This window comes from Schistocerca nitens, chromosome 5 (assembly GCF_023898315.1).
Source record: "Schistocerca nitens isolate TAMUIC-IGC-003100 chromosome 5, iqSchNite1.1, whole genome shotgun sequence".
Classification (NCBI taxonomy): Eukaryota; Metazoa; Arthropoda; class Insecta; order Orthoptera; family Acrididae; genus Schistocerca; species Schistocerca nitens.
The window spans coordinates 676777933-677066290 of NC_064618.1; the positions used below are offsets into that span (position 1 = coordinate 676777933).

Consider the following 288358-nt stretch of genomic DNA (forward strand, 5'->3'; position numbering starts at 1 on the left):
TGACAACTTGTATATGTTTCTGTGTTGTCGAACTACACCACGTGTAGTACACAGAAGTGCACATAGTTTTGCTGAAAACTCAATATTTAATTTCCTATTGAGTGACCACATTCGCAGAACGTGTCTTTATTTCTTCTATTGGCAACATAAATACTAGTAGGAAATACATCGCTCCAGAAACCAAGGATGTAAAACCAGTGGAAAAATGCTGCTATTGGAACATAAAAAAGGCGAATATGTTCCAGTTTGTTTAAAAGACTTTGAATGAAAAGTGGAGTACCAGTTGCCACATTCTACCTTCTCAACACTTTTGAAAATTTTCCCAAACATTTTGATATGTGCACATATTCGTCCTTTTTTTAACTTGCAACTCACTGTAAACTCCCACAAGCTCCCCTAACTCTCACATCCACTAGTCTATCACTGCAAGTCGCTCATACCCATCTGCTCCCAGTTGACCTCTGACTCACTCATTCAGCCCAACTCATTGTCATTGTCTCTTTGTGTGTCTCTGGCATTGTCTTCTGTCTCACACACAGACCTCTTCGTTCTGTGCTACTGCTGCAGCCTCCATTCACTGTCTCCCTCTTGCTCTCTGTTACTGCCAGTATCTCATTCCCTCCTTTCTACTACTGCTGACTCTTCTCAGTGTCATTATCTCTCTCTTCCTCATTGGCATTGTCATATATACTGTCTCTCATTGTCACTGGCTCTCACTCACTTCCAATTTCTCTTTCTCTTTATTCCGCCCTCCCACCCTCCCCCCTCCCCCTCCCCCCTCCTTGTCACTGTCTCCTTCACTCTTTTCCTAGCACTGTTCTGTCAGTGTCAACTATGTTTAACTGTTACTTTGTGCCTCTCTTTCCCTCACACTGCCATTGTCTCCTTCATTCTTTCTATAACACAGCTTTTCCACAGCTTTGCCACTGCCACTTCCTTCTTCTCCTTCAGCATAAAATAGTGTGAACATGTTTGCACACCCAAAATGTTTGGGAAAAATTTAGAGGTGCCGAGGAATGAGAAAGCTAGTTCCTCACTTTTCAGTCAGAGTCGTTTAAATAGACAGGCACATACTCGTATTTTTTGTGCTTCGGTAGAATTATTTTTCCGCTGGTCCCTTTCTTTTACCTGCTGCAGCAGGGCATGTAACTCAGAAACGAAATGTAACGGTCAATAAAATTTATACAGTTTACTTATGTGATACTGAAATATCTGAAAGTATTTTACAACGCAGTACTACAGCTAGTGTTCCCAGATGATAACGGAGAGACTGTGGCTTATTTCTCCATGCTACGTCACTTTATAAACTACGACTACGTTTTCGCATCACACCGGATTTTACGTGTGCTTCGGAAACGAGTAAAGACACGAAGAAAATTTTCAAGGCTGTTCGAGATCGGGATCTTAGGAATACGTCGTACAAACTGCAGCCATTTACTGTGCATAGCTGTCCCGGAATCCCCGGGTGGGTCTTGGTATCCAAAACACAAGTATTTGGGGTGTTTCTCGGTAATGGATATCGATTTTTGAAAATGAGGAGATGGCTCTTCTAGATGAATGCCGGAGAACGCAATTAAAATTTGATGAATTTGCTGCTGTTTTCTATTATTTAGATTTCGCCTCATACCGGATGTCATGTGTAGAACTAGGGTAACTCTGTGTCTTGGAAATGGATAAAGATATAAAGAAAATTTTCAAGACTGTTCGAGATTAGGATCTTAGATATAAATCGAAAACATTTCAGCCATTTGCTGTGCATAACCGTATTGGAATCCTCGGCTGCATTTTGGTCCACTGGTGACGGCAGAAATATAATAAAAAAGATCTTTTGTAAGGGGTTTCCGAGGAACTGCCAATGAACTTATGGCGCCTCCGTAAGTCCCATCAAGCCCACCGTGGGGCCACATCAAATGCAAAAAGAACCAACAGATTTGTTCTATTTGCTTAAGCATGAAGAAGCGTGTAATATTCATATTTTGACCCTTTACTGTAGTACAACAGTGACACTAAGACAATCCTTCTGTTGGGTATACGAATGTTCCCTAGCCCAAGAGCTGTCCGAAAGACTTGGCCATACCTTTTTATCATCAATGAAACCGAGTTATCATCAACGGAAAACTCCGTTTTTATGCACGGCGTTTTGGAACATATACCGATGTATTTCGATTTAGATTGAGAAGTAGGTTCCGCTTCCTCTGCACATATCAGTTTGAGATTACACTTAATGAGTACCTTTTAGATCTTTCGTATCTTTGGCTATCAGTAGTGCCACGCCTAAGCCATCGATAGTAACTTTGTTCAAGCGGGATCTGCATTATTTACAATACATCTTTTTACGAATTACACGTACCTGCGAGGGGTAACATCAGGTTGTAACTATCAGGTCGAAAAAATAAAGTTACGCAGTTAATTTATTTGTTTGTAGATACACGTTTGCAGCCCTGGTGCACATGACAGCCCCAGCGCCATCGTACCATATTACTGCACAATATTTCGCTTTATGAATGGGCTACATCGCTTTGTTTTGACTCCTCTAATGGCGTGCTATGATTCTGTGACGTGGGGATTTCAGTGTTTAGCAGGACTACAGACATGTACCTACCGACAAACAAAAATTAATTGTGGCATCTCATAGCATTGTAGTGGTATTTAATAGCGGAATGTATTTGTAAATCACAAATGAAACAAACCAGAATCAGCTTTTGGTCAGCCTGTCAATAATTGTTTGACACTACAGTTCTGAAATAGTTCATAATATCTATCACATATTTTAGAGTGGTTTCAAACAGTTTACTTTATTCTTCTCCACGTTCCTCGTACATCTGAAATAATAGGATCATGTGGGCGCAGAACGAAACGTACACTTCATGGCCGCCAAGTTCTAGTTAGGGAAGAAACGAAGTATAATGATCTTTGACGAAGAAAATAGATAAATGTCGTGTTGCTTCTAAGGAGAGAAGACCAGACAGCTGCAGCTTGACATCCAGCTTAGATATATATCATAGGGTAGCAGTCATCAGCAAGGATGATACATGAACGGCTCGAAGACTTCTTAGGTAATAGAAACCAGGATGTTGTCCTCGAGTGGTAGTGTTCATCAGAGACAATGATATCGTGAGGAGTTCCCCAGGGAAGAGTGATAGGACTGCTGTTGTTCTGTGTATACATAAACGAATTGGCGGACAGGGTGAGCAGCAGTCTGCAGTTGTTTGATGATGATGTTGTGGTGTACAGCAAGGTGTCGAAGTTGAGTGACTGCAGGAAGATACAAGATTATTAGGACAAAATTTCTCTTTGGTGTAATGAATGGCAGCTAGCTCTTAATGTGGAAACATGTAAGTTAATGTGGATGAGTAAGAAGAACAAACCTGTAACGTTCGGATACAGTATTAATAGTGCCCTGCTTGGCACACTCAAGTCGTTTAAATATCTGTGGATAACGTTGCAAAGTGATAGGAAATGGAACGAGCATGTGAGAGCTGTGGTAGGGGAGGCAGGTGGTCGACTTCGGTTTTTGGGAATCTTGGGAAAGAGTGGTTCACCCGTAAAGGAGACCGCATATAGGACGCTGTTGCGATATATTCTTGAGTACTTCTCGAGTGTTTGGTATCGTTACCAGGTCGGACTGAAGGAGGACATCGAAGCAATTCAGAGGTTGGTTACTACATTTGTTACCGGTAGGTTCGAACAACACATAAGTGTTACGGAGATGCTTCGGGAACTCAAATGGGAATCCCTGGAGGGAAGGTGACGTTCTTTTCGAGAAACACTATTGAGAAAATTTAGAGAATCGGCATTTGAAACTTACTGCAGTACGATTCTACTACCACCAAGATACATTGCGTGTTAAGGATCACGAATATAGGTTACGAGAGATTAGGGCTCATACGGAAGCATATACACTCCTGGAAATGGAAAAAAGAACACATTGACACCGGTGTGTCAGACCCACCATACTTGCTCCGGACACTGCGAGAGGGCTGTACAAGCAATGATCACACGCACGGCACAGCGGACACACCAGGAACCGCGGAGTTGGCCGTCAAATGGCGCTAGCGCAGCATTTGTGCACCGCCGCCGTCAGTGTCAGCCAGTTTGCCGTGGCATACGGAGCTCCATCGCAGTCTTTAACACTGGTAGCATGCCGCGACAGCGTGGACGTGAACCGTATGTGCAGTTGACGGACTTTGAGCGAGGGCGTATAGTGGGCATGCGGGAGGCCGGGTGGACGTACTGCCGAATTGCTCAACACGTGGGGCGTGAGGTCTCCACAGTACATCGATGTTGTCGCCAGTGGTCGGCGGAAGGTGCACGTGCCCGTCGACCTGGGACCGGACCGCAGCGACGCACGGATGCACGCCAAGACCGTAGGATCCTACGCAGTGCCGTAGGGGACCACACCGCCACTTCCCAGCAAATTAGGGACACTGTTGCTCCTGGGGTATCGGCGAGGACCATTCGCAACCGTCTCCATGAAGCTGGGCTACGGTCCCGCACACCGTTAGGCCGTCTTCCGCTCACGCCCCAACATCGTGCAGCCCGCCTCCAGTGGTGTCGCGACAGGCGTGAATGGAGGGACGAATGGAGACGTGTCGGCTTCAGCGATGAGAGTCGCTTCTGCCTTGGTGCCAATGATGGTCGTATGCGTGTTTGGCGCCGTGCAGGTGAGCGCCACAATCAGGACTGCATACGACCGAGGCACACAGGGCCAACACCCGGCATCATGGTGTGGGGAGCGATCTCCTACACTGGCCGTACACCACTGGTGATCGTCGAGGGGACACTGAATAGTGCACGGTACATCCAAACCGTCATCGAACCCATCGTTCTACCATTCCTAGACCGGCAAGGGAACTTGCTGTTCCAACAGGACAATGCACGTCCGCATGTATCCCGTGCCACCCAACGTGCTCTAGAAGGTGTAAGTCAACTACCCTGGCCAGCAAGATCTCCGGATCTGTCCCCCATTGAGCATGTTTGGGACTGGATGAAGCGTCGTCTCACGCGGTCTGCACGTCCAGCACGAACGCTGGTCCAACTGAGGCGCCAGGTGGAAATGGCATGGCAAGCCGTTCCACAGGACTACATCCAGCATCTCTACGATCGTCTCCATGGGAGAATAGCAGCCTGCATTGCTGCGAAAGGTGGATATACACTGTACTAGTGCCGACATTGTGCATGCTCTGTTGCCTGTGTCTATGTGCCTGTGGTTCTGTCAGTGTGATCATGTGATGTATCTGACCCCAGGAATGTGTCAATAAAGTTTCCCCTTCCTGGGACAATGAATTCACGGTGTTCTTATTTCAATTTCCAGGAGTGTAGATAGTCGTTTTTCCCTCGCTTTATTTGTGAGTGGAACAGGAAAGGCAATGGCTAGCAATGGTACAGGGTACCTTCCGACACTCCACACTTGAGGAGTATGTATCTAGATGCAAATGTAGACAATTGTTTCTCCAGTGTATAACAGTGTTAATAGCATCACTGGCACATATCAAGAACAATATTGGTCTTAAGCCACCCTGAGGAGTTTGTATATTAATATATTTAGGTACTGATAAATGCTTAACTAAAATTTTTATACCACTGGAGACTGCTGCTGCCTCTATCGTTTTATCCTGGTATTAAGCAATGATTGGAGCAATTCACTGGTAATCTTCTTTTCCTAATGATTCCACCTTCTTTTGTAGACTGAGTAAAACTGATTCGATAGACCTTGATCGTGAGCTGCATTCCGACGCCACACCTCTGACAGCCTGGCCGCGTCCCACCCCACCTCCCTGCATTGTCCCACGTCACCCTTCCAGCTCCGCTTGGAGTGACAACGGAACGGGTCTAGCCGCCAGTCATAACTCACCTGTGCTCGTTCCCTCGGCTTATGGCTTTCAAAGGGAAGACGGACGGCCGACTCGCTGGCGCCAGCTGAGTTACTGCCTCCTCCTGTCCTGCCAGAACAGATAAAGGAGAGCCCTGCTCGATTCTCTGTGAACCTTCCAACTGCCGAACAGTTTCGTATTTCGTGATGGTGTCATCCTAAGCGCACTGCTTACGAAAATATATTTGAAAGTATAGCACTCTGATACTGTAGTGTATTGTATACCGGGAGATGGCACAACATACTATTAAACATAATGTTTAAGCTCATCGGTGTGAGTGATCACTGTATCTTTCTCTTCCTTCAGCAAAGTGGTTCAGATGGTTCAAATGGCTTTGAGCACTATGGGACTTAACTTCTAAGGTCATCAGTCCCCTAGAACTTAGAACTACTTAAACCTAACTAACCTAAGGACATCACACACATCCATGCCCAAGGCAGGATTCGAACCTGCGACCGTAGCGGTCGCGCCGTTCCAGACTGTAGCGCCTAGTACCGCATTTTTAAAATGTGACTACGCCTGTTCAGGCTGCTTTAGTTTTATTTCTAGACAATGCCCTCCTAGACAAATTATAGACTCAGGTATACCTTCTGAATAAGGCCCAATTATTTGGGCTGAAACCCAGGTAAAGATTGGTTTCATTACCGCAATCGAGGATGATAGTTTATTATATAAAAGATCAGAAAGAAAACGAAAACATAAACGCAAACAAAATTTAAACAAGGAGATACACCTCAGGTATGACCCAGGAGAAGTTAATGATATACAGAGGTTAAAAATCTGTTTGATTATATCATGGACCTCCTGCAGTAGTGGAGTAACCACACCGAAATCCATTGGTTTACCCTATATCCATGAATCTATTTGGTCTAAGAAATGTCGCGAGATTAAGATAATGCGATGAAAAGCAATTAACATAGTTATGACTTGGTTCAAATGGCTCTGAGCACTATGGGACTCAACATCATAGGTCAGAAGTCCCCTAGAACTTAGAACAACCTAAACCTAACTAACCTAAGGACATCACACACACCCATGCCAGAGGCAGGATTCGAACCTGCGACCGTAGCAGTCCCGCGGTTCCGGACTGCAGCGCCAGAACCGCTAGACCACCGCGGCCGGCTAACATAATTATGCTACGATGCATAAAGTGCATATATATTTATCATATCTTTGGGGGTTTTATTCTGTGTAGTTGTATAATAGGAGCAGTTGGAATGAAAATAATGATTGAAGTTAACTGATTGAAGGTGTGAAGTGAGCCATTTAAGCCTGTGTCAATCAGACTATGTGCCTATAGTATTATTTTGTGTGACTGTAATATGTTTGGGATAAATTTAGTATTTGCTGGAATATACATAAGAAGACATGTGGGAAATGAAACCTGATATATGTAGCAGTGTGTACAGGTTGCCATATAATTTAGGATTGAGGAAATGTATCGATTTAACTTGCTGGAAATTGTGTGTTGTCCCAAGGACCTATAATAGAGTCGAGTTAGTGTTCGAGTGTGGATCTGACGCACACTATTCTGAGGTGTGGGGTTGATCTGTTATTCTGTTATTCTGTGCAACGGATTAATCTGAGATGTACCCTTTACCCTGTGGCTCCTGCAAGATGCAATTTCCACCCCCACACTACTACAGAAGTCAGACAAACGCTCCTAACGTTCTAAAGAGAAATGCCTGAAAAACTTTCAGGAATAAATATCTTCTGGAGTCGTCCGCTGTAAGGAAATGACACAAAAATTCACAAAATTTCTTACGCAACTAGTGGGATACTTGGGTACTGGAGTAGTGCTAGTTAGTGTAAGAAATACAGGAAACTAACGAAATTCGTTATTTATTTTGCAAAAAGTCTGAGAAATCACAATGGCACTTTTAGTTATGAATCGAACAAGTTATATCCAGGTTCTTTTCGGAATGTGAAGTTACCTCTCAAGGATAGGATTCACTAATGAAATTTCTATACAAAGTTTAAGATGGTTGTTGATTTGGCAGAATGGCTGAGAGGCGCGCCTACTCAACTTGAATAATTATCCTTTAGAATTTTGCTAGGTACGGTCGAGGCTGTCACATGTGAAATGCAGTGAAGTATACTGTTGTGGAGGAAATATGGGACTCGCAATAGCTGTAGCGCACAATACCGTAAGCTGCGATGACTGCTGTCTGCGCCGCTCGCAGCTGACAAATAAGATAACTCTCATTCTATCTGGATTGACCTTCGCCAATCATACTCTCCCTATACCTTGATGAAGTCAAGGATTCCTATTCGTCCCTAGTCTAACTATTGGCGTGGTACACCGGTCAGATAACCAGTCCGCCGTGATGCCACTCAAAATTCGCTTGCAGGCGTTTAACTATAACTCTGTCTGTTCACACCGCACAATAAGTGTGTCGGCCAACACAGTGAACAACGCTTAATCGCAAGGACTCAATATAGAGTAGCACTTCGATTCGCTCTCGACAGAGGTGCTCTCACAGTGAAGTACTGAGGAGCGACTTGTTCCTCGCTCCAAGAGCGACAACGGAACGGCGCCTCTCCATGCCATACGTGAAGGGGTATATCTTTCGGTCTCTTCCATTATTCCTTCAGCTCAAGGCGTCAGAAATATCGTCTGCCAATCAGTATTGCTCTTCTAAACCGGGAGAATGACGTTTCGTTTAAGGCGACAAATACGGAAATCTGTAGCATTGGCGTTTGGCGTTTGCTGTCTCCCTGTGAAAATCTCTGAAACTACGTGCTATGTGTAAAGAATGCGTAGGCTGGCTGCTCCCACACAATGTAGCGGAATTTGTTTTTAAGCCGAACACGGGGTTGTTCCCCCCTTTCACTCGGGCCTACACTGTCCGCTACACGGGCGGTCACCGGCCGACATAGGCTGGGTCGTCCTCTGAAGGGACCGGCGTCCCGTTGTGCGGTTTCTCTCCCGAACTAAAAGCTTCTGTGACCATCGTGTCTGGAATGTACGTGTGTGTGCCAGCCTCGAGTATTTCAACCACGGTACACTTGTTAATTGCATATCATTTACATGAATTCATTCAACATTGACTTTATCTTATCGAGTTTGGGTTCGAATGAAGCGTCTTCATGTGTGGAATATGATTGTGAGGGCGGAATATGTAAGGAATGAAGGTCAGGAGACCACGATGTCTTACACTATATATATTCGGACCGATGTTGAGAGGCGGATCCAACTTCAAACCCATATCGTGGATCCGTACCCCAACATTGGTCCAGATATAAAGCGTGGCCAGTCCACATTCGAACGCTAACTCAGCTCTACTGCGGGTCCTGGGGACCTTCCGCGACACATAACATAGTTTATCCTAGAGAAACAGGGAAGAAGGGTGTATGTCATGCGCTTGAAATACGAGGGCTATCCACAAAGTACATTACGTTTTGGAATTAAAAATAAATAAAGCATTGGAAAATTTTTTTGTTATATACAGATGAAAGCCACACTTCAATACTACCTTTCTACATAGTTGCCATTTAAATTAAGGCGCTTATCGTAGCGATGGACGAGCTTGGAAATTCCTTCGTCGTAAAATTCGTCCGCCTGCACCTTCAACCACGTGGTTACCTCTTCTTGAAGCTGTGCGTCGTCATCAAAACGCTGCATAGCCAACCACTTCTTCATTGCTGGGAATAAGTGGAAGTCGCTCGGTGCCAGGTCGGGACTGTACGGCGGATGAGGAAACAACTCCCACTTAAAAGATTCGAGAACTTCACGAGTGGCATTTGCCGTGTGGGCCCGGGCGTTGTCGTGAATCAGCAAGATCTTTGAGCCCAACTTTCCCCTGCGCTTGTTTTGTAATGCTCTTCTGAAGTTGTGCAGAGTTTGGCAATACCTTTGAGAGTTTATTGTAGTGCCTCTTTCCAGGAAATCCACAAAAATCGTATTTCTACCGGGTTACTGATTAACAACGTCGTTGAAGGCGCAGGCGGCCGAATTTTACGACGAAGGAATTTCCAAGCTCGTCCATCGCTACGATAAGTACCTTAATTAAAACGGCAACTATGTAGAAAAGTAGAATTTAAGTGTGGCTTTCATCTGCATATAATAAAAAAATTCCAATACTTTATTTATTTTTAATTCCAAAACGTAATGTACCCATACGAGTGATAGGTTGCAAACATAAGCGATCTAACATTATAGCCTGTTTTAAGTGAGGAACGTTGTAGCCTTAGGAGTGTGTGTGTTTATTTTCTCTCTCTTAACAATACCTTCCAGCTACCGATCCTAGACTCTGGAATAATAGTTTAAAATTGACGGCGTGGTTGATTTACGTAAAAATGCCTCAAACTCCATCTGTCTGAAGCTCCATCGTGTATAAAAAATCACCCTTTTCTAGTTCTTCTTCTTCTTCTTCTTCTTCTTCTTCTTCTTAACGGTCTGCCATTAGGTGACAACACTTTCAAATCTGTTACTATACATCGATAAGGAGTGCTAACATCCTCGACCTGGACGCCTCTCGAGCAATCTTATACACTTGGATGGGCGAGGACTCAGCGAGCTCCACCCATTCACAAGACGTGAAATATAGTTGACTACTTCTGGTCGGTTGCATATTAAATAGTTACCAGTGCCGCAGGGCGAGTTGGTCAATGACAGTGTGAGGGTGTCTTTCAGTCTCTAATTTTAGCATAAGACTGCGCGAGTGCTCTGTGACTCCCATCAGCATAGACATAGATCATAAATTAAGCAATATGCTGTAGGTGTTAGAAATATGTAGAGCGCTGTCTAATATACTTTGGTGATGTATGTGTTCGAGAATTAACAATGAATGGATGTACTGCACAGTCATCTAACCAGATTCGCAAAGTGCACAAGGGGTGGTTTAGGTATGATACTAAAATTGGGAAATATGCTCTCACATCATTGGTCGGAGTTGAAATTAATTTAGAATTGGTAGAATTGTTCATATAATCAACTGTAATGCTTATCATTTCAGTAGATCGGTAGTGTCTTTTCTGTCCACTGGCACGTTGTTGGTTATTGACTGACAACACTTGTTCGAGTTGGAGAAAAATCTTAGTTTTGTTAATGAAAATACTGGCCCAAAATAGTTTTGATTTGTACTTCAAAAGTCGTCAGTACTCGAAAAGTCGCGAGATAAGTCGCTAAATAATTTTTGTCGCTAAAAAGTTTTTTTTGTCGCTAACACGAAGGCAAAAGTCGCCATTTCTAGCGACAAAGTCGCTAAATTGGCAACACTGCTGCGCAACGCTACGCGCTGTTAACAGCCAACTGCCCAACACTACAATGGCGAATATCACTCCCACAATGCAAACCAACCACAGCCTTCACAAAGCACAGTCAGTGATTTTCATATAGAGCGCTACATGGCGTTACCAACATAAAAACCTAAGCAGCCTACTTACACTTTTTAAATTATAGGGCGTGATTTGGAATCTGGTAAACCAAGGAAATCTGTAATCGTGAGTGGAAATATCGGTTTAGACGAAAATGTGTTAGGAGAGTGATGAGTTTCTAAGTCGAACGTGAAAAACTGTGTAGATTTTTGCTCATAAAACTTGGACTTTGTCTATTTTCGTGAAAAATAGGACATTTATTATGATCGGAAATGTTTTGCTTTATTATAGGAGCGAAGTTGATTTTAAATAAATAATAATCGAACGCTGAATGGTGACTCTCTTCCAGTCCTGCTCGAGCATACTACGTGACGTAAAAACAAAGTTTGTGAACGCGAGGCGTTGTGGGGCTGTGCCAGCGATGATTCGTAGGCATTAGGGACGAAGAGGATGCACTTTAAGGGGAAAGCAGGGCTTTCGCGGCGGGGCACTTCGGGCAGGTAGGTGCCGTGAGACTGTTAGCGTAGTAGCTCAATCACGTAGTTTGTGATTGTATATGGATGAGAAGGCAGTCTTTTCGGACGAGGATCTCCGATTGGCTTCGGTTAGGGTGATTTTTTTAGTAGGCGTGTGTAGTGAACTCTGACGTCAAACAGGGATAGATGGTATATGCCTGGAGCTAATAGACTTTTTTGAACTCATATCAGTCGAATAGCAGGATCTAGTGAGTTGAACGTTTTTCCCCTAGCTTGAAGGTGTAGTGTAGAGTTTGAGAGTTTGTGTGGCTGGTTTCAGGTGATATAATTCTTTTTCGAAACAGGATAACACGATTTGTCAGTTTTTTGCGTAGTACTGCAGTTCTTGTGCAGTGCTATGCATATATTTGTGTAATTAAAGCATCATAAGTTGAGTTGTATAGTTAGTTTTTGGGATTTTAAGCCGACATTATGCTCCGCTATGCATATAGTTGTGTAATTAGGACCGATCTTTGTGATTAATTATGTAATTAGGATGGATATTTGAGTCAGTTTCCCGCATCTGGAGAGTTTCCATGCGTTAGGCTTTCCATCCAGTAGAATCGGGGTTCGAGTGGTTGATAGGTTTTACTTGCACTGAGTGTTTGTGCACTGAATTATTTTCAGGTGTTTAAACGTTGTGAGCGTGTTTGCATGCGTTACTTCAGTGATGTGCATGGTGTGTACTGGATTATTTCGGTTGGGTTGTTTGAGGGAGGAGACCGGACAGCGAGGTCATCGGTCTCATCAGATTGGGGAAGGACGGGGAAGGAATTCGTCCGTGTCCTTTCAAAGGAACCCTCCCGGCATTTGCCTAGAGCGATTTAGGGAAATCACGGAAAACCTAAATCAGGATGGGGGCCCATTACAATGATACAAAAATTGTGGCTCAAACATCAAATTTCTGGAGTTCAATTATAAATGAATCCATAGAAATAAAATTGTCAGACAGCGAGACTCTTATCAATCGAGATAGCGGTTACCAGTTAAATTCCGCTTGGAATCCTGTTGTAGAGAAACTTCGTAGTCAACGCAGTTATCGGCATAAAGATGAAGATCTATCTCATATCGAAATGCCAAGTTTTCACCGCGGAGGGCGCCAGGCGCAGCACACGGAGTTGTGAACGCGCACGCTAAACAGTACATGCGCAGCGCATGCGCAATGCAGCCCCCTTTGGCTTTAAATAGCAGAGCTCAGCGCGTATTCGCCCAAAACCCAGGCGATCATTGTAGGCAAAACCACCCCTTCCTTCCGCCTCCTTGATTTCTACATCACCATCTATGGCCGTCCCATCGCCCTCACTCCCACCCTTAAGTACCTTGGCGTCACCCTCGACCATCGCCTCTCCTGGACTCCCCACCTCCGGACAATCCAAGCCTAGGCACGCTCCCGACTCAGTCTCCTCAAGCTCCTCTCCGGCCGTACGTGGGGTCTGGACCCCTCCACCATCCTCCACACCTATAAATCCCTCATCTGCCCTATCCTTTGTTATGCCCATCCGGCTTGGATCTCCGCCCCCCCTCCCTTTTATAAATCCCTCCAAATCCTTGAACACCATGCTCTCCGCCTCGCCTATCGCATCCGTCTCCCCTCCCCCACGCGGATCCTGTATGATCTCATCCCCTTCCCCCACCTCCTCCTTTTCCTTGAAAGGATACGGATCCTGTACACCTCCCGTAAACTCGACCCTCCTCACCCGCTCGTCTACCCGATCCTCACCCACCCCCGCCCGCTGCCGCGCCTGTATTCCCATGTCCCACCCGGTCTCCATCTCTCAACCCTCATTACCCTCTCCCAAGGTGGCTTCCGCCAGCTCCCCCTCCCTGATGATGTCCTCCTCCCCTGCATCTACCCCTCCTATCAACTTTGACCCTGCCCCACCCCCCACTTCCGGTGTCCTTTCCCTTAGGCACCCTCCCTCCCTTCTCTTCCCTTCCCTTCTCTTTCCTTTTCCCACGTCCCCTCCCTCCACCGCTCTTCCCCCGGGCTTCCCCTCCCCCTTCCTCCCTCCCCCCTTTCTCCCCTGCCCGTGGCATCTCTGCTCTCCCCTCTCGCTCTCCCACTCCCCTTCCTCCTCCTCCTCTCTTGGCAGGTCCCCGGACTCGCACACGCATAGTGAACATTCGCGCGCCGGAGGTCATCGCCACTAGTATCTCGTGTGTGTGTCTTCGTTTGTGTTTAGTGTTTGTTCGCCGGAACGCCGCCACTGTTCACGTGTACCATCGCCATCATCCCTGTTTTGTGCGCCGTGTCCACTAGTGTCAGTGATGTTTTCTCATCAGGCATGAACAGCTCCGTGTTTTTGGTTTTTTGGTGTCTACATTGTTTTGCCCGCCATTTTTGATTGTATTCTCTGTGTCCCCTCTCTTTCTTACTTATTGTAAATCTCAAGGCTGAAGAGCGGCGTACTCAGCTGCTGACAGCCCGCCTTGTGTAAGGTGATAAAAATTACAATAAAGAAAAAAAAATCGTATTCGCCAGTACTTCTACAGCTGTACTCATCTAAAGATGGCCAAAAGACTTTGTGCCGAAATATCGTGGCAAGATGTTACTGACTTACGGCAGTTCTCCCGTGTTTTTATGGAACAAAAGTTTTCATCACTATACATAATTTCATTAGTAAATGATGTGCCACCGAAAACAGAATGAATAGAGCTATATAATGAGCCCATGTGGCTTGCTATTAAAGAAATGAGGAATTTGTTATAAACAAAACGCCATATTACTGTTATTGGCTGCCAGTTACACTGAAAGGTTAGCCTGTGATGAACTATTGATTCTGCTTTATTGTCTATGTACATGAATAAGAAAATTAGTAATAAAATGCTGTAAGAGCACTAGTTGACTACAGTAGTACCGCGGTGTCATGCAGAAGACAATCATGGTTTTGGGTAGATTCACCTGGTTCCTACTTGCGGGGTAAAATAGTTATCTAAAAGACGTAACTGTAAGTATATATAAATTTAATCTGTACGTTAACGGAACGTAAACGAATTATCAAATTGTATGCTGTATGTTGAATACGAAATATGTTCAAATATGGTAAATACCTACCCCCGTGAACCATGGACCTTGCCGTTGGTGGGGAGGCTTGCGTGCCTCAGCGATACAGATGGCCGTACCGTAGGTGCAACCACAATGGAGGTCTATCTGTTGAGAGGCCAGACAAACGTGTGGTTCCTGAAGAGGGGCAGCAGCCTTTTCAGTAGTTGCAGGGGCAACAGTCTGGATGATTGACTGATCTGGCCTTGTAACACTAACCAAAACGGCCATGCTGTGCTGGTACTGACAATGAGAACGGCTGAAAGCAAGGGGAAACAACAGCCGTAATTTTTCCGAGGACATGCAGCTTTACTGTATGGTTAAATGATGATGGCGTCCTCTTGGGTAAAATATTCCGGAGGTAAAATAGTCCCCCATTCGGATCTAGTGGCGGGGACTACTCAACAGGACGTGGTTATCAGGAGAAAGAAAACTGGCGTTCTACGGATCGGAGCGTGGAATGTCAGATCCCTTAATCGGTCAGGTAGGTTAGAAAACTTAAAAAGGGAAATGGATAAGTTGAATTTAGATATAGTGGGAATTAGTGAAGTTCGGTGGCAGGAGGAACAAGACTTTTGGTCAGGTGAATACAGGGTTATAAATACAAAATCAAATAGGGGTAAAGCAGGAGTAGGTTTAATAATGAATAAAAAATAGGAGTGTGGGTAAGCTACTACCAACAGCATAGTGAACGCATTATTGTGGCCAAGATAGACACGAAGCCCATGCCTACCACAGTAGTACAAGTTTATATGCCAACTAGCTCTGCAGATGATGAAGAAATTGATGAAATGTATGATGAGATAAAATAAATTATTCAGGTAGTGAAGGGAGACGAAAATTTAATAGTCATGGGTGACTGGAATTCGACAGTAGGAAAAGGGAGAGAAGGAAACAAACTGGGTGAATATGGATTGGGGGAGAGAAATGAAAGAGGAAGCCGCCTGGTAGAATTTTGCACCGAGCATAACTTAATCATAGCTAACACTTGGTTCACGAATCATAAAAGAAGGTTGTATACATGGAAGAATCCTGGAGATACTAGAAGGTATCAGATAGATTATATAATGGTAAGACAGAGATTTAGGAACCAGGTTTTAAATTGTAAGACATTTCCAGACGCAGATGTGGACTCTGACCACAATCTGTTGGTTATGAACTGCAGATTAAAACTGAAGAAACCGCAAAAAGGTGGGAATTTAAGGAGATGGGACCTGGATAAACTGACTAAACCAGAGGTTGTACAGAGTTTCAGGGAGAGCATAAGGGAACAATTGACAGGAATGGGGGAAAGAAATACAGTAGAAGAAGAATGGGTAGCTCTGAGGGATGAAGTAGTGAAGGCAGTTGAGGATCAAGCAGGTTAAAAGACGAGGGCTAGTAGAAATCCTTGGGTAACAGAAGAAATATTGAATTTAATTGATGAAAGGAGAAAATATAAAAACGCAGTGAATGAAGCAGGCAAAAGGGAATACAAACGTCTCAAAAATGAGATCGATGGGAAGTGCAAAATGGCTAAGCAGGGATGGCTAGAGGACAAATGTAAGGATGTAGAGGCTTATCTCACTAGGGGTAAGATAGATATTGCTTACAGGAAAATTAAAGAGACCTTTGGAGAAAAAGAGCCACTTGCATGAATATCAAGAGCTCAGATGGAAACCCAGTTCCAAGCAAAGAAGGGAAAGCAGAAAGGTGGAAGGAAAATATAGAGGGTCTACACAAGGGCGGTATACTTGAGGACAATATTATGGAAAAGGAAGAGGATGTATATGAAGATGAAATGGGAGATACGATACTGTGTGAAGAGTTTGACAGAGCACTGAAAGACCTGAGTCGAAACAAGGCCCCGGGAGTAGACAACATTCCATTGGAACTACTGACGGCCTTGGGAGAGCCAGTCCTGACAAAACTCTACCATCTGGTGAGCAAGATGTATGAGACAGGTGAAATTCCCTCATACTTCAAGGAGAATATAATAATTCCAATCCCAAAGAAGGCATGTGTTGACAGATGTGAAAATTATCGAACTATCAGTTTAATAAGCCACAGCTGCAAAATACTAAATCGAATTCTTTACAGACGATTGGAAAAACTGGTAGAAGCCGACCTCGGCGAAGATCAGTTTGGATTCCGCAGAAATTTTGGAACACCTGAGGCATTGCTGACCATACGACTTATCCTAGAAAATAGATTAAGGAAAGGCAAACCTACATTTCTAGCATTTGTAGACTTAGAGAAAGCTTTCGACAATGTTGACTGGAATACTCTTTCAAATTCTAAAGGTGGCAGGGGTAAAATACAGGGAGCGAAAGGCTATTTTCAATTTGTACAGAAACCATATGGCAGATACAAGAGTGGAGGGGCATGAAAGGGAAGCAGCGGTTGGGAAGGGACTGAGACAGGGTTGTAGCCTGTCCCCGATGTTATTCAATCAGTATATTGAGCAAGCAGTAAAGGAAACAAAAAGAAAAAATTCGGAGTAGATATTAAAATCCATGGAGAAGAAATAAAAACTTTGAGGTTCGTCGATGACATTGTAATTCTGTCAGAGACAGCAAAGGACTTTGAAGAACAGTTGAACGGAATGGACAGTGTCTTGAAAGGAGGATATAAGATGAACATCAACAAAAGCAAAACGAGGATAATGGAATGTGGTCGAATTAAGTCGGGTGATGCTGAGAGAATCAGATTAGGAAATGAGACACTTAAAGTAGTAAAGGAGTTTTGATATTTGGGGAGCAAAATAACTGATGATGGTCGAAGTAGAGAGGATATAAAATGTAGACTGGCAATGGCAAGGAAATTGTTTCTGAAGAAGAGAAATTTGTTAACATCGAATATAGATTTAAGTGTCAGGAAGTCGTTTCTGAAAGTATTTGTATGGAGTGTAGCCATGTATGGAAGTGAAACATGGACGATAAATGGTTTGGAAAAGAAGAGAATAGAAGCTTTCGAAATGTGGTGCTACAGAAGAATGCTGAAGATTAGATGGGTAGATCACATAACTAATGAGGAGGTATTGAATAGAATTGGGGAGGAGTTTGTGGCACACCTTGACTGGAAGAAGGGACCGGTTGGTAGGACGTGTTCTGAGGCATCAAGGGATCACAAATTTAGCATTGGAGGGCAGCGTGGAGGGTAAAAATCGTAGAGGGAGACCAAGAGATGAATACACTAAACAGATTCAGAAGGATGTAGGTTGCAGTAAGTACTGGGAGATGAAGAAGCTTGCACAGGATAGAGTAGCATGGAGAGCTGCATCAAACCTGTCTCAGGACTGAAGACAACAACAAACAAACATTGTAAATAATCACAATGGTGGTATAGAAGGTAAGAGCTGAGGTGACTACGGTACATGAAATGTATTCGCAACTGCAAATATGGACAACCATCAGCTGTACAAGAGAATGACCACAATGAAGAATTGTGTCCGTCCGGGACTCGAGCCCGGAGTTCCCACTTTACGCGAGCGGTCAGCTTAACTGCTTTGGCTATCCTTGCACGACTCACGACCAGACCCAGATTTCCATATGTCTTCGTTCCTGCGTCACAACCTACACTCGTACACACATTATGTAATTCCCTTACAAGTGACGACATTTTAGTTGAAAGAATTTCTTAAGTGCACAACTCAACAGTACATAACCAGACCCCTATGTTAGCAGACGGGCCACTATGTTTGTTAAACTGTCGTGTGCTTGCCACTGGTTGTTAGGTACCAGCAAATTAATTAATTTTATAAGTAATTATACTTCATTTTTTCCCATAAACCAATTGGTACGTTGCAGCTTCTCAGCTTTCATCAGAAGATAAAACACCGATTGTCCACGAGAAGTTTGCACTGCGTCCTCATATGTTACCTCTAATGCGGAAGTATCGCGGTGCCATTTTTATACAGGACTGCGCTCGTCCACACACAACACGTCTCTCTATGAACTGTCTGCCTTATTTTGATGTCCTATTGCCAGCAATGTCTCCGATAGAACGTGTGATGGGCAAGCACGGACGTCTGCTCCATCCCATGCCCGTACCCAGGATATCAAGATGGTCCGTTTAAATTTTAACGCTACTAACTCAGGAGACGATACAACGGCTTTATGATACCCTCCCGGCCTTATCTGTGTAGGCACTGAGGTCAGAACGGGTGCAACGGCTTACTCTAAGTTCTTTGTAAATATGACTCGCTACTGTAATCACTTAAATAACGCTACTTACCCTCTATACCCCCTAGCAATACCACCACTTGCAAAGTAGGTTAGATATCAGATTAATAATGTTTCTCGCGCAGCATATGTCCGCTTTATGGGGGAACAACGAAGTTATTGACTGTGGATGGTATCGTCAGAATGGAAATAATGAAGTCACTGTAAAAAAGTCATTAATTTTGGAACTTATCTTGAATGGATTCCCACGTAGATTTCGTCGAAGTTGTTATGGCTCATCTTGTTGATTCTAGGGTGATTCCACTTTGACCGCTAGAAGGTCCAGATCTGCATTTTAGTAATATTTGAAGACCTAAAAAATGCGTTTTTCAGGAAATTCTTAATGATCAAACAATCCCAGATCAGAACAATGGTATGGTAAAAATAATTTTTGACTTGGCGTTCACGATCCACATTTTTATTAAACTTCTTGTAAATTCACATATACTTCTTCTTAATTGTCACATCATCAAGAAAACAGTTTTGTATCAATCTTCATATATTTAATTTCTACTTTAACCAAACACAAACTTGACTGTTCTTTTACGAAGCGAAATAACAACTTAACTTCTGCAAAGTGAAACAAAGACTGCTCTGTGTGCATTCGCGCCAAAAACGGTCACAAGTAAGTCGAAGATTATGACAGTCTCATAGAAATGAATACACACAAGAACCATATCACTGTAATATATCGATACATCGGAGTACCTATACATTAATAAAACCAAATGTGAATATTGTCACAAAAATATGTCTGTTACTTCGCAGAAAAGTAGTACGATATTACTGGTATCGAGAACTGGGGTTGGAGTGCCGTAATGGTCACGTAAATAAAGAACCATTACAACCCGAGAAGTTTCATTTTGTCCTCCTCCCCTTCTGAGTGCATCGTGTTTTTAACAGGGGGACAAGGAAGGAGCCTCCACGCGTGCACTATCTGAGATAAGAGACCGAGAATCATCTGCCAGATAATGCAGGCGTCCACCGGAATCGTTGCAATAAAAGACAACGGCCAATCCTTCCAACACCGGAAAAGCAAAAAGAATGGGCCCTTCTCAGAGCCAACTCTGACGATTGCAAGCCTAAACGTAGAGGGTATCACCAAAAACAAACAACAAATCATATCACAACTTTGCCGCACGCACAAATGGGACATACCGTGTATACAAGAAACACACAAGAAAGAAGGGGCAATAAGACCAGAAATAGGAGGAATGATATTAGCCATAGAAAATCCATATCCTAAATATGGCAGCGCTGTCTTCACAAAACCTGAGATGGCCATAATATCAGATAACAGAACTACATACAATAACATAGAATTACTGACTGTCGAGTGTAGCACCTTCACCGTAACGTCAGTATACAAGCCGCCCGGAGAGAAGTTCAACTTGACTTTGCCGCCAAACTTCAACAACCAGAAAACACAGTTCATCTTAGGAGACTTCAACTGCCACAGCACATCATGGGGCTACAAACATAGAGACGACAACGGACATAGATTAGAGCAGTGGGCGGAAATAAATAACTTATCCCTGATCCATGATCCCAAGCTACCATGCTCGTTCAAATCTGGAAGCGCGAATGCAACCCTGATATTTGTTTTGTAAGCGCAAACGTGGAAGACCGATGCTTAAAAACTGCATACGCACCTCTTCCTAAAACACAACACCGACCTATCGGAATCCAAATATACGCTGCTTTGAGAACAACGAAAATCCCATTCCGCAGACGCTTCAACCTTAAAAAAGGTAAATGGACAGAATATGCTGTGGAACTGGATGCAGAAATAAAAAATCTACACCCAATTCCAGAAAATTATCGAACTTTCGTAGAGACCCTCCAAAAGATTTCTCGAAGACACATACCCCGAGGCTGCAGAGAGCATTTCATCCCAGGTCTCTCTGACGAATCCTGAGGGAGTACGAAATGCTTTACGAAGCAGTAGTCCAATGTGGAGAAACACTAATGGAAATGATTAGTGAATCAAGACAAAGGAAATGGGTCGAAACTCTGGAAAGAATGGATATGACCCACAGTAGCAAAGTCGCTTGGAACTTAATAAAAAAACTTAATTGTGACTTTGGGACAGCTAAACAATGCTCTTCAGTAACACCCAATCAAATTGCCCATCAGCTCCTACTAAATGGAAAACCCAACAAGAAATGTCATAAAATAAAAATCAGCAGAATTCAGAATCAAGAGTCAAGCATGTCCGAAATACCATTTACCATGAAAGATCTTAATCATGGAATGAACTCAATGAAAAACGGGAAAGCAGCGGGAGTCGACGATATATGCGTGGAACAGATCAAACAGCTCGGACCTAGTGCCAAGCAATGGATCCTGCAGCTCTTTAATCATTGCTTAAAAACGTGTAAGATCACAAAGATGTGGAGGAAATCAAAGGTAGTGGCGCTACTAAAACCTGGGAAAGACGCAGGTCAACCGAAGAACTACCGCCCAATAGCACTCCTGTGCCATCTGTACAAACTGTACGAACGAATAATCCTAAACCGCATAGCAAATATCGCAGACCAAAAGCTCATTCCCCAACAGGCTGGATTCAGACCCGGGAAATCATGCGCCAGTCAAATCCTAGCACTCACAGAACACATAGAGGAAGGGTTTGAAAACAAACAAATAACAGATGTAGCATTGGTGGACTTAAGTTCTGCATACGACACCGTCAACCACAGAAAGCTGATGGAAAAACTGTACTGTACATTTAAGGATCATCAGTTCACAAAAATCATTGAATCTCTGCTGCAAAACAGACAGTTCTATGTAATGCTGGACGGAAAAAAGCCGATGGCGTCGACAAAAGAACGGTCTCGCCCAGGGCAGTGTGCTGGCCCCCTTACTATTTAACCTACACACCAATGATCAACCAACACCGGAACGTACTACCCATTTCTTGTATGCCGATGATCTGGCCATTAAAGCGCAAGGAAATAGCTTCGAGGAAGTAGAAGGGAAATTAGAAAGCTCGCTACACGTAATGTCTGAATACTATAAAGAGAACTCCCTCAAACCAAATCCATCAAAGACACAGGTTAGCGCTTTCCACCTCCGCACAAAACAGGCAAACAGGAAGCTGAACGTCACCTGGAATGGCAACACACTGGACCGTACGGACAAACGAACATACCTTGGCGTCGTGCTGGATAGATCACTGACGTACAGATATCACTGTGAAAAAACCTGCCAAAAAGTTGTTGCCAGGAACAATATTTTAAGAAAACTCACGAATAGTAAATGGGGAGCTAGTCCGACTGTACTACGAAGAACTGCTCAAGCACTTTGCTTCTCCACGGCAGAATATGCATGCCCTGTATGGTCTAGATCCACACATCCTTAATGAAACATGCAGGCTAACAACAGGATGCATGAAACCCACTCCAATTGGGAAAATACACAAAGCAGCTGGATTCTCATCTTCTGAATCCCGAAGAATTGCGCAAGAACATACAGAAAAATTTAAAAAGATTTTTGACGAGCGCCACCCGCTGCATGGTTCTTCATGTGGACGTAGCAGACTTAAATCCCGCAAGAGATTTCTCGCTAGTGAATTGAACGAGCCTCCGAGGGACTTCCCTGCCTCACGAGAAATACCCAGCGGCAGTACATCAAGCTGGAAGATTTGGAGAACACTGAATCGCATCAGAACAGGCGTAGCACCAGTTAAAGCAAACCTAGTCAAATGGGGCTTCAAGGACGAAGTAGACAACTAATGCGACTGTGGTGAAGTTCAGGATATGGAACACCTTCTACAGTGTTCCATCTGCACCACAAGGTGTACCATTGACGAACTATGGCTTGAGAAGAGAGAAACATTGGACTTGGCCCGACATTGGGCTGAAAGGCAGCGTGTAACAATTTATAACACTTCTTTATTCTTGTACTGGTGACTCAGGATACGAATAGGGACCAAATTACCCTATTCGTAGGTTTATTCACTTAAGGGGACCACACCCTGGCTATCTAACTAATGTTAATTTAGGCGAGTATTTGACCCATTGCTGAAAAAACTATTTGATACAGGACCTTAATATTTTTACTGTACGTTACATGATGCTAATAAAGTCAACTGTACTAATATCTACTTTATCCATTTTATAGTTTTTAATAAATACTTTTTTAAATTTAGTAACAAAAAATATTTTTTTCCGCAGAAACTATTTTTTGTGAACTTCCTAATGGGGGAATATTAATGAATGTAGTACCAGAGGTGGCTTTTTATGTTATGCAGAGTCTCTGAAAATTTCATTCATTTGTCTATGATAGTTTCTGATATAATGGGGCATATGTTCTGAAAATTTTAGTTTGCGGGAAATTGACTTTAAAGAAAAAACTTTTGAAATTTGTTACTTACAGTTAATTAAAACTGCCCTGCTGCATATGATGGCCCTTCTTTGGCCTCTAGCAGGTCTTCCAGCTTCTTTTTCACCTTCCTGGAAGTTTGTCTTGCTTTCTTGGCCTAATTAGATGCAGACCTGTCTTCATCGCCTATCCTCATTTTAAAGCAATGTTGCAGCCCAGTGATCATATTTTCACCAGGATTAATTCCCAGCTTTTTCAGTACCCAACACTTTCCAATATTACCACAACTGAATGTAATAACAGCATCATAAACTCCTAGTTTCATTGTATGCACGTCTACAAATACAGTTTTAGGAAAGCGGTTCCAAATTATGCTGTTGAAATATTCATTTGGGTTCTGTGTCTGCCCATGCAGACATTTCCTTAGAACGTTAGGATGAGCCAAGTCTCTGAAAATAGGTTTAACTGCTGTAATAACAGTAGCAGGAATAGAATGCTGGTGAGAATAAGATTCTCCATTTGCCTAAGCCCTATTGTATTTTGCACCAAGAATTTTCTCCTGATGGACACAATCCATGACATGGCTTATCATCAGTAGAGGACTTTGGAAGAATATGGCCCAAACATCTCTCTTCATTGCCTCCAGATTTTCATTATGTCTCCTAACTGCCTGCCCATAGTATACATGCAAGTTTTCTATAACAAGTACTCGCAATCACACTTGAACAAAACTAACAGCGTGTTTGAAAGTGTGTTGTTTACAAACAGCAGAAACAAAAGAATATCGACTGTAGCATTCCAAGGATAGCCAACACACTAAGGAGTAAAAAAAAAAATCCCTAACGTGCAATGAAGGGGATATAAAGATGTAAAATATATGCAGAAAAGTGGGTGACGGAAAAGTGGGCGTGGCACATAAACACACGTGTTACGAAAATGCTCTTTAAATGCTCGAAAACAACTTTTTCAGCAACATCCTTTTCAGAGTACTTAAATAAAGCCTTAATCTATCGAAATATGATGAATACCAAAAATCGATTTTTTTTCGAACTGAACCACGGTGTTGTCCCCTTAACGAACGAGAGCAGCGGCGTTTATGTAGAATTGCCAGTGCTAACAGACGAGCAACACTACGTGAAACGGCCGCAGAAATCGATGTGGGATGTACGACAAACGCATCCGTTAGGATAGTGTGGCAAAATTTGGCGTTAATGGGCTGTGGCAGCAGGTGATCGACGCGAAGCATGACATCGCCCGCAGTATCTCTCCTGAGCTCGTGACCATATTGGTTGTATCCTATACGACAGGAAAACCGTGGCCTGGCCAGATGAGTCCCGACTTCAGTTGGTAAGAGACGATGGTAGGGTTCGAGTGTGATGATGACCCCATGAAGCCATGGGCCCGAATTGTCAACAAGACACTGTACTAGCTGGTGGTGGCTCCATAATGGTTCGGACTGTGTTTATTTGGAATGGACTGAGCACTCTGGTCCAACTGAACCGATAACTGACTGGAAACGGTGATGTTCGGCTGCTTGGAGACAATTGCAGCCATTCATGGACTTCATGCTCCCAAACAATGACGGAATTTTTATGGATGACGATGTGCCATGTCACAGGCCATAATAGTTCGCGATTGATTTGAATAACATTAAAGACGATTTGAGCGGATGATTTCGCCACCCAGATCATCCGACATGAATCTCATCGAATATCTGTGGCTCATAATCGAGAGACCAGTTGGTGCACAAAATCCAGGCATGACAACACTCTCGCAGTTGTGGACTGCTATAGAGGCATCATGGCTCTATATTTCTGCAGTGGTCTTCCATCGACTTGTCAGTTCATGCCACGTGTAGCTACTGCACTACGTCGGGCAAAAGGAGATCCGACACGACTCAGAAGGTATTCCATGACTTTCGTCACCTAATTGTAAAACTGTTAACACGGGCTGTAATAATCTGTAACATTCTGTTTTTTCTACCCATGCAGTCACATGAAATGTTATCAATCTGACGCACAGATCGTGTAGCATTTGCACTTAATGTGGTCTGTTTATGTTATAATACTGGTACTATCTCAGCGTAATTCTTAGGTCCCCCACACAAGAGCGACGGATGTCAGCAATCTGTCGGCAGGTAGCAAGTGTGTGGGCAAATCGCAGATCTCGGCCGTCCATCGCTGATAGTTGGGAATTCCAATGCACACTGATGAATCGCACACGGCGTGTGACAGTATGGTTACCTGGCTGCGATTCGTTTGTCTAGGTGTTAAAAGATTTGTGTCGTTTTATTTCATTTTGCTGTGCCCATGTAGAGTAAGAACTTCACGTTCCGGGGAGCACAGCCCATTCTGAAAAGTAAAGTTGAAGCCAGAGCTGTCACATTAAGATGAAATATAAATACAAAACACTGACGATTGTAGAAGTATTTGCAAAATACAGACAGTTAAGACGTAGGCTACACAACACATAATGAAAAAAATAATGTATTGTGTAAAATGTAAAAAATGTAATGTATTCACAAGAAAATTATTTCAAAACAAGTTTAATAAATGACAATATACTTTTTTTTAACTTTTTTTGTTGCAAGTGTAAGTGACAAACGGAGATCATTTGCCACTGTTGATAAATATTTCAGTTTATTTCACATAGTAGACCTTCACGACAGCGGGGTTCGAAATTCTGGTTGAAACTGTTTGGTTAACCGCTCGCGTATTTCGGGATCGAAGTAAGCGACCAGTTGTAGTCGACATCGTCACAGATCCGTCGCTCGTCTGTGGGGCCCTTAACAGTTGCAGAGTGTGGGTTGTTTCTTAATGCCTTATTAAGTAAATGCGTTATTACTGCCAAGAATTAGTGCAGCAGTCACAGACTTATTTTGGTATGTGCACGCATATAGGTATACGCAGTCTAAGCGATGTAGCGAATGCTGAGTTTTACCCGTTCGCTGTACGTAGTCTGACGCGTTGTAATTTTCGAGCTTGAAATCTCAGGAAGTTTCAACCGTGGACTTAAATTGTCTTCCCCTTTCCTCTTTCTCCTTTCCTCGTGGATCTCGGCACTAAATTTCAGATGCTGGAGATTATTACAGTCAGTATTATCGTTTTCGAGTAAGAGCGTTAATGCCATCAGCTCAGAACAACTTTATTCAGCCTACAATTCAACAATAACACCCGACCGATGTGGCCGAGCGGTTCTAGGCGCTTCAGTCTGGAACTGCACGACCGCTACGGTCGCACGTTTGAATCCTGCCTCGGGCATGGATGTGTGTGATGTCCTCAGATTAGTTAAGTTTAAGTAGTTCTAAGTTCTAGGGGACTGATGACCTGAGATGTTAAGTCCCATAGTGCTCAGAGCCATTTTTTTCAACAATAACAACAAAGAATTTGCATGCATGTACTCTACCCTCTACATTGCAAAACATTGTCTGTTTGCACGGTACAGTACCATGTAGGGTGCATGCAGGTAAAAAAGACAAGGGAGGCGTCATTACATCACAAACTTGAAACTGCTGTCCTCCACCCTAACTAGCCCAAAAAATTATGTTCGCCGCGTTCGTACCTCCATAGTTCACCGCGGTAATACTTCCCCGTGACGTCACTCTAACGTGCTCATGCCCAGGTTCGACCGTGTTGGGTGCATTGAATGTGTGGAGACGTAGTTGTTTCATCAAAAATGCCAGTTTTTACGGGTATACTAAACGATACCATCGTAATCTTAAGTTTAAAGGAATCACATTTCATTCGTTAGTGGAGCAATTCAAGAAATATTTTCTTTTGTATACATGTATTCTTGTTGCACTGTTTACTTTTATTGTAATGGTTTTATTTCTGTCATTTGACTTTAGATATGCCTTTCTTTACTCAGCGTCCATACTTTCTCTTCTTTCCTGTATCTTTCATTGCCTTCCAAGTCGCAAACGTTACGACATCCGAGCCGCACTGTTATCAACTGTCTCGTACCCGCACAACACAGGTTTACCGCGCCGGTTGTTGGGGGTCATGCCCTAAATTCCTCTCGCCGATAATTATTATTCATTGTTCACATTTCCTCCACCCCTTTAAAAAGATTCTGGCTAGAACAGCCGGAGACAGCGATGATGTATGCGTGAGTTTTGTCTGTGCGATTGTATGAATGTGTATGGGTACTGCGCTTCCTTTCTGTAGCAGGCTTTGGCTGAAAATTTATGTGAACACTCTTTTCGTTGCGCCTACCTTGTGCTCGACGTGTGAGTAGCAATCCATCCGTTTCACAGTATAGTTATGAACTTTGTTGTAAATAATCCACCGCACTTCAACAGGAACAACGATGTACACAATCCCAGAAGAAAAAAAGGATATTCATTCCGCCACATTAAGGTTGTCTGTAGCACGAACAGGTGTTCACAATGATGCAATTAAACGTTTTGATCACTTATCCATTCATATAAAATACATGACACAGCATAGTAAAATTTGAAACTAAACTGAAAATGTTTCTTTTTGATAACTACTCCTCTTCGGGGAAGATTATCTACTACTGTAATGTGTAAAATGGTGGTGGGTAGCAGTTACTGACTAACAACTGTCTGTCTTTGATTAAAAAACGTAAAAACTAATAACTGATCAGCGTGCAAGCATATTTACAAAAATAATTATGTCAGTATATAATGACTAGTTCCATATCAATAGATTTAACTAAGCAGCTAACTATTGCTATATCACCAAGCGTGGTATAGACTGATATACTTTGCAAACTTCAAATGAAATCAAAAGTAAAATGAAGCAGATGATCAAAGTAGACGTAAATTATAATTGTGCTGTCTTTGGTTATTCCCGAAAAACTGACAGTTACTGGCAAGAAATATTCCAGGAAAAGAATCAAATAGGCTAGTGTTGAAGTGTTAGGCCTACATCTTACACGGGTTAGGCTATCATTCCTAAAAAGTTACTCACTTACATGTTAAAGCAATATATCCATTTTAAGCGGTCTTAAGCGTTTGAGACCATTCCCTTAATCATGTTTATAGCATTCCACAATGGTGGAAAATGTTTAAAAAGTTATATCGTATTTTTACCCTGTAGGTTGCTATTATGGGCCACACACTAAATAACGCATCATAGTTAATGTTATTCTTCTTCATCATAGTTAAGATTTCAAAGTGACAAAATGGATAAACTGCATTGAGATAAATGCACTGACAAAGTAATAAAACAAAAACTCTGTTCTGTATGGAGGTATACCTCTATGCAGTTCTGTTTCTTTGTCATTCCAATTATCATCCACTTCGTTGACAAGCACAAGATACGACAGCATGCCTTGCTTCTTTCCTTATTGCACACGTTTATGGGCTAGCTAAGAACACGTAGGTAAGTTTTTTGCAAACTTGATCACTAAAAATGTTGTGCTTACGAACTGAAACCTGAAAACGTAACGAACAAGAAGCAGTCCCGATACCAGTAAGTAAACATGCGTTGGTTTCGGAGTTCCAGTTTCATTTGCTATGGATACAAATACAGTAAAAGTGGAATTAAATGGATTACGAAAGCATGCTTTTCACATCACTTCCTTCTGTTTCTGGTCGTCCTAAATATTGCAGCAAAAAACAAGTTACGTTAACGAGGCCAAATGTGTCGTATTACATGAGCAAAGGCACACTCAAGAACAGCAAAACGTTAGAAATTGCCTTCCTTATATTATGTTGTTCACGTAAGTACTGTAATTTTAGTATTTAAAACAGCTGTTGCGCGCACACGACGGAAATAATGAACAAGAAGCAATCGTAAACAGTAGTCTGCCAATGTTTTGGGCTATTTAAAATGACGGCAAGCCCCGCCCACTTTGGCTTCAAAACAACGTACAGCTTAAGTCTCTTCTTTAAACCTTTTATGTCTTTTTTTACATCCATGGTAGGGTACCTGTCATCTCACAAGACTCTCTGCAAACGTCATGTCATTTTGAAGTCACACGCAATATCGACAATCATGGCTTCAGGCCTCATGTTCATTTTGGCATATTTTGATGTTTTGTATTATAAATTCGCAATAGGTCTTTTCAAAGCAGTGACATTGAAAATTTATCACGAACACGTCACCATTTTCACTGAATGTCAATTATTAATGCATCAACGATATAAGCATTCAAGAGATACTATAATAACCAAGGCAGTAAAGTTAAATCTCATGACCAAGTTGCCGGTTGCGGTGGCCGAGCGGTTCTAGGCGCTTCAGTCCGGAACCGCGCGACTGCTACGGTCGCAGGTTCGAATCCTGCCTCGGGCATGGATGTGTGTGATGTCCTTCGGTTAGTTAGGTTTAAGTAGTTCTAAGTTCTAGGGCATTGATGACCTCAGATGTTGAGTCCCATAGTGCTCAGAGCCATAATGTCGTTGTTTACAGAGTCGAAGGATGTACGTCCGCACCTCCTACTTGTAAATTTTTTTTTCATTTTAGCGTTGTTCACACATTCTGGGACTTTGTTACAAATGTGACACAAGTAGGTTCTGCACTATTCGATGTTATTTAATTCCCGACTATTTAAAGAACGAAAGATGAAAAAAAATCTGTCGATTCCTGAGAGTGTGATTTGGCAGGAAGCTAACAGCACAGCTTAAATTTCTTCGACTGCAACGAGAAGCAATAAAATTCATACTCTTCCTTCTCACAAATGATTAGAATGTGCGGTTAGGCAGGAACAAAAACACAGCTTAAATTGCTGTATTGAAACGAGGAACAATGACGTTCATATTATTCCTTGTCGCAAAGTAGAAAGCAACTGCAGTTGTCGATATTGCGTTATCCTGCAAAAATCGACCAGCTAATCGTAGATGACGTTGAGTACTCTTTCATATTTTCCTCAAAAAGAAGCTGCCCAAAGGATGCTTCCATTATTAACAATGCAGTCACACATGATAGGCAACAGCTAATTGTCAAATGTAATCCGTAGAACGGTCACAGACACAGCCTCATAAGAAATGTTCACGGATGCAGTTCTGAAGTCCTTTAAAGTCAATACAGATGTAAGAAGATGATAGTTTATCTCCAGTCCTCTTTAACTGTGTGTTAGAAACAAATAGTAAGAATTTCAAATGAAAAATTAAGGGTACCATGTATCCATATAAAAATGCGAAGAAAGAAAGTCTACTGAGATAAAGCCTAGCACTGTATTATAAAGTACACAAACTAGAATTGTTACGGTTAAGAATCGTCAAGAAAAATTTCTGTCCTTTAACAAGCAGTGATGAAATATAGTAAAACCTTGAACAAATAACCGACGCAATGATGAAAAGAAGACATATTTTATTGGACGTTTATACAGGGTGAACAACAATGAACTGACAAAACCGATCTTCCAGGGCCGCGGGTAACAGAAATTAACATCAAACTGGATCCTAAAAGTTGAAAAAAATACAAACACACAACATTAAATCACAAGAAGCACCAGAAGGAGATATTTTTCAAAGAAAGTGATATGTTTACAAGAATTTCGAGGCAGAAGCAGCAAGAGAACAGATGTGAAGTGGTCTCAAGAAAGAAAAAAAAAGACACATTGCAAAATACAAAAGAATATTGTAGGAAAAGGAAAGGGCAAATGAAAAGACAAAATCGTCTCGTGGTCGTAGACGAAGCAAAGTCGAGTGGTTACGTAATCTCACGCCTTAAATAAGCATTTTTTCCTTTCTGACACCATGCTTACATACAATTTCAAAATTCTTATTCACGCTGTACTTTACTAAACGTTATAAAACATAATAGCTTTGTGTTTTGTAATGTCTGTTCTACGGGCGTCTTCCAAAAAAAGGGTCACGCAAAAAACTACCGTCAGTCGGAGGAGGGCACTCAACCGGTGCAAGCACTGTCATTCAGTGCATTCAGTATGTGGCCGGTGGTGTTACGCGTTAGAATATTTGTTTAGCTAACTCGCAAGCACACTCAGTTAAGATGATTATTACAGTGAAAAATATGTTATCCAAACACTTGTATTGTTGTGAATGGTCACTTGTTAATTTCGCTCGGCTGCTTACTATTAGAGCGCATGTGTCTGTCGACCTGTTTGGTAGTGCCTAACTGAAAGCTGATCATCCCGTGTTTAAAAACAATAAACGTAAATTAAGTGAAAAGTAAAGTCGACTGTGTTGTGTTGAATCAGTGTTAACTGTTTAAAGCAACCAATAATTCTCGGAAGGAGATGAAATTCTACGAGACTTCTTGTTGTTAGCGTGGACTTCAGTCCGAATACTAGCTTCATGCAGCTCATCACGTTAGTCTATCATGTGCAAGCCTCTATATCACCGGATTACTACTACAAACTTTTTTTTTTTATCTTCAGTCTTCTGACTGGTTTGATGTGGTCAGCCGCGATTTCCTCTCCCATGCCAACCTTTTCATCTTTGCAATCTAAGTCCTTAATTATTTGCTGGATGTATTTCAGTCTCTGTCTTCCTCTACAGTTCTTACCCTCTACAACTCCATCTAGTACCATGGGAGTTATTCCGTGATATCTTAACAGATGTCCTACCATCCGGTTCCTTCTTCTTGTCCGTGTTTCCCATATATTCATTTCCTCACCGATTCTGCAGAGAACCTCATCATTGCATACCTCATCAGTCCACCAAATTCTCAACGTTCTTCTGTAGTACAATTTCCGAAATACCACTGCCACTCAATGCTGTGCCCAGACGCACACTGTTAAACATTTCTTCCTCAAATTAAGGCCTGTGTTTGATATTAGTTATCTTCTCCTGGCCGGAATGTCCTTTTTGCCAGTGCTAGTCTGCTTTTTATGTCCTCCTTGCTCCGTCTATCATGGGTTATTTTGCTGCCTAGCTAACAGAATTCTTTAACTTCATCTCCTTCGTGATCACCAATTCCTGTGTTAAGTTTCTTGCTGTTCTCATTTCTGCTACATTGGATTATTTTCGTCTTTCTTCGGTTTACTTAAGTTCATATTCTGTGCTCATCAGACTCTTCATTCCATTCGGCAGCACCGGTTGAAACTTGATTACTGTGTTCATACCTTGGCCTCACTTTAAAATTTTGTCACCCCTCCTCTCACACACACACTTTCTCAGTATCAAACTGTCGATTCCTTGATGTATCAGAATGGATTCTATCAACTGACATCTTTTATATTTTAGTTGTTCTGTAAACTTCTTTTCTCCCCAGTTCGATTCAGTTCCTCCTCCTTAGTTACGCTATCTACCCAGCTAATCTTCGCCATACTTCTATGATACCACATTTCAAAAGCTTCTGTTCTCTTCCTTACCGAACCGCTTATCGTCTATCTTCCGCACGTGGAAACACTCCAGACAGATACCTTCCGAAAATACTTCCTCAGATTTTCATTTGTATTCATTGTCAACAGATTTCTCTTTTTCAGAAGTGCCTTCCTTGCTATAGTCAGTCTGCATTTTATATCCTCTCTACTTTTACTATCATCAGTTAATTTGCTGCTCAAATAGCAAAACTGTCTACTACTCTCATTGTCTCGTCTCCTTTCGTAATTACCTCAGCACCGCCTGATTTTACTCAACTTCATTCCACTACCCTCGTTTTACTTCCGCTTACTTACACATCTCATAACCTCTTTTCAAGCGACTATCCATTCCTTTCATCTGTTGTTCCAAGTTATTTGCTGTCTTTGTCAGAATTACATTGTCTTCGACAAACCTCAAAGTTTTTATTGCTTCTTCATGAACTTTAAATTTCTTCTTCATATTTTTCTTTAGTTTCCTTTACTGCCTGCTCAATGTACAGGATAGGCTACAAGCTTGTATCACTTTCTCATGAGGCACAAAATAGGGCCGGTAGGCTTGCAGCCCCTAGTTAGCCGAAACGAAAGGAAAAAAAGTCGACTGATGAGCGTGATTAATCATCTGCACTGATGTGCAGTCAGTACGCGAACGAAACCAGTAAGACAGCAATTGTCCCTCGCTCGGCGCCTCGTTTGGCATCGGAGGCTACTATTGTCCGCGCGGCGTCGCAGTTAAAAGAGGCCGATTTTGCGACCGGCGCGAGCTGCAACGCCCGCGAGTGGGAAGGAGTGACTCCCGGCTTCCGAACCGAAATCTTGATTACGGCTGACACCTGAATGGGAGGCCACGCGCGGCGCTGGTTTTGGGCCACTACTCCTCTCGGCGATAAGCTGACAACGGTCCCGTTGTTTCCTGGCGATTTATGAAGGCGAGACAACTCTCCGCACGCAGTCCCTGCACGGCACAATAAACTTACTTTCGAAGGAATTATTACCGCGATAGCAGAGAGGGAGGCCGCACTTTATGTGCGCCCGAATATTCCTCCCAACATGAAAAAGCTATGCTCGGTGGAATTGTTTTTGGCCACCAGACTGTACTGAACTCGGCTTCCTCCTCCCTCCCATCTCACGCCACGCACACACGCATACACACACACGCGGGACAATTCTCTTCGGGAGAAATGATGAGGATCAAGATATGCTGTACAGCCGATCTGTATCGTGAATACCAAGCTTCAAACCTTGTCCGAATCCCTGACGGCCATTGGAGCTGTATGCGCGTTACAGGCTCACAAGAAACAGTCCGGTGCAGCTGCTCCATCATACCAATCGGCCCTGTCCAGAACGGAATGCGTGGAATGACGTGGGCATCTTCCCGCATCGTAACTCACCAGAAACTTTCGCACACTACCGTAGCTCATATATAGATAGTGTGCACGAGAGCGATTAGATACAGTTTCTGCCGACTATATAGGTTGAACAGCATGTCTCAGGGAGATTATGCGACAGCTGAGAGAGAAAAAATATTTTTTCATCTTAGATTACATTAGATTATTTCCATAGATCCGTGCTGAGGAGATCCTCGTGGATGTGGAACATGTCAATTTTTTTTATGAAAAGCTGAAATAACAATACTAATAGTATGAATATATATATACAATACATCTTTGTTTCTATTAAAAAATTCGTCATTGGAGTAGAATAGTATGAATATATATACAATACATCATTTGTTTCTATTAAAAAATTCGTCAATAGAGTAGAAGGAGTTGGCCACTAGTAAGTTTTTCAGGCTCCTTTTAAACTGATCTTTATTTGTAACTAATTTTTTTTATGTTTGCTGGCACATTATCGAAGATGAGTGTTCTTGAGTAGTGGACTCCTTTTTGAACTGAAGTAAGTGCTTTTAAGTCCTTGTGCAGATCATTTTTGTTCCTGGTATTGTATGTATGAACTGAGGTGTTTGTTGGAAAAAGAGATATATTATTCAGGACAAATTTCATTAAGGAGTAAATGTATTGAAAGGCAGTAGTTAGTATACTCAGTTATTTGAAGAGGTTTCTACAGGACGTCCGTGAATTTACTCCACAAATAATACGTATTACACGCTTTTGGAATCTGAAAACTTTTGTTTGACTTGAAGAGTTACCCGAAAATATTATACCATATGTCATTATGGAATGAAAGTAGGCAAAATATACAAGCTTTTTCATTTTTATGTCGTCTATGTCTGCTAACACTCGAATTGCAAATACAGATTTGTTAAGGCGTTTCTGCAGTTCTTTGGTGTGCTCCTCCCAGCTGAATTTATTATCAAGTTGTAATCCTAGGAATTTAAGGCTGTCAACCTCTTCTATCTGCTCTTCTTTATACTTTATGCATATGCTGGGTGGAAACCTCTTACAGGTTCTGAATTGCATATAGTGAGTCTTTTCGAAGTTTAATGTCAGTGAGTTAGCTTTAAACCATTTATTAATATCAATGAAAATATCATTAGCAGATCTTTCTAGAACTACACTCGACATACTATTTATTAGAATATGTATGACAGAGACATGAACCTGAATTTCTATTCCTTATAGTCAGTTTTCTGACATTTCAACTACAGGGTGAATCGGGAGGAAAGGTACAGGCTTTGAAGGGTGACAGTATTTGTGATTCTGAACAAAACACTTCAATTCCGAATGGTTTCTGAGTCAGAACACATTTAATATCACTTTTGTACGTTTTTCTTGAATAACTCGAAAACCGCACTCTCTAGCGAAAACGTGTCGCAGTACAAAATTTTATTACATTAAATTTACCACAAAAATGATTTATTTATTTTTCCTCTAGGATTAATAGTTTACACGAAGAGCGCGCAAGATTGCTGAAAATTTCGCTCGACGATCATATTCTGAAGCGTAGGTAGTTTTTGTAGGTCAGTTTAAGGCAGTTTTCCGTCTTCACAGACTACAAGTGTACTGCATCAAATTGTTCGTTTCAGCCTACTGTACATTATTGTGGTACGATGTAAACAATGACAATGTTTGAATAATGCCGAGAATAAATAACAACGCACATTAGATGTGTTTTACCTCAGAAACCATTCGGAACAGGACTTATGTCCACATGACGTTTTTTGTTCAGATCACTAATACTATCACCCCTAAAAGCATGTACCTTTCCTCCTCACTGACCCTGTACGTTTCCTTCTGACTCACCTTGTATGCTATCGGTCCTTACACAAAGTTTCGTTTCGGTATCAACAATTTCCTACCTTCCAAGTCCGTTGTCTTGCCGCCACTGCTAGACGGAAGTCACGTGACAGGCTATGGAAGGTACCTGTGCATATACCATACATATTTCGGAACGGATATCCATTTCCATATTTATTGTTGGAGCTGGTGGTCTAATAGCGCCGGAAAAAAAACCGTAATTTTTTCAGTCTGCCTTGATGTGAAGACATGCCAGGAACGACAAGTTGGTCCGCATGCACGTTCAGCTGTAAGTCCTCTTTTTCCGGGTAGGATTATTTGGATAATTTAATGGCGCGTAAATCACCGAAGTGGCGTCCAATTGAAAGAACTTGCAAACGGGTTGCTCGACGTCCATTTTTAGGGACAGTGATGCCATACAAATTTACCATTTTTACATCCATACTCCGCGAGTTGCCATACGGTGCCTGGTGGAGGGTACCTTGTACCACTGTTATTAATTCTCTTTCCTATTCCACTCGCAAGTGGAATGAGGAAAGAAACAACTGTTTATATGCTTCCATACGATCCTTGATTTCTGCTGTCTGCCCTGTCCTTACGAGATATTGTGTCAGTAGAATACAAGGAGCGTCTTGTCAAAAAAAATATTTTATTGAATTTTTTCAGCCTCACACAAATGGTGTCAGCAGTTTCCACTTCTCAGCAAGCCATCATCAGATGAGCTGCTTAAAAGCATAGTAAAAAACGAAAGTGAAATAATAGGAAACCAAATTGAGTCACAACTTGAAAAATAGTGCCCCGTCTGACTTACGACAAATAAAGAGGCTCTGTAAATTGGAGTAGAAAGTCAGCACAGAGATAATGAATATTATGTTCAATGGTACATACCAGACTAGGATAAAGCGAACATTAACCAGCATTTGGCCTTTGCACGTAGACTACTAAGAAGAGCAGCTTTTGTATTACATTTTCAACTGAGCAACAAGCTTTCTGTTAGTCACTTTCAGTTTGTATGCTAAGAAGAGAAGAAAAGTTACAAACTGACCTAAATGAAATGGTAGATAGCTCCGAATTTCTTCTTAAGTAATTTGAAAGTAAATGGCCCATAATAATTGGTTGTTTGGGGGAAGAGACCAAACAGCGAGGTTATCGGTCTCATAGGATTAGGGAAGGATGGGGAAGGAAGTCGGCCGTGCCCTTTCAAAGGAACCATCCCGGCATTTGCCTGGAGCGATTTAGGAAAATCACGGAAAACCTAAATCAGCATGGCCGGACGCGGGATTGAACCGTCGTCCTTCCGAATGCGACCCATAATAACGAATACTAAATTTCCTCGATATTGCTCTTAACTTGAAATACACGAAGTGATATTCCTGTTCGCCGGCCTTTGTGGTCGAGCGGTTCTAGGTGCTTTAGTCTGGAACCGCGCGACCGCTACGGTCGCAGGTTCGAATCCTGTCTAGGGCGTGGATGTGTGTGATGTTCTTAGGTTAGTTAGGTTTAAGTAGTTCTAAGTTCTAGGGGACTGATGACCTCAGATGTTAAGTACCATAGTGCTCAGAGGCATTTGAACCAATGCTGTTCGACTAATTGTGTACAACATGTTACCACCAAGCTATAGACTGAATAAGTTCCTTAACAACAAACTTAAATCGGTTTATACTTATGAAAAAGTGGTCTTGGTATGGGTAATAGCCTCGATGGTACTTTAGCAGATATTTTTGTGAATGATTATGGACGTAATCCTGTGATTAAACATAGAAATTATGAAGTTCAGGGATCACTGTCCTTATTGGCGAATATGTTGCAGCACATAAAGTCCCCTTTTTTCTTTCTTTTAAAGGAAGTTTAGGGTTTAACGTCCTGTATACGACAAAATCATTAGGGACGGAGTACAAATTTGGACTGGGAAAGGATACGTTAGGAAATCGACCATATCCTTTCAAAGGAAGTGGCCCGCCATTCGCCTTAACTGCATTCGGCAAATCATGGGAAATCTAAATCTGGATGAACCATCTTCTACCCGAATACAAGACCACGGTCTCGCCATTGCGCCATCTCGCTTGTCTTTCGTTTTACCCATATCGTCTGATGAAGACTTTCTGAGATTATGATAACATGTGTGTGACGCGAGGCTGGAGAAATACGTTAAACCGTAGGACAGCTTCCTGTATGTGTATAACAAGGGTTGGAATTAAGCCGACTTATTATGTACAGATGTTCTTGTAACCCTACAATCCAGTGCCTCACATATTTTTTGTGTACTTGATTTCATTAGTTTAACAACCATTTTATATAACTATATGTATTATGAATTTTGTCGGTAATTAGTGTTCATGGAAATATAATGTATACTGAAAATAAGAAAGAAATACTTACGTCAAATGGATATAGTGAACACGCTGGCAAAGTCAGGGAATTTATATTACACGAAAAATAAAGAATATCCTTCATGTAACACTATCATCGTTGGCGCGAGGTCGCGCAGTGACAAAGGTGACGCCAGAGACGAGTTGCGAAGCGTCCGTGGTCTGGTACAGATAAGTGTATTGCAGCGCATATGCCAAATGGAGAGTGTCCTGCAAATGATGTTATAATACGTGGCAAGGAAAAATATAAGAGAGCGAGCACGTGTATGGACACAGTACATGGCCACAAAAAGGTTTTTAAAACAATTACGAATACTGTGTGCTGCTTGCTAATTAAGAAGAGCCTATTGAAAATATCATCGCTAGGTAAGATCCAGTTGGTATTTATGTAGTTGTACAATAAGCATTCCAGCGTAATAGTAACTATTTTGGAACATTAGAGTGCGTTTAGTCAAAGCATAAACTTTACGACTGAAAGTCTATTGAAACAAGTCGCTAATTATCAACAGGATCCTATCTTCCTCACTATAACTTCCGAGAAAATCGTGAAAGAAATAGTTAAACGAAAACAGACTCAGTTATATTTACAAATGATTTTCAGTCACGTAATTATTGTAATAAAAAAGCAGTAGTAACTATAGTTAGTCATGCGCTACTACTGCAGACAATCAATTCAGACTAAAAATGATTTTAATACAGTTCATATTTCTATGAGCAAAGTATGCTGGCTCTCTTGTAGTCAAAATAATTTTAGGGCTTTATGTTGTGTTCTGTAAATGATAATATACGCATACGTCTACGTAACATTAGTATTAACAGATAGTTGTTCCATGAATGGAAGTTTTTACGACATCACTTGAAAAATAATTAGTAAAGAACATTAATTAAATTTGATCACGATTATGCAAAAATCCAAACAAGACTGTATTGCGGTGATTTACATAATACTATATAGTTTCTTTGAAGTGTTGGTAGCCGTTGTTATTGGTTGTCATAATTATAATTAGCATCATTGCATTCCAAATTAACGTCCTTGGTGTACATGTTACACGCGTTTTTGCATCTAAACTCGCCCGAGTGCATTTTGTTTAGTTGGCGCATCATCATTCTTGCCCAGTATGTGCATGATTTCAGAGTCATTACAGTCATTTGCCAAATTTAGCTTTTGCTCGTTTTGGAGCTGGCGGACGTTTTTATTCCGCAGTCTCAGTTCACTCAAACAACGTTTTACGAAATTACGGCAAACTACAATGACTCTTCAACTTATTACCATCGTTTTTTTTTTCGTTTCGATTGTTGTTGTACACAGTAAACAGTCATGCGATCAGGTTTTAACTATCTATATTCTACCGGTAAGCATTGACCTTCGGATTCGGTGCCTCTTTTCTGTTAATTACGGTCCATTAGGTACACACTTTTCACAAAATCTTTTTATACATGGGCAGCATAGGTATGTTAATATGCTGGCTAAGCAACTTTCAAATTCTAAAGGTGGCAGGGGTAAAATATAGGGAGCGAAAGGCTATTTACAATTTGTACAGAAACCAGATGGCAGTTATAAGTGTCGAGGGGCATGAAAGGGAAGCAGTGGTAGGGAAGGGAGTGAGACAGGGTAGTAGCCTCTCCCTGGTGTTATTCAATCTGTATATTGAGCAAGCAGTAAAGGAAACAAAAGAAAAATTTGGAGTAGGTATTAAAATCCAGGGAGAAGAAATAATAACTTTGAGGTTTGCCGATGACATTGTAATTCTGTCAGAGACAGCAAAGGACTTGGAAGGGCAGTTGAACGGAATAGACAGTGTCTTGAAAGGAGGATATAAGATGAACATCAACAAAAGCAAAACGAGGATAATGGAATGTAGTCGAATTAAGTCGGGTGATGCTGAGAGAATTAGATTAGGAAATGAGACACTTAAAGTAGTAAAGGAGTTTTGATATTTGGGGAACAAAATAACTGATGATGGTCGAAGTAGAGAGGTTAAAAATGTAGACTGGTAATGGCAAGGAAAGTGTTTCTGAAGAAGAGAAATTTGTTAACATCGAGTATAGATTTAAGTATCAGGAAGTCGTTTATGAAAGTATTTGTATGGAGTGTAGCCATGTATGGAAGTGAAACATGGACAATAAATAGTTTGGACAAGAAGAGAATAGAAGTTTTCGAAATATGGTGCTAAAGAAGAATGTTGAAGATTAGGTGGGTAGATCACGTAACTAATGAGGAGGTATTGAATAGGATTGGGGAGAAGAGAAGTTTGTGGCACAACTTGACTAGAAGAAGGGATCGGTTGGTAGGACATGTTCTGATGCATCAACGGATCAGATATTTAGCATTGGAGGGCAGCGTGGAGGGTAAAAATCGTAGGGGGAGACCAAGAGGTGAATACACTAAGCAGATTCAGAAGGATGTAGGTTGCAGTAGGTACTGGGAGATGAAGGAGCTTGCACGGGATAGAGTAGCATGGAGAGCTGCATCAAACCAGTCTCAGGACTGAAGACCACAACAACAACAAGCAACTTTGACAGAATGTGGAGTAGAGTGATCTGCAAAGATGTCGTTGACTAGTGGTTGAAATATGGATAATCCACAGGCGACCAGTGCCTGAGGTACCGAAGATGATCTGCAGTGTTCACGAGGGGTGATCTTTAACTGTTTCGTCGTAGACACCAGACAAGAGATAGCGAGTACCTGTACGAACACTGCACAGGACAAAACATAAGTAACCCACTTAAAAGTGCATGTTGGTTGCTTTGGAGCGTTGTGGGCGGTGTAGAACTGGTACCAGGCAGCGATGTGATCGTTCACCATTGACGTCAGGACAGTAAAGTGGTGTACCAGTCGAATCAATGCAGTAGGATGCGTCGACGTGGAGGAACTATGGTACTTGGACGTGTCAACGTGACCCAACGTGTCTACAAGGAATGGGGCAGCACTCTTAGCTATGAAACACTTCATAATAACAGTGGTCGTTAAAAGATCCTTACCTAGAGGGACCAGAAACAAATGTCACGTACGATCCTGACGCAGGCCACTGGGCATAGATACACAGATACGGCAAAATGTTATGACCACTGCCCACCGCGAGATTGAATTCTCCCTGGCGGGGTGAAGGACACTAAAACCACAAACTGACGACAGTAGGCTTGTCATATCTGTAAAGTATGATAGTCAGCGATCTGTGGTACATTGGCGATAGAGTACAGACAGTCACTATGACATATGCGAACTACGGGAACATTATTACGGACCAATCCATCCCCTCTGGCCTGATGTCTTCCACGACGACAATGGCATCTTCCACTAGGATAAAAATCCGTGTCACAAGACCAAATTCGTGTTACAGTAGTGTGAGCAGATTATAGTAAAATCACGTTGATGTCTTGATCACCAAATTCGCCTGATATGAGTTCCATGGAACACATCTGGGCCACTGTCGGGCACCAGCTCTGCACTCACAGACCAACACTCTGTAATTTACAGGAATTGTGTGACAAGTTGTCAGGGTCCAAAATTACTGAGAGCAAATTTTACATTCGATTTAGTCGCCTCAACAGCGTGGGCAGTTAGCTGTGGGTAAAGCAGAGCGAAATAGTTGTGTTATCTGTAAAAACATACATTGAGTGACTTTGTAAGATGACAAGAACTATGCCCCTTACATGAAGTGATTAGAGATCACCTAACTCACGTTGAGCGAACAGTAGGGCTGAACAAAATGACTGACAAGGCACAATGCATCTTTTAGATGGTATAGTATGGACATATTGGTATAATCACTGTCAAGTGATGGTTTTAAAGTAACTCACACGACATGAAAACTTTGTGGAAACGCATCGATTTACTGGAGGCTAATTTATCCCTGGGAAGTACCCAGAAATGACCGCGGCGCGTGGCTGGGAGCAGCGAAGGGAAGCAACAATAGGCAGCTTAGGGCGGCTCAAGCTCTGAGAAGCGGTAACGGGGCGTGGCCTCCAGCTGCCTTAAGATGAGTGACAGTGAGTGGGTGGTTGACCCCATGCTGGTGTACCGGGAACTTGTACGCCTATTGATAAATGTCCGTCGTCCCATTTTCAGTGAAACATGCGAGAAAGTCGCACAAAGCTATGGTGGTGCGGTCAACAGAGGTCAAAATATGTGTGTTCGTGACTATAGCAACTTCACGCTGAATTCAAGATCCGCACAGTCTGAAGTAAATCAGGTGAAGAGCGACAGAATGAAAAACGCTGGCCTCCGATGGGAACGTAGGACCAAGGAATCTGAAGTACTCTCCTGGGAGTCAGAATTCCGGAAAACTTGGTGTTTGTGCAGACGCTAACCTTGATGGGTGGCCTGGGAGGAGCTAAATAGCAGAAGTTGAGAGGAACGGAAATTTTGTGGGAATTTGTTCACTTCCCAGACCAGGCATTGTTCAGCACTGGGAAGCGACGCATAATTAATGCGACTTGCACTGCAATTGGCGTAAGTGATTTTGCTGGAGGGGAAACCGAAGTGAAGAGCGGACTGGGAGAAGTCTCCATAGGGACTTCCGTTCCCAGCTTGCCTAGAGTGCGGATGTGGTGTTCTTTACTCAGCTTGCCTGGGAAAGAGTGAGCATCTCTGCAGTTTAGGACCTAGCAAATGGAACGATTGAGCTTGGAGATGGGAAGTTTTGGTTCAGCTATGTACTGAGCAAGATAGCTAGGAGTGAATAGATGAGCGCAGCCTTGCAGCACCACGAGGTCGGCCGACGTATGCACAACGACGCCGCTCCGGCACGCTGTATTCGGTGATATTGCGCCCTCTCCAGCCACTGATTAATTTGTTGGATCACGTCGGCAAAGTTTCCACGAGGGTTTCATGGGCCGTGTATTGTAGAATTCTTCTCGCACTTCACATTACGCCTGGGTCAGTCGATAGGAATTACTTTTTAGCTATCGCGCTTTACTCCACGCATACGCAATTTATTACCACTGCCTGTTAGGAGAGTCATGTAATGTGATGATTGAAGGTCGTGAGTTAAAAATAAATCTGTGCTAATCGACAGCATCTGTTTTCAATCAAGTAGTTGAAATCCCAAGTCACTTTCTTAATTAATTTTATGTTCAACATTTGCATCTGCTGTTCAATAGCTGAATATAACATCAATGTGCACCCCTTTTAATTAAAAGGGATCAGTTAATGTCAACACTGCCACCGCAGTTCAATCAGGAGTCACAGGGCCTTATTACTTCCTTTGCGTTATCCGACATTGCTGCAGTTTTGCACTCTCTGTTGATCTGTTAGTCAATTACTTGGGGTGAACACACACCAAAACCAGATAAGTGACAGATGGGGTGTTACAGCTTTTACGTTTCTTTGCTCGCTCTTCTGTAGTAGTGGAGGAAACTTAATGCAGTAACACACTGGCGAGAAGGCGTTTTGCGGCAAAGCAGAATCCAAAACCGCACAGAGTCAACGACAGTGCATCTGTCCATTTCAGCACCAGCGGTCAGTGGCAAAGAGTAAAAACTTGCTTTTAAGGTCTAGAGGAACGTTGTTCATTTGCTTAGAAAATGGTTCCGATTCAAATTAAACCAAAACGCATAGTCAGTTTAGTTTTGACACGAGCGAAGAGCAGTTCAGTTTTGACTCAAGCAAAGAGCAATACACGTCTCACTTAGAGTCAAACGTTCGTAAGTACACACTGGCCATTAAAATTGCTACACCACGAAGATGACGTGCTACAGACGCGAAATATAACCGACAGGAAGAACATGCTGTGATATGCAAATAATTTGCTTTTCAGAGCATTCACACAAGGTTGGCGCCGGCGGCGACACCTACAACGTGCTGACATGAAAGTTTCCAACCGATTTCTCATACACAAACAGCAGTTGACCGGCTTTGCCTGGTGAAACATTGTTGTGATACCTCGTGTAAGGAGGAGAAATGCGTACCATCACGTTTCCGACTTTGATAAAGGTCGGATTGTAGCCTATCGCAATTGCGATTTATAGTATCGCGACATTGCTGCTTGCGTTGGTCGAGATCCAATGACCGTTAGCAGAATGTGGAATCGGTGAGTTCAGGAGGGTAATACGGAATGCCGTGCTGGATCCCAACGTCCTCATATCACTAGCAGTTGAGATGACAGGCATCTTATCCGCATGCTTGTAATGGATCGCGCAGCCACGATCCCTGAGTCAACAGATGGGGATGTTTGCAAGACAACAACCATATGCATGAACAGTTAGACGACGTTTGCAGCAGCATGGACTATCAGCTCGGAGACCATGGCTGCAGTTCCCTTGACGCTGCATCACAGACAGGAGCGCCGGCCAGTGTGGCCGTGCGGTTCTAGGCGCTTCAGTCTGGAACTGCGTGACCGCTATAGTCGCAGGTTCGAATCCTGCCTCGGGCATGGATGTGTGTGCTGTCCTTAGGTTAGTTAGGTTAAAGTAGTTCTAAGTTCTAGGGACTGATGACCACAGAAGTTAAGTCCCATAGTGCTCAGAGCCATTTGAACAGACAGGAACACCTGCGATGGTGTACTCAACGACGAACCTGGGTGCACGAATGGCAAAACTTAATTTTTTCGGATGAATCCAAGTTCTGTTGAAAGCATCATGATGGTCGCATCCGTGTTTGGCGACATCGCGATAAACTCACATTGGAAGCTTGTATTCGTCATCGCTATACTGGCGTATTACCCGGCGTGATGGTATGGGATGCCATTGGTTACACGTCTTGGTCACGTCTTGTTCGCATTGATGGCACTTTGAACAGTGGACGTTACATTTCAGATGTGTTACAACCTGTGGTTCTACCCTTCATTCGATCCCTGCGAAACCCATTTCAGCAGGATAATGCACGACCGCGTGCTGCAGGTCCTGTACGGGCCTTTCTGGATACAGAGAATGTTCGACTGCTGCCCTGGCCAGCACATTCTCCACATCTCTCACCAACTGAAAATGTCTGTTCAATGGTGGCCGAGCAACTGGCTCAACACAATACGCCAGTCACTACTCTTGATGAACTGTGGTATCGTGTTGAAGCTGCATGGACAGCTGTACCTTTACACGCCATCCAAGCTCTGTTTGACTCAATGCCCAGGCTATCAAGTCCGTTATTACGGCCAGAGGTGATTGTTCTGGGTACTGATTTATGAGGATCTGTGCACCCAAATTGCGTGAAAATGTAATATATTTGTCCAATGAATACCCATTTATCATCTGCATTTCTTCTTGGTGTAGCATTTTTAATGGCCAGTAGTGTAGTAGTGGGCAGTCGGCAGTTGGCCATCAGATGCACGGCAGCGCGCCAACAATGTGTTGAAAGTTACAACCTGTCAGTGTAGTATGGTGTAAACGGTTTTCCATGAGAGTATTTAAGCTGATGTGTATCAGAAATTTAAGTGTCGGATCTGAGTCTATTGAAGGTTAACGTGAAGGTAATTCAGTAAGATTTAACTTAACAAGTACTGGCAACATTGCAGCTGCTGTTGACCTTGTGTGTTTTTTAAGTGGTTGAAGTGGTGATAATTGGCTCAGATCGGAGACGCAACTGTTCCACAGTTAACAAAAGTAGTTCGTCTGTCCAGCTCGCTCAAGGGTACTTGAGTAGAAGCTGTTGTGTACTGTTGCAGATTTGTGGGCAATATGTGAGACAGTTGATCCACTGCATGGTTAGGAGATTTTTGGCAGACACGACACATGTGCTGGTGGAACATTCTATGGTAGCAGAGGTTAGTACAGTAATTAATTAATTGTGCCACTCAAATTTCCAGGTTTAACTTTGCTCCTCACTGGAGTTGAACCATTTGACTGAGCAGATGCAGCTATTGTTTTGGTTGGCAGGAGAGCCAACACCGTGTTACTAGAATGAGGCCGAAAGGCACGCGTTTTAGCTCACGCAGGCTGGCGTGAGGTCTGGAACAGGACAAGGAAATTAGAATTTAGAAAAAAGGACGTAGCTGGTGGAATACTTAACTGTAATCCATTAATGAAGAACGTCGGTCTTGACGGTACATGATTCATAATATCAATAGTAACAGATAATGGCGCCTTGCTAGGTCGTAGCAAATGACGTAGCTGAAGGCTATGTTAAACTATCGTCTCGGCAAATGAGAGCATATTTTGTCAGTGAACCATCGCTAGCAAAGTCGGTTGTACAACTGGGGTGAGTGCTAGGAAGTGTCTCTAGACCTGCCGTGTGGCGGCACTCGGTCTGCAGTCACTGATAGTGGCGACACGGGGGTCCGACGTATACTAACGGACCGCGGCCGATTTAAAGGCTACCACCTAGCAAGTGTGGTGTCTGGCGGTGACACCACAGCTATCTTATCCAGTTCAAAAGGAAAATTACGAGTGGCTTAAATCGGTGGCGATCGGTCCAACATCTGAAGCATCTCTGTAGCCCATTACGTTAAATGTCAGAGTTTAAGTTGTGGGGTCCTTAGTGGTTTATTTTTGATTTACTTTATTAATCTTCATTCCGCTGAGTAGGGAGTTGGCAGCCCTCGTAACATATGAACCTAGACTGTACGGTAATTTGAAAGAGAAATAAAATATTATTCAAAGTGAAGAAGCAAAATGTCCCGACTTGTTAATCTCACCTGCTGTCTGCTATTTAAAGACAAGGAAAATAAATGACTAAAAAAATTAATGAGTTTGAAGAAAAGAACACACGCTGTAGACTAAATAACTTTTTAACCTTCATTGTCTCCTGTTATTATTTTCTTGTGTTCTCCTTGTTATTGCCTTTTATATATATTGTTTCATCTTTTTATTAACTATATCACTTCCCCCATGAACCATGGACCTTGCCGTTGGTGGGGAGGCTTGCGTGCCTCAGCGATACAGATGGCCGTACCGTAGGTGCAACCACAACGGAGGGGTATCTGTTGAGAGGCCAGACAAACATGTGGTTCCTGAAGAGGGGCAGCAGCCTTTTTAGTAGTTGCAGGGGCAACAGTCTGGATGATTGACTGATCTGGCCTTGTAACACTAACCAAAACGGCCTTGCTGTGCTGGTACTGCGAACGGCTGAAAGCAAGGGGAAACTACAGCCGTAATTTTTCCCGAGGGCATGCAGCTTTACTGTATGATTAAACGATGATGGCGTCCTCTTGGGTAAAATATTCCGGAGGTAAAATAGCCCCCCATTCGGATCTCCGGGCGGGGACTACTCAAGAGGACGTCGTTATCAGGAGAAAGAAAACTGGCATTCTACGGATCGGAGCGTGGAATGTCAGATCCCTTAATCGGGCAGTTAGGTTAGAAAATTTAAAAAGGGAAATGGATGGGTTAAAGTTAGATATAGTGGGAATTAGTGAAGTTCGGTGGCAGGAGGAACAAGACTTTTGGTCGGGTGATTACAGGGTTATAAATACAAAATCAAATAGGGGTAATGCAGGAGTAGGTTTAATAATGAATAAAAATATAGGAGTGCGGGTTAGCTACTACAAACAGCATAGTGAACGCATTATTGTGGCCAAGATAGACACAAAGCCCATGCCTACTACAGTAGTACAAGTTTATATGCCAACTAGCTCTGCAGATGATGAAGAAATTGATGAAATGTATGACGAGATAAAAGAATTATTCAGGTAGTGAAGGGAGACAAAAATTTAATAGTCATGGGTGACTGGAATTCGTCAGTAGGAAAAGGGAGAGAAGGAAACATAGTAGGTGAATATGGATTGGGGGGAAGAAATGAAAGAGGAAGCCGCCTTGTAGAATTTTGCACAGAGCATAACTTAATCATAGCTAACACTTGGTTCAAGAATCATAAAAGAAGGTTGTATACCTGGAAGAATCCTGGAGATACTAATAGGTATCAGATAGATTATATAATGGTAAGACAGAGATGTAGGAACCAGGTTTTAAATTGTAAGACATTTCCAGGGGCAGATGTTGATTCTGACCACAATCTATTGGTTATGAACTGCAGATTGAAACTGAAGAAACTGCAAAAAGGTGGGAATTTAAGGAGATGGGACCTGGATAAACTGAAAGAACCAGAGGTTGTAGAGAGTTTCAGGGAGAGCATAAGGGAACAATTGACAGGAATGGGGGAAAGAAATACAGTAGAAGAAGAATGGGTAGCTCTGAGGGATGAAGTAGTGAAGGCAGCAGAGGATCAAGTAGGTAAAAAGACGAGGGCTAGTAGAAATCCTTGGGTAACAGAAGAAATATTGAATTTAATTGATGAAAGGAGAAAATATAAAATTGCAGTAAATGAAGCAGGCAAAAGGGAATACAAACGTCTCAAAAATGAGATGGACAGAAAGTGCAAAATGGCTAAGCAGGGATGGCTAGAGGACAAATGTAAGGATGTAGAGGCTTGTCTCACTAGGGGTAAGATAGATACTGCCTACAGGAAAATTAAAGAGACCTTTGGAGAGAAGAAAACCACTTGTATGAATATCAAGAGCTCAGGTGGCAACCCAGTTCTAAGCAAAGAAGGGAAGGCAGAAAGATGGAAGGAGTATATAGAGGGTTTATACAAGGGCGATGTACTTGAGGACAGTATTATGGAAATGGAAGAGGATGTAGATGAAGAGGAAATGGGAGATAAGATACTGCGTGAAGAGTTTGACAGAGCACTGAAAGACCTGAGTCGAAACAAGGCCCCGGGAGTAGACAACATTCCATTAGAACTACTGATGGCCTTGGGAGAGCCAGTCATGACAAAACTCTACCATCTGGTGAGCAAGATGTATGAGACAGGCGAAATACCCACAGACTTCAAGAAGAATATAATAATTCCAATCCCAAAGAAAGCAGGTGTTGACAGATGTGAAAATTACCGAACTATCAGTTTAATAAGTCACAGCTGCAAAATACTAACGCGAATTCTTTACAGACGAATGGAAAAACTGGTAGAAGCCGACCTCGGGGAAGATCAGTTTTGATTCCGTAGAAATGTTGGAACACGTGAGGCAATACTAACCTTACGACTTATCTTAGAAGAAAGATTAAGAAAAGGCAAACCTACGTTTCTAGCATTTGTAGACTTAGAGAAAGCTTTTGACAACGTTAACTGGAATACTCTCTTTCAAATTCTGAAGGTGGCAGGGGTAAAATACAGGGAGCGAAAGGCTATTTACAATTTGTACAGAAACCAGATGGCAGTTATAAGAGTCGAGGGGCATGAAAGGGAAGCAGTGGTTGGGAAAGGAGTGAGACAGGGTTGTAGCCTCTCCCCAATGTTATTCAATCTGTATATTGAGCAAGCAGTAAAGGAAACAAAAGAAAAATTTGGAGTAGGTATTAAAATTCATGGAGAAGAAGTAAAAACTTTGAGGTTCGCCGATGACATTGTAATTCTGTCAGAGACAGCAAAGGACTTGGAAGAGCAGTTGAATGGAATGGACAGTGTCTTGAAAGGAGGATATAAGATGAACATCAACAAAAGCAAAACGAGGATAATGGAATGTAGTCAAATTAAATCGGGTGATGCTGAGGGGATTAGATTAGGAAATGAGACACTTAAAGTAGTAAAGGAGTTTTGCTATTTAGGGAGTAAAATAACTGATGATGGTCGAAGTAGAGAGGATATAAAATGTAGACTGGCAATGGCAAGGAAATCGTTTCTGAAGAAGAGAAATTTGTTAACATCGAGTATAGATTTAAGTGTCAGGAAGTCGTTTCTGAAAGAATTTGTATGGAGTGTAGCCATGTATGGATGTGAAACATGGACGATAACCAGTTTGGACAAGAAGAGAATAGAAGCTTTCGAAATGTGGTGCTACAGAAGAATGCTGAAGATTAGATGGGTAGATCACGTAACTAATGAGGAGGTATTGAATAGAATTGGGGAGAAGAGAAGTTTGTGGCACAACTTGACTAGAAAAAGGGATCGGTTGGTAGGACATGTTTTGAGGCATCAAGGGATCACAAATTTAGCATTGGAGGGCAGCGTGGAGGGTAAAAATCGTAGAGGGAGACCAAGAGATGAATACACTAAGCAGATTCAGAATGATGTAGGTTGCAGTAGGTACTGGGAGATGAAGAAGCTTGCACAGGATAGAGTAGCATGGAGAGCTGCATCAAACCAGTCTCAGGACTGAAGACCACAACAACAACAACAACAACATATCACTTGGCTGATGCGGTCACTCCATTTGCTATACATTGATCACATCAGTCATACTTTCGAAAATGCCACCAAGTAAGCTTGCTGTTTATCACGATATTCTAGAAGCCATTGCATTAGTGTAACGTCATTAGATTGTACAGCTATTGGCTGCAAGTGGAAAACAAACACCCGAGATATTACAGATTTTAAATATGCAAATTCTTGCTAAACTGCTTAATTGTTCTGATCTCTTAGATTAAAAATTTTGTTTAATGCTCATGTTAAATTATTTTATGCAACCAGCTGCAGTTTAAACCATGTTAAACATTATTAAATAGTGGACTATTTTAAAGTAGAAGAATTGGTCATGATGTTAGACAGGGTTTTGATTCAAAAATTTTGCTTATTCCATATAAAAACTCCATTGCATGGGTAAATTATTATATTCCTGGATTTGAAATTATTATGTTAACAAAATGAAGATGCATATACATGAAATGTCAAATTATACAGTTTTGTAATCTTGTAAATGAATAATACATGTGAAAGGAATAAACAGAATTGTAAATATAATAAAAGACACAATGTAAGTGGCTGAGTTACACTGGGCACTTACTTTAGTAACACTAACATCATTTACATATGACTAAATTTTCTTTGGCTTTTATGGAAGATCTGTTCATAATATTCTGCTGTGGTAGTTGTTGACGACTTCAGGTATTGCCCTCTTGACAGCCAAATGCATTTCATTCAGCGTCTCATATCTATAACCAAAAGCTTTGTCTTGCACCTACTATGCAAGTAGTCTCTGTTGCTTTAGAAGTTTCATTACATTGATTGTATACCATGGAGGGTCCTTCCCACCATGAACTGTTCTACTTGATACATGTCTGTCAAGTACATGGTGAACTGTTCTTTTCAGTCTCAGCCACAGTTTTTCTAGACGCTCCCCTCCAGAGGCAAATTTTTTGAGTTCCTTATTGAGGTACAACAATACTGTTTCTTTAACTAGTTTCCTGGATGTATTAATTCCTTTTACTTGTTTCAGTTGCTCTTTGTCCTTTGGCAATCATTGCCACCAGTCTCCATACTGGTTATTGTTTTGGAGATGTCCAGTTATGTTTGGGTCACAATATGTTGTAGGATTCTACAACAATTGATTATCAATTTGTAGATGGGTCTGGTCTAGGTATTCACACAGCCACAGGTCACAGGTTTTCGTTAAAGCAAACTACAATAAGTTGGGGTTAAGAGGTTGACTGCTTTGAGGCCACTGGCAGCCACAGCAGAGCTCCAGTCATGCCTGTCACATGCCTGCCCACATGGCAATGAAACATCAATCAGTATGTGTGCAGCAGTCAATGTTTCAAAACAGGAGCTAAGCGAGTTGCAAATTTTGTATGGAATCTGACAGCTATCAAACCCTGCAGCTTCATTAATTTTTAGTGTTTCTTGCTGTGTCTCAATGCCTCTCACATTAAAATCCATCTATATCCCTCATCTTTGCAATGCAGTGAAAATCTTTAGCAGTACATCTGTATCCTTCTCAACAAAGGAAGGTCTGGAAAAGGATTTATTATTTCTGCTTTTGTTTTGCTATCCTCAATTCCAGTTCCTGTCCTACATACATGTATTTGATGTAACATAACAACTCTAGATTTTTGAATAGCGCTTGTCAATTTACACTTTTAATGAATAAAATGATAAAATGTAATTTTAACTTTTACCAATTTTTGTTAAATATTTGTAGCAACATATAATGGACAGTAAAAAAATACTTTAATGAAATTTACAACTAGGCCCTGTAAGATGACACAGTTCAGTGCTCAGTTTCTGAACATATCTTCAACATCACTTTTAATAATGTTTTCTGTATAAAATGATAAATCTTTAGCATTAGAGTCACAGGTATTGTGGAAAGCTTAAGTACATAATTGTTAATCATTTTATGACATTTAGCATAGAAAACCTTTGCATTAAAATAATATTTTAAATATGTTATTATTTCCTGCTGAATATGTTGTCACATTTACATGAATTTAACAAACTAGTTTTCATTGCTTTTCAAATGAAACTTTAAGTACAATAATATTGTAAGAAGTGTCAACGGCCAATAACCTCTATACAGGTATGAGCTGATGTTGGGACAAAACAGTTGTCACATAGCTGCTATGAGTTGTTAGTGGTTATTAATACAAATCAGAAAGATGGAAGTTGATGGGAGCTGAAGCTGTAACAGTTGTGAGATGTCTTGAGTGAAATCTCTATATATAAGGGCAATGCCCTGACTGACTGACTGACTGACTGACTGATCACTGCCCACCCCAAATTGCTAGGGACAGAACACTGAAATTTGGAGAAGGTGTTGATCTTATACTGTGGATGTCATTTGCAAAAGTATTTTTCGAAATTCCAACACTAAGGGGGTGAAACAGTGGATGAAGGCTTTTTTTGAGAAATGTCACTATTAAGGCAACTTTAAAGCTAGAGTTTTGAAAATTTGTATTTGATTTCTCGGTCAGGACTAAAGAAATATGTGTTTCATCATTTTTGGGAATTTAACCCTGTGGGGATGAAATAGCAGGTGAAAGCGTTTTTTTAAGTATATCATTATAAATGAACTTCAAAATAATTTTTGAAGCTGAAAATACATCATCTTCTCCGTTACAAATAAAAAAAAAAAGTACTTGTTCAGCCTTTTTGGAAATTGAACCGTTAAAGGAGTGAGGGATGAGATTTTTTTATGAAAATATTTCATTATGAAAACATTTTTAGTGTTAAATGAATGAAAATTTAAATTTAGCTCCTCATGAATAAAACATGTGTTTCACTGAAATTACTACTAATGGACTTTTAAGGCTACATGTATGACAGTTAGTATTTGTCTTCTTGGTTAGAAATTTAAAAAAATACTGTTTCTGTATTTCTGGGAATTCAACACATAAGCGACTGCAATAGGAGACAAAAATTTCCAGAAAATATTGCATTAACATTAAAAAATTTTAAAGCTAAATTGATGAAAACTGGTATTTCACTTCTTTGTTAGATATAAAGAAATATTTGTTAGGGGGCGAGAGTTGCTATGGACATGTCTCTGCAAGAAAAGGCACAATTATAAGATCATGTGTTGGTTTTAACATATATGTTGTTGTGTTCTGTTCTGTACATCAAATGGCGTGCATTAATTGTGTTTACTTGTGCTTTCATTAAACTGTATGATTTGTAGGCATGTACACATATAGTTACACTTCAAATGACACCAAACACTAAAGTGACAACACAACTTATCACAGGCATATTACAGAGTTCTTTTTTTATGGAAATAATATTTGAAGGTTTAATGCCTGCAATATGAAACATTTAAAGAGTGGTGTGTGAAGCACCATACTAGCTCATACATTAAAAATATCTTAGGTTCTTTTTGTGTTGCAATTTCATTGAAAGTAATACTGCTTTAATGTCATGGGTTCATGTAGAGAAATATTATTGTGTGGCATATTTATCAATAATCATTTCAGAGTAGGTTAATTTCTGTGAATTTATGTAGCTGAGATAAAAGAAGGGTGTTATGTGGCATCTACAAGAATTTAATGAAAATTGCTATTAATCTTTGGAAATAAATTAATATGACACTGAAGTGAAATAATACAATTAAAACGCACACTTTGTAAGTTATTTTCGCAGCTCTGTGCCATTTTGTATTGGCAGTATTCAAATAAGATGTTGAGGGTGTGCAAATGGCTGACAATAATCGGCCATAGGCTTGCACTGTATTGCACGTTCTGATACTCTGAAGAAATAATTCATTGGTTTCTTAACATGGAGGGATGCTAAAGATACATAAATAAAGGTTTTAAGAGCAAATAAACACATAAATTTAACCAAAATGCAAGTAAGTAAAGTTACAATGTGTCTCACATCTATCCTCATCCAAGGTCAGGACCAGAGTAGATAATTACATAAAATCATTCGACCGTTCACAGTTATTAATTTTTAACATGGAACAAAAAATAATATACATAATAAATCATTATTGTTTTAAATACTATTACATTGAATGATAAATTATTTTAAGTACATTTTTATGTATGTCTTTCAAGAATCATAAAACTCTTAATTCATTGTACTATTCGTAAACCCATATCAATAAATGTTGTTCTCCCCAAGGCAATCAATGCATCACCCTCCTGGGATTATTGTCCCACAAATGCACATTGTTTTTGTGGACAGTAGTTCCACTAGTACTGGTTCTGCACCACTATTCGTAAACCCTTATCAATAAATGTTGTTCTTCCCAAGGCAACCAGTGCAACAGCCTCCTGAGATTATTGTCCCACAAACGCACATTGTTTTTGTATACAGTAATTCCACTAGTACTGGTTCTGCACTGTCACAATTGATCACCTTGTTCACTCTTGTGAAAGAGACACTATACATTACTTTGAGTTCATTATTACAGTTTGTATCATCTCCTTTTCATAACTCTTATGATTAGTTACAATTATTACATTAACCAAGTTTTTAAAAAGTTTTTAAATATCAGATGACATTGGATATTATTGGTTAGGGTATTATATTCTTGACTTTTGGCCCCCTTATACATTATTGAAAACAGTCTGGCAATTTTATGTGCCCCCGGAAAGTTGTTGACTGATTCCGCCATTTGGGTTACAGGCAATGGGGAAAACTGTGTACTACTAAAAAACCTGCCCGGAGTCTTCGGACTGTGGATGACTGAACTTTACAGAATAATTACCAAATGCTTTACAGGTTATGTTATTTTAATTCTTCTAGTTTTACACTTATTTGTACTGATTCAATCGGCAAAATATTGTCACATGCAGGACAGCGCACTTCACGATGAGGAGGCTGGGTGCAAGTGCATCTCTAGCCAGATCTGGGAGGGGCTTGTCAACTACCAGTGAGCACCAGCTCTCAGTATTCACATCAGTATGCATCTGTCGATGTTAGTAAACATATCCCTCATTTAGTTCTCATAATTTATATTTTTTCTTGTTTTGTAATTAACTGTTAATATGTTTTCACAGTTTCACCACTAACTTGAAAACTATTACAGTTGTCATTATTCTGATTAGAGAACTGGAAAGAGGAGGAAAAATCCATCAAGAAAGTGGTTCTGTATCCATAATTATTGTAATATTTTATGACACTGACAGTGTGAACTGATTTTTAGCACTGCAACAGTTTGCTATTTTTTAAATTTTAGGTGAACAATTTCACATAAATTTAAGTGTGAAACATTGGTTTTTAGTGGAATTTTCATGTGCAGCTAGTGGCACTATCAGATTTTGTATATCAGTTATGTATAAAAAATTGTGTATTAGGCTGGTGAAACTACAAGATCATTAAGTGAGAGAGAAGCTCGCTTTTCTGTGGAATGGCGGTACCAAGCCTTAAAAAGGGCAACGGCCATCTTGCAGGTGTCACTGTTAGGTACTGTTTGGTTGAGGCAACATCTGTGATATCCTGAGTGAGGACAGAGTTTCTGCATTATCAGGCATGACACTTAGATTTATTCTGCACTATTCATGATTCAGTCTTATTTCTGCCAGCAATTCAGCAGAAGTTTTATTTGGCATGTGAAGTGGTTTGGGACTATGAATATTTTTTGCTACTATTCGACACATGGATTATATCATTGTGTGTCAGACTGATCAGATTTGAGGCATGGAGAGCTGCATCAAACCAGTCTCAGGACTGAAGACCACAACAAACATGAGATTTAGCTTCATTTAACTTTTAGCTCGGAACACAGTGTTTACCAGCTCTTTTTATTTCTTTATTTTTAAATAGTGAGTTCACAGAGCCACATTAAAGTCACAGCCACTTAGTCTCTTTCACCAGTCTCTGGAACTGATGTGTGTTTTTATAAGGACAAAAACTTCTATTATTTAAGATTTGAACATCATAACTGCAGTTCATTGATTAATGTGAATTGCACCAATGCACTGCCTAGTAATCATTTATCGGTCTGATTAATTTCATTAGAGGTGAATTTGTTGTTTCTTTTTTATTTTTATTTTGAAAAGCATACAATAAGGAGGTGCAGATGAATTGTATCATCGCCGGGAGAGACAGCAAGAGTTGCTGGCATTTATTTTTAGCCCCCTCTGTCACAAACAGGATTGTTACACTGCACACTAACTATGTTGCCATTAACAGTCTTTACATATGATCAGAACTTCTTTGGTTTTTGTGAAGAATCTTTTGATAAGATTCTGCTATGGTACTCATTGAAGGTTTCACATTACTCTGCTTCCCTGCAGTGGCTGTTTAACAAAGAGGGTCTCTCGTATCCTGAAGTGTTCTACTACATACATTTTTATCTCATGTATAGCCAAGTATTCTTTTAAAGTTTAAATGCAGTTCTTGCACATGCCTCTGTTCAGAGAAATGACATGACTTTCTTGTTATCTAACTCATGGAACATGTAAATCTTACTATTTCTTTTAGCTGCTCTGTATTGATCAGGTTAGCTTGTTACCTTTAGGTCTAATACACTTCCATCACAAATGGACACCCAAACTATTTTTCCTAGGTATATTTTAGCAAAGGAATTTTATAATATTTTGCAGGTTGTTTTGTCATGCACATCACATTCAAAATTACAATTTCCCCGATTGTTCACCGCATGGCTAAAGTCTCCTCTGATGGTGGCAGTATTGTCAAGGAACAATCATATTGTGAACTGAGGTTTTTCCTAAAGTTCTCAGTTATATCTTGAGGATGTTTGTGGCGACTGATACAAAGGTCAAATCAAAAGTTTTATCCAAACTTGATACTGTGTCTTGTCCACCCTCTCATGCAGCTTCAATTTATATCTCAATGGATTTGTTTCTTATCTGCCGTAACCAATAACTCCATTAGCATATCTTTTAATAAACTTAAATTTATTCCAAAAAATTTCGCTTCCATCAGTTTCAAGTTTTAGCCAGATTTCTATACCTAGGTATTATATCAGCTCCACTGCTCTTTAGGACTGTTTCGAACTCTGGTACTTTGTTGTTAATGCTTTGACAGGTATCACTACAATTTTATTCATTTCATTTGTGGGGGGCCACAGATCTTGTCCTAAACTTCGCTGTCTGCTATCATCATTTAGAATCAACAGAGTATTCTAAGTTTAAAGAAAGACCTTGTGTGCACTTCACACACTATCAGCCATTTGGGTACCTACTTCTGTGTAATGCTCTCTTAACTCAGCCACTGGGGAAAAGTCCAGAAAGTCTAGCCTAGTTTGTCACAGAAGCTTTCAAGTTTCTTGTTCAAATTTTCTCTTCAACTCGGAATCAGATTATCCCGATCAGTTCTGAAGCCAGTGCTATAGATTACAAACTCTGTTGAATTTCTACGAGCAAGACTGATCTTCTCAACCCCCTGTGTTATAGCAACCACTGTTTGTTGAGTGCCATCTGTTTTCTTGACTGGCTGCTTGAGAATGGAAGCAGAGGAGGCAGCGAACATGGATGGCTGCATGGCCTTTATCTGTTTGGTTTCACCGTACAGAATATGCTTTGTTGTTTTCATCTCCTGAATCCTGTGTTCTTCAAGGAAGACACTGCAGCCCCTATTCCAGTCAGGGTGATCCTTGACACTTTGGAGGAGAGGAACAACCAACGCCATTGGGGCAGCTTTACTACTTTTGCCCCAAGTGGCTTCTATCTAACAACCAAGAGTAATGTGCCCAAAGTCCTGGCATTTAAAACAGCGCATTCAGTTTGGAGAAAAAGGCTACATGCTGATGTGAAGGAAGCCATTCATAATGTGCCCTGGAAGTTTTGTGCTGTTGAAAGTCAGTATAAATGAGTCCAATTTCACCAGATCGCCATCCACCCTTTTCATAATGTTTCGCACATCAACAATGCCTCCTCCAGACCACTCAGCTTTCAGTTCTTTTTGAGAAATGTTGACTAGATCCCAGCAAGTCACAGCAGCTTTACTGTAGTCCAAGATGTTGTGCAGTTCACCTTCAGTTGCGTACTCCCCGAAGCACTGAGCTTTCTGGTGGTTCTTCACTTTTTGGTGACTTGATGTTTCGACCAACAGGGTCCCATTTCACAAGTGCTTGGCAGATTTTAATGTTCAAGCAGAGCTCTCCAAACCTTTTCGTATGTAAAATGGAGAAATTTTATCAAAACTGCCCTCTTTTAACTATTATAAACACATTCTGAGAAACAGCATTGTTCTGTTACAGTTGACTAAGTCAGGAAGTCTGGCTACATGAGACCTCTCGTTAAACTTGTTGTTTGTACTTTCCAATTGTCCACCCTGTCTACTGGCAGGAGGAAGGGAAATTTTCAAAAGAACCATACCGGGCTCACAAGCAGCTAGGAAAATAGAAGTCCACCTAGAGAGAGCCCCATGTGTCTAGGTAAGCCTTATACAACTGAGGTGGAGCAGGTTTCCCAGAGACTTCCTGCTAATGATTGTTCCACTTCAACAGCCATGCATCTCATCAACACTTCAACAGCCATGCATCTCATCAACGTGCAGCACACCTTGAGATTGAGTGTTTTTTTATAGAGGTTTTTACTGTCCTCGTGATTCTTGATCCCTGTGACACACAATGTTCCAGCACCCTGGCCACTGAAGCAAGCCCAGTGTCTACAGTGACAGAGGACAGGTTGTGCTCACCAGTCCCCAGTTCAGGAACCCTTGGATCACCATGCTTGTACCTAGGAAATGAATGCTGAGCCCCTGAGGGAAATGTAGACTTTTCCACATCTACATAGCACTTGGTATATCCACATCATCACAAGTGGGTCTCTTTTCTCCAATGCTGACCTGAGGCACTCTTTGATCTTTTTTTGTTTATAAATAGTGTTTACACTGTGATTGCACAATATATCACCAATTATGTCTGTTACTCTGGGAATGTATGGCAGAAAGTCCTTACCCAACATTTCTTTTTCTGGTGTATCTCATCCCCATGTGAATGATTCTGACACTCCTTGTGTAAGTGATGAAGTACCCATTGCTCCTCAGAATGCTTTATAGTTGTCGCATCTTGCATCTGAGGTGTTGCAGCTCACATATTCATCTTGGTTGCATTATGAGCATATTAATCACACCTCTTTTCTGGCTCGAGTGTTGATTTAACAGTTTATGCAGATCCATGTGTGTATTTTCGATACACACCATGTTCCAGGTTTTCACTATCCCTCATGACCAGCACGTCTAGAAAGGATGGCTGTTGGTACTTTCCTACATCCCTGGTAAATTTTATGTTGGAATGGAGACTGTTCCGATGCCTTAGGGAGCTGTTCCTCACCATGGCTCCACAAAACACAGGTCTAGTCGATGTATCTATACCACACCTTAGGTTTACGATGTGTTAAGTCCAGTACCTGTGCTTCAAAATGTTCCATGAAGTAGTTGGCCAACACTGGAGTAAATGGACTACCCATGGCAATGCCTTCAAGATGTCAGTACAAGTTGTCATTCCACATGACATAGCTCATGATAAGACATGCGTGAAATAGCTTTGTGGTGTCTTGTGGCAAAATGGAACCTATTATACTCCACAGAATCACTCAGTGGACCTTTTGTAAATATAGAAACAACATCAGAGCTGATCAAAGTGTCATCTGTTCCAAGTTTTAATGTTTTCACCATCTCAGTGAAATGTCTGGGGTCCTTGATGTATGTGTCAGTCTTTCCCTCTTGCAGCTGGAGCAGAGAGGCCAAATGTTTCACCAATTTATACATTGGTGAGCCAAGAGCACTAACAGTCAGTCTTAATAGACCACTGTTCTTATAGATCTTTGGTAATCCAGTCAGCTTAGGTGATAGGGTTTCTGTGCTGTGCAGGTTCCTCTGTATGCCCACAGAGAGAGAAGACACCTTGATTAGCCGATTCATATTCCATGTGATCTGTTGTGTTGGATATTTGCTTGGTTTTCGGTATGTTATCAGATCTAGTAGGTCCCAGATCTTCTGCTCATAATCATTGGTCTTCATTATGATGGTCCCATTTCCCTTATCAGCAGGCAGTACCAATATACTCTTGTGGGTATCAAGACTCGTGATAGCTTTTAACTCTCCTTTCATCAGGTTGCAAGGTGGTGGTTTTGCTCGGTGCAGTATCATGACATGACAATACCTTCAACAGGAGAGAAGAAAGTCACAAGGTGAATGGGTCCTTGTTTCCAGGGCTGCAGTGAACAACCATTGCAAGTAACAAGGGGAGAACTGCAGCAGCAATGACCACAGGAAACCCCTTGGATGTTGGTGCACCAGGTACATATAATCTGTGGCCACGAGCTCGACTCCAGTTCACTACCAGCAATGGAGTATGATACTTTGACAGTGCCAGCTACTCATGGTGGCGAAACATCAAAAAAATCATCAAACAAACATCGGCAGAAAAACCCCAGACAGAAGCCAACAGGCAGTATGTCAACAAGTGGCAACAAAAGCCTTAACAGTTTCATACTTACTGATATTGTTTTTATTTCAGGATCTGTTACACAACAAGTACTGCAAGTTCCTTTTAAGATCTGATGATACAACAACACAGAATGTGACTTGTATATATAGAGTAAGGAAAATCTGGGATAAAATTTACAAAAGTGCTTGAAGATAACTTTAAACTTTTTTCGGAGTTGTGCTCACTAAGAAACTTGTGTAAGAATGCCAAAAACAGTGTTAATAGATGAAAAAAATCAACAATATCAATTGCTGGTAAATGAGAAACCAAATGGAACATGATGCAACAGTACAACATGTGTAAAACAAAATATTAGAACAAAGTGGTTTCTCCTATTGTAAAATAGACTTAGAAGAAACAGGTCAATGAGCAGAAAAAGTGCAAATATTGCAGTAATCACAAAAGTATCTGTACTGTAATAAGATGGAAATGATTTTCAAAGTGCACATTTTTTTACCAAAGTTCAAAGAAAAGAAAACAACATTTCACAACTTACTAAAAAACACATTAGGCACAACACCAGAAAGTATTAAAAAATGGTCAAAAATAATCCTTTTTCAATGTAAATGGCCAATGGAATCAGCGATTTTTTTTTGTTTCGAAAGAGGCGTACTGTTTCCAAAAGTACAAATTAGTTTATAATTCATAATATAACTGAGTGTGAATTTTACACAGCACTCACAGATGTTCGAAAATACACAATATACCATACCATGACTGACACCAGCCTTGACACAATCAATGAAAGATTATGCAAAAACTGCAAGAACAGTAAAATATTAGAATCTAGAATTTTGAATCTGACTATCTGGTACATTCAGTCTCAGGCAAAAGAATATCCAGAAGTCAAATTATACAATGTGAGTCATGCAAGAAGTAATAGCCATTTTATTTCATAAACAGTTCCAGATATGGAAATGAGATTTTCAGCAAATGATAGTACATTAAGGGGTATGTACTTCGGTATGTGATAGTGTCTCAACTCCTGCATTGATTAAGATATTGAAGCAAGTATGGTTTTTTAAGTAGAATAATTTTTTTTAAAAGCATTTGAAAGTGCCTGGAAAGACGAGTACTGTGATATGATGCTTGTTAATGTTGAGGTTGAAATTCTTCACACAAAAATACAAGAAATTCACTAAAATAGGAAAGCAGTGTGCCCAAAGTCAGCTACTCTGTATACACCACCTAACAAAGCTCTCATGCAAGGCTCCATTGTCATATGCAGAAAACCAGGTCTACACTACAAAGATAAAACCTTATTTTATACATGACATAACAGAGTGGCAGCTATGATTTTTGTACATGGAAGTACACCACACGATTGCTTCTGGAACATCAAATAGGGCTTTGGAAAACTATTTGAAATGTATGAACTTTTCCAGGTTTTCATGTAAGCAACTACAGTTTTGTCATGCATTTTACATTTTACCCCCCCCCCCCTCCCCCCCTCCCTGCCCTGTTGTACTGACAACCAACCATATTCAAGGGAAAAAGGAAACTTTCTTTTGACTAATTTCCTTTTATTGGAAAAAAACCTGACCTGTCTTTGCCTGGAGACACCTGAATGCTTCTTAAAGTAAATCACTCACTGTTGGACAAAGGTCGTTATATACACTGCTCGGAATCGTAATTAGACAGAAATTAACTAAAATGTTATTGAGAGTGACTAATGATGCATACCTGCCTCCATAGCTGTGGTTGCTAACATATGTCATTGTGATGACCTTGACCCAAAGGAAGTTGGCTCAACTCCCGGGTGGGTGAAATTTTAACTGCCAGTTGCCTGGCAGGCAAGGGGAGGAGAGGTGTTGGCATAAAGCTTCTGATCACCATTCTTTGCTCCAATGTCCTGGATTAAATTCACATGCTCTCTGCAGTGGCTCATGAAGTGAGGGCATGTGGCACTGTTGATAGTGATCCATTGGTCAGATGGGGATATTAAGATTGGCGACCCTCTTGGTGCTTTTTGAGAGAAGCAAGCTACGAGACAGCATCAGGTTTCACTGCCTCCCTTCTCTCATTATCTCCAACACAAACACGACACTACACTACAAATGCACACCATTCACTATCACTTACACATACCAGTTACACTTACTTAAAGCTCTCATACTTCACTAAGAAATGGTGCTTGGAGGTGCAAGGTCTAAGAAAAAAACCTTCCTACTCAGACAGATGAACATCACTTTGGGGTTTCTCAACCATTTACGCCATACAAATTTATTTTGCTTTGCTTACTGACAACATATCATCCACAAAATAAATACTTTGTTTAAGGAATCTTAGTTTTACACTTTAACTTTACTTACATACGTGCTCAAATTATTTACCATCGAGTGCAATGCACATTTGCAATCACAGTTTGAGAGCTAGACAAACAGATGAAAGTACATTGGATGATATGCTGTCCATTACATGCTGTGGTGATTCTACAATGCATATTGTCTAGTGTACTTAGGGCTTCATGAGAGACTGCATCTTTCAGTGCTCCCCATAGAACGAAATCGAGAGGAGTCAAATCAAGAGACCTCATCAGCCACTGTACTGTAGCATTCTGTTTTATCCAGTGGTCGGGAAACTTTTCATTCAGTATTTGTGTCGCAACACAGGAAGAGTGAGCTGGGCAGCTGTCATGCTGGAATCACATACACTGTCGTTTATCCAGTGGTACCTCTTCTAGAACAACAGATGGAATGTTTGTATGAAAGTGTGGATACATATTTCCAATTAGCATCCCTGGGATGAAATAAGGTCCCACGGCAGATGCTTCACAGTCATTGTTGTTGTACCTGACACAGCCAGCTTGGATTTTCAGCTGCACATTTACATTGCCATGGTTAGTGAATGTTGCTTTGTTGATCATGAGCACACACTGGAAAAATGCAGCATCATCTCCCAAGCAATGCAAAGCAAACCAATAAAATTCTATATGCCTTTTGAAATCACATTTTCCAAGTGCCTGATGTAGTAACAGATCATAAGGGTGGAATTTAGGCTGATGCAAAATGTGAATGACAGTCCTTTGGCATTATGTCTTGTGCCACCATTCGCCATATAAAGATAGTTTCTTTAACTTTTATCCTCGTCGGTGTACATCTCTGCGTGCCGGTAGTGGGAATATTTACAATGCAATAGCCGATTCAGGCCGACTTGCGTTTCTATTTTAGAATATTTTTTGAATTTTTTTGCCAAGTGTCTCAGTTTCAACATTAACAAGAGTCACTGTACTCATATTTTCAAGAGCTTTCAGATGCCATTAAAAATGCACCATCCTATTGCTTAAATATCTCAAATGATACAAGAGTTATGGCTCTTTACCACATAACAAGTACATGTCCCATAGGATACTATTGTCTGCTGAAAACCTTGTTTCAGTACCTGGAACCATTCATGAAATAAATGTGGTGTTATGTCTTATGAGATTCACCCTGAATATGTAAATCAACAAGTGAAATGAAAATGCTACACTCGCATGCCAAAGATGAATACTTCAGTCCCAGATTATCACAGAAATATCAATCATCTGTTATCATAAATGGAGCAAGTCTTCCATTTGGGGCAGCTGACAACGCATCCTGCAGGTGAGAGACCTTTTGCTTCTTTGCTGATGTTGCCATTTTGCACAATGCTGGTGAGTTAATTTGGTTTCCAGTTAAAACTGTGTACTTTTTCTGTTCCATTATGTAATTGAAATAGTCGTCTGCATACCATTTTGCTGCTTCTCTTGTAATGTCTAGACATCTTAACATACTAAATCACTGTGTCACCCTTAAACTTAGTAAATTAACAAATTTTAATTAAGATGTTGAATATAATCCTGAAATATGATTATTTCTTTACTTGGGTGAGATATGAGACTGTCAAGCATTTATCAATAACCTTTCTATAATTTCGACACAGAGAGAGAGAGAGAGAGAGAGAGAGAGAGAGAGAGAGAGAGAGAGAGAGTGCTGGGAACATTTTTCATGCAATATGTATAAACAGAATGATCGAAAGTAAAGAACAACAATTTCAAGAGATCTCTGATGATAAAAATGAACTTTTGCATCTAGATGATACTCTTCAGTTGCTACAACAACAACAACAACAACAACAACAACAACAATTGCAGTAGCTAGGCACTGACGAGCTGATAGCCAGCAAACCATTAACCCATTCGTCACATAATAACCTTCATTTAAGTTTAAAATTGATATGGATTTTTTAAACATTTATTCTACGTATGCTGTGGCAAGTAGTGATGGCTCAAGTGTCACATTCAGAATAGATGTAACACTGATATTAGAAAACAGCAAAAGTCATAAAACAAAGGAAATTATACTGTTGCATAAAAATTAATCACAGATGGAACAGAATGTGCATAACAATTTGTTTTATTAAAACTGCAAATACAGTATACAAAGGTAAACAACAAGTCAGTCTATAGCAGAGCTGATCAATACTGAATTGGGCACCAACAGCTGAATTATAGATACTGTACAAACATCACTTCTGAGCAGAAGTTCTCAATGAGGCATCCATATAACACAAAAAATTCTTACATGAACCAGCAAATTAAAATTTTGAGGGTAGGGGTATAATATTTTATACATGTTAACTATTACAGTTCTCCCCATATCTATATACGAGGGCACACTGGAAAGTAATGCCTCTGAATTTTCGTGAAAACTCAAAGCTTTTTAAATAAAATAAATGTTATTAACACACTAAATCTATTTTCCATGTCTACATATTTGCAGCCCCCTGCTGCAATAGGGCTTTGAATTGCAGTGTGTAACTTAACTATGTTAGTGCATGAGAAACAGCATACTGTAAAAAAAAAAAAAAAAGGAAGGAAGGAAGGAAGGAAGATTGAGTTTAATGTTCCATCAACACTGAAGTCATTAGAGGAGGAACACAAGCTTGGATTGTGTCAAGGATGGGGAGGGAAAAGAGCCGTGCCCTTTTGAAGGAACCATCCTGGCATTTGACTGGACTGATTTAAGGAAATCACTGAAAATTTATATCTGGGTGGCTTGACCCGGGTTTGAACTGTGCTCCTCCTGAATCCAAGTCCAGTGTGCTAACCACTGTGCCACCTCACTTGATAGCTTGCTGTAATCAGTTTTCGAATTTGAAGACTTTGTCCACACATGGAGTACCTCTGCTTCAGCATGACAACGCTAGATCTCGCACAAGCACTATGACACCTGATACAATCTGACACTTGGGTTCACTTTCATTGCTCATTCTCCATACAGTTCCACCTTGGCCCCATCCGATTTTCACGTTTCCAAAACTTAAAGAACACCTTCAAGGAGTTCACTTTGCTAGTGGAGAAGTGGTGCAAGCACAGGTGGAGTTACTGCTCCGTCAACTGACATTCTACAATGATGCTACCAACAAACATATCTCATGTTGGAAGAAGTATTAACTGCTAAGGTGAACATGTTGAGAAATAAATATGTAGACATGAAGAATGAGGATACAGCATGTTAATAAAATTTGTTTTATTTAAAAAGCTGTAATTTTCACAGACGAAATTTTGAGGCATTATTTTTCAGCATGCCCTCTTAATTTTGTACTGTTTAATGAACGAGGAATTAATAGTCACTCATGGAGGTTATGTAAGTATCACAATTCATCTTCTAATGAAACACCACAACCCCCCCCCTTTTTTTTTCTTTTTACATACAGTAATAGGCTCATTAAACATTGGTTAAAAAAGAACAATAACTTTTGACAATAATTCTTTTGTTGCTGCTATCTTTAAAGACACACACACACACACACACACACACACACACACACAAGAATTTATAGTTAAATAATGCTTTCAAAATTCGTATAATTCCAATATCTAATTTCGATGTATATAACAATGGCAAATAAATACTGAAAACAGTAATTACAACAGCAGTACCAACAGCACAATAAATAATAATAATAATAATAATAATAATGATGCAGTAAATACATTTCTGATTATGGCATTTAAATTGATTGTTGGAACAGAATCTGATCATTGTACATGCAAGTTTATACTTTCTCATCTTCTTTGACAAAATAAGAACCAATGGAGGAAACGTTAAGTCAAACTTCAGTTAACTGGACACAACACACCACACAACACACAACACCCTGTAATTGTATACAACATGGGGAACTCTCACGGGTCAATACAACACTACAAAGTTAATGAAGAAAATGTACAATACATGATTGGACAGTTTTGTAAAATATAATACTTCAAAATAAACAAGATCCCATTGCATAAAAAAGGTACAAATTTTCAGTTGTCAGTCAGTCTACAGTACCCATAAGAAGCTATGTGCAACCACTATCCTCACATACATACTATAAATGAAGTTCATACATCAGAAGAAATGAAATGAACACACTTAACAAGCAGATAAGAATAATGCCAAGTAGAAAGAACATGGAGGATGGTGCATACAACTTGACTCAGTAAAGCCAAGTGACAGAGCTAATAACAAAACCATTGTGAACAGACAAATTGGAAGTAATAACTTCACAGAATAAGTGACTTCGATGAAGGAAAACCAATAATCTATGGATAGAACAAAGTTACAGCATACAAGGAGAAAAAACGGAAGAGGATTTTTTGGAATACTGCTAACACATTATCTGCACAGACATAATTTTAGAACACCAATTATTATCTCTCCGTTTGGCCTCTACGTAGATTCACAATGAGTGAAACAATACATAATAAACTAAATGAGATTTTCCTCAAAGAATACATCAGAGATAGGTGGTGACATGAATTATGAGTTGGTAAAATTTGTGCCCATTGTGAATTGTGAAACTTAATTTCACAGGCTTTAACTGGGTTGCCAATTCTTGTCCTGCTGCCACAATACTGTAGTGAACTTTCGCTCATATTTAATGTATTTGATACAATACTGGAGGTAGGCTCTTAAACAGAGCACTGAAATTAGTATAATACAATAATGTAATAAATTATAGTAGTATCAGATAACTTCATAACTTTTGAGAAAGTAAGTTAATGAACACAAGAATGACCAAATTAAGTTTTCTTAAATCATGAAAACTGGGCCGTAGATTCACCACAGTGGAAGGAGAATGAAAACTACTTTAAGTATATTACACAAAGTCCTTAATCTGAAATGCACTCCAGCTTTTTCTTGTCTATTAATTACTACACACTATTATTTGTGTGCACTACACTTAAAAAAGCCTTGTAAGCATACTTGGGTCTTCACAGCATTCAATAGGACATGCAGTTCTGTTCATCCAACTAGTATCCTGTAACAGTTAAGCAAGCACAATTAAAAATTACAGCAAAAATGTTTAATGTTGGTACTTACATGGTATGATTTCAGTTCAAGAATCATTTTTTGTTGTGGTCTGACCTCTTAGGCATATCACTCAACCAGTACAGAGCAGAGCTCAAGAATGTAATGAACATTTTTACACACCAGTAAACCTACGTTTTTTTTTTTTTTTTTTTTTTTTTTTTCAGTGAAAGTTATAGCCATGGGCACAACATAAATGAAGTACCTCCAAAGTAATTTTAGTACAACAGATAGGTTTTTTGGGGGGGATGGGGGTGGAGAGGGGGGGGGTTGGTAGAGGTAGAATATGAATGTTTTCTTAGTATTAAGCAAAAAAAGAATATTTTTACAGCATGGTTATTATAACCAAGATGGTAGAATGCTTATAATTAATTATAAATCAAATTTAGTGTCCTACAAGGCACAGAAGATGGGAAGATGCCTTTTATAATATCCAGGAGGCTATCATAAATTGCAGGGTCTTCATTGTAATTACTGTCTTTGAATAAAAGTTCATTTTTGTTTGTTTCATTACTTACTACAGTCAATAATTTTTTGTACTATAATGCAGCAATTCTTTTGAGGTGTGGTCCAAATTTAACTGAGATATGTTGCTTGACAGTGACACATCATGCTGAAGTTGCTTTGCTCCTAACATTTTGCACAACAGTGTATTTTCCGTTGAATTCAGCACTGGGCAAATGGACTTTGTACTTCTTGGAAATGTAACTTAACCTGATTAGGGCTTTGACACAAAATGATTACTGTAGGACGATTCAGAAGTGATGGTCAATATTCAGGGACATGCCAGGAATACCATTTGGAGCAAACAATTCAACGTGGGCTCTAAAATGCATACCTTACAAACTATGAGCGATTCTTGATCTTTGATACCGTGAAAAAAATTTCTTCTACTGCAAGCTCTTTGCTTTCCATATTTTGGGAAGTGGAAGTATGGACCAAAACAAGCAAAAATGTCCAGTAACCATGTGCTCTAAAATGTTTCCTGGACTTTTTTTCTTGTTTTGGTCCATACTACCACTTCCCAAAATATAAAGTAAAGAGCTTGCAGTAGAAGAAATTTGTTTCACAGAAATGAGGATCAAGAATTGCTCTCTTAAGGTATGCACTTTTAGAGCCCATGTTTATATGAATTTTTTGTTTCGAATAATCATTCCTGTCATATCCATGAATATTGACCATCATTTTCGAAACACCCTGTACACATATATATTTGCCATAGCTACTCTGGAACATTCTACTTCTCACCAAATTGCTGGATTTTTGTTTGGTTTCTTTTATATTTTCTCCAACGGGATTGTTTCAAGACCTGCATCTATTTTAGGTTGATGAATGTTTTATAATCGCCCTCCATATTGTGGCATGTTCTTAGGCCGCAAATTAGGTACTGAGCCCATATCTCTTAGTCTTCCTGTTGCGCTTCTGTTATTCTCAGTTTTCCACTTATCTCCACTTCACTGTCTGATGTAACAGTTATTCTTGGTTTAATTTCAGTTAGGAGGTGAGATGACCCAATTGTGTCACATTGATCTGTCCAATGGGCTAAAGCGGACAAATCCAGAGAGTATATGGTCAGGTATACCGCTGTTTTTCTTCCATATTGAATATATACTATAGTAGATAACAAAATAAAAAAATCAATTGACACCTTTAAGCTCTCAGGTTTTCAAATCTAATCCGATGCAGTCCCCAACAATTAGTCTTTCCTTTTCATCCCGTACGGTAAGTCTTCTGTGATCCACAGTTTTGGCTGACTTTCCCGAAATTTACCCCTTTTCCTAGGTCTCTCCAGTCCTTTTCCTTTACCCTTCTTCCTTCCCCTTCAGCATTTCTGCCTGAAGAATGAGCTCCAAAAGCTTGTCGATTACAATCGTCTGTTATGTGTGTGTTCTGCCGCCACTTGGCAAGTAGATTCTTTATCTATTCAATTAAATAATTTTTTCAATAATTGATTGTTTTCATTGTTACATTATAATAAACTGTATTCTAGACTTAATAAAATTTGCTGTCTCAGTCATCATGTGGTGGTCTCTCATGGGAGAAGAAAACATTGGCAATGAGTAGGATTGTATCTGCATGTGATTTTTCATTGTGCAGTTGCTTTTAGCATTTTGCTTGACATGGAGGCTCACTGTTGCAGCAACAGAAAGAACTCATCACAGTCATGCAATGAACTTTGCTGGCACTGATCTCCAACAATTTATCTCTGGCTCCATTTCCTGCTCAAGTACTGCTGTTCAAACAGGCAGGAACACTGTCTGCAGCAGCGTTTTCACATCTTCCACATTATAGATAAGAATGTATGTCATGCACTGTTTTTGTCATGGATTTCTGCTGCCTAGTATCAGGTGTTGTGAAAATTGGCTCCATTACAAGGACCTTCCTCTTTGTCATTTGACATCTTATGTTCATTGTCTTTCTATTTATTGGTGCTGCATGCAAATTGTCCTATTGTGCTTGGGCTGCAACTATCCACAGCCTTAGTCGCAAGTCATAAAAGTAACAGAATCCCTCCATCGAAGAGGTTGTGTCAATTGCCCAGTGTTACAAGGTCTGACAAGCTGCTGGCCAGCAACTGGAAGCATGGTGCAATGGTGTAACAGTGTAGGGTGGTCCAGCTGCATCCACTGCATCTGAAAAAGATCATGAAGGGGTAAGCCAGCTGATCCAGCAGCTCCTGCACAGGGCATATAAGGTGTTTTGACCATCACTCCCTGTTATCATGTGCACTGTAGTATTCCAGGCATGACAAGAGTGTCCCCAGCATTGGGATGTCTGTCACATGTCAGAAAAAATGCCACACTGTGGAGTCTGCCACTGAACAGCACACAACGCAGCATCCGAGACTATGGATATGGATATTTAGGTAGTGTCATTGTCAGGGCTGGTTCCCCGTGATGATTCCAACAAATTTTTTATCAAAGTTTCGGTGCTCCCGCAACAGCTGTACCTGCAGGTAGACACTAGTATGGCAGTTTCCTTGCTTAATGCCCAGTCATAGTCAGACCTCGGCTCTCCACAGTTGTCACAGGTGCCTCAGAGGATATAGTAAACAGCAAATAACCAGTCACCTATAAATCAGCAACTCAACCTATTATCTTATTGTCATCTATGACACTAGTTGAGCAAACCTTTTTGGGTTTGATGCCTTTCAGTCATGGACTCAATACAACTAGTATCTGCTGAGGTCTCATATTAGTCTTGGCAATCTAGAAGTTCACTATATTGTTGCGAAGACTAAGAGTGTGCCAATGACTTTCAAGCCCACCTTATCTTGAAGTAGTCAGATCGTCCTAGATTTTTTGTGGTAGGCAGACTCCCCTGGTCCTCCACTCCCAAGTCAAGGTAGAGCTGGACCAGCTTGCCTCTCTCGGGTTGTGGTTACCATTTCCTCTAGAGAATGGCCCACAGCCCTCACCACTAAGAAATCCTCTGGTACATAGCACTTTTGTGGCAATTTTAACACCACAGTCAATTCACAGTCTGATCGACACATACTCATTGCCACATCCTGACAAACTGTTCACACACTTACCGAGTTCAATTCTTCTCCAGACTTTATCTGTCCAATACCTGTCATGACTTACCCCTGGATGATGAGTTCAAATGTATCATGGCCATTAACATGCCATTCGGCCTTAATCAATACCAACAGTTGATATTTGGGGTGACCTCACAGTTTTTTAACACTATCTGGGACAGGTCACATCCAGTATCAGCACTACCTCAGGATGTACAATGAGCAACCACCTCCACAACCTCCAGGACCCCTTTGAGAAACTCCAGGCCATGCATCTGCAGAAATCCAAATTTTTCCAACCATCTACTGAGTATCTGGGTCACGTCATCTATAGGCAGGATGCCTGACCCTTGGAAGTGCAGGTGTCTCTCTCTCTCTCTCTCTCTCTCTCTCTCTCTCTCTCTCTCTCTCCTCCTCCTCCTCCTCCTCCTCCTCCACCCCCCCCCCTCCACCCCAGGTAAAATTTCGTGTCACCAACAGTTCATTCCTGGGGCATACTCCACCGTGCACCCAATGCACCACCTCCTATGCGAATGTGTCCCCTTTACCTGGTCTCCAGTGTGGAACCAGGCCTTCACCACACTGAAGGAATGCCTCTGGTCAGCACTGTGTCTAGCTAACTTTAATCCCAACAAACTACTGGTTTTAGCTATGGATGCCTCGAAGCATGTCGTCGGGGTGACCCTTGCCCATCAGAATGCAGATGGCTCAGGGCAGCCACCGATGTTCACATCCAGAACTTTCAGTACAGCAAAGGTCCAGTATTCTCAGGTTGAAAAGAGGCTCTGACCATTGTGTGTGCAGTCACCAAATTTAACCTTCTCTTGTATGGCACCGAATTCCAACTAATTACAAATGACAAGCCCTTAATTTCAGTATTTAGTCCATCTGCTCTAGCCCCCAGTAAGGTGGCTCACATGTTGCAGCTGTGCGCCTTGTTCCTCTTCAAATACATCTATGAAATTCACCCCGAAGGGGGCCAGGCCATTGCGGACATCTTATCCAGACTACCTGTCGGCCCAAGACCGAGTTCAAATGGGAAGAGCTCATGTGTTTTCATTTGGATGCCTCCACCCGCGCAAGCAGTAGGCAGTTTTCTAATCACTAGTGCCAGAGTCACCACGAAAACACCACCCAATCCCGTCCTCAGACAAGTAATCCACCTTGTCCAACAGGGTTGGTCTCCTTGTCCTCCAAGCAGCTCATCTGATCTGCTTCACAATTACTTTGTCTTGTGCTATTGTCTCTCAATCTTAGATGGGGTCCTCATTACGTATGAAAACAGTTCCCCTGGTGGTCATTCCCGGAAGTTTGCAGGATATGGTTTTACAGCTGTTACTTGTGGGGCACTTTAGTATTCCTCAAGCCAAAGCCTTGGCTTGTAGGCATTTTTACTGGCCCAGAATTGACCAAGAGCTGGAACACTTGGTTGCTATGTGTCCTCAGTGTGCTAGTCAATATACAGCTCCCAGGTCATCATTCTTTGCATGGCCTCCAGCTACTCAGCCCTGAGAACACATCCATGGTGATTTCACAGGTCCTTTTTTGAATGTGTTCTGGCTGTCAATCACTGATGCATTTGTGTGTTTTATGTACATGTCCCAGTGCCCATCGGCCACTACTGAGGTCACTATTCAAGCTTTCTCCAGAGTTTTTTCTGTGGAAGGTCTTCCAATTACCTCATTTCTCACAATGGACCCCAATTCCTGTCTTAGGAATTTCATGATTTATATGTGCAGTCATTCATTCACCATGTTCACTCCCGTCTCTTTCCCCCACAATCTAACTGGGAGGCCAAGTGCACGGTATGCACCTTACAGCGGCATTCTGTCACCCAATACTACACTCTTCCTTGGATCTTGAATTACCCATCATCATTCCCTGAAATTAGGGACATCCTACCTAAGGTCCTATCCACCTGTCCTGAAGTGGTGTTCCATTGCCCACCCAACCTCCACAGTATCCTTGTCCAACCCTTTGCCACTCCCAATCCCTATCTGCTGCCACAGGGATCATATCTCTTTGGAAGAGCCAGGTATTAGACCTACACAATCTACTCAAACAACACTTTCTACCATTCCAGTTCCATCACAGGCTTTATCTTATCCCATCAGAGGCTGGTCCAACTGAAAGCAGCTGTCACATACCAGCAATGTTGCAATCTTGTGTAAATTGAACAAGTAATGAGGAGGGGGGGGGGGGGGGGGAGAAGAGAAGGAAATCATGATGTCAGCTACATCGGGATTTTATGCAGAGTTAGCTGGCAATGAGTGCTAAATGTGTACTGGACTGGAATTCGAACCACTGCATCACCCAGACACAATGTAAGCCCCTCGGCCCACCAACATTCCCATCAAGTGCCACCTACCCCCAGTCCCCATCCATGTCTTCTTTGCCCACTCTAATTCCTGCAGGTCAGACAAACAGGAGATAGGGTTCAAATCTTGATCTGGCACATTTTCACTTCTCACCACTGACTCTGCATGAAGTTTAGATTCAGGAAGACACCATGAATTCCTTCCTTGTCCCCTTCACCTTCAGTTTACATAGTATGTATCACAGCTACAGCTTCTGTGTGGTATCTGTTCATTCAAACATGTCCAAAAGAAAGAAGGGCTACTGACACACTGTGGCAAAGTAGACCATTCCTTGGCACAACATGCAGCTGAACAGAACATGCTTAATTTCAATGGCTGCTTCACACAACCTGGGCCATCTGTATCATCCACTCCACCACTAGCTTTCCTGAACTGTGCAGACATATTTTCTGCCCACCAAAATTATCCCAGCCTCAACCTATGGTAACCTACTGTCCCCACACTCTCCACTCAACAGTGTCCACCCTCTGTCAGCTGTCACCTCCTCCCTATCCCCTCACTAATTTTTTGCTGTCCTCTGACTACACGCATGTCCATCTTAACTTTCTCCCTTCCCTGATCTGATCCTCTCCTTTACAGCAACCTCCCCACCCTGCCCTACAGCCTCCCAACACTGAGCCTGGTGGCAGTCCTTGCATGCTCTACCAGGCAGCCCTCTCCTCTCCCCCACCCCTACCTTGCTATCCATTTCCCTTTCCTGCCCCTCCAGATTGTTGCTTTTGTTCAACATGACAGTTGCATTCCAATCCAAGTTACCAGAGATGGCAGTAGTGTATGCACATGTGTCCAAATGTGTAAAGTCTTTTCATTGCGCCCATTTGCAACTCAGTGTGTCATCTTTACAGTGAGTAGCAATCTAATTCTTTTCCTTACATTGTTGATATTCCAAAATGGTGTTTTCTATGTTTAATTTCAATGATGATCATTTTAACATAAATTCATAAGAAGTTGGGAATATGACTAGCATCTTCCTGTTCCCTGAGGTTTTAAACTTCATGGACTTTTGCATGAGCTTTTTGTCTGGACTGTTTTACTAGATAGTTGTTCGAAGGAACTGGTGGTGAGATCTGTTCAGCTTTCAGGAAGAGTTCAGCTCATTCTCTGGGCAGCAAATCAGCTCCACACTTTCCACACATTAAGATTTTATGGGTGATAGTGTGTGGTGTAATGGTACAGACTAGTGTAGAATCTGATCCCCTTATTTTACTGAAGAACCCCATAACACAATCTAAAATATGTCAACTTTAGTGTGTACTTTGAACTCTGGTCATCTTCCAATTTCAAAATTTCTTTTTAGGGTGCAAATGTAACAACTTAAAATTAAATTAAAAAAACATGTACAAACATTTCTGTGAAACATTTGACTACAAATCTGTTAATGTTGTGTCAAATAAACAAGAAGAAAGTAACAAAGACACATGTAATTAAAATGTAAATTAACAGTTTACAAAATGTATTTCTCTAACTTTTAAATTATTAACTTACTGCTAGCTAATTTCTGCTTACATAACACTTGTAACCATATTTTACAGTAACAAATCCTGTATTCAAATTCTCAGAGATTTATAAATATTCCAACTATACACTCGTCTAAAAAGGTGTTAAACTGTCTGTTGTTCAAAATGGCTCTAAGCACTATGGAACTTAACATCCGAGGTCATCAGTCCCCTCGACTCAGAACTACTTAAACCTAACTAACCTAAGGACATCACGCACATCCATGCCCGAGGCAGGATTCGAACCTGCGACCGTAGCAGCAGTGCGGTTCTGGACTGAAGCGCCTAGAACCGCACGGCCACAGCTGTCTGTTGTTAAATGTCTGTTTATATCATGGTAGAAGTGCTTGCCAAGTTAGTCTGTACCTTGTCTTTGCTGAGTTGAAGTCTATGTTTGGCAGATTGTGCTAAAATCAAAATTGTGTTAAACTGTGAACTTATTTGACTAGTGGAATTGAATACAATAAATTATGAGTAATATAAAACAGATGTACAGCTGTTAACACAATTTGCAAATATCCTGCAAATGACAATTTCTGTTCCTGCAGTTAAGCACATTTTTAAAACTCTTCTCAGTTGTGCATTTACCATTCAAAAGTCTGATTTGCATTTGCAATTGCTCCAAATTTTCTTTTCAAACTCTACTTAACAATTTATTAATTTGTTATTTTATGAATTTTTGAATGGTAAATGACACAGTGGGGTGATAACGATCCTGGGTTTAAAGGGACTAAACTACTCTGCTATCAGTCCCATGATTCACAGGAAAACAATGTAAAAGGACACACAATGAGATATGGTAAATGTTAGCACCAAGGTCTGTAACCATGTCATCGTGGTTGAAAATGTATGCGACAGTGTCTTTACACAGCTAAAAATGAGATCAGACCCAGGCAGCTAAAGACTAGCTACTCACTGAAGGATAGACCACGACAGGTCATCAAAGTCACTACAACTAACTGAGGCAAGAAACTAGAATGAAGTGAGAAAATGCAAACTGTTTGGACTAGAGAGCTAATTAGCTTGATCAGTTAGATAAATAAAATGTGGACATGAAAGTTTCAAAATGTATGACAGTACCCAGGGAGAAAGACACTTGTGGCCGCTTGGGACACACGCCGCAGCAAGAAGTACCCCCCCCCCCCCCCACCACCCCTCCACAACCACATCTGTGACACCAAACCTGGAGGTGGATTAAACTGTTATGAAATCTGCTTTTTGTTAGGAAGAGTAGGACTCTTAACTGCTAACCCAACGCCCACAAGTATCTCAGGTAAAAAGTCAGACAGATTAATTACCCATCCCAGATCAGTCAGAGTACGATGGTATCTTTCCGTGAGGCCAGGAGAGGTGTATGCCACACTTTGGTGTTCTCTCCCCAATTGTCCTCAGCTTGTTGAGGATCATGGTAGCCTGCCATACCATTCCCAGGTTTTCCAAGTTTGACGTAACAGTTAAGATATTAAGCCTGTACCCAGTTGTCACGTTCAAGTTTGTCTCCTGTGGTCACTTTTGCAACTAATTTGTCAACGAGTTCAATTCCCAGAATACCCTCATGGCTCAGTGTCCAGATGAATGTTATGAGCTATGGAGTTCAACTAATAGGTCTTGGAATATAGTGAGCAACAGGTTTTTGGGGTATCACCAAGGTATGTCTTTTAAGAAGCTCACCTAGTCTCTACAAACCAGGAAATCATTTATGACAATAAATTTTATGTTCTACAGAGTCTGTGACATGGTAACAAACAGACTGCATGCACTTGGCAAAGAATACTTCCCATGGCCCTTGCCTGTGCAAAAGTAAAAGCAAAACCTGTCACAGACTTTCGATCCATTGTTGTTGCTGCATGTTTTATTTCAGCAGACATGGAGAACTGACAGGACAGGCATCTGAAAATGGTGGGGGTCAGCATATTTCTTAGGTCACAAAAGAGGTCCACCCGAATTGTAGGACTGGATACATATCATAGAAGTGCCGAGAGGGAACTTTTGAAACACGGACGAGAGCACAGTTTGAAGTCCTTGCCTGGAACTTCCAATCATATCCCAGCTGGTCTACCCATTTTTGGGTGATTCATTAACAGTCTGGTTGTGAAACAGAGTTGAGTAACACAGATGGATAGGGACTATTAAATAGTTCGCTCACCGAGAGTTTCTAGTGTCTGACCCTCTGTTGTGGGACACCAGCTTTGATCAGGAGACCGTCTACAGGGCTTGTACAGAAGGCTCCAGCTACCAACTGCACATAAGTTTGGGGGACTAGGTCTAACAAGTTCAGTACTGATGCTGCTATTGACCTATAGGCAACACATCCATAGTCTGTTGGAATAAAATCATAAGTTTATAAAATCACAGAACTATGCCCTCCATGTGCCAGGAGTGCTGCTGATAAATCTGAAGGTATGAAGGTTCCTCACACAATTTGCCTTGTGCTGGCATACATGTTGTACCTTAATGTCATGAAAGTTTCAAAGTTTCCGTGACTTCAAGAAACTGGTTATCAGGAAATTTCTGAACTTGTATGTACAGTCCTGAGTTGACAAAAGTGCAAGATGTGAGATTTAGTGAGAGAAAATCGATATCCAGGATTCACGACCCAATTAGATTCTTTCTGTATGGCCCCCTGATGCTGGTACTTTGCAGTGCACAATGACAGAGCTGTAATGCAGGCAAAGGTAATCCACACAGTCACGATACCAATGACTGCAATGTCAAATAGGGTTATGGTCAGAGATGATCCCACACAAATCCCAGTTTCCTTTATGTATTGGCTGCTGAGGGTCAAACCTATCCAGACCTGAAATTGGAGGGATACAAAATTCTGGATAAAAATGGGCAAGCGCACCAGAAGCCCCTCTCATGTAGTGTATGAATGATGTGATGTGCTAGGCAGTATTGAACAGCTTCTATAGGCCAAAAAATATAGCAGTCAGTTGCTGGTGATGTGCAAAAGCATGTGTACTTCATATTCCAAATTAAACAGTTGGTCTATGGTAGAGTGGAATGCCTGAAAGCTATTCTGAACCTGCAATATATGTCCTACTGCTTCCAGGCACCGAAACAGTTGTCTTTTGAATAATCTGCAGTCTATTCGTAAGCGAGACTGATCCATAATTAATCACAACTAACCATCTTCTCACAGTTTCAGGATAGGAATGGTAATACCTTCCCACAAGTGGGTCCGAAACTCCCCTTTCCACCAAATATGATAGGAAAAAACTGAGGATGTGCATTATGCTATTGTTGCCAAGGTGTATAAGCATTTTATTATGGATTTCAGGTCCAGGCACTGTCTCTTGACAATAGTAGGCAGGACAACTGGGTGGAATTCTCACTCACTAAATGGAACATTGTACGATTCAAAACCTGGAACATGGAAGGATAAGGAGTTTTGCTCCACCAGGCATTTCTGGATCAGGAAATTAGGCAGTCAGTTAGTGCTTGTGGACACTTTGGTGAGGTGTGCTGCAAAGAATTTCAGCCATGACCACCGGATCAGTGCAGATGTTATGCTACCACCAAGGGAGATGACAGGAACTGATGTGAATGGTAGGTGGCCACAAGGCGGGGGGGGGGGGGGGGGGGTTAGTCCATACTTGAGACAACGGCAGTGTGGACTTCCACAGATGATAAATACTGGTCCACACACCCCCATTTTGATCTTCTTTATTGACAGTGCTTTCGTTCGAAGTATCTTGAATGCTATTAAAGGTTCCATGCATGGATGGTATTTGAGTCGCTGGGAGTGCCCTTCAATGCTCTACAATAGATGCAGCTATTTCCTCAGACCATATAGCACTGATGTCTATCTGGAAGAGCCCAAAAGATAAGGTATTGTTGCTCCCATAGCATGTATAATCCTGTCATCATCATCATCATCATCATCATCTTGTACTACTACTTCAATACCCTTCTCTTGACTGGTTTTAAAAGTTGCTTTGGAGGTGGAAGCTTGCCAATTTGTTTTCCTAAGTGACCAACGTGGTGCATTTTCCTATTGGTCAATGGGTTAAGATAGAGTGATAAGAGTTGTCACAGAGGTCACCATGTATGCCCCACTGAATTAAGGGTAAGATGCCCATGCTGCAGACTGTAGTATCTATGGCACATATGTTCCATGAGCCACGCTGAGATTTGTTGCAGCTTAGCTCTTGAGATGGCCTACTTCCAGTTTCTGAAATTAGCTGCTCTATTACTTGGGCCCTGCTAGATTTGGTTTGGCTGCCCCACAGAAGATTGTGGGCATTCAAGTACCCCAATAGAATGAAGGGTGGAGACAGCTGTTCACTAGCTCCATCACCTCTGGGAATGATATAGATCTGTCTGGAGGTAGATACATATTATATGCTGTTACCTTAATTGACTGATAGACATGAACAGCCACAGCATCTAATGCTGCCGTTAGTGGCACCGGGTCACTGAAAGTATCAGATTGAATGAGTGTGCAAACTCCTCCAAATTCCAGTGTTAATATGATTTGTACTGTAGGAATTTTGATTTTTAACAGTAGGGAGTTAGGTTTCTGAGCATGTGTCTGCTGAAATGCCGCAACAACTGCTGAACAAGTAGCCACTAAGTGACAGATTTCAGTGTATGGTGATGGTAGCCATTTAATTTCCATTGAAGGAACATCAGATTGGGAACTGAGAAAGAAGCAAAGGAAAAACAAGAGTACAAATTACCTTCCTGCTCAATCAACCTAGGGTGTGGGGGGTTTGACCAGGGCAGCAGAGTTCAATTTATCCTTAACGTCTCTATGAGATTTCAGTTTCTGTGAAGATTTTCTTGGCTTGACTTCTGGGAAATATATGACCTGCATCTTGTGGCTCTGTTGGCTACTGGATACTGATAGACAGCTGGTCTGTGTTGTCCTGGGGGCCTTGGCACCTTGTCAAGTGCCCCCTTCCCTGATGATGCTGGAGGACGAGGCATCTCTGAAGTGCCCTATGGAGTGGTTACCACTGGTGCTGTGGAGGAGGGCAATACAACTAGGGTCATACACACCCATGTCAAAAATGCAAAAATATGAAGGCAAAGAGAAGAGTAAAAGTGACTACATGTTAATTATAATCAACAGAAGACGAGACAGCTAAAAACAGGGACATGGTGAAAGGTCTGTAAAATACGCTATAGAGAAACAGAGGTCCCGAAATAAAAATTAAATGGCCTTTGCCATATTGCTATGACAAAAAGTAAAACGCAGTCGACAGCCTGCGTGTTGTTCACTAAAAATGCCAATAACGCAGACAGCAAACACAAATGGGAACATAAATGGATAAAAGAAGGGCATTTCGTCAGAAAATTAGTGAGTAAATGGTGAAATTCAAGCCAGCACACCAGCCGGGCATGAATCATACGTTCCATCACCTTGCAAACGCAGCTGGTAAGAGAGATGGGGCAGAAGCTGGAAGGAGGGTTTTTATCCTTACTGCGCTTAGATATGGGTATGACTGTGGCTTCACACCAGTGTCCAGGAAATGTGCCCTCTGCCTAGACGCAGTTGCATGTCTTAAGCAGAAAGTGCTTGCCAGCAAGAGAAAGGTGCTGCAACATCTGAATGTGGATGGCGTCTCGCGCTGGGGTGGAGGATCGGTATGAACTGAGAGCATGATCGAGCTCCCTGATGATAAAGGCAGCTGCACTTTAGCACTCACGATTCAGGGAAGAGAAGGTTATCGCCCAAGCCTCCTCTGCTCATTTCCATTGGAGGAAGGCAGGTTGATAGTGGGAAGAATTCCTAACTTCCGCAAAATGGTGGCCCATGTGTTGGAAATAGCAATAGAGTCCATGATGACATTTTCAGTGACTGTCAGGCCAGAAATTGATGAATGGATCTTCGTTCCAGAGAGCCGTCAGAGGTTGGTCCACATGAAAGATGAATGTGTGGAACTGTTAAAAGAACTAGTGAATGAAATACAGCTAGCTCTTTTGCTATCCCAAAGAACACAACAACACTTTGGACGCATCCGTTTATAATGAAACGTGGAGAGCACATCTCCATGTATGAATTGCGTTGCGGCATGCCTCAGTCCACCAAGGGACGGGGACATGATGTGGTAGAGAGGAAGTGCGGGGATGGAACATTCTGCAGCAGTAATGATAACACTCAAGGTATGAATTAAAAAATGCCTTCAGTCACAATTTTTCATGTTTTATTCAGTACACGATGCATATGTTAATACAAGGAATACACCTGCTTCCAAAGTCTCCCAATTACTGAACAAAATTCTGAAACCGTACTACACATTTGATAAATCATACTCAGTTAAGATCACAAAGGAATTAGCAACTAAAATTAAATACATAAATATTCCTGCAGGTGACAGGATTGCCTCTTTTGATGTAACTAACCTATTTACAACTGTACCAACTGAAGAAACAATAAACATAATTTTTGAGAACTTAATGAAACATAAAAAATTGTCAATTGCAGAAATATCAGAAGTCAAGGACATGTTGCAGCTAATATTGTCTCACAATTACTTTACATTCAATGGAAAAGTTTACCAATAGAATGAGGGTCTTGCCATGGGCAGTAGCACATCAAGTTTTCTGGCAGATATATTTCTCAATCATCTAGAAAGTAATTTCAAAAAAAGACATAGATTCAAAAGTAAAATAATATATTACTGGAGATATGGTGATGATACCTTGCTTCTATTTGATGGAACAAAAGATGTGATCAAAGAACTACTAACAGTATTCAATTCTTTCCACAAAACATAAAATTCACAATAGAACATGAGGACAACAAAAGCATAAATTTCCTGGATCTTAAACTCTCCAACCATCAACAAAAACGTAAGTTCAGCACACACAGAAAACACACATACACAGACATAACGCTGGATAACTCATCATGCCATCACACAACACAGAAACATGCTGCATTTAGGTCCATGCTACACACAGTACACGCTCTTGGTCTAGAAGGAAACGCCCTCAATAATGAGATAGATACAATGAAGAGCATTGCCATAAGCAATGTCTACACAGCCAAAACAATTGACAATTTAGACAGACAAATACACAAAAGCAAGACAACGAATGAGAACACTATGGAAGAAGAGAAAATATTCACCAGTATCCATACCTGGGTCCCATATCACAAAAAATAGCTAACCTTTTCAAAAAAACAAATGTAACAGTTTCATTCTCAACTAATAATAAATTAGGAAACTTACTCATCCATAACATAAAATTGAATACGCAAGTATACAACAACAGTAGCATGTACGAAGTATCATGCCCCAGTTGTCCTGCCTACTATGTAGGGAAAACAGGCAGAAACTTCAAAACCCGTTTTCAGGAACATGTAAAGGCTTTCAGGCTCAACCACTTTGAAAAAAATCAGTCATTGCACAACATATGTTGTAAACGAAACATGTCATCAACAATCTAGAAAACAATTTGCTAGTATTACATAATGAAGCCAATGGTAACACCCTAAATCTGTTAGAACAACTGGTGATACGCCTCCACAAAATCAAACAACCAGAATCGATGTTAAATGAACAAACAGATTTCACAAACCACAGATATTTCAGTAATTTTAAAGATCCAGTCTAAAGTTATTTCCTGCATATGTCAATTGTTTAATAATTATATCTTTAGCACTATGAAAAATTCATCTTTGACCACACCATGTACATAAACATCTGTGAAGTGTTCAAAACATGTATTTGTGAATGTGCCTCTTGAATGAAGTGATATGCTAGAAAATGATGGAGGAAAAAACTTATGCTGTTACTAAAACTTTAAAAAAGCTGTTCTTGAATTATTTGGTAAGTCTACACTATTCATCTTTTCCACCATTTCACACATATTTTCCGCGTCTGACTTATGAAATTCATAACCTAACATCAAACCTTTCTGTGAAAGGAATATGCATTTCATCTCATTCAAGAGAACAAATAAAGCATGTATTAAGATGAATTACACCTGAAGATGGACCCAGAGGGTCCGAAATCCATCGTGTACCGAATAAAACACAGAAAATTGTGACTGAAGGCGTTTTTTAATTCATACCTCGAGTGTATTGAGCACAGTCACATTTGAAGATACAAAATATGGATAAAATTAAATTAAAAGTAATGATAACATTTGTGAGATATTCTACCTGTTCGTCACAACTGGGGAAATCTTGTTCTTTGAAGGTCGCCAGATAGGAGTAAAGCTCCCAGTCAGCCTTCGGAAGCTGCCATTTAGGCATGCACACAGATGGGGTAGGAGTCAGCACACAGGAAATGGTCAGTCGAGTAGGTGTCAGAAAGAACGGACCACTCAAGACGAGGGGGCAAGCTGGGCAGTGCACAAGGTGAGATCGAAATGGTAATAGGTGTGCGAGGAGTGGAAAGGTAAGTGGGTGCTCCAGTGTTAATGCAGAAGACGTTAAGTTGGTTAAGAAGGTCAGCCAAGAGGACACCTCTTTGGCAAGTCCTGGGAGAACCCAAAAGGGGAGGATGTGCATTAAAGTCACTGAGCAGCAAAAATGGGGGAGGTAGCTGTCCAATAAGTTGAAGGAAGTTGGCCCTGGTGACAGCGAATGGTGGAAGGACATATATGGTGCAGAGGGGAAAAGTCAGGTGAGGAAGGAATAGGCGAACTTCAAGAGCTTGAAGATCAGTAGCCAGGGAGATGGGTTTACTATAAATGTCATCCCGTATGAGCAGCCTGAAACCCCCATGAGAGGGTAAGCCGACCTCAGGGGAAGGTCAAAACGAATTGGTAAGAAATGTGAAAGCACAAAGCAGTCATGAGGGTGCAGTTTAGTTTCCTGAAAGACAGAGTATAAGTGGGTGCTGTGATACTAAAAGCACCTGTAAATCGTCTTTGTGGGACTGAAGGCTGCAAACGTTCCATTGGAGGAGAGCCATGATGAGGAAGAGACCTAGGGGTGTCACCTCAGCGGCTACTGAGTGACAGCTTGGGTAGAGGCACAGGTAGGAGGATCCTGTTCCATGGGGTCCACAGAAGTATCAGCTCACTTGTGAGGTCAGTCTGTGAAGTCCTACAGTGAAAAATGGTTGTTGGTGTGCACCAGCGACACGCAGGCTAGCCGGGCTAAAGTATCATGGGCGACACCATCAAAGAGGAGAAGACTGTTTGCCTTTGGTGCACTTCTTCGAGCCTTTCCGGTTAGATGAAGACTCTGGTGTTGTTTGGCTGGAGGAACGGAACAAGTCTCACGGGAGTACTCCTTCTGTCCTTTCCAGCCTATCGGTTGTGTAGCTGGAGGCTTCACCCCTTGAGACGAGAGTTTGACAGCTTGTTGCACAGCTGGACAGGGGGATGGCAATGCTACTTGACACTGGGCGATTTCACAACCTCAGAGCTGATTTGGAGTTCGCATGTCTGTGTCGCCATGTCCTTCATGGAGCGAGGGGTAACAAGAACAGAACTATAGGTACCAGATGGGAGAACCCAGGGTTTGCGACTAGCCAGTAACTTGCAAGCGACTGGATGAGGCACCTTTTCCTTTACCTGAATTTCTTGAACTGCCTGCTCATCAACATACACTGGACAATCGTGAGAGGAGGCGGCATGGCCACCATTGCAGTTGATACAGGGAGAAGGAGGTGGACAATTACCCTCGTGCACACCCCTACCATAGGTTACACATTTGACTGGGTGTCAACAAGACATTCTAGTGTAGTTGAAACGATGACACTGGTAGCAATGCATTGGGTTCAGAATGTATGGCCGGACGGTAGTAAGTTCATAGCCTGCTTTGAGCTTGGAAGGAAGCACCAAAGGTGAGAAAGAGAGTGTTGGTGGGCACTAAGGAGGAATCTACCTTTTTCATTACATGATGGGGGGCAATGACACCCTGATCAGAGAGGTAAGATTGTATTTCAGTCTCAGTTAGATCGTCAAGAAGCCTGGTGCAAATTACACCATGAGAAGAATTCAAAGTTCTATGGGCCTCGACACAAACAAGGTAACCATGGAGAAGCGAGGCAGCAAGTAGCAGTTGTGCTTGAGAATCAGAAGTGGTCTCCAACAGCAAAGTGCCATTCTGTAAATGAGAGCAGGATTTCACAGGGCCAGCAATTGCATCTACACCTTTGTGAATAATAAATGGATCTACTGTGGTGAAGGACTGACCGTATTCAGCACGTGAGACCACGATGAACTGTGGTGCAGTGGGAAGGGTCTTTGAATCATTAGCCTCTTTGTGTTTACGTTTTGAAGACATTGAGTGTGAAGATGACTGACTCACCGTGAGGAAATCCCCCACGATTGCCAGCTTCTCTGATGGCATGCTCCTTCCAACTACAGGTCTCCTTCACAAGGGGGAGCATCTGCCTTAGGTGATTGTTCACACCTCAGGTCACACCTCCCGAACACCTGACAGAGGGACCAACTGGAAATTTTAGAAGGTTACAGCAGAGGCAATCACCCCTCCCTAGGCCTGGCCTGTACCAGGGGGTATGTGTGAATCCTACCTGTCGACCCAGGGCTAGGAATTATGCATTACCCTGTCACCTGTTACACATCAGACACATGGGCCGGCCACATCAGGAGCGCACAGGGAGGAAGAAGAAAAAGAGGATCCCAAAACGCTGAAGCGGAGGAACGAGAGGAGAAGGGGAACAAAGAAAGGAAAAGGTAGCGAAAAACAAAGGTGAAACTGTTCCCTCATCAGTGACAGAATGCAGAACATTCCCAATAATACCCTAGATATGTTCCCCCCAAGGGAGGGTAAAAAGAATAGCAAGAGGATAGACATGCAGCACAGAAGGGAAAAATTGCTGCCTAGGCTGGGGCCCCTTGGTAGTCAAAGAGTGGCGAGCCCCCTGGGGAGGACACAGCAGTAGAACAGAGGTAGTTCGGCAGCTTCTGCATAGACACACTCAACCGGACTAGTGTAAAAGGTGCCAGTGGCAAAACGGATGCCACGATGGTGGATAGTATTGAGATGGCATAAGAGGGACAGGCGGGCAAATGCATAAACGAAATACCCATAGTCTAGATTCGAATGGACAAGAGACCGGAGGGTGGATCGATTGCATCCCAGGAAATGCCATTGAGGACATGTAGGACACTGAGGGACTACATACAGCGGGTTGCCAGGTAAGGTACGTGGAAGGACCAAGAATGTTCCTTATCAAGTATGAGCCCCAGGACTTTCGTAGTTTCAATGAACGGAAAAACAACAGGCCCAAGATGTAAGTACAGTGGAGGAAATTAATTGCACTGCCAGAAATTCATAAAAATGGTTTTATCAATGGCGAAATGAAATCCATTGTCGATGCTCTACAAGTGAAGACTATCAAGATGCCGCTCAATGAAAAGTCCATGGAGAACTGCAATAGATGGCAAAATAGTCAACAAAATGGGAGATACCCAGCAGGAGACATGCAATTATAGGGTTAATGGTGAAAGCAAAGAGGTCAACACTCAAGACGGAACCATGAGGCACACTGTTTTCCTGGATAAAGGTGTCCGATGAGGCAGACCCCACGCGTACCCTGAAAAGTCAGTCTTTTAAAAATTCCTGAAGGAAACGGAGCAGGCAGCCATGGAAGCCCCAACTGTAGAGAGTATGAAGGATACTAGCCCTCCAGCAGGTGTCGTTGGCTTTCTCCAAATTGAAAAACGTGGCCACAGTCTGGGATTTCTGCACAAAACCATTCATGACATGGGTGGATAACGTGATGAGATAGTCAACTGCAGAACAGTATGCTCGAAATCCACACTGTGCAGCAGTTAGTAAATGGTGAGACTCAAGCCACCATACCAGCTGGGCGTGAATCATATGTTCCATCACCTTGCAAACACAGCTAGTGAGAGAAATAGGATGGTCGCTAGAAGGAAGGTATTTGTCCTTACCGGGCTTAGGTATGGGTACAGTGGCTTCACGCCAATGTCTGGGAAATGTGCCCTCTACCCAGATGCGGTTGTACATATTAAATAGGAAGTGCTTGCCTGCAAGAGAAAGGTGCTACAACATCTGAATGTGAACAGCATCTAGCCCTGGGATGGAGGATCGGGATGAAGTGAGAGCATGATCTAGTTCCCTCATAGTAAAGGTGGTATTGTAGCACTCATGATTCTGAGAAGAGAAGGGCATCACCTGAGACTCCTCTACTTGCTTCCTATGCAGGAAGACAAGATTATAGTGGGAGGATATCGAAATCTCTGCAAAATGGTGGCCCAAAGTGTTGGAGATAGCAACAGGGTCCACAATGACATCATCTGATACCGTCAGACTAGAAATTGGGGGATGGATCTTGGTCACAGAGAGCCGTCGCACATTGGCCCACATGACGGAAGAGAGAGTGGAACTGTTAAAAGAACTAGTAAATGAAGTCCCGCTAGCTCTTTTCTATTCCGAAGAATGCAACAATACTGTGCACACATTTGCTTATAATGAATGCAGTTTGCCAAGGATGATGTTTAAAAAGGCGGAGAGCATGTCTCCACATGTGAATTGCATTGCGGCACACCTCAGTCTACCAAGGGACTGAGACAATGTGGTAAGGAGGAAGTGTAAGGAACGGAACATTCTGCAGTGGTGAGGAGAATGTTTGTAAGATATTCCACTGAACATCACAACTGGGGAATCTTGTCCATCAAAGGTCACCAGGGAGGAGTAAAGCCTCCTGTAGACATTAATAAGCTGCCATTTGGGTGTGTACGTAGGTGGGGTAGGAGTCAGCAAATGGATAAAACAGGAGAAATGGTCGCTCGAGTATGTGTCAGAGAGAATGGACCACTTGAAACAATGGGCAAGCTGATCAGTGCAGAAGGATAGGTCAAAATGCGAATAGGTGTGCAAGGAGTCTGAAAGGAATGTGGGTGCTCCTGTGTTAAGGCAGAAGAGGTTAATTGATTAAGAAGTCAGCCAAGAGGGCACCTTGTGGGCAGATTCTGGGAGAACTCCAAAGGGGATGGTGTGCACTGAAGTCACCGAGCAGCAGAATGGGCTGAGGTAGCTGCCCACTAAGGTGGTGAGGTAGCTGCCTAGTAAGCTGGAGGAAGTGTGCCCTGTTTGCATCGAATGATGGCAGGATTTAAACAGTACAAAGGGAAAAGGTCAAGCGTGGTAGAAAAAGACGAACTGCAACAGCTTGGAGAGGGTATTCAGGGAGATGGATTGACTATGAACGTCATCCTGTATGAGCATCGTGACTCTCCAATAATATGGAATGCCAACTTTGGGGTGGGGGGTTGGGGGGTGGGGGTGGGGGGGGGGGGTTGGGGGGAAGGTCAAAATGGACTGGTAAGGAATGCGAAAGGTCAAAGAGGTCACGAGTATGCAATTTTCTTTCTTGAAGTCATGGAACAAGTGGACGCTGCGAATTTAAAAGCACCTGTAAATCCTCTTTGCTGGATCAAAGGCCATGAGTGTTCCATTGGATGGAGAGTCATGATGAGGGAAAATGAAGATGTGTCACCTTGGCAGCTGCCGAGTGCCAGCCTGCGAAGACTCACTTCAACAGTGCATTGAGGCACGAGTATCCTGCTCTACGAGGCCCACAGAAGCATCGGCTTTCTCCTGCTGTCACCCTGTAGAGTTCAGCACAGAAAAATGGTCGGTGGTGCACACCAGCGACACGGAAGCCTGATGGGCGAGGGTGTCGCCATATCACATGGTGACACGGTTTGAGCCAGCAAAGGAGAAGACTGTTTGCCTTTGTTTGACTTCCTCAGCCTTTCTGGTTAACAGAGGAAGACTCAGGTGTTGGTTGGCTGTAGAGACGTTGGAAGTCTCCACAGGAATAATACTTCTGTCCTGTCCGGCCTGCCGGTTGTGTAGCTGGTGGCTGCCCCATGAGGCAAGAGTTTGATGGCTTGTTGCACACCTGAACGAGGAGCTGGCAATGCTTCCATGCCACTGGGCAATTTCACAACCTCGGAGCTGAATCTGAGGTCACATGTCTGCTTGGCCATGTCCTTCAGGGAGCGAGATGTAGCAAGAACAGTACTGTAAGTGCTAGTTGGTAGAACACAGAGTTTGTAACTAGCCAATAAGTTGTGAGCAACCGGGTAAGGTACTTTTCCCTTTACCCGGATCTCCTGGACAGGCCGCTCATCAAGATACATGGGACAATCTCGAGAGGAGGCAGCACGGTTGTCACTGCAGTTGATACAGTGAGGAGATGGAGGCGGAAATCGCCCTCATGCACGCATCCCTACCACAGGTTAGACATTTGGCCAGATGTTTACAAGACATTCGAGTGTGGTTGAAATGGTGACACTGGTAGCAGCGCATCGTGTTCAGAATGTAGGGTCGTACTATGATAACTTCATAGCCTGCTCTGATCTTGGACTGAAGCACCACTCTATCAAAGATGAGAGAAAGAGCGCTTGTGGGCACTCGGGAGGAATCTACCTTTGTCATCACCTTATGGATGGCAATGACACCCTGATCAGAGAGATATATTTGTATTTCAGCCTTGGTCGGATCATTGAGCAGCTTAGTCTATGAAACATCCCGGGAATAATTCAGAGTGCTATGGGCCTTGACACGAACAGGATAGCAGTGGAGAAGTGAAACGGCAAGCAGTTGTTGTGCTTGAGAATCAGAGGTAGTCTCCAAAAGGTAAGTGCCATTGCACTAACAAGAACAGGATTTCACAGGGCCGGCAATTGAATGAGAAGCTTTCTGAATTATAAACGGATTTACCGTTGCAAAGGACTGACCATCTTCAATACATGAAACCATGAGGAACTGTGGTGCAGTTGGGAGGGCCTTTGAATCTGAAGTTTCATTCTGGTTATGTTTGGTAGATGTGGAATGCAAAGATGGGATGACTGGCTCATTGTGAGAAAATCGCCCATGATTGCCAGTATCTCTACGGCGCACTACTTCCAACTGGGGGCCCCCTTCACTGGGGGCACACCTACCTTAAGTGACTGTCCACACCTCTGGTCACACCTTCTTAATACCTGACAGAGGGACCAATTTGGGAAGATAGCAGCTCAGGCAGTCACCCCTCCTTGGGTCTGGCCTGTACCATATAGTACGTGCCAACCCTACCTGTTGACCCGGGACTGGGAATTCTGCATTACCCAGTCATTTGTTATGCATCAGATGCATGGTCCAGCCTTCAGGAGCACACAGAGAGGAAGAAGAAAAAAGAGGAGCCTCAAACACTAAAGCGGAGGATGGATAGGAGAAGGTGAACAAGAAAGGAAAAAGGAATGAAAACAGTGGTGAGACTGTTCTTATTTCAGCTACGAACAATGCAGAACATTCCCGAAAGCACCGCAGACATGTACCCCAAGGGAAGGGAAAAAGAACAGCAAGATGACCGACATGCACAGAAGGGAAATGCAGAGAAGGGAAATATGCTGTGGAGGCTGGGGCCCTGTGGTAGCCAAGCAGGAACCCACCAAAGATAGGCGAGCCCCCTGGTGGAGGGAGGGCTGGACAGAATTTGTGCATGTAATCGATGCTTACTTGATAACGCCTATTTCTGACAACTGGTGCTGTTAAAAGGGTACAGGTGCAGCTGTGGGCAACCCATCCCCATGTCTTCAGGGTCATATGATGGCCCAAAACCCAAATAAAAGCCTGTAGTTTCTTAATAGGTGAGATCAGCTTGCAGGAGTATAGATTGAGAGTAAACCCTGTAATGAGGTGTACTAGCAATGAGATTAGCGTTACACTTGACATCAAAGTTTGTATTATGTACTAGCCGAAATGAAGGAATATTTTTGTCTTTGCAGTAAAATAATGCATGGTGTATGAAGAAAGCATAACACAGAAAGCTAATGAGCACAGGCAAATACAGTATTTCTTGCTAAAAGAAGTTTAGTAGGACCAAATATAGGTCTTCATTTTATAAAGAAATTTCCAATATATCTTTGGAGCACTGCATTGTAGTGACTGGGGGCATATGGGAAAGAAAGGAATCCAAGCATTTGAGACATTGTGCTACAGTCAGACATTGCAAATTTAGTGGACTGATAAGAAATCAAGAAGTGAGGAAGATAGGGTTAGAACTGGCGTTACGTGTCCTTGGGTATCGCCACCCACCTGGCCTTAATTTATGTTAATTTCTTTGGTCTCAACATTTCTTTTCAGTAACTATTCCTTTCTTCATTACCATTTAGTTTTCTAAATCTCTTATTTTAAGAATTGCCTATCCCCTCCTCCTCCCCATCTCTACCGCATATGATGCGCTTTGCCTTCTGCTCTTATTAACTTGTGCACAATGTTCTGTTAGTGATCTCTGTCTTGTGTGTTATCCTATTTTCCGCTTTCAAACTCTCAGGATTTTTAATCTTGTCCAGTGCGGTCCTCAACAGTCAGTTTCTCCTTCTTATCCCATCTGGTAAGTCTCCCCTGATCTGGTTGACATTTCCAAATGCTCCCCATTTGCCAAACCTTACCAGTCCTTTTCCTTCACTCCTCTTTCTGCCCTTTCAAACCTTTAATCAGAGGAAGGAGTCACTGGCTCCAAAAGCTTGCATATGTTCTCCTGCCACCGCTTGGTGAGTAGTTTTTTATTTATCCAATTACTTGATTTTGCTGGAGAGACACAGAACATCATTGTACCAATTCTACAGTAATCAGTGTGTGCTCTTCAGGGGACTTCTTTTAAGGGGGTAATTAATATTTTGTATGGTAGGCTTAGTTATTACTGCAAGCAATTATGCTAATGGGAAAAGAAATTGGAGTTAAGACGATGATGACTACAAGTAACCATCAAAGGTTTCCAGGTAATACACAATACTTGAAAAAAAAAAAAAAACTACATTATTATGTCAAATGTTTAATACCTTCCTGAAGATGTGTGTCCATTTTGTTGTAGAAGCAAAACTTTTGTTCAGAGCTGGAGTTTGCAACTAAGCATTGCTCGTCTTCAGTTTCAACCATGGCCAGAACAACAAAGTTCCACCCATGATGTACGTAGGTGTCGAACCAATACTCCAATACCCTAAATCAGATAAAAATAAATAAAAACCATGTTAACATAATAGAAACTGATTCTAAATTCAAGCAAACATATGTTCAGTGCATGAAAATGCTTGTTAAATACAATTATTGTGTGTTAATGCTGCGCAGATGCTAGGCAAAACAACTCTCAAAGAAACATTGTTCTTAATAAGAATACAAGGAACCTTTTCTTCAGGGAGAGTAGACTGCAAATCTTTCAAACTGGAGGTATTTGCATACTATATACTATACTTCACTATCTTTGTTCTTTTTGAGACTGCTGTATTCCCTGTGCATTTGACATGTATGCTTCTACAGTACTGAAGTTAAATTGTTAACATTAACAGCGTGTATCTCTGGCTTTACATGCAAAATTTTCCTAGCAGTAATACTTTACCTATTGATGCAATTATAGGTCCAACAGCTCTGGCTAATGCTCCTAATGATCTGAAGATGCCCATAACAGTCCCTTTCTGGTCATGAGACCCATATTTTGAGGCCAGTGTCATCATGCAAGGGACAACCATTGCTGTGGCTGAAATTAATAGGAACGTGTAAACCAAACAGAAATGAAATGATTGATAGCTTAAAGTACTAGGTACATCAGCAGGGTGTATACGTAGACAAGGAAAAAAAATTCCTGGATTTCCCGGTTAAAAATACACTTTCTCCCAGGTGAAAATTCACTTTTTCTGTGTTAAGTTATTCCTCAGCACTGTAAAACTCATTAATCCTTTGAATGTTTATGGTTTTATATACCGGCATAGAATTTCCCAGCACTTTAGAAAACGACCTTTTTATGTGCAGCAACATGTACGCTACATATTTTTGTATTACGAAGGTATAAATTTGAATTCTGCCAAACAATGCATATCACTTTCCAAAGCATTGAAATCGAGATTATGATGCACTTTTGTAGACCAGTCATAGCTCATGTCACGTGATCTCGCCAGCTGACAGCATCGGTCACGTGATATAGTCAGCCAATAGCAAGATCACTCTTAAGTAGCGCGAACACACAAATAAGAAAAGTTAGTGGTTTAAATTTATATACATAGCACTCACATACAATATTGGTCTCTAAGATTAATAAGCTGGAAGAGAAGTTAAGCTTCCACATATAATGTTGATCTTTATTGCGCGTGATACACTTTAAGATACATCACACAAATGTGCCAGTAAAATTTTTAGTTGCGACGTAAACGTTTGATCTTCTGGGCTCGAAATTCTTCTAAATGGTCGTCCTCAAAGAGTTGATTTTTAAATCAGAGTCAAACACTTTGTGATTTAAGAAATTCATCGTGCATTCTCGCACATAGTTCATATTGCGTAAAAGGAAATTAGCTTTGAATGTAACACTTTTGAAACCACCATTTGCAATATTTTCCCGCAACCTGTTAGAAATAGGTTCGTTTCAGCAGTTGCAAGAGAGCACCAGATAACACACGTTACCGTGCTTGCACAGCCATGATGACGCAGAAAGCCCATATATATATATGTTCATATGTGTAAAACATTAAAAGATCTTACATTATGTCATAAAAGAAACAAGACCTCAGAGGATACTTCAAGAGAATCGGAATTTCGTGAACCATACTAAAATGCATAATTCGGCTTAAAATGCACACTCGAGTGTTTGGGTGAGGTTGCATCTGAAGGCCACTTCTATACTCTTTCTTGAATAGCTGAAACTGCAGCCATTAGTGAAACGGTATCCCAGTATGACATAAAGCTACTTTAAAATTCCTAAAGAAAATGTCTTGTCCATTTTGTTCTTCAGGACCAATAGCTGGCATGCAGAGCGCGAGATAACAGTGAAAAACCACGCGCACTGGGCACATGCTATAGCTTAGGTGGTTTCTGTACGCTAATTTGTGGCAGGTACCTGACTCCATGGATCACAAGTATCCTGTCTCATTGTTACTCATTGTTGTTTGAAATGAACTTTATGTAATCAGTATTATGAAGTTTAGCTAGTGCTACAGATGCTCAGCCTGAAGCTACTCCAGCTCAAATCATGTTACAAAAATAAACAAATATACACGAAGACTTCCTTTTCTCATTGCAACTACAAAAGATTTAAATGAAGCCATTACTTCTGTTAACTGCTAAATAGCAAAATAACTTGAGTGACCCCACTGGCCGAGTATTTGATATTCATCAGAGTTCAAGCTTCCATTATTCAAATGCATCAAGTAACTGAAGGAAGAGATTTATTAAGGCCGGATTACATTAAAACCTGGACAGAGAGAAAGTTGATCATGATGGGACAACATTTCAAAATTACAAGAGCTGTTCCACTCGAAAACAGCACGGGGCAAATGACTGTCTATAAGCCTCCATATTAGTCCTAATTTCTCATATCTTATCTATGTGGTTCTAATGTGCAATGCATATTGGTTGCAGTAGAATGATTTGGCAGTCAGCTTCAAATGCCAGCACTCTAAATTTTCTCAATAGTGTTCTTCCTTCCCTCCAACAATTCCCATTTCAGTTCCTGAAGCATCCCCGTAACACTTCATTTGTTGTTTGAACCTACTGGTAACAAATTTAGCAGAAGTGCTTCAGTGACCTCCTTCAATCTGACCCGGTACAGATCCCAAACATTTGAGTAGTATTCAAGAATAGGTCACACCAGCAGCCTAGATGTGGTCTCCTTTACAGATGAACTACACTTTCCTAAAATTCAATAAACTGCAATTGATCACTCGCCTTCCTATCAAAGTCCTCACATACTTGTTCGATTTCATATTGCTTTGCAATGTTACGTCCAGATATTTAAACCATATGACTGTGTCAAGCAGTACACTACTAACACTGTGTCCAAATATTACAGGTTTGTTTTTCTACTCATCTGCATTAACTTTCATTTCCCCACATTTTAAACTAGCTGCTATTCATCACACCAACTAGAAATTTTGTCCAAGTCATCTTGTATCTTCCAATAGTCACTCAACTCCAACATCTTACCATAAACCACATCATCATCATCATCATCATCATCATCATCATCATCATCATCAAACAACTGCATACTGCTGTCCACCCTTTCCGCCACATGATTTATATATATAAAGAGAACAGCAGCAGTCCTATCTCACATTTCTGGCACACTTCTGACAATACCCTTGTCTCTGACAAACAGTTGCCTCCGAGGGCAACATACTGGGTTTTATTATTTCTTACTTCAGAAGTCTTCGAGACAATTCCATATCTGTGAACTTATTCTCTATGCTCATGCCTCTGTTAACAGCCTGCAATAGGTCACCATGTCAAATGCTTTCTGGAAATCTAAAAATATAGAATCTGCCTGCTGGGCTTCATCCATAGTTCACAGTGTATAATGTGAAAAAAGCGCACAGTGAGTTTCGCATCAGCAGTGCTTTCTAAAACCATGCTGATTCATGGACATAAGCTTCTCGGTCTCAAGAAAATTTATTATATTCAAACTGAGAACATGATCAAAGATTCTGCAGCAGAATGAAGTTAGGGATACTGGTCTGTAATTTTGTGGGTCTGTTCTGTTGACTTTCTTATACATGAGAGTCACCACCTGCACTTTTTTCCAGTCACTTCGGACTTTGTGCTGGGTGAGTGGTTTGCAATAAATACAAGCTAGGTAAGTGGCCAGTGCCATTGAGTATTCTTTGTAAAACCGAACTGAAGTTTCATCTGGACCTGGTGACTTATTGGCTTTCAAATCTTTCAGTTGTTTATTTATGCCAAGGGTGCTTGGTTACTGTGTCGTCCATAAAGGAATCTGTCCAATGTGTGTGTGTGTGTGTGTACACGATTTCCTGCATGAAATTTAAAACTCTTGCTTTCATTTTGCTACGTTCAGCTGAAACACCAGACTTGTCAACAAGGGACTGAATGGAAGCCTTAGACCTGCTCAGTGATTTTCCATAGGACCAGAATTTTATCGGGTTCTCTGCCACATCTTTTGCTAAGGAATGACAATGGTAGTTTCTGTATGTTCCACACATATATCTTTTCACAGATGCACAAATCTCTACTAACTTTTGCTTGTGTTCATTTGAGCATTCTCTTTTGAACCAAGAAGGTAACAGCCTCTGCTTCCTCAGCATCTTTTGAATTTCATTATTAAACCATGGTGGGTCTTTTCCATCATTTGTCCACTTTCTAGGTGTATAACTCTCCTGACCACGATTTACAATCTGCTTTAACTTTACCTATAATCCCCCTACATCCATTTTATTGGAACTAAGTGATATCAATTACTCTGAGATTCTAACAACTGCTTATCTGCTCTATCTACCAGAAACACTCTCCTAGCCTCATTGATTGATTTATTAACTTTCATAACCATAGTTACTATAATGACATCATGATCACTAATCCCCATTTCTGTACTAGCATTGTCAGTAAGATCTGGCCTAATCGTGGCTGCAAGGTCTAAGATATTTCAGTTGTGTGTGGGCTGCTGAGCTACCTGCTTAAGACAGTTGTGAGAATTTTTTTCATTTTGGAAAGGAAGATAGAAGATAAAATAGTGAGAAGATATTTACAATCACATATATTACAACTTAATTTTTGCAGCAGAGTAAATAACACAGAATCAAGTAATTTATTGAAGACAGATAAGCTTTGTGTAGTTGTGGCATTCATAGTGTGAAAAGGGGTAATAAGTGGTACAGAAGCTATGAAGGTTTAAGTCAATAATCAGTGAAGGATTGAAATAGTTATTGAACGAAATAATGTGATTATACAGAAATAATTTGTCAATAAGAAACAGCTGCTCAGAAATGCGTTATAAACTAAAGAACAAATCTGTTTGTTGATTGGCGACTCCATAGTGTCCTGTGCACTATGACCAGATAATGGGTATACTTGGAAGGATAGACAGCATTGGTCGTATATTTTTGTTTATTATGGCAAAATCGATTTTTGGTCACTTAGTGACCATCTTCAGTGCTGTAATATATAACTTAAATTAGTAAGCACTGGTGTCAATAAGCTTATGGTGATCACATAGAGTCTGGTAATCACTGAGCTAGCCAAGTATCCCAGACAGTATGCCAAGGCCACAAAAAGTGATCCAGCCCCACACTGATAGAGACGCACAGTTACTGCGTAACATTCACAAGAGATTTGGGGATGGAATGGGCACCTGGCAGCCTGTATACCAGGTGGTTATAATTAAACTTTCAATATTTAACATGTTGTAGCACGCAAACTAATTACCATGAGAGTGTCAAACTTGGTAGTATTAATGTCAAGGACATCAGGAAGAGAAATAATGCAGAATCATTTCAACTGAAACACTTTTAATGTGCTACTACGGTACATTGTACCATTACATACCAGTACTGCTACAAAGGGCACTCAATGACACCCAACAGAGTCCATAAGAGTCTGAAAGCACAGGATTGCATTCTGCATAGCAGACGAAGCACGTCCATAGTTATGCTGGCTACCTCTCTTGATAAGCTGTGCTTCAGATCAGCAAATGTGTTTTCCCCTAGTGAACCTTTCAGGTAAGCTTATTGACACCAGTGCTTACTAATTTAAGTTATATATTACAGCACTGAAGATGGTCACTAAGTGACCAAAAATCGATTTTGCCATAATAAACAAAAATATATGACCAATGCTGTCTATCCTTCCAAGTATACCCAAAAATCTGTTTGTTGTAGGCCTTAAACTGAAATCAAATCAAGTTATAGAAGAGGCTATTAAAAAAAACCACTGAACCGAAGAAGACTAACACAGTTAAGTGGTTTCTGAGGCGTGATAAATTATAGAAGATAGTGACACTATTTAAGATTAGTTCAAGTAAAAGAAAAGAATGAGATACCAACCACCCCTCAGTCTCATCTTTGCAGATGTGTCTTATTCACTGTCCACATCTGGCTTTTCTCATATCTTATTCGCAACTACTTAGATAGTAGGAAGGGGTGTTGTGGCTGTATTGGCTGTGTCAACTTACTGAGAACCTATGGATTCAGTACACGTAGTAGAGATTAGGTGCACAACAAAATGTGCACAAACTACCACACAGGATGGAGCAGATCAGCAGTGGGCATGCACAATAGACATGTGCTGTGAAGATGTGCAACCTACTAGCAAATTATATCATTGCTACTGATGCACTAATGAGACAGCAAGCACACACATCTAGTGGGAACAAAGCAACTCATTTGGTGTTTTATAATTTGTGTTATCAAGCTAGCAGGTCAATTTGATAATAAAGGATTGTATTTCAAAATGGAGAGCAATAATTTGGCATTTAAAATCTTACTGAAAAAATACTGTTAGTATGTGCACTAACTTTGGCTGTGTGTGTGCTAATAGTAAATCAACTGGTATGCTTATGCAGACTACAGAGAGGCTACGGACAACATTAAATGGAATTCGTTTCTAAAGAGCCAAATGGAGAAAAGAGAATCTCTGGGAGAATCAATATGTTGTAACAGAAGTTTGATTATTGATTAAACAAATTACAGAAAATATATGGTAGAGTGCAGGAAGTAGAAAACTTTGTGTCTATAAGTGATGAGAGGTTACACAAATGTGAGGGGGGGGGGGGGGGAAACCAACTATTATTATTAACTGATTAGACCGAGTTAGGAATGAATTGGGGAATCACTGGATGAGTTGAGTAAAATTGAATGATTAGCGAAGAGTTTTTTTTTTTTGTGGTTTTCGGGCGCACAACTTCAATGGTCATTAGCGCCCTGACTACTCTAAGAATGCACCGCGAGGCACAAGTTGACAACAACAACTAAAAGGGAAAACACAATAAAAGACAGACTGACAGGCATAGGATTAAAAAACATCATCAAATGTCCTTAGCGAGGTTTGTCAAATTGATAAAACAAAGAACACGAGCAGCTGCTCGTGGGTCATCCGCTAAAATGGCATCTAAAGTAGTACGCAGGTTAAGATCGAGGCGCAGTGTTTTAAGATCGGGACAGGACATTAAAATGTGACGAACTGTCAGCAAGTGCCCACATGGGCAGAACGGCGCCGCGCAGCCGTCAGCAGATGGCGATGGCTGAACCAGCAGTGTCCAATTCTTAACCTTGCTAAAACGACCTCCTCCCGCCGAGAAGGGCGTGAGGAGGACGTCCAAGCCACGGGAAGAGGTTTTAAGGCCCGAAGCTTGTTGTCGGTAAGTGCAGCCCAATCGGCATGCCACAGCGACACAACGCGCCGACAAATGACCCTGCTAAAATCGGACGAAGGGACACAACAAGAAGCTGTCCGAGGCTGGAGGACCGCAGCCTTGGCCGCGGCATCTGCAGCTTCGTTCCCAGGGATACCGACATGGCCAGGAACCCACATAAAGCTAACCGGCGTACCGACGTCCACCAGCTGCTGAAGAGAGCGTTGGATCCGGTGTACGAAAGGGTGAACCGGGTACGGATCACTGAGGCTCTGGATGGCGCTCAGGGAATCTGAGCAGATGACATAAGCAGAATGTCGGTGGCGGCAGATGTACAGAACAGCCTGGTAGAGGGCAAAGAGCTCAGCTGTGAAGACCGAACAATGGCCATGGAGCCGGTATTGGAAACTTTGCGCCCCGACAATAAAGGAACACCCGACCCCATCATTGGTCTTAGAGCCATCTGTATAAATGAAAGTCATGTTGTTGAACTTCGAACGAAGTTCCAAAAAACGGGAGTGGTAGACCGAACCGGGGGTGACCTCTTTTGGGAGCGAGCTGAGGTCGAGGTGAACGCGGACCTGAGCCTGGAGCCAAGGTGGCGTGCGGCTCTCGCCCACTCGAAAGGTTGCAGGGAGTGAAAAATGAAGGTGTTGAAGGAGGCGACGAAAGCGAACTCCAGGGGGTAGCAAGGCAGAGACATACAACCCGTATTGAAGGTCAAGAGAGTCGTCAAAAAAGGAACGATAAGAAGGATGGTCGGGCATTGACAGTAGCCGACAGGCATACCGACAAAGCAGTATATCGCGCCGGTAGGTGAGTGGCAATTCGCCAGCGTCAGCATGAAGACTCTCTACGGGACTGGTATAAAATGCTCCGATCGCAAGTCGTAAACCCCGATGTTGTATGGAGTTGAGGCGGCGTAAGATGGATGGCCGTGCAGAGGAGTATACGAAGCTCCCATAATCCAGCTTGGAGCGGACGATCGACCGATATAGACGAAGTAGGACGGTTCGATCCGCTCCCCACGACATACCACTGAGAACACGGAGGACATTTAAAGAACGGGTACAACGGGCGGCCAAATATGACACATGTGGAGACCAGCTAAGTTTCCTGTCAAAGGTAAGGCCTAAAAATTTGATTGTCTCCACGAGTGGGAGAGCAACGGGACCGAGTCGTAAGGACGGTGGGAGAAACTCTTTGTAGCGCCAGAAGTTAATACAGACCGTCTTCTCAGCAGAAAAACGGAAGCCATTGGCGACACTCCAGGAGTAAAGACGGTCAAGAGAACGCTGAAGACAGCGCTCCAAGACACGTGGACACTGCGCGCTGCAATAGATGGTAAAATCGTCCACGAAAAGGGAGCCTGATACATCAGCTGGGAGGCAATCCATTATTGGATTGATCGCAATGGCGAAGAGAGCGACGCTCAAAACTGAGCCCTGTGGCACCCCATTCTCCTGGCGAAAGGAGTCGGACAGGACAGAACCCAAAGGAACGAATAAAAAGAGGGAGGCGACCGCGAAAGCCCCACGTATGCATGGTGCGGAGAATGCCCGCCCTCCAACAGGTGTCGTAAGCCTTCTCCAAATCAAAGAACACAGCCGCGGTCGGGCGCTTCCGTAAGAAGTTATTCATGATGAAGGTCGACAAGGTAACCAGATGGTCGACAGCAGAGCGGCGCCTTCGAAATCCACATTGTACATTGGTAAGTAGGCGTCGAGACTCGAGCAGCCAAACCAATCGAGAGTTAACCATTCGCTCCATCACTTTACAGACACAGCTGGTAAGCGAGATAGGTCGATAACTGGAAGGCAAGTGCTTGTCCTTCCCCGGCTTAGGAATCGGGACAACAATAGACTCGCGCCAGCATGCGGGAACATGTCCCTCAATCCAGATGCGATTGTATGTACGAAGAAGAAAACCTTTACCCGCAGTTGAAAGGTTCTTCAGCATCTGAATATGAATAGAATCAGGCCCTGGAGCGGAGGACCGTGATCGGCCAAGTGCGGTTTCGAGTTCCCGCATGGTGAATGGGGCATTATAACTTTCACAATTCGAGGAGCGGAAGTCACGTGGCCTAGCCTCCTCGGCCTGTTTGCGGGGGAGGAAGGCAGGGTGGTAATGAGCGGAGCTCGAAACCTCGGCGAAAAAGCGGCCGAAGGCATTGGAGACAGCCTCAGGGGCCACAAGGACTTCATTTGCGACCTTCAAGCCAGAAATTGGGGAGTGGACCTTAGTGCCAGATAGCCGGCGCAGGCTACCCCAGACAACAGAAGAAGGAGTAGAACTGTTGAAGGTGCTGGTGAAAGCAGCCCAGCTGGCTTTCTTGCTTTCTTTAACAATACGACGACACTGAGCACGTAATCGTTTATAATTAATACAATTCGCCACTGTAGGGTGGCGTTGAAAGGTGCGTAAAGCACGTCGACGAGCACGTATAGCGTCCCTACATGCTGCGGTCCACCAGGGGACCGGTACGCGACGTGGAGAAGAGGTAGGGTGAGGGATGGAATATTCAGCAGCAGCGAGAATGACTTCCGTGAGGTGTGCGACCTGACGATCGCAGCTTGTGAAGGTTTGATCCTGAAAGGTCGCCCTGGAAGAGAAGAGCCCCCAGTCTGCCTTGGAGATGGTCCAACGAGAGGAGCACGGAGAGGGAGTATGCTGCAGGAGATGGATAATACACGGGAAGTGGTCGCTCGAATATGTATCAGCAAGGGCATACCACTCAAACCGGCGTGCAAGTTGGGGAGTACATATAGAGAGGTCTAAATGGGAATAGGTATGAGATGTGTCCGAAAGAAAAGTAGGGGCGCCAGTATTGAGGCAGACAAGATTGAGCTGGTTGAAAAGGTCTGCTAACAAGGAGCCCCTCGGGCAGGATGCTGGAGAGCCCCAAAGAGGATGGTGGGCATTGAAGTCTCCAGTTAACAAAAATGGTGCAGGTAGCTGAGCAACAAGTTGCGTCATGTCTGCCCTGGTAAAGGCAGATGACGATGGAGCGTAAACGGTACAAAAGGAAAACGTAAAAGTGGGGAGAGTAATGCGGATGGCAACTGCCTGCAGGCCGGTGTGCAACGTGATGGGATCGTAGTAAATATCATCCCGGACCAGCAACATAACCCCTCCATGAGCTGGGATACCTACCACAGGGGGTAGGTCAAAACGCACAGAGGTGTAGTGTGCCAAGGCAATTTGATCGCATGGGCGTAGCTTCGTTTCCTGGAGGGCTACGACGAGCGGACGATGCGAGCGGAGCAGCAACTTCAAGTCCTCTCGGTTGGAGCGAACGCTGCGAATATTCCAGTTAATAAGTGCCATCGGAAGAAAAGGAAGATGAGAGAAGGGGTCACCTCGAAGGCCGCTGAGGGCCTGGCTTCGAGCGAGCACTGCCGCCGCTATCAGTAGGCGGACAGTCATCGTCCATTGGTTCTATAGGTTCATCGGCCATCTTGGGAAGATGGCCGGGAGGGGGAGCTTCCTCCGCCGGTGAACGGCCAGATGTTCGGCTACCAGCGGTGCGGCCAGGCGAAAGGGACGACGGCCTGGGGCGGCAACCGCTGGGTGGCGCAGGAGAAGAAATGCGCCGTGGCGGAGAAGGAGAACTGTGCTTCCTATTAGCCTTCTTGGATGGTCGTTTGGTGGAAGTACCGGACGAAGGCTGGGAGGTCGAGGTACGTAGGAAGTCTGCACGGGACGGTTCCTTCTTGAAGGCCCGTGCATCTGACTTCTGGCTCTTCGTCTTACCAGAAGCTGATGAAGGGGCTGGTGTCTGTGGGGTGATGGGACGAAGAGGAGACGTCTACCGCGCGATCTTAGCACTGGCCGAACGGACGACCGTGGTGCTGAAGGTCAGATCGCATGTCTGGGTTGCTACCTCCCGGGTAGTCCGAGGAGAGGCGAGGACAGTGCTGAATTTCCCCGCTGGGAGCAGCGTGGGCTTCCTACTAGCCAATAGCTTGCGAGCAGCCGAGGTGGACACTTTCTCTTTGACTCGAATTTCCTGGATACAGCGTTCTTCCTTATAGACAGGACAGTCGCGGGAGGATGTGGCATGGTCACCCTGACAGTTCACACAACGAGGAGACGGAGGTGGACAGTCACCCTCATGGGCATCCCTGCCACAAGTGACACATTTAGCCGCATTGGAACAAGACTGTCGAGTGTGATTGAAACGCTGACACTGGTAGCAGCGCGTAGGTGTCGGGACATAGGGGCGAACAGAAATAACCTCGTAGCCCGCCTTGATGCGCGATGGCAGCTTAACACTATCGAAGGTTAAGAAAAGTGTCCGGGTCGGTACAAGGTCATTGTTGACCTTTTTCATGACCCGATGGACAGCCGTCACGCCCTGCTCAGCGAGGAAAGATTGAAGCTCCTCGTCAGTCAATCCGTCGAGAGAGCTACTATAGGCTACACCATGAGACGAATTCAAAGTGCGGTGGGCCTCCACCCGGACAGGGAACGTGTACAAGAGTGTGGCCCGAAGCAGTTTTTGTGCCTGAAAGGCACTCTCAGTTTCTAGTAATAAGGTACCGTTACGCAACCTGGTACAAGATTTGACAGATCCGGCTATGGCATCTACGCCCTTCTGGATAACGAAAGGGTTGACAGAGGAAAAATCCTTTCCGTCCTCAGATCGAGAAACTACGAGGAACTGTGGGGCAGGCGGTAGTATTTTTGTCACTGTTGGCTGGTCACGTTTCCGTTTGTGGGTCGAAGTCGAAAGCGATGGAGTAGAATCCATTGCGGAGGAATCCCCCATGATTGCCAGCGTCTCCGATGGCGCGCTCCTTCCTTGTGGGGACCCTCTCAGAGGGCACTCCCGCCTTAGGTGAATGTTTACACCTCAGGTCACACCTCCCGAGAAACAGACGGAGGGACCAATCGGCATGGTCAGAAGGTATCAGCTCAGGCAATCACCCCTCCCCGGGCCTGGCCTTTACCAGGGGGTACGCGCGTGCCTTACATGTCTACCCAGGGCGGGGACTTACGCGTTACCCCGTCACCGGCTACGCGTGCGAACGCGTGGGTCGGCCTTCAGACACGCACAGGGAGGAAGGAAGAAGAGGAAAAAGAAGAGAGAGGGAGAAAGAGGACAGACTGTCTCAAACGCCGAGGCGGAGACCAGAGAAGGCAAGGAGAAGAAGGCAATGAGAAAGCAAGGAGAAGGAGGCAAGGAGAAGGCAAGGAGAAGAAGGCAATGAGAAGGCAAGGAGAAGTCAAGGGAAAAAGTAAGGAAGACAGTGAAGTGGAGAAGAGCAAAGAAAGGAACCAACAAAAGGAAGGAAGAAACGAGAAGGAAAAACCAAAAAGACCACGATTATAGGTCGTGAAACCGTCCGTCTCCGGACGCAGGCGCTAACTACCCCCGTGAGGGGGATGGACTCCTTTTAGTCGCCTCTTACGACAGGCAGGAATACCTCCGGCCTATTCTAATCCCCGGACCCGCAGGGGGGTTAGCGAAGAGTAGTAGCAAGGACTTTATGAACACATGTGAGGAAACTGGATTCAGTATTAGGTTTGAATGATTTAGGAAAAGTAATTATGGTGAAGGAAAGTGAAATGTTGCAGTTACAAGATGTATTCGTGGATGACGAAAAAAAATTCCGGGATTTCCTGGTTAAAAATACACCTTCTCCTGGATGAAAATACATTTTTTCCGTGTTATACTTTTCCTCGAAACTGTAAAACTTATCAATCCTTCAAATGGTTGTGGTTTTATACACCGGTGTAGAATTTCCCGGCACTTTAGAAAACAAAACTCCGGGGGAAAAAACACATTTTAGAAAGATGTCTGATGTGCAGCAACACATACACTGCATATTTTCGTATTACGAAAGTATAAATTCGAATTCCACCAAATATTGCAAACTACTTTCGGAAGGATTGAAATCGAGATTGCGATGCGCTTTTGTAAGCCAGTTGTAGCTCATATCAAGCGATCTCGCCAGCCGATGACAGCGGATATTCAGATCACAGGACACGTGATGTAGTCAGCCAATAGCAACATCATTGTAAAGTAGCAAGAACACACAAACAGGAAGAGGTAATGGTTTACATTAATATACATATATACATAGTGTTGCTACACAACCTTTTAAGTCACTAAGATTAATAAGCTGCAAGAGAAGCTAAGATTTAACACACAATGATCATTTTTACACGTGTTACACTTTAAAGATACATCATAAAAATGTGCCAGTAAATTTTTTTAACGACGTCATAAATGTCTGATCTTCTGGGCTCAAAAATATTCTAAACGGTTGCCCTCAAAGATTTGATGTTTGAATGAGAGCCAAATGCTCTGTGGTTTAAGAAATTCATCAGACGTTCGCGCGCACAGAGTTCATCTTGCGTAAAAGGAAATTTACTTTGAAAGTAATGCTTTCCAAACAATCATTCGCAATATTTTCCTGTGACCTGTTAGAAATTGAATCGTTTCAGCAGTTGCCACGTATGTTCGTACGTGTAAAACATTAAAAGATCTTACATTATGTCATAAAAGAAACAAGACATTAGAGGACACTCCAAGAGCATGGGAATTTTGTGAACTATACTAAAATGCATCATTTGGCTTAAAGCGCACATTTGTATGTCCAGATTAAGACGTAAATTTTCTTGGAGTACCTGTACAGTATTATCTCATGTTTGGTTCTTTATTAAGGCATAATGCCAAACATGCTAGAAGATGAAAACGTGAACTTTAAATGCAGTGAACAGTTGAAACTAGCCAATAATGTGGAATTAAACACTTCGTTTCAAATAAATTGACTGCCTCAGCAGAAAAGATTAGTAAAAGTCAATTTTTTTTAACCAACCGACAAAAATAACTTCATTGTTCTGCAAGGCGAATGTCACAAAGGTGGAAACAAAATAAAATCTGAAACTAATTACATATTTTAGCATTCCATACTTATGTGAATGTATTTTAACTCACTTGATAGCTCCCGGTCACAGAAATCCATTTTGTTTTCATTTGAAGTGAGAGCAATAAGCGAAGAGGAAACAGCAAAATCACTTAATGTAAACATGGGTCACGCAGAGACTACCACCTCCCACTAGAACTGAGACTGCTCTGTAAATCAGGTCCAGATCTAGGATATTTCCGAACTGGGGCAATATTAGATAGTGGCGCTCCCCCCTCCCTGGAGCATTTGAGGTAGGACGCCAAAAATTTAAAAATCAAGTTTTCAAAAATATCTTCATTTTGTAGCACACATATTTCTGAACAGTCTGATACATAAAACATATATATTTGAGGGAACGTAAGACATGTTATTTGGTCTTAAGTGTGGCAAAGTGCAGTGCCACACCTCTCCACACAGCACTCTTCCATCGCACGTCTCTTATTTCGATTTGTGGAATTCAAACATGTAATATTTTGTGATGGAATGGGTGCCATCAAGCTATATTCACGCCAGTGAAAATTAAAATTTCCTGTGGTGCCTCTCCTGCTCCCAGTCGGCCGGTTTGACATCCTACTCCTCTTTAAAAAAATCTCTGAATTAATACTGGTTGGGATTATTTGTAACCGGCAGAACAAGAACTCTTCAGAAAATTTGCAGTCTTTACTGCCTATTAGCTAATAACTTGCTGATTTGTGTGACATAAAATTAAATATAGGATACATAAAATGAGGAAAAACAAGAGAAAAGCAAGACAGTACACTTTTCTCCAGTCATTAAGTCCTAGCTTCTTTTCTCTCTAATCTTGCCACAGCTTTATATGGCGTATTTTCCTTTCTTGGAAAGAATCTACTACCTCATCAAAGTTCGTCAACATTTTGATACATGAAAAAACGAAATGTCATTGTCTAATACTGGGTGGCACTCCGGGAAGAGGCCGACGACTGTTTGCACCACAGGTGATTGATGAAATCGCAGTTGCTATGGCAGACAAGGCTGCATGCAATTCCCAATTGTCGAGCAGTGCAAGTGCTGTGTCATCACAGTTGAACGTAGTCCATTGTATGAAAGGTGCTTCGAACCATTCTCAAATGGTACCCTTACAAGATCCATATCGTACAGCAGCTTGCATAACAGGGCGCACGGTGACGTGTTGAATTTGCTCTCCACTTTCTAACAAGGGCTGAAGTTGACTATGACTGGCTCTGGCCCATCCTGTGGACAGACAAAGCTCATTTTTCTCTGACAGGTGAGGTAAACAAACAGAATTGCGGACTGGGGGATCTACACCTCCAGCCACTGTGCATGAAGTTCCACTGTATGGTGAACACGTCACCATATGATACGGCTTCTCGGCTACCTGAATGACAAGGTTCACTAGGGGAAAACACATTTGCTGATCTGAAGCACAGCTTATCAAGAGAGGTAGCCAGCATAACTATGGACGTGCTTCGTCTGCTATGCAGAATGCAATCCTGTGCTTTCAGACTCTTATGGACTCTGTTGGGTGTCATTGAGTGCCCTTTGTAGCAGTACTGGTATGTAATGGTACAATGTACCGTAGTAGCACATTAAAAGTGTTTCAGTTGAAATGATTCTGCATTATTTCTCTTCCTGATGTCCTTGACATTAATACTACCAAGTTTGACACTCTCATGGTAATTAGTTTGCGTGCTACAACATGTTAAATATGGAAAGTTTAATTATAACCACCTGGTATACAGGCTGCCAGGTGCCCATTCCGTCCCCAAATCTCTTGTGAATGTTACGCAGTAACTGTGCGTCTCTATCAGTGTGGGGCTGGATCACTTTTTGTGACCTTGGCATACTGTCTGGGATACTTGGCTAGCTCAGTGATTACCAGGATACTCATTTCATAAGCAGCATTGCTGCGACAACTGTATTCTAAGAGAATAATGTTTCCAGGACAACCAATCAGCAACAGTGTAGGGATGATTTGAAGAACAGAACAAAATTGGTCATTTGGCCGATTGAAAATGTATAGGTAGGAGTGGAATAGATGGTGAAGAAACTGGCCTCACCTCGTGCTGGGAACCAGACATGACATTTTAAACTCATCCGTTGCTGGTTGGAGGAGATGGCATAAAATGAACTGCTATCCACCTTGAAACCTCATTGAGGGCCAAAATATCTTAATGAGAACTGTAATCTCTACAGTTTGTAAATTTCGTATTCTTTATAGGTGTAAAATGTTAAAGCACATACAAGAAAGAGTTACAACAGTCAGTAATGCCCTACTCTTTTGAAAAACCTACTGAGCTACTTAACATCACACTGGTTTCATCACTAATGACACATTTATTCCCACTGTTCCACCTTTGACTCTACCTCATCAAATTTATTCCCAGGAACTAGATAATGCAATTTTTCTCAGATCAAATTTTTGCTGCATCCTTTCACATTCTTTAGAAGACATTACCATATATTTTTGTTTAACTCAGCATTTGCTTGAGATTTGTATATGTAGTATACCTCCTTACTCTTAAATTAGTCATCTTAATCTATCTGCAGGAATCACAATAATTCCTGGTGCTGCTACATAGTTTCCCTCCTTGGTTGAAGGACTAGAATGGAGTGCACTCAGCCTTGTGATGGCAGCTGAAAAGCCACTTGAATGAGGAATATTGGCTCAAAGGTTTGGAGAGCTGGCAATGGGTGGGAGAGCAGTATATTGACACGATTCAGCCTCTTCTTCCTCTATCAGTATTACAACTGATTTAATGTAGCACATTATCCCTTTCTATCCTGTAGCAACCTCTTCACCTCAAAGTAGTACTTGCACCCAACATCCTCAAATATTCTTTGGATATATTACAGTCTCTGTCTTCTGCTACAGTTTGTACCCTCTGTGGCTCTCTATGAGACCATGAAGGTTATTCCTTGGTGACTTGAACAGATGTCCTATCTTCCTATCAGTGTTCTCCATACATTCCATTCCTTTTAGGTTCTGTGGAGAACCACCTCATTCTTTACCTTATCAGTGAACCTAATTTTCAGTATCCTTCTGTAGTGGCACATCTCAGATGCATCAGTTCTATTCGGTTCCAGTTTTCCCTCAGTCCATGATTAACTATCACACAATGCTGTGTTCAAAATTTACAAAAGGTGTTCAAAAAGTTTTGCAGAGTTGTGTCTAGTTTCATTTTTTATTTATTTATTTATTTATTTTTTGCAGGAGGAGAATTAAATTTTTTGTGAACATACTTACAACATTTCCTGGCAAATTTCAAGTCTGTGTGCTTTCATTTCAGGAGTCAGCATCTGGGGTATCCATTGTGCACAGATCTTTTGAAAGCCAAGCAAATCAATAATGTGACCCACGCGTTCTTGTGAAATGCTGATTGTGCTTGCACTTTCTCTCTGAGTGATACAACGATCATCCTGAATCAATCTGTCAAAATTTTGCTTGTGAAACTTGGTGGTTGCTGTCACAGGATATCCAACCCTTTTTTGTCACGCAGGTCAGATGTTCCCGCCTCAACATCTTTAAACTTCTTCACCCAATGATGCGCAGTACTCACATCAACACTATTACCATAAACTGCTTTCATTCTCTGATGAATGTCCTTTGGGGTTGACACATTTTGCTGACAAGAATTCAATGACTGCACCTTGCTTAAATCACATTGACTGACCATCTGCACAAGGTTCCATACTTTACACTGTAACAACACAACCACTGAATACTAAGGCTCCCCGCTACCTGGACCTGTAGATAACAGGCTACGGAACAAGCCAGTACCTGCCACATACCAATGCTGCCAACTGTTGAAGAGTTACGAAGATGGAGACATCACTTTTCAGTCAAACCTCGTACATCCATAACTATCGAGGGTTGGGTTCACTTGGTCATAACTTTTGAGGATGCTTTCAATAATGTGAAATTGAATGAAATATTTTCCGTCCATTGGCAATGTAGCATTAGCTATAGGGAGGGTAATCCAATCTTTATGACAAGCAAAAGGCAGTAATAGGCACTGACTGAATGGTATAGGAGATCAAGATGTAAGACACAGTTGCTTATTATCACCACTAGTATTCAATTTGTCTATGGAGAGTTGTTTGTCAAAAACAAAAAATAACCACAGTACGACTCTCAGATGACACAGCAATAGTCAACAAAGTTAACAGAAAGTGAGGCAGAACTTAATGAAATAGAGCACATTAAATTTTTTTTTTTTTTTCTAACTAGTCATATGTATCATCTAGTGCGGTCAAGCTGTGTCAGGGTATACTTATGTCAGGTGCAGTATTATGGGCAATGGGTTACAGCACGCTGAGACATGCAATATTGTCTTGTAGGGTGACAAGTTTTCTTGTCTCCAACTGACAGATTAAGTGACTTGAGTTTACAACACATCACCATGTACAGAACATTAGCCCTTTCCTTGCTTCTGATTGGCTGTGGAAGATCGAACAGATCCCCTATTAAACAGACTGACCAAAGAGAGCACATATCAAGTTTCGCAGATATGCTAGGCATAGCTGTCCATCTCCAAACAGTGCAGAATAAAGCACGTAAGAGCATTCATATTTTGTGTAACACCACTGTTTAATTTTCTGTGAACTTGTCAATTACTGATGATGTGAAGTCAGTCATGACAGTTGTGAATGGTTTTTAAGCATCTCAGATGTTAGGGTGGTTGTTGAACTCAATTCAAAACTGTCAAGGTCCTAAATGGTTAGGTAAGAAATCAGTGCCAACAGCCATGTAGCTCATTCCTTTGTAGCAATCAAATGTAGCACCAAGTGAGTGATAAATGAACAAATAGCCATATGCTGCCTTCTGTGACAATGTGACAAAGGACATCATAAAGAACAATAGAATTTAGCAGCATGTGCCTGACTTAAATGTTCACCGGTGACATCCCATTACAACCAATCACACTGTCATGTCCTTCGCTGTAGTATCATATGGTGTTACTTGCGAGGCTGTCTCACAGCTTCAAAATATACTTAAAGATCTTTGTCAGAGAGAGAGAGAGAGAGAGAGAGAGAGAGACACAGAGAAGGAAGAAAATTGGCAATCCGAGCCTCCATTTAATATGAGGTGGTTGACGTATTGGATGAAATCTAAAATACACAGGGAATGGGTGTAATCAGCAGCAGAGATGCACACACATGCATGGTTTACAAATCATGCTCACTTTAGTCACTATTATTATTACATCCACTGATAGTCAGCCAGCCAGTGTCTGTTCAGGCTCAGTGTAGTGTTTGTTGCTGGTCATCTTTGTTCTGGGCATTTTTTCACCAATATGAGATGCCAACAAAGTGTTAGTGATGGAACGGCAGCATTAGAATTACCTCTGCACTACAAAGGGCAATTGAATGCTGCGACATGAGCTGACTTTTTGCTTTTACAAAGATGGCAGGACTCTGCTACCACGAACAGACTTTCTTCACACACACACACAGAGAGAGAGACACACACACACACACACACACACACACACACACACACACACACACACACACACACACACACACACACACACACAACTACTGATCCTTTTTTCTAAGGATAAAATATGTACAGTAGTAAAAGTTGTGCAGTATTTTATGTAATATGTACGTGTTTACAGTAAGTGTGAGTTTCTACTAGAACATGATTTCTAAAAACAAACTACGTAATCATTGATTCATTAAAGAACTTTCTTTACTGTAATAATACTGCCAACATTAAGCTCTGAATCTATTTTTAAATAAAAGTTCTCTGAAATTGTCATTCTTCTTGTAACTCAAGTTTCCCCAAATTCAAGCTCTAGTCAATCTCAATTATCTTGTGTTACTGGGATTTTACTGTGTTATATGAAGATACTTGTGTATCTTCGATCACTGTGCATTGCTCATTGGACTACCACTGACAGACACGAACATTTCAGCTATGAAAGCCCCTATGAGAAGGAACTTTGGTGAAGAAAACTTGTTAATGTTTAATAATAAACTAGGAGAGAAAAAATGGCCTTTATTATTGTATCTCGAGTAATAAAAACATTGAAAAATTCATAAATAGTTTTTTAGCTGCAACATTTCCACCTGGAAACTGGGGCAATCGGTAAAAAGTTTATTAGAATAGATCACCAAGGGCCTAACTTTCAGTGTATGGAAATGGCAACTGCACAGTGAACTAAAAATTCCGAATTGTCTGAATATGTTAGACTTTAAAAAATATATATTTCAAAAGAGTTTTTCAATGCAGCAAAACTGTTGGGAAATAATAGAATAATTTTAATCTATAAAATAAGACAAATGCTGTGCAGTCTAGTGTTGAAGCATGTAACCAAAGAATTTTGAAAGATTAACCTTGAAGCAAATGCTATTATAAACCCACCTCAAACACCAATGAATTCTCTACAAATGAAACAAAGTCTGACATCAAATGTAATAGATTATCAGAATGAAGTAAGACTCTTATGTCTTAATGAAAAGTCCGAATATGTTACAAAATTTTCAGAAGTTTCTGTGAAGGACATAGAAAATCAATATTGTTAAAAACAAATTCTGCAGGAAGGGCTGGGATCCACTGAAGTTATTAAAGCATAAAGTATGGGTAAGGTAACCACACACCTACTGCTAACTTGTGTATGGAAGCACTACTCACACTTGCTTATGAGCTCTTGCTCTTAAGCAGTAAACAATGTAATTGCATACCAACTAGCTAAAACAATTGATTAATTGTTTGAAGAGGGCTACTTCCCATAGGTACTGAAATATGCTGAAGCTACACCACTTTTCAAAATGGGATCAAGGAAGGTCACAGTAAGTTATTGTCCTATCTCAGTTTCATTCTCCCCGTCATATCTAAAATGTCAAACAGCTGCTGTTAACCAAATCCACAACTTCATTGGAAATAATTCTATTACCTTAAACAATCAGTTTGGTTTTAAACAATGGAAAAAAGATGCAGTGAACAGTTTTGTTAAGAAAATAAGCACATCATTAGACAAGAGCAAGAAGGTGGCAGGGATTTCCTAAAAAAACAAAGACTTGCTTACACATAAACTTTACTAGTACGGTGTTGGGGGCAGTGCCTTACAATGGCTTAAAACCTACTTACAGAATGAAAGGCAAAAAGTTAAATTACCTTAAATTTAGCAAATGAACCACGGGCAACGTATGAGTGGCCAAGTAAGTGGTCCCGACAGTCGGGATACCAGTTACTTTGGAATAAGGCTGGGCATCTCTGACATATTTCGAGTCGTGGTCACCTTTGTGCTCATACGGCAAAGACTACCAAATCCACCGGTTAGTCCCTCAACCGTTAGGGGTAAAACTCAATGGGACTCATGGCAAGTAAGGCTAGCAACCTGCTTCCCTGGTACTTTAAATATGATGCTGGCAACAATCAGAGCAAAATGCCTCGGACCTTTAGAGGTGACGGAGTCCCATCTCTAACTGACAAACCAGGGACTCCTAAGATACGACTTGGCAAACAAATGGTAATGAGATGGGGAGCTGTTAATATCAATGGGGGCTGCTCTGGGAAGAAGGTAGAGCTGGCAGAGGCTGCAAGTAAGATGTGGCTGGACTTTTAGCTGTTAGTGACATTCGGGTAAGGGGTGAGAAAGAAGAGGAAGTTGGAGAATACAAGGTCTACCTGTCAGGAGTCAAAGCAGGAATAGCACAATGAGGTGTAGGGCTTTACATCAGGAAAGAAATGGAACCCAGCGTAGTTGCAAAAAGGTATGTAAACGAACGACTGATGTGGATAGATTTGACAGTGTCTAGAAAGAAAATTAGGATTGTGTCAGTATATTCGCATTGTGAAGGGGCAGATCAAGATAAGATGGATAGTTTTTATGATGCACTCAGTGATGTAGTTGTTAGAGTAAAGGACAAGGACATTGTTCTGCTCATGGGTGATTTTAATGCCAGGATTGGAAATCGAACAGAAGGGTATGAAAAGGTTATGGGTAAATTTGGAGAGGATATGGAGGCCAACAGGAACGGGAAACAACTCTTGGATTTCTGTGCCAGTATGGGCTTAGTAAACACAAACTCCTTTTTTAAACATAAGAACATTCACCGGAATACTTGGGAAGGCAGGGGAACCAGATCTGTCATTTACTATATAATAACAGATCAGGAGTTCAGTAAGACTGTGAGGGACACACGTGTATTCAGGGGATTCTTTGATGACACTGATCATTATTTAATCTGCAGTGAAATTGGGATTGTGAGGCTGAAAGTGCAGGAGGTCAGGTCCATATGTAGGAGGATAAGAGTGGAGAAACTTCAGGATAAGGAAATCAGGCACAAGTACATAACAGCGACCTCAGAAATGTACCAGTTAGTTGAATGTAGTCAATTACAGTCATTGGAAAAGGAATGGACAAGGTACCGGGACACAGTACTAGAAGTGGCTAAAGAATGTCTTGGAACAGTAGTGTGTAAAGATAGGATGAAGCAAACAGCTTGGTGGAATGACACAGTCAAGGCAGCCTGTAAAAGAAAAAAGAAGGCATATCAAAAATGGCTACATACTAGAACTCTGGTAGACAGAGAAAGATGTTGAAGAAAGAAACAAAGCCAAACAGATAATTGCAGCATCCAAGAAGAAATCTTGGGAAGACTTTGGAAACAGATTGGAGACATTGGGTCAAGCTGCTGGAAAACCATTCTGGAGTGTAATTAGCAGTCTTCGAAAGGAAGGTAAGAAGGAAATAACAAGTATTTTGGAGAGGTCAGGAAAACTGCTGGTGAATCCTGTGGATTCCTTGGGCAGATGGAGAGAATATTTTGAAGAGTTGCTCAATGTAGATGAAAATACGATCAGTAATGTTTCAGATTTTGATGTACAATGGGACAGGAATGATGATGGAAATAGGATCACATTTGAGGAAGTGGAGAAAATAGTCAATAGATTGCAGTGCAATAAGGCAGCTGGGGTGGATGAAATTAAGTCGGAACTCATCAAATACAGTGGAATGTCAGGTCTTAAACGGCTACACAGGATAACTGAAATGGCCTGGGAGTCGGGACATGTTCCTTCAGACTGGACAAAAGCAGTAATCACACCAATCTTTAAACATGGAAACAGAAAAGATTGTAACAACTACAGAGGTATCTCTTTAATCAGCATTGTGGGTAAAATCTTCTCAGGTATTGTTGAAAGGAAAGTGCGAGTATTAGTTGAGGACCAATTGGATGAAAATTAGTGTGGGTTTAGGCCTCTTAGAGGTTGTCAGGACCAGATCTTTAGCTTACGGCAAATAATGGAGAAGTGTTATGAGTGGAACAGGCAATTGTATCTATGCTTTATAGATCTAGAAAAGGCATGTGACCGGGTTCCTAGGAGGAAGTTATTGTCTGTTATACGAGATTATGGAATAGGAGGCAAACTTTTGCAAGTAATTAAAGATCTTTACATAGATAGTCAGGCAACAGTTAGAGTTGACGGTAAATTGAGTTCATGGTTCAGAGCAGTTTCAGGGGTAAGACAAGGCTGCAACCTGTCTCCACTGTTGTTCATATTATTTATGGATCATATGTTGAAAACAATAGACTGGCTGGGTGAGATTAAGATATGTGAACACAAAATAAGCAGTCTTGCATATGTGGATGACTTAGTTGTGATGGCAGATTCGATTGAAAGTTTGCAAAGTAATATTTCAGAGCTAGATCAGAGATGTAAGGACTATGGTATGAAGATTAGCATCTCCAAAACTAAAGTAATGTCAGTGGGAAAGAGATATAAACGGATTGAGTGCCAAATAGGTGGAACAAAGTTAGAACAGGTGGACGGTTTCAAGTACTTAGGATGCATATTCTCACAGGATGGCAACATAGTGAAAGAACTGGAAGCGAGGTGTAGCAAAGTTAATGCAGAGAGTGCTCAGCTACGATCGACTCTCTTCTGCAAGAAGGAATTCAGTACCAAGACTAAGTTATGTGTGCACTGTTCAATCTTTCGACCAACTTTGTTGTATGGGAGCGAAAGCTGGGTGGATTCAGGTTACCTTATCAATAAGGTTGAGGTTACGGATATGAAAGTAGCTAGGATGATTGCAGGTACTAGTAGATGGGAACAATGGCAGGAGGGTGTCCACAATGAGGAAATCAAAGAAAAACAGGGAATGAACTCTATAGATGTAGCAGGCAGGGCGAACAGGCTTAGATGGTGGGGTCATGTTACACGCATGGGAGAAGCAAGGTTACCCAAGAGACTCATGGGTTCAGCAGTAGAGGGTAGGAGGAGTCGGGGCAGACCAAGGAGAAGGTACCTGGAGTCGGTTAAGAATGATTTTGAAGTAATAGGGTTAACATCAGAAGAGGCACCAATGTTAGCACTGAATAGTGGTTCATGGAGGAATTTTATAAGGGGGACTATGCTCCAGACTGAACGCTGAAAGGCATAATCAGTCTTAAATGATGATGATGATGATGAAGATAATAATTCAGAGTGTCTCACAATGCTTCATACTAGTCACAGTCCTATTTCTGTTTTATGTGAATGATTCACCATTAAATGACAACTCTGCCTGAACAGGCTACGAAGGCCCAACAGTACCAACTGGCCATCATGTCATCCTCAGCCCATAGGTGTCACTGGATGGGGATATCGAGGGGCATGTGGTCAGCACACTGGTCTCCCAGCTGTACATCAGCTTACAAGACTGGAGCCACTACTTCTCAATCAAATAGCTCCTCAATCTATCTCACAAGGGCCGATTGCACTCCACTTGCTAACAGCGCGAGGCAGACCGGATGGTCACCCATCGAAGTCCTAGCCCAGCCCGACAGCACTTAACTTCGGTGATCTGACAGGATCCATTGATACAACTGCGACGAGGCTGTTGGCACATTAAATGACAGCTCCCCATTAATTCTGTTTGCAGAAGATACTTTCCTGTTAGTTCAAAATCAGGATGCACAGAAAATTTCCTGAATCACCAATCAATGTTCTCAGTACCTTAAAAAATTGGTTTCAGCTAAATGGGTTGAATCTAAATTTATCTCAGACTCACATGATATAATTTAAAAACAAATTCAAAACCAAACAGTCAAAATGTGAGCAGATTAAAATTATTCACAACAACCAAGATCAACAGGAATCAATTGCCAAACTAGTACGATTAAATTTGGATAGAATCTGAGCTGGCAGGAACATATTGAGTACCTAGCAAACTAACTGAGCAGCTTACATTTGAAACACAAACACAGGGCATTTCAAAATGAACATACCAGTTTTAAGGCATTGTAGCATTTATTAAATTCAACTTACAATGGTAAATAATACACCAAATGGAAGAGCAACTCAAACAGTTTTGTTTGTATACCTGTGCGCAATGGGAAGAGTATGGAATGACAAAGAGTGACTGAAAAACATGTTGAACGAGTGCGAGTCCTTCACGCTTAGCTCCAAGAAATATCCCCGTGGAAAGTTTATGGGCCTTTCCTTTTTGGTGAATCAACTGTAACTGATGTTTCCTATCTTCATGTGCTACAGCTATGCCTGTGCCTCAATGGGTAGAAGCTGAACAACACATCTTTATTTGGGAGGAAGATGGTGCACCGTCTCACTGGCATAACTGAGTATGCGACTAGTTAAACGATGTTGTATACGAATGGTGGATTGGGTGCAAGGGGCTGGTTGATACAGCATTATATGCATGACCTCCACATTCACACACAATCTGACGCGATCATGTGTATGTACCTCTGATACCAGCTGATCTGTCTGTCTTTAGAAACAGCTTTACAGCAACGGTTACTCCTGACACACTGATCAAGGTTTTGGAACAACTCACCTATTGACTATGTGTGATCAGTGTTCACATTGAATAACTGTAAGGAAAACTGTGTTGCTCTTTCATTTGGTGTATTATTTATAATCGTAAGGTGAATGTAATATGTTCTACAAAGCCTTAAAACCTGTATTTTCATTTTGAAACACCCTGTATTACTGAAATGCACACAAAAGTAGCATTTACTATTAGGTTGATATTGCTTTCTGGGGAAACTTGGCTAACATATTGGAGATACTAGAGATACGGGGAAAAAAATAGTTTGGAATATGTACACTGTATATCATGAACAACCACGTCACCAATTATTTAGAAAACTTCAATTAGTAACTATGTCTATATATTTAGGGTTTATTATCTTTTTGCACATCAAACATAAATACAAAAATGCTTCCCACACACCCATTCAAACAGTATGCCCATGCACCTTATTAAATTGAAATGAAAATTTATAATATACTGAACGAGAGCAAGTTAATGCAGATTTTTATTTTCTTTTTCTTTTTTTAAAAAAAAAGAGGAAGAAGAAGACGAAGAAGACACTATACGAGGCACTGATTCTGAAATGTTAGTACTCATATGACGAATTCATGCAGGATGACCTGTTAATTCGAGCTATAAATGACTTCTTGTGTATTGGTTGGTTGGTTTGGGGTATAAAGGGACCAAACTACAGGGTCATCAATCCTTTTTTCCTGATGCAAACAAGGCTCAAGGTACAAAAACATCCAACACCACACCCAAAGAAAAAAAATGGGGAAAACATACACCACAAGGAAAAGTAGAAGAAGGTATTAAAACCATAGAGCAGATGGTCTGGACTGGCTGATAACAATAATAAAAGAGGATGAGCCAGCCACTCTGCAGCACATTAAAATGTTCACCCGAAAAGGCACAAGGCGAGGTGAATACATATAGGGAAAAGATGACCACCAAGATGAAAAAATGCAAAGAAAGTGTGACAGAGTTAAAATGGTGACCTCAGAGAGAATGCTAAATGCCCACCCTTAGATGGTATGATACACCATGGAGGTGTACGTGAATGGACCTCAAGTATAGGTGGTGAAGGCAAGGACTCCACTTCAGACACAAGAGATCGGACACGAACCGCAATCGTAAGCCCTGACCTGGGCCTCCCATGCGGTTGATGAACCACCATGGATGGGAAAAGGAGATGGTAATTTGGATGCTCAGGAGAACTGTGAATGTGTCAAACTTAACTGGTGAGCAGTTGTGCACGCCTAACCTTCGATGGAGGGACTCCGGCCTCCATCAGGACACTGGTCACCAGACACAGCCTAAAAGCTCCTGTTGCCAGTCTAATGCCACAGTGGTGCACTGGGTCAAGTAAACGCAATCCTGAGGGTGTCGACAAACCATAAATCAGACTCCCATAGCCAAGGCGAGATTGAACAAGGGCTTGTAGAGCTGCAGCAGCGTAGAGCAATCTGCATCCTAGTTGGTGTTGCTCGGGCAGCAGAGGGCACTGAGTGCTGGAAGCACTTTTGCTTAAGTTGATAAAAATGAGGAAGCCACATCAGTCGGGCATTGAAAAACAATCCTAAGAATCGATTTGTCTCCACCACAGTGAGTGGATCATCATTGAGATATAGTTCTGGTTCCGGATGAATGGTAAAATGCCAACATAAGAGCATGACACATGATTTAGCGGCTGACAACTGGAAGCCGTGGGCTAGAGCCCACGGCTGTGCCTTGTGGATGGATCCCAGTAGGCACTGCTCAGCAACAGCAGTACTGGAGGAGCAGTACGAAATGCAGAAGTCGTCTGCATACAGAGAAGGTGAGACCGAAGGCCTGACAGCTGCTGCTAGACCATTAATGGCCACTAAAAATAGAGAGACACACAATACAGAGCCCTGCGGGACTCCATTCTCCTGGGTATGAGGGAACAATGGGAGACACTAACTTGGGCATGGAAAGTATGGAGCAATAGGAAATTGTGGATAAAAATTGAGAGTAGGCCCCAGAGACACCACTCATATAATGTGGCAAGGATATGATGTCGCTAGGCCGTGTTGTAAGCTTTTCGTAAATCAAAAAAAGACAGCAACCAGGTGTTGACAGCTGGAAAAGGCTGTTCGGATGGCAGACTCGAGGGAAATTAGATTATCAATGGTAGACTGACCCTGGCATGGAGCCAGAAGGCCATGTGCCCCTGTCAACTTGCCATACATTCTCAAAGAGCTTACAAAGGACGTTGGTGAGGCTGATGGGCCAATAGCTATCCACATCAAGCGGGTTTTCAAGGGGTTTGAGCATTGGAATTATGGTGTTCTCCCGCCACTGTGATGGAAAGATGCCATCGCACCAGATCCGGTTGAAGATAACGAGGAGATGTTGCTTGTAGTCAGATGATAGGTGTTTGATCATCTGTCTGTGGATCCGATCTGGCCCAGGACCTGTGTCAGGGCAATGAGCAAGGACACTGAGGAGTTCCCACTCTGTAAATTGAGCATAATAGGGTTCACTGTGATGTTCAGTGAATGAGAGGGATTTCCTTCCCATCCGCTGTTTGAGGGTGCGAAAAGCTGAGGAATAATTCTCTGACATGGAGGCTCAAGACCAGTGCTCAGCAAAGTGCTCGGGCAATTTCGTTTGCATCGATAGATAACATGCCATTGATGTTAATGCCAGTAACACCTGTCGGGGTCTGGTACCCAAAAACCATCTGATCTTCGTCCAGACTTGGGAAGGTGACGTATGGTGCCCAATGGTCGAGATGTACCTCCCCCAACACTCCTGTTTCAGTCTTTTTATAAGCTGGTGAATGTGAGGTACTGACTTTCGCCAGGTGCACCCTATATAATAAGGGATCATATTTGCCACTGTAGAAATAATCGCTCTAAGTGGTCACTGCCACACAAGTCATCGTGGGCTCTCCTATGGACAGATTGGAGAAGTCCTGGGCTGCAGAGGGATAAATCAGTGGCCGATTAAGTGCCATGAACCACACTGAAATGTGTGGGGGTCCCAGTATTTAAGAGGCAGAGGTCAAGTTGAGATAGTAAATTTCCAACATCTCTACCTTGGGCAGTAAGCACAGTGCCACCCTACAAGGGGTTATGGGCATTAAAATCTCCCAAAAGTAGGAAAGGTTTAGGGAGTTGGTGAATCAGTGCAGCCAATGCATTCAAGGGTACTGCACCATCTGGAGGAAGATATACGTTGCAGACAGTTATTTCCTGTGCCGTCCTTACCATGATAGCCACAGCTTCAAGAGGGGTTTGAAAGGGCACAGGTTCACTGCATACTGAGTTCAGGACATGGACACAAACACCATCTGACACACTATTATATTCGAGACGGTTCTTGTAATATCCCCTATAGCCATGAAGGGCAGGGGCCTGCAATGCTGCGAATCAGGTTTCTTGGAGGGCAATGCAGAAAGCAGGTGTAAAGCTTAACAGTTGCTGAAGTTCAGCCAGATGGTGGAAAAAACCGCACCAACTCCACTGGACGATGACATTATCGTGAGGCTGGGAGGGCATGAAGCAAGCGAGGAGACAGGTTGCACCTCAAGGTCACCTGCTGCCACCGACTGCGTATTTGTATCCATTCCTATTATGGATGAGGCATCAGTGAGCTCCAGGTCCTCAGGGGACACCGAGATCTCCACCTCATCCGGCACAGAATTGGTTGGAAGTGGCGGTGCTAGGGCCACCAAAGGGTCCTCCTCCTCCTCAGACTTCTTTGTTTGCTTGCCACCTCACTTCTCTTTAGGGGCTTGCTGGGAGGACTTCTCCAAAGTATCTTCAGGCACGGAGGAAGACCATGAAGCTCTTTGTCCAGCAGCTTTTGGCTCCTTTAGCCACTGGCAAGTGTCCGCTGTGGCATTAGTGGAGACCTTGTGAGAGAGGGTCCCAAGGGACTTCTTCCACATGAGAGGAGCTGGAGGAGGCTGTTGCTTCTCTGGCTGGAGGGAGGGACCAATGTCCCCTGCATTTGGGGGGTCCTTGCTCCCAAAGTAGATACTTTTGGAGCAACAGAGGATTTTCTCCCTACCACCAAGGGGGTAGTTATATTCTGGAGGCCCGGAGGGCCCACTGTTCATGACATAGAGTGTGGTACGACTGGTACTTGTGATGGTGATGGTAATGTAGCTGCAGTGTATGTGGACGTCAACTGATTGAGGTGTAATCAGTCGAATTTACGCTCAGCCTCGTGATAAGTCAACCGGTCCAGGGTCTTGTACTCCATGATTTTATGCTCCTTTTGGAGTACTGTGCAGTCTGGTGAGCAAGGGGAGTGCTGCTCTCTGCAGTTGATAGAAGTGGGAGGAGGCGCACAGGGAGTTATCTGGATGCAGTCGATGTCTGCAGTCTTGACAGGTTTGTTGGAAGTGCTGTGGGTAGACATGTGCCCGAATTTCCAGCACTTAAAGCATGCGTCTGATGAAATGAACACCCCGACATTCTAAATTGGTGCAGAGTTCATTGTCAGACTGCAAGAGGAGGTCACGTTGGAAAATAATCCCCTGGACCATGTTGAGGCTTTTATGGGGAGTGACAGAAACAGGAATATGACCCAGCCAGTCACAAGCGAGTAACACCCAGGATTGGGCTGGGGATGCTGTCTGAATTGACTGCAATGCTTCTCATCTTGGACAGCACTGCCACTTCCCCAAACTTATCCTCAACATGTTCAACAAAAAATTGAGGCTTCATAGGTACAAACGAGTCCCCATCCATTCTGCTACAGACTAAATACTGAGGCAAATAAGGATCTCTTCTTTCTGTGGCCCTATGTTCCTCCCATGGTGTAGCGAGCGATGGAAATGATTTAGGGTCATATCTGTCAGCACTGTACTCGATCTTGCCTTTCTTAGAGACTGCTGGTGCCATACAGTCAACAGCAAGAGACGACTTAGTCCACTTCATTGCAGGTCATCCGCCCTGATACCACCCACTCTGATCAGGGGCTGTCCCCACAGGTGCCACCCAGCCACAGCAAATGCCACCTGGCATGATGACCATTGCCTGGAGCCCTGATGCCTCAAGGAAGACAGGCATCTGCTCCTTGGCATACATGGGGAGTTTAAAGCTCAGACATCACAAGTGCAATCCCTATGTTGTCAGGGGGCTACCCCCAAATGGGGTACATGATGGCCCCACCACAACGGACTGGCTACCATGCTGGATGTTGGGTGCAGAGAAATCCAATACTGTCATGGGGGCGAAAGAGGACAGGAGACGACAGAAGAAGATGACATACCCTGAAAAGTATCCTTGCCCAAATAGTTGAATTGCAGGTGGAGATGCAAAGCCATGAAAAGAGGTTCAGGAGATCTAATCTAAGGGCACTATGGATAACTCATGTACCACGTAAGGTGTCCTTCCTCATAAAGCCTGCATTTCTGTAGAATTTGTAAAGTGGCAGGTCAAACCATAAAATGGGAACTGAACTTACAGGGCCAAAAAGTGAGAGACTCCTTTTAGTCACCTCTTACGACAGGCAGGGATACCTTGGGCCTATTCTAACCCCCGGACCCACGGGGGGGCGGGGGGGATTCTTGTGTATCCATGTATGTATATATAGCTGTTTGTCAAAATATCATTTTATTGTTTTATTATTATGGATTGCAAATGTACATTGTGCGGTGAATAAACAGTTCACAAAGAGGGCTACCATATGCACAAACTAAAGTAATGAGCTTTGCACAAGCACATCAGCTAAACATATAACTTGGAAAAGTGACTCCGAGGTGGGCAAATTTTGCTACCTTTGGAGAAGAGTACACACAACAGAAAAGTTCACAAAGACAAAGTAGCAAGAAGAACTTTCTATAAAAGTAAACACCTAACATTTAAAAATATAAATCATTGAAAGTTATGTCTGACTGCAAAACATCAACAGTGCAGAAGGGAGAAATGAAACGATTAGATGTCTCTGAAAAGTAGTCTTACAGGACACTAAGATCAAACGGATGGACTGAGTAAGGAATTGAGATGGCCTGAAATCAGTCAAACACAAAATATTCTTAATAAAGAACAAAATGAATCTACGAGAAGGGCCTACATGTGAGCATACAATATTTATCTTCTGATGTAGCAATTACGCTGAAATAAAGTGGGATAGCTAACAAGTGAGAGGATTAAAGAACGTTTGTGTCAATGAGAAAACTATATTTTCAGAATTATGAAGCACAGTCCTGTCATTAATTGTCAGTCAATTAGCAGTAGAAGATGCTGTCATTAAGTTTCTAGATTGCCAACAGTTATCATCCTCACCTCAGAAAGTGACCCCCCTCCAACACACAATCTCATCTATATTTTTTATCAAATAAACTGGCTGATGTATAGTCATTGCCAAGACTAATTAGACATACACCAACTCAACAACAGCTACTGCGATTATGAAGATCGGCAGGCTGCACCATTTCCCAACACCGTAGACGGCAGCCATACGTAATCAAGCTCTCTGGTATTCTAACAGCGAGCTGCTGTAGCTGCTTGTCCATCCTCCACTGGATTATTGTTGCACCATGTGAGATTCTTACTGGGTAGGATTAACTGAGGACATTTAGAAAGCTCAAAGAAGGGCAGTTCATTTCGTATTTTGAAACAGAGGATATGGTAAGCGAGTTTGAATGCAATCATTAAATCATCCCCATTGCAGAGAGATCTTTTCACGTAGTTACAATATCAACTTTCTCCGCCAAATAAGAAAATATTTTGTTGACTCACACCTTCTTAGGGATAAATGATTGCCATAATAAATTACAAGCTTGCACAGAAAGACTTAGGTGTTCATTTTTCCCCAAATGCTATTCAAGCGTAGAACAGTAGAGAAATAGTCAATGTGATTCTATGACCCTTCTAAGAAATACTTGAGTGCAAATTGCAGAGTAATCATGTACAGATAGATTTAGTGTAATATTAAATGCACTACGTGAGTGTCTGAAACTAATCATCATCTAATATTTTCACAGCCGGCGTTTCATTTGTTAGCTGAACTAAACACAGTTAAAATTTATTCCTCTTTCTGGCCCAGCTGTTACAATGGTTCCATCCTAAAATACTCTGTAACAGGTGTATTTGCTGGTTATTCAGCTCTAAATACATTGTGCTCCACAACATCCATCAACAAGGGTGTTCTCTTCTGATCGTAACTACTGTGTCCGATTCGCAGTGCCTGCTTCTGCTTTCTCTCTCTCTCTCTCTCTCTCTCTCTCTCTCTCTCTCTCTCTCTCTCTCTCTCTCTGGTAAGTATAAAATACTTTATGGTTGTGCAATTTTCCTTGAAAAATGTCTACTACAAATAGATTGAGTGTCGTGAGAAGCACATTTGATGCAAATAAAGAACCATCATTCACTTAGAAGTATGAATGGATAAACAAAGAACTTCAGCTGATAAAGTGAGCGTTTATGTATAATATACCCAGAATTGCCTTTTTTTGAAACAACCTAGTGCATGGTGATGTGAAAATTTGAAGGCTGTTAATGCCAATTTCAGCAAATTTTGACATACATATGGAAGCATTACTGCTAATACAATTTATCACAAGATATGACGGGAGAAATTTTGGAGCATTCACTCAACCGTCATGATTAGTGTTTCCTTTAAAATCCTAATGAATCACACATTCATCATTAGCTAATACTGTAAGTAGCCGAGAAAACACGTCACAAAATAGTATGGTGATGTGCACATTTGACCTGAGAACAGACTGCGCGAAAGTGCAGTTTTGTCTCATACATGAAGAGGAATTCAGAATAACTACAAAAATACAATTATGCTGACAAGAGAAAGCATACAAAGATACACAGTTTTCTGATGGCACATAGTACATAAACCAAAGTATTCACTTATAAAAAAAAAACTGAAAATTTTGCTAGCTGATATGCGTAAATTTTTAATTGATTTACTGCAGGGAAATGACACAAATTAGACTGTCCACTGCCTTTTTTTCCCTTCTGTAACTGACACAAATCTAAAATTCCTTTCACTGTTAGCACAGTAAAGTCTTTTCATGTACTACTACTTACCGAAGTGTCTCGGTGTTACTAAAGAAGATATCTATGACTATTCCTGCAAGCTAGTGAGTCAAGGTTGACAGAAGGCTTATGGACTGTATTGTAAATAAAATGTCACAAGAGGAAATTACTTGGTATATCTTTTAACTGTTTTACTGATAGCAACATGAAGCTAATAAGAGTTGTTTATTCAAACTGTACCAGTGAAGAGTGTTGCACTTGTCAGAATTCAGTTATAGCAATTCAACAACATTTGGTATAATCAATGACACAGTTAACATTCAGATCAGAAACTCAGCCACAGTTGACACACTACTTGAGGTACCAGTCTTCCCTAAAAATAAAGGCAAACTTGTTCTCACCTTAAAGGTTGGTTGGAAAATCTCAGTGCTGTGCTATGAGTGATCCTATTAGACATCATGTGTCCTTTCCTTCCTCAACATTACAAATTGACCGACCCAGTCATTTATAGGGGGGTTTATGCATGGACATCATACCACAGTGTGACAGATTTTTCACATTAACAGTCCAATTCAAAATGTATAATACTATATGAATAATTTGGCAGAACAAAATGCGTTCATGCGAAACTATCAGTAGTTGAGTTAGGAACAAACTGCACTAACTGCTGCGAGGTACTGCATGGAGACCACATGCACAGCTCAACTTAGTAAACTACTTTCTCTTTTTTATGGCATACATTTCCATCACTGTAGCTAAACATTATTCCAAACTGGAAAAGGCAAATTACTCCTGTGAATGGTTTACACAACATGGCAAAATGTTCAGAATGAAACGTTTCCAGTCGCTTTATACTGGTGGAAAAAAGAAACAAACTGAAACTTTTGTACTCTCATGACAGCAAGATCAAATGAAAGAACATGTAACCAAACACATTGCAGTGAGCTCAGCGATTCCACAGACAGCAACTAGCTTGGCAATTCATTGTAAGTGAAACCGTGTCAGCAGTTTCAAATGTTCTCCTGGTCCATGACAATACACTCTCATTCAAGTAATGTAGATCAGCAGCCATTCTAAGGGGAAGAGATTTCAGAGCAAGTTGGAACCATCCACTTGTTCTTACGTCATTACTAACAGTCATTATATTTTTTTATTATCTGATCTCATTTTATGAATGACATATGACTTTTCTACAAATTATCTTCTTTATTATGCAAGCAGTCTGCAGCTTGTTGTCTTGCGGTAGTTTTTTCGCTTTCCGAGCATGAGGCCCCAGGTTAGATTCCCGGCGGGGTCAGGGATTTTTACTTGGCTCAATATGACTGGGTGGTGGTGTGTCATTGTCGTCATCACCCCCCCCCCCCAATTACAGCCTGAGGAAGGCTAAGGCAAACCACCTCCACTAGGTGGTGGTGGTGGTTAGTGTTTAACGTCCCATCGACAACGAGGTCATTAGAGACGGACCACCTCCACTAGGACCTGGCCTAGTATGGCGGTGCGGTTCTCCTGCATTGTTCCCCTATGCTCTGTCAAGAAGCATGGGACTTCATTTCCATTTCCATTATGCAGTCAGAGACACTCAAAATCTTATAGTTCAGTGTAATCTCCATGTTACTAATACTTATAGCCTAACTGGTTTGTACAGAAACCATTTTTATGAACAAATATTCACAATTTAAGTCTCAGAGGTAACATGTGGAAACAAAATTTTGAGTGACCAGAAATATCCTATTTAAAAAATTATTTGTTATCGAAATTCTCATCTTTCAAAAGATTCACTTTAACTTTTAATTATTTTTAACATTTAACATTATAGTTTTGTAGCCCTGATCTTTCCAATTTCAAAAACATCCCCTTGCACTAGTAAACAAGAAAACAAGTTAGTTCACTAATTATTCGATCTAGAAATTCCTTAATTTAGTCAGGTCTGGCAGGGATTGAGAATCCCCATGGTAGTACGCACAGTATTCACAATATAGTCCACATAACATTGTTAATTTCTCAGTTTTTCAACCCATGGTTAAACCACATTACTCCACGAATCTTGATTCCATTTCAGAGTTATTCTGATAGTTTTCCTATTATAAATAAAACATGCTATCAAATTTCAGTTATTAATCATACGTGTGTCTATAAATGTGCATAATGAACAATGCTTCTGTCAGTCCTTTGTGGGTTCTCAACAGGGGACATTTGTGTGTCAATGTTTTTGTGGAGCTTCTTCATGCTGATGACGGTTAAGTAACCAACCAACATCTTATGATAACTCCAAAATTTTAGTGTATCATCAGTCAGCCAAACAATTCCAGTCAAATGTACTATTAAGATGGGACTCACTCTATTATAAATATTACTGTACAAGCATTATGAATTGTACATGTGTGAACATTCAGTATATGCAATGACTATGTGACCATGTTTAATGGTGAAATTGGATCACATTTTGCCAATGTTAATACGTGTGAACTCTTGGTGCCCATGAAATATGAATTAGGCAAGCTTTTAGTGAGAGCTGATCATCATCATGTGCCAACTATCAATAAAGTGAAAAGACTTCCAGGTAATCTTCACAGTGTTGTTACCATTTAACAATCAAATTATTAAACCAATTAATTTCAGAAAGAGCAGCTACCAAGGTCAAATATATACAGGTCAGTATGCTTACAACTATTATACAAATTTGGTACCCAATTATTATTTTACTCAGTCAAAACTACAACAGTTTAGGATCAATTTGTACATCCCCTTCTAGTCCTAGCCTCTTTAATCACTGGAAAAGAGGAATAATTTGGAAAATTATCTATCCACAGGCCTGATTTACAGACATAATAAGCTAACTATTTAAACCCTTTGCAAATTTCTTTCTGCTGTTGCCCTGCCATGACTTGTCATTTCTAATGATTACAAGCATCTAAGCATCTTTATTTCCACATAAAACATTGTATCAGGGCATGAATAGCCTCTACTTTGCAGAGCTATTATACTACCTCATTGGTTATGGCAGCTAATGCACATTGACTTTAGTATTATGAACAAATTTTATTTGCTTCTCATAAGTTATCAATAGTATACAATTTATCAATTAGAAATGAAAAACTGGCTATAATCAAGACTTGAGATAATGTGTGTATTTATTACAATTTTACATTGCATTTCCTTGTTTTGATTATACCACAGAAGTCATGTTTTATCAGCTGTCTTGTATTCCATCAACAAAATGGCTAAATTTGACAGTCTGCTTTCACCCATACTTTTATCTTAAGTATTTTTGCATTCAAAAGATGCCACCAGCAGTGGCATTGGCTTAATTATCATCAAAGTTGTTTTAATGAATATCTATTAAATTATATTCTGGAAAAAAAAATCCAAATGGAAAGCTGTGCCAATGCTGTTAGTCAGCTCTTTCATCTGAAACTCTGACACAGTTATTTGCAACCTATATGAATACCTCTGCAATATATGGTACTAAAACTACCTGAACATTTCTCAAGATATAGTACCAACCTTTCATTTAAGATGTTCCTTGACAGAAAATTATTATAAGATGAAATAGTGTGCTGAAGATACCAGATACTTGAGTAATGCAGCCAATGAACAGTGGAGCATACATTTGTTTACACAAGTGTTCAACTTAAGATTAACACATTACAGCTGTGAATAGGCACAATGACTAACAACTTTCATAATAATATTAATCACCCACAGAAGCAATCTTTGGAGGTAACAGCTGTGTGAACCGAGCGTAATGTTACCAAATCAGCTGTGTTAGGTATGTCTGTTCAGTAGTAGCTCTCTCTTTATAATACTACTGGGACAACGTGGCACTGTAGATATAAAGCTGACAATGTGTTGATACAGATACGGGGAAAGGCTTCTTCTTATATGAAGAAGAAAGAAATACAAGGGCTAGGACAACTGAAGTACTTTACTGACTTAATTCTTAAACTGTCTTTCTTTCTTTCTGTTTTTGCACTCCATGTATGCCCATATTTTTGCCAGGAGCCTATGTCACCTCCCTATAACACAGTACATCTAGGAAGTTTGATCCATTTACTTACAGACAGCAAACAGCAAGAGCCCAATGTACAAGCCTATGACAGATGTAGCTAATCCTGTGACGATGAATGCTGGTACAATTAGTAATAGGCCCTGTAAAGGAAACAAGTTACTATACTTCATTACACACCTGTTGAGTTTTACAATAAAATCACTACAAATGCAAAGAAATTAATTTATATGTACCACATGAAGTCAATTTCTTGCTGATGTAAATATTTTTAAATACAAGTTTCATTTTTCACAAAGCCTTTTGGGTGCTTTCATAGCTCACTAGTACTACAGTTTGGGAAGCTCTGTGACATACTACTCCCAAATCGATTATGAAACCTTTGTCAGATTATAGAATTTCTCTAGGAAGACATTACACGCGTAGACCACAACTATGTTTTCTTTCTTCTTACTTTCCACATTGTTTTCCATCCACATGCATTTCCTCCCATTCTGTGCTAACATTCACTGCTTATTCAAATATCTCTCTACCTCTCCAATGCCCACACTTGCATCCTTTTTGTTGTTTTATTCCTTACATCTCTCAGTCCTAGAACTTACTTACATTTTCATATCTTACTTATATCATTGCCCATAAGCATTGTGGGCATAAATTTTGCAACAATTTTAACTGTAGTACCTTGTTGCACCCCAAACTAAATATTTTCACACTTCTTTACTCAGATAAAACAATGCTATTAAATGCACCCTTTCTTTCTACTAATGATAATTTTTACAATAACAATGATTGCAAGTGCATATCTATGTTGCATGCAGAACTGGTATTCTTGAGATGTTCACTATGCTCTTTTGGTCTTTCACCACTTGCACTAACTATCATGTCAAGTTCCTCACAGATGGCACAGATTTTTATTTACCTCTTTTTCAAGTGGCTCTTGTCATATTTCACTTTAGCTAAAATTTCTATTTCACTTTTTCCAAAATGAAAGGATCAAAGTTATAAATACACTGACAGTACAAAATTACAACACCTAGAAGGAGTTGTGTGTTTCTAAATCTGAAAGATGATGCCCATTCAAATTCCGTGCCAGTCACATAGGAGTGACAATAGCAAAACTATGAGGATAGAAATCAGGTTTGCTTTACATAAACACTGTAAAGGTCATGAGCATTAAATACCCCTGGGATTGGATGTGGCAAGTTGATGATAGTCAAGAATACTTTTAAGGTGGCATATACCATTATCAATGAGTTTGAACGAGGTAATGTAACTGGGCTACGACAGGCCGGATGTTCCTTCTGAAATATTGCAGAAAGATTTGATAGAACTGTTGCCAATGTCAGCAGTCATCACAAAAATATAGTCACAAGAAGACCATGCTCCGGACGGTCACGTGGCACTATTGAGAGGGAAGATCAGCATGTTCGACGTGCAGCTCAGGTGCACCGTACTGCATCTGCAACAGCAATCTGAGCAGCAGTTGGCACCAGTCACACAACAAACTGCTACAAATTGGTTACTTCAAGGACAGATATGAGCCAGTCCCTCTCTAGTGTGCAGTCCACTGCCATATGTGACTTCAGTGGTGTCAAACGAGGGCTCACTGGAGGGGAGGGTGGAGGTCTGCATGAGTTTTCTGATGAAATCTGGTTCTGCCTCAGCGCCAATGAAGGCTGTTTGGTTACAAGGAGGCTGGCTGAGGGCCTGCCACCAACTTGTCTGCATGCTAGACATGCTGAATCTATATCTCGAGTTAGTGTATGGGGTGGTATTTTGTGTGATGGCAGGAGCACTCGCATGGTTATCCCATGCACCTTGGCTGCAAATATGTACATCAATCTGGTGATTTGACCTGTTGTGCTGCCATTCATGAACAGCATTTCAGGGGGTGCTTTCCAACATGATAACACACACACATACCGCTGTAATAACCCAACATGCTCTGCAGTGTGTCGAAATGTTGCCTTTGCCTGCTTGATAACCAGATATGCCTCCAGTCAAGCATATTTGAGACACCATCAGACGACAACACCAGCATCATCTACAAACAGCATTAACCATCCCTGGATTGACTGACCAAGTACAACAGACAAGTTCCACACGACAAACTGACATCTGACACCTGTACAATGCAATGCATGCGCATACCCATACTTGCATTCAACATTTGACAATTACACTGGTTATTTATGTACCAGCATCTCACATTTGCAACAGCTTATCTCTCACTTACTTTAATCTGCGATTTTACAATGTTAATCACTTGTTACCTAGACAAATGTATTCCCTAAATTTCAGTACACTACATTAATTATTTTTTGGTGTTGTGATTTTTTTCCTCCATCAGTGTACATAAAGTTCAATATTCTTAACATACTTAAAGTATTCCAAATCTCAATCGATAAAAGCTGAACCTTTACAGGATCCCTTTGTTGTCTATCTGTCTGTCTGTCTGTCTGTCAGTTAAGACCCCTTTACTCAGAAACAGGTACTAGGGCTATGGTTCCTCGGCAGTGTAAAAAAATATAGGCTTGTAAATCAATGCAGCCAAAAGATGTGGCCAATTATGCCAAACTTTGATACTCACCAACACACCCATCAAACCCTATTATGAACTATCTACAGGATGAGGCATTTAAAACTGTTTGTCAGAATATTTGGTGAAATACACATCGGATTAAAAAAAAAAAAAAGTGGTAATAAACATTGTTCACCTTGAAGAGGGACATCCAGTAACATAACGCTCAATCCCCCTGCACAACCCCCTGGGGGTGGGAGGTGACTTTGAAATCTTAAGTAGGTACCCCTATTTTTTATTGCAGATTTGGATGCTCTATGGAAGAACATGCAACTTTTGTATGAAACATTTCTTTTGTTTCACGATAGATGGCACTGTAATCAGCAAACTTGCAAATGAGGTGACAACTGTCCTGAAACGGTATTACCTGAAACAAATACACATCCGATTAAGACAATCTGAGTACTTTTTTGATATTTTTGATAATGCTATCATGTGGCACCTCCCACAAACACCGACTGCGATCATGCGCTCAGTCCACATTCAGACTGAGCATCATAGAAATGACGACAAAGCTCATCAAAGGTATGCTACTCTGTTCTCAGATAGGAATAGTCATCTGCAATGACATTTCAAAGTGTTGTCTGTTTGCTGAACTGGGAATCATTAAACCTAGAGAAAAGGTCCAACTGTGGCCTGTGGCAAACGAAAATAACACTGGTAATGTTTTAGCTGTGGTAGCTGCAAATTCTCACATTAGTTCTCTGCAAATTGTGCAAGGTTCAAGAATTTCACAAAGAAGTGTTCTATGCATACTGCATGCATACAAATGGCATCCATTTCATTTATCGCTGCAAAAAGAACTGCAAGGCGATGATTTACACAATCACCTTCATTTATGCAACTGGATACAGGAACATCTGGCAGTCAATGATAATTACATTACACAGATATTTTTCTCCGATGAATCACATTTTACGAATTGTGGGCACGTGAATCGATATAATATGCATTATTGGTCAATGGAGAATCCCCACTGAGTAAAGCAAGTTTAACATCAATGCCCATGGAGTGTCAACATTTGGTGCGGCATTTTAGGTACGCATGTAATTGGCCCATACTTCATAGAAGGTAATCTGACTGCTCTAATTTACAGCGCCATTGTGGATAATGTTTTACCCATACTAACGGATGATGTTCCGCTTCAAACAAGACTGGATATGTGGTTTTAACACGATGGAGCTCAGTGCATTATTCACGACTAACTCAAGAAGTTTTGAATCTAAACTATCAAGATTGATGGATTGGATGAGGTGGTCCTCAAATGTGGCCCGCTTGTTCATCTTATTTGACTACTTCTGATTTTTTCCAGTGGCAATGGCTAAAAGAGAGCATTTACATGGATGTACCAAAAACCTCCGAAGATATGTGGCAGCAAATTCGCAATGAATGTGCAAACATTAGTGCAGACACACTAATACATGTCAGATTGTCATTCAGATACAGAGTTGCAATGTGCATTAGAAACAATGGACAACATTTCAAACATTTGCCACCTTGAAACACTTGAGAGGCAAGGGAACTCATAGTAATCTAGCACCCCAAGATAATGAGAGGCAAGGGGCTCACCAAAATCAAGCACCCAGAAGGGAACACACAACTACTATGTCCATGTCGTCATTCCTGGGTAATGCTAAATCTAGTCTAAGAATGCATCGTGGGAGGGTAGACTGTGTCACATGATAGCATTATACCGACCGTTTTGCAATAGTTGTCACCCCACATTCATGTCTGTCGATTTCAGCACCATTTATCATGGAATGAAGGAAATGTTTCATACAAAAGTTACATATTTTTACATGGAGAATCCAATTCTGCAATAAAAAAATAGGGGTTCCTATTTAAGATTTCAAAGTCGCCACTCCCGCCACCGTGAGTGGTGCAGAGGAGTTGAGTGTTATGTTAATGGATGACCCATTTTGAGGTGAACAACATTCATTACCACTTTTTTTAATCTAATGTGTATTTTGCCACATGTTTTGGGCCTGGTGGTTTTGTGGTTAAACATGTGCCTGGAAACCGAGAGATCATGGTGTCTTATCTCTTTCGGACAACAGATTTTCCAATCTTCATTTTTATCTGTCAACCACATCAAGAGTGGCCAGAAACAACACATGGTTCAGATTATACGTTAAACTATAGGTCCCCTATTGCCAGTTGGATAACTGGCACAAGAGATATGCGAGTCACCAAAGTGGCATCCAAGTGAAACAATTGCACCAGGCCATTGAACCACATAAAAATGTCAACATTATCAATAAACATGATTAAGTTTTTATGGAACCCTCAGAGCTCAAGTCCTACTTGCACTTCTCTGGTTTTTCTTCTTGACCTCACAACAGTCCTGCTATACAAAACTGACTGAAAAATACAACTGGTCAAGTACCTGAGCACTTACTTTGAGGAGGAGGTGCAGGAAGAATTTAACACATGCAAATTCATACTTTTGTCCTATTTGAAACAGCCTGCGCACTTCCTCCTCTGTCTTCTCCCCATCACCAATGGGAAGAGTAAACATGGTCATATTTAGACTGTAACCAGTAAACTAATGTGTCCATTTGATCATCGGGTTTTGGTAAATGACTTTTTCTTTTTTAAATAAACTCATTCAACCTTAAACTAGAGACACAATGTACACTGACAGTTGTTATATTAATGATAACTTACCAGCACTGCTGTTGGCTTGATTTTATGTTCAGGTAATTTGCGAACGTAGCTTCCTTGCATGACGGCCATTGTCAAACCAATGACAAAAAACATCCAACCTTGTTGCATGGAAGTGTAATTGAACTTATGATGGGTCAAAAATGTCAGAGTAAACTCCAAACCAGAATACAAAAACAGATATACGAAGTAAATAAGACCCAATGTTTGTAGCTTTCTTAAATCTGAAATGAAAATTAAACTATCACGTACTTCAAAACCAAAGCATTATTTTAACAGGGCATATTAACTAACAAAATAAATTTCAATATTATTTGTAATTAGACCTAATGGTATCTCCAAACACATAATAAAGCCAACTGTAAGCGATAACCTTGAAGGCCATCAGTGAGTATGAAATCCTGATTGACTCAATTTTCCTTACCCCCTTCCTGCATGTGTGCTGTCCTCATCACCAGGAGAAATTTTAGTGTTTTAACACATTTATGATTTAAGAAGTTTCTTCAAATTATGGTTCTAGTGCATGCAGTTATCAAGGACATTCGTGGCTAGGTGCAACCACAGTAGGAAGTAACATATGGAGTTATCTCCCCCTATCCATAAGGAGCTACGGACGCTTTCCTCAGTTTTGCTGATGTGTGAGCGAAACACACAGACAAATGAAACAACTAATGTTAGCAGTTATGGTTTAAAAACACATGTAACAGATACCAGTATTTATAGTGAAAAACCTACTTTTTATTCTTCCAGAATGCTCTATATCCAAGAATGATTACTCTGTATGAAAAACATGAAGAATCTATTAATTGTGAAATGTCAACTTTCTCGGCCAGAAATGTCACAATAAAATTTTCTGGGCTATTATGCTGTGACCGAATGGATTTCACATATGAACTCAATGTTTTGTCCCCATTTGCGGAAGACATTTCCGAGGGGGATTGTAGCTGCTTCGAGTGCCCGATTCACACCCTGGGTTGCTACCGAGTCTGGTGTGAATCAGACACTCAAAGAAGCTACACTCCCCTTTGAAAATGTCTTTCACACATGGGGACAAAGTATTGGGTTAAAATTCGAAATCCATTCAACAATGGCATAACAGCCCAGAACATTTTAATAATTGTGAATCCATCAATTTTGGCAAAAATAGGCACTGGGCCTCCCAGTGTATAACATACTGGCATCATACAAAAAGTTTATTTCCTTTCAAGAAATCCTCTAGAAGACCACCCTTGTATATACCACAGTATTTGACAAATTTCAACTTGATACCTCTACCAGTTCCTGAGAGAAAGGGGGCCTCAACAGATGGAAGCCGAGTTATCATATAAGGGTTTCGCTTTTACTGAAAGGCATGGAAGCCTAGACAAAGAGAACACAGTACTGACAAACAAATACCTTGTAGAATGAAGAATCCATAGCAGGAAAATTTCAATTGACAGAGACAATTGCTCATCATATCAGGTCATTTGTTGTCATTCTTCCTGAAGTTTTTTCGTAACACCTTAACATCTTGTTACGATACTTCACAGAACAACACACAAATAACATTATCCGATTTCAGGAGATCTGTCAAGCGACAAATAAACCTGTTGTCAGAAATGAAGATAGAGACTTTTTCCATCAATATCCACATGACATTCAGTATTAATCCCAGCCACTATTGCCATATTCCTCAAAACTGGAACTGATCTCTAAGAGAGGTACCTAAAGTAGTGCAAGTCTTATTGCATGCTGGTAGTGTCAAGCGTGACGTCATTATGATGTGTACATGCTGTATCGAAGACGACAGAGACCATATATTGATTTCCGTGGTCATCTGAGGTGCTAAACTGTGGTAGCCATTTTTGCAGACAAATTAAAGGAGCAGCTGATTATATCATCAATTGGTATATTCACTGCAATTTTGGAAGCTATTTATGTCTTTATTTTCATTGAAAAGGTGAACCTGCAAACTTTTGGGAAAAAAATGAATTCAATATGCTTTGTAATTAGTAAATTTGATAGTCCATGTATAAGCATCTCAGTGGCCAGTCTGCCAAGTGAAGTTATTTGGTGAAAGAAGTCCCATGTTTGGAACTACTGGGTTTTTTTTTTTTGTTTGTTTGTTTTTAATGCAAAAAATTGCTGCCAAGTAGCAGTGTGGAATGGAGTCTACATTAAACTCAACACAAGTAGGGAACTGCCTTTAGAAATGAATCAGTTGTTAAAATTAAAGACAAATGTTTAACACCAAGCTATATATTCTCCCAATTGTTAACCAGTTACACACATCACGTACGTAAATACAAAGTTTTGTTAACATTACTTATCACACTCCTAAAAGCTTGAGCATGACTAATGACAATGTGTTTGAGAGAAGTAGTCTGCCCTGACACATGAAACATGGATGCAGAAGGGCACAACATGCCACAGATTATTTTTCCAGGTAATTTAATATATTCACCCAATTTTCCTCAGGAACAGCATAGTTCATACCCCTACTCATCATCATTTGGCAACTGCAAATTTTAAAATGTATTGAATGTTAAATGAGTAATCTTAACAAAACTTTGCATTTTACTGATATAAGAACCATTTGCAAATATTGTCAGCTCAGTGATCACTTCAAGCTGGTATTTGAGAAAAAAACTTCTGTCACCTATTTTCTGCAAAAATGCTACACCTATCATGTACATAGGAACTAAATGAGATGTTACATTTAGCATTAGATGAGACTAATGACTTCTCTGATGTCTCACAGCAAGTAAATCGGACTAGCACCAGTCTCTCTCCACAACGAGGCTGGAAATCTCAAGTGTGAAGTGTGCTTGGAGATCAGATTCAATACCTCTTACTAATAAACTAACAGTACTGGGACAACTTCAGACACTGATGCAGCTCTTCAATGATATTTGTACTTGGTTGACAATATGGAGGATATACTTTGGTGTTAGATATTTCAATCTTTAATTTTGACAACTGAATCTTTTCTGAAAGTAATTCCCTACTTGTGATGAGGTAAGAAAGAACATGGTTTCCATTCCATGCTGCACACTGCTACTTGGAGACAAGCTTCACCTTTAAACGAATTTGACACTCAGTAGCTTTGAACTATCATTGCAAAACTCTGTTTAATTGACAAGGAAATGTGAAGCTGATTGAACTAGCTCTCAAATTTACAATTTACAAAGTGTATTGTGAGCTCTTTTTTCCAAAATTTGGCAGGTTCGTATTCTCAAAAGGAAATAAAGACGTCAATAGCTTCCAAAATTGCAGTGAATATACCAACTGAGGATATAATCAGTTGCTCCTTTAATTTGTCTGCAAAAATGGCTACCGCAGTTTAGCATCTCCAACAATCATGAAAGTCGATACATGGTCTCTGTCGTTCTTGATACAGCATGTACATATAATAATGACATCACGGCATGGCTCTGCCAATGTGAAATAAGATTCAACTACCAGAAGTATCACAAAAATTTAAAAACATAGACTCGGGTAGCAGTAGTAAGTGCTGACTGTCTTACTTGCTAGGTTGTCACCAAGGCTGTAAACTATCTTGTGGAATGCATAATTCACGTAAAGCAACAAATATAATTATTTCTATTGAAACTTCAAATCAGGACTATTTTTGGGGATAGAATAATGCTACATTTCCCACTTTCCAAGATCTTGGCAATAGAAGTACATGGATAAGATGACCTGGGCCTCTTCGAGCCAGGAGCCTACAACATCCTCTGCCAAAAAGATGCATAGGCACAATATCCATGACTGAGGAGAGGTGCCTTAAAAATTACACAGAACTCTGCCAGTTCACCAAGTCAGTATTGCTTAAAAACTGACCATATTGAGGACTATGAAAAGCCAAAGGTACTTCAACAATCCTCCTCTTTCTGAGACTGTGTGTACCTAAAGAAGGGAAAGAAATTAATCTTGAGCAGTATCAGATAAAGACAGTCTTCGCAAGACATGATATTCTATGCTTGAGGGCACAATGTGAAGTGGTATGAGAGAGCTCGGTGCCATTTTCCCACGTGCAGCTCATATTTTTCAAACTGTGGTGAAGAATAGCACAGTGAGCACCAGGTTTCTGGGTGCTGAATTAGGAATGCCCCAAAGATCGATAGTGCAAATACTGCACAGACTACCAGCAGAGCTTTTACTTCTACAGCTACACTGTATGTCATGAGAAGCAAGGCCCATCATTTTTCAAGTACAAGAACTAATGGAGTTTCTTCAGCAGGGGGATGCAGAACATTCTCACAATACACACGTGGGCAGAAGAAAACTCTCACAGCACAAAAGTACAGAAGCACGAAGAGAAGTATGGTGTCAGCATCATCGTTCAATTGGGCCACCTGTGCTACCACCAAGTTTGGCCCAATTTTTGTAGTTTATGTACAAGAAAGCTTCTGTCCCCTTCTATGGGTCAAGACAGTGCCAACTGAACAAATAATTTCCTTTTAAGTGGATCTGTAGTGAGGGCCTTATGGTAAGCCAAAGTACCCGAATTCATTTATTTTCTGTAGGGCTACTCGAAAAACCTAATTTATGAACATTTCTGACATTGTCAGTATGGGAGTGGAGACGAGGGGCTGAGGGATCAGAGGGATGTGAGCAGCTGTGGTGGGGGAGGGTGTGAGGGAGGTGAGCGGAGGGGAGGATGTGAAGCAGCGGAGGGGGCGGGGCGGGGCTAGGGAGGGAGGGGAGCGGGCGAGAGAGGGAGGGGAGCGGGCGAGAGAGGGAGGGGAGCGGGCGAGAGAGGGAGGGGAGCGGGCGAGAGAGGGAGGGGAGCGGGCGAGAGAGGGAGGGGAGCGGGCGAGAGAGGGAGGGGAGCGGGCGAGAGAGGGAGGGGAGCGGGCGAGAGAGGGAGGGAGGGAGGGGAGGGGAGCGGGCGAGTGAGGGAGGGAGGGGAGGGGAGCGGGCGAGTGAGGGAGGGAGGGGAGGGGAGCGGGCGAGTGAGGGAGGGAGGGGAGGGGAGCGGGCGAGGGAGGGAGGGAGGGGAGGGGAGGGGAGGGGAGCGGGCGAGTGAGGGAGGGAGGGAGGGGAGGGGAGCGGGCGAGTGAGGGAGGGAGGGGAGGGGAGCGGGCGAGTGAGGGAGGGAGGGGAGGGGAGCGGGCGAGTGAGGGAGGGAGGGGAGGGGAGCGGGCGAGTGAGGGAGGGAGGGGAGGGGAGCGGGCGAGGGAGGGAGGGAGGGAGGGGAGCGGGCGAGGGAGGGAGGGAGGGAGGGGAGCGGGCGAGGGAGGAAGGGAGGGAGGGGAGCGGGCGAGGGAGGGAGGGAGGGAGGGGAGCGGGCGAGGGAGGGAGGGAGGGAGGGAAGTGGGCGAGGGAGGGAGGGAGGGGAGCGGGCGAGGGAGGGAGGGAGGGAGGGAGGGAGGGAGGGGAGCGGGCGAGGGAGGGAGGGAGGGAGGGAGGGGAGCGGGCGAGGGAGGGAGGGAGGGAGGGAGGGGAGCGGGGGAGGGAGGGAGGGAGGGAGGGAGGGAGGGAGGGAGGGGAGCGGGCGAGGGAGGGAGGGAGGGAGCGGGCGAGGGAGGGAGGGAGGGAGGGAGGGAGGGAGGGAGCGGGCGAGGGAGGGAGGGAGGGAGGGAGCGGGCGAGGGAGGGAGGGAGGGAGGGAGCGGGCGAGGGAGGGAGGGAGGGAGGGAGCGGGCGAGGGAGGGAGGGAGGGAGGGAAGCGGGCGAGGGAGGGAGGGAGGGAGGGAGGGAGCGAGGGAGGGAGGGAGGGAGGGAGGGAGCGGGCGAGGGAGGGAGGGAGGGAGGGAGCGGGCGAGGGAGGGAGGGAGGGAGGGAGCGGGCGAGGGAGGGAGGGAGGGAAGCGGGCGAGGGAGGGAGGGAGGGAAGCGGGCGAGGGAGGGAGGGAGGGAGGGAGGGAGGGAGGGAGCGGGCGAGGGAGGGAGGGAGGGGAGCGGGGGAGGGAGGGGAGCGGGCGAGGGAGGGAGGGAGGGAGGGGAGCGGGCGAGGGAGGGAGGGAGGGGAGCGGGCGAGGGAGGGAGGGAGGGAGGGGAGCGGGCGAGGGAGGGAGGGAGGGAGGGGAGCGGGCGAGGGAGGGAGGGAGGGAGGGGAGCGGGCGAGGGAGGGAGGGAGGGAGGGAGGGAGGGGAGCGGGCGAGGGAGGGAGGGAGGGAGGGAGGGAGGGGAGCGGGCGAGGGAGGGAGGGAGGGAGGGAGGGGAGCGGGCGAGGGAGGGAGGGAGGGAGGGAGGGGAGCGGGCGAGGGAGGGAGGGAGGGAGGGGAGCGGGCGAGGGAGGGAGGGAGGGAGGGAGGGAGGGGAGCGGGCGAGGGAGGGAGGGAGGGAGGGAGGGAGGGGAGCGGGCGAGGGAGGGAGGGAGGGAGGGAGGGAGGGGAGCGGGCGAGGGAGGGAGGGAGGGAGGGAGGGAGGGAGGGGAGCGGGCGAGGGAGGGAGGGAGGGAGGGAGGGAGGGAGGGAGGGAGGGAGGGAGGGGAGCGGGCGAGGGAGGGAGGGAGGGAGGGAGGGGAGCGGGCGAGGGAGGGAGGGAGGGAGGGAGGGGAGCGGGCGAGGGAGGGAGGGAGGGGAGCGGGCGAGGGAGGGAGGGAGGGAGGGAGGGGAGCGGGCGAGGGAGGGAGGGAGGGAGGGAGGGAGGGGAGCGGGCGAGGGAGGGAGGGAGGGAGGGAGGGGAGCGGGCGAGGGAGGGAGGGAGGGGAGCGGGCGAGGGAGGGAGGGAGGGGAGCGGGCGAGGGAGGGAGGGAGGGGAGCGGGCGAGGGAGGGAGGGAGGGGAGCGGGCGAGGGAGTGAGGGAGGGGAGCGGGCGAGGGAGGGAGGGGAGCGGGCGAGGGGGAGAATGAGCAGAGAGGAATGAGGAGGGGGGTTGGCATTATCTCTTGATGATTTTTTTTGTTGGGGTTTAAGGGCGCTCAACTACTGAGGTCATTAGCGCCCAGTCATAATTGTTAGAGCACATAGAATCTAGTAAAACTCAAGGGGAGGGGGAGGGGGGGACACCAGAAAGTCCTTACAAAGATGCAGATAAAATAAGTAAAAGAGTTAGATGTCTTTGGACAAGCCAGTCAAAGTTATAAAATGAAGAACACGAGCAGCTGCTCGACCGTCATCAGCTAAAATATCCGGTAAAGTAGATGGCACGGACAGGACAACACGCGATTGACTAAAGCGGGGACACAACAATAGAACAAGGCACACTGTTAATGCTTGACCACAAGGGCACTGCAGGGCTGGGTCTCCGGGGAGCAGCTAGCGGTGGCTAAACCGGCAATGCCTAATCCGCAACCTGGTCAGAAGGACCTCTTCTCGCCGAGATGGTCGGGAGGAGGTTGTCCAAGCAGTCAGTATGACCTCTTCTCGCCGAGATGGTCGGGAGGAGGTTGTCCAAGCAGTTGGGAACGGTTTTACTGCCCGGAGCTTGTTTCCTTGAAGGGATGACCAAGTATCCCACCACAACGACACAAGCCTCTTACAAACAACCCCACTAACGTCAGATGACGGGACACAATGGGAGGCTGGCCGAGGCAGGAGGAGTGCAGCCTTGGCTGCAGAATCAGCAGCCTCATTCCCAAGCACTCCTACATGGCCGGGAACCCACAGAAAGCTGACAGGAGAGCCACCCTCAGCGAAAGAATGGAGGGACTCCTGGATCCGTTGCACCAAGGGATGGACCGGATATGGAGCTCCAAGGCTCTGAAGAGCACTGAGTGAATCAGAGCAGAGTACATACGATGAATGGCAGAGGCGGCGGGCATACTGAACAGCCTGATGGAGAGCAAAAAGCTCGGCCGTAAAGCTGGAACACTGGTCGAGGAGCCGGTATTTAAAGGTGACGGCCCCGACGACAAAGGCACAGCCAACACCATCGTCAGTTTTGGAGCCATCAGTGTAAATAAAGGTGTGACTGGCAAGTCGCGCACGAAGTTCGACAAACCGTGAGCAATACACTGCAGCCGGAGTACCCTCCTTCGGGAGCGAGCTGAGGTCGAGATAAATATGAACCGGAGCCTGGTGCCAAGGTGGTGTCGGGCTCTCACCCTCTCTGAAGGTGGTGGGGAGGGCAAAATCCAATTGTCAAAGCAGGCGACTGAAGCGGACTCCAGGGGGCAGCAGGGCAAACACATACAACCCGTACTGACGGTCAAGAGAATCGGCGAAGAAGGACTGATAAGAGGGGTGGTCGGGCATTGACTACAGCCGGCAAGCATACCGACGCAGCAGTACGTCGCGCCGGTAGGTGAATGGTAATTCGGCAGCTTCAGCACAAAGACTGTCGACGGGACTAGTGTAGAAGGCTCCGGTCGCAAGACGTAACCCCCGATGTTGGATGGAGTTGAGACGGCGTAAGAGAGATGGCCGAGCAGACGAGTAGACGAAGCTCCCATAATCCAGCTTCGATCGGACTATGGACCGATACAAGCGAAGCAGGACAGTGCGATCCGCTCCCCAAGATGAACCACTAAGAACTCTGAGTTGATACAAACCATCTTCTCTTCAGAGAACCGGAAGCCATTTGCCATGCTCCATGAGTATAGGCTGTCTAGACAACGCTGAAGGCAGCACTCCAGGAGGCATGTTCTCTGGACACTGCAGTAGATCGCGAAGTCATCGACAAAGAGAGCCTGAGACATTAGGTGGAATACAATCCATAATTGGATTGATCGCGATGGCAAAAAGGACTACGCTCAAGACGGAGCCCTGAGGCACTCCGTTCTCCTGGAGGAAGACGTCGGATAATACAGAACCCACACGTACCCTAAACTTTCGATCTGTTAAAAAGGAATCAATAAAAAGGGGCAGGCGACCGCGTAGACCCCCACCTGTGCATAGTGCGGAGGATACCTCCTCTCCAACAGGTATCATAAGCCTTCTCCAAATCGAAGAACACGGCTACCGTTTGGCGCTTACGCAAAAAGTTGTTCATGATGAATGTCGAGAAGGTCACAAGGTGGTCAACAGCGGAGCGGCGGCGACGAAAGCCGCATTGAACATTGGTAAGTAGCCGTCGAGATTCAAGAATCCAGACTAACCGAGCGTTAACCATGTGCTCCATCACCTTACAGACACAGCTTGTAAGAGAAATGGGGCGGTAACTAGAAGGAAGGTGTCTATCCTTCCCAGGTTTGGGTATAAGAACAACGACGGCGTCACGGCAATGCATGGGGACCTGACCTTCGGTCCAGACGCGATTGTAGGTACGAAGAAGGAAGCTTTTGCCTACCGGAGAAAGGTGTGCCAGCATCTGAACGTGAATGGCATCTGGCCCCGGAGCAGAGGACCGGGACAGTGCAAGCGCACTGTTCGAGTTCCCGCATAGTAAAGGGGGCATTATAAGTTTCCAGATTCAGCGAGTGGAAGGAAGGTCGCCGAGCCTCTTCTACCTCTTTCCTGGGAAGGAAGGCAGGGTGGTAATGGGCGGAGCTTGAAACCTCCGCGAAAAAGCGGCCGAAGGCGTTGGAGACAGCTACAGGATCAACAGGGACCTCATTACCTGAGGTCAGGCCAGGTACCGAGGAGTGGGCCTTAATGCCCGACAGCCGGCGCAGGCCACCCCAAATGACAGAAGAGGGAGTAAAACTGTTAAAGGAGCTGGCGAAAGAGGCCCAACAAGCTTTTTTGCTGTCTTTGATGACTCTACAGCATTGCGCTCGGAGTCGTTTGTATCCAATACAATTCGCCAATGTAGGATGGCGGCGAAAGGTGCGCAAAGCACGTCGTCGAGCACGGATAGCGTCTCTACAAGCCTCATTCCACCAGGGGATGGAAACGCGACGTGAAGAAGAGGTAGTATGAGGAATGGAACCTTCGGCAGCATTGATTTTAACAGCCGTGAGGTATTCGTCCTGACTGTCACAACTGAGAAAATCGTGGTCCGGAAAGGTCGCCAGGGAGGAGTAAAGTCCCCAGTCAGCTTTTGGTATGTTCCAGCTCGAAGGACGTGGGGATGGGGTGTGGTGCAGGAGACGAACGACACAGGGGAAGTGGTCGCTCGAATAGGTGTCAGAAAGGACATACCACTCGAACCGACGGGCAAGAGTGGTAGAACAGATCGAAAGGTCCAAGTGGGAGTAGGTATGAGTAGAGTCCGAGAGGAAAGTCGGGGCGCCAGTGTTGAGGCAGACAAGATTGAGATGGTTGAAGACATCCGCCAAGAGGGAGCCTCTCTGACAGGATGCAGGAGAGCCCCAAAGGGGATGATGGGCATTGAAGTTGCCCAACAATAAAAACGGCGGAGGAAGCTGAACAATCAGGTGCATCATGTCAGCCCGACTAACTGCGGATGACGATGGAGTGTAGACGGTACAAACTGAAAAAGTAAAGGCAGAGAGAGTAATACGGACAGCTATTGCTTGGAGTGGGGTGGTCAATGGGATGGGATGGTAATAGACATCGTCCTGAACGAGCAACATGACCCCACCATGAGCTGGAATAACGTCCACAGGGATGAGGTCATACCGCTCCGAGGTATAGTGGGTAAAGGCAATACAGTCAGTTGGGCGCAACTTGGTTTCCTGGAGACCAAGGACGAGCGGACAGTGCAGGCGGAGGAGCAGTTGTAATTCCTCCCAATTAGATCGAATACCTCTTATGTTCCAATGTAACAAGGCCATCGCTAGTCAGAAAAAAGGGGAGAACGAGACGGGGGAAGAGCTCGTCACCTCAACAGCCGCGGAGGGCCAGGTGTCGAGGGAACAACGCTACAACCGGCGGGAGGCGGATCCTGTTCCATCGAGTCGTCGCCAGGTGCGGCCGCTGTCCCGGGTTGTGTAGGAGGGGCAGCATCATTTGCCGATGAGAGGCCAGCTGAGCGCCTGGCAGCAGAGCATCCCGGCGAAACTGAGGACGGCTGGGAGCAGCGACTCACGGATGGAGCGTCAGACGAAACGCGTCGGGGTGGAGAGGGGGATAGAGACTTCTTCTTGGAGGCCTTCTTGGAAGTCCGAGGAGGCACAGGGATGGTGGGCTGGACCCGAAGAAGGTCCTCACGTGCGGGGTCCGTTTTGGAACGCCGGACCTCGGAAGCCGGGGTCCGGAACGTTTCCCCGATGGACGCCTGAGAATAGGATCGCTTCTCAGGCGGCGGGTGGGAGGAGGAGGAAGGGTGGCCCCTGGGGCAGAGGGGGCGGGGGCCGCGGGGGAGGAGGATTTGGAAGGGAGGGACTTGGGAGGCGGAGGCATAGACCCCGGATGGGGGGAGGAGGTGGAGGGGGGACAGGATAGGGGTGAGGATACTGTGGAAGGAGTGGACACGACTGAGGCAAATGAAGTTGTCAACGTCATGTGATGGAGGCGGTCATACTTCTTCCTGGCCTCAGAATAAGAGAGACGATCGAAAGTTTTGAGTTCTTGAATCTTCTTCTCCTTCTGATACACGGGGCAGTCTAAAGATCTAGGCGAGTGGATGCCAGGACAATTAACGCACCGAGGTGGTGGGGTGCATGTATGTTCCTCACGAAGAGGACGTCCACAATCGCCACAAAGGGGCTCAGCCTCACACCGTGACGACATGTGCCCAAAGCGCAAACACCGAAAGCAGCGCATAGGAGGCGGGACATAAGGTCGCACGTCGCACCGGTAGCACATCACCTTTACCTTCTCCGGGAGAACGTCCCCCTCGAAGGGGAGGATAAAGGCCCCGGTGTCGATGCCACGATCTTTGGGGCCGCGCTGGACTCGCCGGACGAAATGCACGCCTCGGCGCTCCAGGTTGGCCCTGAGCTCCTCATCAGATTGCAGCAGGAGGTCCCGATGAAAAATAACCCCCTGCGTCCTATTCAGTGCCAGATGCGGGACAATGGACACTGGGATGTCCCCTAGTCAGTCGCACGCCTGGAGCGCCGCTGACTGTGTGGCAGAGGTGGTCTTTATAAGAACGGACCCCGAACGCATTTTACTGAGAGCCTCGATTTCCCCGAAGATGTCCTCGATGTGCTGAACAAAGAACATGGGCTTGGAGGTGGCGAACGTCCCCCCATCGGTCCGAGAACAGACCAAATTGCGGGGGAAGTACTTCGCCCCAAGCCAGCGGGCCTGTCCTTCCTCCCAGGCAGTGGCCAAGGGGGAAAGGGCAGGAGAACCAGAACCAGAGACAGTACCTTTCTTTTTAAAAGACTTGGCCGCAGAGCGACCTGATACATGTTGACGTTTCATCTGCGAAACGTCCGCCCCGATACCACCCACTCCGACCAGGGGCTCTCCCCACGGGCGCCACCCAGCCTCAGCAAGGGCCACCTGGCAGGATGACCGTTGCCGGGAGGCCTGATGCCCCAAGGAGACGGGCATCTACTCCTTGGCTGACGTGGGGAGGGTGCAGCTCAGGTATCGGCAGTACGATCCCTGTGTTGTCAGGGGGCTACAACCTAGAGGGTACATGACGACCCCACCACAACGGGCTGGCTACCATGCTGGATTTCGGGTGCCATGGAAAGTCCATCATGATCGTAGGTGCAGATGGGGACGCACTATGGGCGTAACTTGTACAACCCATTAGGCGTTTAGGCCCAATTTGAGGAATAGTGGGTATGGTTACAACGCCGTTACAATGCTGAGTGCCAAGGTCGTAGTGCACGGAGGACCAGTGATACACCACGGAAGGCGTCCTTCCCCAAAAGGCTCTTACTTCTGTAGAATTTTGAAAAATGGAGGTCAAACCCCAAGGGGGACCATCACATGGAAGGCCGAAATGGTTGAAACTCCTTTTAGTCGCCTCTTACACCAGGCAGGAATACCTCGGGCCTATTCTTACCCCGGACCCGCAGGGGGATCTCTTGATGATCATAACGTGATAAAAAACTATTTTATGAGTTGTGTTTGTAACTGCATGTATAACACTAGGCATTAAACATTTCTCCTTAGAACAATAATCACTCCAAGCACCCAGTGGAGAGTGATCTTAGGGATGTAGAAAGCTGTCAGACATATATTACATTTAATTATCTGTTGTATACTACATTTAATTTAAGTGTAGTACAATTAAATCAACACAATCAGAAAGTCATTTAATTCAGTTTAAAACTTCAATAAATTTCTTACATGACATTTTATATGCTCTGGCAAGGTGTTGGTATTGAATTCACCATATCATCTTTCTTCATACACAGCTCTTGTCTACTATCTAGAATATTACCATACAGAATTTCATTCTGAACTTATTGAGTTCTTTACCTTCTTGTGAGATGTTTTTAACAGCTCTGAAGAGAAATAAATCCGGAATGCTGATGTATGCAGCTGCTTGGCTTAAGCTTCCAGCCACAGAACTTGCCCTTTTGTTCTGATGAAAAAATAAAAAACACACAATCCTAATGCATTCTCAAATAAGAAAGTAAAATATCTACAATGCCCTATTTTTTTAAATGAAGACTGATCATTAGTTATCTCATCACTGTTATCAGTAGCAGCAGCTGATCAAGTAGCATAATCCACATGTATTATAAAAATATACATATACTTTGTGATCAAAAGAATCCAACATTTGGCTGAAAAGGACTTACAAGTTAGTGGCACCCTCCATCAGTAATGCTGGAATTCAATATGGTGTTGGCCCACCCTTAGCTTTGATGGCAGCTTTCACTCTCGTAGGCATGCACTCAATCAGGTGCTGTAAGGTTTCTTGGGGAATGGCAACCCATTCTTCACAGAGTGCTGCACTGAGGAGAGGTGCCGATGTCTGTCGGTGAGGCCTGATACGAAGTCAGCATTCCGAAACATCCCCAAAGTGTTCTATAGGATTCATGTCAGGACTTTGTGCAGGCCAGTCCATTACAGGGATGTTACTGTTGTGTAACCACTCCGCCACAGGCCTTGCGTTATGAACAGCTGTTCGATCGTGTTGAAAGACGCAATCGCCATCCCCAAATTGCTCTTCAACAGTGGGAAGCAAGAAGGTGCTTAAAGCATCAATGTAGGCCTGTGCTGTGGTAGTGTCACACAAAACAACAAGGGGTTCAAGCCCCCTCCATGAAAAACATGACCACACCATAACACCACCACCTCCGAATTCTACTGTTGGCACTACACAAGCTGGCAGATGACGATAACTGGGCATTCACCATACCTACAACCTGCCATCGGATCGTCACATTGTGATTCGTCACTCCACACAACGTTTTCCCACTGTCCAATCGTCCAATGTTTATGCTCCTTACACCAAGCGAGGCGTCGTTTGGCATTTACCGGCGCGATTTGTGGCTTAGGAGCAGCCGCTCAACCACAAAACGCAAGTTTTCTCAACTCCCGCCTAACTATCATAGTACTTGCAGTGGATTCGGATGCAGTTTGGAATTTCTGTGTGACAATCTGGATAGGTGTCTGCCTATTACACATTACGACCCTCTTCAACTATCGGCAGTCTCTTGTCAGTCAACAGATGATGTCGGCCCGTCCGCTTTTGTGCTGTACGTGTCCTTCACGTTTCCACTTCACTATCACATCGGAAACAGTGGACTTAGGGATGTTTAGGAGTGTGGAAATCTCGCGTACAGACATATGATGCAAGTGATACCAAATCACCTGACCATGTTCGAAGTCCGTGAGTTCTGCACAGTGCCCCAATCTGCTCTCTCACGATGTCTAATGAGTACTGAGGTTGCTGATATGGAGTACCTGGCAGCACAATGCACCTAATATGAAAAAACATATGTTTTTGGGGGTGTCTAGATAATTTTTATCACATAGTGTATGTATGTATGTATGTATGTATGTGCGTACGTACGTACTCCTAAACCACTGGATCAATTTGAACCAGATTTTGTACACGTATCACTTACTGTCTGGAAAGAAATGCTGTGGGGGAAGAACCACCTACTTATCAAAGGTATGTGTGTGGAAAAGATTCTCGCTGATGCCCCCTCCCCCACAGCGAACATTATCACCACAATGCAGTAAAACTGCCACATCAGGCATAGTATTTTAATTTATTGCTTCTTTACTACTAACTGTTCATGACACCTTTTGCAGACAGTATTCACATATACCATTGAATGTACATGCAGAATCATAGGATTGAAGACACACAGCTCAGGAGATAAGATATCAAACATTGAGCTATGTGAAAACAAAACTGCACAGCAAAATTTGCTAGTGATAGCTGAAATATGCATACCCAACAGCTGGGTCTCCCCCCCCCCCCTCATCCTTACCCCCCTTCCCAGTCCACACATTCTTCTAAAGAAAAACTGACAGTTCCAAATAATAGAACATTTTTTTTTTTTTTTTTTTTTTTTTTTTTGTCTACCAGCAGTACTTTGAATACCTACCTCCTGAAAGTAAGTACTGGCGAACCATTGTCTCTCTTTGTAATGTTACAGTTTTCTCAAGTGATTGTTTTTGTTTGATACAAATAGCACAACGAACAGAAACATATACATACCAAGACAAACCTCTCAATAGGATGAAGTGGCAATTAAAAACTTAGTGGAAACAGAGAATTCAAGCTCAGAATGAGAGAGTAAATCAGCTGTGACGTTTTCAGAGGAATCATTATGACTTTTGCCTTAAGTCATTCAGAAGACTCTTTAATCTGGATGACCAGTTAAGGATTTGAAATGTATTCTTCACAAATGTGTGTCTGATTTTCAGATGTTACAACCACAGTACCACCTAGCTGTCACAATAGAATAACTATTTGATACAATTTACTTCAGACAATTCTAACAGACAATAAAGAGCTGAAGTATCTACTAATAACTGAAGCTAATTATTTAGGTACAAGGCAAGCAACTTAGCACTGCTGATGTAATTCTTCATGCTTTCCTGGCGATCTGATGTCAACTTAGCGCTCTTCTACAAATAAAAAGACTAATACAGAATCAGGGTTGTAGCAGATAGAATGTACATCAATGATAAAAATCAACACATTATGGACTACTGAAATGATACGGCATTTTAGAATCCAGTTTATATAGTTTTAAAATATTAGTAAATATATGGAAAAATAGGAAGCAAATTCCATACGCTAAGGCTACATGGAAACTACAAGACGAAATATGAATGCTGAAATGATAGCACAAGTCATACTATCATATTTACTAAACTGTAGGTTTCATAATGAAATAAATGAAACTGTGGCTGAGCAGTTTTAAATCCATTCTAAACTCTCCAACACTTACAATGGCTGTCAATCTTCACACCCATCTGAATTCTCTACTCTGTCTGATGTCAGTAAATTTAAGACTAATGCCACAAAGACAGTGATACTGCTACGGTCGCAGGTTCGAATCCTGCCTCGGGCATGGATGTGTGTGATGTCCCTAGGTTGGTTAGGTTTAAGTAGTTCTAAGTTCTAGGGGACTGATGACCATAGATGTTAAGTCCTATAGTGCTCAGAGCCATTTGAACAGTATACTGGCATCAACATTAATGGTAATGTATTATTGTGATTTACTCAAGAATGTGGCTCTTTTCACTGCACTATTGGCTGGAGAATAATTTTTATTTACCTTATTCCATGCAATAAAACATTATGAGGTGAACCTTTAAAATTATTCTTTTGAAAATATTCATTTTGTGCTAGATAAATAGGGTAACAACAAACACTAGTGTGTTAAGGGCACCAAAATAGATTGCCTTCAGAATCAACAAGGCTTAACTTCGAAACACTACATTTGAAGTAAATGAAAGTAACAAAATTTCTATAGGCTGGCAACAACACATCAAAATATGAAATGAAACAATAAGATTCAACCACAAGTGAAAATAGTACATAGAACGTGAAATATTTGTGTGATTCACAGTTGAAGTGTCATAACAGAAAAAATAAGGTCATAAGGAGGATGCAGCCAACTTGCATTGTAGTTGGTCTGCAAAGAAGGTGTAGATGTAACATACAAACATGTAACAAAGCAGCAGCAGGATAAAAAAAATGAAAGGTGTGAAAATGCACCAGCTTTTGGGCCCAGTGGCTCCTCCTCTTGGCAGAAGGGTTGACGGGAAAGGAAAAGGAATGAAGGAAAAGGACTGGTGAAGTTTAGGAAGGGGCAAGAGTTATAAAAAAATCACCAATAAATCTGGGTCAAGGGTGACTTGCTCAATGAATAATCTCCCCTGATCCAGTGTTCTGGGCAACATTTCTGTAACTGGCCCCCTTTCCTAAATCTCACTAGTCCTTTTCCTTCCCTTCAATCCTTTTGCCATGAGGAGAGGTGGTGAAAGTCTGTACCACTGATACAGAAATAGTTATGTGTATATTTGTATCGTACGGCGATGTTGTTAGTGCTCACTGCAATGTATGATGGGAAGGGAAGAGGGTATGTCAACTGTTGGCTCCATGCAGCCAATGAAGGAGCAGTTGACAGAGAGAACTGTCACATTTTCACATCAATGTATCACAATCTCTGAAATTGTAACATTCTGAAGAAATGGGCAAATATTTAGACAACCAAGATTATTGATTTAATTTAAGCTGTGCTAGTATGTACCAACCTAAAAACAACCACATAATTTGTGACATTCAAAAGAAACAAATATAGGCAACAACAAAGTTCATTAATTTAATTTTTGTGAGTAACACTATCTTATTCAAATTTAGCCTAAAACTTGGGATAAGCTACAAATCAGTATCAGCACAACCAAGTTTTTTTAGCTTTCACATTAATTGGCTTCACCAACACACCAATCCTTTGTTCATTCCATATTATGGTGCAGACATTGATTATTTTTGTTCACAAACAAAATAAATATTTTTTCCACAAGACAATTGTATGTTCACTCACAATGAAAAACAACTTTTACTGATATTGCTGACTGCAATATATATACTGCCACTCTTTAACAATCTGGGGCGTCTCCTTTAGTAATCTTCTGAAACCACTGGTCACCTTCTGACCAGCAACTGAAATTTAACTGCAGCAGGCTACCAAAGTAAGCATCCCCAAACACATCAAGAGCCACAATAGGGCTGATTATCTAATCATGACACAAACTTTGAAACCAGTTAACAGTTGAACAAGTTTCTAGTGATTGTTAACTCGATATTAAATAATCTTGTAAAAACTGACAAAAATTGACCCCACAGTCATTTGGCTAACCTACAAAAATTGTTTTTCTTTTCTAAGACATAAGTGCCTTACCATTTATTCATATTCAGAGTCACACAACTACTGTATTTGCTGAGAAAAATGAACCCAAGAACCAAAACTCCAATACTCCAATACTCAGCAATTTTACACATAGTTGACTACAATTTTTTGGTGTACACTGCCAAAGTACATTTATTTTGTAGTTTCAACTTTTTCACGAAGTGTTTATCATGCAGCATCTCTGTAATCATAACTGCTCTTTTAAAAAGTATTTAATATCTTTAACTAATAAGAGTCGCTAAACCTGAAATGGGAACAGAGCATGCAAGTACCATTCTCTTTCTATAACCACACTGATTTCTAGGAACACACTTCAACAGCTTAGTTGCAACATCCAAGCCACAAAAGTAACAATTCTCACTCTGCACTGGTATCACTGAGCTCCAATTTGAAGAATTCACTGTACTGCATTGCAGGTTCCTACCTCCCATCGAAAAACAATACAAAAAGTACACTGCTTCATAACTTCTAAGGAACAGAAATGTTGTTCAGCAGGAATAATCACAGGTAATGATGGCTGACATGAAACACAGTAGATATGTAATAGAGATGCAGTGATATATTTACAACAAAAAATGATACAGTTTCACTACGAGGGCAAGCAGGATAACAGGCGTAAATAACCTTGATATTCGTCACAGGAAAACCCCTAATGTTAATGTCCTTTTCAGACTGTCTGTGAGGAATGTGTGCTCCTTGGACACTAATGCACATTTTGTACCTGTTTTTCATACTGGCCACCAAACCATTAACTGGAGGATATTGCCCCAATCTTCAGTTTTCAGTTCTTGCATGGTTCAGGGAGTGGGTGTTCATTGAGAACCACATCTACCAAGAGCACCCCAGGCATGCTTTATAGGGCTTAGGTCCGGGCAGTATACAGGCCATGCCACACTTTCAATATCTGCATTTTCCTCTGCAACCAACATCAGTGGTCCTGTTGTGACAAAGCAAGCTGGGATAATTTTACTTCCCCCCTTGTTTTGCCATCTGCCACCTCAAACTCATTTTTTCACTTTTAACTAATTAGCATTAACATATGTGAGAATAATCTGCATTTTCATAAAAGGGAAAGGTTGGTCCTCAGTTTTAAAGAATATAACACCAGATCTAATTTTGTGCTTAGTTTTATGTATGTAATTGATTTTCTAATTTATTTTGGTTATGCCTAGTTAATACTTTTGTTATAGAGTGAAATTAGTAATTGTTTCATACCTTAAATTCTATTTTGGGTTATAAAAACTATAAATTCCATACTGATTATAAACATTTAGAGGAACAACTAATTGTATTCTTAAAGGATCTATTTGGCTCTATTCGAAAACATGTTAGCAAAGCCAGCCCTTAATTCCAAAGTAATTAACAGTTTTGTCGAAAGTATTGTTTGTGTAATGATATTTGTTAATTTCATGATTTAAACAAATAACTTTGCCTAACTCTTGTAGTAGAACAAACTGTTAAAAAGAACCAATTTTTTGATGTGTTCAGTTAATTTAATGAGTTACGTTTTAATTGTAATTTCGGTTAACTTCAAACAGTGTAGTGTCAGTACCTATGACTGTGAGGATACATAAGGGCCCGATTTTTAGTCCTGAGACAGTCAGTCCACGGCCGAGTTTCTGATGAAAAAACTGTTTTGGTTATAACAACAATCCATCAACTTAGCTGCAAAAAAAGTTTAATACAATTAGTCCGTGAGTTAAAACAATAACAGTGTCTGTTCCATACATACCCAATTATTCCGAAAGAAGTGCAAATTATGTGGTTATGTTTCTTACTGTTCACAGATATTCAACAGTAAACTATTGTATCAGTATGTGGATGTTTGGCTACAACCTATTAATGAGGTTTATTGGAAGTTAAATAACAGTGCACTGGCCATATAACTGTGTATTATTGGGGGGTTGTGAACTGCGAAAGTGAAAAAGTGAAGAAATGCGAAAGTGAAGAAACGCGAAACGCAACTGTGCACCTGTCACCTACATTATTTATGGTAGTCAGTGTCAAAATTACAAACACCATTTATCAGTCAGTGTAGCATCGCAGTATGTTGACACTGAGGACAATCAACGAAGAAATAAAGAAGGCAAACGCCACACTGTGTGGTAGGACACTGTCGCCCATCAACAAAAGGTCAGGTCCTATCGTACATACAGACAGACAGATATGATCCAGAATAATTTCCCAGCATTACCGCTATGCTGTAATGATACCTTGCTCAAAGATATGCGATGGTGTTTGCTCATTGTACATAATGCCTGCCCACATCATAACACCTAGGCCATACCAACAACGTTCATGAACATTCTATGGTATGGTATGGTTTGTTGTTGCTGTTGTGGTCTTCAGTCCTGTGACTGGTTTGATGCAGCTCTCCATGCTACTCTATCCTGTGCAAGCTTCTTCATCTCCCAGTACTTACTGCAACCTATGTCCTTCTGAATCTGCTTAGTGTATTCATCTCTTGGTCTCCCTCTATGGTTTTTACCCTCCACACTGACCTCCAATGCTAAATTTGAGCTCCCTTGATGCCTCAGAACATGTCCTACCAACCGGTCCCTTCTTCTTGTCAAGTTGTGCCACAAACTCCTCTTCTCCCCAATTCTATTCAATACCTCCTCATTAGTTATGTGATCTACCCATCTAATCTTCAGCATTCTTCTGTAGCACCACATTTCGAAAGCTTCTATTCTCTTCTTGTCCAAACTATTTATCGTCCATGTTTCACTTCCATACATGACTACACTCCATACAAATACTTTCAGAAACAACTTCCTGACACTTAAATCTATACTCGATGTTAACAAATTTCTCTTCTTCAGAAATGCTTTCCTTGCCATTGCCAGTCTACATTTTATATCCTCTCTACTTTGACAATCATCCGTTATTTTGCTCCCCAAATAGCAAAACTCCTTTACTACTTTAAGTGTCTCATTTCCTAATCTAATTCCCTCAGCATCACCACACTTAATTTGACTACATTCCATTATCCTCGTTTTACTTTTGTTGATGCTCATCTCATATCCTCCTTTCAAGACACTGTCCATTCCATTCAACTGCTCTTCCAAGTCCTTTGCTGTGTCTCACAGAATTATAATGTCATCGGCGAACCTCAAAGTTATTATTTCTTCTCCATGGATTTTAATACCCACTCCGAATTTTTCCTTTTGTTTCCTTTACTGCTTGCTCAATACACAGATTGAATAACATAGGGGAGAGGCTACAACCCTGTCTCACTCCCTTCCCAACCGCTGCTTCCCTTTCATGTCCCTCGACTCTTACAACTGCCATCTGCTTTCTGTACAAATTGTAAATAGCCTTTCGCTCCCTGTATTTTACCCCTGCCGCCTTTAGAATTCGAAAGAGAGTATTCCAATCAACATTGTCAAAAGCTTTCTCTAAGTCTACAAAAGCGAGCAACGTAGGTTTGCCTTTCCTTAATCTTTCTTCTAAGATAAGTCGTAAGGTCAGTATTGCCTCACGTGTTCCAATATTTCTACGGAAGCCAAACTGATCTTCCCCAAGGTTGGCTTCTACTAGTTTTTCCATTTGTCTGTAAAGAATTCACGTTAGTATTTTGCAGCTGTGGCTTATTAAACTGATTGTTCGGTAATTTTCACATCTGTCAACACCTGCTTTCTTTGGGATTGCTATTATTACATTCTTCTTGAAGTCTGAGGGTATTTTGCCTGTCTCATACATCTTGCTCACCAGATGGTAGAGTTTTGTCAGGACTGGCTCTCCCAAGGCCGTCAGTTTTTGAGACGTTTGTATTCCTTTTTGCCTGCTTCATTTACTGCATTTTTATATTTTCTCCTTTCATCAATTAAATTCAATATTTCTTCTGTTACCCAAGGATTTCTACTAGCACTCTTCTTTTTACCTACTTGATCCTCTGCTGCCTTCACTACTTCATCCCTTAGAGCTACCCACTCTTCTTCTACTGTATTTCTTTCCCCCATTTGTGACAATTGTTCCCTTATGCTCTCCCTGAAACTTTGTACAACCTCTGGTTTAATCAGTTTGTCCAGATCCCATCTCCTTAAATTCCCACCTTTTTGCATTGTCTTCAGTTTTAATCTACAGTTCATAACCATTAGATTGTGGTCAGAGTCCACATCTGCCCCTGGAAATGTCTTACAATTTAATACCTGGTTCCTAAATCTCTGTCTTACCATTATATAATCTATCTGATACCTTCTAGTATTTCCAGGATTCTTCCATGTGTACAACCTTCTTTTATGATTCTTGAACCAAGTGTTAGCTATGATTAAGTTATGCTCTGTGCAAAATTCTACCAGACGGCTTCCTCTTTCATTTCTTTCCTCCAATCCATATTCACCCACTATGTTTCCTTCTCTCCCTTTTCCTACTCTCTAATTCCGGTCACCCATGACTATTAAATTTTCATCTCCCTTCACTACCTGAATAATTTCTTTTATCTCATCATACATTTCATCAATTTCTTCATCATCTGCAGAGCTAGTTGGCATATAAACTTGTACTAGTGTAGTAGGCACGGGCTTCATGTCTATCTTGGCCACAATAATGCGTTCACTATGCTGTTTGTAGTAGCTTACCCGCACTCCTATTTTCCTATTTATTATTAAAGCTACTCCTGCATTACCCCAATTTGATTTTGTATTTATAACCCTGTATTCACCTGACCAAAAGTCTTGTTCTTCCTGCCACCGAACTTCACTAATTCCCACTATATCTAACTTCAACCTATCCATTTCCCTTTTTAAGTTTTCTAACCTACCTGCCCTATTAAGGGATCGGGCATTCCACGCTCCGATCCGTAGAATGCCAATTTTCTTTCTCCTGATAACGACGTCCTCTTGAGTAGTCCCCGCCCGGAGATCCGAATGGGGGACTATTTTACCTCCGGAATATTTTACCCAAGAGGACACCATCATCATTTAACCATACAGTAAAGCTGCACGTCCTCGGGAAAAATTACGGCTGTAGTTTCCCCTTGCTTTCAGCCGTTTGCAGTACCATCACATTTTCTTTTACTATCACTGGCCAGGTGGTCTGTAGCAATTATAGGTTGTTCCATAGCAATTTAGAGTCATTCCTTAGCAACTGCCAGGCAGCGTAATAATGTGTGACAAAAAGTCTGCTATATTAGTGCTACCAACTACTACCTTTCCTCTCACCAAACTATTAAGGAATCACATATCCCAATAACCATTATGCACTCGCATAGCATTCAGTATATAAATTTTATAAGGGCAAGAGAAACAAAAGTTAAATATCTCTCTCTCTCTCTCTCTCTCTCTCTCTCTCTCTCTCTCTCTCTCTCTCTCTCTGCAATGATGTGTCTTCATTTCAGGAATGGATCACTAGCAGGAAGAAATATTACACATTTTGAAAGCTATATTGCAACAAGAAGTTACAAGAAAAATTCAAGATGTGTACCTTTGGCAGAGTCTCCTTAAAAAACAGCATAACAAATAACACATCAAGCAGCGATAATCCAAAAGCAAACAGTGCTGGAGTGACAAACCAGTCACCAGACTGGCCTTGTGCCCATCTTGCAAACATGGCTCCAATCACAGGACCAACTATGAAACCAACAGAAAAGGCAATACCAACAAGGGCCTTGAACAGGAAAAAAAAAGAAAAAAAATCACATACAGATGTCATGAAACATTCTACAACTAAGACAAAGCAATAAAAATTCAATTACCATCCCGCGTCCTCTAGTAGCAGATGATGATATGTCAGTAATGATTGCCATAGACAGACTAACATTTCCCTTGCTTATTCCTCCGATAATTCTTGCAAAAACAAAAAGCAAAAATGAGCTCGACAAGGCCCACAGCACGTAAGAAAATGAAATTCCAATCTAAAACAAAAATTACAGAAGTTGAAAAAGAACACTTGCAGTACCTGAACATTAAGCATTTAAATTTGTTTCTACATCTAATTAAGCAACATTATAATTATTTCCTGCTCTTAATAATACTTGCAATGTCTTGACCACTCTAAATAACTGTTTGTACAGATGCAAATTACAAAATGTTTCCAGCAAATGTTATTTAGCCGTCAGGGGGACATCAGTTGCCTTCATTGTAGCATTGTTTTTTACAAAGATATGAACAGCAGTATGACTTTTTTAAATGGCACCCTATATTTTTTATTTGGCAATTCATTTCCTCTCCTAAAGACCTATTCAAAAATGTATCACAGTGTACCATTTACTGAAACACAACATTATTAATTAAATAACACAACAATGACGTTCCTAGCGTTTAGAGCAGGTACTCGGGGTAATGGAACACATCCACTTGCTGACGATGACAGGACAAATATAAACACAAGTCGAATGCACACCCATCATTCCATCAACCATCGTCAGTTCAAGAGTTGTGCGAGTAGAATGTACACCAATGAAGAGAAGACTCATCTATGGGGAATGTAAGTTGGCAGACCAGTAATTGCAATACTGTTTTCTTATGTACAGGTACATTTAGTACAGTAGTTAGTCCTTTTAAATACTGTTGTGTAGAGTAGGCATACAGTAAAGGCTGTCCTCCTTACAAACTGCATCAACATGTTGTTGAAGGTAGGCGAAATGCTACACAGGAAGTGGGACTGTACAGAGAGCGATATCTTCACAAGAACCCACCTTCCTGATGGATGTTTTCTCATCTTGTTGCGATGCTTCAGGAAATGGGAAGTTTCAATCTACAACAATGCAATCGTCGTAGTACTCACACAGACGAAGCTGCCGAAGTTACTGTTCTCGCTTCTGTTGCTATGAATCCACATGTGAGCACACGACAGCTTGAACACGAGATTGCCATTCCTAAAACCAGTGTACATCGTATTCTTACACGCCACCAGTTACATCCTTGCCATGTACACCTACATCAAGAGTTGCATGGGAATGGTTTCCAGAATCGTGTAGTTCTGTCAGTGGGCACAGCAGCTAATACTTGCCAACCCAAGCTTCTTCTCCAATTTACCGATGAATGTTCCTTCTCAAACAAAGGACAGGTAAATAGAAGGAACGTGTATTAATGGTCCAGTGACAACCCACAATGGCTTAGACAGGTGGAACATCAGCGTCAATGGAGAGATAACATATGGTGTGGGTTGCTTGGTTCTACAATTATTTCATCAACGGTAGTCTAAACAGCAAAGTGTATGCCAACTTCCTCAGACGAATTGTTCTGCTTCTGGATGAAGTGCTGCTAAGAACCAGAATACTTATGTGGCATCAACACGATGGATGTCCAGAACATAATGCCTCACGTGCGTGTCGTGTTCTGAATGGATGGTATCGTGCCAGATGGATTGGTCTAGGAGGAACAGTTACTTTGCCTGCCAGGTCTCCCGATTTAAATCTTCTGGAATTTTTTTCTTTGGGGATGCGTTGAAGATGTTGTCTACCGCCATATTCCAACAACTCCAGAGGACATGCAGGAATGTATTGTGCCTGCTTGTAATTCTCTTTAGCAGGCAACACTGGAAAAAGTAAATAATTCTTTCAGTCAACAAGTACACCAGGGTCACCACTCTGAAGGAGTGGTACAGGAGAGTCAAAGTCAATTTTGTGTTATGTTTTTACTTGATTTTCATTTGTTTTCTGACAACTCCAGCAAATGGACGTTTGTGATCCCGGGCTCAAAGTCAGTGCTGTGTTATGTAATTAATAATGTTGTATTTCAGTGAATGATACCTGTGTTACATTTTTTAATAGGCCTTTAGGAGAGGAAATAAATTACCTAATAAAAAATACAGGGTGCCATTTAAAAAAAGTCATACTGCTGTTCATATCTTTGTAAAACACAAAGCTACAATGAAGGCAATCCTGCTGAATGAAGTCCCCGACGGCTAAAGAACATTTGCTTGAAAACTTCTGTAATTTGCATCTGGACAAACAGTTATTTAGGGTGGTCAAGATAAATGGGACACCCTCTATAGCCAAGACGATGAGTTGCAGATAGGCACAAAAAGACTGTCACAAATTAGCTTTCAGCCAGTAAGGCCTTCACTAACCCCCCCCCCCCCCACACACACACACACACAAAAACTGCTGTCTCTCGCAACTGAAGCCACACTGTGGCCAGTAGCACAAGCGCACGATGAGAGAGGCAACTGGGTGGGGGGGGGGGGTGGTATTAGTAGGAGGCTGGGGCAGGGAGAGGGAGGAATGGTAAATTTAAGGGTGGGGGACAGTGAAGTGCTGCTGTTGAGCAAGCAGGGATGAGGTGGAGAGAGGGTAGTACAGCTAAGTGCAGTCAGGAGCTTAGTCGGAGGGCAGGGGAGAGGTGGGCCGGGGGTGGGAGTGGGGGGTGGGGGGCGGAAAAGGAGAGAAAAAAACGGCTGGGTGCAATAGTGGAATGGGGTCGTGTAGTGCTAGAATGGGAACAGAGAAGGGGCTGGATGGGTGATGACAATGACTAACAAATGTTGAGGCCAGAAGGCTTACGGGAACATAGGCTATATTGCAGGCAAAGTTCCCACATGTGCAATTCAGTTCCCATGACCCTCTTGGCCTCAATCTTCAGTAGTCATTGTCCTCACCCATCCAGCCCCTGCCCTATTCACATTCCAGCGCTACACGGCCCTCATTCCACAGTCACACCCAGTCTTTTTACTTCTCTTCTTTTCTGTTCCTCCTCTCCCCACCTCTCCCCTGCCCACTGTCTAACCTCCCGACTGCACACCCCCATCCCTGGGCACTCCCCAGCAGCACTTCACTATCCCCCACCCCTACCCTACTATTCCCCCTCCCCCAGCATCCACCTTACCCCCACCCAGTCACCACTCCCATCACACAGTGGTGCTGCTACTCGCAGTGTGGCTTCAATTTCCAGAGCCTGCAGTCGTGTGTGTGTGTGTGTGTGTGTGTGTGTGTGTGTGTGTGTGTGTGTGTGTTTTATGAAGGCCTTACTGGCCCAAGTTAATTTGTAACAGTCGTTGTGCCTATCTGCAACTCAGCATCTCCACTATATGGTGAGTGGCAACTTTCCTTTTCATAATATTGTTACATTTGATCCTGGATTTTCCATTGTTTGACAATAACACTTTCTACTGTTTGATAAAACAAATGATGAGTAATGTATTTACAGTGATTATTATTAAAGAAATCTATTAGCTTAATGGTAAAAAAAAATACATTTTCAGTTTTTAAGCCTCTAAAATAATTTGCCAGTTTCTGTTTCGACTGGTAGAAAAGTTTTTCAGCAATTCTAATACGAAATATTTTTATTCTGTTTTTCAAAATTGTATGTGCAGTCAGGAAAGATACACAACTTCTGATGTGTTTTTATTTTGCATTTCCCAAAACTTCAGACAATGAAGGGCGTGAATTTCACTCTTCTGTTGCAGAAACTTTGGTCATTTGGTTGGGACCTTTATCGCAGCAACTAGCTGTGTTTTTGATCTGTGAGTTGGTGTTTTGAGTCATGAGTGCTGTTTGTGCCCGATTCGGGATTCAGCGTAATTTTTATTGTCACTTTTAGAGATTATGATGATGTTTTTATTTATTTTACCATTTATTTATTATCATTGTGCATCTAATATGGAAGATTACGGTACAAATGGAGGCATGGAGACTGCAACTGCTATGAAATTTTTTAACAAATCAGGACTGGAATGGAGAGAATTTTATACCAAATTCCTTAGGAATGGTGACTCCAAGGCTTACAGAAGTGTGATACAATTCATACCATATGTCAATAAGACAATATCTACACTAGAATGTATTTGTCACATTCAATAAAGACTGGGAACCTGTCTAAGGAAACTGAAGCAGAATCTAAAGGATAAAATTTTGTCAGCTAGTAAAAACATTAGAGGTCACTTGTCAGACTAAACTATAAATGGAAATTCAGCAGTACTATGGTATGGCAATAACAGAGTAAGTAATCGCAGGAAATAAGGAACGCCCTATGGATAACATATTTACATTAACCATTTACTGACAATAACTCTTCATTTTACTTGTCAGTCCTTAGTCATTGCACACACATGGAAAAGCTCAAGTTACTGGAGTTTATCACAAAAAATCCATCCCAGTGGCTGTTATTGAAGCAATTAACCCATTATACAGGGACTTGGGGCATCCTGACTTACACAGAAAATATCTTCATGGTTGTAAATACCACAAGTCTTTGATCGCCCATATTTGTTAATTCAGTTACCAGTTTCAGTCATTCTGATCATCTTCAAATATATCAATCTTCATAAAGTTAAAAGATTAAGCAAATAATATATATATAGCTGTAAGTGGCATAATCACAGAGTAAAATCATGATAAAATGTGACACTCAAAAATCATAACATCAGGTTGTTACTAGCATAGTATCAGCGTACAGTATGCCAGCGATGATCGGACACTATGGTTCATGAGTATTTCCCATTTTATCATAGTTTTATTCTATATGATGATGCCATTTATGACAATATATTTCATTTGATTACTCTGTTAACTTTACAGAGGCAGATCATCTGAAAATGGTAACTGAATGAACAAATATCTGTGATTAGAGACTGTTGTGGTATTTACAAAATTTCTTAACACTGGATTGCTTTCACCTTCACCTTCAAAGCGAGTATTTCAAACCTCAAGTTTTCATGGTTATACCCAGATTCTACAAAACGGGTCATTCAACACCCTCGTATGGACTTTTGTGTGTAAGAATGTCTTTGTTGGGATAAAAGATTTGAAATGGGGAGTCAATGATGCTGTTATTTCATTTAGTGTTGGTCATCTAGGTAGATTAAAGGTCATTGTTAGGCTTAGCATAGTTCCTGATGTTATCATCAAAGGTCTTCAGCTTCTGGATAAACTGAGTCAACATGTCTCAGTATGCAGTTGAATCTAATACAAAGAAAGGAAGAGCAGCAAGAAGGAGAAAGAGTCTAGATGAATAACAAGAATCAGAAGAGGAGTCCCAGGGTTACTCTGCTGAACTTTGATAAAAACATGAGGAAACCATAAATTTTTAATAATAGATTAGTTTAATCATATTTTCTATGATTTGACATTCAGTAGCCTACTACACTAGACACTTGGTAATCCGACCCTCAGTAGTCTGGCCTCTCAGTAATCCGGCGCACATCCGAAAACATGTGCACAGTGAATTATCGTGCACAACAATGCTTAGTTAAACAATGCTTTATATACTGTATTTGAAATTTTAGCTTTTTTACAGTTTGGAATCATGTTTTCTAAAAAGAAACACGTTATGCTAGACCTCAAGCAGAAACTAGAAATTTTAGGTAAGTTAAATCAAGGTTGTTCGCAGAAAGCCATTGCTGCTGAGATCAGTGTTGGATGAGCAACTATTTATAACATCAAAAAGAAAGAAGATGTTATTCGACAGTACTCAACACAAATGGATAGCAAGTTGGGAAAATGGAAGTTTATGCGAAAGAGTGAGAATGAAGAACTGGACATGGCTGTTTACAGATCGTTCATACAACAACGCAGTGAAGGAATTCCAGTCAGCGGCCCAATTATAAAGGAAAAAGCAGTTGCATTTAACGAACAACTTTGTGGTAGTAACTTGTTTGCAGTGAGCGAAGGTTGGCTATCAAACTGGAAAAAAAACGAAATGGCATTCGGCAGCTGACAGTCACCGGGGAAAGTCGCTCAGCTAATAACAAGGATGCTGATGAGTTTGTAAGCAAGATATGGAAGATAATAGAGGAAGAAGATTTAACTGCTGATGTCTTGTATAATGCTGATGAAACAGGGCTCTTTTACAAGATGCTTCCTTCAAAAACATTAGCTGCCAAGAACAAGAAGGAAGCTTGTGGTTACGAACAACAGAAACAGTGGGTAACATTAATGGCATGTTGTAATCCAAATGGGAGTCATAAACTACCACTTATGGTGATTGGAAAATCCCAACATCCACGTTGTTTTCAACACACAGACATAAATACTCTACCAGTACAGTATTGCATGCAGAAGAAAGTGTGGATGGACAGAAATATTCTCTCGGTGGCTCCATGAAATGTTTGTACCAGCAGTGAGGAAAGAGCTATAGAAGAAAAAGCTTCCACTGAAAGCTATCCTTATAACTGACAATGCTCCCAGTCATCCTTCAGATGATTCTCTAAAGTCAGATGATATACATGGACCAGGGAAGTTTGGAATCAATCAACCATCATTATCGACAGTCACTTCTCATCTCCTTGCTGAATGAAAGTGAAAATGACTATTGATACTATGCTGAAGGCGTGGAAAGCAATTAACATACATGTCATTTTCCAAGCACCCGAAGCATGGGATAAAGTGGAGAGTGCTAACATAATGAAGAGCTGGAGAAAATTGTGGCCATCCATTGATGTTGTTATCAGTTACTTTGTACACTGCCATGTTCCACAACCTTCCAGGAGGAGAAGAAATTGATGATGATGTTACTAAGTGGCTGAATGAGGAAAACCGTGATATGGACCAAACTTTAACACATGAAGAAATAATCAAAAGTGTACAAAAAGTAGTGATGAAGAAGAGGAAACAGGAGGAGAGAGCATGAAGATTTCTCACACTGCTGGTGCTGAAGTGGCCGAGGTCTTCCTGGAGTACATCATGGAACAATTAGATACATGCAATACCGATGTAATACTTGTAAAGCAGTTGTGTGATAAAGCAGGCCAACATCGTGTATCATCATTGCTACAGTTAAAAATTAGGGACACGTTTCATAGTGAGCGATACAACTGTTCAATTGTGTACAGTATACACTCAAGGACTAAGTTTTCTTTGAAAATTAATGTATTTTTGGATTTAATAAAGTATATCCCCTATGTTTTAAAATTGAATCCTTCGGTTTAATAAAGTCCAGTACACTATATCCACTATGTTTTCAAAATAAGTAAAAAACGAAATAAATGAATAAAATAAATTTCAGGCACTCAATAATCTGGCACCCATATGTACCAGGAATGGCCGGATTAGTGTGAGTCTAGTGTACATGCAACCTCTACCTCACCAATCACTGCACATGACATTCAAATTTTCAGAAATGCTAAAAAAACAGTTAGAAGGCACCACTGAACTACAGTAACGGCAAAAAATCAGGGAGATTTATATGAAATTTTCTCATAGTAAAAATTACTTAGTGGTAAAAAAAATTAATAAATATTATACCGAGAAGAAAGAAACATTGATTCTGCTTCACAAAGCTAACAATACATGCTGAAAGCAGCTGACAAAATTTCAAAGTTCTAGGTGTATCAGTTCCCGAGAAGACAATACACAAAGTTTGCAAATTTAACATTGGCAAGATGGGCAGTCTCACTCCCCTTAATAGCCTAAATAGCGGTGTCAACATTGACCCTGCACACTAATTTGATGTTTATTTCTATCTTTTTCCCCCTGTGTAGCCTGCAGTCAACATTAATACTGACATCAAAGTGTATATTGCACACTGAAATGTAGTTGGTATTAACTTCTTCACCAACTGAAAATGAAACGACTATATGTCAGTCCCAATTGACAAAGAGAAGATAGCTAAAAACAGGCACGTGGAAAAAGGGCTAAAAATGACATGATACAGAAATGGACATGCAGAACTAAAAATTAAATGGCCTTCACCATATTTCTTCGGCAGATAAAAAGTAAAATGCGGCTGACAGCCCGTGCGTCATTTGCTAAACCAGCAGATAAATCAAACGGCAAACCCAAGGTGGAATGCAAATGGTTAAAAAAAAGGGCAGTCCATCAGGAAGTGGCAGACAGTCAAAATTTGGGTGCAATATGTACAAAGTGGTGGGGTAGTGCCACTTAGCCAACGACAATGGCTAAAAAGGCAGTGCCCAATACGCAGCCGAGTTAATACAAGCAGCATCAGTAGCCTCGTTTCCTGGCAGCCCGACATGACCAGGAACCCACAGAAACACGACACTGGCTCCACCAAGAGTGAACAAGTGACACTTTTCCTGAACCCGCTGCACTAAGGGATTGGCAGCGTATAGCACACAGTCTTTGAAGGGAACTGAGTGAGTCTGAGCAGAGGACACAATTGAAAAGCCTGTGTCGCCGGATGTACTCTGTGGCCTGATGCATGGTGAAGAGCTCGGTTGTAAATACTGAGAGCTATCAGTGTATACAAAGGTAGTATTGCGAAGTTCCATGTGAAGGTCGTGAAACTGAAGGCAATAGACCAAGGCTGGAGTAGTGTCCTTAGGAAGCGAATGAAGGCCTAGGTTAACATGGGCCGCTTCACGAAGAAAAGGTGGCGAAGGGTTCACACCCACCTGGAAGTCACAGGTAATGTGAAGTTAAGCTGCCATAAGAAGTGCTGAAAGTGGACTCCAGAGGTAATAGAGAAGAGGGACAAGCCCCATACTCACGATCAAAGGAATCATCAAAGGAGGAGGCATAGGATGGGTGGTCATGTATGGCAGATAAACACGGCATGCATACCTTCTGAAGAGAAAGTCACGGTGGTAGGGCAGTTTCAGTTCAGCAGCTTCAGGATATATACTCAACCAGGCTAGAGTAAAAGGCACCCATGGCCAAACAGTTGCCACGATGGTGGATAGTGTTGAGACGGCATATGAGGGACGGGCGTGCAGATGCATAAACAAAGCCCCCATGATCGAATTTCGAATGGACAAGGGACCAGTACAAACGGAGGAAGGTGGTTCGATCAGCACCCCAGGAAGTACCATTGGGGACACGTAGGACACTGAGGGACCACATACAGCGGACTGTCAGGTAAGATACATGGGAGGACCAAGAGAGTTTCCTCTCGAGCACAAGCCCCAGTAATTTCATAGTTTCAACGAATGGAAGGGGAACAAGCCTAAAATGGAGAAATGGTGGGAGAAACCATTTGGCGCCAGAAATTCATACACACGGTTTTGTCAGTGGAAAAGCGAAAGCCATTGTCGATGCTCCAGGAGTAAAGACAATCAAGACAGCACTGAAGACGCCACTCAATGAGACATGTCTGTGGAGAACTGCAATAGATGGGAAAATCATCGACAAAAAGGGAGCCGGAGATGCCTGGCGCGAGACAGACCATTATAGGGTTAATGGCAATAGCAAAGAGGATGACACTCAGCACAGAACCCTGAGGTATACCATTTTCCTTGATAAAGATGTCTGACAAGGCAGAACCCACACACACCTTGAAAACTTGGGCTTGTAAAAATGCCCAAAGAAAACAGGGCAGGTGCCCACGGAAGCCCCACGTATAAAGAGTATGAGGATACCAGTTCTCCATCAGGTGTCTTAGGCCTTCTCTAAATCAAAAAACATGGCCACAGTCTGGGATTTCCACAGAAAACAATTCAGGATATGGGTGGACAAAGTAACGAGATGGTCAACTGCAGAACGCCACTCTCGAAATCCACACAAAGCATTGACTAGTACATGGTGAGACTCTAGCCACCACACCAGCTGGGCATGAATCATACATTCCATCACCTTGCAGACACAGCTGGTAAGAGACATGGGGCGGTAACTAGAAGGAAGGATTTAGTCTTTACCAGGATTAGGTATGGGTATGACGGTGGATCCACGCCAGCGTCCAGGAAATGTGCCCTCTGCCCAGATGTGGTTGTACCTGTTAAGCAGAAAGTGTGCTTGCCCGCAAGAGAAAGGCGCTGCAACACCTGAATGTGGATGGCATCTGGGCCTGGGGCAGAGGATCGGGATGAACTGAGAGCACACACGACTCGGAGAAGAGAAGGGGATTGCCCGAGCCTCCTCCACTTGTTTCCGATGGAGGAAGGCAGGGTGACAGTGGAAGAGCTCAAAACATCCACAAAATGGCAGCCCAATGTGTTGGAGATAGCAATAGGGTCCACGATGCTAACATCAGGTACTGTCAGGCCGGAAATTTGGGAATGGATCTTTGTTTCAGAGAGCCACTGGAAGTTGGCCCGCATGAACGAGGAAGTTGTGGAACTGTTAAAAGAACTAGTGAATGAAATCTGGCTAGCTCTTTTGCTATCCTGAAGAGTGCAACAACACTTTGCAAGCATCTGTTTATAATGAATGCAGTTTGCCTGCGTAGAGTGGCAGTTAAAAACGCGGAGAGCACATCTCTGTGCGCAAATTGCGCCGTGGCATGCCTCAGTCCACCAACGAACTGGGACACAACGTGGTGAAGAGGAAGTGCGAGGGATGGAATGTTCAGCAGTAAGGATAATGTTTTTGAGATATTCTACCTGGTCATCACAACTGGGGAAATCTTGTTCTTCAAAGGTCGCCAGGGAGAAATGAAGCTGCCAGTCAGCCTTCAGAAGCTGTCACTTAGGTGTTCACGAGGATGGGGTAGGAGTCAGCAAACTGATAGCACATGGGAAATGGTCGCTGGAGTAGGTGTCAGGAAGAATGGACCACTCAAGATGAGCGGCAAGCTGGGCAGTGCACAAGGAGAGGTCCAAATAGGAATAGGTGTGCGAGGAGTCGGAAAGGAAAGTGGGTGCTCCAGTGTTAAGGCAGAAGAGGTTAAGTTGGTTAAGAAGGTCAGCCAAGAGTGCACCTCTCTGGCAGGTCCTGGGAGAATTCCAAAGGGGATGATGTGCATTAAAGTCACCGAGTAGCAAAAAGGGTGGAGGTAACTGTCCAATAAGTTGAAGGAAGTCTGCCCTGGTGACAGCAAATGATGGAGGGACGTTTATGGTAGAGGGGGGAAAAAGTCAGGTGGGGAAGCAAAAGGCGAACTACAACAGCCTGAAGATTGGTAGTCATCCCATATGAGCACCATGACACTCCCATGAGATGGAATCCCGACCTCAGGGGGAAGATCAAAATGAATCAGTAAGAAATTTGAAAGCTCGAAGCAGTCGTAAGGGAGTTATTTCATTTCTTGAAGGCAGAGTACAAGGAGACACTGCGACACTAAAAGCAACAGTAAATCCTCTTTGTGGGACTGAAGACCGTGAACGTTCCATTGGAATGATGAAGAGATGTAGGGGTGTCACCTCGGCTGCTGCCAAGTGACAGCTAGGGAAGAGGCACTGCTACAGGACACGGAAGCAGGAGGATCCTGCTCCATGGGGTCCGTAGAAGCATCAGCTTGCTTGTGCAGACGGTCTGTGGAGTCCCACACTGAAAAACGGTTGTTGGTGCGCTCCAGTGACATGAAGTCTGGCCAGGTTAAGGTATCACATCGCAACACCATAGAAGAGGATCTTCGAGGTGGCAAAGGAGAAGAGCATTTGCCTTTGGTAGAATTCTTCGAGCCTTTCTGGCTGGATGGAGACTGGGGTGTTATTTGCCTGGAGGGACAGAGGAAATCTTCACAGAAGTACTCCTTTTGTTCTTTCCAGCCTACAGGTTGTGCAGCTGGTGGCTTCGTCCCTTGAGGCGAGTGTTTGACAGCTTGTTGCACAGCTGGACGGGGGGTATGGTGATGCTACCTTGACACTAGGCAATTTCACAACCTCAGAGCTGAATTTGAGGTCGCATGTCTGCATGGCCATGTCCTTTCATGGAGCGAGGGGTAACAAGAACCGAACTATAGGTACCAGATGGGAGAACCCAGGGTTTGCAACTAGCCAGTAACTTGTGAGCGACTGGACAAGGCACCTTTTCCTTTACCCTAACCTCTTGAACAGCTCGCTGATCAAGATACACTGGACAATTCCAAGAGGTGGCGGCATGGCCGCTATTGCAGTTGATACGGTGGGGAAAAGTAGGTGGACAATCACCCTCATGCATATCCGTACCACAGGGAGACATGTGGCTGGGTGTTGACAAGACATTCTAGTGTGATTGAATTATGAAACTGGTAGCAGCGCATCGTGTTCGGAATGTGCAGATGAACAGTGATAATTTCATAGGCTAATCTGAGCTTAGACAGAAGTACCTCTCTGTCAAAAGTGAGAAAGAGCATAAATTACACCACAGGAAGAATTCAAGGTTCTATGGGCCTCAACATGACCAGGGTAACCGCGGAGAAGCGAGGCAGCAAGCAGCAGCTGTATTTGAGAATCAGAAGTGGTCTCCAAAAGAAAAGTGCCAATCCGTAAACGAGAGCTGGATTTCACAGGGCCAGCAATTGTATCTACACCTTCGTGAATAATAAATGGATTCACTGTGGCAAAGGACTGACCATCTTCGGTACACGAGACCATGAGGAACTGTGATGCAGCAGGAAGGGTCTCTGAATCGTTAACCTCATTATGTTCGCGTTTTATAGATGTTGAGTGGGAGGATGATTGACTCATTGTGAGGAAATCCCCATATGATTGCCAGCGTCTCCGATGGCACACTCCTTCCAACTGGGGGCTCCCTTCACAAGGGACGCACCCACCGTAAGTGATTGTTCACACCTCAGGTCACACCTCCCAAACACCTGACAGAGGGACCAATTGGCAATTTGGGAAGGTTACAGCTCAGGCAATCACCCCTCCCTGGGCCTGACCTGTATCAGGGGGCATGTGCGAACCCTATCTCTCGACTGGGGCTGGGAATAACGCGTTACCCTGTCACCTGTTACGCATCAGACATGTGGGCTGGCCTTCAGGAGTGCACAGGGAGGGAGGGAAGAAGGAGAGGAAAAAAAGAAAAAAACGAAATGGAGGAAGGAGAGGAGAAGAGAAAAAATAAAGGAAAAGGGAGCGAAAAACGAAGGTGAGACTGTTCGCTCGTCAGCGACAGAATGCAGAACATTCCCAATAATAAACCAGACATGTTCCAAAAGGGAAGGGAAAAAGAATAACAAGAGTATAGACATGCAGCACAGAAAGGAAAAAAGGCCTGCAAAGTCTGGGGCCCCGTGGTAGCCAAGCACAAACCCACCAGTGGTGAGCCCCCAGGGGGATGTGTATCTTTGTTAAATGATTTTGTATAGCCATTTTAGGACGAGGATAAGATTTGTGCCTCAAAACAATGTTGGTTCAGTCAATATACATGCCATTTTGATATTTTTTGAAATAGGCATGGTCAATAAACAGCCAATATCGCTTTAAATTGAGTATGAAGCAATTCCAAAGAATGTGTGTGTGATTATAAAACTAACTTAGGATATTCAACATACCATTACAATTAAGTGAAAAGTAGTTATGAGTGCTTTATAATACAAACATTTCATATTTGATAGCAAGCCCAAAAATAATAAAAGGGAACCAAAATGGTTATGTTGACTAATAGTGCAATTTTTTCCAGTTTCTTAAAGAATTTAAGTTTTAATGAAATTGTGATTACTTACAAGGCAGACAAGCATTACTGGCTTACGGCCATAAACATCAGATACTCCACCAACAAGTGGAGATGCTAGGAACTGGAGGAATGAGTACATTGAACCTAAAAATCCTGGAACACATATAAAATAAAATATTGTAGATAATATTTGTTTGCAGCATTAACATATTTACAACACTCAATAAATCTTTTCTTTTTAAGCGTTCAGCTAACTCTGCTGAAGAAATTATTTTCTGTGGGCTAATTTGAATGTGAAAGCAAAATAAAGCTTAGGGGCTATCACAGCAATATGTTAGCAATCAGTCTCAGTGTTTTGCTGATGGAGGAGAGGTAGCCTATCTGAATGAGTCTCAGGCCAGCCAAATGTGCAATTACTTCATGGTGGTATGGTCTCTTTGTCATGTCATGTTTGTAGACAATGTGACTCATTACTTGGTGGCACTCTTATGTTGGATATTTATCTTTCCACACTATTTTTTGCTCTGTTAGTGAGTCATCTGATGTTGTTTTGGAGTTTTTCTTGTTGGTGTTTGGTAATTGTGTTTGACTGTGGCTGGCAGGTATTGGTGGTATTGGTTTTCTTTTGCTGGTTGGGTTACACTTTTGGGCAAAAAACTGAATACCAGCTAGAGTTGCTCACAGTTCTACGAATAACACTAATCTGAGTCGGATAGGAAGAGAAAAATGCTTCTACTTCTATTAAATAACCTTGTGATTGCTATTTGAATGATTCAAGTGGCAGTTTTCACCCCACATTAGATTTTTCTTCAGTGCCACATGCTTTCTATGTTGCTTTTTTTGTAAGTTACTGTACATGCAAAACTCTGTTAAGGGTGCCCAGCTGCATGCTGGCAACAATGCTCCCACCTACTGCAGCTTGTCAGTCACAGTATTCTTTTATTTCAGCTATAATACATAAAATAATTCCACATCATGAAATCCAATGTGTATATATAACTTCTGTTAGTGGTACAAATGCCATAAAGTGTGTGGGGTATAATGTGCTGCAATTAGTAAGCGTATTTGCTTTGCACTCACTGTCTTGCAACATTCGAGTTTAATATTTAATTCTACAGACGCACTAATGGCTCTGTTCTGTCCACGGTATCCACAATTCAAAATTCCTTAAACGTAGCAAGTGCTTTCCTCATACCATTGCTGACATAGCATTTCATAGGCCAGTATTTTTTAATTTATTTTCAATCAATGAAGTATGGTAATACTTTAAATACAATCTAAAAACTGCATATCTTTACTTTCCTCTAACAAAACTTACAGTACAGAAATTCTATTATGGGTAAAATAATCCAAGTTAACTGCAACAGTGTTTGTGTACATGCAAAATTATTGACTTTCTTGGAGGCTGTGTGCTTCAAAACATTCAAATATAGCCTATTAGACTGATGATTCTAATCTCTGCCGTGTAAGGTCACAAGTACATTGAGCTTAATTCGAAGAACAAAGTTGACAAGAACAGATAGCTGACACACAAGGCTTTTTGTGCAACACAGTGAGCATATTTTAATGTCCAAAACGTGTCCATACACATTAGAATCATATGGTATGTTACAGGTACTATTATTGTAAAACAAGAAAGGGTACAGTACTTACCGCCAAATAAGACAGAGTTAAATCTGTCTGGAGCACCCACAATCTGTTGAAAGTAACGTATTTTACTGAGTAGCCAAGGATACAACCCATCAGGCTTGTCATTTTGTCGATAATGATCAAGTAGTGATGGTAACAGTGGGAGTATCATTGTAAAAGCTAATAAATCAAGAAGCAGAGACACAAAAATAATGTAAACGGATGGGTGCGATTTTAAACTGGTGGCAGCCAATGAAGTACTTTTAACTTCTTCAGAGTTTACAGATTTTTCATGTTTTGTCCTTTCCCTCATCTCCATCGTGAGGCAGGTGGGAAAGCACTTTTCTGCGCCTCTTTAACGAAACCTGGAACAATTTCAATGTTGATTAGCCTTGTTTTGTGAATAACTATGCTGAATTATAGTTAGTTATGCCTATCTCCTTGTTACGTGCACCATATTTGTGTGAGTAGGCTCTACATTTGCAGTAATTTATAACTGACTAATGAAATTAAACTATACTAATACATGACTGTACTAACAGTAGACTTACAGGCCTCCACTCTAATAACAAAGTGTATCTAATAGCATACTAGTACAAGGCTTACAGAGTTTGAACATGAACAGATACGTGAAAATATTCACCATATACTGAAGCATTTTAAGGTCCACTGAAATACACTGGCTTTCTGGGGTCGTTAGGTAATTTTTCCGAGGAGTGTAAGACGCAAACAAAAAAATATATAAATTTATATATTCGGCCGGTCACCACCGTCTTTACATGAATAAAACAACAACAGTAATAATGCTGGATCTGTCTGAATGTTCAAGTCAGGTGGAATACGAAACTTAACACGTCTATGTGTGTGGATAGCTGAAATAGCAATAAATCACTCCAGTACAATACTTACAAACGTGAATGTTTAAGAGGAAGCGCTGTGGGTTCCACAAAACTACTGCCGAAAATTAAAACCGGTTTCTGCACCTATGACTCACTAAAACATGATTTCTCCGGATTCACTACTTGTTGAAAAAGATATCTATAGCGCCGATGGTGCACGAATACACTTCAGGCACTTCGCTCACTGTCACGTTAAAACATTTTTGAACTACCACATAAACCATCACCAAACTGTCTTGACACGATGAGACACGTACTGAGCACGAATATAGGACACCCCCACTCTCCATCTGACAATCATTTTCTCCGCTATCACCTGCATTCACTTTTCCACTTTCTACACCACGCCCACCACCTACCTTTCCCCTGCACTTTCTTAAAATGCCGCTAACCATAGATATACATACTCTATACCCGTATCCACAGATCACATTAATTCCAGAGATGTAACATTCCAGAAAACAAATCATGACGTGCGTCTCGCGGGCCCCGAGGAATCGCTTCATGACGTCATCAGTAAGGCTGAAAGCGTGACAGCGCTGCCTGGTGACTAGACCTGTAAGCAACTCTGTTGACGTAAGTGACGTCACATGTTGGCTACAGTGTTTATACAGACTTGCCTTCGGCTGTTGTTTTGGAATGTCAAATCAATCCAGATTGTTTGAATGAAGCTTCCGTTAGCAGAATAAAATGTAGCAAGAAGGTTTAAATGCGAATAATCTGCATTATGGTGACATGCTAAATCCGCAGCGTAGTCAAAGTTACATATTAGAGTCGTACGTGATTGATTGAAACCAACCGATTACAAATTATTGGTCGAAAGGCAGAGTGATTTATAGCATAACACATATTACGCATTGCGGACAATGTGTCTAAATGTTTTTCACGCATTAACTGCAGCTTACTACTGTAGGCTAACTACCACTGAGACGTTTGCAGCACGAATTTGTCTTTGAACCCATACCAGCAGTAGCAAATGCGGAAAAACAAATCAAATATGTTAAAGGATGCGTAGTGGAACGCCCATTGCATTTTTCCAGTTTGTGTACGATATCTGTACGTAATATTCGTCAAAACACGTCGGATGATTGTTCATTTTCTAATATATGTTTTTTGGGGATGACCTAGTAGTTTTATTTTTTTTATTATGAGAAATGCGTTCAATGTGGGAAAGTGCATTTAAATATGCAGCAAACAAATATTAGGCAAAGACACACGTCTGTCTGTTACCACAACCTTTATTCCTCATTCGCTGTGTTCCACAACTGTCAACGAAATTATCGCTTTTCAACCTAATGTAGACCTCAGACTATGCTACAAATAAAGTTATTACTACTGACAAGGTTTCTAGGGAAAAGGGGAGGAGGGGGGCGAAATCCAGTATAGTGCTCTTGCCCTGTGTGTGTTACCGATATGCTTAAATTTTGATCGTTGTTTTTCTGTAAACAAACAGCTATATGCCAATCACATCTTCCTGTATGTAGTTTCTCAAAAATTCAGTTTATGTGATCTTAAGATAAAAGAGCTCAATGAGGGAATATTAATAGATCAATGCAATACTGACATCTCCAAATTGTAAGACTGCTATAGATGCAAGTCACTGATTGTCAGAGTGTGTCACTGGGACAAAACATTTGAAGTAAATCACGAAGCTTTAGGTTAGTTCAACTATTACTTCTTAATGTAGTAGGCAGTCACAATTTTCTTCCGTATTTTTATGTATATACATACTACGCAAGCAACCAAATAGTACTGTTCCACTCGCAAATAGAGAGAGGGAAGAAAGGCTGTCTGTCATCCGATCCCTGATTTCTCATGCCTTCTAAATTTTCTCAATAGTGTTATACAAAATAATACTCGCACATAGTTTGAAACTACTGGTAACCTATCTAGAATCCAGCCTCTGACTTGCTTCAATGTGTTGCTTAAATCTGACCTCGATCTCAAACTTTGGAGCAGTACTCATGAATGTGTCACATAAGTGTTCTATACGGGTGGTCTAAGTAATCTTCCCCTCATTTCCAGTCACAAAAAGTATTCATCTTCCCAGAGGAAGGAAGTAATGACCCTGAAAGCTAGAAATGTTTTTTTTTTATTCAAGTGCTGTTTTTCTCTCATACTTCATACAAAGCATTTCAGAATTTTACAATGAGTACTGGCAGCCCTACATATAATGGTAACATTAAAACCCTGTTAATTTGAACCTTAGTGTGAATTAGCATATGCATCCTTGAGTCGAAACATTATGTTTAATTATAATTATAGAAGGAGAGGCTAATAAAATATTTTTTTTACTTTCTATTTTTTTAATATCTTAGGATTTTCAGTTTTCTGCCTGATGTCTAGCAGCAACCTGTTAAAGACTTTCGATCAGAATGTGAAATTCCGTTGTGAATCGTAGGCAGGGATGTATAGTCTACATGGATATTGTTTTTCCTTCCAGTATTTTGCAAGTTCGTTTCACCGAACAGAGTAGAATTACCCCTATTATGAACAGCAAATACTATTAGGGAGTAAATATGTTGACATGTAAGTGAAAGACTCCGAAGTCCCTGAAGAGACTTCTGTAAGAAGCTGCACTATCGATTTTACACAATAATTTTACTCACATGGATCAGAAGTTCTGTTAACTTGCCATATCAGATTTGAATAATATCGCAATCTTTTCATAACAGCCTCCATCACCGTCACCAGTAATGGTGCTGGTGTACTGTAGCAGCACATTAAAAGTGTTTCAACTGAATTGATTCTGCATTATTTCTCTTCCCCATGTCCTTGACATTAATGCTACCAAGTTATGTTCTTGTACGGTAATTAGTTTCCATGTTATAACATGTTAAATATAGAAAGTGTAACTGTAACCAAGCAGTAGTTTTCTTTGATGACAATATCAGTTCCAGTGCACAACTCAATTTCAAAATCTGTCTTGTGGGGTGAAAATCCGTTACTGCTGCTATCTTGTGCTGACAATGAGATGACTTTCATAGAAATACTGAATTATTTCATTTGTAATACAGTTTCATAGTTTTTGTAGTTGCTCATGATCTTTACACTTGCATGCAATGGGTGTAGCATCAGCATAAAGAACCATCCTTGAATTGGAGGAACAGTATTTTATCATTTACACAAATCAACAAAAGAAAGTATCCCAGTACAAAGTCCTGGGTACCCCGTATTACCTATCAGTAATGTTAGATCTGTGTGTGCCACTCGCCATCCTTATGAGTGAAAACTGATTTGTGTTAGATAATGTTTTATTAAACTGTGAACAATTATCAGCATAATTACCAGCCATTTTCCCTTAGTATTTACTGTCTCTCTCTACAAGCAACTGATAGAGATTTAGCTAAAACAAACCTGTAATTTCAGATGGAGGTCTGTCTATATCTAAAATTATGTTTCCTTTCCCATCTATAGCTTATCGCAGAAAGTTCAGGAACACCTACAACACGTAGGAATTACATCTTTGAGCACCAATTATTACCACTTTTTGCAACATCACCATAAGGTTTGATATCCCTACTGAAAGATGAGCAGAAATTCTTTGTTAATGGGTTCAAATCAAATGGCTCCGAGCACTATGGGACTCAACTGCTGAGGCCATTAGTCCCCTAGAACTTAGAACTAGTTAAACCTAACTAACCTAAGGACATCACAAACATCCATGCCCGAGGCAGGATTCGAACCTGCGACCGTAGCGGTCTTGCGGTTCCAGACTGCAGCGCCTTTAACCGCACGGCCACTTCGGCCGGCCTGTTAATGGGTGCATAATAAGATTCTTTTTTGGTATACCAGTGCTCAGTAATAACTGAAACATCCAGTTTATTAAAAACATGCTATTATGTCCAAATCATTGTGCTTATTTCCTAGGCTCGTAAAGTTTTGGAGGATGATCTTGGTTTGCAGGTTGCATTATCAACACTTTTTCTTTAACTGTAAATATCCTCATTAAGCAAATCAGATGTACTTGTCAAACTGGGAAGACTACACAAAAAGGCCACACATACACAAAATAATAATAAAAGGAAAGATTCCAAAAGAGTTCCTGACAGCAAAATGTAAAACTTAATTGTTTTTGGGTTATATTACTTCTTATATCCTTCATTCAAAAACTTAAGAAGGCTATTAGTTTAGTGTCTTCAAGGCATAATGCTGTTTCATTGAGCATCGCAACAATCAAGTCTGAGATAGTAGTGTACTATGATACTACCTATGAAGAAATTGATGCACTGGATGTGAAGTGCACAGTTTAGTCTACCCAGCAGGTGTTCCAGAAGATGGCCCTGCACTGTTCTATACCATCATGAATATAGCTATACATTAGTGACAGAAAATTGAATAATCACATTTTTGCTTCAAGTTTCTGAAATGGCAGTTGATGAGATCATATCTGAAGAGACAGCTATCAACCCCCACACTTTCAGCATGAGGTAGGACTAGCAATTACCAGAATTCTGAAATGTGGATCTTGTAAACCTAGAGTTCCTCTAGGAAAACAAGTAAGATGTGACACGTGTTCCAGATCAAAGATGAGAAAATAAAAGGTTGCTGTATTAGTTATAGCACACAAATCTGCGGTGAATAAGAAGTGTGAAATGACTGTGTTCGCCGGCCGGGGTGGCCGAGCAGTTCTAGGCGCTACAGTCTGGAACCACACAATCACTACGGACGCAGGTTCGAATCCCGGCTTGGGCATGGATGTGTGTGGTGTCCTTAGGTTAGTTAGGTTTACGTAGTTCTAAGTTCTAGGGGACTGATGACCTCAGAAGTTAAATCCCATAATGCTCAGAGCCATTTGAATCAACCATTTTTTGACTGTGTTCAAAGCTATGTAGACTTGTTTAATTCCTGGTTTAAGTAATTCACATTATTTCATTGCTGTTTCCTGCTGTCATCCATTAATACCTCAATGTCAACAACTACTTTGTTACTTTAAAACCTTCAGCATGTTCACTGTGGCTGACACAAAGGTCAATAAGAGCTACTAACACCATGCTTTTAAGTGTCATCAGCAGTGAATGTGCAAAACAAGAACATTTTTGCAATTTAATTGAAAGTCCCAATTCAGCTTCCTTTTTGAGGCGTTTATTTTTAAATATTAAAACTGATGAGAGTTTCATTACGAGACCACTAATTTTGAAATCTGGATGACATCATCCCAGCACTGTAACAAAATGTGCACCATACAAAACGGGTTCAATGCGATCGCTCCTCTCAACAAATTTGCACCTCAGATGTGTTCTATGTCATATAATACTACAGTTAATTTCCCATATAGACCTATCTGAGCAAAACCAGTTCTTGCGTGTCCAAGTTTATCTCATCTAGGCATTGCACCTTTCCCTTAACTTTAGTGTGCTTTACAATAAAATTTGTATGAAAAGTTTTCTGTGTAAATTACCTATTCTACACCTACAGCTAATGCTTGTGTAACCCAGTGTGACATTCAGGTGGGTTTACTTGTGTGTCAATATAATTGTCAGGTTTGGTATGAAAGGGTTTCTTGAAATATATTCCCACATAAATTTTTTAGTATCTATTCTCAGTTGCAAAATATATTACGCATTATCAGTGCCATTTTAATGCAAAAATTTTAAATCATGCTGGGGAATATACCAATGACACAGCTCCAGCACACCTCAAAAATTTGATTTTAGTTGCTTCAACCAATGAGAATTACGGATCAAGTCTTGCACTGCCCTGTTTTGTGTATTAACCCGTTGGCTGGCATGAAGGTGCCGGTGGTCACAGCAGACTGCTCTGCTGGGGCCAGCAGTGATATGGTAACAACCAGGTATCAGAAATTTTACACTTTAATCTTACCGAGGAAAAATATTTACTTATATTTGATATTCCTTGCCGTTTCCAGACTATTTTTGGGTCTGCAGTATTTTTATATAATGTCTTACAAAACCAAACAATTAAATGACTACAAAGTTATTCATGAATTCATTTTTAGATACATATTTAACTGTGTAAAGGATAATTCCTGAAACAGTAATTAGCACTCTAGCTGTTCTTTTTAGCCACGACTGTACAGATGCATATACTTCACATTCAAAGTTCCTAAATGCCTGCTTAACAGATTGACTACCATGCTGCTCACAGCATGTGGTGAAACATCCATTACTAATCATGTCAGGGTCAAGAAATGCAGAAGATAATCTCTTGGGGAGTTCTATAACCTAAAAACGTAAAATTATAACTAAAAAGGCCATTTCCAGTTATGTCTACCAAGCGTATTATGCTTTCAGTCAGTGATTTCAAGTTTACTCACATGGATAAAAAGTTTTGTTAACTTCCCACATCAGATTCGAATAAAATCGCAAGCTTTTCATAGCAGCCTCCATCACCGTCGCCAGTAATGGTACTGGTGTGGTGTACTGTAGCAGCACATTAAAAGTGTTTTAGTTGAATTGATTCTGCATTATTTCTCTTCCTCATGTCCTTGACATTAATGCTACCAAGTTGTGTTCTTGTACAGTAATTAGTTTCCATGTTATAACATGCTATATATAGAAAGTTTAACTGTAACCAAGCAGTAGTTTTCTTTGATGACAATATCAGTTCCAGTGCACAACTCAATTTCAAAATCTGTCTTGTGGGGTGTAAATCCATTACTGCTGCTATCTTGTGCTGACAATGAGAGGACTTTCATAGAAATACTGAATTATTTCATTTGTAATACAGTTTCATAGTTTTTGTAGTTGCTCATGATCTTTACACTTGCATGCAATGGATGTAGCATCAGCATACAGAATTATCCTTGAATTTGGGGAGCAGTATTTTGCCATTTACATAAATCAACAAAAGAAAGTGTCCCAGTACAAAGTTCTGCGTACCTTGTGTTACACATCAGTAATGTTAGATCTGTGTGTGTCACTCACCATTCTTAACAGTAAAAATTGATTCCTGTTAGATACGATTGTATAAGACCATGAACAATTAACAGCCTATTTACCCAGACATTTTCTCAGAGTATTTATCATCTGTCTCTGCAAGCATGTGATGGAGATTAACTAGAAAAATACCTATACTTGCAGATGGAGGACTGTCCATACACACAATTATGTGTTTCCTTTTCCATCTGTAATTCATCACAGAAAGTCCAATGACATATTCAGCAGGTAAAGAACTTACAATATGGGGCAGTAATTCTTCCAACTTTTTGCAAACTTTGAAACATCATCATAAAGCCTGAGTTTCCTACTGAAAGATGAGGACAGATTCTTTGTTAATGGATGCATACTAAGGTTCACCTTTGGTATCCCAGTGCTCAGTAATAACTGAAAAATCTCATTTATTAACGTATGTTAGATGTCCTAAGCACTGTGCTTACTTCCAAGGCTTATAAAATTTTGGTTTATAATCTTAAAACTGTATTTGGATTTGTGGATCATATCTGCAGATTTAACTCCACACTGTGTATTAACTAACTTTACAGGCTGCATTGTCACTACCTTTTTCATTTCTTTGTTTGAAGCCGTAAGTATCCTCATTAAGCAAAGCAGATGTACTTGTCAAACTGGTAAGAGGCCACACATGTAAAAAGATAATGATGATGACGATAATAATAATAATAATAATAATAATAATAATAACGAGCATAAACTAGCAAAATACACAAAGCAATCACTCATATAAATACATCGGCTACACCACTGCAATTTCATTTGCAAACAACAAATAGAAACAGTAGATCACATCGCAAGCGGATGTAAAATACTAGCAAATACAGAATACCCCAGAAGACATGATAACGTAGCAAAAATAATACATCAACAACTTGCCATACAACATAAACTAATAAAACAACACGTTCCCACATACAAGTACGCACCACAAAATGCAATGGAGAATGATGAATATAAATTATACGGGAACAGAACCATTATAACAGATAAAACAACACCGCGTAACAAACCTGACATCATACTCACCAATAAAAAGAAGAAATTGACGCAACTAATCAAAACATCCATACCCAATACAACAAATATACAGAAGGAAACAGGAAAAAAAATTGAAAAATACATCCAACTGGCTGAGGAAGTCAACGCAATGCAGCTACATCCAAACTTATATATACAATTACAGAAATCTGTAATTATTGATACATGTTCAATTACTCGAAAGTTCCTAAATGCAATGTAACATACACCATACAGTTAAAAGGAAGTCACGCTTGATCAAGGTCCGCGTCACTTTCCATTTTTGACCAGACATAACGTCTGAGAAAAGAAAGAATGATAATAATAATAACAATAATTATAGTATGGTTCATACTGTTATCCATTACTGTCAGAATGTCAACTACTACTACTACTACTCTGTAACAATAAAAAAATAATAATAATAATAATAATAATAATAATTATTATTATTATTATTATTATTATTATTATTATTATTATATTTCAAAGCAGTTTCTGACAGCTGAACATAAAACTTATTTGTTTTAGGAGATATTAAGTAATATCTAAGAATGCTGTTAGTTTTGTGTCTTCAAGGCATAATGCTGCTTCGTTGATCATAGCAACTAACAAGCCTGAGATAACAGTACTGTGGTATTACCTAAGAAGAAATCAATGCACTGGGTGTGAAGTGCACAATTTACTCTACCAGCAGGTATTCCACAACATGGCTTCACACAGTTCTATACCATCATGAATATCTTTGTAGTAAATACATTACTGATATATTCATCATTGACAGAAAATTGAGTCACATTTTTGCTTAAAGTCCCTATAATGGCAGTTGATCAGACCATATCTGAAGAGACAGCTACCAACCTGCACTTCCCACAGGAGGCAGAACTACCGATTAGCAGAATTCTGAAACGTGGATCTTGTAAACCTAGCAAAACAAGTCCGAGGTGGCATGTGTTCTACATGCGCGGTGGCTAGGAAGTGTCTCTAATGACTGTTCAAAGCTATGTAGATTTAATTCATGGTTTAAGTAATTTACATTATTTCATTGTTATGGTTCATACTGTTATCCATTACTGTCAGAATGTCAACTACTACTCTGTTACTTTAAAATCTTCACCAAGTTCACTGTGGTCAACCTAAACCACCAACCCCGTGCTTTCAAGTGTCACCTGCAGTGAACTGTGGAGAGAGAGGGAGGGAAAGAAGTTGCAATGTATTGGGAAGTCCTAATTCAGCTTCCTTTTCAGGTATGTTCATTTTGAAATATTAAAACTAAGAAGAGTTTCATTCCTAGGCCCCTAATTTTGAAATCTGGACCACCTCACCATGCCAGCAGTGGAACAAAAAGTATACCATATGCATGACAGGTCCAATGTAAGCTCTCCTCTCCCAGAAATTCACACCACAGAGATGTTGGGAACACAGGAAACTGCACCAAATATGTAATTATAATTCCACAGTTCATTTTCCAAGTATTTGAGCAAAACCAGTTCTGGCATGCCATAAAATTTGTACGAAGAGTTCTCTGAATATTCTGTACCTACAGCCAATGGGTGCATAACCTAGTGTGCCACTCGGATGGGTTTGCTTGTGTATCAATTGTCATGTTTGATTCTGGGGGTTTCATAAAATGTATTCCCACATCAGTTTTTAAGTATCTATTCTCAGTTGCAAAATATATTATGCACTTGTCAATGCTACTTCAGTGTTAACATTTTAGATCATGCTGGGGAATATACCAATAACACTGTTTGAACATACCTCAGAAATTTTATTTTCTTCAACCACAGAGAACTAGGGACCAAGTTCTGTGTAATAACTGGTTCGCTGGCACAAGGTGCTGGTGGTCACAGCGGATAGCTCTACTGTTACCGGTAGTATGTTATCAGCATTTTTACGCTTTAATTGTATTGAGCAAAAATATTTGCATCTGACATTCCTCATCATTTCCACAACACTTTTGGGATTGCAGTATCTTATAAAATCAAATGATTAAACGATTAGAAAGGTGTCCACAAATTCAGTTTTACACATATTTCAGCACAGGATACCTGACTGTGTAAAGGGCAATCCCGCAGACAGTATTCATGCTCCAGGTTACTAGGAGCCTGGTTAACACACTGACTGCCATCCTGCTACACCAACAATGGCAGAATCACACACCTTACTTGGTGTGCCCAGCCTGCCAGTGAAACATCTGTCACTAACCAAGTCAGTCAACATGTTAAATATAGAAAATTAAGGCCAGCAATTACTATAATCTAAAAAAAGTAAAATTACAACTGAAAAGGCAATTTACAATTGTGTCAATCAAGTAAATTTTGCTTTGTGTCCTTGATTTTTTTGCCACAACTGACTAGTAAACATGCATACTCAAGGACTGCTGAATATTCATACTTTACCTGTTAAAAATAAGCAAAGCCATTAGAAACAGCTATGCACATAGTCCAATTTATGTTGAAATTATTACCTGGGTATTTCAATTACATTTGGGAACTATAGGTAACAAGATAAAAAACAAAAGAAACACACAGACACAGAATTAATTTCTTTATTAACAATGCTTGGGTTTCCACATCACCATAGAGGTACCAAGCTTGATGCGTTACTCATTATTTTACATGGCGAGTTTCCCCAGTAGGCCTACAAACCATGAAACACTCACAAATCAAAGGGAGATCAAGTTAGATCTTACAGTACGTGTGATCGAAACCAGTATGTACTGTCAACACTTCAGATTCAGGTTGTTTCAGTGCACTAGCAATGTTCAACTTCTCGTCAGTGGTCGGTTTGGCAAACGTGCTCTTCGGACGGATGTTATGCTTATTAGGTATTCGTTGTACTTTCACCTTTTCATTGCTGGCACAATGTCGACCTTCCCTATTGCAGCGAGAGTTAACAATTAGTAGCAAACTGTCAATTTCTTTTTCCACAGTACCTACAGTTTCTCTATCCAATTGGTCTACTTGGCCTAACAGAACTTTCAATTTGGCTTTTAACTGTGTTCCATGAGAGGCAATTTCCTCATTATCACTTTGTTTTTTCATCAAAGAAAAAATGTCAGAAGCCTCTTTGATTGAAGTAGTTTCCATCATTTTGCCTGTTTTAATAGAATGTAATCCATACATCATCGAGACAGCGTGAATATGTTTACATATATTCAAATTTATTAAATTGTCTGGGCAACAGCAAGAAAAACTGTGCACACATATCTCACATGCAGAGCACAACAGTTTGCACTTCAGGTCACAGTCCAAGGTTTGTAGGACAACAGTGTATGTCATACCACTTTTTGACTGAGATTTTACCTGAAAATGCTTCCCATCATTACTGGCCGCAATCTGTCCCCTGTCAATTTTTTTTGACTCTGTATGTCGTTGTTGAATCTGCTGCAGTCTATAGGAGTGCCCACCCTTAAAGAGTTTCACAATTCTCTCAAAAAATTTATCCCTCGTTAGCTTCATAAGTATCAGCAGCAACTTGTCCAGTCTGTTATTAGTCTTTCCGTCCAGATAACAATACTTCAATACTCTATGCATGGCTTCGAGGTGCATATTAGTGTTGATATTTAAACTGCGGCGATGACAGTAAGCCCAATGTTGAGGCCTGAATCCATAAGTATTCGAGAAATATATTCCAAAGTCTTTTGTGTTTTCATCTTCTTGGAGTTCCCTCTCAAACAACTCCAACAGCTCACCGAACTTGTCTACATCAGGTTCTTCCAGCAGCATGCGTAAGGCTTTGTAAACCTGGGTTTGTCTCTGTGGGCCACCACACACTTTCCTTAAGTTTTTTCTCCAGGAACGGTCAACATGCCACGTACATAGCAAATTATTATCTGCTAGGCCCATTACACGCGCCCATGCACATCGGAAAATTTGCGTATCATCTGACATAAAAACAGATGGTTTTATTAGACCTGCTTTCTCTTTGACACAGGTAAAAAATTGGGTCATTACTGTAGTGTTCTCTTTATTCGAAACACAGAAGGCAACTGGAATGCCGCTTCCAAATTCATCAAGAACTAATAGTGTTGTTACTAGTAACTTGTACACATTTGTACAATGTGTTGAATCTACACATACAGTTTTTGGGCCAAACTTCTGAAGCATCTGACACTGTAGATCTGTCATTAGCACAATCATCACATCATTGTCCGATGAATAGTCCACATTACCGATGACATTTTTGTTCATTAGAACACAGTCTTTTATTTGTTCTAAAAAGATGCTCACACTTGTTGCATCATTGGCATGGAACTGGTGACTATTAATTCCAAAGTCCCTCTTTATGTTATGGAGATCCTTTCGAGTTAAAAGGTGGAGTCTTTCTACCTCTTCGGAATTGATGGACTCTCTCACATCATCCAAAATTCTTTGGAAGGTCACGCCTTCGGCTATTTTACCTGTAACATTTCTACAATTAATAAAGCTAGAAACACATCATTAATCACATATGTTTCACTGTTTACTTAATTCTACCAGGACATATATGTGGGGAGGGGTAATAAATGCCCTCAACAGTCAACACAGTGCACAATTGCCATAATTTATAAAGCTTGCTATAATTCATAAAGGACCACAGAAACAGTCATTTCAATTCAAATATACAGGAATTTTATCTTTCCATTGACGTAAACTGTATTTGTATTTTTACTTTACATTTGTAAGGGATCCAGGTAGCACCAATATGTTCGGGTATATATTATGTGCCACATGAAATTTCAGGTCATACACTGGCAAAACAACACTATGTAGTAAGGCAAATATACTGAGAATGTATCAGACTTTAGCAGCATATTTAATTTTGACCTTTGTTAGTGTTGCTGCTGTGACTAACACTTTTATGAAAGATCAAAACAAATCATTGTCAAACTGTGATAAATAAGCCTTTGTACATGTAGTTTGCTATAGTAGAGTATGGAAGAGAGGCACAACAGGCAGGGCAAAACTGAGGTGGCAGTGACACCTAATTACTACATGGTAGCCAAATGAAAAATGTCCTGAGGGACTATACTGAGAAGGATGAAAAATATCAACATCTTTTCAGATGAAAGAATAGGACCATTACTTGCTATAGAATGGTGAGGATACCGATGTGCTAGACATACAGGTAAACCACAAGCAAACTGCAAAATGGTGGTCAGAAGAAACAGATAAAGGAATAACAAGGATAACAAAGAATGGAATATGAGAAAGGACAGATAGTGAACCAGGGAGTATCAATCTGGAGATTTTGAAACATTGTACCAAGATAGTAAAATCAGTACCAGTTATTCAACAAAATGGTATGTGGAAATTTAATATGTGAAGAAATGTCAGTTACATTACTACCAAATGGAGATCACTAAATTTGTTTGAACTATATAGGAATTTGTGTTACATATCATTAAGAAGAATTTAAAGGTAAAAAGAAAAGACAGGGCTAAACCTAATTTTAAGACTTTACCACATTTTCACACTATAACATTGCAAAAAAAAATTGACACCAGCTAAAAGAAAATTGCATGTTTTCATAGATTTAGATAACACTTATGATACTATTCCAAGGAATGTACTTTGGAAAGCATTACATATGGTGGGCAGGGAGGACCTCTCCATAAAAATAAACATAGTTATAATTACACCAAACTAGAACTACCCACAGCCCCAAGAACATATTATGAACACACTTTAGTTAATTTATTCTTTAAGAGTCACTATCTACATTCCCCATGTAAGAACCTCATAACCAGGAATGCCAATCAATGTGATACACATCAGTCTGCTATGTTTCCACCAGCAAATTTGTTGCATATGTTATGCACAATTTCTGGTCAAACTATGCACACAATCTGATACAAATACCCTTTCTGTAAATAATACAACACACTGTCCTGACTTAAATAGCCTTAAATTATTAAAAAAGTTATAACTAATATTAAATAAATCTGTATAAAAGCACTATTTAATACTGTTGCATCTATTCTACGGTTAAGGTAACACTCACCAGCAATGACTTCCCTTTCAGATCTAGGGAGTTGTAGAAACCCTATATTCTTTTCATATCCAAAATGGGTTTTGAAATAAACAACATTACAAATACCATTTGTATCTTGGCTAACCTCTATGGCAGCAGTGCAATGACCTCCCATTTTCTTACTGCCTTGCGACTTAGGCTGCCTCTGACCTTTTGATTGAGATTTGAATACCCCAGATCTATGACACATGTAAATGGTCTTAGTGGCACCTTTCATAGGCTTAGCACCACCGTGTGTTACAAAGCTACTGCTTTCTTCCTTCTCTTCTCTCGACTTCCACATCAGAAAGTCTGAAACACCCATTACAAAGAAATATTACACTACTCACAAATCTGCTTTCTGTCGCGCAATCCATACCTATTTTACTGCCAAAAAGACTTACTACGGTCAGTGATGTAACTTTGAACCTCAGAAGTTTTCATGTCTGTATGAACATGTTACTGAACACTATTTGAGCGATACTAAACTTGAATGCAGTTACTACACAATTTCTGATCAACAAATCAGTTCAACATTACATCTGAATACTACAGGCACAAGGATCGAAATTTCGCTAGACATTTTACTTTTCTTGTACATCATAAAATTATTATACGATGATACTTACCGTCCATTGACTGAAATATAAGATTTTCTTTCTCTGTTGGAACCACGTGCTTTTCCTGTACATGTGCTCTCAACTTAGCCAAACCGTTAAACGAATAACTACAATCGTCCTGTGGGCATTTCACTGTACCATCCGTATTCGGTTCTATATCATGCACTTTCCTTATGTGTGCATATAAAGTTTTTCGTAACTGAAATGTCTTATCGCAAACAAAACACGTATTCAAACCCTCCATCTTACGCACCGTATCAGCAAAGAATGCCTTGGTTGAAAGAATATCTACGGTTCGAAAACTACCAGCGATATTGCCTAGCATGAGAGACGACGTCATGTCTCATGTTATGACGTCATGATTCCTCGGGGCCCGCGAGACGCTTCTCAAATCATGCTCCGCAGACCATACTCGGCACCAATGATCTCAATTCTTGGTACTCAGCTACATATCCGTAAAGGGAAAGGCCGGAAGCGTATACAACATGCACCCGATGGCTTTGGGAAAAACGGTTTTTTCAAGCAAAACCAGGTTACCGAAGGAACATAACAAACATCAGTTCTCTAGAGAGAAACATAATTAGAATGGACCTACATTCCGCACAAGCTGCAAACAGTTCAATAGAATCGTCGCTGTTTCGTAGTAAACAGGTACTAGTGTACATTACAGATCACAGGTTAAACCAACGCGGTGTAATCCTTAATGTCGATCTGAATATTACGGACGAAGAACTATTTCAAACCATAGAATCACCAACAAAAGTTCTCAGCATCAGATCCCAGATAGCACAGTAAGCCGGTTTCAAACTTGTTTCCAGCTGTAAAGTTCAAGTATATAAGCTTGATCAAAGCTGAAATATTCAGGCCTGTTAGCTGGATTCAAGCTTGAAACAAACATCAAAGTTGGCAGAGTTCAAGCTATATTTCAAGCTTGACTTATCAAGCTTGGCTCCAGCTGTATCTACACACGTGGAATACACCCTGGTATTTACAGCTTGTTTTAAGCTATATAAATATTAATCTGAATTTATTGAACCTAATTAATTAAATAAATATCAGAATGGAAATGGTGTGAAAAAATTATGAAGAAGTTTTAATTTATTTGTGCCACGTATTAGAGAGTTAGTTTAAAATGACCTCTTTTTGCTCAACCACTTGTAATATGTATTCTTAGCTGGTAATCCATTTCACTTTTATCCAGGCTCAATTTTTCTACGTAAAAGAATATGGTATTCCTTTACGTTACGTAATATTTAACATTTGTAACATTAACGTACCGAACTGTTTTCTAGTATAAAACAAACTTGTCAACAAACCACAACCACAACCATTAACGCGCGTCACAAAGGTAAAATGGCCGTAAACGTAGCAAGGCTCAGAAAAGTAAATAAAATAAGATAAAACAGAACTGGAGACAGCCACACTCAAACCAAACTCCGCGCCGTCATGACGTCACACACAACACCCTTACGTCACGGCTTATAAACGCTTGTGGCGCTTCCAGTGGACGTCTATGGAAGCTATTAGTGATGGGCTAAACTGCGATTTTCCGATATCAGTGATTTCTGTGAATGCTACTTTTCAGTATCTGTTATTCTTAACTGCGATTTGTCGCAGTTAAGAGTCGCAGTTAAGGAACATAGGTCGTGTATCCCTCCGCCACTGCTATTTCTGCGATTTCTGCTACTTCCGCGATTTCTGCGACTTCTGTGATTTCTGCTACTTCTGTGATTTCTGCGATTTCTGCTACTTCTGCGATTTCTGCGACTTCTGCTACTTCTGCGATTTCTGTGACTTCTGCTACTTCTCGCTCGGGTTCCCGGGTTCGATTCCCGGCGGGGTCAGGGATTTTCTCTGCCTCGTGATGGATGGGTGTTGTGTGATGTCCTTAGGTTAGTTAGGTTTAAGTAGTTCTAAGTTCTAGGGGACTGATGACCATAGATGTTTAGTCCCATAGTGCTCAGAGCCATTTGAACCATTTTTGCTACTTCTGCGACTTACCACTGTATGAAAAAGTTACATCTGTCAACACAGAAAATTGCATCGCAACAAACCTGTCATTGGCAAGTATGTTTTACGTTTTTTCTTCCGTTGGCTTTAATTTTGTATTAAAGAAACAACTGTGAAAATATTAATAGTGTAATTAATATGTAAGTAGCCGTACAGTACCGTAATAGTTCGTATTTAGAAAATGAATTCTAACATATTGTTATGTTCACAGGTACCTGAACTACATTTGAGTCACTCAGTAAAGTGATAACTCGAAATATCATTGTCAACAGATCTGAAGAAATTGCCACTGCGTCTTTAGACCGTTTTCGTCAGACGAGAGGTTAGTTTCTAAGCGTTTCGATGGACTTAATTACTTCAGTGAGATCGTTCTTGCAAATGTGATATTCATTATAGCAAATATTAGCAATCTACTCTGTCAATTATATTGTTAGTAATTAATGACAGCAAAAATTGTTTAATAATCCTTGTGTTTTTGCAGACACAGTTCTGTTTCTGATTACTGGTTGCTGTACATATCTATCCACATCAAGGCTGTTGGGAGAGACTCGTGAAGATTCAAGACAGCTCTTAGAGGATTTGCAGTTTAAAAGTGAAATAATTGTGAAATAAGTGTGTGAATGATTAAACTGTGTTTTATTGAAGTTGTTGTGCGATTTTAAAGGAATAATAAATGTCAAATACAGTGAGTGAATAATAAAAATCTCATTTTCCACATGTTTATCCGTCCTATACCCATAATTTTCCGCCACTTACTTATTGGTAAACACTTGTTGGAGAGCGACATGCCGCCCCCCCCCCCCCCTTTCTCCACAATCTTTGTGTGACACTGACCTGTAACATATCCCGAAGTCTACAATATGCATTTTGAGGCTGTTGATATGAAAGTGGGAAGTACAGATCTTCCAGTTAAATCAGGAATAGCTTAAGTGCATTACTTGAAAGTAACACAGAAAAGCTTACTTATGTAGGTGGTAGTAGTGTCGGCAAAAAGTTCTTGTGTGTGAAGTTGCCATGTGGAACACCAGGTGTAAAACTTTTCTCCCGAGTCTTGAACTGTGTCGGAACAAAAGTGAGGCATTCATATGACTGTTTTCATTTCTCTACACTTATACAGATGTCTGAGTTCTGCTGTGTTAACATTGCAAAGTCCTGTAGGCATGTGGAGTATTAACCAAAACTGTCATATTGGAAGCAGAATCAAACACATTTGTTACGTTACTTGATATTTTCAGGAGAAAAGAGCAATGTTGCTTCTTATTAATATAATACATTCAGAGTCACAGCAGTATTTGACCAACCATAACTGATGCTGAATGTGCATGTCGTCATATAATATGAAAGGCTTATTTCAATAGTGGTACAAGTCCACTACCTCCACTTTTCTGTCTACAATGCTTCTGAAATTAGTGATCCAAACAAACATAAATAAAGGTTCATCTCTAGCAAGAAGCCATATGCTTGAATATTTGTGGTATCTCAACTGCAGATTTTTCAGCGCTCATTTAACTTTACGACTCTGTATCTCAAAATGAACAAAAATGGACTTGTACCACTACTGAAATAAGCCCTTCATATGCACACACAGCACATCGATCTCGTGAGGCACAAGGCTCTCATAACGAAGTACGTACGTCGGTCAACAGATGACACTAGGAAAAGTATGTTAACTGCGCTTTTTAGTTGCTACTTGCGACTCTTAGTTGCGATTTGTCACAGAAATCGCAGTTTGACTCGGTAGCGAATAGTGTAGTATGAACTTTGCTCGACAGATGGGAGTGCTAACTGCGCTTTTTAGTTGCAACTTGCGACTCTTATTTGCGATTTGTCACGGAAATCGCAGTTGGACTCAATAGTGTATCGCAGAGATGGGCGTAGTACGAACTTTGACCCACAGATGGCACTGTTAACTGCGCTTTTTAGTTGCTACTTGCGACTCTTAGTTGCGGCTTGTCACGGAAATCGCAGTTGGACTCCATAGCGTACCGCAGAGATGGACGTAGTACGAACTTTGGCCAACAGATGCCACTGTTAACCGCGCTTTTTAGATGCTACTTGCGACTCTTAGTTGCGACTTTCAGAAATCGCAAAAAGCAGTGCTAAATTCGACCAATAGATGGCTCACGTCTTTGAATGTGAAATACTTATTGCGACTGCTAACTGTGACTGAAATCGCAGTTAGATTCTGTAAAGTTGCTACTGTGATATCTGTGACTTCTCAGTCACTGTGATTTCTAACAGATACGCGATTTCCTGCCCACCACTAGAAGCTATGCTGCGTGCGCATCTGCTGTACAGCCTTCCAGGGAAATTACAGTTTATTTCTGTTGTGTCGATTCCCTAAGGTCTCGACACAATGAGTGGATAGGTGCACGCGAAACTAACGCAGACGGGCGTAAATTCTGAAACAGGAGACTGGATGAAAAACTATAAAGAAAAGAACGTATTGGGTAGATTACTTAACTTTTAATGATGTTCTTCTTGTTGAAATACATCTCTTGCATAGTAGTAAGCAATTAGCAATGATACACATGGCGCCTTGCTAGGTAGTAGCGATGGACTAGCTGAAGGCTATTTAATCTGTCTCTCGGCAAATGAGAGGAAGACGTGATACGTCTTGTCGCAAGCTATGTCGTCCGTACAACTGGGGCGAGGTCAAGTCCGTGTCTTGTGACCTGCCATGTGGTGGCGCTAGGTTTGCGAATACACAGTGGCGACACGCGGGTCCGACATGTACTACAGGACCGCGGCCGATTTAAGTTACCACCTAGCAAGTGTGGTGTCTAGCGGTGACACCACATTCCTCCCCCGCAAATCGGCGAACGGTCGTGAGATAAGGCTTCCGCCCGCCGTGGGGAGGACCCCATGTTGACGTATGCGATGAGGTGGGGAGCCTAACAACAGGCGAGGCTGTGCCACCCGCACCCGGCCATTCGGTCCGAGGGGAGCTAGGAAACGCCTGCAAACCTAGTCCAGGGTGCACGTCAACATGAGGTGTTTGCGCACGGAATGATATAAGAGGAGCCGCGGGGTCGACCTCCATGTGGTCGGAGCACCCGACGGGCGAAGACGACATCTGGTCCGGAGCGGGCAAGAGGTCCATGGCGGAGGACGGCTGGTCACGGGAAGCAAGCGGCGGCGCGTGACCCAGGGAGGCGCGAGGCGGCTGCAGCGAAGCGTCCGCTGCTGGCGGCGCCGGCGGCGGCTGCGGCGGCGCGACGCCATGAGGCAAAATGGAAGGCATCGTCGGTAACACCTGGGGATGAGGCGAGCCAGTAGATGGGTCCCCAAGGCGCTGACCGGACGGCTCCGTCGCTGAAAGCAGACGGGGAGCGGCAGAACCCAGGCGACGACAGAGGCGCAGCTGATTGAGATGCCGACGCACCTCACCAGAGGCCCCCAAAACCAAATACATCGCGCGGCCGAGGCAGCGAAGAATGCGCCCTGCGAGCCAACGCTGTGAACCGCGATAGTTGCGATAATAGACAACGTCGCCAGGAGCAAAAGCAGGAGTCTGCCGCTGCACAGGAACCTGATGTGGCGGATGCAGCAAAGACATCAGAGTGCGATGAGGACGACCATGGAGCAACTCAGCCGGCGAGCGACCATCGCGGGGCTGAGAGCGATAAGAGGACAAAAAGAGCAACAAAGCGTCCTCCCGAGAATGCGACTCTTTCAATTTCAACATCTGTGACTTGAAAGTCCGGACCAATCGTTCCGCGGCACCGTTTGACTGAGGCGAAAACGGCGCGGATGTCAGATGTTGAATACCATTGGCCTGGCAGAATGACTGAAATTCTGCGGACATGAATTGTGGGCCATTGTCGGAAACAATAGTCTGCGGAAGACCCTCAATGCAAAAGATAGCAGACAAGGCTTGGATTGTGGCAGAAGACGTCGTGGAAGACATCCGGACAACAAAAGGAAAATTACTGAAAGCATCGACCACAACCAACCATCGAGCATTCCAGAATGGACCAGCAAAATCGATGTGCAAGCGTTGCCAAGGGGAAGTGGCTGTCGGCCATGCAAAGAATTTCCGCGGCGGTGCGGATTGGTGTTCGGCACACGCCACGCAAGAGGAGCACATATTCGTAATCGCAACATCGACTCCGAACCAAGTACAGTGCTGTCGAGCAAGCTGTTTCGTTCGCACTATACCCCAATGTCCTTGGTGAAGAAGCTTTAAGACAGAGGACTGTAACGAACGTGGGACCACGACTCGGGATTGATCATTATCGGAACGCAACAACAAAACACCACGTCGGACAAAAAGTCTCTCCTTGTGAGCAAAAAAACGGCGAACCAAAGGATCCTCGATCCGTGACTTGGACAAGGGCCATTGCGTAGCAACAAAACGCAAAACGGGAGCAAGGACAGGGTCAGCAGCTGTGGCAGTAGCTACACGACGAAAATCAATCGGAAACGATGCGACCACGTCATCGGTTTCCGAATCAATGAACATGCAAGCAAGTTCGGAAGAATCGAATGCTTTATCCTCAGCAACAGGCAAACGGGACAACGCATCAGCGTTGCCGTGCTTAGCAGTGGACCGATACAAGATATCGTAGCGGTACTGCGAGAGAAAAAGTGACCAGCGAATGAATTTCTGCGCTGTACGTGGAGGTACAGGCTGGTTCGGATGAAAAAGCGATGTCAAAGGTTTGTGGTCCGTGATGATTGTAAAGTGACGACCATACAAGAAGTCATGGAACTTGGTAACACCAAACACTAGAGCTAAAGCTTCTTTCTCTATTTGTGAATAATTTCTTTGCGCAGATGAGAGCAATTTGGACGCAAAGGCAATAGGGCGATCATGCGAGCCATCCTTGTGCGCAAGCACAGCACCGATCCCGAAATCCGATGCATCTACCATCAACAAAAGGGGTTTTCGGGGATCGAATGGCGTAAGGCAAGTATTTGAAAGTAACGCCGATTTCAACTGGCGAAAGGCGCGTTCGCATTCCGTCGTCCAGACGAACGGAACACCTTTACGGCGTAAGCGATGAAGCGGAGCTGAAATGGAAGAAGCATTGCGCACAAACCTATGATAATAATTTACCTTACCCAGCACACTCTGTAGCTGTTTTAAGTTCTGCGGTGACGGCAAGTCCTGAATGGCACGAAGGTGCTCTGGACTCGGATGTATACCTTGGGCGTTAAGGACATGTCCCAGGTACGGTAAGTCACGAGCAAAAAACACACATTTGTCCTTCCTCAAGCGAAGACCATTCTGACGCAAGACCTGAAATAATGTCCGGAGATTCTGCAAATGTTCGGCTTCTGTCTTTCCTGAGAGCACAATATCGTCCAGATAGTTCGCAGCCGTAGGGACCGACGCACAAATAGTTTGTAAATATTGCTGAAATAAAGCAGGGGCGGATGCACACCCGAATGGCAGTCTTTTGAAGCGATACAAGCCAAGATGCGTGTTAACCACTAAGACGCGCTGGGATTCTTCGTCCACAGGTAGTTGCAAGTACGCATCTGCTAGGTCCAATTTTGAAAAATAGTTTCCCGGGCACAGTTTGTCAAAAAGATCTTCCGGGCGGGGCAAAGGAAAAGTAGCAGTCACAAGTTGTGGATTCACAGGTGCCTTGAAGTCCACGCAAAGTCTCAGTTTTCCGGAAGGTTTTGGCAAAATGACTAAGGGTGAGGCCCAGAGAGAAGCCTGCACACGTTCAATGACACCTTGAGATTCTAATTCGGCTAACGTTCTTGCGACCTCATCACGCAATGCGTGGGGAACATTGCGCGCTCTGAAAAATTTCGGTTGCGCGTTGTCTTTCAGTTCCAAATGCGCTTCATAGTTCTGAGCGCAACCAAGGCCCGGTGCAAAAATGTCTGCAAATTCTTCACAAAGACTAGAAACACCGGCGGAAGGCACAGTTTGATTCACTGATAGGACCTGATTTACTATAGACATATTAAACAATTGAAACAAATCTAAACCAAACAAGTTCACGGCACTAGAGGAACGAAGAACATAAAATGACACAAGTTTTGTCTGTCCCTTGTATGTTGCAATAAGGCTGCACTGTCCTAACACAGGTATGTGCTGTCCTGAGTAACTAGTTAACGTAACATTTGCGGCACGCAATGGCGGGGCGCCCAGTTGTTTGTACGTGTCGTGATTGAGCAAGGAAACTGCAGCTCCGGTATCGAGCTGGAATGGTATCACTTTTCCTGCAAAGTCTAAGTCCACAAAAAGTTTATTGTCTTGTTGACGACAAGAGCGACTGTCTCGTGCAATTTTAACTGATACAGGTCCAGAAGCACTTGCAACTTTACGGGATTTCCGGCGACGTCGACGCACACTTTGGGTGGGACGAACACAGTCACTGTTAGCTAAAGTGTCACTGGACGGGTGGGAATGTACTACATGGATGTCCATGGGTGAAGGTCCACGAGCCTGAATGTCCTGGGTTCGATTCCGGCGCGAAGCAAAGGGCCTGGAATTTGTGTGATTGTCTGACCTAAGCTTTTTCTGGCAAACACTTTGTACATGTCCTTTCTTTTGACAGTAAAAGCAAATAGCTTGGCGTGACGGGCAATTTTCACGCGAATGTCTAGTTGCACACCGCGGGCAAGATTTCACTGCATTTGCTTGCTTACGCGGCGCACGTGGTTGCAAGCTAGGCGGCCGCAGCGAAGTCGGGCGCGAGGGCCGCTTAGCGTCCCGTGCAGCGGGCCGGGCGGGCCGATTAATGTGACACACTGCTGGCGAAGTTTCAAATGATTCCTGAGCAAAGTCAAGCGTGTCTTGCCTGTCCAATATGTCTATCACTTGTTGCAGGGAGGGATTAACGAGTTTCAAAATCTGTTCCCTTATGCGAACATCAGAAACGTTCTGTGCAATTGCATCACGCACCATAGTATCTGAATATGGGAGGCCACATTCACAGGCAAACGCGCAGTCTCTAGTAAGTCCTTGCAAAGTTGCTACCCACTCCCTGTTAGTCTGACCGGCCGTACGTTTTGTACGAAAAAACGTATACCGTTTGGCAACTACATTAACTGTTTCTTTGAAATAGGCATCCAAAGCAGACAAAATTTCTTCGTAGGACAGAGTTGCTACGTCGCGTCGGGGAAACAATTTCACTATCACACGGTAGGTAGACACACCGACACAAGAAAGCAAAAACGGCTGCCGCTCTTTACCTTGAATTCCATAAGCAGTGAGGTGGAAGTTGAACTGATCGGCCCACTCAGTCCAGCTTTCGGTTGTGGCCTCAAAGGGCCTAAATGGCGGTGCGACAGCGTTGTGTGGCTGCGGTAGCGAAGAAGCGGCTGCCGCCGCATCGGTTTGCAGCGCACGTTGACCCTGGACGAGCTGTCCAAGGGCTTCCAATAACGCCTGCGTCTGCTGATTCTGCAAGCGAAAAAATTCGGACAGTACATCTGGAGAATGCGGCGAAGCCATGACACAAGCAAATTAGAGCAAATAGAACACAAAGACTGCAACGTGGGCGCGGCATCCCATCCTCGTCGCCAAAATATTGTTGTGTCGATTCCCTAAGGTCTCGACACAATGAGTGGATAGGTGCACGCGAAACTAACGCAGACGGGCGTAAATTCTGAAACAGGAGACTGGATGAAAAACTATAAAGAAAAGAACGTATTGGGTAGATTACTTAACTTTTAATGATGTTCTTCTTGTTGAAATACATCTCTTGCATAGTAGTAAGCAATTAGCAATGATACACATGGCGCCTTGCTAGGTAGTAGCGATGGACTAGCTGAAGGCTATTTAATCTGTCTCTCGGCAAATGAGAGGAAGACGTGATACGTCGTGTCGCAAGCTATGTCGTCCGTACAACTGGGGCGAGGTCAAGTCCGTGTCTTGTGACCTGCCATGTGGTGGCGCTAGGTTTGCGAATACACAGTGGCGACACGCGGGTCCGACATGTACTACAGGACCGCGGCCGATTTAAGTTACCACCTAGCAAGTGTGGTGTCTAGCGGTGACACCACAATTTCAAGCTTGGGAAAATTATTTTAATTCAAGCTAAATTTTTACAGCTTGATGTAAACTGTGTAACAGGTTGATTTTTCAATCTTGAATTTTCAACTGAACCTAAACTCAATACCCACCTTGAAACAAGCTGTGTAACAGGTTGATTTTTCAATCTTGAATTTTCAACTGAACCTAAACTCAATATCCACCTTGAAATAAGCTTGAGTGCTAGCTGGGGAAGGATGACTAACCGTGTTTTAAACGGGTATTCTTTGTCATCTTTCTCGTACAAAACGTGTTTTGAGTGTTTGGTATCGAAGTCACTGCACGGCTCCTATCTAACGCATCCGGATAAATGTTCAATAAGAGTCGTAATCTATGAATTTGTTTCATTATCTACTGTAATGCATCTGTCACTGAGTGTGGATCTACACATATGAATGCCTATTTACAGCATTCCTATTAGTGTCAGTTGCAAACAGAGTGGTGGCTAATAGTCATTATTTTTCCGCTAGTATTACGTTTACCACCTTCATTTTCTTATGACAATAGGTATTAGTGACAGTGACTAGTGTGCTCCACCTTCGTTGTCCTGATAACATAGTTTTCCTCTAGTGCACATAAATTTAAGCAACCAAAGAGATGTTCAGATATAGTACGTTTGAAGGGAGTCTTGAAAAATATACAATAAGTTAAAACCAATATAAAAACGGATGACATCAGAATTGATCAGTTGAAATAATTTTGTTATGTCAGAAGTATAATCACAGCTGATACTAAATGCTTAGTGGAAGTGAAGGACTGCTTGGCAAAACAGACATTTACAACTGAGAAAAGCCTTTTAAACTGCAAATATATGAATACAAATGCCAGCAAATCCCTTGTAAAATCATTTGTGGCAAGTACACTGTTCTATCAAAGTGGAAGATAGACTCTGGGTAAACTGAAAAGGAATCGACTCGAAGTTGCTGAAATGTGGATATGACAGAAAATGAGAAGAACAAGCTGGAAAGACAGAAAAACAAACGTGGAAGACAGTGAAGAGAGAACATTAATAAAAGGACTTGAAATGGGAAAAACCACAATACGGTACTTGTACTTTCATCATTAAAATTCAAGAAGGAAAGTGTTGAGAAAGGAAGGAAGAGGACAGCCTAGGAGGCAGTAAATGGAACACATTGTGAAGAGCATAGACTGAGACACTTAGTTGACTCTTGAGATAAACAGGCAATGACAGAAGAGAGTGCTTGCATCAACAAAGAAACCGGTAAAGGCATGCGTATTCAAATACAGAGAGATGTAAACAGGTAGAATATGGCGCTGCATTTGGCAACACTTAAAGATAAGTATCTGGCACAGTTATTAGATCAGTTACTGCTGCTACAATGACAGGTTATCAAGATTTAAGTGAGTCTGAACGTGGCGTTATAGTCGGCCCACGAGTGATGGGACACAATATCTCCAAGGTAGTGATGAAGTGAGGATTTTCCCATATGACCGCTTCAAGAGTGTACTGTGAATATCAGGAATCCAGTAAAACATCAAATCTCCAACATTGCTGCGACCAGAAAAAGATCCTGCAAGAATGGGACCAACGACAACAGAAGAGAATTGTTCATCATTACAGATGTGCAACCCTTCTGCAAATTGCTGCATATTTCAATGATGGGCCATCAAGTATCAGTGTGTGAAACATTCAACGAAACATCATCAATGTGGGCTTTTGGAGCCAAAGGCCCACTTGTGTATCCTTGATGACTGCATGACACAAAGCTTTACACACTGCCTGGGCCCGTCAACATCTACATTGGACTATTGATGACTGGAAACATGTTATCTGATCAGACGAATCTCGTTGTAAATTGTATCGAGCAGATGGGTGTGTAAGTGTATGGAGACAACCCCATGAATCCATGGACCCTGCGTGTCAAGAGGGGACTGTTCAAGCTGGTGGAGGCTCTAAAATGGTGCAGGGCATGTGCAGTTGGAGTGATATGGGAACCCTGATACATCTAGATACGATCTGACAGGTAAATAAGCATCCTGTCTGATCATCTGCATCCATTCATTGCATTGTGCATTCCAGGGGACTTGGGCAATTCCAACAGGACAATACGAGACCCCACACATGCAGAACTGCTGCAGAGTGGCTCCAGGAACACTCTTCTGAGTTTAAACACTTCCGCTGGCCACCAAACTTACCAGACATGAACATTATTGGGCATACCTGGGATGCATTGCAATGTGCTGTTCAGAAGAGATCCCCAGCTTCTCGTACTCTCACTGATTTATGGACGGCCCTGCAGAATTCATGGTGTCTGTTCCCTCCAGCACTACTTCAGACATTAGGTGAGTAAATGCCACGTCATGCTATGGCACTTCTGCGTGCTTGCGGGGACCCTACATGACATTAGGCAGGTGGGAAATACGGAAGCGTCCGATCCCGCCCCTCTGCTTTGACCCATGACGTCACAAATATGGCGGAAACGACCATAAACCACGATTCCAATATGGCGCATATAAAGTCGGTACGTACACATTATGAGGACGAAAATACATCGAAAAACAAACACACACACTTTCCACAAAAAGCCTAATGACACTACCGGGACAAGCGCGGGAAACGGGGTGTTTTTGGGTGGGGGCAATCTAAATATAAACAAATTTAGACACCCACCTCCATACAAAACCACACAAAACTACGAAAAAAACCGACATCACGAAACTTCCCAAATACCACTAAACACAATATCATCTGGAATCGGACACTTCCCTTGACCTATATAGCTCAACAGTAGCTCCCGATCCCGTAAATTAGGATCAAACACTTCCCTTGGCCTATATAGCTCAAAAACATCTCCCGATACCAATATCAACATACACAGCCACACATTGGTATCGAACACTTCCCTTGACCTGCGCACTGTTAATTTTATCTGTAATATCCATTCCTGAACAAAAACAACAATCGATTAATTTTACTAAAATTACCAAACAATGTACAGCGAACAATACAAAATTAACTTTCACACAAAATCGTTAACTCACTGAAACGAATTCTACTACAGACACAGCCGACACTCAAACAATTCTGGATAATGAGCAAGAGCAAACTGAGCCCATTACACCACACAAACGAAAACCCTGAAAATACCACAAGAGAGCACAACAAACCACAACACGACAACATCTACAAACACGCCACACTCACAAACCAAACTCCGCGCCGTCATGACGTCACACACGACAACACTCTTACGTCATGGGTCAAAGCCAGTGTGTGGGATCGAACGCTTCTGTCGACCCGGCAGGTGTACCAGTTTCTTTGCCTCTTCACTGTATATGTGGTCACACTAGGCAAAAGTCAACACAATGCCAGTTTGCTTAGTGAAGTAAAGTTATAAAATACCATCCATGACAAAAAGTCAGAATATAGTGTCAGAAGTAAGGAACCCACAATGATAAAATTTGTTAAAGACTAAAGAAAATGTGTAACACATATTCTCATTGAAGATTGTGTTGAAAATATATACATTTGAAGACATCAAACAATATTTAAGAGGCAACAGAAAGATCCTTTTTATCTGATCCATTGTGTTTTGTTTTCTTTCTAAATATCAAATTACGTTAAAACTGATTGTATTTTTCTACTTCCCCACTTCTAAAAAGAGGTAAGTTAATGAAAATTATCTCATCTATATAAGATCTTACTTGTGCACAGGTAGTCTTTTCATTGTCTGGGTATAGTAAAATCTAAATACTAATTTTCTTTCAGATATTTGGTCTAATCTGAGGATGAACACTTATTATAAAATCATCCAAGTCATCCTGAAACAATTGCAATGTACTCGTATCAGCAAAAAATGCAAACAATAAAGTAAAGGCTGAGAAGATATACAACCATCTACTTCAGTTACACGAGTGTACATCATGAGATTTGGTTGATTTTTGATGTCAACAGATAACACCACTGCAGTGGCAAGTAATTGATAAATAACAAGTGACTGCGACAGTGAAGTGTGATGTATCTTTTATACAATTTCTTTTTATTGTTTTTTAGAGTATTTGCACTATGTAGTGATATTGTATTGTATGCAAAGTCTCTTGCCAAGCTGGGCAAGAAAGGAGGGGGCCACACTAGAAGAAGTGCTATAAGGGCCCACCAAGCCCCAAACCCAGGAGGGGAGGATTTTGGTGATATCACATTGTACATGTTCGTGATTATTAAATGAGTGGGTATTATAATTGCTTGTGCCTCCCTATTGAATATACTTTTCCAAGGAGTAATCCTACAATGGTGATGCAGCTTTGAACAGAAAAAGATGATTCCATACAGCAACAGTGAGGTAAAACAGGAGAAAAATGGCAACACTCAGCTGTCACTCCAAATTACCAGATCAAGTACTTCCTATGCCCTACAACCACAACTGCAACAATCTACAGCACACCAAACTGCCAGCATACTAGGCATCCAGTCGAAATTTTGGTTGCTGCTTGCAGAGAGCATTTTTTGCCGGCACAACATTCTAATAACACAATGCAGTTCCATTGCATCATAGCACACTTCACTTCAGTGAATCACAAACAATTTTAGCAGAGGAAGTTTTACATTCTTGCAGTTATGTAGCACTTAAGAGCTGCTTAATTAAATATTTCATCTCAACACCAGAAAACAAGCGAAAGAGGTTAAAGGCTGATGAAGACCCCCCTCCCCCCCCCCCCCCCCCAAATCAAGTGCAGCCAGAAAAGGCTAAGGCTATGGCAACATGCTTAGAATTAGTTGGCTGCACTTGTGACGAAGAAAGCTGGGTAATTTCAATTCCTCTCTTGTTTTGCCATCAGCCTCCTTAAAATTCATTTTTTCAGTATTAACTAATTACCATTAACATACGTGAATATAATCTGGATTTTCATAAAAGAGAAAGATTGTCCCTTGGTTTTAAAAAATATAGCACCAGATCTAATTTTGTGCTTAGTTTTATGTGTGTAATTGATTTTCTAATTTATTTTGACTATTACTAGTTAGTGTTTTTTGTTATAGGATGAAATCAGTAATTTTTCATAACTTAAATCCTATAGTTGACATATAAACAAATATAAATTCTGTACTAATTATAAACATCTGGAAGACGAAATACTAGTAATCATAAAGTATCTATTTGGCTCTATTCGAAAAAATGTTAGCAAAACCAGCCCTGAATTAATTCCAAAGTAATTAACAGTTTTGTCAGAAGTATTGTTTGCATAATGATATTTGTTAATTTCTTGATTTAAACAAATAGTTTGGTCTAACTCTTGCAGTAGAAGAAACTGTTAAAAAGAACTAATTTATCGATGTATTCCATTAATCGTATGAAGTAAGTTTTAATTGTAATTTCTGTAAATTTAACTTCAAACAATGTGTAGTTTCAACACATATTATTGTGATGATATATAAGGGCCCAATTTTTGGTCATGAGACAGTCAGTCCACGGCGAGTTTCAGATGAGGAAGCTGTGTTAGTTAGAACAACAGCAATGCTTCAAATTGACTGTGGAATAAGTGTTAAACAAATAGGCCATGTGTAAAAGCAATGACAGTGTCTGCTCCTTAGTACCTGTTTATTTTTCAAGAACTGTGAATTATGTTTTTACTGTTCATAGACGTTCAACAGCAAACTATTGTAGCAGTATGTGGAGGTTCTCCTCCAAACTATTAAGGAGGCTTATGGAAACTTTAAACAATAGTGTACTGGCCATACATATATCACTATGTATTATTGAAGGATTGTGAACAGTGAAAGTAAAAGTCAGTGAAATGTAACTGTTTATCTGTCAGCTACATTATTTACCATAGTCTGCATCCAAATTACAATCCTCATTTTTCAGCTAGTGTAGCAGTGCAGTACATCGACACCAAGAGCAACAAACAAGGAAATAAAATGCAGGTGGAACCGCTACACACTGTTGACTGTATTACTTCACCTGAAAGCTCCGAGCCAAGGATTATGGAGACAGGCGAGCACAATGGTCACAAAGCAAGCATCAACTGCGAAGCAGCGGTTTCCACCACCAAACTGCTAGCAGAAAGCGTTCAGGTTCTGGCCAAGCAAGTGGCAACCCGGCAAATCAAGCAGAATGTGTGAGATAGAAAATCCAGTGGTCAACAACTGGAACACAACAGGTAGTACAACAGGTTACAAAAGGATAAGGATCACTGGTGCTGGTTCCATTTGAGATTCTTAGAGATAAGGCTCACAACTGCACAGCTGTACGTTGGTACCCAAACTCTTTTAACGACCTGTAAAGGTCACAGAAGTCATCACACAAGATTTCTCAGTCTCCCTCACCTATCCCCTATGCTGTGGCTACCAAGCCATGTTCACAGGGATCATTTGCAAATGATATTTTCTGTGGTGTGCATCTGGACATGTAATACAAGTAGCTGCCTGTGCAGGAGATGTCAAATTGTCACTCTTCATTCATGTAAAACTGTTATAATGCCTATAAGTCCCAAAAGTCAGACAGTGAATATCATGATCATGATACAAGAAGTAAAAATGATCTTCACACAGATATAAAAGAGTTCAGCATGGTGCAGAAAGGAGTGCAGTATTCAAGCATAAAAGTATACAATAAACCTCCATTTCATGGTAAATCAGTCCTTGGGGGTATGACTAAATTCAAAAAACAGCTGACATTTTATCTTTTGAATAGTTGTTTCTGTTCTTTACAGGAAGTTTTTGACAGTGTGTAACAGTTAGTACAATGTGTTTAATTTTAATCATTCCCTTAAGAGCTATGTAGCACTGGCAATGTAAGACATAATTTGTTTGTGTAATCATTACTAAAACTATAACCTATGTTGTTATTTAAACACTTAAATCTATGCATCTGTCTGTATAGGATGTAGTTTCTAAGCCTCATGACCATTTAGATGTGGTTATTACTGTTATAATCTGACATGTTCTACATCCTAGAGATACACTCACATCAAGGATCTATGGAACATGAAAATAAATAAATAAAAATAAATAAACAGCAGGAGCAGAGGACAATACATGACACAGGAATATTTTAAAATGCAGGAAACAACACACGGGCAGCACCATAAGTTCAAGCCTGTCCTGGGCTGGGAGTTAATGTATACAAGGTGATGTTATATTAAAGCCACACCCAGATATGAGGAATTTAAATTTGAAGAGCTTCAATTCTATGGTCACAACCCAAAAATGAGTAACTTTAAGCAAGAGGAGCAACATCTGAGGGTCAGATTTACAAACATTACAGACCCTTCCAAATGACTGTTCAAGATGAATAGACAGCCATGGAAGGACTTTTTGTTGATGCAGGGTGTGTGATTAGTGTGTTACTGATAGACTTGTTTCATCCAGACAGCACATGACTCCCTCTACTTTTAATCACCATGAATAATACAACAGTAGAAGTGTGTGGCAAAAAGAAAATGGTGTTATATCTCAGTTTACAAGAACTTAACAAGAAATATTTTGGTTGGAAACATCACAGAGCCCATCCTGGGAGTAGATTTTTTGAACTATTTCAACCTCATCGTGGACACCAGGAAAGGAATACTACAAAAAGCAATGGTAACAATGACTAGCCATGATGAAGAATGGCACCACACTCTCAACAAATTCCCAGATATTGCTTCTATGGTAGGGCAATTACCTGGTATTAAATTCAAGGATGATCCAAGACTAGTACCACATGTTATGGATGCAAACAATTCTATGGCAGGTGCTACATTCTTCTCTGTTATTCATTGCATACACACATGCTCTCAAATTTTGGTGGCACAATGCTATGTAGATAAGATGGAAATTCATTGACGGTGCCTGGCAACCTTTGGCCTACTTCTCCCACCTACTCACAGATGCACAGAAGACTTGGGGTGCTATTGACAGGAAGCTGTACACAGTATTCTGTCACTTCAGCGATTCGCTCAAAGGAAGAGTCTCTGTGATTTATGTGGGCCACATGCTGATCATGACTATTCAAGATAGGATCACCTAATGACTTAACCCAGCTTGATTAGACATGTGAATTTATATGTCAGTTCACAATGGACATACACCAGTTAAGTGATGTCTGTCAAGATGTTTTGCAAGTGAGAAGACTGTACAATGGGACAACACTGCACACGAACAAGCACTCAACCCAGAGATATGAGCCCTGCAGGAGTGGGGTCAATCAAGTTTTAACCTGAAGCAAGTGAAGACACCATCAGGTAATTCAACATTGTGGTGTGATGGCACACTTAACATGACACTAGTTTTCATACACTGGCTTCTGAGTGCAACATTTTTGAAGCCTTCTATGGCCTGGTACACCCAGCAGTATGGGATACTGTAAAGCTGCTGACTAAAAATATGGTGTGGCCTGGAATCAATAAAGACTGTTGTAAGTGGGTGGGCACAGCAGTGCGATCACTGCCAGAGTGTCTGGACTGACAGGATCCATTGTAACGCCTACAGCATGGTTTGGAGACATCCATGTGGATCTGGTGAGCCGATATTTTACACCAATAGCTGCTGTCTTGTGGTTACCATTGAAGATTGTTTCATGAGATGGTCCAAGGCTTCCCCATTCACAGACATCACCAAAGAAACTGTGTTGTGAACATTACTCATTGGCTAGACAGCAAGGTTCAGCATGCTCAAATGATGACTACTGACAGAGGCCAACGATTTGATGCTACATTATTCCAAGAGTTGCTTTGCCTGTGCAGCTGCAACCACAATCAGACAATGAGTTACTACCTGCCCAGCAGTGGGATGATGGAAAGATTCCCCCAGATCCTGAAGGTAGTGCTGATATGTAATGAAGTTACATGGACATGGTTTTGTCAGCTTTCAAGGAAGATGTGGCAAATACTCCAGCACAATTGGTTTGTGGTGAAGCATTACAGAGTTAGGCACATAGCCTCGTGAAACTATGGGCCTCCTTCAACCAAATGCTACCAAGCCCCATGGAGACAAACCTATCTTCATCCACAGGGATCTAGTCAGCTCATCACATATGTGACTTTGGCTTGACTTTGTTTGCTCCCCACCTTCCCACCACTATTGCTTTCCTACACAGCACAATTTGAAGTGGTGCAATGGGGGCCACAAACATTTAAGATTCACTGGAATGGATTGAGAGGAGATGATGTTTATCAAATAACTTAAACCAGCTCATCTGGACATTGAGAGAGAGGACACAGCAGCTACCACCACCACACCCCAGACATGAGTTGTTCTGGCAATCTGCACACTGCCAAAAGTTGCCACAAGTATCTGTAGCTGAAACGAACATGAAGCTCCACTTACAAAGATGTGAACTAAATGCATGATCAAACACCAGTATCCAGACATTCCTGTAGCTCCAGGTTTTCTTGTTCTTCAAAAATAGAAGGTGTCTGGTGTAACAGCTAGCGATCAGCAACTAACAAGTGACTGAAAAGTGAAATTTGGTACACCTTTTATACATTTACCTTGTATTATTTTTAAGGTGTTTTTCATACTTAGTGGTAAAATCATATTGTACATGTTCTTGATCTTTAAAGGAGTGTACTTTATAATTGGTTATGTCCACCTAATGCAGCTACTTTCCCAAGGAGCATTCCTACAGCATTGCTCCCTTCCAATGTCAACATCAAAACTTATTTCCCAAGAATATTTGATACTGGCATCCCATTCATAGCTGTACCATTCTGTTCTGTTGAAGGCTTGCATGACTGCCACCATTTCAATTATGTTGTGGAATGTTTTATCATTGCGTTTGGATTTCATGACATCTAGAGTGAATCATCCATTAGAGTTATTTAATACCATCAGTGATACATAAAGTAGTTGTTGTTGTTGTGGTCTTCAGTCCTGAGACTGGTTTGATGCAGCTCAATCTGACCAAAAATCTTGTTCCTCCTGCCACCGAACTTCACTAATTCCCACTATATCTATCTTTAACCTATCCATTTCCCTTTTAAATTTTCTAACCTACCTGCCCGATTAAGGGACCTGACATTCCACGCTCTGATCCGTAGAATGCCAGTTTTCTTTCTCCTGATAACGACGTCCTCTTGAGTAGTCCCCACCCGGAGATCCAATGGGGGACTATTTTACCTCTGGAATATTTTACCCAAGAGGATGCCATCATCATTTAACCATACAGTAAAGCTGCATGCCCTCGGGAAAAATTACGGTTGTAGTTTCCCCTTGCTTTCAGCCGTTCGCAGTACCAGCACGGCCGTTTTGGTTAGTGTTACAAGGCCAGATCAGTCAATCATCCAGACTGTTGCCCCTGCAACTACTGAAAAGGCTGCTGCCCCTCTTCAGGAACCACATGTTTGTCTGGCCTCTCAACAGATACTCCTTTGTTGTGGTTGCACCTACAGTACGGCCATCTGTATCGCTGAGGCACGCAAGCCTCCCCACCAACGGCAAGGTCCATGGTTCATGGGGGGGATATAAAGTTAGAACATCAGAATTAAGGAACTAGGAATGATAAAGTTTGTTAATGGGCAAAGAACATTTTGTAATGGATATTCTTGATAAGGTTTGCTTGATAAACTGCTGAGGATAAAAAAATATGTTGTCCACACATTTCAAAATACAACACTTATTTAATAGTGAAAATACAGATGTACAAAATGTTTCAATTAGTATCGGAATTAAGGAACTGGAAGACAACAATTAGGGCTTTTCTGTTGTATTGACTGTGTTTTCCCTTACGGAGTGCCAAATACCTTTTATATATATATATATATATATATATATATATATATATAATAGAGGGAAACATTCCACGTGGGAAAAATATATCTAAAAACAAAGATGATGTGACTTACCGAACGAAAGTGCTGGCAGGTTGATAGACACACAAACAAACGCAAACATACACACGAAATTCTAGCTTTCGCAACAAACTGTTGCTTCATCAGGAAAGAGGGAAGGAGAGGGAAAGACAAAAGGATGTGGGTTTTTGAGGGAGAGGGTAAGGAGCCATTCCAATCCCGGGAGCGGAAAGACTTACCTTGGGGGAAAAAAGGACAGGTATACACTCACGCACACACACACACACACACACACACGCACATATCCATCCGCACATACACAGACACAAGCAGACATCTGCCAGCACTTTCGTTCAGTAAGTCACATCATCTTTGTTTTTGACATATACAGAGGCCTCTGTATATGTCTGCTTGTGTCTGTATATGTGTGGATGGATACGTGTGTGTGTGCAAGTGTATACCCGTCCTTTTTTCCCCCTAACGTAAGTCTTTCCGCTCCCGGGATTGGAATGACTCCTTACCCTCTCCCTTAAAACCCAAATCCTTTCGTCTTTCCCTCTCCTTCCCTCTTTCCTGACGAGGCAACCGTTGGTTGCGAAAGCTAGAATTTTGTGTGAATGTTTGTGTTTGTTTGTGTCTATCGACGTGCCAGCGCTTTTGTTTGGTAAGTCACATCATCTTTGTGTGTGTGTGTATATATATATATATATATATATATATATATATATATATATATATATATATAGGGAAACATTCCACGTAGGAAAATTATATCTAAAAACAAAGATGATGTGACTTACCAAATGAAAGTGCTGGCAGGTCGACAGACACACAAACACACACACAAAATTCAAGCTTTCGCAACAAACTGTTGCCTCATCAGGAAAGAGGGAAGGAGAGGGAAAGACGAAAGGATGTGGGTTTTAAGGGAGAGGGTTAGGAGTCATTCCAATCCCGGGAGCGGAAAGACTTACCTTAGGGGGAAAAAGGGACGGGTATACACTCGCACACACACACATATCCATCCACACATATACAGACACAAGCAGACATATTTAAAGACAAAGAGTTTGGGCAGAGATGTCAGTTGAGGCGGAAGTGCAGAGGCAAAGATGTTGTTGAATGACAGGTGAGGTATGAGTGGCGGCAACTTGAAATTAGCGGAGATTGAGGCCTGGTGGGTAACGGGAAGAGAGGATATATTGAAGAGCAAGTTCCCATCTCCGGAGTTCGGATAGGTTGGTGTTAGTGGGAAGTATCCAGATAACCTGGACGGTGTAACACTGTGCCAAGATGTGCTGGCTGTGCACCAAGGCATGTTTAGCCACAGGGTGATCCTCATTACCAACAAACACTGTCTGCCTGTGTCCATTCATGCGAATGGACAGTTTGTTGCTGGTCATTCCCACATAGAATGCATCACAGTGTAGGCAGGTCAGTTGGTAAATCATGTGGGTGCTTTCACACGTGGCTCTGCCTTTGATCGTGTACACCTTCCAGGTTACAGGACTGGAGTAGGTGGTGGTGGGAGGGTGCATGGGACAGGTTTTACACCGGGGTCGGTTATAAGGATAGGAGCCAGAGGGTAGGGAAGGTGGTTTGGGGATTTCATAGGGATGAACTAACAGGTTACAAAGGTTAGGTGGACGGCGGAAAGACACTCTTGGTGGAGTGGGGAGGATTTCATGAAGGATGGATCTCATTTCAGGGCAGGATTTGAGGAAGTCGTATCCCTTCTGGAGAGCCACATTCAGAGTCTGGTCCAGTCCCAGAAAGTATTCTGTCACAAGTGGGGCACTTTTGTGGTTCTTCTGTGGGAGGTTCTGGGTTTGAGGGGATGAGGAAGTGGCTCTGGTTATTTGCTTCTGCACCAGGTCGGGAGGGTAGTTACGGGATGCGAAAGCTGTTGTCAGGTTGTTGGTGTAATGCTTCAGGGATCCCAGACTGGAGCTGATTCGTTTGCCACGAAGACCTAGGCTATAGGGAAGGGACCGTTTGATGTGGAATGGGTGGCAGCTGTCATAATGCAGGTACTGTTGCTTGTTGGTGGGTTTGATGTGGACGGACGTGTGAAGCTGGCCATTGGACAGATGGAGGTCAACGTCAAGGAAAGTGGCGTGGGATTTGGAGTAGGACCAGGTGAATCTGATGGAACCGAAGGAGTTGAGGTTGGAGAGGAAATTCTGGAGTTCTTCTTCACTGTGAGTCCAGATCGTGAAGATGTCATCAATAAATCTGTACCAAACTTTGGGTTGGCAGGCCTGGGTAACCAAGAAGGCTTTCTCTAGGCGACCCATGAATAGGTTGGCGTACGAGGGGGCCATCCTGGTACCCATGGCTGTTCCCTTTAATTGTTGGTATGTCTGGCCTTCAAAAGTGAAGAAGTTGTGGGTCAGGATGAAGCTGGCTAAGGTAATGAGGAAAGAGGTTTTAGGTTGGGTGGCAGGTGATCGGTGTGAAAGGAAGTGCTCCATCGCAGCGAGACCCTGGATGTGTGGAATATTTGTGTATAAGAAAGTGGCATCAATGGTTACAAGGATGGTTTCTGGGGGTAACAGATTGGGTAAGGATTCCAGGCGTTCGAGAAAGTGGTTGGTGTCTTTGATGAAGGATGGGAGACTGCATGTAATGGGTTGAAGGTGTTGATCTACGTAGGCAGAGATACGCTCTGTGGGGGCTTGGTAACCAGCTACAATGGGGCGGCCGGGATGGTTGGATTTATGAATTTTGGGAAGAAGGTAGAAGGTAGCGGTGCGGGATGTCGGTGGGGTCAGGAGATTGATGGAGTCAGGTGAAAGGTTTTGTAGGGGGCCTAAGGTTCTGAGGATTCCTCGAAGCTCCGCCTGGACATCAGGAATGGGATTACCTTGGTAAACTTTGTATGTGGTGTTGTCTGAAAGCTGACGCAGTCCCTCAGCCACATACTCCCGACGATCAAGTACCACGGTCGTGGAACCCTTGTCCGCCGGAAGAATGACGATGGATCGGTCAGCCTTCAGATCACGGATAGCTTGGGCTTCAGCAGTGGTGATGTTGGGAGTAGGATTAAGGTTTTTTAAGAAGGATTGAGAGGCAAGGCTGGAAGTCAGAAATTCCTGGAAGGTTTGGAGAGGGTGATTTTGAGGAAGAGGAGGTGGGTCCCGCTGTGACATAGGACGGAACTGTTCCAGGCAGGGTTCAGTTTGGATCGTGTCTTGGGGAGTTGGATCATTAGGAGTAGGATTAGGATCATTTATCTTCGTGGCAAAGTTATACTTCCAGCAGAGAGTACGAGTGTAGGACAGTAAATCTTTGACGAGGGCTGTTTGGTTGAATCTGGGAGTGGGGCTGAAGGTGAGGCCTTTGGATAGGAAAGAGGTTTCGGATTGGGAGAGAGGTTTGGAGGAAAGGTTAACTACTGAATTAGGGTGTTGTGGTTCCAGATCGCGTTGATTGGAATTTTGAGGTTTTGGAGGGAGTGGAGCTGGAAGTGAGAGATTGAGTAGATGGGAGAGACTGGGTTTGTGTGCAATGAGAGGAGGTTGAGGTTTGCTGGAAAGGTTGTGAAGGGTGAGTGAGTTGCCTTTCCGGAGGTGGGAAACCAGGAGATTGGATAGTTTTTTGAGGTGGAGGGTGGCATGCTGTTCTAATTTGCGGTTGGCCTGTAGGAGGATGCTCTGAACAGCCGGTGTGGATGTGGGAGAGGAAAGATTGAGGACTTTTATTAAGGATAGGAGTTGACGGGTGTGTTCATTGGCTGAGTTGATGTGTAGGTGAAGGATTAGGTGGGTGAGGGCAATGGATTGTTCAGTTTGGAACTGGTATAGGGACTGATGGAAAGAAGGGTTGCAGCCAGAGATGGGAACTTTAAGTGTGAGGCCTTTGGGGGTAATGCCAAATGTCAGACAAGCCTGAGAAAATAAAATATGGGAGCGTAATCTGGCTAGGGCGAGGGCATGTTTGCGGAGGGAATGTAAATAAAACTTAATGGTGTCGTTTTGGGGGTGTTGTGAGGGTGACATGGTATTTGAAGATGGAAAGTGTAACATGAGGTTGAAATGAAAATGAAAGATAAAAATATATGGGGAGAGATAAAGGTGAACTAGAAAGCAACTGGAGATCTGGTATGAAAAAAGGCGAAAAAGTGTTGGTTACGTTGATCCTGTGGTTGGTAGACAACGATGTGCATAAAGGTTAGGTGGTTGTGTTGCCGCTAAAACACGTTAAAGGACGGAGAAATTCGGGAAAATTTCGAAAAAACGTGTAAATGTATTAAAAGGAGTGGTGTTGTGGTGAAAGATAACGAAAATGGGGCTAACAATTGTCTGACGAAGAAATAATGACGTTAAAGCCTGTGGAGAGCGGCTAAAAATGATCAGTGATGTGCGAAAAACGGAAGTGGACATAAAGTGAAAGTTATTAGAACTAGCCGAAATGGTTGTTTAATACGTGAAATACCTATCCGAACTCCGGAGATGGGAACTTGCTCTTCAATATATCCTCTCTTCCCTTTACCCACCAGGCCTCAATCTCCGCTAATTTCAAGTTGCCGCCACTCATACCTGTCATTCAACAACATCTTTGCCTCTGCACTTCCGCCTCGACTGACATCTCTGCCCAAACTCTTTGTCTTTAAATATGTCTGCTTGTGTCTGTATATGTGTGGATGGATATGTGTGTGTGTACGAGTGTATACCCGTCCTTTTTTCCCCCTAAGGTAAGTCTTTCCGCTCCCGGGATTGGAATGACTCCTTACCCTCTCCCTTAAAACCCACATCCTTTCGTCTTTCCCTCTCCTTCCCTCTTTCCTGATGAGGCAACAGTTTATTGCGAAAGCTTGAATTTTGTGTGTGTGTTTGTGTTTGTTTGTGTGTCTATCGACCTGCCAGGGCTTTCGTTCAGTAAGTCACATCATCTTTGTTTATATATATAAACACAACACACACACAAAATTCAAGCTTTCGCAACAAACTGTTGCCTCATCAGGAAAGAGGGGAAGGAGGGGATAGACGAAAGGATGTGGGTTTTAATGGAGAGGGTAAGGAGTCATTCCAATCCCAGGAGCGGAAAGACTTACCTTAGGGGGAAAAAAGGCCAGGTATACACTCGCACACACACACACACACACACATATCCATCCACACATATACAGACACAAGCAGACGACCCTATTAAGTTTTATTTACATTCCCTCCGCAAACATGCCTTCGCCCTAGCCAGATTACGCTCCCATATTTTATTTTCTCAGGCTTGTGTCTGCTTGTGTCTGTATATGTGTGGATGGATATGTGTGTGTGTGTGTGTGTGTGTGTGTGTGCGAGTGTATACCTGTCCTTTTTTCCCCCTAAGGTAAGTCCTTCCGCTCCCGGGATTGGAATGACTCCTTACCCTCTCTCTTAAAACCCACAAACTTTCGTCTTTCCCTCTCCTTCCCCTCTTTCCTGATGAAGCAACAGTTTGTTGTGAAAGCTTGAATTTTGTGTGTGTGTTTGTGTTTGTTTGTGTGTCTATCGACCTGCCAGCGCTTTCGTTCAGTAAGTCACATCATCTTTGTTTTTAGATATATTTTTCCCACGTGGAATGTTTCCCTCTACATTTCCCTCTACATTCCACGTGGGAATGTTTCCCTCTATAATAGAGGGAAACATTCCACGTAGGAAAAATATATCTAAAAACAAAGATGATGTGACTTACCAAATGAAAGTGCTGGCAGGTCGACAGACACACAAACAAACACAAACATACACACAAAATTCAAGCTTTCGCAACAAACTGTTGCCTCATCAGGAAAGAGGGAAGGAGAGGGAAAGACGAATATCCATCCACACATATACAGACACAAGCAGACATATTTGTTTTTTTAAATATGTCTGCTTGTGTCTGTATATGTGTGGATGTATATGTGCGTGTGTGCGAGTGTATACCTGTCCTTTTTTCCCCCTAAGGTAAGTCTTTCCGCTCCCGGGATTGGAATGACTCCTTACCCTCTCCCTTAAAACCCACATCCTTTCGTCTTTCCCTCTCCTTCCCCTCTTTCCTGATGAGGCAACAGTTTGTTGCGAAAGCTTGAATTTTGTGTGTGTGTTTGTGTTTGTTTGTGTGTCTATCGACCTGCCAGCACTTTCGTTCGGTAAGTCACATCATCTTTGTTTTTACATATATTTTTCCCACGTGGAATGTTTCCCTCTATATATATATATATATATATATATATATATATATATATATATATATATATATATATATATATATATATTCTTGGAATTTCTTCCTCTGACAAAGCCAACATTTCACCGTTAAAAAAAGATTATCAAGAAGTGACTCATCAAGACAAATTCTTGATTATGCATAGTACAAGAGACAGGTACTCTGAAACGTAGATTGTTTCTACGATGTCATATAAATGGGCTGTACTTGGGGGAACACTTATGGCAAAAGTATCCAAGTTGTTATGGAAACAAAGCAAACAAATAAAGACTAGGAAGAAGATATAAAAAGCACTACTATATCATAACTAATTGCAGGGGAATAGGCTAATTTTGATGTTAGTAAACGACACCACCATAATCTCAGTTAAGTCAACATCAAAATATTCTTTCCAAGAAATCTTTACACCGAAATTTCATTCTGTCCCAAATCTTTCTGTTCCACTGACAGCTTGTGTGAATGCTGTGACTTTTAAATGTCCTGTGAAATGTTTTGACATTCTGTTCAATTCCATTTGATTCTGTAAAGTGTGAATCAATCTTTAAAATTGCTTAGAGTGATTTTGGTGAAGGATTATTTCACAGTAAGTGCTCAAAAATGTCACTGTCCACTTTGGTACACTTATTTATCTCCACTTGGAATGTGGTGACACTGCTGAGAGCTGTTTCCAGTGTAATCCATTGACATGCATTGGTAATTTGATGAATTAAGTTATTGTGTGTTATTGACATTTCATTATAAACTTCATTCCTCAAGTCAAATAAACCCAGGCAAAGTAAGATCTGGCAAACTTTCAGCTAAGACACTGGACTGCCTCTTCTGATCAATCAACCACTGTAGATATGATCTAATATTTCCCACACAGCTACAGAATAATGTGCTGGACAACCGTCATGTTGAAACCACATTGTTTCTCACAAGTCTATGGGAAGATTTGCAAGCAGTACTGGAATACTGTTGTCTAAGAATGCTTGATATTTAAGACAATTTCAAATGCCATCAAATACCAAAGAGTTAGTCACCAAGTGTTCCCCACCAATCATTTACATTCCAAAGGCACCGATGTTCAGCTTGATGTAACTGGTGTTTATTTTCCACATTTCAGTAATGCCTGTTGTTTTGATTAATACTACCATGGTTTGTGAAGATCACACATCACAGTACAACACTCAAGCAAAGAAACTGGGGTCTCTCTGTATTTGCTGTAGTGACCACTGGCAAAATATTACTTGGTTCCAGAAATCATTGCCAAGAAGTTTTCATCAGAAGAAATATGAAACAGATGACATTTTCTATGTTTCAAAATTTGGCAAAGTAAGCTGCCTAATTTCCGACTCATGACTTAATTGCTGAGTGCTAATGTGGGCATTACGATTCACTACAGGTAATATCTCAGTTTCATTATTCTCTCCAGCAACTGTTATTTGGCTATTCCTTTTTCATGGCTGTACAATTCTTTTGGTGGAGAATTGTTGAATAACCTGACAAAACGTAGCACGTGATTACATTACCTTATGTTACATTAATACTTGTTCCACAGATCATGAATACAACTTTTCATAATGATGTAGAACATTTCAGTTTTCTTTACACGTTATAACGGTAGTATATTGGCTATCTTTCAGGCTTTTAATGCTATTTGGCAAATGACCGAAGATTTTTGTGGCAACATAATTCACCCCTTTCTGTGCCAAAGTCAGATTTAACCCAGAATAGTGAAGATCATCCTTTCTTCTAGTGCTGTAGCTAAGTACTTCAATATTATTTTGAACTAGGATGGGTTATTAATAACAAATTTTGTAAGTGAATATATGTATTGTGAAGATACTGTGAATATCTCAAGTTCCTTAAATTAATGTCTGCAAGGTGGTCTTGGGTGGGCTGCAGCTATTATTCTGATTACAAACTTCAGTAAAATGAATACTTTTCCTCTGAATGATGAATTACCCCAAAATATGATGCCATATGAAAGCAGTGAATGAAAATAGGCATAGTAGGCTAATTTACTGACAGGTTTATCACAAAAATTTTCAATAATGCTAACAGCATAAGTAGATGAACCTAACCACTCCAGCAGATCATCAATTTGTTTTTTGCAATTCAATTTCTCATCAATGCACACAGCCAGAAATTTTGAATATTTTGCCTTACCAACAGACTTATGTTCAAATTCTATATTTATCAGTGGTGTTATGCCATTTACTGTACAGAATTTTATGTACTGTGTTTTCTCTAAATTTAATGAGAGCCCATTTACAAGGAACAACTTATTAATTTTCTGAAAGACATTATTTACAAGCTCCTTAGCTGATTCTTTTTTGTTGGGTGTGATTATTATACTTGCATCAGCAGCAAAAAGAACTAGCTTCGCATCTTCATGAATATAGAACGGCAAGTCATTAATTATACACTCCTGGAAATTGAAATAAGAACACCGTGAATTCATTGTCCCAGGAAGGGGAAACTTTATTGACACATTCCTGGGGTCAGATACATCACATGATCACACTGACAGAACCACAGGCACATAGACACAGGCAACAGAGCATGCACAATGTCGGCACTAGTACAGTGTATATCCACCTTTCGCAGCAATGCAGGCTGCTATTCTCCCATGGAGACGATCGTAGAGATGCTGGATGTAGTCCTGTGGAACGGCTTGCCATGCCATTTCCACCTGGCGCCTCAGTTGGACCAGCGTTCGTGCTGGACGTGCAGACCGCGTGAGACGACGCTTCATCCAGTCCCAAACATGCTCAATGGGGGACAGATCCGGAGATCTTGCTGGCCAGGGTAGTTGACTTACACCTTCTAGAGCACGTTGGGTGGCACGGGATACATGCGGACGTGCATTGTCCTGTTGGAACAGCAAGTTTCCTTGCCGGTCTAGGAATGGTAGAACGATGGGTTTGATGACGGTTTGGATGTACCGTGCACTATTCAGTGTCCCCTCGACGATCACCAGTGGTGTACGGCCAGTGTAGGAGATCGCTCCCCACACCATGATGCCGGGTGTTGGCCCTGTGTGCCTCGGTCGTATGCAGTCCTGATTGTGGCGCTCACCTGCACGGCGCCAAACACGCATACGTCCATCATTGGCACCAAGGCAGAAGCGACTCTCATCGCTGAAGACGACACGTTTCCATTCGTCCCTCCATTCACGCCTGTCGCGACACCACTGGAGGCGGGCTGCATGATGTTGGGGCGTGAGCGGAAGATGGCCTAACGGTGTGCGGGACCGTAGCCCAGCTTCATGGAGACGGTTGCGAATGGTCCTCGCCGATACCCCAGGAGCAACAGTGTCCCTAATTTGCTGGGAAGTGGCGGTGTGGTCCCCTACGGCACTGCGTAGGATCCTACGGTCTTGGCGTGCATCCGTGCGTCGCTGCGGTCCGGTCCCAGGTCAACAGGCACGTGCACCTTCCGCTGACCATTGGCGACAACATCGATGTACTGTGGAGACCTCACGCCCCACGTGTTGAGCAATTCGGCGGTACGTCCACCCGGCCTCCCGCATGCCCACTATACGCCCTCGCTCAAAGTCCGTCAACTGCACATACGGTTCACGTCCACGCTGTCGCGGCATGCTACCAGTGTTAAAGACTGCGATGGAGCTCCGTATGCCACGGCAAACTGGCTGACACTGACGGCGGCGGTGCACAAATGCTGCGCAGCTAGCGCCATTCGACGGCCAACACCGCGGTTCCTGGTGTGTGTGCTGTGCCGTGCATGTGATCATTGCTTGTACAGCCCTCTCGCAGTGTCCGGAGCAAGTATGGTGGGTCTGACACACCGGTGTCAATGTGTTCTTTTTTCCATTTCCAGGAGTGTATCAAGAATAATAAGGGACACAAGACTGAACCCTGTCGGATGCCATTCTTGATACCTCCCCAGAAAGGACTCTTATTTTTGCGGACTATGTGTACTGTTAATTTCAACCTTCTGCATTCTTCCAGTTAAGTATGAATTAAACCACTTATGCATGGTCCCACTCATACCACTACACTTAAGCTTATATATAACAATTTAATGATTCACAGAGTCAGAACCTTTGGAGAGATCACAAAATATCCCAATGGACAATGTTCAGTTATTGAGAGCATTTAATATTTAATCAGTAACAGCATATATAGCATTTTCTGTTGAAAAGCCTTTCTGAAAATCAAACTGGCATTTTCTTATTACTTCATTTTTACAAAGATGTGATCCTACTCTTAAATACATTACTTTTTCTAGAATTTTGGATAAAACTGACAGAAGTGAGGTTGGGTGGTAGTTGTTGGTAACTGACCTACCTCCTTTTTCTTGAAAAGGTTTAACAATAGCATATTTCAGTCTATCTGGAAAAGTGCCATGTTTCAGCGAGCTCCTACAAATTTGGCTAAGAATCCTACTTATTTGTTGGGAACAAGCTTTTAGTACTCTGTTGGAAATGTCATCAATTCCATGCAAGCTTTTACTTTTGAGTGAATTTATTATTTTCCACATTTCAGTAGCAGTGGTGGGTTGAATTTCAAGTTTATCGAATCACATAGGTATTGCCTCTTCCGAATACTGCCTTGCATTTTCTAATGAATAGGTGGATCCTATTTCCTCTACAACACTTAAAAATGATTATTAATAATGTTTTCTGCTTCTGACTTTTTGTTAACAAACTTTTTGTTGAGTTTTATTTTAAAAAAAGTCTTCCTGTGCTCTCAGTTGCCCTGTTCCCCTTTTAACTGTATTACAGATTGTTTTACTTTTATTATTAGAAGTGCTAATCTCAGACATAATGCATGTACTTTGGGACTTTTTAATGACTTTCCTTGATACAGTACAGTACATTTTATAATCTTTCACTGTTTCTGGATCATTACTCCTTCTAGCTACAAGATACATTTCGCTTTTCTGTTTACAAGATATTTTGATCCCTGTAGTAAGCCATTACTGTATAGATGGTTCCTTACAATTACATTTCACTGTTTTCTCAGGGAAACTGTTTTCAGTGTACTCACAAAAGCATCAAGAAATAGGTTTAATTTTATATTAACATCAGGTTCCCTGTATACCTCATCCTGGCCTAACTGTTGCAAGATTTCCCTGAATTTGTAATTGTTAAACCATTCTTAGGACACACTATTTTGGAGGACTGTTTTGCATCACACCCTGTTGGGAAAATGTTAGCATAAAGGGTTACAGCATATTTGCCACTTTCTCCATAAATGTAAACCGTTTCAGCTTCCACTTTTATTGTAATAGGCTGCATTATAACTGATTACACAGTCAATATAATAGAGGGAAATATTCCACGTGGGAAAAATATATGTAAAAACAAAGATGATGTGACTTACTGAACGAAAGCGCTGGGTTACCCTTTGTCTTTAAACATGTCTGCTTGTGTCTGTATATGTGTGGATGGATATGTGCGTGTGTGCGAGTGTATACCTGTCCTTTTTTCCCCCTAAGGTAAGTCTTTCCGCTCCCGGGATTGGAATGACTCCTTACCCTCTCCCTTAAAACCCACATCCTTTCGTCTTTCCCTCTCCTTCCCCTCTTTCCTGATGAGGCAACAGTTTGTTGCGAAAGCTTGAATTTTGTGTGTGTGTTTGTGTTTGTTTGTGTGTCTATCGACCTGCCAGCGCTTTCGTTCGGTAAGTCACATCATCTTTGTTTTTACATATATTGATTACACAGTCAGGTTAGGAAGAAATGCAATGGCTATTTAAGAAATGAAGAATGACACACACAATGAGATAAAGTCAAATAATGGATGTGTGAATGTTTCAGAATAATTTCATAGACAAAACTGCAAAACACTGAGTCATTTGCATGTGTGTATCCTGATGAACATGTTTTTTGTTTTACTCCAATGAGTAGTTTTTCAGGTATTTCATTGTCTCAAGATAAAAACATCATCCTGTATATGGTAATGGGTATTAGACCATATGTGTCTCTGAACTCATCTCCAATGCTTTTAGTAATCTTTCCCATATATTTTGGCATGTTCCAGATAATCAACACTGCTGGAAGAGTAACTAAAAGCGCAGTATCAATAAGTGATTATGTGGCATTAAATATAGGCAGGGAAGAAAGTGATATATTTGTAAAATATCTTTTATAATGAAGTGAAATACAATGTTGTCCACTATTGTACAAAACCAGGAAAAAACACAAAACTGAATAATCAGCAGGTTTAAATGTAGTGAAAGCCTGTGCACTGCAAGAGTGAACAGACAGTATACAATCTATCTTAACTGGCCCCAGAAATGAGTGTGTGGGAACATTAGCACAGTGGCCAGAGAAAATAACTTGCAGTTTTATCTCTGATGGCTGAGAGTAGCAGCTGAGTTCATCTGTGACTCTAGTGTGTTGTGTCATATATTCTTGTATGTATTGAGTTTCTATGAAATAAAGTGTGTTGTGTACTCCGTTCCACTGTCGTCCATCATTCACTATCATTACATACCATAGTTCCAAATTGGTATACCCAAATTTCAGGTGAACACTAACACAGTGCAAATTTGTGTCATGACAATGTGGGCATTACAGCCCCATTGTGTTATTACGAATGTGACTTTCATTGACCTCTTGCATCCTTCCATATCAATGGATATGAATAGTGCTCTATATAGTGCCCAAGTGATTAAAAGTGACTGTGACACCTCTCAAACTGCAGCCTCACTGCAAATCGCAGGGGCGCAACAATACAATGCAAATGACAACCTGGTTATTGATTTTCTTATATGTCTACCCCTGAATTCTGTCAACATTTTGATGACCTGGACTATCAATCTGTACTGACTAGTTTGATTGCCATTATCATACACACTGGAAACTTGTCTGCCTGACAGACATGCTGTCTTGTCTGCTTAGTGCGATGGGCCATCCATCCTCCAGTCTGTGCAGCCGCCTGTATTATCAGCCACCACCCACCTGCAGTTCTACCTATGCTGTGTGGCCATATTCCAACCACATTACCCAGTCTAACAGTTGACTGCTTCATGGCTCGCACTACTGCCATTCCATGCAGACAGCCCATGCCTGTGGTTCGCAATTGTGGAAAGCATGTTTGCCTCCAATGCCATAATAATGGATGACATGAGCTATATCATTCTACTCAACCACCACAGCACCCACACTGACAGTATCTACAGTGTCATCCTGCCACTGCCATCTATGAAAAAGTATGGGAGCACCAAAGCAATGCTCTTATGATACCTCTACTGCAAACATTTGTAGGACAGGATCCCCTCTGAACTGTGGTGCATCTTCATAGCAAAATAGATGTGTGCATCATGCCTGACGAAGTGCTGTGGACAATTTGGGTCATCAAGCTCCCATCCCAGATGCAGATGACTTTACTTGTCACTAGTAACCAGTCCCTCATTGCCCTGTGCCCATGGCCAACCACATTTTCGCTGATTCTCAACACAGGCACAGCAACAACAATGGTACGGATAAGCATGCTGCACTGCCAAACATGCGACTTGCTGCAGCCAGTGATAGTCACGAAGCACTCCCGGCCCCACCCGACACTGACATCACAGTGGCCATCACCCCTCTGTTTACAAAACAAAATTGGCTCCAGTTGTCACTCCCAATACTCTGGCATCTGTGCACTTGTGGTCTTGCCTCTGTTGGTACCATGCCCACTTCAGCAACACCATGCAATTTTGTCATCAACCTTGTGAACAACTTGTGAACCTCGATACATACAAAGTCGCTGCCTGCCTGCTGGCTCCCATTGTTGCTCCAAACAGTAGTCTGTAAGTCTTTGACCCAATCAGCAGACTACATTTCCTGGTCGGCACAGCATGGCACCTCACATACCTGCCTTGCCTGCATCTGAAGACTCGCACCTTCACTTGACAGCTGCTAACGGCTCTTCTATCACCATTAGCGGTATCTAGGAGTAACCAGACAGGAACTCTAGACCTCAGCTTCACTACACCTTTCACATGGTCATTCATCATTGCTGATGTTTTACAGCTACTCCTGGGTACTGATTTCTAATGGGCCTTTTACCTTGTGCCCTTACTGATGCAAAAGAACTCACCCACATGCCTCCTGACCACAATGATGACAGTACACATGTCCTGACCACCTCACCACCCCAATGCAATAACACCAACGCTCTTTTGCCCTCCACCACACACATGCAGTGTTACATAAAACAGTGTGTAGATTGTGCTGACCACTTACTACATGTCAGTCAACACTGTAAGGACACATAACAGACTTTACTAGCCTCTTACAGGACAATGTGTTTTATGCAGCCACATCCAAAGAGCACAGGCATACCTCACAGAGGCCTGCTCCACCCTCACACACCTCCATTCCTAATTTAACACATACGCTTATAGACCTGCACCTGTCACCTGGCATCTCAAGGTGTTTGATGCAACTGCTCCCACCTCAGTACACTGTCTGCAAATTATTCCACACCCACTCCTTCACCACCTGATGTCATTCAGGCTTTCGCTACCACCACTCACCTCCTCCACCTCCAAACATGTGTCATAAATGCCTGCCGCGCTGCATCTGGGTCTGCACAGTATGCCGCCTCCCGCTCTACACCCACACCTGCGCAGAGCAGCCTACCCCAGTACTAAGCGATCACCTGCATGGTATGCTGCTGGCCATGCTGAGGCAGTGCCTACACCCAGTGCTGCCTGTCGCACTGTGGCCAAACCTCTGCAGCTCACTGACTGTGCCATGCATGCACATGCATTGGCCATGTCTGTGCAGCCCAGCTCCAGCCTGCAGCTGCGATCATATGCCACTGTCTCCCAGGCCAAGCCAGTGCCTGCATGCAGTGCTGCCTGCCACACCACATCTGAAGTTCACAGCTCATTAACCATGCCACACATGCGCAGACTACCACCTAGCTTGTGCAACCCACACTGAAAAACTCTCAACCAATGGCTCCATTCCGTGTGATCTTTTTGTCTTGTCAGCCATCAACAATGTCACAGTGCACTGCATTGATGCTATACCCGCCTGCCGGTTAGTCAGCACCCCAGACATCTAACCTCTGACCACCTCCACACAGTGCCAAGTCAGCGTAGTTCACTCATTAGATAGTGCTGGACCTCACCCATTTGCCTTGTCCCTAAGAAGAATGGCTTGGCCAGATTTTGTGGGGACTATAATGCCTCGAATGCTCGCACAATCATGGACAATTATCTGGTCCATAAAATCCAAGACTTCACACACTATCTCGCAAGTGCTAAGGTGTTCAGTGTAATTAATTGTAAGAAGGCACACCTGCAAGTACCAATGTACAAAGACGACATTCACAAGACTGCCATAACCACACCTTTTGGATAGTTTGAGTTCCTTTCTATGCCTTATGGACTGAAAAGCACAGTACAAACCCGGCAATGCTTTATAGACAGCCTGTTTTTTAAAGTTTCTTTTTGTTATGTGTATCTGGACATTTTTTTTTGCCGGACATGGTCTCTCACTCTGCCCATCTCAAGCAAGTTCTTGGTGCTCTCAAAGCCAATGGTGTACCGATCAACACTGACAAATGTCAACTCTGTAAGGTTCAAGTCACCTTCTTGGGCCACATCATTAATGCTTCCGGCATCAACCCAACTCTAGAGGGCAATGGGCTGATTCGTAACCTACCACAACCATCTGACTACCATGGACTCCACTTTTGCTGGGGATGGTCAATTTCCATCGCCATCACTTGCCACATCACCCTTAGCACAAGCCCTCCAAGGCAAAAATACAACTGGTCACAGGAAGCTCACATGGACCATGGACATGCAGCATGCCTTCTAAGGAATCAAGGATAATATGGTTCAGGCAGCCACCTTAGCTCACCCAATTCCAGAAGCTCCCATGTCCATCACTGCTGACACTAGCAATCTAGTGAAAGGAACTAGTCTTCAACAAGAGCTCAATTACTCCAGTCAACCCTTACGCTTCTTCTCCCACAAGCCAACTGAAGCACAGTACATGTGATTGGCTTACAACTAGGAGCTACTGGCTGTTTACAAGGCCATGAGTTATTCCAGAGATGATGATGATGATGATGATGGATGCCCCCTGTCATTTGCAAGAGCCACTGGCTCCTAGCTGACTCCATCCGTAACCCACCCGAGGATGAGTACCTCTGCCATTACTATCACCTCAAATGCATCAAACAATTCACTGTGGATGTCTGTCATCTGAAAGGCACAGACAACATAGTCACTGACTATTTGTCATACATCAGCACCATCTTGGTCATGATCGACTTTGACAAGCTTGTGCAGGCACAGCAGGGCAACCCTTAGCTACAGGCCCACTTAAATGATGCCTCCTCCATCTTCATCATTGAGGCAAAGTTCATTCACATTTCAACCTGTCCTGGCCTCAGAAACACATCCCATAGAGGCACATACCTCCTCGTTTGACAATAATGCTGCAGAATTATTTTTGACCTTTCCACAACCTCGTCCACCCCGGTATCAAACCTACAACTCGCCTTAAGACTGAGTGATACATTTGGCCCCATGTTAAATGACTCTGTAAGTTGTAGACAAGAGCCTGTGTACAATGCCAGAGGTTTAAAACCACCTGTCACACTCAGCCTCCACTAGGCACATTCCAGATACCTAAGGGATGCTCCCAACATATTCATGTGGATTTGGTCAGCCCGTTCCATCATCCAACAACTACAGCTTTCTCTCCATTGTTAATCAGATAACAGGCTCGGTAGAAGCTGTCTCCATCCATGACGTAGCTGCAGAGTTAGTTGCCAGAGCTCTTGTATCTACCTGGTTTGCTCATCTGGCTGCCCTGCCCCCATGACCACAGACCAAGGTAGGCAATTTTAGCCCTCACTGTTTGCTGAACTCTATAAAATATGCAGCTTTACCTGTTACAGAACCACCACCTGCCACTCTCAAGCTAATAGCCTTGCAGAGAGATGGCATTGCACCCTAAAGGCTGCCCTTTGTGCCACAGGATGACTGGTCCAACACATTCCTGTGGGTGCTGCTGTGTATCCACACAATGCATAAACAGAACCTCAGTGCCTCACTAGCCAAGATTTTATATGGCTAGACACTATCCCTCCTTGGACCTTGGAGATTTTTTCTCTTCCAACTACCCTCCTATGCCAACCATGCCCACCATGGTTGACAGGATCCAGCATCACATTTCCAACCTTCATGTCACCCCCTCCCTCCCCCGATACCCCTCCTAAAATTTTTGTCTGCGTGACGACACTATCTGTGCCACACTCCAGCCCCCATTTTCAGGCCCACCTTGTGTTGTCCGACATGGCCCCAACACCCTATGACATTTTGCACGACGGTAAGCCATAACCTGCCTGGTGTGTCATCGACAAGACCCCTAATATGGACTCTAAGCTCATGGTGGCCACTACTCCCGACTCCCCTCCCCCTGAAACTTTATCCATTCCTCTCCAGATGCCATTCAATGTACGATGTTGCTGCCTGGAGGACCTTAGCCTCACAGTTATGAACAAGGAGCTGGTAGTCACAGGAGCTCTTGATGACTGCACAGTCTCACCTGAGTTCCCAGTACACTTTTTCTGGGAAGTTCTTACCTCACCTTATAATGTCAACCCGACTACTCTGCATGCGCATTTCACTGATGATGGCTGTCTGGCCATCTCTTTTATCACCCGCCCCCTCTTGACAGCTAGTTCCTCACAAAATCACCTGTAGTACACGTACTGGGGGATACATCTCCCCCACCTATCCCTCCCATGCTCATCCATGCAGGTCGCACTATCCATGCACTCACCATTTCCATGACTATCCGTCTTTACACTCTGTACTAGATCACCCTCACCGTCGTTTCTGTCCCCTCATTATCCCCTCCACATTGTGCTCCACACTGTTGGAGGAGGGGGGGGGGGGAGTTCTGTGGGACCATTAGCATTGCTGGCCAGAGGAAAGACTTGCAGTCTTATCTCTGACAGTTGACAATGGCAGCTGAATTTAATCTGTGACTCAAGTGTGTTAAGTCATGTTTTCTTGTACATATTGAGTTTCTATAAAATAGGGTGTGTTGTATACCACTGCATCATCTGTCATTCACTATCTCTACATACTGGAGATCCACAAATCTTTCACTTTAGGTAATAATAGGTATGCCCCTAATCAAGAAATATAATACAGAAGATAGTGAAAATAACTGGCCTGTCTCTCTGGAGTCATCATATACAAAAGTTATAGAATTAACTGTGAAACACAGTCTAATGAGTTGGCAAAATAAATATAGCCTACTCAGAGAAGTACAGTTTGATTTTGGTTTCTGAAGTATAAGGAAAAAAAAGGACCACACATACTGGAATTTATAAAAATGATACTTCATGCATTAGGCAATGACAATGTATCACGTATGTAATTTATACATGTGTATAGAAAGATTAGAAATGAGAATAACAGTCAATAACTGGTTCTGATTATACTTTTAGAACAGATTACATAGAGTAGAGAGAGCACAGGTCTCAAATAAAGGGAGTTTTTCTGTGAAATATTTATCAGACCCCAAATACATTGAAACAGGAGTTCCTTAGAGTAATATTTTAGGAATTTTATTATTTGAGTATACTCACACATCTGTGATTTTGCAGACAATAATTTCTGAGGCAAAATTGTTAACCAGTACTTATATTCAGGTGGAAAAATGTGTAGAACTGCCAGTAGACACATATAAAAGTAAAAGTGACACACTACTCAGCATTTGGAACAAACAGTTCCTTCCTCAGGGAGGAGAGAGGGACATACTGAGGAAAGTAAAAAAGAAAAGGCTTGATGCTCAGACACAAGTATAGAGAAAATGAAGAAGAGGTGTCAGAGTGGGTAGATCAAGGATGCTACAATGGTAAACATTGTTCAGCGATGATAATGACTGAGTGAGACGTAAAGACAGATTAGGAGGAAGAGAAATGAACAACGAAATTAAGAATAAGAGCATAAAAAGTATAGCAAAAAAGAAAGCAGGAGGATGTTAATGGAGCTTAGATCCAGATGAGTGTTAGGGTGCAAGGATCACTTTGTGGAAGGGAAGGGGAGGGGGGCATTCCAGTCTCCAGATACCAGAGAAACTAGTACTGAGTGGGAGGATTAAAATAGGCTACATGATTTAACAAGCAGTCAGGTCTCTTGAGTCATGCTGCAGAGCACGTGCAATTAGTTAGCTGGTGTTCGTAAGATGGACAATTTTTCTATGCCCATTCACCTATAGACAACAGCATGCAGTGGAGGCTAGTTAGTTGAGGAAAAAAATGCATAGTTTTGTAAGTTACTCCCTCTCTGATGCTGTAATATTTACCAGTGCTGAAGCACCACATAGTGGTGGTGGATGGGTGCAGGGGTGAGGTTTTACAGTGCGGACAAATGTGTGGGTCGAAAATTTTAGGTAGGGATAACAGTCTGGGTTGTCACGAAGTTTAACTAGGCTGTTATGGAGGTTAGGAGGGCAATGGAAGGTGACAGTGGGTTGTGTGGTGGGATATCAAGGAGAGAGGACCTCTTTTCAGGCCTTGACTTAATAAAGTCATAGCTTTGGTGGATGGTACTGGGTAACAAGGAGGGTCGTGCTGTAATATTTGGTGAAGATTTCAACTTATCAACTATAGACTGGGAAACTCAAGCAATTAGTGTGGCTAGTAGGGATAGGGATTTCGTGGAATTGTTTTAAATGCCTTATCCAAAAATGACCTTGAGCTTTTCATCAAAGAACTGTTTCGTGGAGAATACATCTTAGATCTGGTGGTGAAAGATAGACACATCCATTTCAGCACATTTAGCACAGAACAGGGAATGAGTAACCATAACGCGGTTACAGCATCACTGAAAGTGGCACGAAATAGGAATACAAGGAAACAGATTTCAAACTTCCTGGCAGATTAAAACTGTGTGCCCGACCGAGACTCGAACTCGGGACCTTTGCCTTTCGCGGGCAAGTGCTCTACCATCTGAGCTACCAAAGCACGACTCACGCCCGGTACTCACAGCTTTACTTCTGCCAGTATCTCGTCTCCTACCTTCCAAACTTTCGAGTCGGGCACACAGTTTTAATCTGCCAGGAAGTTTCATATCAGCGCACACTCCGCTGCAGAGTGAAAATCTCATTCTGGAAACAGATTTCAGATTATCTGAGCAATCAGAACAAAAATTTCATCTCTGGCACTAAGAACACTGAATATCAACAGCCGAGGTTCAAAAGCACTGTGCAATAGCCTTTAGACAGGAATTTGCTGAGCAAAGGTTAAAGGGATAGAAAAGACCTGCTGTGGTTGACAACCATGCCAGAGAGCTGGTATGAAAACAGAGAGACCCTCACTGCAGATTTAAACGTAGCCAAAGCCTCACACACTAACAAATACTAAATGAAGCCAAAATTAGTGCCGGACACTGTGGCTGAGCGGTTCTAGGCGCTTCAGTCCAGAACCGCGCTGCTACTATGGTCGCAGGTTTGAATCCTGCCTCGGGCAGGGATGTGTGTGATGTCCTTAGGTTAGTTAGATTTAAGTAGTTCTAAGTCTAGGGGCTGATGACCTCAGATGTTAACTCCCATAGTGCTTAGAGCCATTTGCATTTGCACCAAAATTAGTATAAGGCGAGCCATACTGAAGCATTCAACAAATTCAAAAGTAAAATTTTGTCTACCAACTGGCAGAAAACCCTAAGCAGTTTTGGTCTTGTGGTAAATCAGGAGAAGAATAGAAGCCAGACCATAATGGCACTGAAATACTAAACACAGAAAAAGGTTAAATACTAAACTTCTTTTTCTAAATTGTTTCCCAGAGGAATACCACATTTTAGTGCCTCCTTTAAATTGTCACATGAATCACAAAATGTTTGATATCGAAATAAGTGACCATGGGATGGAAAATCAACGGAAATCACTCAACAGAGTGAAGGGGACTGGATATGATTATTCTTGTAGTATGCAAAGTACTTGTCCATCCTCTAGCAGCAGTGCACTGTACGTATTTGAAGTAGAGAAGTGTTCCTGATAAATGCAAAAAGCACAGATGATCCCCATTTTCAAGAAGCCTTGAAGAACAGGAGCACAAAAATATAGCCCTATATCTCTGATGTTACTCAGTTGTAGAATTTTGGAACTTGTTTATGACATTTCTGGAGACCAAAGATCTGGTCTGTAAGAATCAACAGAGGTTCTGAAAACAATGATTGTGTGGAACACAGCTCGTTCTGTTCATCCATGAGACCCAGAAGGTGGTAGATACCAGTGCCCGGCATTATATGGAGTTTCACACTGTTGCCCAATGAACAAAATATGAGACCAACTGTGTGAGTGGACTGATAAGTTTCTAGCAAAAAAAAAAAAGACATAGCATTAGCATGTCATTCTTAATGGAAAGAAGTATTCACACAAAAGTTCTGTTAGGCTCTTAGCAGATGATGCTGTTGTAAACAGGGAAGTCTTAACGCTAGAAAATTGTAGCGAAAATTGCTTCCAAACAGGAGATGGAGTGTGTGCATACAACTTGCACAAATGGGGTAAGCAGCCCACCTCAAGCTGTGACTGTGGAGCAGCGAACCAGACCATCCAGCACACTGAGGAGTGTAAACTGAGAGCTTACCTGGGTGACCCGAACGGCATCAAGACCTGACTGGATAAGGAGACTGGACGTTAGAATATAACACCAGTTTTTAGTCTTTTACCTGTATTTAGGTGGTTTTATGTGTTTTTTGTGTATTATTGACTATATTTTATGTATAATACTACATGCTAAATAAATAAAATATGGAGTAAGGAAAGATTATGCAGTGGATTTCTCGTTCAGAAATCTCATTGGAGTAATGGTCTGTTATGAGAAAATCATGTGTGTTGTGTACGAAGGAGAAACCTCTACCAGAGTATGTTGGAGATCCATAGTGGCAGGATCGTGGCCTATAGAGACTGCTGTATATCACTCCATGATAGTGCTGCTCGTGTTTGTCAGGATGCCACGACAGTCACGAGTATATGGAATCTAAGGTTTCTGGATGGCCAGAAAAGGTCTTGAAGGAACTCAATGGCCGAATGCATATAACATCGAGAGAAAAGACATTGTTTGCTCTGCTGTGCAAGATATCACATACATTGAGTCAGGATTAGGGCAGCACGGATAATGTGACAGGACTGTCAGCACGGCGATCATTGTTATGGTGCCCTGTGACGTGACAGCAGAGAGTTGCTTGTCAGAAATGGTGTGCCCAGTGGCAATGCTGGACACAGGAATGCCACTACATCCTTTCTGATGAGTTTCGGTCCTGTTGCAGCATAATGGTGGACATAACCATAGAGGGAGACTTCGCGGAGAACGAAAATTGTCAGACAGCATTAGTAAGCGAAGCCAATGGGTACACAAAAACTGTCATCCCTGGTTAGCAGCCGTTATGTTACCGACTTTTAAGTGTATAATTCGAGGTGTACGTGTCGTTATTTTTCAAGAAGATAACACAAGACCGCGTGTTTCCCATGCTGTTCTGATCTACCTCAATACAGAAGGTGTTCGATTGTTGTAAGTTGCTCAGACGTCTTAACCGTTAAAAAAAGAACATTTGTCCCAGGAATTCCAAGACTTTCGATAATGTTTTAATTTCAAGTGTGAAGTCACAGAGCAAAGACCTTAGTAAGTGACATAAATTTAATGCAATATGTCTACCCTTTCTTGACAAAAAGGCATCTTAACAGACGGACTGACGGACAGAAAGACAGTCGGAGAACAAATGAAAGAAAAAAAATTTTTCGCCTGATGTAATTACAAATTAACAATTTTAGGATTTTCTCCTTTGGTTGTACTGTGAAACTTTGCTTCTTGTCAAATTTCATGACAGCAGGTCAATGGAAAGTAGCCTACAGGTTTTGATGAGTAAGATTGCGAGTAATAAAATATGTGACCTAAATGGCCACCTCTTTTGATTGTATTGACATAGAATCTTCAACTTTTTACACCGCCAAGGGACCGCAGACCTTAGTATGTGACACAAATTTCAGCTTGATAGCTCTATTCGTTGTTGAGAGAAAGGGTTTTTAACAGTCGAACTGTCAGACAGACAGACCGACGTACAATAAAGTGATCGTATAAGAGATTCGGTTTTAACCTGAAAACATCTCGTCAGTCACCAGTGTTAATAAAGTCGGATAGAGTTAGGGCTGTGTAGAATAATGTACCTTCGTCATTCAATCTGAGTTCCTGAGTTCGACTCTATGCACATTCAATGTAGACCCCACTGTTGTTGGTCGAAGTAGCACCTCCTGTACACTAAATTTCGCACACCAAATCACCAACATATTTCATCACGGTTTATTGAGATTATATTGTGTACATATAAAATTTAAAATATCGTTATTACCAATACACCTTGATGTTGCAGTTTTAATGGTTACGAGCGCGCATCGAGGTTGAAGCCAGAGTTACCAGGAATGCTGTGGATGGTGCTTTCATTTCAAAATGAAGCTGAGAAAAGCCCACTGGGTAACATTTCGTGAATTTGTCAATGCATTTCTCTTACACATAGGGCACAGAGTATAACTTGCAATTTTTCAAAGGCATTTGGAGATGCGATGCAGTGGCTACTACACTTAATTTCTGTTCGATAAGAGTAATATTCTTATATTCACCCTGCCTTTCCGATTTGGGTCTTTAAGAAAGACCTCTGTTCAGTCCGTCTTCACACTGTTTGTTCGTTCCCAGTATTTCTCAGCTGAACTCCAGAGGGGCAAACTGTAGACGGAAATAATTCAGTCAAACCTGCGTTCCTTCTTCGTTCAAAGAAGAAACCGCGAAGCAGGTCCCTGCAGTTGTGCTGTCACTGTAGTATTCGACGTGTTCCCTGGTGGGTTTACGTTTCAGAGCTCAGGTACTCTAATTAGAAAGGAAATTTTTTCCGTAGTAAGGGGCTAAGAGAGTAAGTAAAGTATACAGTGGTGAACAACACAAAGAATTAGGTAATGAATGAGGTACAACGTCACCAAGAGTATTCGGACAATATTTGCTGTTTCTTCGGAGTCAGACAAGTTACTAATGTAGTCTAGAACCTCTATACTCTATTACCTCAGCGTTCATTACCACGAATTAAAAAGAAATGACTTGGCGGAATAGCTGTAAGTTATTTCATTAAAACTAGCAATGAAGGTAGAACAAGAAACCATTGTCAGGCATAAAAAACGATATTGATTACAGGACATGCTTCCGATTATGATCATTTGTCTCTAGATCAACATTATTAATTAACTGCATCAAAATTATAGAATGCAGGAAAGTTAAGATGTAAGCTCCGCCGTTCTGGCGCTGACTGGCCAGTTGGGACCGAGTGATCCCCGTTGTCATCCTCAATGAATGATGTCATGGAGGGACTTGGGGTCAGCAAACCGCTCTCCCGGCCGTTGTCGGTGTTGAAGACCTTGGAGGCGCTACTTCTCATTCAAGTAACTCTTCAACTGACTTCAAAAGACTGAGTAGACCTAATTCCAGTCTTCCCAACTACGAAAAATCCCTGCAGTACCGGGAACTGAACCGGGACTTTCCACGTGAAAGTTGCGGAAGCGGGCGAAAGTGAACGTCATGCCTAGCTAATAAACTGTGTATTATCCGGTTTTCTATGATTTTAATATAGTTAATATATCTAAATGCCAACGACCTCGGCGCGGTTGAGGGGTGACCGTCTGGGCAGCCGAGCGCTGTTGGCAAGTGGGGTGCACTCAGCCCTTGTGAGGCTAACTGAGGAGCTACTTGATTGAGAAGTAGTGGCTCCGGTCTCGTGAAATGACATACGGCCGTGAGAGCGGTTTGCTGACGACATGCCCCTCCGTATCCGCATCCAGTGACGCCTGTGGACTGAGGATGACACGGCGGCCAGGTACTACCTTTGGTCAAATGTTCAAATGTGTGTGAAATCTTATGGGACTTAACTGTTAAGGTCATCAGTTCCTAAGCTTACACACTACTTAACCTAAATTATCTTAAGGACAAACACAAACACCCATGCCCGAAGCAGGACTCGAACCTCCGCTGGGACCAGCCTCACAGTCCATGACTGCAGCGCGTTAAACCTCTCGGCTAATCCCGCGCGGCTACCTTTGGTCCTTCAAGGCCTGTTCGAACGGAGTTAAGTTGTAATATATCTAGATGACAATGATTATTAGTGCACGTATGTTCTGTTATTTGTCCGAAACTGGTAGTTTTAACAAACTGACATACCATTACAGCTATTGTGCTAAATCATGATTTTACAAAAAAACATTTAAAGACTGTAAATCACCACCTCCTTAATACAATATCAAAGATCGACAGCACAATTTTCGAGAAAAAGTGTCACTTCGGTAGGTCTGAAGTACGTTGAAAGGTAGATGAAATGTATGAATGGTCTATGACCCTACCTCAATTTTGTTTTTCACAAAATAGGTTTAACAGCTATGATGGCAAAATATGTATCGAAATGAAACACTTTCAGCAACTGTATGAATTTAGTTTCCTCTATAAAGTGTTCTGTAACCAAAGAAACTGTTATATGAAACAGTGAGCTAATGCAATAGAACACTAAGGACTCAAATACTGCCAGTGGCTGCACGTGACAGTTTCCGCTGCGCCGCTCAATCGCCTACGTGCTCTGATAGTGAGTCGTTCACAGCGTCACACACAAGCTCACATATCTCCTTATGCAAATGAAGTATGTTGGTACGGCACGTACCTCGCGTCAGCCGGAGAAAGTAGTGGCGCTTGCACGACCGTCGCAAGAACACTGTCGTTGGTAGCAGCGGCTGCCCAGGTGTGTGGTCACGTAACATCGGCTCCTGTCACATACTGACACCGCTATCCGGACAGCGGCGCCGCCAACGGCCACCTCCAGCAGTCCGTGTCCTTCCCACTCGAACCTGGCCGTTACAAATAACTGCGTATAATTTTTTTATTCAGTCCGACTCCGAGTTAGGAAAAGTAACTAATAATCGTACCAAAGCGTACACTTAATTACAACAACAACTGTTGTTCGTCGTTTTCGCTGGGTTTGCTAATACAACGAGATCAAAAATTTAGCTGAGAAGAGCATACCACAGAAGTGGTGCTACGCCTAAACAAATCTCTGTTTGCAATATGTAATTTGTCACATGTATGTTGTTGGTTCAAATGGCTCTAAGCAGTACGGGACTTAACATCTGAGGTCATCAGTCCCCTGGACTTAGAACTACTTAAACCTACCTAACCTAAGGACATCACACACATCCATGCCCGAGGCAGGATTCGAACCTGCGATCGCAGCAGCTTCGCGGTTCTGAACTGAAGTTCCTAGAACCGCTCGAGCACAACGGCCGGCCGCATGTTATTGCTGTAGTTATTGTTGTGGTCTTCAGTCTGAAGACTGGTTTGATACAACTCTCAAAGCCAGTCTATCCTGTGGGAGCTTCTTCATCTCCAAATAAATACGACAACCTACGTCAGTTTGAATCTGCTTCCTGTATTCGTGCTTTGCTCTCCCTCTACAGCCTTTACCCACGACAATCCCCTTCATTACCAAACTGACGATTCCTTGGTGCCTCAGGAAGTGCCCTATCAGACGATTCCTTCTTTCAGTCAAATCGTGCCATAAATTTCTGTGTTTTCCGCAGTTCGACACAAAGTATGTAAAAAATAAAACAAAGCTGACATACTTGGATTCTTTAGAATTTTTTGTGGTGCGAATTTAAGAGCATGTTACAGAAGTATTTTGAAAAACAGGTTAACTACTACTTTCAGAATATTTATCCATTAGTGAAATTTGTCATAAGTAATATAAATCTCTTTCAAACCAACATCACCAGGAACAAGAACAATCTTGAAGACTTAAAGTCACTCACTTTGTATAACTGCGTAGGCTTCGGCTGCCAGAGGCAGTTGCCCGAAACGTTGGTTTCTCCCAGTACAGAATTTTTACAATATGACGCGGTGCGATACTCAGAAAACTATTATTTCGACTTACTTATTATATTCATAAACGTATCTGTCATTGAGGAACACACTTTTTAATAGCTTGCCAGCAACCATAAAAGTTTAACTATTTGTGAAGTACATTTCCAAAGATGTGCAGAAGATTACTTGGCGAGCATGTTCTTCTACCATATACAGTATCAACCCCAACCCCACAGACAAAATTTCTGACGTTGTTCGGGGATATTTTCTGAGTATCTGGTACAAGGGAAGGATATGTGTTCTCTGGTGGCTCGTTTCAGATTAACAATGTCATTGTCATTTATGCTCTAGCGGCACAAATGTCATTAGTCGCGTGTAACACATGCTCATCCAGACAAGGAACTCTGGCATACTTTGCACGGTCAGTATCTTCCATCCTAACACGAAAAGATCCGATTCATCATAGGCGATTTTGTACGGATGGAGAATCACTATAACGTGGTTGCCGTCGCTGTGCTGTTCTTCCATTGCATTCGGTGAACCCGTACACGAGGTGGACATCGGCCGACTATACTTAAGTAAACCTATTCACACTGCTGTGTATCACACTAAATGCAAGCACGAGGACAAACAGTAAAGTGGGAAATACTGTCGCACCGTGAGTGGAACAACAAGACAAAGACCGCATACCGTCGACATCTGCACTGTTGTACAAATATTTCAGGGCAGATACAAAGATAAATGGGGGTGAGAAATCAAACCAGGTGTAATGAGTACTGTGTAATAGCTTCATTGCAGGAATGCCCCTTATGTAAATGAAACATTGTAAATTGTTTTGTTTTGACAGTACTTCTCTGAAATAGGCTAGAAACTATACCAACTAAGTTAACTTTGTGTTCTGCCTTACGGCAGGTCTTGTCATGGGGAAAGCCTCGTCAGAGAGGTCCACCGCATGGGCGTCTAGGGAAGTGATTCCAATGGTGGTTTTCCGTTGCCTTCCACTGATGATGAAATGATAATGAGGACAACGTAACACCCAGTCCCTGAGGGGAGAAAAATCTCCGACCCAGCCGGGATTGAACCCGGGGCCCTTCGCGTAACAGACCGCCGTGCTTACCACACATATATATATATATATATATATATATATATATATATATATATATATATATATTACACCAGCTATATTCTGGTATTTTTGGTATTTTGGGTTTAGTTCCGTTTCCACTTCTCTTGCAATATCAACATCAAGTGTATCTAAAAAAGCCGTAAAACAGTTATTATTATTGATAGAAGAAGTGGTAATACTACCACTCACGTATCTGCCTCTCAACAACTGGTATCATACTTCATGAGCTCTGAGAGGAAAATAGTGTCATTGGGGCTTGCAGAAAAAAAGTAACAAGTATCACGTGCAAACACGAAAAAAAATTACACCCATATATGAAGTCTTACATTCATCTTCACGTAAATCATTAATGGGAAATGACATTGTCCCATCATCGAACAGTGGTGACGTTATGCTTGGAACCAAGCTGTAATCGTCTGACAAACGGGCGCGCCTACCAGCGCTTTCGTCAACAGCATGTGCAGGGCGCTTCATGGCTGATGGGACTGTATCGAGACAGCAAAAACAATTTGGAAACCATAAAATCAACGTAAAGCCCGCCCTCTTTTTTTTCTTTTTTTTTTGTTACATGAATAAAGTAAATGACAATCCTAGTCATGGGCGGGAGTGAAAATGAAGTTCTCATCTGCATAACAATCCCTGCAGCACACGGTGTCGCATCATAAATCTGGCAGAAAGCCATATAATCTTGACCATTTCTGCCTTTGTGGGCGGCATGTATTTCTCCTGCGTCGACCATTCGAAGGACCATTATCTGAGGCGGTTTCGGTGTTTACCATCGTTGTGTGTGTGTTTTTTTTGTTTTTTTTTTGTTTTGTTCACGTTAACATAATCCAGTTATAACTGACGCCAACAGGTAGGGGCCAGTTTTCTACCCAGTGTGCTAAATGCCAATATAATTGAACCGCGCAGTACTGTCTCTAGTCGTTCTGCTGCAGGAGTCTTCTCAGTTCTGGGACACCCCAGCTGTCGGGCGGATTGTGAAAAACACTTCCTAAAAAATTGGAAAAGTAAGTCCTGTATTTCGTATGACTCCGTATCAGCTCGTGTTGTTCTTGTAAATACATCCAATTATCCATCACGGACTTAATATCGTACGAATACAAATATTTCGTCGCATGTCCAGTGATCCAATTGCCCGCATACGTCTTTTGTTTGGGAAAAAAAGGTCTTGTCCGGTAGAAAAAGTACATCTGATGTGATTTCTGTGTAGTCAGTGCGCCGAAGGAAGTCCAGTATTCGACGCGTCAGCATCCAGACGTCCCTCGCTGCGCCACACACTAAACCATGTTCTTCCGTTGCTAACAGTCCACAGTTTGTACAAAGAGGAGAATCGACCATATGAATTTTATGTAATCGACTCCTGGTCACAAGTTTACGGTTTATAAGAATATACCACATCGATCTCGCTGCTGTTGACAGTAATGGAGTATGAACTGCACACCAAATGTGGTTCCACGTTCTCGACGGGTATTTGAATTCCATTATGTTGCGGCCATGGTGATCCATCAAGCACCTATAGATCTCCCGAGTCGTGGGTATTCTCGTCGAAGGTACTTTCAGACGAACATAACTGTAATCAAAAAGAAATGAGACAATGTGTACAAGAGAAGGCGAAATATTGCCCACCGCAATAGGGGGTTCGTACGAAGGCGGAACAAGTACTTCTATAAGAGCTGACGTTATGGTATGCTTTCTTTGTTGCCAATTTCGTATCATCGCTCGCATGTAAAGCGCCAGAGCTTTGTTTCGCACGTTTGTGAGGTTGAGGCCACCGTTCCGGAACTGTAGCGTTAACGTGTCATATTTGCTCTTAAATAACACCCCAGTACTAAGATAGTAACCAAAGGCAGCCATGAGGCGGTCTGCAATACCCTTCGGGATTGGTAGGGTCTGCGCTAAATGGGGTAGTCGTGACGCTATGTGAACGTTAGTGTATGCCACACGCTGGATCATGTCAAAGGCTCTCAGTGAGTTGTTACGTATCTTCAGACGAACATTCGGCAGAAGCCGCCGAGAACTCGCCGCCGCTGACCGCCGTAGTGAACGGGTAAATGTGATCCCCAGACATCTCAGCGATTCCACCGTCTGAAACGGTCCCGGTACGTCTTCCAGACCCCGTCCAATGTGCATAATTTTGGATTTCGTCATGTTAACGACACTGCCTGCCGCCGTCCCGTAAGAGTCTAGATGTTCAACAGCCTGACGCACTTCATGTCCTGATCTGACAAGAAGGATCAGGTCGTCCGCATATGCGCGACAAACGAAAAAGTTCTCATTAAGCGCTATCCCAGTAAGTGAGCGCCTCATAACACACATCAGCGGCTCAAGCGCTATCGCAAACAGCATCATGGAGAGTGGGCACCCTTGTCGGACTGAGCTGTTAATAGGAATCGAGCCCGCTTCCCGACCGTTTACAATCACCTTCGACGTAGCCCCTCGTATTAGCCTCATAACGATGGAGATGAAAACAGGTGGAAGCGCCATTCGGCTCATGACTGACGCCAAGAAGTCATGGTTTATTCTGTCGAACGCACGATCGAAGTCCACAGATATCATCGCTGCTCGCATTTTACACGTTTCCGCAAGGGCGATAACGTCACGGTATTCACTTAACGCCGAGGAGATGTTGCTTCGCACCCCTAGGCAAGCCTGATCAGGGGATATTGTCCTAGATATCGCCAGCTTGAGACGAGACGCTAGTAGTCGTGCAAAGATTTTATAGTCGGTGTTTAGCATAGTGAGAGGCCGACATTGATTAACACTGCGACTCCCCACCATCTTCGGAATGGGAAGAAGAAAGCCCGTCACAAAATCCGACGGTATGTTCATGTCCGGACGCATCGCCTCATTGTACATCGACACCAACTGTGGCATCATCATGTCCACGAATTCTCGATAAAACTCTAGCGTAATCCCATCTGGCCCTGGTGATTTATGGGCCGCTCCTTTTGTGAGTGCCACCTTTATATCGTCTTCTGTGAGTGGCTCCATAAGCGCTGCCTTATCCGTCTCTGTCAGTGTCGTTTGCAGATGTTGCAGTATCTCTTTCCCCATCCGACGGTCCGTCGGTGTACCGGCATAGAGGTGGCGGAAGTGCTCTAAAAATTCATTTGCAATGTCCTGTTGTGTTGTCAGTTGACGGCCATCTAAACCGTGGAGCACTGTTACCAATGCCCGGCGGTAACGTTTATGTTCCCGCGATACATGGTGCATCGAGGTACGTTCCCCAGTGATGGTGTCGAGACATCTTGCCCGTATTGGGATGCCACCCAGTCGTCGTCGCGTGATCGATAGGATTTGTGCCTTGACACGATGAACTTCCGCATGATGTTCTGCAGACGGCACCTGGAAGGACAGCTCACGAAGCATGGTGTAATAATAATCAAGAGTGTCTCTTTGCCATCTCGTCTTACCCCGACCATACTGTATTAGAGCTCTTCTTATTGCCGGCTTAGTACACTCGAGCCACCATTGAAGTACGGAGGTATATGTTGGTAGACGGCGTTGACATGTGGCCCATACCTCCTCGACTCTCTGACGACATTCGGGGTCCGCGAAAAATGACGAATTGAGCTTCCATGTCCCGCGGCTTCTCCATACACTTTGCCTAGGGAGTGATATGATACAAATGTAGGCCATATGATCAGTAAATGCCGCAGGCCATCGTTTCGCGTTGACCACCTTATCCTGCAGGCCAACCGAAACATATATTCGATCGAGTCTGCTCGCTGAGTGACGTAAAAAAAAGTATGTCTCTCACGGTTCCTATGAATCATGTCCCAGGTGTCGCTTAACTCCAGATCCCGGCATAGCACATGCAATTCACAACAGGTATTGTAATGTGGAGTCTGGTCTTTTTGGGGTAAAACACAATTGAAGTCACCACCTATAAGGAAATGATCGAATCTGCCGGTAAATAAGGGCACAATCTCTTCCGAATAATATCTCGCACGCGCCCGTCTGTTGTCTATGCCGGAAGGGGCATAAACATTGAGAATGCGAATGCCATTAACAGTTATCGCCAGTCTTCGTGCTGAAGGTAGATAAGCCAGGTCGCGAACCGGAATCCCGTCCCGGACCAATATCGCCGTTCCACTGTCGTTGTTCGAGTGCGGCGAGGTGTAGGAGATGTATCCATGTACTTCCTGGAACTCAGGAATGTAAATTTCCTGCACCAACAGTATATCCACATCCGACGCGCATATCATGTCCCTAAACAACTGCTGTTTCACGGGCGATCTAATGGTATTTACATTCACTGTCCCTATTCTGTATGCCTGGGGTCGAGTAGCTGTCATCTCCACATGATGTTAAAATGACAAAGTGTCACCGTATCGATAGTCCCTTTGCACATCCGCAGAGGGTCGCCCGTGGAATGTGTCCCTGCGGCATTAGGTTTCTGGAGAGACGGACGGATGCAAGTCCCCACCAATAGAATGGTTCGCATCGGTGATTTCGTCGTCCTGCTCATACCAGCTGATATTATTGGGGTGCTCCAAATTTTCCTGTGCGGCATTGATGTGTGACATCTGTTGTTCTTTCGCAGCTTTTGACTCCACCGCAGAAGGGGTAGGAGACCCCTGAGCGGATGCGTCGTCTGAACGACATGACAACTTTTCACTGTCCGAATTCATATGGTCTGCGACATCCGAAGCTTGTGGTTCCAAGTCAGACAGGTCCATAGTGTTAGACTCATCTGGGCTCCCAAGAAGAGAAGGGAACGTCTCCGCAGAGTTTAGTCGGCGCTTCTTGCGGCGCTTTGGCGAGCGTTGTTTGCGGGCCCTAACCTCGGCCTCTGGTGTTGGCGAATCTTGCATCACCTGCGTTCCCGCCGCCGCCAGAGTGACCTGGGTCCGTTCCACTTTAGCTTCCATGCCTATTGTGATACTGTCATCTTCTTTCTGCACCCACTGTAGTGTCTGAGATTGGAGGTTGGTCGGAGCCATTCCTTCTTCAGTGGTGTCCGAAGGCGCCTCAATCAACTGCGGCGTCGGTTCGATAGTGCACTCCGACCTCGGCGTCACCTCCCCGCGAAGCGCCGCCACGTAAGTCATCGGCAGTGACGTTGGTGTAGTCGGATTCTGGAAGTCTCCGCTGGGGAGTTGCACGAGTCTCCTCTGCATACACGCAGATCGAAGAAGTCCTTCACCACCACACCCGGAGCATGTCCGGGGCTGTCCATCATAGATGACAATAGCTCTACAGCCGCCGATGTTTATATACGATGGCACATGTTTCGTAAGGGCAATTCGCACCTGTCGGACACCATTGAGCAATGGATACGTGCTAAAACTTGCCCAACGTTCGGCCGTATGACTAATAACTCTGCCATATGGCTGGAGTGATTCAGTGACCAATGATTCGGGTACCTCGAAAGGCAGCTCGAAGATTCGAATCGTACGCGCGCCCAGGCCCGAATGAGCGACTAAAACTTCGCCAATATGACCATCGGAGTGTCGGAACTGGAATCCTCGTTTGGCGGCTTCAATGATCCTATCGCATGCTGCGTCGTCAATCATCTTTACGTAAAGAGTGCTGCTCACGATTGATAAATGAATTCCAATAATCTCCGTGTAATTAAGATGCACTTCGTTCCTCAACAAAAGTTCGATTTCAATTATTAACATTTTTCGCGTCTTCAGTATATCAGTCCTTTTATTAAAATGTGTTATGTATTTATGTTGTTCTGCCATGTTCCACATTTTCAAGTATCTCCTCACTATAGGTATATGGGACGAACATTATATGTACACTGATCTAATCTCTCAGCAGTCGACGGCGTGGTCATTGGCGCTCAATAGCAAAAGAAATTAAATGGTTCAAATGGCTCTGAGCACTATGGGACTCAACTGCTGTGGTCATCAGTCCCCTAGAACTTAGAACTACTGAAACCTAACTAACCTAAGGACATCACACACATACATGCCCGAGGCAGGATTCGAACCTGCGACCGCAGCAGTCGCACGGTTCCGGACTGCGCGCCTAGAACCGCGAGACCACCGCGGCCGGCTAATTAAATGGTTAAAATGGCTCCAAGCACTATGGGACTTCTGAGATCATCAGTCCCCTAGACTTAGAACTACTTAAACGTAGGCGCTACAGTCTGGAACCGCGCGACCGCTACGGTCGCAGGTTCGAATCCTGCCTCCGGCATGGATGTGTGTGATGTCCTTAGGTTGGTTAGGTTTAAGTAGTTCTAAGTTCTAGGGGACTTATGACCTCAGATGTTAAGTCCCATAGTGCTCAGAGCCATTTGAACCATTTTGAACTTAAACCTATCTAACCAAAGGACATCACACACATCCATTCCCGAAGCAGAATTCGAACCTGCCACTGTAGTAGCAGCGCAGTTCCGGACTGAAGCACCTAGAACCGCTCGACCACAGCGGCCGGTCAAAAGAAATTAAAGCAGAAGTATTAAAGAATTAAATTTCTTAAAATGATGTAACGAACATAAAAGAGTTACAAGGTAGTTAAGGGACAATCAGACAATAACGCATAAAATATTCTTCTTTCAGTGTTCGTAAATGATTATTTGAGATCGCATTTTCTATGGTGTCAGTGATGGAGCGTCATATAGTCTCACCAACTGACTATGTTTCGCAGCAAAGACTCCCTCTTTTGAAGCTTTTTCTCCCCTACCTTTAATTTTGTTTCCAGTCATCAGTTGCAAGAAGTGGTGCTTCTCGTTTACATATGTCCTTTAGTACAGCGTCTTTCTGTTCATAACTGTACTGAGCAGTTCTTGCTATCTGCTAATACACTAGAGGGCATATTTATTCCTGGCGTCTACCGTGCTCTGTGGTATATCCATACCTCGATAGCTTCTATTTGATTGATGGTGTTTACCTTTGACGTCCAAGAAACTTCAGTTTTAAGAACAAGTCAATATTCGAACATGATTAGAAGTAGCTGAATAGTCAAATTGCTGAAAACCAAAATAAATGAACAATTCGATGTAAGCACTTATTTAAATTCTAAGAACACCTATTATGATAAGTACTATGGGACCAAACTCCTGAGGTCGTCGGTCACTAAGCTTACACACTACTTAACGTAACATAAACTAACGCTAAGGACAACACACACAGTCATGCCCGAGGGAAGACTCGAGCCTCCGACGGGGGGAGCCACGCGAACCGTGGCAAGGCGCCTAAGACCGCGCGGCTACACCACGCGGCCAAGAACACTTATCTTGTTTTTTCAATACGACATTTCACGTCTTTGTCAAATGTCCAGAATACAGAAAGCCATGTGGACTCTGCTTTAAACGCTATGTTAGACTTTTGAAACTTCGAATTGCTTGAGATAGTAATGAATTTTGTCTTTTTGGTGTTGATGTTTAGGTTTATTCATCTGATGTGTCATGCTGTTACGCTGGCTACTTTTTTTAAATTGGAGGTCATCTATATCATCAGCGATTAGGACCACAGAATAGCGAGTATTGTCAGTAACACAGGGGAACCAAAACAAAAATGGTATATACTTACCTAAAAGACAAATAACTTGTTTAAGTACCTATTTAAAACAGCATAAAAAGGCATGACATCTCCATTCTTAAAATTTTAGGAACAAGATCCAGTGTCTGATAAGAGCTTAAAATACGAGTACGTTTGCGGTCAAGACAGTTAGTATCCTCTTGTCAGCATACAGGAGACATACAGTTTAAGTACTGCACACTGCTGCTGTAATGACAAGTACGCTGGCGGAAAAATTGCAGCAGCAAGAAGGAGTTGTATGATATAAACGAAAGCTGGTAGGAGTGTTTCTACATCTGAAAGATGATGACAGTTCAAATTGCGCACTTGCTGCATAAGCGGGGCGTTACTTTGCTTTAAACACACATTGTAACAGTCGGGAGCGGTTAGTTACCTTTGAGACTCGACGTCGTGAACTGATGTTAGTAAAGAATGCCTTTAAGACGACAAAGACTCCACCATCAACACATCACTGAGTTTTAACGAGTTAGTGATTACCCTACGGCACATGTCTTCCGTAATTTCACTGCAAGCTTGAAGAATAAGTCTTCTGAGCTCCATTAAATCACGTGGACGTTTCGGGAAAATTTTTTCCTTTAGGTACCCCCAAAGAAAAAAGTCACATGGATTGAGGTCTGGACTATTGGGGAGCCAATTTTGTCCGTCATTGAAGCGACCTGGAAACCTGAGTGAAATGATCCGCATGTCGAAATGCTCGTGTAAAAACTCCAAGACAGTGTTTGCAGTATGTGGCCTTGCTCCATCTTGCATGAACCACTGCATGTTGAAGGGCAAGGCAGTAGCAAGAAGCTGTGGAATGAAGCTATTGCGAAGCATGCTCCAATAACGCTCGCTGGACACAGTTTCTTCAAAGAAAAATGGTCCAGTAAGTCGGCGACTGGAAATTGCTGCCCACGCTGTAATCATCAGAGTTGTCGTTCATGAAGCACTTGTGGATTTTCAGTGGCCCAAAAGCGTACATTTTGTTTGTTAACCACACCGTTTAAATGAAAATGCGCCTTGTCTGAAAACCAAACGTTGTTGAGAGTTTCTTCCCTATCCTCCGCCCACTGAGCAAACAGTAGTCTCTGCTGCTTGTGTTCTTCAGTGAGCTTCTGTGCACAGGTCATCTTGTATGGATACATATGGAGGTCACGTTTAAGAATGCGTTGAACGGAGCGTCTGGATATTCCCAGTTGCACTGCTACCTTTCTACACGATTTCCCGGGGCTTCTCTGTACAGTAACTCGTACCGCTTCAATGTTCTCTGGCGCACAAACAGGCATAGGCCGAGATCGCTTCGCTTCCAATACTGTTCCTTCCTGTAAAAATTTATCGTACAACCTGTGGACCCATCGTGTGTTAAACTGTTGTCGAAAACGCCTCTGAGTCACAACAAGGCTTTTCGTTTCATGAAAAAGTAACACAATTTCCGATCGTTGCTGTGTCATCAGTCTTCCACTGTCAGCCATTGCTGCTTACTAGTCTCCTGGCGGCAGTATCGTGAATTACACGTCATTTCGTAACTCATTTGTTTTTCCAAGCTCTGCTGGTACTGCTGTAGAGATCCCAGAGGGATATCTAAGGTGCGTCGCAAATTGTGAAAGAAACAATTGGTAACACATTTCGTGCGCCACCCTGTACGTACCTTTACACAATATCCCTAATGTGCTCTTCTGTTGAATAAAGAATTTTTTTACTATAGGTAGATTGCATTGGGTTGGGTGTGGTGGTATAGTGGATCCAGCACTAGAGACCGGCCCTGGAGCTCCTCGGTTCTGTCCTGGAGATGAGTGGAAATTTTTACTTGTTCCAGTCACTCCAGGGTGTTCATAAGTCCACTCATGGCGTCATCAGATGAGTATTGGCGATGTTTCCCGGGGTAAAAGGCCCAGGGTGACTGGTCTGCTACACTTGCCCTCTTAGTGCTGCAGAAAAGAAAGGCTGCACTGTGCCTGCACTCAGGGCAACAGCCTGGTGTTGGTAATTCACCACATACTTTACTTTTACATTGCCCTATAAGATACTTCCATCAAACAATACGAATAGAAAATGTGGGAATTAATCTAGCACTTCTGTCTTTAGGTCACTTCAGTGAGGGATATTTCTAAGAATGCTAAGAACTAAACTTGAGGACATAAACGATTGACACTTCATACAGCACAGCAGGTACTCCCTTTAATCTACAAACCAACCAATCAACAGTGTTAAACTTATTAAAACACAAATCTGAATGAAAAGTCCAATAGTCCGATGTAGCTGCATGTTCTGGTATATATCTGAAAAGAATGTTTTGTAAATTAACGCTTTGATAATGGGGAAATGAAGTTATCTGAAATATCTTAAAGTACTGAGTGAACAGATTTAAATACTGAATAAAATATTACGCATCTAGTTAGGAAACTAAGTAAGCAAGGCCTATACATATTTAATAAAATGGTTCAAATGGCTCTGAGCACTATGGGACTCAACTGCTGAGGTTATTAGTCCCCTAGAACTTAGAACTAGTTAAACCTAACTAACCTAAGGACATCACAAACATCCATGCCCGAGGCAGGATTCGAACCTGCGACCGTAGCGGTCTCGCGGTTCCAGACTGCAGCGCCTTTAACCGCACGGCCACTTCGGCCGGCACATATTTAATAAATAAAATTTGTAATTTCATACCAATAGAAGGTTACTTACGAATGCTATATTATATGGTGTAGGGAGTTACAGAATGCCTCAGAGTAATCGCTGCCGTGGTTAGGCAAAGTTCTCAGTCCTCCTCAGTTGATAGAAACCATAATTAATGATGAAATCCAGCAAAATACGAAGGAAATGAACTAGGAGTCAGAAACGTATCCTTGATTAAAAAAGCAGTGAAGCAGTAACTAAAATGAAGAGGACAGTTCACATGTAACGTGGAACAACTGCACAAAACGGGACTAACCTGTGTTAAAATCACGAACTTTCATCACTTTGATTGCTGGCCGCTGTGGACGAGCGGTTCTAAGCGATTCATTCTGGAACCGCGCGACCGCTACGGTCGTAGGTTCGAATCCTGCCTCGGACATGGATGTGTGTGATGTGCTTAGATTAATTAGGTTTAAGTAGTTCTAGGGTACTGATGACCATAGATGTTAAGTCCCATAGTGCTCAGAGCCATTTGAACCATTTTTTTTATTAAAATGTGTTCCTGTCGGTCTACGTCAAACAACAGAAAATGACACTCGTAAACATCACCCAGGAAAATATTAGGACCTGGAATTTGTTGATTGGTTGGTTTGCGGGAAGGGATCAAACAGCGAGGTCATCGAAATAGGGAAGGATGGGGAAGGAAGTCGGCCGTGCTCTTTCAAAGAAACCATCCCGGCATTCGCCTGAAGGAAAATCACCTGAAGTGGCTGGAGAATGAAATAAAAGTGATGAAAATTAATAAAATTTATGTTTTGAAATACACCGAAAAATTATTTTTAACACATTTTGGGGCCACCAGTGATCGAAAGGAAGAAGTTTATGCTGAGGTCAGATTTACCGAAAGCTAACACGTTTATGTGTGTTTGTTACAAACATCTTAATAATCGTAGCAACTGGAAACACAAGTTACGAGGCGTCCTGTGTGTTGTCGGAGCGTGTGCGGTTGCTGCCGTCCAGGTACTGAGATGGTTAAGGAAAGCAGCTGACACCGGCAGCACGGTAGATACGAGAAGCGTGCTGCTCAGGAACTGCGGTCGCCAAGCCTACTGTTAGGCTCGGCTCTCTGTATTATATACAAATTAAACCTAGGTGATACTAATGTAATAATGTTGCTGAGATGAACATTTAAAAATTGCTACTTATTTCTCATTTCTAAGCAACCTTCTTTTGGTATGGAATTACTGGTGGTGGTGGTAAGTTCCTATGGGACCAAACTACCGAGGTCATCGTTCCCTAGGCTTACGCACTATTTAATCTAATTTAAGCTAACTTACACTAAGGACAACACACACCCATGCTCGAGGGAGGACTCGAACCTCCGACGGGGGGAGCCACGCGAACCGTGGCAAGGCGCCTCTGACCGCGCGGCCACCCTGCGCGGCTGGAGCTGCAAATCTTATTTATTAAATACGTATGGGCCTGTTCTTTGGGGGACGTAAGTGATCCACACCTACTTTCCTACCTAGATGCATAATATTTTCTTCCTCGTTTAAGCCTATTCACTCAATACTTTAAGATATTTCAGACAATGCCATTTCCCCATTATCTGCACACATATACACCAGAAGATGCAACTCAAGAGTTGCAAAGACGATTCTGTGGGTCTCTAATCGACTTAAACAGATACAGCTACGGCGGAATGTCGGACTTTTCGTTCAGTTTTGCATTTTAATGGTTTAAATACCTTTAGTTAAACACCAATATTTAAATACCTGTTGTACTGTATGAATTGTCAATCAATTGTGTATAGCTATTTTCGTTTCTGTTGACCCTGTTTTAAATTCTGTGCAAACTTGATGAACAGAGCTTGTTCGTTAATTTATCTATGTGTTGACGTCGTTTTAATTTGCTGCCAAGTTGGTCTCCTCGAAATTTTACACACAGAATTTCGTTTAGTGTGTAACCATTAATGTCTACTTCTGCTGCTATTAAGACACTTATGATTATTTTAAATTGAAGGAGTTAAGTCTTTATGAGATTAAGACTTAAATTGTTTCCTGGGAATCATCTATAGGCATGTCGAGCTATCATCTGGGTGGTGTCTGGTAAAACTGAGTTTGGCTGTTTGATTAAGTATCTGAAATGTTATTTATGACGATTAAGAAGAAGAGTGTATCGAGTATCGATCCTTGTGGAACCACACATGTATTCCCCGTCCTGAAGTCAATTTCATGCCTGTGAGACCGAGCGAGGCGATGCTGTGGTTAAGACACCGGACTCGCATTCGGGAAGACGACGATTCAAACCCGCTTTCGGCCACCCTGATGTAAGTTTTCGGTTATTTTCCTAAATCGATTTATGCAAATGCCGGGATGGTTCCTTTGAAAGGGCACGGCCGACTTCCTCTCCCATCCTTTCCTCATCCGATGGGAACTATGACTTCATTGTTTGCCCACCCCCCCTCGTCGAAATCAGCCAACCAACCAACCTGTCACGGTATTCCCACGTAAGTCTCTGCTACCTGTTGTCTTGGCAACACTCAAGCCATATAAGAGGTATGTCATTAAAGACGTAACATTTTAGTTTGACTAGAAGAATTTTGTGTGCTTCATTCTAAAAGCCTTTGGAAAGGTCACGGAATATACTTAGTTGCATGATTTTTTATTTTTTTATTTTTATATGTGTTAGGACATCATTTAAAAGGCTTTGTGTGGCTTTCCTTGTCGAGAATCTCTTATGAAAGCCATACAGAGAGGCAGATAAGTTATGCACAAAAAAACGAATCCACTTTCTTAATGGTGTACCTTAGGGCGTACAGTCGAGTTGTTGATTCATTTGGTATTGTGGATAAAATAGAATCGACAACTTGGCTGTACACCGGAAAACACGCCATTAATAATTCGCGTCGAGAAAACTTGAGAGATCACTCCAAAATCTTTTGAAATGTCTTCATTTTAATTGGTGTTTCTATGCCACGTGTGCAATGTGACGACATCTTAAGTACTGAGACTCGATCTACTGGTCAGCACGTGTCTCGTAACGACAACAAGGAGGCTAGCCTTGGGTGACAGCCAGACAGCACGCAAACAGTGACGGAACTACTGTGACGTAATGGGGAAAAGGCACGCGCAGCATCCGTAAGCAAACAACTGTCAAGTCGACGGTGTCCTGCGCTGCAAGCGTTATCTCCGCCTTGTGTCCTTCCTTAGCACCAACTCGAAATATTTTTCCCTGCAAAAATGTTTCAGTTGTTTCGAAAGTACAACAATCGTTCAAAATCAGAGACGCAGAGGCAAAGACGCCATTCAATGAAAGCCGGTAACGCCGTTACAACATCATAGGTTTATTAGGAGAAGGTGAACATTTCTCGGCTTGGTACACCGATGATGTAGATATAGATCAAGTTTTTCTTTTACTGTATGTTTAGGAATAACATAAGTCAAGTGTCAGTTTGATCTACAGAACTGCTTTGTCGAGCTGTGTACGTACTATCTGTGTTTAATACAAGTAGATGAGCTCTAATCTCTGATCGTTACAAAATTCTTTGCAATTAGCTCTCTATCGTCAATGGACATTTAGTCAATGTTGCTGAATGTTATTAAGTGTGTTCGTTTATTTTTAGTAGCTAAGACAAGGGAGACTGAATTTCAGAAGCTACCCACGCGAAGGCAGCCCCAGACTACTGCTGAAATGGAAGACATCGAGGAAGCGTACATGATGGTATTGAACGATCGACAACTGAAAGTGTATGGAATATAGTTTATGAAAGTGCACAATACAGTATGTATCAAGAATTAATCAGAAAGAACTGTTCCGCTAATCAAAAGGAAATATCACAGCGAAGTCTACAATAACGTTCGAAGTGTTCTAAAAAGTATCAAGGTGATTTTATGCACCATTTTATTTCTGTAAACGAGTCATGAGAAATAAACAAAAATGAAAGAAGTTGGTGGCTGTTATTGGTCCTGAACCAGAATAAAGTCAGCTTTGTATTTTTCAAAGCTTATGTCTAGATAAATAAGTAGATTGAGATTTAATGTTCAGTCTCTGAAGAGGTCATCAGAGACGGAGCACAAGTTCGGGTAGGTTCAATGGCTCTGAACACTATGGGACTTAACATCTGTGGTCATCAGTCCCCTAGAACTTAGAACTACTTAAACCTAACTAACCTAAGGACATCACACACATCCATGCCCGAGGCAGGATTCGAACCTTCGACCGCAGCGGTCACGCGATTCCAGACTGAAGCGCCTAGAACCGCACGGCCACAGCGACCGGCCAAGGTCGGGTAGGGCGAGGACAAAGAAAGAAATCGTTCATGAGCTCTCCAAGGGAAACATTCCGGTATTCGTTTCAATCAATTTGGATCAGAGCGGGTTTAATTTAGAAATTGCCTCCGGTCGATATCTGGCCTAGAAAGGGACGAAAGACTTCGACAGTAACACGACGTTCGGCTAAACAATAAGGCCAATGTTATCAGGAGATAGACACTTGCTGTCACCTCTGTCTGTGCTTTTAAAAGAGCCGAACTCAAGTAAAGTTTGCTTCGTGCGGACAACATTTTCGCAGTCGCCACATCTTCTAGAGATGTCAGCAAGGAACATTTACAGAGGTGAAGACAGAAATTCGCGCCTGCGCTTTAGGAGGCTGCGAGTGACGCAGAACCTGTGCGGTTGCATATTTAAAAGTTGTACGCACGGCGTCATAACTGAGTACTATCAAAATTAAGGGCCAAATTTTCATGTGTGATCTATTGTTGGGACATACATGTTGCAAATGTGGCCTTTCTTCTTAAAATATGAGGCCAAGTTGGCGTAAGAGAGATTAGGGCAGGTACAGAGATACCTATCATTTCCTCTCGTTCATACAATGGAATAGGACAGAACATCTCTTGTTTTTGTGCGAAGTAACCTCCGCCATGCATTGCACAGTGGCTTACGGAGTATTTATGTAGATGGAATTTGTTTTGGAGGTTAAGTTGTTGTGAAATTCACCCAGTTCAACAGACATCATTAGGAAGACTCAGGCCACTTTCCTTGGCCATACTGTTACATCGACAGGCATTCACCCATTGGCAGAGAAGATTACAACACTGCAACACCTGTCAAAATGGCTCTGAGCACTATGGGTCTTAAACTTCTCAGGTCATCAGTCCCCTAGAACTTAGAACTACTTAAACCTAACTAACCTAAGGACATCACACACATCCATGCCCGAGGCAGGATTCGAACCTGCGACCGTAGCGGTCGCGCGGTTCCAGACTGTAGCGCCTAGAACCGCTCGGCCACTCCGGCCGGCTCACTCAATAAAAAATCAGGAAAGATTATTACTAGCAAATTTCAATTTCTGAACACATGCAGAATTTGAATGTATGAGATCTAATATTAATAGCACAAATTCCATGCCAACTGAAATAAAATCACGCATCTAAAGCGGATGTTACCACACGTTTAAGAAGTTACAAGCCTCCTAAATATTAAACAGGTTAAACTTTTAAACTGTGAAAATACAAGACCACTATCAGTGCAGCTGTAACCTATGGATGTGAAACCTGGACGTTAACGACTACTGACGAGCAGAATCACATAATATTTGAACGCAAAGTTCCGTGCATGATAATACGTGGCAGTTCAGGATAGTAATGGCACTTGGGGATCTAGAACACATGCTGAGTTGGACAATCTTGTTCAAGGAGCTATATTTTAACATCCATAAAAGATAAGAGAATTTCCTGGCTTGAACTCGTTCTTAGGATCGACGCTGGAAGACAAAAAGGTTTATGAATATAGGACAAATTGAACAAGACAGTTAAGAATACCAATAAAGCAGTGAATATACAATGTGGAAGTGAATATGAAGAAGCGGAGAATTAGAAAAAAATTTGGGAAACTTGTAGAAGAGGACAAGACTCACACAACGGAACAACTGGTCTACATTAGGACAACAACCAGCCACAAATTTACTTTCAGTTCCTTTATTCAAAGGGTACCGTTACTGGTTTCGAATCGTTGTGATTCATCCTCAGACGGTTTACACGCTTTCTTTATGACATGTGGTGTGTTTTTTTACAGATTAATTGTCGTGGAACGTCGGTTTGGAGTGTTTGTTTCCATAACATTCGTCCAACAGATGTAAATGCATTCCCACTGCATTCTTATTGTTGCACACGTAATTTGTTCTCACTAAACACTTTAGATTTGACACTGAGAAGATTTCTACTACGCACCACATGTTTTGATACATACGTACAACAGCTACGGTCTCCATCATGACAAAATTGCATGGTCTACATTAGCTTCTTTCTTAAGAGATCTGTTCAGATTCACTACGAAATGTTTTACGTAATGTTAACTCTATTTTTTTCGTAGTGCGTGCTGAGAAATGCACTTACCACTGCCCTTGTGGATATCCAGCGCCTCAATGAAGGAGTCTGCGAATTGCACTGTCAGTCGTAGCTAGTCCTACACAACCTGGTTATTCAAGCACTCGCTCTCGTCTGACCGATGTTAAGCATCGTCTACCTCGATTCTTATGCAGGAAAACATTGTGCTTTCACAGGAACTTGTTCTACAGCCTAGTGACCGCTCAAGGACGTACACTCACGTCAGTCGTGGTTTCCCTGTGGCTGAATTGTTTCCAGTCTCTCAGTATCTCTTTGCTGTAATTTACCAGACAACTAATTGACAGCTAGTTATTGTCAGTCGCTGTTGTCGTCTACACAGTGCACAACCGTCAAAATACTGACTGCCACACAGGCACAGACGTGGCAACTGCTTAACAACACTCGGAGTACATCCGGGATTTCATAGTTTAATGGACTGGTCTACATTAGCTTCTTTCTTTACAGATCTGTTCAGATTCACTACGAAATGATTTATTTAGGGCACGTACTTACAAACTTTGATGGTTTGGAAAAAAAACTAACAGTAATACAGTCTTTACATTCATGGAGCAAAAAAGTTAGATATAGCTTGTACAAAAACGAGCTGCAGTTCTAGTAGACAAATGACATGAAAGGGAGCAGTAGTTGAGGAGAGAGTGAGACAGATTTGTGGCTTATCCCCACTTTTATTCAATCTTTACATTGGGAAAGGAGAAAAGGGAATAACTGGCCATGTGCGAGTAGGACTCTCACACTGACGGTTCCGTACAAACTTAATGTATACAGACAGTTTATCCATTCGGAGAATGGAGGATATTATAACAAATTACAAAAGAAATATTTTTTGTGTGACAAAAATACAAATTAACAATTTCAAATTTTTCCCTTTGCTTGCACTGTGGAACCTTGTTGCTTCTCGAACTTCATGATTCTAGCTCAACGAGGCATCTCCCAAGGGTTTTGATGAGAGAGTTTGCCAGTATCAAAGTATCTGACATAAATGGTCCTATCTTTTGACTGTATTGACGTATAAGCTTAAAATTTTTTATACTACGAAGGGACCATCGACTACAGTATATGAGATGGATTTCAGCTTGATATGTCTATCAATTTCGGAGAAAAAGGGGTCTTAATAGGCGGACGGACGGACAGACAGTTGGATAACAAATGACAAAAATACTTTTTTTCGTGTGATATAATTACAAATTAATTTCGTTTTTTTCCTTCGATTTTACTGTGCAAATGGGTTTCTTGACAAATCTCATGGCTCTGGCCCAACGGGAAATACCCCACAGATTTTGATGTATGAGTTTCCCAGTATCAAACTATGTGACATAAATAGCGGTATCTTCTGACAGCATTGACTTAGAAGCTTTAATTTTTTACATTTCAAAGGGACGTAGATCTTAGTATGTGACAAACGTCAACATGATATGGTTACCTGTTCTAGAGAAATGGTTTTTAATAGTCGGGCAGATGGACAGACTAAAAAACGAACAACAGCGTGACCCTATAAGCGTTCCGTTTTTAAGGTGGAAATACGGAACCCAAGAAAGGAGAATTCTGGAAAGGGAATGAAAGTTTAGGAACGAGCCTGAAAGATCAGTTGAACGGTATGGATAGTGTCTTGAAAAGAAATTATAAAATGAATATCACTGAAAGCAAAACAAGGATAACGGAGTGCAGTCAAAGAAAATCGTGTTATACAGAGGAACGTAGATTAGGAAACAAGTCACTAAAGACAGGAGACTGATTTTGCTATTTGGGAAGCAAAATAACTAACTTCAGCAGAATTAAAGGGGATAAAAAGGCAGAGTTGTAAATAGCTTTTCTACAATACAAATGTAATGGTAATGTAACGGCGGAGGGTTCGCTAAGTATTAATATCGATGCTAGTGTCACTTTTAACGAAAGACCTAACTGCTTTGAGGTTTGATCCTCTACAAAATTTATATATATATATATATACAGGGTGTTTCAAAAATGACCGGTATATTTGAAACGGCAATAAAAACTAAACGAGCAGCGATAGAAATACACCGTTTGTTGCAATATGCTTGGGACAACAGTACATTTTCAGGCAGACAAACTTTCGAAATTACAGTAGTTACAATTTTCAACAACAGATGGCGCTGCGGTCTGGGAAACTCTATAGTACGATATTTTCCACATATCCACCATGCGTAGCAATAATATGGCGTAGTCTCTGAATGAAATTACCCGAAACCTTTGACAACGTGTCTGGCGGAATGGCTTCACATGCAGATGAGATGTACTGCTTCAGCTGTTCAATTGTTTCTGGATTCTGGCGGTACACCTGGTCTTTCAAGTGTCCCCACAGAAAGAAGTCACAGGGGTTCATGTCTGGCGAACAGGGAGGCCAATCCACGCCGCCTCCTGTATGTTTCGGATAGCCCAAAGCAATCACACGATCATCGAAATATTCATTCAGGAAATTAAAGACGTTGGCCGTGCGATGTGGCCGGGCACCATCTTGCATAAACCACGAGGTGTTCGCAGTGTCGTCTAAGGCAGTTTGTACCGCCACAAATTCACGAAGAATGTCCAGATAGCGTGATGCAGTAATCGTTTCGGATCTGAAAAATGGGCCAATGATTCCTTTGGAAGAAATGGCGGCCCAGACCAGTACTTTTTGAGGATGCAGGGACGATGGGACTGCAACATGGGGCTTTTCGGTTCCCCATATGCGCCAGTTCTGTTTATTGACGAAGCCGTCCAGGTAAAAATAAGCTTCGTCAATAAACCAAATGCTGCCCACATGCATATCGCCGTCATCAATCCTGTGCACTATATCGTTAGCGAATGTCTCTCGTGCAGCAATGGTAGCGGCGCTGAGGGGTTGCCGCGTTTGAATTTTGTATGGATAGAGGTGTAAACTCTGGCGCATGAGATGATACGTGGACGTTGGCGTCATTTGGACCGCAGCTGCAACACGGCGAACGGAAACCCGAGGCCGCCGTTGGATCACCTGCTGCACTAGCTGCGCGTTGCCCTCTGTGGTTGCCGTACGCGGTCGCCCTACCTTTCCAGCACGTTCATCTGTCACGTTCCCAGTCCGTTGAAATTTTTCAAACAGATCCTTTATTGTATCGCTTTTCGGTCCTTTGGTTAATTAAACCTCCGTTGAAAACTTCGTCTTGTTGCAACAACACTGTGTTCTAGGCGGTGGAATTCCAACACCAGAAAAATCCTCTGTTCTAAGGAATAAACCATGTTGTCTACAGCACACTTGCACGTTGTGAACAGCACACGCTTACAGCAGAAAGACGACGTACAGAATGGCGCACCCACAGACTGCGTTGTCTTCTATATCTTTCACATCACTTGCAGCGCCATCTGTTGTTGAAAATTGTAACTACTGTAATTTCGAAAGTTTGTCCGCCTGAAAATGTACTGTTGTCCCAAGCATATTGCAACAAACGGTGTATTTCTATCGTTGCTCGTTTAGTTTTTATTGCCGTTTCAAATATACCGGTCATTTTTGAAACACCCTGTATATATATATGAAAATTTTGCAATATATCATGTTTAAAAATAAGTTATGTATTCACACATCTGTTTAAATTAATTAGTTATTTATTTGTTCTGTGGATCATATTTCCAATAAGCGTCATGATTGAAAATTACCAGGTATTTATATTCAAGAATTCCTGCTTTGTGTAGGAGTCGTCAAAGAGAAACTTCTTTACTCTGCATTTAGAAACATTTCTGTTGCCTATCAGTAACTTTTTCCCGTGAATAAATTGTCAAAGAGATTTATTGCTGCATGTTTCACCTCTTTCTGTGTCAAAGCTATATTTATTAAACGGTAATGCAAATCGCTGTTTCCTTCTAATATTTTTCTTGTGAATATATCTGTTACTCTCAAACTCATATTGACTGTTGATAACATATTTCACAGGTGAATAAATGTACTGTGAGAGTGTGGTTGATATTCACGCCTGCTTAAACAGACGACCGCAACATAATGTGTATGAATCCCACACACAAATATAATTGATTTCTTTTGTGGATTTAATACTTTCGTTTAACTGAGGAGCTAACCCAGAATATTATACCGTAAGACATCAATGAATGAAAATATATAACATATGTTAACTTACTGACTTCTGTATCCCCTGAGTTGGCAATACCGAGAACATCCGAACCTTGACGCTTCAGCAGGTTTCCTATGTAGTTTTACACTGTATGTTTTCATTAATATGCTAACAAGGTAGAACTCTTTAACCTGTTTAATATTTCTTGTTGGTATACTAGGTTAATAGCAGATGGGATATTTCTGATAGTATAACATTAGACAAGCTGCAACTTTTGAATGTTTAACAATAGCTGATGTGTACAAAACCAGTCAGTAATTTTCAGAAAAATATCATTTACTATTTTCTGTGTTTATGTTTCTTTGTTCGACTTGACAACAAAACTTGTGTCATGTGCAAATAGAACTAATCTGCCTTCTGATTAGATAAACTTGTAATAATAACGTAAAGCAAGTGTAGTGGGCCAATAATTGTAATTTCTCCTTATGCGGATGATGTGGGGTCTCTCTTTGTATTACTCAAACTCTAGGGTAATTTCCTGCATTCTATTTCTTAAATAAGAATTAAACTGTTCATTTGCTGAACTGTGTATTCCACAAAAACTTTATATCTCTAATAGAATATTGTGACTGAAACAGTAAAACACCTTCAATAAGTCACAGAAGAGCTCAACTGGTGACATTTCATGATTTACCGATTTGTGAAACTTGAATATCCCCTGGCGTTTAAAATTGTGAACAGCTTAAGGAATGAAGCTGACTGACGTCTTCCACTACCGCCGATATGTCAAGTGCACGGCCTCTCAGTTTCAAGGCACAAATGAAAGAGAGAGTGCTGTGCAAGGAAATTTAACACTTAGTTTTGCGGGGCTACGCCGATGAAGGACAATAATACGGCATATGTGGAAAGACACACCGTAAACAATTAGAGCCACCAAACAACCAAAGATAACCAACGTCAGATGTTATTAATAGTGACCATTAATTACCAACGGGTAAACAGGTGTAATTAAATCTATCCCTCTGTTATTGACTGGGAAAGGCGCAGGATTCCACGTAGAATTTAAGCAAAAACCTCTGGCTCTGTTAATAAGTTAATTTGCTAATTTAATCTCAACTGGTTCCCTGAGACTGCCTTGGCACCGGTCATTCCCTGGGATCCATACAGAGGTTACGTCGTATACTTCTGACTGTTGGGATAGCCACGGCCCATTTCTTTCCCCCTAATTGTCCTGTCCGAGCTTGCGCTCCATAACTAACGATGTTGTGGTCTGCAGGTCGTCAATCCACAGCCTTCGGCGTATCTTTTCCAAATTCGTACCCGTTCACACTGGAATAGGTATCATCTGGGCCACATGTCAAAGAGTTCCGGAATTGTTCCTTCTTCAACATAATATTATTGGATCACTTTTAGGATGACACTCTTCTTCTTGTTATCTAAGGTAGGGTGTTCAAAGAGTTCAGTCGCCACCACAGACTGATTCATAGGGTCTGTATTGTAGCACGCGGCACCATTTTACAAGTTCGCGGATAATATACGTCTCTAACTGTGTGTTACGTGCTGTATCACACACCTATGTTTCTGGGAGCGTGTCACAGTGTTGCTCTTACTGTCCTGTACCTATTTCATTCTGCCGTTCATCAACACTTATAATTGCCTGCATAACAAAAAGGGAGGTTTATAGAGTCGTGTCTGATAGATTCCGCGCGCTTTCTTATATGAATGATGCTATTCACGTTGTTAAGTTCTACACTTTTTTTTTACACGATGCATTTAGTCTACTCAAACTGTAGCCAGAACTGACAGGTCTACACATTCATTGTCTCTAAACGTTATCGTAGCAGTAACGCAACAACTACAAATGTAAATTAATTTCTTTTCTTATCAATCTTGTAATACCCGTAGTGTTCCACACTTCTCGCACTTCATGATTTTTAATAAGAACTTGTACTTAAGTCGACATTTGTGGAAGATAAACTGATTCTTTTGCTCTTATTAACATTAACAGTGTGAACTATAATCAGATTGAAAAAATTCTGTCTGACCGTATAATATCTGTAAAAAGCGGCAAAGAACTGTCGTTACGAAAAGACAGTGTTAACTCGCGGCGCTCGTGGCCAAAAAGGTTTCGTGACTGCGCTCGTCTTTAGCCGTCCTGTAACTTGACGTAGACCGAATTCTGCTTTGGAAACATCAAACTGGCCATTGGTCTTAAAAAGGAATCATCATGTATGTAGACATCCTCGGAATAGTGAAGCGTTTAAAGCACTTAGTAAAAGCAAGACCTTCGGTCCAAATTGATTACCATTAGGTTCCTTTTAGAGCACGCTGATGCAATAGCATTCAACAATCATATAAAACCGCTCGCTCCACGAAAGATGCGTACCCAAAGTCGGGAAAGCTGCACACGCTACTCCTATATTCAAGAAAGGAAATAGGAGTAATCCACTAAATTACAGGTCTCATGTCATTAACGTCGATATGCAGCGGGATTTTGGAACATATATTGTGTTCGAACATTATGAATTACCTCGAAGACAACGGTCTATTGACACACTGTCAACGCGGATTTAGAAAAACAACTAGCTCTTTATTCACACCAAGTGTTGAGAGCAATTGGCATGGAATTTCAAATTGATACCGTATTTCTAGATTTCCAGAAGGTTTTTGACACCATACCTCACAAGCGGCTTGTACTCAAACTCCGTGTTTTTGGAATATCGTTATGCGGCTGGATTCGTGATTTCCTGTCAGAGAGATCACAAATCGTGGTAAACAATAGAAAGTCATCGAGTAAAACAGAAGCGATTGCTTGTGTTTCCCAAGGTAGTGTTATGAACCCTCTGCTATTTCTCATTTTTATAGACGATTAAGCAGGCAATCTGAACAGCCGTTTTAGGTTACATGCAGATGATGCTTTCGCTTATCGTCTAGTTAAGTCATCAGAAGATCAAAACCAATAGCGAAATGATTTAGATAAGATATCTGTGTGGTGCGAAAATTAACAGTTGACCCTCAATGATGAAAAGTATGTCATCGACATGAGTGCTAAAAGGAACTTCGGTTACACGGTAAATCAATGAAATCTAGAGTCGGTAAGTTCAACTAAATACCTAGTAATTACAGTCACGAACAACTTAAACTGGAAAGAGCATACAGAAAATGTTGTGGGGAAGGCGATCCAAAGACTATGTTTTATTGGCAGAACACTTAAAAGATGCAACAGGTTTACTAAAGAGACTGCCTACACTACTTTTGGAGTATTGCTGCGCGGTATGGGATCTTTACCATAGAGGCTTAACAGAGTAGATCGAGGAAGTTCAAAGAAGAGCAGACGTTTCGTATTATCGAGAAAAAGGGAGAAACTGTCACGGACATGATACAGGATTTGGGGTGGAAATCATTAAAACAAAGGTTTTTTTATTGTGACCGGCTCTTTTCACGAAATTTCAATCACCAATTTTCCCCTCCGAATGCGAAAACATTTTGTTGACGCTGACTTACGTAAGGAGAAACGATCATCACTGTAAAACAAAGGACATAAGAGCCTGAATGGAAAGATATAGATGTTCTTTTTTTCCACGTGCTATTTGAGAGTGGAATAATAGGGAGTTAGTGTGAAGGTGAAACTTCCTGAGTGTGAAGGTGGTTCGATGAAACCACAGTCAGGCACGTAAGTGTGATTTGCAGAGTAGCTATATAGATGTAGATTTTACATTCAAATTACATTTTCGTATCTAAATATGACTAAACATTCATCATATACAATTTTTTAAGTATTGTTGTGATTTAATAATTCCTACCCATCATATTTTATACGTTACAACAGTAGAAATTCGTCTATGGGATTGAAGGAGTTGTCAAGCAGAAATTTTTTTCATTTTTATTGAAATTAAACTGTCTGTCAGACATTTTATATCACTGGATAATTTATAAAAAAGTTTGGTGACAGCACTGTGCACCCCTTCCTGCGCTAAATACAACCTTAATGTGGAGTAATGAATGTCATTTTTTCTTCTTCTGGTATTTTAATTATGTACATCGTTGTTTCTTTCGAAATACAGGGGATAATTTACAACAAACTTTATGAGGGAATGAAGATATTGTAAAGCAGTATCAGAACCCCTAATTCCTTGAACAGATGTCTACAAGATGATAGTGGGTGATCATCACATACTATTCTTACAGCACGTTTTTGAGCAATGAACACTTTCTTTCGTAAATTATTCCATATGACATTCTTGAATGAAAATATGCAAAATATGTCAAATTAATGATTTGTCACTGGTTAAGATTTTCAGTGATTGTAACTGCAAATGTGACTGAATTAAGTTGTTTTAGGAGTTCCAAAATGTTTTTTCAGCTTAAATTCTGAGCAATATGGACATCTAAAATTTTTTATCTTTCCTCTCTAGTTATTATTTCCTCAACATATGTTGCACTTAATACTGATGTGATATCTCCAGATATGTGGAACTGAATATGTTGTCTCTTTTTAAAATTGAAAGTGAGACCTTTCGCAGAAAACCACAGAATAATTCTTTTAAGAACATTATTTATGATTTCTTCAGCTGCTGTATGTGTATTTAGATTGATTACAGTGCTATCGTTAAACGTAAAAAGAACTAATTCTGCTTGTTGTAGTTTGACGTAAGTTCGTGTAGGTGAATGAGAAACAATAGTAGACTTACGACGCATCCTTGTTGAACCGTGTAAGTGATTTCACCGTTTTGAGAGGTATCTACTCTGCTTTCAGCGGTTGAATTATTAAGTCTAACTTTCTGCCCACTTTTAGTTAGATATGATTTTAGCCATTGGTTTTCTACACCATCAGTTCTATTAAACATAAGGTTATCCAGGAGAATATTGTAATTCCCACAATCAAACACCTTAGACAGGTCACAGACAATGCCAACTGATGCTTTTTGATATTTAGTACTCGTAAAATCCCGTGAGTGAATTTGTAAAAGACATTCTTAGTTAAACAACTCTTCTGAAATACTAACTGATTTACTGAGCATTTTATTGTTGCCCCGGCGGTATACTATTCTAGAATACATGACCTCGAAAATTTTGGAAGATGATGTTAGTAGTGAAACGGATTGGTAGGTATTGACATCCCTCCTATCAACGTTTTTTATAGAAGGGTTTAACAATGGCATACTTAAAACCCTTGGGATAAAAGCCCTGAGTTACTGATGCATTACACGTTTCAGAAAAGATAGTGCCTATTATATGGGAACAAGCCTTTAGTACTCTTTTGGAAACCACATCAAACAGACGAACTTTCTTTTGTGAGATAATATATAATTTTCTTATTTTCAGAAAGAGAAGTGGGCGAGATATCCATAAGGTTGAATTTTATGTAAGCTGCTTGTACAACATTTTTTATTTTTCTCTTGAATTTTTACCCCTATATTTCCCACTACATCAAAGAAATTAGTGTTAAACGTGTCTGCTACATACGATTGATCGTATATACCCTTCCATTTAAATTAATAGGAATGTTACCCTGTTCTGTGGCTTGTTCTCTCTCTCATTTTATTATATTCCGTACAGCCTTAAATCTGTTGTTCGTATGACTGACTGCTGACGTATTGGGCATGTTGCTTGATTTCTTTAATAACTTTTCTTAGTAATTTTGAATAGCTTTTGAAGAGTACAACTACTGCAAGATCTATACTTGTCCTTACCAACAGATTCAATTCCCTTTTCCTTCCGAAAGTTACTTTACTCTCTCCAGTGATTCATGGGTTTTACATGATTGGTTTAACTGCTTTGCTGATTAGCTTATGTTGCTGGGAAGCTATTTTCATGTAATTATATGATTTTATCGTGGAATAGATTAAATTTTATGTCAGCATTTGATTCATTATAAATTTCATCCCAGATCACCTTTTGTAAACAATATTTGCCCTGCAGTCATGAAGTATTCTAACGGATTTCCACTGGGGAGTAGCTGTATTGTAAAGCACTATCTCATTTATCCTAAGTAACTGTGTATCACGCTCGGACGGAGCATTTGTTATTAGGTGTACAGTGATTTTCTTGTTTTGAGCTTCATCAAAGGAAACATTGCCAATTAGGATCATTCCAGCTTTATCTAACCGTGCTGAAAAGTTAACTATAGAGACCAAATTGTAGGATCTAAATAAGATTTCCAATCAGAATCCTTTAGAAAATCTACACTGAAATCACCACAGGCTGTTAACTGCGTACTGCTGTCTGACAGATAGCATAGTGAGGAATCCATATTCCTCACAAACAATTCATATTTGGCCAGTGGGGTTAATAACAGTTAAAATTACAAGTTGTAAGAGGTCCATGATTAAGGAATCTGTTGCTAGCGCACTCGAGCCTATGTAATTTCGATGGATTGCTCACGCGCTGCCTGCGATATGTAAGCTATAAGAGAATCTCAGACCAGAGAGCAGTGTTGTCAGCAGTAGGAACTGTGTAGCAGTAGTAGTGGTAGTGGTAGCTATCAATCTGGTGTATCGAGTTGGCTGGGCTGGTCGTGGGAGCGATGGCGGTGCCTGAGCGTTGTAGTATAAGGGAAATCAGCCTCGCGCATATGTAGAATTCTTATATCAGGTCCCATGTAAATGTTTTTAAAAAAATCTCTTAGTAATAATCTTTCCTATAAAAATTAACTTTTGGCAATCATTCATTTCAATTTAAAGAATTTACTAATTTCTCCAATCCATGGTCATCCCGATTATTGTAAAGAAAAATCAGTTGTTTCTTCTATACATGATAAATCTATCTGTGCCAGAAAAATTTCATGTAGGCAATGAACTGCTTGAACAAGCTGATAAATTTACTTATCTGGGCAGTAATATTACCAGGGATGGAAGGAGCAAGGCAGAAGTGAGAAGTAGAATAGCTCAAGCAAAGGCTGCTTTTAACAAGAGGAAAATCATATTAACATCTACGAGCATCAGCCTTGAAATCAGGAAAAGATTTTGAAATCATATGTGTGGAGTGTGGCATGCTATGTGTGTGAAACATGGACTCTCGGGACAGAGGAAGACCAGAAGCTAAATTCTTTTGAAATGTGGTGCTATAGACGCATGCTCAAAATAAAATGTATCGACAAGGTCACAAAGGAAGTGGTTCTGGAAAGAGCAGGTGAGAAGAGAAGCTTCTGGAGTTTCATTGTTAAAAGAAGAGTGCAATTTGCAGGCCATCTATTAAGACATAAAGGACTCCTGAACACAATCATAGAGGGATATGTCAAGGGAAAAAGACCAAGAGGAAGACCACGACTGAGGTACATGGATCAAATCGTGAAAGATGTGGGATGTAACACCTATAAAGAAATGAAGAGAAAAGCTGAAAGACGCACAGAATGGAGACAAGATGCCATTGTAGCTGTTGCAAACCAATCCTTGGATTAACCACTACAGAAGAAGACGGAGCAGATATATATGCGTTATCTGGCGACTTCATTGAGGTAAGAATTTTCAATTTATTCAGTATGATCTTTCAGGGCCACTGCTGTCGTCCAAAATTTACCAGTTTAAATTCACAGTCAATTATTGAAAGGTTATAAGTGAGCCACAAATTTTATTATTGAGAGATTAGGGACATTTTATTATTGATAGGTTACTGAATTTATTTATTGGGAGGTTACGCTGAATGTGAATGCAATATATAACTATTTTTATCTGTTGGAAGGTTACATTGAATGTGAATGATATAAATAATTATATTATATTTTTACTGTTGGGAGGTTACACAAAATGTGAATATTCATATTATTTTTTCCGTTGGGAGGTTACACTTGTCGACAACCGGCCAGGATCGTATTTTTGTGAATTTCTGAGAAGTAGTCAGTTATATATCTGCTCTTATTTACTTAGTGTTAAATCGTATTTGCATCTGGCGCAACGCATTTACTAACTTGTCACTCTTTCTTTCACAGATCATTGGCAATTTATTGCTCTTTGTTGTTATTGTATTTGTTCCAATTTTGCGTTGTCTTTGTTTGATTTTGTGCTTAACTTTGATTTGTGAAAATGCCGCGAATAACTGCTAACAGTACATCGCGATGTGCAATGAGTGAAAAAGCCGACTTGAATAATTTGACCGATAATACTAGCGACACTCAGTGTAATAGTGATAATCCCCAAATTACAGATAATCAGTGCGTGCCGATCACTAGTAATGATATTGATCCCAATGATGAGCAAACAAATTCAATTATGTCCACCGTAAATGTAACAATTGATGACGCGGCACGTTCCGTTACAGTGAACGCTGTCCAGTTTGACACGCCTGATTTGCAAACTTTACGTAGCGAACAGATAATTGTTTCTAACGAAGGTGAACAATGTACTCAAAATATGTCAGATTTATTTGATTCCGATGTAGTGGCCAACAGTGCACATCCGATTGGCAAACCTTTTTGTGAATCAGACAATGACCAAATGGTTATACAAAACGTGACACATGCAGATACACCATCACACAGGACAGAGAATACAGCAGCTAATTTTGGTATGGTTCGAGTTATGGCATTATTGCTACAACTTAATGAAAATAGTGAAAATCTCAAACAACAACTTAATGAAAACCTCAAACAGTCGAATGAAAAACAAGACAACCTTAATGAACAGAACAAATAAAAATAAGTGAACAGATTACAGCCATTGCCGTGAAATGTCATGATACTAAAGAACAATTACGTGAGGAAATTAAGGCTTGTGCTAGTAACAGTAGTGAACAAATTAAATCTGTTGCACAAGAATTAAGTATACACATGCTCCCTGCCGCCGTTGGATAAGCAGATGCAGCAGCAAGTCGTATACCCCTAGCTTACTTATTTGTTACATAGTTTAATTCTTAATTTCTTTGCGTGTTTTTGGGTACTTGCATTGTTTAATTCATAAATTTCGGGCGTATTATAGTATTTGAGAGTTGTAGCATCGCGCTTTAGTGTTTACTTCGTAGATTCTTACTTAAATTGCGTGTGGGTTTCGTATAGGAGGTGTAATTTCGAGTTTTAGTTGCTGTAATCGTAAATTCAGGCAGATTGTAGCGCAGTCGTTAGGCATTTGTACAGGTTAGTTAATACATTCTTTGCGTGTTTCCCTTGCGTTATCTAGGCACTGACTCGTGTTTCAGTAACTGTTGTTCAACATCGATTAGAATGGACAGGGACTGTGATTACTGTGTTCGGATGAGGGCTGGTATCCCTTCGCTCACAGCTGCAAGCGGCGCTGACTTCGGTTGCGCAGCTTGAGGCTGTTGCCAATGGGCACCACTGTGGGGAGCCGGACTTGGGTATCACGGGGATATCAACCTCGTCCCGTCTGTCCCCAGATCGGTCTGCCGCTGTGGTTGCCCCGGTTGCTGCCCGCAGTGGGGCTGAGCCCTCGCCTGTGGTTGATTGGGAGGTCGTTCCAAGGCGTGGCAGGCAGCGAAAGACGTACCCGGAGGCTGATCAGAAAGCCTCCCCGGTGCGCCTGACAAACAGTTTTCAGGCACTGTCTCTGGCTGAGCCAGATGCAGCTGCCTGCCCTGTTTCAGATGATGATTCTCAGTCTTCAAGGTCCGGGCAATCACAGAGGGTGGGCTTATTGGTAGTTGGGAGCTCCAATGTTAGGCGCGTAATGGGGCCCCTTAGGGATATGGCGGCTAAGGGGGGGAAGAAATCCAGTGTGCACTCCGTATGCATTCCGGGTGGAGTCATTCCTGAAGTGGAAAGGGTCCTTCCGGATGCCATGAAGAGCACAGGGTGCAGCCAGCTGCAGGTGGTGGCACATGTCAGCATTAATGACGTGTGTCGCTTTGGATCTGAGGAAATACTCTCTGGATTCCAGCGGCTATCTGATTTGGTGAAGGCTGCCGGTCTTGCTTACGAGATGAAGGCAGAGCTCACCATCTGCAGCATCGTTTACAGAACCGACTGCGGACCTTTGGTGCAGAGCCGGGTGGAGAGTCTGAATCAGAGGCTCAGACGGTTTTGCGACCGTGTTGGCTGCAGATTCCTTGACTTGCGCCATAGGGTGGTGGGGTTTCGGGTTCCGCTGAATAGGTCAGGAGTTCACTACACTCAGCTGGAGGCTACACGGGTAGCGGAGGCTGTGTGGTGTGGACTGGGCGGTTTTTTAGGTTAGAAGGCCTCGGGAAAGTACGGGGTGGGCTGCAATCTCAAAGGGTGCAAGGCAAATACAGGACGTGCTTGGATCAAGGAACAGTTGGAATTGTAGTTGTAAATTGTCGTAGTTGTGCTGGGAAAGTCCCTGAGCTTCAAGCGCTAATAGAAAGCACAGAAGCTGAAATCGTTATAGGTAAGAAAGCTGGCTAAAGCCTGAAATAAGTTCTGCAGAAATTTTTACGAAGTCTCAGACGGTGTTCAGGAAAGATAGAGTAGGCAGAATTGGTGGTGGAGTGTTTGTGTCTGTCAGTAGTGGTTTATCTTGTAGTGAAGTCGAAGTAGATACTCCGTGCGAATTGGTATGGGTGGAGGTTATACTTAACAGCCGAACTAAGTTAATAATTGGCTCATTCTACCGACCCCCAGACTCCGATGATATAGTTGCTGAACAGTTCAGAGAAAATTTGAGTCTCGTAACAAATAAATACCTCACTCATACGGTTATAGTTGGTGGGGACTTCAACCTTCCCTCGATATGTTGGCAAAAATACTTGTTCAAAACCGGTGGTAGGCAGAAAACATCTTCCGAGATTGTCCTAAATGCTTTCTCCGAAAATTATTTCGAGCAGTTAGTCCACGAACCCACGCGAATTGTAAATGGTTGCGAAAACACACTTGACCTCTTAGCCACAAACAATCCAGAGCTAATAGAGAGCATCATGACTGATACAGGGATTACTGATCACAAGGTCGTTGTAGCTAGGCTCAATACCGTTTCTTCCAAATCCATTAGAAACAAACGCAAAATAATTTTATTTAAAAAAGCGGATAAAGTGTCACTAGAAGCCTTCCTAAGAGACAATCTCCATTCCTTCCGAACTGACTATGCAAATGTAGACGAGATGTGGCTCAAATTCAAAGATATAGTAGCAACAGCAATTGAGAGATTCATACCTCATAAATTGGTAAGAGATGGAACTGATCCCCCGTGGTACACAAAACAGGTCAGAACTCTGTTGCAGAGGCAACGGAAAAAGCATGCGAAGTTCAGAAGAACGCGAAATCCCGAAGATTAGCTAAAATTTACAGACGCGCGAAATTTGGCACGGACTTCAATGCGAGATGCCTTTAATAGGTTCCACAACGAAACATTGTCTCGAAATTTGGTAGAAAATCCAAAGAAAGTCTGGTCGTATGTAAAGTACACAAGCGGCAAGACGCAGTCAATACCTTCGCTGCGCAGTGCCGATGGTAGTGTTACCGTCGACTGTGCCGCTAAAGCGGAGTTATTGAACGCAGTTTTCCGAAATTCCTTCACCAGGGAAGATGAATGGAATATTCCAGAATTTGAAACACGAACAGCTGCTAGCACGAGTTTCTTAGAAGTAGATACCTTAGGGGTTGCGAAACAACTCAAATCGCTTGATATGGGCAAGTCTTCAGGTCCAGACTGTATACCGATTAGGTTCCTTTCAGATTACGCTGATACAATAGCTCCCTACTTAGCAATCATATACAACCACTCGCTCACCGATAGATCTGTACCTACAGATTGGAAAATTGCGCAGGTCGCACCAGTGTTTAAGAAGGGTAGTAGGAGTAATCCATCGAACTACAGACCTATGTCATTGACGTCGGTTTGCAGTAGGGTTTTGGAGAATATACTGTATTCAAACATTATGAATCACCTCGAAAGGAACGATCTATTGATACGTAAGCAGCATGATTTCAGAAAACATCGTTCTTGTACAACGCTCTTTATTCGCACGAAGTAATGGCCGCTATCGACAGGGGATCTCAAGTTGATTCCGTATTTTTAGATTTCCGGAAAGCTTTTGACACCGTTCCTCACAAGCGACTTCTAATCAAGCTGCGGGCCTATGGGGTATCGTCTCAGTTGTGCGACTGGATTCGCGATTTCCTGTCAGGAAGGTCGCAGTTCGTAGTAATAGACGGCAAATCATCGAGTAAAACTGAAGTGATATCAGGTGTTCCCCAGGGAAGCGTCCTGGGACCTCTGCTGCTCCTGATCTATATAAATGACATGGGTGACAATCTGAGCAGTTCTCTTAGGTTGTTCGCAGATGATGCTGTAATTTACCGTCTAGTAAGGTCATCCGAAGACCAGTATCAGTTGCAAAGCGATTTAGAAAAGATTGCTGTATGGTGTGGCAGGTGGCAGTTGACGCTAAATAACGAAAAGTGTGAGGTGATCCACATGAGTTCCAAAAGAAATCCGTTGGAATTCGATTACTCGATAAATAGTACAATTCTCAAGGCTGTCAATTCAACTAAGTACCTGGGTGTTAAAATTATGAACAACTTCAGTTGGAAAGACCACATAGATAATATTGTGGGGAAGGCGAGCCAAAGGTTGCGTTCATTGGCAGGACACTTAGAAGATGCAACAAGTCCACTAAAGAGACAGCTTACACTACACTCGTTCGTCCTCTGTTAGAATATTGCTGCGCGGTGTGGGATCCTTACCAGGTGGGATTGACGGAGGACATCGAAAGGGTGCAAAAAAGGGCAGCTCGTTTTTTTTTTTAAATATTTATTATCAACAATAATAATTATACATCCAACCCACTTCCTTAATTGATTAGTGGGTCATTAATTGCAATTATTTATAATTAGCAGCTGATTACAATATATTCAGTAAGTTGTGAGCTACAGCTAATCTACATTCAATGGGCAGCTATGCAATTGTTTATTTTAACTTAAGTTTATAACTAGACCTACATTCTACTTCCTGCAGCGTCACAGATGTGTCAGCAATATACAAACCTACTTAGTTGCCTTGCCCATCAAGCTAATCCTGATGGGCGTGCCCCTGACACTGGGCAGGCCAGGATGTTAATCGCTGCAGGTTCCTAAATCTAGATTTCTAATCTAATTCCTACTGACTAGTTCTAACCTACGTCATTTTCAGTGTATTGTCGATTCCGGGTTGTTCATATTCCCCACCCCCCCTAGTCCCGTGCGTGGCGGATTCCAGACTAAGGGTCGGCCTATCCTCGCACAGGCGGAATGGGAGTGGGCACATTAGTCATAATCTGTGCTATTCAATCTTGTTCCCTCATGTACTCCCTCAACACCTTCTGTGATACCTCGTTGGCAAGTGTGTTTATTATTTGGAAGGTGTCTTCTTGTCTTATTAGGTTGTAAGTGTCGTGGTTCGGTAGTTGGTCCCGTAGTGTAGAGGCAACATCATTGAAGAGGGGGCACTCGTAAATCACATGATCGGGAGTGCCCTCCGGTTCACCACATTCACACGCAGGTGTGGCCCTTTTCCCAAACCGGCATAAGTATGCCGGGTAAGGTCCATGTCCAGTGAGGAAGTGGATTAGCCCTCTGGTGGGTTCAAAGTACATCATTCTTAGCCGTTCCCTAATGCTTGGTATTATTTCATGCGTCCTGCGCCCTGTTTCATCCGCGTCCCACAGTTCTTGCCATAATTGTGCTCCTCTTTGACGAATCTCACCCTTGTCCCTTGCCCCAGTACCTATGATCTCCTCTGTTTTTGCTATATTTCCCTTTTTAGTCCAGAACCATGCAGCTTGCTCCCTAATTTTGATGTCCAGGGGGCAGAGCCCCATTATGACTAGTAGTGCTCCCCCTGGTGTAGTTCTGTAAGCACCTACCGATCTAAGAATCATGTTCCTTTGAACCCTTCTTACTGTCATGGCGGGCACCACCCTCGTGAGTCTGTGTGCCCAGACTCCCGATCCGTAACCCACTATCGATGTTAATATACCGTTATGATAAAGTTTTATAAGGTGTGGTGGGAGATGAAATCTTCTGTGTCCTATTGATATGAGGTTATTCAATGTTTGAAGGGCTTTCTGGGTTACGGTTTCAATGTGCTTCCCGAAGTTCCATTTCTCATCAATGATGATGCCCAGGTAACGTGCGTCACGTCTCCGAAGAACCGGCGAGCGGTTAATTCGCACAGTCGGGTTCCGAATTAGTTGTCCTTTCAGTAGTAAGCAAGTGGACTTACTTGGTGACACCGTCATTTTGGTGTTTTGGCACCATAGTTGTAGCTTGTTTAAGGCAGTCTCTATCTTAGGTTCGATGTCTTCGCGGCTACGGCCACCAACCAGCAGGAGGAGGTCATCTGCATAGGCTATCACCTCTAGCACTTCTTCACTATGTTGTAGGGTGTCTAGTAGAGGCTCCATATGGATGTCCCAGAACAGGGGCCCTAGCACGGAACCCTGAGGACAGCCCTTTGTTATAACTTTTCCAATTCGCTTGCTAGAAGATGATAGCCAGACCTCCCGTTCCTCGCAATAGCTCCTCAGACAACCATATAGCGGCCCTGGACACTCTTTCTCCCGCAAGCAGGAGAAGAGCGAAGGCCACCACAGGTTGTCGAAGGCGCCACTGATGTCAGCCATGATGCCCACCACATACTTATGTGGGGTAGAGCCACAGACCTCAGCAGCCAGGGCGATTGCATCAGATGTCGATCGCCCAGGCCTAAAGCCGAATTGCCTGTCGCTCACCCCACACAGCACTCTATGTGCAGCCAGTCTGTCAGCTAGTAGCTTTTCTAATATCTTCCCTAGTATGTTGATTAAACAGATTGGTCTATAGGATTTTACGTTTGTAGGATCTTTGTCTAACCCTTTCCGAATAATGACTACGTTTGCGGTCTTCCACACCCTTGGAATTTTTTGCTGTGCCAAGCACTCGTTGGGGAGCTAGGAATTGCACCACCTCAGCTACAATGCCGTCCGGCCCGGGAGCTTTACCCATTTTCAGTGATTTTATGTGGGCAGCCACCTCTTCCTCCGAGAAGGGGTAGACTGCCGTATTGTTAGTATATTCATTAAGGTTGTCTCGTCTTAGTTGTTGTTGCTGGTCAGATTCCCCATCCGCGCTATCATCAGGCAGCAGGGACCGGAGGAGGACCTCAGCAGTTTCCTGCCAAGATTCCGTCATCCTGTCCCCGTGCCTGACTGTTGATAATTCCAGTGGAGAGCGGATCTTCTCTCGTACTAGTTTATATGGTGTACCCCAGGGGTCCAATGCCAATTGGCTCTGGACGAAGTTTTCCCAGCTTAGTATCCTGACCGCCTGGAGTTCCTTCTGAAAACGAAGTTTGGCTTCCCGATACTGCATCAGCCATCTTTGCCGTTCCGGCCAGACGACACTGCGCTGGTAATACCTTCTCAGCCTTCTGACAGACTGGCGCATATTCTCCAGTTCAGGCGACCATGGCGATGGAGAGGCTGCAATGGCCTTCCTCCTGGTCGGTACAGCAGCTTTCACCGCGCTAGTTATTGCATTGGTCAGTTCTTCTGCTCGGTCGTTTACGTCTATGTCAGAGTCTACTCCACCTTCTGGCAAGGAAGGAATGACGCACTCCCTGGCTAATCGTTCCCAATCGGCCCTTCTGTAATTAAACTGCGTCTCCCACCCCATGGCCCAGCAGAACCCTTTTCCACCTACAATAAATGTGATTAAGTTGTGGTCACTTGTAGTGGCGTTTTCTTCTACTTTCCACCCTTGTATCATGTTGATTGCATTAGGGGTGGCTAAAGTTATATCAATATTCGTACCTGGTCCTCCTCCCGCCGCATAGGTTGGAGGATTCCCTGGTTTGTTAGCTATCAGTAGTTGTGACGCCATGATGAAATCCTCTACTTTCTCTCCATTGGTGTCCCTTGTGCCGCTGTGCCATAGGGGGGATTTCGCATTGATATCGGCCGTGATTATCATCCTTCGTCCCTGCAATGCCGTGGTTACTGTTGCCAGATGGTCAAGATGCGTTTCGATGTTATCTCCGTACTGAAAGTACATGTTAATTAGTATGATTGTTTCACGGGGAGATAGCAATTCCACGACATTGCAGTGACTATTAGTGAACTGTGATAATGTAGTCACTTTCAGGGCTTTGTTCGTAATAATTATTGCAGCTTTCGGATTATCTCCTTGGCTGATTACCTGCCACGTCGCGGCTGTAAACGTAATTTTTCCGTCCAGGGAGTACGGCTCTTGTAGACAGAGCACATCCAGCCTCCTCTCCTCCACTTCCCTTCGCAGCTCCTGCATTACAAGTCTACTGTTGTGTGTGTTAAGTTGGCCAATGGTAGCTTGTGTCATCTATGGAAAGTATGTATGTATGTGGTCTTCTGGCCAATTCTTATTCCAGTCATACGTGATACGTCCATTAGCCAGAACTGACTGTTCGTATATGTCGTTTAGGTCAAACTTTTCTCCACGTCTCTCGAAGACTTTCTTTAGTAAGTCTCGCAGGGCTCCGAAGTCAGTGGGGAGATTCACTGACTTAAGCTGTATCCTGTCTACAGCCTCCATTACCGAGAAGGTGACTCTTCTACCATATTCGTGCCCTACGCGGACCACATGTCGTAAGGCAATGGTCAAGGTAGCCGGCTGCTCCAATCTCGCCAGTTGCATGGTGAACTCTAAGTTTGGATAGATCCGAATCGGATCTATTGGCGGTAGTTTCACCACTGGAGTGTCTAGAGAGCTTGTTATTGTGCTTTCTTGCACAGGCTTTTGTTCTTTATGATTGCTTTCATTTGCTGAGACCTCAGGCTCAGGATGCCTTTGCCGTTGCTGGTGTTTGATCGGCTTCACTTCCCTGCTGAGAGAGGAGGGGGTAGCCTTAGGGATGGTATCTGTCTGGATACATTTATCTATTTTTGGTGGATCTGTCTGGATACATTTATCTATTTTTGGTGAATCTGTTTGGATGCTTTTGTCAATCATTTCAGGTGTCGGGTCCCTCGAGAGAGACTTTATGAATTCTTTGAATCTATTTGCCCTAAAGGCATCCCTCCTCCTTTTACTAGGGGATTTTCGCTTTGGCATCCTGTTCTGTTTTACGTACTCAGCCATAGTCTGTTCTAGATATGAGTCTTTGTTCTAGCATACGGTACGTAGGGCAATTTCGTCCTGAGGCTCCGCAGCTTTTCTTACCACGTCTTTTGCAGGGAATGCATACGCTTGCGGCTTTACAATCTTTGCGTGCGTGACCATCTTCGCCGCACCTGGAGCAAGCCGACCCCCTGGTGCAGTGCCTTAGAATGTGGTCCAGGTCTCCACAATTGTGGCAACGAGGTACCACCAGGTAATCCCTAATATTGATGGCATGGAAGCCAACATATAGTCTGCCCATTGTTATAATTTGTTTCCACATTGGTGCTGTGACCTCAGCGACGTGATGTACAACATCACGATCGCGAGGTCCCGTTTTAAATCTTAGCTTGAATGAATCCTTAAATTCATTATCATTCATTTGATCAAAATTTTGTTCTTTTATGCTTTGGTACAGTTCTTCGTTCGTTATTATTGATGGTACATCGTATAGGATGACCAGTGGGTTTCTTTTTCTCGGCGGTTCACACTTGACTACCGAGTTCAGTTTAGGATTCTTTAGCAATTTCTCTTTGTCCTCTTCTGTAGCCACCTCTACAATCACCGAGTTTCTACTGGGTTTTACTCTGTTTATTCTAATTTTGTCTTTTGCCGCGTCAATACTTTTTGTCAACAGTTCTTGTATTTTTTTAACACTTGTGTCTTGGCCTGGTAATGTTCTGAGAAAGACCGCCGTGTCTGACCGCTTGGTCACTTTGGCGATCGTTTCTTTTGTGGTTTGTGGCTTTGGCGGTGCTTGCGCGACCACCCCAGCCCAGGTTTTTGTTGGTTGCCTTCTCAATCGATCATTTTCTTTTTGTAGCTCCTCCACGCGGCCTTCGAGCTTGGCGTGGGCGATGGCCCATGCAGCCAGCTCATTCTTAATGATGGACAACGCCGCCTGGCTAATTTTCCCATTTTTGATATTCTGCTCCAAGAGCAGCGTGAGACGTGCATGCCTTTGCGTGACAGTTTCATCTTCTGCCAGTCCCGTCTCGTCCTGAGGAGAGGGATCAAGCATCGCAGATGCTCGCTTGAGCGCACTCGATTCACTCGTCTCAGTTGTAGCCATCTTTATGAACGAGTGAAAAATAGGGTGGGAGCCCGTCTCTTGCCCCGGACCGGCTCCTCTGGCATGGGGGGGGGGGGGGGGACTTCTGCAGCTCACCCACCGACCTCGCCCCTAGGTCAAGGGCACTCCAGAGCTGCCGGGTTCAGCGCGCCGTCGCCAGCGCACTGGTCCCCATCGATGGCCCCGTCGTCGACGATTTCACACGACGCTCCTCGGCAACTGCACCCCGCACTCCGGAGAGGCGGAAGCACCCCTCGCCCTTCGCCGCCTACTTGCCCGAGCTTCCACCAGAAGGCCGAGGACCCACTCCTACTCAGGTGGTGGGTCGGTCCCCCAGTCGTTCAGCGGTCTGGGCCCATCTAACCTAGCCCAGGCGATGTCACCACCTCCTGGGTTTGGCAGAACACGCCCCGGGGCAGAACACGCCCCGGGGCAGCTCGTTTTGTATTATCACGTAGTAGGGGAGAGAGTGTGGCAGATATGATACGCGAATTGGGATGGAAGTCTTACAGCAAAGACGTTTTTCGTCGCGGCGAGATCTATTTACGAAATTTCAGTCACCAACTTTCTCTTCCGAATGCGAAAATATTTTGTTGAGCCCAACCTACATAGGTAGGAATGATCATCAAAATAAAATAAGAGAAATCAGAGCTCGAACAGAAAGGTTTAGGTGTTCGTTTTTCCCGCGCGCTGTTCGGGAGTGGAATGGTAGAGAGATAGTATGATTGTGGTTCGACGAACCCTCTGCCAAGCACTTAAATGTGAATTGCAGAGTAGTCATGTAGATGTAGATGTAGATAGATGCAGCCACAACGAAATTACTTAGAGATGAAATTAGTGCAGTCGCTAAACAATGTTCTGAAAACGCAACACAGTTACGCAACGAGTTTAAATTAATGTCATCAGAACTTTCACGCTCACTGGATGCGAAAGTAGACACGAAATTTGAACAACAAAACAGCCAAATTGACGAACGTTTTAATCACCACCTACAAAACAGTGAAACGCGTTACCGTAAATTTATACAGGAACAGAACAAAGTAAAGAAACAAGTCATGGAAACAATTACTGCACAGAGACAGGAAGATAAGCGTAAATTGTTTGCGAAAGCAAAGACATACGTAGACAACAACATTGCTGCAGTATCAGACGAAATCAATACTGTCAAACAGTTGAACACCGAACTGCATGATGAAATCTCTGATCTTAAAACAAAAACACACACACAGTAAACTTTCAGACAGTGACCAGCAGACTTGAACAATTGGAATTAATACATCCCGATGCCATAAAAGCAGACGTTAAGAAATTGAACAAAACCACCCGTAAAATCCAAAAACAAATTAATGTTTGTGACACTAAAGCACTGACTGAAAAATTTGATGAATTGGCCAGTTGTATTGACGTTATCGAAAATAACAATGACAGCAAATCAGACGATACGTCACCAATTTCTTTCAATCAGACACCCGAATTCCAAAATTTACAGCAGACAATCAGATAAGTTCGTCCAATAATACATTGCGTAGAAAAGTGTCGTCTTTACAGCAAGAAGTGACAGAAATAAAAAATGTTTCAGCCTCTAACACGTCACAGCGTACGCCACATTGTGAACATTTGTCACATTCACACAACCAATGTGATTTAGGTAATTTAGAGAGTGTACGTGATTTAGATTCCGAACAGTCGCAGACAAACAGATTATCATACAATCCTGAACCAGTTCAGACACTCAGAGACGATAATTTTGATTATAAGCACTTTCTATCCGTGAGAAAATTTAAGATATTTAAGAATGACAGAAGGCAGATAAACCATTTGGATTGGATACAACGATTTGCTTTTGCATTTCCACCGGCTTGGCCTGAAACGCAGAAACTAAAATTTATTTGCAGCGCGTAATAGACCTCGGGGGATTCATTACACTTCGATGAATATGTGCCGTAGCGTGCACAGGGCCCCGAGCCGTAGTAGTGCTATTTCGTCTTTAGTTTTCTGCACTACTGCCTACTCTTTTACTATCCTTTATATCTAAACAGCTCTTCTACTATCGATCTATCTAGAATTATGAATGAGAAAAAGAAAACCTGATGTGGCAAGTTTTACCGAAAGTGACGGTTTTCATTAGACACTCCCGAGATGACAAGAAATACCGGCATAATTTTAATAACAGACAAAATTTTTATCGTCTGTATGTACAAAATTTTCAGCAACCGCAGACACATTTTGGAAACAATAGAGGCTTTTCCCCATGACAGCAACAAAACCAGCCAGTTGGCATATCTAACCAACAATGTAGTATGTAGTCTGCAAGGTCAACCAGGCTTTGATGTTTCGCCGCCTACACGTATAGCGTCGGCTCCACCAAATAGTAACACACAGCAAGGAAATCACTATGTACAGAAAACACATCATTTCAATTCTTATCGCAAGGCGCCGTAGAGTAATGACTATCATGATGGACGTAAAAGTAATGAGCACAGTTTTCAGCGTAACAGTCGGTCTTACCAGCAGCAGAATCATCCGCAACAACAGATTATCATGAATGAACCAGACAGTCGGTATCAGCCCGAACCTAATACGTCAGGAAGAAATAACAGAACAGTACAAATAGCTGAAATGCCACAGCATCCTCCCGCAAATAACAGCACGTCACAAAGAATTTGACTAGATACAGTACAGGTTGCATCTTTCAGCAACGTAAGCAATACTTTTGACACACAGAATCTTGTTCACGAAAATGTTATTACTTTTGACGACATCCGAGACACACTTTTACCTGAAAAACCAGTTATGCAAAAAATCGTTTCCCACCCTGTCATTGAATTAAAGTTTGGATCATACACATTTTCAGCAGTAATCGATTCTGGATCACCTATGCAGTTATAAATGAAGAAACTTTCAACGAATGTAACAAAGAGAATACCTATCCTACGTTACCATTAGGCAAAACTAAAGTAAAAGGAGCAGTATCTGGTAAGGGAGTAGATGTAAAATTACAGACCCACTTATCATTTTGTATTGCAGGTCATACGTTCCACTCAAATTTTTGTATTGTTACCTTACTGACAACAGACGTTATTTTAGGTACGAATTTTTTGGTACAACACGACGCAATTATTGACTTTCAAAATTCCTATTTAATGTTAAAGGATGAAAATGTACAATTGGCATTAGAATTTCAGCACGCTTTATCTGCAGAAGAACAGGCAATTAATCGAACAGATGTCATTTCTACATCGCGTAACATTATTCACAGATACGTATGTCCATAACTACAATACACTAGACGAAGCCGACTACGGCGTTATGCAAATGATTTCTGAGAAAGTAAAACAGAGCAACGCAAATACAGATTACGAACGTACTCAACTACACAAAATTCTTTTACAGCAAGCTCCAGTTTTTGACATCCCTGGTACTATGTCCGGTTTTATGTATGAATTTAAAGTTAAACAGCATGACACATTTAAAACTAAACATTATCCCATTCCGTATATCCGTACACAAAATATTGTAGCAGACGCACTATCCCGTTCTCTCAGCAACAATCAGCAAGACATCGCAACCAACTTCTGCAAAGCAATTCTAGCGTCATGTATATTCAACAAGTTGCATCTGAAAATTTTATTTCCTGGTCATTACGAGACATAGCACAAGAGCAGAGCAAAGACAACGTGTGGAAAGAAATTAAACTCCTTTGGCAAGATAGGAATAACGTTACCATTAGAAACCATTATACTGTACGCAATAATATTCTGTTCCGCCGCTCTCACCCTGACAGCAACAACTGGTTATTATGTACTCCTGACGAACTTGTTAACAAATTAATTTGGTATACTCACTTAAGTTACGCACATTATGGAGCCACAAAATGTTTTCTTATACTGAGACAGAACTGTTATTTTGCGAACATGGAGAAACGTATTCGACGAGTTTTAGCGTCATGTAAAATCTGCCAGAAAGCTAAATCAGACACGACTTCACATATTCCTCCGTTACATCCTACTGTACCCGTTAAATTGAGACACATGGCCGCTGTAGATATTTTTGGTCCGATTCCCAGATCTAATAGAGGTTTTTGTTACATCTTTGTCGCTGTTGAACTCACTTCGAAATTTGTTACCTACACTCCGTTACGCAAAGCTACTGCTAAATCTGTTTCGAATGCATTTATAAAACCTTTTCTATTACATGTAGGGCATGTGTTGAAAGTAATTTCCGACAATGGACCACAATTTCGATCTAGATTCGAGCTAGAAACATTTCTCCGATCTGTATATCCAAGTATCACGCTTCTTCGAACCCTTGTGAACGACTAATGAAAGAAATTGGTAAACTATGTAGAATATACTGCCATAAAAGACATATTGATTGGGATACAGACACACTCTCATTCCAGGATGTAATTAACTCTATACCAAATGAATCTACTATTCTATCTCCGACTGTTATATTGAAAAATGTGGAACCACCTAACAAAATTAAAGAATTAGTATCCTTTCCTACAGCTCGTGGACTACGTTACCCTGAAATAATTGACATTGCGCTCAACAACATCAAACGTGCCGCAGAGCGCCGGAGAAGACAGCAAAAACAGGTTTGTACGCGCCGTGATTTTCACATTGGACAGAAGATATTAGTACGTGCACATTATTTATCCAACAGAGGAAAAAGTAGATGCAGTAAATTTGAGCTTCTATACGCAGGTCCATATAGAATTCGCAGCATTCCTCACCCCAATGTAGTACATGTCGAAACTTTGAGAACCAGAAAAAGCAAAGGCAATCACCATGTCTCCAATATTAAACCCTTTATTGAATGAACATACTTTATGATTTATCACACTGTAATGCCATTTCCTGATATTTATATGACCACTTATGCAATTATATTTATGTGACTACTTACTGATAATGATCGTATTTTTTTTCTTGGCAAGTGCTCGGCAAGGTAAGGTTAGCAGGTCGCTTTTCTTGTCATTAGACATCAGACCGTGCACATTTTCCATTTTTTTTGTGTATGTATGATTGTTTTCCTATCGAAAGTAGAATTTTTTTCTGTATGCACTGTGAAATCTTCAAGGTGTAACAAACACCAGTTGACATTGACATTTTGCCTTAAGATATCTCAACATCTTGACTATTCAACATTTTTTGCTACTACATTATGATACTGTGTCTACATTTTTTGCACTTGAAAACTGCCTATGTTTTTGACATAATACGTTTTCTGTCATGCTATGCTGTATGATTAGTTATATCACTAGAAACAAGTTTTTATTTAATGGGTATATGAATTAAATGCAAGATATTAATCCATATTCATCCTTTTCAGAAATCAATAACGTGTAAAAGAAATAAATTAAACAAACCATAGTGGATTAGTATGAAATGGGAATTTCACCTTCAGAATGAACGAAAGAAAATGCAATAACTTGTCATGAAGAGTAAATGGATCAGAATTAACAAGAATATACTACACACATCGTATGATAGCAGTCTTGACTAATTTTTTTTCTTTCAGAATACGAGGCAATTGATGCAGACTGTCAGACAGAACTACACATGTTAATTTTGGTGATGAAATATGCTATAAGTAAGAAACTCTACTATGAATCGTTGTATGAAGTAAATGGTAATATGAATAATGAAGTGTCTATTTTTTTGCAGATGATAATAAATGATGATGAAAAGTTGTATGAATAATATGGTAATATGAACAGTGAAGTTTTTCTTTGCAGATGATGATAATGATGAGGTTTATATATTTTGTATTAGTTAAGAGATGCTATGTAGTTATTTAAGTATTTGTTGCAGTTCCTTTTGACAGTATGTCTTATGTCGCATAGTATAATGACTGAATGTTTTGGGAAAGACAGCTAGAGTACATACATATTAAGTACACGTTTCATTACCTGTTAATTCGAAGTTAACTACTTTTCAGCATAATATACATTTTTTCTTTCAGGTGAATAATCCATTTTCTATTTTTTCCAGGAGAAGCTTTTCATGATATTAATATTCTTTCATCAGTTAGTTATTAAACCTGTTCTAATACTTGCATTTTTTACCCAGTTGTGTCTATCATTTATGAATGTGTTCACATTGTTCACTTGTTTCATAACCTTGCTACAGCTGACTCATGATGAATGACGTTATTAATCCTTATTTCCAGCAATAAGTCAAAAGCAAATATTTTCATGTCCCAGCAATTAATTATCGATCCCAATGCAATGCATTACTAGCACAATTTTTTTTTACCAGTACCAACTATTACCCGTATACAACTAAATAATGCTACCAGTTGAAGATATATTTATAGTCCTAAATATAATGAAAATTTTTCTGATGTATTGATTCCATTAGGTCTATATATTATTGGACTACAGACCTTGAGTAATAGTTACAATGTGTTACATTTTAAATATGTCTTACGTCACTTACATGATACCATGTATAAACACTAGCAACTTGATGCTACACCCAATAACTCCTGTTTTGAATGATGACTTCTGAATAATGAATAATAAATGTTTTGTAAGTGGCCAATGAGTGCCAATAATTACTGCAATGATATTACTTCTTAATAATGACATATATACTCTGTAGATGAATGCCAATGATTAATGAGATGACTTATGTATAAATTATGTAAATAATATAATGAGATGGCTTATGTATAAATTATGTAAATAAAATTTTGTTATACTCTGTTAATGCTATGCCAATGATTATTGTAACGAGATGACTTATGCATAAATGCTATGCCAATAATTACTGTAATGAGATGACATGCATAAAAGCTATGCCAATATTTACTGCAATGAGATGACTTATTAATAATGTTTTGTTATATTCCATAAATGCTATGCCAATAATTACTGTAATGAGATGACTTATGCATAAATACTATGCCAATGATTACTGTAACGAGATGACTTACGTATAATGTTCTGTAATACTCCTTGCATTTTACAGAAATGTTTAGTAACTGGCCAATGAGTGCCAATAATTACTGCAATGACATGAGTTCTTAATAATATTTTGTACTCTATAAATGAATGCCAAAAATTACTGCAATGAAATGAGTTATGAATAGTGTTTTGTAATACTCAATACTTACTACATGTTTAGTAACTGGCCAATGAATGGCAATGTTTACTGTAATGAGATGGCTTATGCATAAATGAATGCCAATAATTACTGTAATGAGATGACTTAGGCATAAATGCTACGCCAATAATATTTTTTTATACTCTATAAATGCTATGCCAATGATTACTGTTATAAGATGACTTATGCATTAATGCAATGTCAATAATAAATTTAATGAGATGACTTATGCATAAATGAATGCCAATGATTACTATTATAAGACGACTTACGCATAAATGCAATGTCAATGATTACTATAATGAGATGATTTATGCAGAAATGCTATGCCAATGATTACTGTAATGAGATGACTTATGAATGATGTATTGTAACACTGCATAAATGAGTGCCAATAATTACTGCAATGGCATGAGTTCTTAATAATATTCTGTTATACTCTATAAATGAATGCCAATAATTACTGCAAATGAGATGAGTTATGAATAGTGTTTTGTAATACATAATACTTACTACATGTTTAGTACCGAGCCAATGAGTGCCAATAATTACTCAAATCGGTTGATACACTAGTGTGATTCTGAATGATGACTAGCATAAGACTTAATGTCCTTCACCTTCTGACCTAATTACCAGCAATTAGTGCAATATGCGTATGTCCTGTCCACCCTCATTATCATGGAGCACTATATTTGGTTTTTGCACTAATTCTACGTTGATGTAAGATTATGGATTCTACCAGAATGTGGTGTTGAGATATCAAGCTGTCCACCACCTTGAACGATGGAGATGTCATTATGCTCCTACTGTTTGGTGTACCTAATGAACTACCAAAATGATAACACAGAACATTAATACAACATTTCAGTGTCTTGGCTACACTGACAAATACTTCAGGGAAGAGAACTTTAGATTGTCTCATTTGGTGTTGTGCTTCTGTAGAAAGATATGGACTTTCAGTGCAGCTACATGCAACCCACTGTGCTACAACCATGATGCTATCCTTCCCATTCCTTTCCTAGTTCTTGTAAAAATGATAAAGACTTTTACAGTGTGTGTGGACTTTATTTCATTTGTTAATGTATTCAGTTCTTGTAAAAAATGCTAAGGGCTTATACAGTGTGTGTGCACTTCATTTCATTTGTTAATGTGATCAGTTCATGCAAAAATGCTAAAGACTTATTCAGTGCATGTGTACTTTATGTCACTTGTTAATATATTTTGCACTCATTGTGTATACATTTTGTCATTTCTTAATCTGCTCTGAACTCAGTGCGTGTGCACTCTATTTCGTTTCTTAATATGTTCTGCACTTATCAATAATATATATACTCTGTGACTGTAGACTTAGTAAACTAAATAGATTATAGAAAAATTTGTTGCTCATGGCAAGTCCAATTGATTCACCATCGCTGCCAAATTTTTGCCCCCCCCCCCCCCCCAGTGGAGGGTTATGTAAGAGGTCCATGATTAAGGAATTTGTTGCTAGCGCACTCGAGCCTATGTAATTTCGATGGATTGCTCATGCACTGTCTGCGATATGTAAGCTATAAGAGAATCTCAGACCAGAGAGCAGTATTGTCAGCAGTAGGAACTGTGTAGCAGTAGTAGTGGTAGTGGTAGCTATCAGTCTGGTGTATTGAGTTGGCGGGGCCGGTCGTGGGAGCGATGGCGGTGCCTGAGCGTTGTATTATAAGGTAAAAGCAGCCTCGCGCATATGTAGTATTGTTATATAAGGATCAATGTAAATGTTTTTAAAAAATCTCTTAATAATAATCTTTCCTATAAAAACTAACTTTTGACAATCATTCATTTCAATTTAAAGAATTTACTAATTTCTCTAATCCATGGTCCCGATTATTGTAAAGAAAAATCAGTTGTTTCTTCTCTACATTATAAATTTATCGGCCATCATTGCACTGGGCTGTGCCAGAAAAATTTCATATAGGAGCATATATATGCGTTATCCAGCGACTTCATTGAGGTAAGAATTTTCAATTTATTCAGTATGGTCTTTCAGGGCCATGACGCAGCACTGCTGTCGTACAAAATTTACCAGTTTAAATTCACAGTCAATTATTGAAAGGTTATAAGTGAGCCACAAATTTTTTTATTGAGAGATTTGTCACATTTTATTATTGATAGGTTAAGCAATTTTCTGTTGGTAGGTTATACTGAATGTGAACGATATAATTATATTTTATACTGTTGGGAGGTTATTATATTATTTTTATTGTGGGAGGTTACAAAGTGAACTATTTTTCGCTATTAAGTCACAAGTGCACGCTATATACGGATCACAAAAATCTATTTTTTCATTGTTTTGGTTTTTTGTTATGTCTTAATGTCTAACACAACTCCTGCTTTATCCATTCTAGTTCTACGTGAGTGGAATGCTAGAGCGTAACCTTTAATATTACCTTCTGTAACACTATGGTTATGTGGTGCATAGAAAGGTACAGGATGTCTATCTTTTCAGAGTTCTCTAACTTTTTCAAACAGACAAGAATTATTAAATTTATTAGCAAAAATTTAAAATTGTTTAAGACACAGTACTTTGTGCAGCATTGCAATAAGCAGTTATTTAAATAGAAAAAGCAACTGCGCCATTGAACTGTCGCTGGTAATCATTATTGTCGAAGTAGCACTAGACGTACTAAGGTATTATATTTAATAGCATGTGTGTTATTATGAATGGGGATTGACTATGCTGACACAAATGCGTGACTGGATGAAGCCAATTTCATTATTGTTATCAATTCTATTTTATGGAAATGGTTCTCAGATCGAAGTGATATGAACAGCTTTGCTTCGATGTACCGTGTTGTAACGAGCATTGACATCTAAATTTAGTGTGTTTTGGATTAAAGCCAATGAATGTTCTGGTTATGCTAGTCTTGGTGTTTTGATTTTAATTTTTTAGAATATCTAAATTGACGTACGTGTTGATTCCTTTACATAACGCCTGTAACTTATTTGGACACTTCTACCTGCGAGCTGCCCGGTAGTCAGTCTATAAATATTTCAGACCTACTGAGAGCCAGAATAGACATAAAATGTGTTATTTTCACACCTAAGTTGTGAGGAAGAGCAGTTCCGTCACGTAGTGCTTGCCGGGGGGTCTCGTCCGTAATGTGGAGGAGGCCCTTCCGGCAGCTATTGAACGCACTGGGTGTGACCGGCTGCAGATAGTAGCACATGTCGGAACGAATGACGCCTGCCGCTTGGGTTCTGAGGCCATCCTTGGTTCCTTCCGGCGGCTGGCTGATTTGGTGAAGACAACCAGCATCGCACGCGGAGTGCAAGCTGAGCTTAATATCTGCAGCATAGTGCCCAGAGTCGATCGCGGTCCTCTGGTTTGGAGCCGTGTGGAGGGTCTAAACCAGAGGCTCAGACGACTCTGCGACTATAATGGTTGCAAATTCATCGACCTCCGTTATTGGGTGGAGAACTGTAGGGCCCCCCTAGACAGGTCAGGCGTGCACTACACACCGGAAGCAGCTACTAGGGTAGCAGAGTACGTGTGGCGTGCACACGGGGGTTTTTTAGGTTAGAGGGACCCCCCCCCCCCCTTGGGCGAAACGATAAAATACCTGACGGCTTACCAGAGAGAACATTATCATCGTTGATAAAGAACGTCCGTCCTCAGAGACCAAAAACAGGAAAAGTTAACGTAATATTGGTAAACTGCAGGAGTATCCAGGGCAAGGTTCCTGAATTAGTATCTCTTATTGAAGGAAATAGTGCGCATATAGTATTAGGAACGGAAAGTTGGTTAAAACCGGAAGTGAACAGTAACGAAATCCTAGACACAGAATGGAATATATACCGCAAGGATAGGATAAACGCCAATGGTGGAGGAGTATTTATAGCAGTAAAGAATTCAATAATATCCAGTGAAGTTATTAGCGAATGCGAATGTGAAATAATCTGGGTTAAGTTAAGTATCAAAGGTGGGTCAGATATGATAGTCGGATGCTTCTATAGGCCACCTGCATCAGCAACCGTAGTAGTTGAGCGCCTCAGAGAGAACCTGCAGAACGTCGTGAAGAAGTTTCGTGATCATACTATTGTAATAGGGGGAGACTTCAATCTACCAGGTATAGAATGGGATAGTCACACAATCAGAACTGGAGCCAGGGACAGAGACTCTTGTGACATTATCCTGACTGCCTTGTCCGAGAATTACTTCGAGCAGATAGTTAGAGAACCAACTCGTGAAGCTAACGTTTTAGACCTCATAGCAACAAATAGACCGGAACTTTTCGACTCCGTGAATGTAGAAGAGGGTATCAGTGATCATAAGTCAGTGGTTGCATCAATGACTACAAGTGTAATAAGAAATGCCAAGAAA

The 288358-nt window shown here is 42.0% G+C and overlaps 1 protein-coding gene across 2 annotated transcripts; it reads right to left on the reverse strand.

The window, feature by feature from the left end:
- Positions 1-64916: 64916 nt before the first annotated feature.
- On the reverse strand, positions 64917-236143 carry LOC126259463 (major facilitator superfamily domain-containing protein 10). 2 transcript variants are annotated; one of them, XM_049956292.1, is made up of 11 exons: positions 235960-236143; positions 173947-174287; positions 172343-172446; positions 158893-159051; positions 158622-158804; positions 148288-148393; positions 135190-135410; positions 129994-130084; positions 92564-92701; positions 92010-92167; positions 64917-67828 (listed from the first exon to the last, which is right to left on the reverse strand). In XM_049956292.1, the coding sequence occupies exons 2-10, from the start codon at positions 174239-174241 to the stop codon at positions 92076-92078; spliced, it is 1389 nt and encodes a 462-aa protein (XP_049812249.1). In that variant the 5' UTR covers positions 174242-174287; positions 235960-236143; the 3' UTR covers positions 64917-67828; positions 92010-92075. The 2 variants fall into 2 exon arrangements, with proteins under 2 accessions (XP_049812249.1, XP_049812248.1); XM_049956291.1 differs by lacking the exon at positions 235960-236143 and adding an exon at positions 174832-175198.
- Between the last annotated feature and the right edge of the window lie 52215 nt (positions 236144-288358).

What these genes read in the sequence shown, in the direction of transcription:
- LOC126259463 (XM_049956292.1), bottom strand. Translation starts at nt 174,241, where the DNA reads ATGGAGATGAGGGAAAGGACAAAACATGAAAAATCTGTAAACTCTGAA. An exon ending in TTAAGGAGACTCTGCCAAAG is followed by an intron (nt 148,394 to 158,621) that starts GTACACATCTTG and finishes TTTTTTCATCAG; the next exon opens with AACAAAAGGGCAAGTTCTGT. An exon ending in TAAAAACATCTCACAAGAAG is followed by an intron (nt 135,411 to 148,287) that starts GTAAAGAACTCA and finishes TTTTCATTTCAG; the next exon opens with ATTTAAGAAAGCTACAAACA.